Raw genomic sequence first — 232640 nt, 5'->3', positions numbered from 1 at the left:
CGAGGCCGGGCCCCCTGGGACCTGCTGCTGGTCAGGTGCTGACCAGTCTCCCAGCCCCACCCTTTGCACTGTAAGGGGCTCACGTTCCCTTATCTGAGGCGGGGTGTGGTATGCTCCCATATCAGTCACTGGCTGTGACCCCCTGGCCTCCGGGGAGGGTGCCACATGGCCCCGGGTCAGTTGGTTCCTGCTGGCCGGGCAGCCCTCCAGAGAAGGGGCCACAGGCAGTGGGCCTAGTATGAGGGCCTCCACCACAGTCTGCCATGTCTCGGCCCCATGCCCATCACACTCGGGGGATTCCATCTGGATGGGCTTCTCCAGGCTTCCGATTGGTGGCAGTTTCTGGGAAGACTTAGGGGAGGAGGGAAGTGGGGCCACCCCAGCCTGCAGTAGCCGTTGGCCCCGGCTCAGCCGATACTCTTTTTTTTTTTTTTTTTTTTGAGGCAGAGTCTTGCTCTGTCACCCAGGCTGGAGTGCAGTGTCATGATCTCGGCTCACTGCAGTCTCCACCTCCCATGTTCAAATGATTCTACTGCCTCAGCCTCCCGAGTAGCTGGGACTACAGGTGTGCACCCAGCTAATTTTCATATTTTTAGTAGAGATGGGGTTTCACCGTGTTGGCCAGGCTGGTCTCAAACTCCTGGCCTCAAGTGATCCTCCCTGCCTTGGCCTCCCAAAGTTCTGGGATTACAGGCGTGAGCCACTGTGCCTGGCCTTCGCCTCTCCTGCCAGTGGGACCCAGGCCCTCACCCTGGGGTCCAAGTTCTAGTCTTCTCGCTCTTGCTGGGCTTTACCCTCCCTGCCCCAGCCTGGTAGAGGGTGCTCTGCCGGCTGGTCCGCTGGAACAGGAGCGGCCCCGGCCGGGTGGAGGGTGCTCTGCCGGCTGGTCCGCTGGAACAGGAGTGGCCCCGGCCAGGTGACCCACAGCCACTGAGCGGGGCAGCACCTCACTCTGTCCCAGGTGGCTGGGTTTTAGGACCTCTGAGCCCTCACAGCTTAAGAGTTGCAGGGAAAGGAAGCACAGGTTGTCAGTGGGTCACTGGGAGCTGGTGAGTGGGCGGCCACTCCTGCCTCTACCCCTTGGTCCCCAGACCCGTGCAGTCCTCTGTGGGGCCATTGATTTAGGCCGAAGACCACATCCTGGAGGACGGGATCACCACAGTCCCAGAGGGTTGGTGTCAGGACGGTGACACCAACTCTTTCCAAGAAGCTCGCCGACACTCTAGGCTCTGCGGCGCCCGTGTTCCTGCTCCCTCTGCACCCCCTTGCCGGAAGCAATCAGAGGCCCTGGGGGCCGTTTCACAGGAGCCCGTCTCCCAGGGCAGACACGGAGGCATCCTGGGCTGGAAAGGTGGGTCCGTGCCTGGAAAGACAACCAGCTGTTGTCTTTCCAAGGGGAAGGGGCCTCCAGGGCTGAGTTTACCTCCAAGTGACCGGTTGGTCTCTGGCTGGTTTTGTGTCCAGGGCGCCTGGTGGTCTTTATTGCCAGAGGATGGGATGTGCTGCTGCCGACAGGAGCTGGGCTTGTCGTGGGGCTCCTAGCTTCATCTGGTCCTCCATCGCTCCGGGCGGGAGCCGTGTGGGAGCACCAGACGCTGCGTCACTGGCCGCGTCATTGGCTTGTGGGTGGCCTGGTGCCCGCTCTGCAGCCGGTGCCCCTGGTGAACACCCACAAGTCCCCACACTGGTGTCCACCCGGCAGTTCCATTCCCCAGCCTGTCTTCCAGCGTTGCCCTTCTCAGGCCCTGACCGGCCAGCCGAGCCCTTACCCAGCCCTGTCCACGTGTGTCCTTACCATGAGCTGCTCTCCTCTCCTCATGAGAGGCCAGGGATCGCCCCGACCCCTGACTCCAGGGCCAGCCCAAGTGGAGTGGTCCGACTACCATGAACCCAACCGCCATGAAGCAGGCCGGGCTTGGCCCCCACCCAGTCACAGGGACCCTCTGAGGCTGTGGCCTGACTGGCGGGCAAGCTGGAAGCTGCGCCACCTGCCCGTGCAGCCCTCTGGCTCTCATGGCTGGTGCCCGGCAGTGCACTGCCCCTTACCCTGGATCCTCACTGTGCCGCTGACCTTAGCCTGGGTGGGTCTTGTGGCACTGGCTCCTGGTGGGAGCTGTGGCTACACCATCCCCAGGAACTTCTCTGAACAGTCCGCAGTTCTCTGTTGCAGTCGGGACCTCCTTGCTTCAAAACTTAGGGCTGGTGCTGCAGCTCTTTTGGGCCTTGCCGGAGACCCCTTGATGCATCCTTCCCCACCTGCGGCAGGTGCTCCTGGTACAAGAGCTCTGTTAGCTCACAGGGCCTGAGTGGCAGGACTTTGTTCCACAGCCTCACCAGCTGTGCTACCCTTCCTTTTCCTGGGCCCCACTCAAAACGACAAGCCTCTGTGCCAACTGATAAAAAGATCTGTGTGTGGTATCGTGCCGGGCCTGGTATCGTGCTGGGGCTGGCATCATCCTGCCGTGTCTGGTATCGTGCCGGGTCTGGCACATCGGTGCTGTGTCCAGAACCCAGAGGCCTGCCATCTGCCAGCTTCTTTCCTGGTGTTAGGAAATGCAAGGCTCAAAATTTGATCTTGACCTTGGACAGGACGTCCTAACATGCCCAGATCTCTGGACTCCTAAAACCTTCATGGCGTGACCAGTCCCTGAATCTTGGCTCAGCCTCTCTCCTGCCCTGGAGTGCCCGTGTCCTAGCAGAACGCTCAGAACGCCCGCCACTTCCTGCTTGCCAGGCCTGGTGGATGCGATGCTGTCAGTGAGCGGACTTGTGTGTTTGCGCTTTGGTCAGTTGTCTGTGTGTCTGCATGTCTGTGTGCTGCTGTCCACCCCGTGTGAATGGGAACTGCCCCTGACCTCTTCCCGGTGCAGTGGAGAGCCCTTTGCCCAGCCAGGAGCCACAGGACACCGTCTGAGGCTGTGAGTCTGCTCCAGGAAAGACCACAGACAGCACAGCAGCTGGAGTTGGCACTGCGGGGGGATGCTGCGGCTCAGCCGCCGTCCACCACAGTCTACCCAGCTCTTGTAGGGACCTGACCAGCAAATTAAGTGGGAAGATGGTGACCATCACCCATGCACCCTTTAGGCATCTGTGGTGTTACTGACGCCGCCGTTTTGACCAGGATGATGTATTGTTTTATTTCCTTGGCTGGAGCTGGGGGTAGTTTCTAAGGCTTCCATTTGGTCTTTCCTACTACAGTGATTTTTACTCCATGGGCCAAAGAGCCCATGTGAGGATTTGCTGTTGAGCATGCCAGTTCCAATTGCACGTTCCTGGGCTGGGAAATGATGGGCTGAGGCCTGGGCCGGGACTCCAGGTCCTTCCTGACCCCATATTCCCTACCCAGATGGGAGCCTCTGAGGGTGCTTTGCGCCCCAGGCGTCAGCGTCCACTCAGACCCTGATCTGGGCGTCTTCCTCTCCCCAGGGCACAGTTGTCCAGATAAGCATCTTTGGGTCCCTGGAGGGACTGGGGGGTCACTGCTGTCCATACTTGGAGGCGTGAGGCCTTTCACAAGGGGACCTGGCCGCTCTTTCCATTTGTGGGCTCTGGCTCTGAGAACTGGCTGACATAAGGAAACAAAGCAAGCGGTTGTGTTTTCCATCAGAGCAGTGGGCCCGGACTCGCTCACTCGTTTTAAAATTTGTGGGTGCCGTGTGCTAAGCCAGTGTCCTCTGAGTGTGCCTCGGGACCACCTGGGAGCTTGTAAGGGGCAGAGCCTTGGCCACCGCACCGACCAACTGAGTCAGAAATCCTGGGCCTGGGGCTCAGCCAGCTGTGCTTTAAGGAGCCCTCCAGGGGCTGCCATGTGCCTGAGTGTGAGAACCAGTGTAGTGAGCGGCCGCCTCGCAGGCTGCCCATCTGCGTCTCCTGTCAGACTGCGGCGCTCCATGAGCCAGCTTCATGGGCCCCCATGGTCAGGGTCTTCTGGCCGCTGCCCCCACCTTCCCTCCCGCTGCCAGCACGTCTCAACAGGTGGGAGCTCCAGCGGCTGCACTGCCGTGGATGCCAGGCTGACAGCATCACCAGGCAGTCGGTGGTGTTCTGACCAACTGTGGCATCTGTGCGCCAGGACCACGTCTGCACCCCCTGTCCCAGGCAGGCTCCCCAGGGCGGTGCCTCAGCTACACATGGTTTCTGGAGAATTCTCAGGAAAGGGGTGCAACAAGTGGGGAGGGCGAGGAGCTGGCAAAGGGGGCTGGAGCCGTAGCCCTGCCCCACGGACATCTGAGAGACAGGGGCACAGCTCAGAGGCTCTGACTCCTGCCCACACATGGGTCTGAGCTGCCTGTGGGGTGGCACGTGGTCCTCAGGCATCTCCGAATGAGCAGCTCTTGTCAGCCAAGGGCAGAGTTCTGGAGGCGGACACAGGTGAGCGTCTGCAGCAGCTGGGGAGGGGAACAAGGACACCCAAGGGGATCTTGGAGGATCGGCCACGGCAGCTGCCTTCACGGTGGCAGCTCCTCAGTAGCAGCGCAGACGGACCGAGAGACCCTTGAAAACTCCTCCCACGTAAATCCGGGTAAAACTTAAATAGCTTCTCAGGTGCATTCCTGACGTTACCAAAAAGACAAGGAAACCACCAGGGGTGAAAGATAAAGGGGGGTCCTCAGTGCAGCGGCTGAGCTGACGCTTCCCGAGGAATTTGCTGATCCTGGAAGGCTGAAGCCTCAGGTTTTAAAGGTCCTCAGGAACAGGAGGCCGGGACGCGGGCCGTACAGCCAGAGGCCTCTGTGGCATCCGGATCCTCAAAGGGCTGCACCCAGCGAGAACGCGGGTTCTCCGACAATCCAGCCACAGAAGGGAAACGCTGGATCCTGCCTGGGCTCTGACAGGAAGGCGTTTCCACTGAGCTTTACAATTTCAGGCCATCCCCCTGTAGGGTCTGGAGAACCCCATGTGGAGGAATTACATCACCATGGCCCCAGGTTGGTTGTTGCCTGGTACCTGGTATAAGCCAATATAATCTTATCTGGAGGTCTTGCCCCCAACCAAGGCTTCCCAGGCTTCAGATAAAAGACCTCGGGCTTTCCAGCATGATGCAGTCAAAAGTTACAAGACGCATGGAAACGAGCATCGTGAACAAGGGCAGACCTGGAAGCTGAGGGGCGCAGGATACTGGAATTATTCAATCAAGAATACACAGTGAGTATGTTTGAAATGTTTATAACACAACAAATCCATAATGTGAAAAGTAAAATTCTAGCTAAAAAGAGCAAGAAGATTTTAAAGAAATTTGATAGAATTTCTAGAAATGAAACATATACTAATAATATTTAAAGATCAATGGACTAAACAGCAGACTAATCATAGTTGAAGAATTGGTGAATTAAAGGATAGATCTAAAGAAATTACTCAGAATTGATCCCAGAGATGGGAAACAGGAAAGAGAGGTTAGGAGGCAGAATGGAAGACGTCTAGCATCAGTCCAGCTGGGGTTCTATAAGAAGATCCTGGAATAAGGTGAGGATGTTTTGAAGAAATAGTGGCTGATAATTGTTTTCCAAATAGATGAAAAACATGAACCATTTGTCCAACAGGCACAGTAAAACCCAGGTATGGCAGATAAAACATCTACATCAAAACACATTGTAGTACAATTGCGGAAAACCGAAAACCAAAGAAGAAAAAAAAATTAAAGCAGCTAGAGAGAAAAGACAGATTCCCTACGAAAGGATAATGGACACAACCCATTAGCCAAAGCGGAAGCCTCTCAATGTGTGTTCCGTGAACTAGGAGCGAGGGCTTCACCCTTGAACTTCTGAAATGAAGACTCTCGAGATCCAGCGCAGACCCACTATGGAGACAGAAGTGACTCCATGTTAGGTTCTACTCCACCGTGCAGACTTCCGATGAGCCGCCGTCCTGGGAATGCCCTGATTCCTGCCGTATCTACTGTCCTTAGTGTAAGAACGTGCACTCGCTATGAATCCTGCCTTGCCATCAGAGCAGCCTTGATGTTATTACACAGATGACAGGCGATGTTGCGTTCTTGCCTGTGTGGAGCACGCAGAGCCTTTCCCTACAGAGAAGCTGAGCCCTGGGTCTGGGGAGCAACAGTGCAGAGCTGCACCTGTTCCACCCAAGGCCACCCCTGGTGGCAGGTTCCCCAGTAGAGCACCCTCTCCTGACAAACCGAATCTGTCAGCCTCATTCTTTGGTTTCTCATCTCCGTCCTCACGTGGTGGTTGCTTTGCATAAGTGACCCTTTCATGGAAAACCCGCTGATCAGAACCTGCATTTTTTTTTTTTTTTGAGATGAATCTCGCTCTGTTATCCAGGCTGGAGTGCCGTGGCACAATCTCGGCTCACTGCAACCTCCCCGTCCCGGGTTCAAGCAATTCTTGTGCCTCAGCCTGCCGAGTAGCTGGGATTGCAGGTGCACACCACCACGCCCGACTAATTTTTATAATTTTAGTAGAGATGGGGTTTCACCATGTTGGCCAGGCTGGTCTGGAACTCCTGACCTCATGATCCGCCTGCCTTAGCCTCCCAAAGTGCTGGGATTACAGGCCTGAGCCACCGCACCCGGCCCGAACCTGCATTTTTTTTTTAAGAGATGGGGTCTCCGTCTGTCATCCAGGCTGGACTGCCGTGGACCATCATGGCTTACTGTAAACTCAATGTCCCATTTAAGGAAAAACAATAACAATTCTGTAAAAACGCTTCCAAGAAATCGAAGAAGAGAGAACCTCCTCAACTGGATAAAGGGCATCTATGAAAAATCTACAGCTAACATCATATTTAATGATGAAAAACCAGATGCTTTCCCTTAAGATCAGGAAAAAGGGCCACATTGTATTGAAGCTTCTAGCCAGTGGCAAAAAGAAAAGATAGATAAATAATAAACAAACAAATGGCATCCATATTGAAAATGAAGAAGTAAAACTGTCTTTATTTGCCATTGACATGGTTACCCATGTAGAAAATCTGATAGAATCTACAGAAAAACAACTAGAACTATTGAGTTTAGCAAGACTGTGGGAAACAAGATCAAGATATAAAAATCAGCTGTACATCTATGTTCTAATAATGGACAATTATAAAGTGAAATTTAAAACATCACTTAAAATAGCATCAAAAATGTGAAATATGAATAATTCTGATAAGATGTGCAAGACCTGAACACTGAACACTGCCAAACATTGATGAGAGAAATTAAACTCCTAAGTCCATGTAGAGACAGACCTTGTTCATGTACTGGAAGACTCGATATTGCCGGGATACACTCTCCACCTTGTTCATGTACTGGAAGACTCGATATTGCCGGGATACACTCTCCACCTTGTTCATGTACTGGAAGACTTGATATTGCTGAGATACGCTCTCCAACTTGAACTACAGGTCAGTGCAACCCAATCAGAATTCCAATAGGTTTTTTGTGTGTGTGGAAATTGACAAACTGATTCTAAAATTAATATGGAAATGCAAAGGACCAAGAGCAGCTGAAACAACCTTGAAAAAGAAAAGTGAATTGAGGGGACGTCCACCATCTGACTTGAAGGGCTGTTGCAAGTCTATTGTAATCAAGACAGCGAGGTATTGATATTAACACAGAAATATAGATCAACCGAGTCCAGAAATAGACCCCTGCATCTATTGTCATTTGATTTTAAGTAAAGGTACAGAAGAACTTCAGTGAAAAAATAATGATCTTTTCAACATCTATATGCGAAAAATGAATCTCACACCATGTGCAAAAATTATCCCAAAATGGATCACAACTGGAATCTAAAATGATAAACCATCTAAAGGAAAATGTAAGAGAAAAATCTTTGTCATTTTTGAGTTATATTTCTGAAATATAACACTAAAATTATGATCTATAGAAGAAAGAGATCAATAAATTGGACTTCATCAAAATTAGGAACTTATGCCCTTTAAAATACACTGTTAAGAAAATAAAAAGACAAGCCACAGACTGGGAATAATACTTGTAAATCACATAACTGATAAAGGACTTGTATCCAGAATATACAAAGAACCCCCAGCACTCAATAAACAGAAATAATCCAATTTAGAAATAGACAAAAGATTTCAACAGACATTTCACCAGTGAAGATATATGGATGGTGAACAGCACATAAAAAGACGTGCAAGAACATTAGTCATTAGGAAGATAGAAATTAAAATTACAGTGAGACACCACCATGCACCCGCTAGAATGCCTGAAAATTTAAAAAGACTAAACATGTCAAATGTTGATGGGAGGTCCAGCAACCAGAGCTCTCACACTGAGCTGATGGAAATACCAGTGCTTCAACCACCTGGAAAAGAGTTTAGCAGATGCAGGCTGGGCACGGTGGCTCACGCCTGTAATCCCAGCACTTTGGGGCTCTGAGGCAGGTGAATCACCTGAGGTCAGGAGTTCAAGACCAACCAGGCCAACATGACGAAACCCCATCTCTACTAAAATACAAAGTTAGCTGGGCGTGGTGGTGCACGCCTGTAGTCCCAGCTACTCGGGAGGCTGAGGCAGGAGAATCGCTTAAACTCAGGAGGCAGAGGTTGCAGTGAGCTGAGATCACGCCATTGCACTCCAGCCTGGGCAATAAGACTGAAACTCAATCTCAAAAAAAAAAACAAAAAAAACACTTTTACTGCCTTTGTATTTTTCAGGAAGAGGGTAGAGATTTTGATTGGGACTCTGGACTTTGTCAAATATCCATGTTGAAAATGTAAGAGCAACTATTCAAAGAATGGAGACGCAGTGTGTCTGTCCGTGGAGTCCCAACAGGAAACAGGGTGGCTGAGGAATGCTAACAAAGAAGCCATTCACCGCGGCGTGGGCAGGGGGGTGGCAGCGGGAAGGAGGGTGGCCCTGCAGGTCGCTGGACCTGCCGGCACTTGCTACCTCAGGCAGATCCTGGTAGAGGGCTGCTGCTTCCCATTACGGTAGAACAGGTTTCTCTGTTTCCAAGGGGTGTGTGTGTGTGTGTGTGTGTGTGTGTGTGTGTTTTGAGACAGAGTTTCACTTCCGCTTCCCGGGTTCAAGCAATTCTCCTGCCTCAGCCTCCCCAGTAGCTGGGAATACAGGCATGAGCCACCACACCCGGCTAATTTTGTATTTTTAGTAGAGACAGGGTTTCACCATGTTGGTCAGGCTGGTCTCAAACTCCCAACCTCAGGTGATCCACCTGCCTCAGCCTCCCAAAGTGCTAGGATTACAGGTGCGAGCCACCACGCCCGGCCTCCAAGGTGTTTTATCTGCTGTGTATTCACCTGGTTCTGAAAAGTCCCAACGAAACAACTTAATATTACAAATTTCATCATCAAAATGGCTGACCCCAATCAGGAAACATGTGGGCTCCTGGACATTCCAGAAGCAGCAGCGATGCCAGACAGGTGAGCCCCAAAATTGAGGCTGAGCCTGGGAAATAATTCAAGGACGAGCCAGTGTGTTAGACAGCAACTTTTAATTTTTTGAGACAGGATCTTTCTCTATCGCCCAGGCTGGAGCGCAGTGGTGCCATCATAGCTCATTGCAGCCTTGACCTCCTGGGCTCAAGCAATCCTCCTGTCTCAGTCTCCCGAGTAGCTGGGACTACAGACATGTGCCACCACACCCAGCTAATTTTTGTATTTTTTTGTTGTAAAGACGGGGTTTTGCCATGTTGCCCAGGCTGGTCTTGAACTCTGGGCTCAAGCAATCCGCCCACATTGGCCTCCCAAAGTACTGGGATTCCAGGAGTGAGCCCCTGCACCCAGCCTAGACAGCAACTAAGTGGCCAACCAGACCTGCAGCAAAGGGGCTGGTCCTTGAGAACAGGGGCCACCCGACAGGCAGTGCACCCAGAGTCGAAGCTGAGGCAGGGCTGAAGTCAAATTTATACCCAAATTTTTGTTTTGTTTTGAGACAGGGTCTTGCTCTGTCACCCAAGCTGGAGTCTGGTGGTGCCATCAGGGCTCACCGCAGCCTCGAACTCCTGGGCCGAGGTGATCCTCCTACCTCGGACTCACAAAGTGCTGGGATTACAGGGATGAACCAGGGCATCCAGCCTACCCACTTCTACTTACATGCAAATTAAGGGGCGGTTTATGCAGAAATTTCTAGGATGACGGTGGCAACTTCTGGCTTGTCTGGTTGTTGCCATGGAAAGGGGCAGTAACTTCTGGGTGTTACCACGGAATAGTAAAATGACATGGCACACTGGTGGGCGTGTCTTACAGGGAGGTGCTTCCACCTCCCTGTAAGACACTTGTTTTAGCTAGTCCTCACTTTGGTCCAGTGTCCAAACCCCGCCTCCGGAGTTGAGTCCTGCCTCCTACCTCAGGAGGAAGGCTGCCCCAACTGCTGGGCCCTGGGAGAGGCCGTTCTTCAGTGCTGGGAATGCATTGAGCAGGGCTGCACGCCACAGACAGGAGTGGAGCCCTCCCACCCCAACACACACACAAGGCCACCCAGCAGTCTTGTGTCCTGGGCAGAGGGCAGGGGCAGCCCCCAGGCAGGAGACAGTGGAATTGGGATGGGGATTGCACTGAATTTGCAGGTCAGCTTGGGGAGTGATGCTGAGATGACTTTCCGTTCAATCATGTCCTCTTCATTTCTTTCAGTAATGTTTTCTAGTCTTAAATACACAAGTCTTGCCTTTCTTTGGCTACGTTTATTCCTGAGTATTTTATTATTTGCAGTGCTATTGTGTATGGAGTTGTTTGCTTAGTCTCATGTTTGGATTGCCTACTGCTAGCATGAAATACAACTGATGTTTGTATGTTGTGGAGACAGCCCACCGAGCATCGCACCTGTCCTCCAGGGCCTCTCAGGACAGCCCAGCACGGTGGCTGGGCCTCGGGGGCAGACCAGCTTGCCCTCCCTACTGGATCATGTGCAGGCAGGACCCAGGTCTCTGGGTCCCGAGCTCTCGCCCCCAGCCTGTTTGCCCACCAGGTCCCAGGGACAACACTGTCAACAGGCTCCTCCTCCCTGGGCCTGGCATGGAAGGGCTTCTTGGTTCTGGGGCCTCAGCTGGTTCCAACCAACCAACCCACAGCTCCCTGGCAGCCGCCACCCTGAACTGGAGTCTCGCCATAACCCTGGGCTGCGGGCCCTGCTGGGTGAGGAAGAGAATGCTTAGGTAGCTGCAGCTGCTGACCCGGAGGAGGAACCTCTCTCCCGGAGGCATTCATCCCACACTCTAAGGAAAGGGAATGGACCACTTGAGCCCAGGAGTTCGAGGCAAGGCAGGACGCCCGGAAGGGATGGGGCAGCTGTGATCTGTGGGAAGTGGCTTCCTGCTCTACCCGTCTCGGAACAGGAGGCTTTGCCATCCTAGAAACGCGTTCGGAAGATGGGACAGCTTCAGCTTACTCAACTCACCCGCTTAAATCCCTGAGTTAAAAAAAAAATTAACTGATCGTCCTTAGGAGATCCCGGCAACAAGCTTACATTTTTAAAATTGATAAATAAAAGAAAAGAATCAAGCTCTTATTCCGTCTTTCCTATGCAGATGGGCCGCTGGGTAACCAAACAGCCTGAGAGGGAGGTTTGTCATCGCGGAAGTATTCCAGCCAGTGAACAAAGAAGGCATAGCTGAGGGGATATCCACCTTCCGTGCCAGACAGCGCATGTCAGCCTCCCAGGGGATGCAGGCCTCAGCCCCGCAGACCTGCTGGAAACCTGGTCAGTTCCACCATGTCGCATCCTGACACATTTCAGAGCCTTTTGGGGGCAGAGTCTGATCCCCCACCCTGGAGCCCTGCACGTGTTTGCTGAGGGACTGCTGGCTTCAGCCCCCCGGGAAAGCCACACCCCTGGGGACCACAGCAAAGGGACCAAAAGCTAAGTGGGGCTAGAGCTGGGAAACGCTGGGGCCCTTCCTTCCCACTCTAGGGGGCAGCTGCGTGAGTCCTCGGCCTCCCCTTCCCTCCCCCTGCTCAGGAGTGGGGCTTCTCTTGGGCCTGGTCTGAGGATGCTGGACTGTGGGGTGGTGGAGACATGGGCCTGCCCTTGGCTTCAGGGCCTGGACTCCTGGCTGGGTCCCACTCTACCCACACTCCCTCCAGGTCTGCCAGGAAGATGAGGCACCACCTGCCGTCTCTGAGGACAGAGGCTGGATGGAGCCCATTCACAAAGACCAGGCTGAGCAGCGCACGCTGGGCTGCACCCCATTCAGTCCTCTTCTGTCTTATGTTGTGATAGGTTCAGAGGCCAGGCCAGCACGAGCAGAGTGGCTTTGCGGCTCCCTGGGTGGCTGCAGGAGGGTGGTCGTAGGTGGGTGGTTGCAGGTGGGTGGTTGCAGGAGGGTGGCTGCAGGAGAGTGGTTGCAGGAGAGTGGTTGCAGGTGGGTGGTTGCAGGAGGGTGGTCGTAGGTGGGTGGCTGCAGGTGGGTGGTTGCAGGAGGGTGGTTGCAGGAGGGTGGTCGTAGGTGGGTGGTTGCAGGTGGGTGGTTGCAGGAGAGTGGTTGCAGGAGAGTGGTTGCAGGAGGGTGGTTGCAGGAGGGTGGCTGCAGGAGAGTGGTTGCAGGAGGGTGGTTGCAGGAGGCCACCCCTCAGGGGCACTGCCAGGACATGGGCGGCCTTCACGTGGACAGTGGTTTTGTGCTTTCCACCAGCACAAGGTCCACGGCGGCGGCTGCCACGGGCTCCCCAGCAGATGGCAGCAAAGCGCCTACCAGCCCCAGCGTCTCGTCCCGGCCACCTGTCTCACTCCTGCTTTCTGACTAGAGTGGGGACAGCAGGCTGTGTCCCATCTGGGAGGCGCCACGTCACCCCCTGGAGGGGAAACCGGCCCAGTAGGCAGGGGCGGGGGATGGGGGGTGCTAGCGTCATCTCAACAACCCGTGCCCCGACACAAGATGCTGGCCCCCAAACTCCTCCTCCCCAGAGATTTCTCAACCCCAGGACAGCGGTTGCAGGCCGAAGGCTTTGGAAACATTAAACGTGAATTATTCCAATTGGTAAAAAACAAAACAAAACGAAACAACTAGATCCTGGTTACTTTATAATATATAATACTCAAAGGATTATAAATTTCTTCTTTTTTGTTGTTGTTGTTGAGACAGTCTCGCTCTGTCACCAGGCTGGAGTGCAGGGGCGTGATCTCGGCTCACTGAAACCTACACCTCCCGGGTTCACGCCATTCTGCCGCCTCAGCCTCCCGAGTAGTTGGGACTACACGCGCCCGCCACCACGCCCGGCTAATTTTGTTTTTGTATTTTTAGTAGAGACGGGGTTTCACCATGTTGGCCAGGATGGTCTCGATCTCCTGACCTCGTGATCCACCCGCTTCGGCCTCCCAAAGTGTTGGGATTACAGGCGTGAGCCACCGCGCCCGGCCAGGATTATAAATTTCATTTTTATTTCAGCCTCTCTGGACATGGGAAGGATCAGCTGAGGAGTGAGGATGGCAGCGATTACCCACAGCCTTAGCGTGACCTGCTCATTTGCAGCACTAACCAATGAAAGTCAACAGAAAATGTGAAAAATGGCAGTCCATGCCACGAATACACGTCATTTGAAAAAAGTGTCCGCGGGTGCCACTGGTGCTCACACACACGCCCTCCACTTAATGTCTCCACTTAATACCAAGAACCTTCAGTTGAGAATCTATTTTATTTTATTATTATTATTATTATTATTATTATTATTATTATTTTGAGATGGAGCTTCACTTCATTGCCCAGGCTGGAGTGCAGTGGTGCGATCTCAGCTCACTGCAACCTCTGCCTCCTGGGTTCAAGCCATTCTCCTGCCTCAGCCTCCCTAGTAGCTGGGATTACAAGTGACCACCACCACATCCGACTAATTTTTGTATTTTAGTAGAGATGGGATTTCACCATGTTGGCCAGGCTGGTCTCAAACTCCTGACCTCGAGTGATCCACCCGCCTCAGCCTCCCAAAGTGCTCGGATTACAGGCATGAACCACCATGCCTGGCCAAGAATCTATTTTAAATGAGAAAAATGGCCAGGTGTGGTAGCTCACACCTTAATCCAAGCACTTTGGGAGGTCAAGGTGGGAGTATCACTTGAGCCCAGGAGTTCGAGACTAGCCAGGGCAACATAGTGAGACCCCCATCTCTACACAAAATACAAAAATTAGCCAGGCATGGTGACACACTGCTATGGTCCCAGCTATTTGGGAGGCTGAGACGGGAGGATTGCTTGAGCTCTGGAGGTCGAGGCTCCCAGACTCATGGCAGTGAGTTGTGATCATACCACTGTATTCCAGCCTGGGCAACAGATGGAGACCCTGTCTCAAAAAATACAAAATTTTTTATTTTATTTTTTTGAGACGGAGTCTCGCTCACTCAGTGAGCTCACGATCTCGGCTCACTGCAAGCTCTGCCTCCCAGGTTCACACCATTCTCCTGCCTCAGCCTCCTGAGTAGCTGGGACTACAGGTGCCCGCCACCACGCCCGGGTAATTTTTTGTATTTTTAGTAGAGACGGGGTTTTACCGTGTTAGCCAGGATGGTCTCGATCTCCTGACCTCGTGATCTGCCCACCTCGGCCTCCCAAAGTGCTGGGATTACTTTTAAAAAATGAGAAAAATTACAGTGTTGCTAAAAACCAGGGAAACGTGTATGCCAGTAACACACACGACACGTAAGTGAACTTAACATCTGATGCAGGTGGCGTCCTGAACACAGGGTTGAGCAAATCTCTCTGCAGGAGCACGGCCTCCCTGAGCCCCAGCCCCACCCTGGCTGTGCGCACGCCTCTTTGTTGGTTCTTAAACTTTGCAAAATGCCCCCGTGTTATTACAACCGTCTACACATTGTTTCTGAAATGTGACTCAAGACTTTTCCCATACATTGTTTTGTTAAAACTCTCTTACTGATTTTTGGGGATATAAATACAACATGTTCCTGTATAAATGTTGCTAGCAAGTGCAATGAGAGATACATAAGTTCTTTGAAGTTTCGGTATTAAAAGCCCAGAGGTGGTCAATGGCAGGTATGTGACTCTTGTGGGTGTCCTGTGGGCTCTGCGTGTACCAGGCTCAGCTTCCGGTGAGGCAGTATCTAGGATCCAGAAGACCATTCAAACAACCGCACACGTGGGATAAGGCAAATATCATTCATTTGGCAGAAATCATAGCAAAATTTAATAACAAGCTGCCAAATCATGTCTGTGGAAAACGATCATCTATACTAAATATTACGATGTGTTACTTAGAGGGTAAATTATCCGACCCAATGAATAAAATGATGGCAGAGGGAATAAAGGTGATGATTTGGAATGAGGGGAGTGGTGGTCCCTAGCAGCGCTCCCCAACTCTGCTTCATCTTCGGGTGGGTGGGAGGGGCCGGACTGCCTGGTCCCATCATGGCCAGGAGGGGAGCCATGGCGGGGAGTCATGAGGTGGTGCCATGTGACCAGTATTGGCCAATGAGGAATGAGAGGAGGTATTTACATGGCACCTTTACACCAGAGCATTTACTTACTATTGCACGACCCTCCAGAGCCTCTGTGTCTCATCTGGGAAGACCTGCAATGTTCTAGGCAGCAGTCATTCCATCAGCCTGGATCCTGAAGCAAAGACGGAAGAGAGAAACTCAGCCAACCCCTGCCATGCAGTGCGAGTGAGAACAAGCTGTGGCTTTAAGCTGGAGACACTGGGGTGGCTTGTGAACGTGGCTTAAGCAAACCTATCGCAGTGGATGGACTTTGAGACCAGGAGGGGGATGCTGCTACTGCACACCCCACAGGACACTGACTAGTGGCCTGACCGCAAAGTACTTATCAGAAGGGCGGAGACCAGCATTATGCAAAACACTTGGCAAAACTGTCTCCAAGATAACTGGGAAGCAGGTTTCGAATCAGTGAACTTGTGTCCAAGAGAAGGGGTGGAAATAGAGCTCGTGAAATACGTAGGTCACTGTGGCCGCACGTGCAGGGCGTTGACAAGGGAAGGTGTGTTGGACTACCGCAAGCAGGACAACAACAAAACCTGGAGGGGAGGAGAGAATCTAATTTCTAAAGTTGTCGCATTATGTTGTTTTATTATTTTTACGATTGGTTTTTTTGAGACAGAGTCTCGCTCTGTTGCTCAGGCTGGAGTGCAGTGGCAAGATCTCAGCTCACTGTGTCCTTGACCTCCCCAGGATCAGGTGATCCATGCATCTCAGCCTCCTGAGTAGCTGGGACTACAGGTGTGCACCACCATACCTGGCTAATTTTTCATATTTTTTGTAGAGATGGGGTCTTGCTATGTTGCCCAAGCTGGTCTTGAACTTCTGGGCTCAAGCGATCTTCCTGCCTTGACCTCCCAAAGTGCTGGGATTACAGGTGTGAGCCACTGCACCCAGGCCTATATCCTATTATATATATAAAGTATATGTATATATTTATATTTTTTATATTTTACATTTATATATATTTTTTAGACAGAGTCTTGCTCTGTCGCCCAGGCTAGAGTGCAATGGCGCGATCTCAACTCACTTCAACCTCTCCCTCCCAGGTTCAAGCGATTCTCCTGCCTCAGCCTCCGGAATAGCTGGAACTTCAGGCGCCCACCACCACACCCGGCTAATTTTTGTATTTTTAATAGAGACGGGGTTTCACCATGTTGGCCATCCTGACCTCAGGTGATTTGCCCACTCTGGCCTACCAAAGTGCTGGGACTACAGGCATGAGCCACCATGCACAGCCTCCATATTGTTTTAAATGTCTACTTTTCAGCAAAAAGTTATAAGACATGCAAAGAAACAAGAAAGTATGCTCATACACTGAAGAAGATTGAATCAACAGAAACAGCCCCTGAGGAAGCCCAGGCATTGGACTTACTAGATAAAGACTTAAAATTAGCTATTATTGAAGATATGTTCAAAGAGCTAAGGGAAACAATATTTGAAGAGCTAAAGTAGCCAGGCACAGTGGCTCACGCCTGTAATCCCAGCACTTTGGGAGGCCGAGGTGGGTGGATCACCTGAGGCTGGGAGTTCAAGACCGGCCTGGCCAACATGGTGAAACCCCGTCTCTACTAAAAATACAAAAATTAGCCGGGTGTGGTGGCGCACACCTGTAATCCGAGCTACTCAGGAGGCGGAGGCAGGAGAATTGCTTGAACCCCGGAGACGGAGGTTGCGGTGAGCCGTAATCAGGCCACTGCACCCAGCCTGGGCAACAGAGTAAGACCCTGTCTCAAAATAATAATAATAATAAAAATAAAATAAACAAATGGTGCTGGACAAATGGATTCTACATGCAAAGAATGAAGCTGGACACCTTTCTCATATACCACATACAAAACTTAACTCAAAATGGATCAAATACCTAAAGATAAGAGCTAAAACTAGTAAACTCTTAGAAGAAAACAGACGTATTTTTTTTTTTTTTTGAGATAGAGTCTCACTCTGTGGCCCTGGCTGGAGTGCAGTGGCACGATCTTGGCTCACTGCAACCTCTGCCTCCCAGGTTCAAGTGATTCTCCTGCCTCAGCCTCCCAAGTAGCTGGGATTACAGGCACCCACCACCACACCCAGCAAATTTTTTTTTGTATTTTTGGTAGAGATGGGGTTTCACCATGTTGGCCAAGCTGGTTTCGAACTCCTGACCTCAGATGATCCACCTGCCTCGGCCTCCCAAAGTGTTGGGATTATAAGTGTGAACCACCACGCCTGTAATCCCAGCACTTTGGGAGGCTGAGACGGACGGATCACGAGGTCAGGAGATCACGACCATCCTGGCTAACGCAGTGAAACTAAAAATACAAAAAAAATTAGCCGGGCGTGGTGGCGGGCGCCTGTAGTCCCAGCTACTCGGGAGGCTGAGGCAGGAGAATGGCGTGAACCCGGGAGGCGGAGCTTGCAGTGAGTTGAGATCGCACCACTGCACTCCAGCCTGGGCAACAGAGCGAGACTCCGTCTCAAAAAAAAAAAAAAAAAAAAAAAAAGTGTGAGCCACCTCACCCGGCCAGCCCAGCTAATTTTTTGTATTTTTAGTAGAGGCTGGTCTCGAACTCCTGACCCACCTCATTTGCCCACCTCAGCCTCCAAAAGTGCTGGGATTACAGGTGTGAGCCACCAAGCCCGGCCCTAAATTTTTATTCTTTTGAATTATGCAGTCTTATTAGATATGACACCAAAAGCACAAGCAACCATAGGAAAAAACCCAGATAAATTAGACTTCATTAAAATTTAAAACTTTTGTGTTTCAAAGGACATCATTTCAAAAACAAAAAGAAGTTCGGGAGCAGTGGCTCACGCCTGTAATCCCAGCACTTTGGGAGGGGAAGGCTGGCAGATTGTTTGAGCTCAGAAGTTCGTGACCAGCCTGGGCAACATGGCAAAACCCCATCTCTACTAAAAATACAAAAATTAGCCAGGCGTGGTGGTGCACACCTGTGCTCCTAGCTATTTGGGAGGCTAAGGCAGGAGAATCGCTTGAATCCAGGAGGTGGAGGTTGCAGTGAGCCGAGATCGTGCCACTGTACTCCAGCCTGGGCAACAGAACAAGAACCTGTCTGGAAAAAAAAAAGGAAGAAAGAAGAAAGAAAAGAAAAGAAAAGAAAAGAAAGAAAGAGAAAGGAAAAAAGAAAGAAAAACAACCACATCATGGGAGAAAATATTTGGAAATTATCTTTCTGATAAGAAACTTATATCTAGAATCCGTAAAGAACATCACAACTGAACAATAAGAAGACAAAAGCCCAATTTAATTTTATTTTTAATTTTTTTTTGAGGGAGGGTCTCACTCTGTTGCCCAGACTAGAGTACAGTGGTGCGATCACGGCCCACTGCAGCCTCCACCTCCGTGGGCTCAGGTGATCCTACCACCTCAGCTTCCCGAGCAGCTGGGACTACAGGCATGCACCACGATGTCCAGGTTTTTTTTTTTTTTGTATTCTGAGTAGAGATGGGGTTTCGCCATGTTGGGCAGGCTGGTCTCAAACTCCTGACCTCAAGTGATCCACCCTCCTCGGCCTCCAAAAGTGCTGGGATTACAGGTGTGAGCCACTGCACCCAGCCTCATGATTGATTTCTTAAAATGGACAATAACAAGTGTTGGTGAAGAGGTGGAGAAATTGAAATCCTCATACATTGCTGGAGGGGATGTAAAATGGTGCAGCCACTTTGGAAAACAATGATAGTTCCTCAAAAAGTTAAACACAAATTACCGTGTGACCCAGCAGCTCCATTCCTAGGTATATACCCAAAAGAATGGAAAACATATGTCCGTAGAGAAACTTAAACATCAACGTTCACGGGAGCACTGTTCATCATAGCTAAAAAGTGAAAACCCAAATGTCCATCAACTGTGAGTGGATAAAGAGAATGTGGATTTCCCTACAATAGAATATTACTCAGCCATGAACAGGAAAGAAATTCTGACACATACTATGGCTTGGATGACCGTTGAACACAAGATGCTAGATGAAAGAAGCTAGACACAAAAGACGGTATATTGTATGATTCCCTTAATATGAAATACCCAGAAAAGGCAAATCCCCCAGGACAGAAAGCAGATTAGCTTTCCAAGGGGTGGAGAGTTCCTGTTAAAAGGTGTGGGGTTTGTTTTGGGATTACGTAGTGGTAATGGTTGCATAACCTTCTCATTGTACTAAAAACTACTGTGAATTGTACACTTTAAAGGGGTGACTTTTATGGTACGTGAAGTATATGTTGAGAGAGAGAGAGATGTTTAGACAAGAACAGGCTGCGTTGTAAGCAGGAATGAAAGGGAAGGGAGCCAGTCATATTATCGAAGACTTACAAAGCTAGAAGAGACAACTACTTCTCAACCCTAAGCAGAAATGCTTTGAGTGACAGAGCATAATAGATCTCAGCCTTAAATCAACGGATTAAGTCAAGAGTAGGCCGGCACACCCATCAGAGGTTAAAATCCCTGATGAATTGGGCAGGCACCCTGTAAATCCTTTTAAGTAACAAAATGGCTCTAGGAAAAGAAACTAAAGGTCCCTGAAGGGACTGAGGTGCTTATGGTTAAGTTAAGAAAAAGAGGCCTGAGTGTACAAAGCAAACAGCTATCAAACCTTTAGTCTCTAGCAAAGATCTGCGGGCGTGAGCACTGGCACGTGGAGCCGCAGGATCAGATGAGCAAGAAGACAATTCCTTCTGTTATTTCTTTAAAGTGTTTATAGTGGAAAATTCAAACATGCTAAAGTAAACAGAATAGGATAAAGAGCTCCCAAGCGCACCTCACCAGCTTCAACAGTGAGGAGCTCATGGCCCGCCTTTCGTCTCCGGACCCCCGTCCATCTCCCACGGCCCATCATCCGTGTATGTCTATCAAAGACAAGGGAGCTTTTACAAGATAATAATCACAACGTCATTATTGAGCTTTAATATCCAATAATAAGGGCCTTTACATTTTTAAGACCCCCTAAAGTTCACAAACCGTATGTGGGTCTATGAAACACGAAGCAAGCTCTGCCAGTCACTGAGCCGATGCCCCACCGGGAGTCCCAGGGCTCACTGCCCTGGGATTGCCCCCATGCCAGCCCTGCCCTCTGCAACCCTGAGCATGGGTTCTAGGAGCTGGGATAGGGATGTGGACCGCAGAGAGGGACTCAGGACCAGCAGGGTCCCCTCACCATCTCGGGCTTCTGACTCAGGATTCCTAGGAATTCCAAGTGTCTCTCTGAACTGTTGATACCACAAGCTGGAGGGCAGGAGAGAGTGCCGTCTCTAGGCACTCCAGAGATCTGGGGCAGTGGCCTGGAAACATGGTGCCTGCCTGCCTTTCTCTCTGCTTTTCCCGCAGAGACCTGGACTGTCTCCTCCATCCCACATCCTGGGATGGTATCTTCCACCTTGAATCCTAGGGTAGGGTTATGGGGTCCCCGGTTCAGCAAAGCTAAGAACACCGATGAAGGTGGCTATCCTAAACAACACATTTTCAATGTAGACAAAACAACTTTCCACTGGAAGAAGAGGCCATCTAAGACTTTTGTAGCTGGAGAGAAGCCACTGTTTGGCTTCAGAGTTTCAAAGGGTGGGAGGATCACTTGAGCCCAGGAGTTTGAGACCAGCCTGGGCAACATGGCAAGACCCTGACTCTACAGAAAAATACAAAAATTAGCCATGTGTGGCAGTGTGTACCTGTAGTCTCAGCTACTCGAGTGGCTGAGGCAGGAGAATCACTTGAACCCAGGAGGTCGAGGCTGCAGTGATCTGCGACTGCCACTGCACGCCAGCCTGGGAGACAAAGTGAGATCCCCTGTCTCTTAAAAAACAAAAAAGAAAGGGCCGGACACGGTGGCTCACGCCTGTAATCCCAGTACTTTGGGAGGCTGAGGTGGGCAGATCACGAGGTCAGGAGTTCGAGACCATCCTGGCCAAGATGGTGAAACTCCATCTCTACTAAAAATGCAAAAATGAGCCCAGGCATGGTGGCGCATGCCTGTAATCTCAGCTACTCGGGAGGCTGAGGCAGGAGAATTGCTTGAACCTGGGAGGTGGAGGTTGCAGTGAGCCGAGATTGTGACAGCCTGGGTGACAGAGCAAGACTCCATCTCAAAAAAATAAGAAAGAAGTTAGACCAGGCGCGGTGGCTCACACCTGTAATCCCAGCACTTTGGGAGGCCGAGGCAGGCGGATCACGAGGTCAGGAGATCGAGACCATCCTGGCTAACATGGTGAAACCCCATCTCTACTAAAAATACAAAAAACTAGCCAGGTGAGGTGGCAGGTGCCTGTAGTCCCAGCTACTCAGGAGGCTGAGGCAGGAGAATGGCGTGAACCTGGGAGGTGGAGCTTGCAGTGAGCTGAGATCCCGCCACTGCACTCCAGCCTGGGCGATAGAGCAAGACTCTGTCTCAAAAATAAATAAATAAATACATAAAAATAAAATAAGAAAGAAGTGATATGCTGATGCAGTTGTCACCTCATCGGATTCTTTTTGTTAGAGATTATTTAAATTAATGCATTTTGGTCAGAGGACTGTCTGTGTGATATTGACTATTTGGGTTGTTCCAAAACTTCTCTGTGGCCTGATGAAGGAGCAGAAGTGTCCCACAGAGCCAAAAAAAAAAAAACAAAAACAAAAAGATGGGTCAGCCATGAGAGCCTCTGTGTTGGAGTCTCTCTGGCCCCTGGTGTCCGTGAGGTCCATTCTGCAAGCTGGGGCCTGCTGTCCCTGTGGTAGACAGGCGTCCTCCCCTCCTGGGCATGCATCTGTGATTCTTTTTTCTGAGACAGAGTTTCACTCTTCTTGCCCAAGCTGGAGTGCAACGGCGCGATCTCAGCTCACCGCAACTTCTGCCTCCCGGGTTCAAGCCGATTCTCCTGCCTCAGCCTGCCGAGTAGCTGGGATTACAGGTGTGCACCACCATGCCCAGCTAATTTTGTATTTTTAGTAGAGACGGGATTTCTCCACGTTGGTCAGGCTGGTCTTGAACTCCCGACCTCAGGTGATCCCCCCGCCTCAGCCTCCCAAAGTGCTGGGATTACAGGCACGAACCACCGTCCCCGGCCACATGCCTGTGATTCTAGTTGGTCAGAGGTTGGTGCCTCCTGCCCTGGGCCCACGTGTCTTTTTATTCTAAGATTGTCCCTCGGAGCCCGCCAGTTGCCGGGTCTCATTTGCTCTTTCTTAGGGGGGTCCGAGGGTCTCCTCCTGGGTGAGCGTGGCTGGGTCCGGCAGCTCCTGCTGTATTTGGAGAGATTTCCTCGTCTTATTCTGCAGCCTCTACACACTATGCTTTCGCTTATTGGTTTGCCTGGGACGCATTGTGTTTCCTTTGCTGGCCTGGTGAGTGGGGCCTGCACGTCTGCTCTGACCTTGGCTGCCTTGGGGCTCAGACAAGCTCGTCCTGCTCTTCTCAGCGGCATCCATGCCGCGTGCTCCCCCGGCCCCCCTCGCCGGCACCTGGCCCGGAGCAGTGTGTGTGGAGCTGCACTTTCTCCTCTCCCCTCAGCCCCACGGCTGTGACTCCCACGCACCCCGTCAGATTCTTTTCTCATTTTCTCCTTCGTGACCCCTCCGCATGTTCACGCCATGGGGGGCCTGGGGGGCCTGAGATGGTTGTTCTCACGATGGCCTCCTGTTTAAGAGAAATCTGGATGGCCAGGGACAAAGACCTAAGTTCGGAGACGAAGCTTTAAGGCTGGGGACGGAGGCCTAAAGTGGGGACGGAGTTGTAAGGTGGGAAAGGAGGTGTAAGTTCAGGGACGGAGGCCTAAGGTGGGGACGGAGGCCTAAGGCCCACTATTCTTTCCTTCAGAACAAGACGCAGCTGTCGTCACCTAGCCAGGGCTGCTGCTGAGAAATCTGAGGCCCTCGTGACGCCCCTTTTAGGAGGTTTCTCTCTATCCCAACGTTCTTTCCATTTTCCTCTTGCCTCTGAGTCTTCTGGGTCACGGGGTGGGGTTTTCAGGGTCTTCCCCGTGGCCTCCCTGACCCCTGGCCCTTTCTGTGTGAGATCTTCCCCTTCACCCCAACTCTGGGGAACCCGAGTCCGCAGCTCCTGGGCCTCCTCTCACCTCCATTCTCCAAAGCATTGGATTTTCTTGTATATTTTTGGTCTCCTTTTCTTTCACAGCCACCAGCAGCAAGGCCCTGGCCTGGCCCCCGGGATGCTGTGCACCCCGCCTGCGTCCCTGCACTGGCAGGTTTGGTACTTTTCCTAAACAAACTCTCACCCTTGCTTCTGGCCTGGTCACGCCCCCTGTTCACATGAAAAGTCCACTGGCTCATTGATTGGCTGCCTCCACAGCACCTGCCGCTCAGCCATGTCTGTGCCTGATGCGGCCCACGCCCCCACTGCATGTTCACGGCCGCCCCGCTGTCTGGCAGGCTACAGGGTCTGTCCTGGGGGCCAGGGCGCCATGGATCCCCCCATATGCATTTGAGGGAGGTGGGTTTCCCAGGTTGCTTTCCTGCAGCCCCAGGGCTTAGAGGACAGTGGCTGGAGGAGGGGCCCGGCGATGTTAGCCTCCAGCTCTTGTCACAACTGGCCACCCAGCCAGGGTTTTCCTCAAAGCCACCATCGACCGCAGCAGTGGCCTGCGGTGAAGGGGTGGATGACGGTCTGCAGACCAGGCCGGGGGGCAGCAAGCGCAGAGCCCACCGCCCACAGCTCCCCCCGACGGGGCCTCACTGGGCGGTTTCTGGAGTCCACACCCCTTCTTGCTTGGGGAGCTTCTCCAGGGCTGATTTTGAGAGTGGGCTGGCAGGTGTGGCCTCTTGGGCAGGAAGAGTTTGCTAACATCTGACGGCCCCTCCCTGGCCAGTGTGCAGTGGAGGAAGGAAGGTAGTTCAGGGAGGTGGAACCGGCGGTCCTGGGGGCCCGGCTGGCTGCACAGCTGAGGGTCGGCAGAGCCTGCATCAGGGGCTGCGAGGAGGAGTGCTTCTGGGGGTGACAAGGAAGGAGGGAGTGAAAGGCAGGTGCCAGGACGTCAGGAGGGGCCCGGTGTCGCAGCCCACCTGAACACAGGGGACGTGGGGGACGCTGCCCACCACAGCTCTCTGGCTGCAACGGAGATCACAGCCCCGACGTGGCCCCCAGTGCCAGAGACGAGGGAGCTTTCGGAGGCAGTGGGGCGTGGGACTGTGCTGGGCTCATGAGCTGTGGGCCCCAAACCAACTGCAGTGGACTGAGAGCCAAGGACGGGCCCGAGTCAGCCAGGATCAGGCACAGACCCCGCCGCAGATCGGGGAGGCTGGGTCTTTCCCAGTTGGTTCGGGGCCCATGGCTCATGAGCCCCACACAGCATTTGAAAGCAGGCATCCGGTACTGAGGAAGGACATCGGGCCAGCAGCCGTGCTTAGGCAGGCGGCCGGAGACGTGGGAGCACTGGACAGGTGTGCAGGGTGTTGGAGAGGCCCGGGAATGTACCTGCTGCAGTAGATACAGGTGCGAGGGGGCCCACCGGGGCTGCAGGAGGCAGGGCCTTTCTGGAAGCTGCCAACCCCCTTCCCACAGGAGGTTCCAGGCCTGTATACTTACTCTCTGGCGGTAACCCCTGGAGCCCACCATCAGCTCATTCCTCCTGGGATCACGGCGGTGTCTGAGCCAGCCCTGGCCACAGCCTGGCCCTTGCTGGAGCTGCTCCTGGCTGCTGGACTGAGTGCTCGAGCTACGGCCTCCAGGTCCTGAGCCCACACCCACGCGGTCAGCCCCGGCGCTATGCCTGTCCTTTCTTGCTTGGCACCACCAAGCCCACCCCTCATGCAACCCAGGAGCTGTGCTCAGGTTCACTTGAAAATGGAGTAGCTGCCCTGGCGTGGCGGTGGCCTCAGTGTCCTCTGCTCAGACTGGGCTCTCGGCCCTTGGCGGTATCTGGTTGCAGGAGGGGATGCAGGATCCGCAAGAGGGCACCGGCAGGGATGGCGAGTGCGGCCCCTCCCATTTCCACCTCTTCACCCCAGGCCCATGCGTTCTACTTACTGGGGAGGAGATGCTGAGGATGCACTGCTTACGGGTTCAGGGCATAAGCCCTGCCCTGGAGCGCAGTGCCCAGCTCCACAGCCCGTGGTCACCCGGCTGCCCCTGAGCGTGACTCTGCAGGGTGGCTCCACCACCTGAGGGCCGCAGTCCCGGCGCTGCCATGCGGATCACCACGGTGACCACGGGTCCCGTGACACGGGCCTGTCGCACTGCCTTTGCCAAAAGTGGCCCCTCGGGTTCAGCTGTGTCACGTGGCATCCCGCACACGCACATCTCCCAGAGCCCGGGAGGGCATCCCTTCCCTTACCTGCCAAGAAAGAGGAACAGAAGCAGTTTGTGTTTTCCTGGGATGGATAACAATGTGTGTTTACAGCTCGTCACGGGGTAGTGGCACCCTCGCACCCTCTGTCACCATGTGGCCCAAGGGCACCTATCACCTGGCAGGCCACGCAGCATCATGGCGACCCACTGTGCCGGCGGTCATGGCACTGGGACCTGGTGATGATCCGCATGCCTGTTCAGACACCTCCCACTCCAGAGATGGAGACGGAGCCAGAAAGAAAATGGCACAAAGAACAGCCAACCCAAAGCCATGTGGAGACCAAGGCCAGCATGGCCGCGAGAGCCGAGCTGGAGAGACGGCTCTGACACGCAGGCCTGCGGTGCACGCCAAGCAGCAGGAGCCCAGGGCCTCCAGCCATCAGTGTGTCCGAGCTGCTTCCTGTCACATTGATCCGGACGCAGCTCAGCCCGATGGAACCATCAGGAACTCAGCGTGTCCTCCAGCGTTGCCCTCAGCCCTCTGAAGCCACACAAGGCCTCCTAGAGTCCATAACCATAGTCACACACCTGGCACCACCTCGGACCACAAACACAGGTGGGCGAGAAGTGAACTGTGCTGTTTCACAGCCGAGGTCCATTTTTATTTGAGCAACCATGCCTCAGACTCTTGGGCTCAGCCAGCGGGTTCCCCCTCCTTGGGGGTTTGTCTCAGGCTGTGGCTGCTGCGGCATGCAGAGGGCTGGAATGAATCCAGTCCCTGCCCTCCGCCTCTCCCTCCACGGCGTCTGCTGAGATGCGCTCACCCCCTCCCAGGCCCTGCCCCGATAAATCTTTCAGCACACGCTGCCCCAGATCCTGGCAGTGACATTTCTGGGGAACCACTCCCTCCCCACCCTCAGGCCACAGCTCAGCTTGGCTGACCCTGCCCCCAGTTCCAGGCCCCCAAGATGGCTCAGGTGGACCAGTTTCCTGGGGCTGCCGCAAGCAGGCACCACAAAGTGGGGGCTCAAACAACAGAGATGTATTATCTGGAAATTCTGGAGGCCAGAGCCTGTGAAGAGGGTGTCGGCAGGGCCTGCTCCTCTGAAACTCTGAGCCGACCTCTCCCTGCTCCTTCAGCTTCTGGCCGTTTGCTACCAACCCGTGGCCGTCCTGGGCCTGCGGTGACAGCTCTTCAGCCTCTGCTTCCGTCACTGCGTGTGCCCTGGCGCGTCCTCACAGGGCAGCGCTTTCTTGTAAGGACACCAGTCCATTAGGATTGGGACCCACCCTAGTGACCTCATCTTCGCTTGATGACGTTGGCAAGTGCTCTATTTCCAAGTAAGGTTGCGTCCACAGGTACTAGGATTAGGACTTCAGCACGTCTTTTTGGGGGACACAGTTCAGCTCAGAACAACAGGCCATCCGATGAGAACTAACGTGCTTTTTCTAGAATTTCGGGAGAGAGGCTCATGGGCTTCCTCTGTCCTGTCGGCCTCGTGCTGGCCTGGCCCTGGATGTCCTGGCACTCAGGGCTCCCCAGGCTGGAGGCCGCAGCCTGACGCTACGCAATCCCCTGCTCCAGCACCCCACCCCCACCCTGTCAGTGCTACCAGCTGAGCTGCCTTTTTTATTTTCTGTTTTTAAAGACAGTTTGAGTTGGGTTTCTGGGGACCAGCTGGAGTCTGGGCTCCACTTGGGCCGCAGGGCCTTGGACCGGCCGTGTGACCACTTCTCCAGCTCTGCGAGGGGCCCAGGAGCTCTGCCCGACTGGGATGGGGTGCAGGCCCCTCGGGCCCAAGACCCCAACTCCCTGGGCTTTTCTATCACAGAGACACCTGAGCTGGTGGTCAGTGTGGAAACGATTATTCTTGCCATATTTTTTTCCTAGTGAATCTTTAGATCTTGCAAAGAAAAGCCACTTCTTATCTTAACCTATACCCCCACCCCTGCCAGCCGAGGTCTCTGCTGGAGTTGGCTCTCCCTCGGACCCCTCCCCATGCCAGCCCCTTCCTCCCAGGGGCTCGGAGCCCCCCGAGAGGAGAAGTGCCTCAGTGAGTGCCTGCTGTGCCCATCGGCAACTTGTCCTGGGCCAGAGGGGAAGCAGGAGTCCCAGCCCCAGGCCCCGTGCCCTGGCCCACTCCAGCCCCTAAGCCTCCTGCCTCCTCAGGCCCCCCCAGACCCTGGCACTGCTCCAGGCCCCACGAGCACACCCGTGTGCCTGCGGTCCACGGCTGCTGTCAGACTCGCACAGCGTGTCCACCGGGAGGTCCCTCAGGCGCCAGCCGGGGCTAGGACTGGGCTGGGCTGCGTCTGCAGTGCTGGCCCTGCCTGTGTTCCCCCTCCCTGCTCGGGTTCATCTGTGCCTGCCCTCAGGCCATGCACACAGGGTCCTCCTGGGCCTGCTTCCCTGCCCCGGTGCTGGGGCTGTGATACCCTGAAGGCAGAAAGCCTCGGGTGCAGGTGGGGCCAGACCTCTGTCCCCAGCCTAGGTCAGGGGCACGAAGCCAGGGGAGGTCTTGGGAGAGGATGTCAGCTTGAATGGGCAAGGAGAGGACAGGGAGAAGGGAGGTCATGGCAGAGAGGTGGCCTGCGTGACCACCCATGGCAGCGTCCAGGCCTGTGTGAAGGTCCCGTGGCAGCACCCAGGATGAGCCCCAAGCTACGGGGCCACGGGCCCCAGCAAGACAGCTACTTCTGTGTGCAGGCGCAGGCGTGGAGGGCCGGGCCCCTGCTATGATGGCGAAGCCTCGCTGTGGAAAGGGACCCTGTGGTCAGCTGAGCTGCCAGGAGTTGGGTGTGCCCGCAACTCGAAAAGTGGCCGTCAGAGCCCCTGGGGGAGGCGGGGTGGCCGCTGTGCTTTGGGGTCCTGCCTGGTGGGCATTGCTGTTCCTTTCCAGGAGGAGCCATGTTCAGCCCAGACCCTGCCCAAGGTGCCGCGCAGGAGTGGCTGGAGGCTACCCTGGGCCTCAGCCCTCTGGCCGGCCCTATGGTGGCTCTAACAGAGACCCCACATGCCCTGCCTGGGCGGGGAGGCGACCCAGGGCGTCAGGAGCCTGGGCGCCTGCCCCTCCTCCCCAGGAGAGAAGAGGAGGGGTCATCAGGCCTGCCTGGTACAGGCCCTGGTGCAGATGTGCCGGCCTCCCTGGCAGCTGTGCTGGGATGCCCACCGTGGCTCCTGTGGGACTCACATGCTTGGCACCTCTGGGCCTGGAGGTGGGGGTACGAGTGGGCAGGGTGGGCCGTCCGAGGGTGTGGGCCAGAGCAGCCCCTCCCGGGAGAGGCGTCCACCACCCATCCACCCACAGCGTGTCTGCGGCCCGCCCGGCCTGCCTACTCACCCCACCCAGCATTTTCTGCTGGAAAGTTCCCCAGGCAACAGCAGCACAAACTCTGTGAAAAAGACGTGCCCGGGCAGGGGTGGGCCTGGGCCCCACAGGGACTCCCAGTGTCTGTCCAGACTGCCCGGAGGCTGGGCCCCTGCTCTCTGTCCCCTCTCTTACCCAAGCAGCGGTGGCTCCTGGTGGGCCTGGGGCCCAGCACAGTGGTGGGCACAGGTGGGCCTTGGCCTGTGTGCCCAACACAGCATCCACTCCTCGGTAGAGGCCAGTGTTGGATGAAGGACTCAGCGGGTGGGGGGAGGGCCTGCACTGGCACCTGCTGACACAGCTGACCACCCTGCACCTGCAGGGACCAGGGGCGCCCACTCCTGCGCTGGGGAGTCACCTCTCCCCATTGTCAGGCCTGGGAGAGGGGGGCTCCAGGCTGAGGAGGGGCAGGTTCATTCCAGGCCTGGGTGGGAAAGGCGTGGCCACAGGGTGGAGGTTCCTGGCAGCGAGACCGGCCAGTCTGGGGTAGTGGGAAGTCCTGGGTGGGGGCTGTCGGGGCCCCAGGGGTGGGGCAGCTGGGGAATGGAGAGGCCATCGAGGGTGTAGGTGAGGAGACAGGGATCCTTGAGGTCTGCATGGCTGCAGAGGAGGAGGTGGGAGAGCCCACCTGTAGCTCCTCAGTCCCTGGCCCACAGGAGTGTGAGCAGCACTCCCATTTTGCCCGCCCTCAGATCCTCCCAGGGCAGGCCTGGCATCCACCGCCAGCAATCCCTCCCTCTGGCTGCCTGCCCAGCATGGGGGCTCAGTCCAGTGGGCCGGACGGGCCTTGGGAGCAATGAGTTCCTCCAACCCTGGCCTATTCACCTCCCCTGAGGTGCAAGAAACTAGGGGGAGGGTGAGAAGCCCCTTCCCAGTCTCTCCTACTTGCATGGCTGGGGCCGGGTCCTGGTTTCCCTGGAAACAAGTGGCGGCAGGAGGCAGGGTCAAGAGGAAAACACTGAGGCTGTGGCTCGACTGGCTGCACTGGCCACACTGACAGCTGGATGGGACGGGCCAAGCTGTGGCCAGGAGGGAAGGCTGGGGGCAGGGACGTCAGTAAAGGTGGAGCTGACCCCTGGGCTCTGGGCTCCCTCCGTCCCCCAGGCCTGCTGCAGCAGTGGCCACAGACAGTAAGTCTGAGGATGTGGCCTTAGCCCCAGCCTTGAGCACAGGGCCGAGGGGGCTGGGCGGGCTGGGTGGCCTCTTCCAGGTCTGTTTCAGGTCTCCTCGCTCCACAGTGCTCACCACCGGGAAATCCGGCCTCATGGTCGGGCTGCGGGGGGCTGAGGAGGAGCCACACGGGGGCTAGGCCCCAAGTCCGGGGGGTCCCTGCCGCCAGCGGTGTTCTGGGAGCTCCTGGGCCTGGTGGAGCCCCCGTGCCATTGAGGTGACAGACACTGGTGATGGAGATGGCGGTGACAGGCTGTGGAACTGGAGCCTGGTGAGTGAGGGGGGCAGATGGCTCTGGTGAGGCAGGAGCAGCCAGGGTGGGGGGGAGGGCAGCCCCTGGAGCTGTCATTCCTCCTGCAGGCATCCCCAGGGTCCCTGGATGCCCTTCGCAGCTGGCTGGATGGTATGGAGGAGCTCAGGCCTTTCAGGGCCTCTGGTCCCTCATGCTGTGGCAGCTGCAGGAACAGGAGGTGCAGGGAGCGGAGGGCAGGGCTGGGTAGTGACACCTTTGGGACACCTCTGAATCTCCTCTGAATCTCAGCTCAAGCCACTGATATCTAATGATGCCGCTGGGTGTCAGATCACAGCCGACCCTCCCTGGGGGGTGGATAGATCAGGTCACAGCCGACCCTCCCTGGGGGGCAGACAGATGGCAGACTCTGGTGGAAGATGTGGCTCTTGTCCCCGTGGCTGCTGACCCCTGTGAAGGGCACTGGTGGGAGGGCAGGACAGAGGCCACCAGCCCCCTGCGCTCAGCCCGCCCCCATGTCCCAGCAGCTGCTCCTGTACCTGCTGGGGGCAAGGGTGCCTCCAGTGGAGCAGAGACTGCAGGAAGCCGGGAGCCCCTCGGAGCCGTGTGCACAGTGGGGCTGCCTGGTGCAGCAGGCAGAGGCCAGGTGAGGCTGTGGGGGACGTGAATGGGGAGGGCACCCATGCGGGGAGGGCCCTGCTGGCTGCCCGGTCTTGGTCCCCAGGTGAGGCTGTGGGGGGCATGAGTGGGGAGGGCACCCGTGTGGGGAGAGCCCTGCGGCTGCCCGGTCTTGGTCCCTAGGTGAGGCTGTGGGGGGCATGAGCGGGGAGGGCACCTGTGCGGGGAGGGCCCTGCCGGCTGCTCGGTCTTGGTCCCCAGGTGAGGCTGTGGGGGCATGAGCAGGGAGGGCACTGCCGGCTGCCCGGTCTTGGCCCCCAGGTGAGGCAGTGGGGGGCGTGAGTGGGGAGGGCACTGCCGGCTGCCCGGTCTTGGTCCCCAGGTGAGGCTGTGGGGGGCGTGAGTGGGGAGGGCACTGTGTGGGGAGGGCACCATATGGGGAGGGCACCCGTGCGGGGAGGGCACCATGTGGGGAGGGCAATGCCGGCTGCCCGGTCTTGGTCCGGAGTTCGGGGGTCCTGGAGCAGCTTTTCCTGGCGGCCCACAGCTTCGAAGTGGCCAGGACGCTCTCCTGGCTGCGCTGTGGCAGGGCGGCTGGAGCCCGAGGGCCAGGAGGGGCCGTGCAGTGCCTGCAGGTAGGACCCGGGCCCAGGGAGAGGCGGCAGGCCGCGCAGGGCTCCATGTCCCCAGCACACGTGTGCCCCCAGCCTGTGTCTGCAGCATGTGTGTGATGAGGCTGCCGTGCGGACCCAGGACGTGAAGGTCTTGTAGACAGGCCAGAGGCTGGTGGAGCTGCTCATGGGCAAGGGGCCCTCAGCCTTGTCCCTCAGCCCGGCTGGCTGGACCCCCAAGGAGTCCCGAGTGCTTCCAGAAAAGCCCCTCGCCAGCTCCTCATCCGCCATGCCTTGGGGCGCCATCCTGGTGCTGATGTCTGTGATGTTGCCCCAGGGAGACACATCCCAGGCCCCCAGTCCAAGGCCCCCTCCCAATGCCCGTGTCCCCGCCCCTGGCCCCTGGCCCCTGGCCCCTTCCCCGTGGCGTGGCAGGGGATGAAGCTCAGCTGCTGGAGCAGCTGCTGCAGCAGCTCCGGGACTGCGTGAGGCTGACCAAGGATGGTGCTGCCTGTGCCCAGCGGGAGCTGCTTTGTGCCCCCAGGATGGGGTCTGCTGAGCCCTCATCCCCAGCAGGCCTGGAGGCCCAGATCACACTGGCAAGAGCAGCCTCTGAACGTCAAGGATTCAAGAACCAGGAGCAGGTGTTTGTGCCCACCTGGCCCACCCCAGAGGAAGGGTTTCCACCCGCCTGTACCCTTTGGGGCGGCTGCAGCTCACAGCCCTGAGGAGCAAGGGTGGCTGGGAGTGCCGACGGCTTTCAGTCCCCAGGCCAGGCCGCCCAGGACAATGCTGGCTCTCCCCCAGCTGAGGGCCTGGGTGGCCAGTATGGCATGGGAGGCAGAAGCCCCCGGCCAGGCAGTGGCACACCCAGTAGTGGCCCCGAAACAGCACTTCCTACCAGGCACCTAGAGAGTGCCCGTGTCAGGCTCTGGAGGGGAGTGGGGCCAGGTGGGGAGGGTGCCAGGCCGAAGGCTGGCACTCAGGTGGCACTGTCTCTCCCCAGCTGTGTTTTAGGCAGAGGAGGAATCTCTGGGGGAACCCTGGTCAGGGCCTCAGCAGCAGGACACGGGGCTGAAGGCCACCTGGGGGCCAGGCCAGCAAGCCTGGTGGGGCTGCAGGAGAGGCTTTGGCCAGAGGGCCGCTGGGCCCCAGCCTTGCCGGTGCCTTGGAGGATTGAGGGAGGGAGGAGGTCACCCCAGAGTCCCTCGGGAGGAGAGGTGACCACGGGCAGGCTGGACAACTTGGACGCTCTGGGCTGGAGCTGCTGGGAGGGGCCTAGCCAGAGGACACCCACCCTTTAGGGAGAAGAGGGTATGGCAGGGGAGAAGGAAGGCAGGGACAGGCAGGGTTGAGCAGCGATTTCTGGTGCCGATTTCATGGCTCAGCTCCCATCCTTCTAACAGCTGCAATCCCCCATGCATGGCTGTGCTGCTCTCCCATGGGGTCAGAGCTGGAGGTACAGGCGGTCCTGGCTGCCCCCACGGTGGGTCTAGCCAGCCCAAGGACAACACCTCTCAGAACAGCACCACCCAGCCTCTAAACTGTGTTGGGGCGGGGCAGAGCGGGCCCGGGTACCTGGGTGTGACTTCTACCTTTTCAATCAAGTAGAATTCCCAGTTAAGAGCATGGTATTGCTACGTATGACTTCCATTTATGTGGCAACTGGAAAGAATATACATTTGGAGCAAGATAGGAAAAAAATTTCACTCTGAGATACAGGTTGGGGCCTCCTTTCCTGTGTTTAATGCAACCTCGAGGCCCAAAGTGGGTTCCGTCCTGGCTGAGCCTTCCTCTCCCTCCTCCTCCCCTCCTCCTCCCCCTCCTCCTCCCCCTCCTCCTCCCCTCCTCCTCCCCCTCCTCCTCCTCTGCCTTCTATAAAATGGGAGAAGCTGGGTTTGCGTGAGGCCGCCTCAGGATTTGCCTCACGCCCGGACCCTGCGGCCCCCTCTGCCCTTGCTCTCCCTGGCTTATTTCCCTGGCTTGGGGACTGTTTGAGTTTCCCGGAGCTGCCCTAACCAACCACCACCAATGGGGTGGCTCAAACAACAGAAACTATCGACCCTAAGCTCTCCAAGCCAAAGTCTAAAATGGAAATGTGGGCAGGGCTATTTCCCTCAGCGGCTATGAGGTGAGACCCAGCTCCAGGCTTCTCCTCGGCATCTTCTTCCTGTTATCTTCACATCACCTTCCCTTTCTGCGGGTCTTCGTCTGTGTCCAATGCCCCTTTTTGAAAGCACACCAGGCACATGGGATGAGGCCCGCCTACTCCAGCATGACCTCATCCCAACTAACCGCATCTGCAACAACCCTGCTTCCAAAGAAGGTCACATTCCCGGAGGATTTGGAGTCTGGACTTCGACGCAGGAATTTGGGGGATGGAGTTCAAGCCACAGTTGGGAGGAATCCTCTGGCCCTTCCTCTCCTGGCCCTGACTGAGCAGCATGGGGGCCTTTGGCAGGCAGAGGCTGTGCTCCTTGTGCCGGCCGGCTTCCGAGGCCTGGGCAGGAGAAGCTGGGCCAGCCCGTGTCATCACCCTGGCTGACTGGGGATGGGGGATCAGTGAGACGCACAGCGAGGAGGGTGTGGAGAAAGAGAATTTGGGATGTGGGGGGCGGTTCTGAGGGGGACAGAGGAAGCAGGGCTCCAACCCCCACCTCAGCCCTTCCCTGCCCCCGGAGGCAGGTTTGTCACTGGGCTCCCCTGATGGCAGGTGTCCCCTGAGAGCCACTGGGAGAGTAGCCCATGTCTTTGCTGTGAGGGCACCCAGCCTGAGATGAAGGCCCACCCCCAAGGCTGCCCGCCCCCTGTACCTGGGCCTGCGGTTGGAGCTGCCAGCTGCTATGTCCAGGCCCTTGGTGGAGAGGTCAGCCTGCTGCTCAGCTCTGTCCCACCCGCTCCCGCCGGGCCCTCCATCCTGCCTGCATCTGCCCTGTCTCCTCTCTGGGCCATGTGCCCCGGAGGGGACACCCTACTCCCAGATGCTTTATGGAGCAATGGCGGGCACTCCCCTTTGGGCTGGGCCATGCCAGGCTCCAAGGGACCAATGGGGATCCTGGCCAGAGGCTCCAACCAGCACGGTGACTCCATGGAGCAGCCCAGGGGCAGCGTGGGCACTGGTCTTGGGGCTCTGGGACCTCCCTCCTTGGACCAGGTCCTCTGAGAGCCTCCCTGACCTGCAGGGGGAAGCTAGGTGCCAGTGCCAGGTGGAGGTGGGTAGAGCCGTGGGCAGTACTGGGCATGGGAGCCCTCTCGCTCACCTCCTGACACCCTCCCTGATGCCCTTCCTTGCTGTGTAGGTGGTATAGGCCCAGGCCTGGTGGCTGGAGGAGTGGCCTGTGGCTCCGGGGACTGCTGGGCTGAAGCACTGGACTGGAGCCCCTGGGGAGGTGGTGGCTCCCAGAAGCCCTGACTGGGAGTGGCCCAGGGACCTGGGGAGTAGGGCAGGCACCCAAGTCTGCCCCCAGAGGTGTCCCCAGAGGTCACTGGGCTGGGGGCCACCACAGGGCAGGGGATCTGGAGTCACAGGAAGACAAAGCCGAGGGAGAGGAGCCAGGGGACAGGTGCCAGTGGGTGCAGCAGAGCAGGGCCAGCTCCATGCCACCTGCCTATACCAGGGGAGTGACGGGCAGAAATGGGTGCAGCAGAGCAGGGCCAGCTCCGTGCCACCTGCCTATACCGGAGGGGTGACAGGCAGAAATGGGTGCAGCGGAGCAGGGCCAGCTCCGTGCCACCTGCCTATACCAGAGGGGTGACGGGCAGAAATGGGTGCAGCGGAGCAGGGCCAGCTCCGTGCCACCTGCCTATACCGGAGGGGTGAGGAGCAGACAGGCATGTGGCCTGTCCCTGGGCACACAAGAAGGCTTGGCCTGGCCAGCCTTACACCCCCTTCTTGTAGCGAGGGGCTGGCATACACCCAGGTTTTGTGGCCTGGCAGGGGCGCTGCCTGTAATGGCTCAGCCGCAGGAAGAAGTGGCTCTGGGGTGTGCTCCAGGCCACAGGCCACAGCCAGCACCACCATGCCTCCCAGCAAGACCACACAGACAGTGTCCAGACATCCGGTAAGCAGGGCTGGGGATGGATGCGGTTGGCCTGGCAGTGCCTTGGGGAAATGCGGGTTCCACCAGAGCTCCTCTGGGGTCAGGGCCCTGCAGTCGGCAGCAGCCATGCTGTGCGGCCAGTGTGGCAGGTGTGGACAGGGTCCAGGCAGCCTGGGTGAGCAGGTGTGAGTGTGAATCTGGTGGGTGGGTGAGAGCAGAGCCAGGGCAGTGGTCCCAAGCACCCTAACCCCTGAAGGCCTAACCTCTCCCTCCTGCACCTGCGTGGGCGCCTGCAATTACCCTCATGGTGTACGTTGGAGGTGGCTGGGTGGCTCTGGATGATTTTCTGGTCAAGAATGACTCAGGAAGAGGTGAGGGCTGGAGCTTGGGAGAAGGGGGCACTTGTGGGGGGTGGGGAGCACCTGAGCCCTCAGGACCTCCAGGACTAGGGGACAGAGGAGGAGGGGCTTTGGGCCCTGTCCTTCCGTGGCCCTGCCCACCTGGGATATCGGGGCAGCCAAGGGGAGGGCCCTCCAGAAGATCCATGGAAGGTTCCCGTGCCAGGCTGAGGCTGCCCCCAGGCCAGCCCCCGAGGCTGTGAGCCTCCATGCCCAGCATCTCTGGCAAGCCCCAGCCTTGGAAGGTGGGTGCCAGGATGGGCTTCAGAGAGGGGACCAGATACTCCCAGGGTGACAGGGAACATTCTCTGAGCCCAGGCGGAGAAGCCAGACCGGGGCGTGAGGCCTGGCACTGCTCCCAGGCAGGACATCCCAGCTCCTACAACGTCATGGGGGCAGGGGGGCCTGCCAAGGAAAGCCCTGAAGACCCCTGGACCCAGCAGACACACGACGTGAAGCAGCGTCCCCAGGAAGCTGAGCAGACAAGGTGGGGTCGGGGCTGGAGACAGGGACACCAGCCCGCACCGCATTAGTGGCTTGTGGGGATAGAAACCGCTGCTCCGGCCGGTCCGCGTTTCACTCCAAACTCCTTTCCCAAAAAGAAAAGCTGTTCTGAAGGGCACAGGACGCCTCCGCGCCCGCCCTGCGTTCCTTCGCGGTGACTACCTGCTGGGGACGAGGGGAGGGTCCCGGCTGCCCAGCCGCCGCCCCTTGCCCGGGGTGCAAGCGCCAGGCCCGGGCCGCGCGTGGTTTCCGGCACCTGCCTGCCCCGCCCCGCGTCTGGGCCCCGACCTGGGCGCCGCCCTAGACGGGGGCGGGGCCTGTGGGGCTTGAAATGCGGGCGGAGCGGGCGCGCGGAGACACTGCGGGCTGAGCGGCGAGCGGGCAGGTGCGGCGGGTGCGGCGGGTGTGGCGGGTGCGGCAGGTGAGGGCATTTGCGGGCAGGTGCGGCGGGTGCGGGTGCGGGTGCGGGTGCGGGCGCGGGGCCGGGCGGGGCGGCGGCCGCCGAAGGAAACCGGATCCCCGCTGGAGCCGCACGCCGAGGCCAGGGTAGGGGCGCGGCGGCCAGCGGGGTCTTGGGCTCTGGCCGGGCGGGTTTCCCGCCCTGGGCAATTTGAGCTCCGAGTCCGAAGTAGCGCCCCTGAGTCCCGGGCGCCCGTGAAGAGGAGGCGCCGGCCCCGAGCCCTCACGGGAGAGGCGGCCACGGGCGGGGGTCTCGCAGGCCCAGCGGTTTTCCCGGCAGCAAGGACCGCCCGGGGCACGCTCTGCAGGGTGGGGAACGCCCAGGCCAGGAGGCAACTAGGCCGACAAATTGAGAGGGGTGACTCCTGGCAACATTGCCGGGAGGGAGGCGTCACGGATCCGGGGAAGCTGCCTGCTGTTGGGTGAGCGGTCCCAGGGGTGGCCACTCCGGGTCGGGTAAGCGGTCACAGGGTCGCCTGGAGACCCGTGGGAGGCAGAGGCAGGAAGGGCCCTGTTCATCACTTGGGACCAGGGCTCTGCTTCCCTGCCCTGCGCCCCCGCTGCCCTGTGCCAAGCTTGTTATTGGGGCCACTGATCTCTGATCATGGTGCAGGGTGCAGGTGGGTGGGGTCTTCCCACAAGGGCACACAGCCGGGCAGAAGCTAAGGCTGCTGCCTCCTGTGTGGGCCCAGGCAGCTGCCAGGGTCTGTCCTGACCTGGCTCAGGCAGGCAGCTGCAGCCTCCCCAACCTTTGTCCCAGGCTGCGGTGGGGGCCTGCCGGGCAGTCTGGTGACAGACAGTGACCTCGCCCAAGAGATGCCGACCCACCCTCCTCAGGAATGGCCCTCCACCACTTGGGGCCTGGGGGCCACCTGAAGTGGGGAATCCACAGGAGGGGCCCTTTGTGCCTCAGGCTCCGGGGAAATCTGCTCGGCCTCCTCCCCACCCCATCATCCTAACCCTGACCATGTGCTCACCTGGGCAGCAGCCACCTCCTCCAGATGTCCCCACACTCGAAGCTGCACCCCCTGCCCCCCCTCGCTCCGGACCCTCTGTCCAGCTGCCCTCCCAGGCCCCACATGGAGTCAAGACACCCACTCCCGGGCCTTCCTCCTGCCAAGCCTGGGAAGGGGCAGGGCCCAGGGAAGGGGCAGGGCCCAGAGGGATTCATACCAGGCCCAAGGTCAGGAAGAGACAGGGAGTGGTGCAGCCAGCCACAGGCTGCATCTCACGCATGGTGCGGGGCATGCACTGGCAGGCACACTCACACACGCAGGGCACGCCTGCCCCCGACTCCCTGCTCCCAAGCGCCCTGTCTCCAGCCTTCCTCCCTGGATCTCCTCTTTGTTTGGGGAACTTGAGCCACTTGCCTGAGCTTACGAGGCCCGCTTAGCATGTGGCCTGTCTGGGCTGGCGGCCTGTGCGCAGGTCAGGGGCCCGCCCAAGGTGCTGTCCCCGCCCTCACTGGCCCTGCCCCGCCCTCGCTGGCCCTGCCCCACCCTGGCCCGCACTGCCCCTCCCCCTTGCTGGGAAATCAGGTGCTCCTCTCATTTCCTCACCGCCATCCCTGGCCGGATGTCAGGGGACAGGGCAGGGCCCTGACCCCCTAGAAGCCCCTCGTCTGGCCTGAATGCCATAGTGAGTGGCTGCCTTAGGCTCACAGATCCTGGAGGGTCCTGGAACGAGGCGTGCTGGAGAGGGCCCAGCCCTAGGGGAGGCAGGTGCCAGTAGAGGTGGACACAAAAGCGCCCAGGCTGGGTTCCCAGAAGCAGAGTCTGTCTGAGGCAGGGGTAACCGGGAGTGGTCTCAGGATGGCCTCAGGAAGGGAAGGGATGAGGAAGCAGGGTGGACGAAGGAGAAGCTGGCCTGTCCTGCCGTCCTGTGTACCCCCCAGAAGCAGATCTGGACAGCCCTGTAGCCACCCCGGTCAGGCTGTGCCCTTGAGCCTGGCCTCTTCCTGGGGAAGTCCAGAAACAAGTTTTGCAGGGTGGACCTGGCCCCTGGGGCTGCCTCCCCGTCCTCCAGACTGGATGCCCTCAACCTGGGCGCGCCTGCTGGCTCAGGGCTTGTCAGATGTGACCAGGTCCTCTTCCCTGAGGGTCCCCTCTAGGGCTGGGGGTGACGTTCTATTTACCATGAGAACCAGGCAGGGCACACCAGGTCCCTGCACCCTGTCTGCCCCTGTGGCGCCGCCTCCTGGTGCTCAGGCCTGTCCCCTGCCAGATGGGAGCCTCCTCCTGGCTGCTTGCTCCTGGGACATGATGAGCCTGGGAGCAGCATAGCCTTTGGCTTGGTGACACTAGCTGTGTCCCCTGGCAGAAGTGTTCCTACTCCAGGGACCAGGACATCTAAGCCCACCCGCCCCAGAGCTGTGGGGTTGAGGAGCCCAAGCTCCATCATAGGTCAGTGGGGGGTGGGGGGTGGGCCACTGTGGCTGCCAGGCCTTGGTTCCTGGACCCCTGTGGCCCACCTCCTGGGACACACGCACATGGGAAGCCACGTTTTGGAGCGGTATAGCCGACTTCCTGGAGAATGGTGCCCTAGCCTGCAAGGCGTCACTGGGGAGCTGGCACCCCGGCTGTGCCTTCAGGAAGTGATTCCTACATCCCGTCAGGCCAGCAGCTTTTGGCTGGGGCAGACTGTGATGTGGCCAGCGGGCCCGTGGCCCATTGCACCATGAAGACAAGCGCCCAGGCATCCCTGTGGTGCACCGGCCAGCTGGCCAGACGTCTGCAGCCTCTTGGGAGCTTTCTCCAATGCTGGTCGTTTACCAGCAGCCCTACTCCATGGTCCTCTGCATCCTCCACGGTCCTCTGCATCCTCCACGTCTTCCCAGCCACCTGACACTGTGTCCTGAGCAGGGTCCCTCGGGACAGCTGAGCTGCAATGCTGTTCCTGGAGCCCTGGCTCTCTGCACTCGGCCAGTGAGGTGATGGTGAGCCCTCCTGGTCCCAGCTCCGTGTCTGAGGCTCTGAGCAGCCTGTCAGCAGCAGGATGCCTGGAGGAGGCCCAGGACCAGTATCTGCAGAAGGGAAGGGAGAGGGCCAGGGTTTTGCCAAGGTGGGTAGGTGGGCTGCAGTCTTAACAGGTGGCCCTGAGGGGCATCTGCGAGCCTCGACAGCCCTCAGAGTTGCCCCTGGAGCATGCCCTTCGTGAGACCAGACATGGGGAGAGGGGATGGGGAGGACCCAGTGCCTTCTAGGGTTAGGCTCTGCATGTTCCAGAGCACGAGCAGCATGGGGTGCCTGTGAGACCTCCAGGAGGCAGCTGGGCACATGGTTTTGGGACCCAGGACAGGCCGGGCTCCTGCTGCAGATTTGGGGAGCTGAGGGTAGGTAGGAGGAGGTCTCAGAGTTAATGGGTGAGTGAAATGGAGCGGAACCCTGTCACCGGAGAGGGGGGCCCCCATAGCCCAAGTGGCGGAGGTGGGTGGGGGCCAGCTCCAAAATGCATTTGTCGAGTTGGGCAGCCGGGGATGGTGGCTGCCTCAAGAGTGGTGGGGTGGGGTGGGGGTCAAACGTGGGATCCGACCCTTCTCCTGAGACCCCGTGTGGAGGTAGGGAAAGGTTGGCATGGACAGGCTGCTGAGCAGAGGGAGGTTCCAGCTGGAATGAGGGGGAGAATCAAGAGAGGGACTGGGGCCCGTAGTGCTGAGAAAACGGGGAGCAGACCCTGCTCCTGGGTGGGTGGGCACAGGGGTGCAGAACACTGACCAGGGCCCTAAAGAGCAGGAGATTGCTCTCACAGCTCTAGAGGCCAGAAGCCGGAAGGCGAGGAGTGGGCAGGGCCGCACTTCCTCCAGAGCTCGAGGGGAGGATCCTGCCTGCCTTTTCCAGCTTCTGGGGCCCCAGACGTCCTGGGAATTCCTTGGCTTGTAGATCCAATCTCTGCCTCTGTCGTCACACGGCCGCCCTCTCCCTGTGTGTCTTCTTATAAGGACACTAGTTATGTTGGATAACAGCCAATCCTAGCCCGGTATGATCTCACCTTAACTGGGTGATATCTGCAAAGATCCTATTTCCAAATAAGGTCACATTCACAGGGACTGTAGATTAGGACTTAGACATACGTTTTTAGGGACATAATTCAACCTGGTGCAGAAGGGGACAGGCCTGGGTGGAGGCAGTTGACGTGCAGGAGTGGTGGGGATGGAGGTGAGGCACCTGCTGCTCCGCTCAGGGCCAGTCGCACAGCTGTGTGTGGAAGGGGTTGGCGCAGGGCATGCCGGGGCTGCAGCCGGAGGACCAGGGCCCATGGGGGAGAGACAGCCTTGCCTGGCCTGCACCCGGCTTCTGGCAGGACTGCCACACATCTGCTGAGCCTGCGGCCCCCGGGGCAGGGTGTGGGCTCAGAGGGGCAATAGCCCAGAGGCCGTGGTGCTCGCAGATGTGAGATCCAGGACAGACAGAGGAGGATGCAGGGCCAGGCTGAGGCAGGAGACCAGGGCTTCAGAGGGCTGGGGTCTTGCTGGAGCCTGGTGGATGGCTGTGGAGGGAGGGTGGGGCCTCAGGAGCCAGCAGGAGGTGGCAGAGGCTTCTCTGGAGTGACAGGTCCAGGTGGGGTGAGAGGTTTCAAGAGATCACTGGAGCTGGGGTGGGGCAGGGCATGGGGCAGAGCCTTTGGAGAACAAAAGAGAGGCACCCAAAGGTGGGGAGATGCCGGTGCCCAGGCTGAGGGGCGGGCCTTGTGGGTGGAGCCACAGCCCTCTTGGAGCAGGGCTGGGCCCCTCGGGCAGGGCTGAGGATGGGACCAGGGTGCCCAGGAAGGACTCGAGGGCACAGGACCCTGGGCTGGTGGGAGGGTGTTGGCCTGGGGTGGAGGTGGAAGGACAGCCTGCGGGAGGGACAGCCCTGGAGTCCCGAGAGGCCTCCCGGTGCCACCTGGGCGCCTGTGCCCACATGGTTCCTCTGAGCTGGCACTTCCTTTGGCACCCCCGCGGCAGAGTGCTCCCGGGCAGACTCAGCTCCTCGGGGACACTCTAGCTGCACATCTGTGGGTGGAGCCCAGCCCGGGACAGCATGGGATTGCCCCGTGACCGCATCTTCCCTCGTGCCCACCAGGCCATGCGGGGTCCCTGATTGAGCCTTTCTGTCCCCCGCAGGACGGAGGTGGACCTCAGCAGGCTCTGCATAACCAGCCGTGTGTGATGAGCGGCCACACCTTGCCTCCTCTTCCCGTCCCAGGCACCAACAGCACAGAGCAGGCCAGTGTCCCCAGAGCCATGGCAGCCACGCTGGGAGCTGGCACACCCCCCAGGCCCCAGGCCAGGAGCATAGCTGGGGTGTATGTGGAGGCCTCGGGCCAGGCCCAGAGTATCTACACCGCCATGGAGCAGGGCCTCCTGCCTGCTGGGCTCGGGCTGGCTCTGCTAGAGGCCCAGGCAGCCACTGGGGGCCTGGTGGATCCCGCCCAGGGCCAGCTGCTCCCTGTATCCAAGGCCCTGCAGCAGGGTCTGGTGGGGCTGGAGCTGAAGGAGAAGCTGCTGGCCGCTGAGCGTGCCACTACGGGCTATCCTGACCCCTACGGGGGTGAGAAACTGGCCCTCTTTCAGGCCATCGGGAAGGAGGTTGTGGACAGGGCCCTGGGGCAGAGCTGGCTGGAGGTCCAACTGGCCACTGGGGGCCTGGTGGACCCCACCCAGGGAGTGCTCGTGGCCCCTGAGCCAGCCTGCCACCAGGGCCTCCTGGACCGGGAGACATGGCACAAGCTGTCAGAGCTTGAGCCTGGCACAGGCGACCTGCGCTTCCTCGACCCCAACACGCTGGAGCGGCTGACATACCACCAGCTGCTGGAAAGGTGTGTGCGGGCCCCCGGCTCGGGGCTAGCCTTGCTGCCCCTCAAGATCACCTTCCGCTCCATGGGCGGGGCGGTGAGTGCAGCAGAGCTGCTGGAGGTGGGCATCCTGGATGAGCAGGCTGTGCAGGGTCTGCGGGAGGGCAGGCTGGCCGCAGTGGACGTGAGTGCACGTGCCGAGGTGCGGCGCTACCTGGAGGGTACGGGCAGCGTGGCCGGGGTTGTCCTGCTGCCCGAAGGCCACAAGAAGAGCTTTTTCCAGGCTGCCACCGAGCACCTGCTCCCAATGGGCACCGCACTGCCACTCCTAGAGGCCCAGGCTGCCACCCACACCCTGGTGGACCCCATCACAGGCCAGCGGCTGTGGGTAGACGAGGCAGTCAGGGCGGGCCTGGTCAGCCCAGAGCTCCATGAGCAGCTCCTGGTGGCCGAGCAGGCTGTGACAGGGCACCACGACCCCTTCAGTGGCTCCCAAATCCCCCTTTTCCAGGCCATGAAGAAGGGGCTAGTGGACAGGCCACTGGCACTGCGGCTCCTGGATGCCCAGCTGGCCACAGGCGGGCTGGTCTGTCCGGCATGCAGGCTCCGGCTGCCCCTGGAGGCCGCCCTGCGCTGCGGCTGCCTGGATGAAGACACTCAGCGGCAGCTCTCGCAGGCTGGCAGCTTCTCAGACGGCACGCACGGCGGCCTGCGCTATGAACAGCTGCTGGCCCTCTGTGTCACTGACCCAGAGACCGGGCTCGCCTTCCTGCCACTCTCAGGGGGACCCCGGGGAGGGGAGCCCCAGGGACCCCCATTCATCAAGTACAGCACTTGGCAGGCCCTGAGCACAGCCACAGCCACCGTCTCCGTGGGGAAGTTCCGGGGCCGGCCCGTGTCCCTCTGGGAGCTGCTCTTCTCTGAGGCCATCTCCTCAGAGCAGAGGGCGATGCTGGCCCAGCAGTACCAGGAAGGGACCCTCTCCGTGGAGAAGCTGGCCGCTGAGCTGAGCGCCACCCTCGAGCAGGCTGCAGCCATTGCCAGGGTCACCTTTTCTGGGCTGAGGGACACCGTGACACCAGGAGAGCTGCTGAAAGCCGAGATCATCGACCAGGACCTGTACGAGCGGCTGGAGCACGGACAGGCCACAGCCCAGGATGTGGGCAGCCTGGCCTCGGTGCAGAGGTACCTGCAGGGTACAGGCTGCATTGCTGGCCTGCTGCTCCCTGGCTCCCAGGAACGCCTGAGCATCTATGAGGCCCGATGCAAGGGGCTCCTCCGGCCCGGCACTGCCCTCATCCTTCTGGAGGCACAAGCTGCCACCGGCTTCATTATCGACCCAAAAGCAAACAAGGGGCACTCTGTTGAGGAGGCACTGAGGGCTGCTGTCATTGGGCCTGATGTGTTCGCGAAGCTGCTGTCGGCTGAGCGCGCTGTCACTGGCTACGCTGACCCCTACACCGGGCAGCAGATCTCCCTCTTCCAGGCCATGCAGAAGGGCCTCATCGTCCGGGAGCACGGCATCCGCCTGCTGGAGGCCCAGATCGCCACGGGCGGCGTCATCGACCCCGTGCACAGCCACCGCGTGCCTGTGGACGTGGCCTACCGGCGCGGCTACTTCGATCAGATGCTGAACTTGATCCTGTTGGACCCTTCTGATGACACCAAGGGCTTCTTCGACCCCAACACGCACGAGAACCTCACGTACCTGCAGCTTCTGGAGCGCTGTGTGCGTGACCCCGAGACAGGCCTGTACCTCCTGCCACTCAGCAGCACGCAGTCCCCACTGGTGGACAGTGCCACCCAGCAGGCCTTCCAGAACCTGCTGCTCTCCGTGAAGTATGGACGGTTTCAGGGGCAGAGGGTCTCCGCGTGGGAGCTGATCAACTCTGAGTACTTCAGCGAGGGCCGCAGGAGGCAGCTGCTGCGTCGCTACCGGCGGCGCGAGGTCACGCTGGGGCAGGTGGCAAAGCTGCTGGAGGCGGAGACGCAGAGACAGGCGGACATCACGCTGCCCGCACTGCGGAGCCGGGTTACCGTCCACCAGCTCCTGGAGGCCGGTATCATTGACCAGCAGCTGTTGGACCAAGTGCTGGCCGGGACAATCAGCCCGGAGGCCCTCCTACTCATGGACGGCGTCCGCAGGTACCTGTGTGGCCTGGGAGCTGTGGGCGGTGTGCGGCTGCTGCCCTCTGGCCAGCGGCTCAGCCTCTACCAGGCCATGAGGCAGAAGCTGCTGGGGCCCAGGGTGGCCCTGGCCCTGCTGGAGGCCCAGGCGGCCACCGGAACCATTATGGACCCTCACAGCCCAGAGAGCCTCTCGGTGGATGAGGCCGTACGCAGGGGTGTGGTGGGGCCGGAGCTGTATGGCAGGCTGAAGCGGGCTGAGGGTGCCATTGCTGGCTTCAGAGACCCCTTCTCTGGGAAGCAGGTGTCTGTGTTCCAGGCCATGAAGAAAGGTCTCATCCCTTGGGAGCAAGCTGCCCGCCTCCTGGAGGCTCAACTGGCCACAGGAGGGATCATTGACCCCACCAGCCACCACCACCTCCCCATGCCAGTGGCCATTCAGCGTGGCTGTGTTGACCAGGAGATGGAGACAGCCTTGTCCAGCTCCTCCGAGACCTTCCCCACACCGGACGGCCAGGGGCGCACCAGCTATGCCCAGCTCCTGGAGCAATGCCCCAGGGATGAGACTTCTGGCCTTCACCTCCTGCCCCTGCCAGAAAGTGCTCCTGCCCTCCCCACCGAGGAGCAGGTCCAGAGGAGCCTGCAGGCCGTGCCGGGGGCCGAGGATGGCACATCCCTCTGGGACCTGCTCAGCTCCTGCCACTTCACCGAGGAGCAACGGAGGGGCCTGCTGGAGGACGTGCGGGAGGGGAAGACCACTGTGCCACAGCTGCTAGCCTCTGTGCAGAGGTGGATACAGGAGACCAAGCTCCTGGCCCAGGCCCGCGTCATGGTGCCCGGCCCACGGGGTGAGGTACCCGCTGTCTGGCTGCTGGATGCTGGCATTATCACCCAGGAGACCCTTGAGGCCCTGGCTCAGGGCTCGCAGTCGCCCGCCCAGGTCGCCGAGCAGCCGGCGGTGAAGACCTGCCTGTGGGGCACAGGCTGCGTGGCTGGTGTGCTGCTACAGCCCTCTGGGGTCAAGGCCAGCATCGCCCAGGCCGTGAGGGATGGCCTCCTGCCCACAGGCCTGGGCCAGAGGCTGCTGGAAGCCCAGGTGGCATCTGGCTTCCTTGTTGACCCCCTGAACAACCAGAGACTGTCAGTGGCAGACGCGGTTAAGGTCGGCCTGGTAGGCAGGGAGCTGAGTGAGCAGCTCGGGCAGGCCGAGAGGGCGGCGGCCGGGTACCCAGATCCCTACTCCGGGGCCTCCCTCTCTCTGTGGCAGGCCATGGAGAAGGGGCTCGTGCCACAGAACGAGGGCTTGCCCCTCCTGCAGGTGCAGCTGGCCACAGGGGGTGTGGTGGACCCTGTCCACGGGGTGCACCTGCCCCAGGCGGCAGCCTGCAGACTCGGCCTTCTGGACACACAGACGAGCCAGGTGCTGACTGCAGTTGACAAGGACAACAAGTTCTTCTTTGACCCCAGTGCGCGGGACCAGGTGACCTACCAGCAGCTCAGGGAGCGCTGCGTGTGCGACTCCGAGACCGGCTTGTTGCTGCTGCCACTGCCCTCAGACACAGTGCTTGAGGTGGACGACCACACCACGGTGGCTCTGAGGGCCATGAAGGTGCCCGTCAGCACAGGGAGGTTTAAGGGGTGTAGCGTGTCACTCTGGGACCTGTTGCTTTCCGAATACGTTGGCGCTGACAAGCGGCGGGAGCTGGTGGCACTCTGTCGGTCTGGGAGGGCTGCGGCCCTGCGGCAGGTGGTCAGCGCAGTCACCGCCCTGGTCGAGGCTGCAGAGGGGCAGCCCTTGCAGGCCACCTTCAGAGGGCTCCGGAAGCAGGTGTCAGCCAGGGACCTATTCAGGGCGCAGCTGATCAGCAGGAAGACGCTGGACGAGCTGAGCCAGGGGACAACGACTGTGAAGGAGGTGGCGGAGATGGACAGCGTGAGGCGGTCCCTGGAGGGAGGCAACTTCATTGCCGGGGTCCTTATCCAGGGCACCCAGGAGAGGATGAGCATCCCAGAGGCCCTGAGGAGGCACATCCTGCGGCCTGGCACAGCCCTGGTGCTGCTGGAGGCACAGGCAGCTACCGGATTCATCATCGACCCCGTGGAGAACCGGAAGCTGACCGTGGAGGAGGCGTTCAAAGCAGGAATGTTCGGGAAAGAAACCTACGTGAAGCTGCTGTCGGCCGAGCGTGCCGTCACCGGCTACACCGACCCCTATACTGGGCAGCAGATCTCCCTCTTCCAGGCCATGCAGAAGGACCTCATCGTCCGGGAGCACGGCATCCGCCTGCTGGAGGCCCAGATCGCCACGGGCGGCATCATCGACCCCGTGCACAGCCACCGCGTGCCCGTGGACGTGGCCTACCACTGCGGCTACTTCGACGAGGAGATGAACCGCGTCCTGGCGGACCCCAGCGACGACACCAAGGGCTTCTTCGACCCCAACACGCACGAGAACCTCACGTACCTGCAGCTTCTGGAGCGCTGTGTGGAGGACCCCGAGACGGGCCTGTACCTGCTACAAATCATAAAGAAAGGAGAAACCTACGTGTACATCAATGAGGCCACGAGACACGTGTTGCAATCCAGAACTGCAAAAATGCGCGTGGGGAGGTTTGCTGACCAGGTGGTCTCTTTCTGGGACCTGCTGTCCTCTCCATACTTCACAGAGGACAGGAAGCGGGAGCTCATCCAGGAGTATGGAGCCCAGAGTGGGGGCCTGGAGAAATTGCTGGAAATCATCACCACGACAATTGAAGAAACAGAGATGCAAAACCAAGACATCAAAGTGGCGGCCATCAGAGGGGAGGTGACAGCTGCAGACCTGTTCAACTCCAGGGTCATCGATCAGAAGACCCTGCACACACTTCGTGCGGGGAGGACTGGGGGACAGGCACTCAGCACGCTGGAGTGTGTGAAGCCCTACCTGGAAGGCAGCGGCTGCATTGCGGGGGTCACGGTGCCCTCCACCAGGGAGGTCATGAGCCTCCATGAGGCCAGCAGGAAGGAGCTCATCCCTGCAGCATTTGCAACTTGGCTGCTAGAGGCGCAGGCCGCCACCGGGTTCCTCCTGGACCCCTGCACCCGCCAGAAGCTCTCTGTGGATGAGGCCGTGGATGTGGGCCTGGTGAGCGAGGAGCTGCGGGAGAGGCTCCTGAAGGCTGAAAGGGCTGCCACGGGCTACAGGGATCCGGCCACGGGAGACACGATCCCGCTGTTCCAGGCCATGCAGAAGCAGCTCATCGAGAAGGCGGAGGCACTGAGGCTGCTGGAGGTGCAGGTGGCCACGGGGGGTGTCATCGACCCACAGCACCACCACCGGCTCCCACTGGAAACAGCCTACAGACGGGGCTGTCTGCACAAAGACATCTATGCGCTCATTTCCGACCAGAAGCACATGAGGAAACGGTTTGTGGACCCGAACACGCAAGAGAAGGTCTCGTACCGAGAGCTGCAGGAGAGGTGCCGCCCACAAGAGGACACGGGCTGGGTGCTCTTCCCAGTGAACAAGGATGCACGGGACTCCGAGTACATCGATGACGAGACAAGAAGGGCCCTGGAGGCAGAGCAAGTGGAAATCACAGTGGGAAGATTCAGAGGCCAGAAACCAACACTGTGGGCACTACTGAATTCCGAATACGTGACAGAGGAGAAGAAGCTCCAGCTGGTGAGGATGTATAGAACAGACACGAGACGGGCACTGCAGAAGGTAGCGCAGCTCATCTTAGACACGATTGAGAAGCAGGAAAACAGCAACAAACACCTGTGGTTCCAAGGAATTAGACGACAGATCACAGCTTCTGAACTCCTCAGCTCAGCCATAATCACGGAGGAAATGCTCCAGGACCTGGCCCAGGGCACTAAGACGCTGCAGGAGGTGACGGAGATGGACTCGGTCAAGCGCTACCTGGAGGGCACCAGCTGCATCGCGGGCGTCCTGGTGCCCGCCAAGGACCAGCCCGGCCGCCAGGAGAAGATGAGCATCTACCAGGCCATGTGGAAGGGCGTGCTGCGGCCCGGCACGGCCCTGGTGCTGCTGGAGGCGCAGGCGGCCACCGGCTTCGTCATCGACCCCGTGCGCAACCTGAGGCTGTCCGTGGAGGAGGCCGTGGCCGCGGGCGTGGTGGGCGGCGAGATCCAGGAGAAGCTGCTGTCGGCCGAGCGCGCCGTCACCGGCTACACCGACCCCTACACCGGGCAGCAGATCTCCCTCTTCCAGGCCATGCAGAAGGACCTCATCGTCCGGGAGCACGGCATCCGCCTGCTGGAGGCCCAGATCGCCACGGGCGGCGTCATCGACCCCGTGCACAGCCACCGCGTGCCCGTGGACGTGGCCTACCGGCGCGGCTACTTCGACGAGGAGATGAACCGCGTCCTGGCGGACCCCAGCGACGACACCAAGGGCTTCTTCGACCCCAACACGCACGAGAACCTCACGTACGTGCAGCTGCTGCGCCGCTGCGTGCCCGACCCGGACACCGGGCTCTACATGCTGCAGCTGGCAGGCCGGGGCTCCGCCGTGCACCAGCTGAGCGAGGAGCTGCGCTGTGCCCTGCGCGACGCCCGCGTGACGCCAGGCTCGGGCGCCCTCCAGGGCCAGAGCGTCTCCGTCTGGGAGCTCCTCTTCTACCGCGAGGTGTCCGAGGACCGGCGCCAGGACCTGCTGAGCAGATACCGGGTGGGCACGCTGACCGTGGAGGAGCTGGGCGCCACCCTCACCTCGCTGCTGGCCCGGGCCCAGGCCCGGGCCGAGGCCGAGGCCGGGAGCCCGCGCCCAGACCCCCGGGAGGCCCTGCGTGCGGCCACCATGGAGGTCAAGGTGGGCCGCCTCCGGGGGCGCGCGGTGCCCGTGTGGGACGTGCTGGCGTCCGGCTACGTGAGCGGGGCCGCCCGGGAGGAGCTGCTGGCCGAGTTTGGCTCGGGGACTCTGGACTTGCCCGCACTGACCCGCCGGCTGACCGCCATCATCGAGGAGGCCGAGGAGGCCCCCGGGGCCCGGCCGCAGCTCCAGGACGCCTGGCGCGGCCCGCGGGAGCCAGGGCCAGCCGGGCGAGGGGACGGCGACTCGGGGCGCTCCCAGCGAGAGGGCGAGGGGGAGGGCGAGACCCAGGAGGCCGCCGCCGCCGCCGCCCACCGCCAGGAGCAGACCCTGCGTGATGCCACCATGGAGGTGCAGCGCGGGCAGTTCCAGGGGCGGCCGGTCTCCGTGTGGGACGTCCTCTTCTCCTCGTACCTGAGCGAGGCCCGCCGAGACGAGCTCCTGGCCCAGCACGCGGCCGGCGCCCTGGGCCTGCCCGACCTCGTCGCCGTCCTCACCCGGGTCATCGAGGAGACCGAGGAGCGGCTCAGCAAGGTGTCCTTCCGCGGCCTGAGGCGCCAGGTGTCCGCCTCCGAGCTGCACACGTCCGGGATCCTGGGCCCCGAGACCCTGCGGGACCTGGCCCAGGGCACTAAGACGCTGCAGGAGGTGACGGAGATGGACTCGGTCAAGCGCTACCTGGAGGGCACCAGCTGCATCGCGGGCGTCCTGGTGCCCGCCAAGGACCAGCCCGGCCGCCAGGAGAAGATGAGCATCTACCAGGCCATGTGGAAGGGCGTGCTGCGGCCCGGCACGGCCCTGGTGCTGCTGGAGGCGCAGGCGGCCACCGGCTTCGTCATCGACCCCGTGCGCAACCTGAGGCTGTCCGTGGAGGAGGCCGTGGCCGCGGGCGTGGTGGGCGGCGAGATCCAGGAGAAGCTGCTGTCGGCCGAGCGCGCCGTCACCGGCTACACCGACCCCTACACCGGGCAGCAGATCTCCCTCTTCCAGGCCATGCAGAAGGACCTCATCGTCCGGGAGCACGGCATCCGCCTGCTGGAGGCCCAGATCGCCACGGGCGGCGTCATCGACCCCGTGCACAGCCACCGCGTGCCCGTGGACGTGGCCTACCGGCGCGGCTACTTCGACGAGGAGATGAACCGCGTCCTGGCGGACCCCAGCGATGACACCAAGGGCTTCTTCGACCCCAACACGCACGAGAACCTCACGTACGTGCAGCTGCTGCGCCGCTGCGTGCCCGACCCGGACACCGGGCTCTACATGCTGCAGCTGGCAGGCCGGGGCTCCGCCGTGCACCAGCTGAGCGAGGAGCTGCGCTGTGCCCTGCGCGACGCCCGCGTGACGCCAGGCTCGGGCGCCCTCCAGGGCCAGAGCGTCTCCGTCTGGGAGCTCCTCTTCTACCGCGAGGTGTCCGAGGACCGGCGCCAGGACCTGCTGAGCAGATACCGGGCGGGCACGCTGACCGTGGAGGAGCTGGGCGCCACCCTCACCTCGCTGCTGGCCCGGGCCCAGGCCCGGGCCGAGGCCGAGGCCGGGAGCCCGCGCCCAGACCCCCGGGAGGCCCTGCGTGCGGCCACCATGGAGGTCAAGGTGGGCCGCCTCCGGGGGCGCGCGGTGCCCGTGTGGGACGTGCTGGCGTCCGGCTACGTGAGCGGGGCCGCCCGGGAGGAGCTGCTGGCCGAGTTTGGCTCGGGGACTCTGGACTTGCCCGCACTGACCCGCCGGCTGACCGCCATCATCGAGGAGGCCGAGGAGGCCCCCGGGGTCCGGCCGCAGCTCCAGGACGCCTGGCGCGGCCCGCGGGAGCCAGGGCCAGCCGGGCGAGGGGACGGCGACTCGGGGCGCTCCCAGCGAGAGGGCGAGGGGGAGGGCGAGACCCAGGAGGCCGCCGCCGCCGCCGCCCACCGCCAGGAGCAGACCCTGCGTGATGCCACCATGGAGGTGCAGCGCGGGCAGTTCCAGGGGCGGCCGGTCTCCCTGTGGGACGTCCTCTTCTCCTCGTACCTGAGCGAGGCCCGCCGAGACGAGCTCCTGGCCCAGCACGCGGCCGGCGCCCTGGGCCTGCCCGACCTCGTCGCCGTCCTCACCCGGGTCATCGAGGAGACCGAGGAGCGGCTCAGCAAGGTGTCCTTCCGCGGCCTGAGGCGCCAGGTGTCCGCCTCCGAGCTGCACACGTCCGGGATCCTGGGCCCCGAGACCCTGCGGGACCTGGCCCAGGGCACTAAGACGCTGCAGGAGGTGACGGAGATGGACTCGGTCAAGCGCTACCTGGAGGGCACCAGCTGCATCGCGGGCGTCCTGGTGCCCGCCAAGGACCAGCCCGGCCGCCAGGAGAAGATGAGCATCTACCAGGCCATGTGGAAGGGCGTGCTGCGGCCCGGCACGGCCCTGGTGCTGCTGGAGGCGCAGGCGGCCACCGGCTTCGTCATCGACCCCGTGCGCAACCTGAGGCTGTCCGTGGAGGAGGCCGTGGCCGCGGGCGTGGTGGGCGGCGAGATCCAGGAGAAGCTGCTGTCGGCCGAGCGCGCCGTCACCGGCTACACCGACCCCTACACCGGGCAGCAGATCTCCCTCTTCCAGGCCATGCAGAAGGACCTCATCGTCCGGGAGCACGGCATCCGCCTGCTGGAGGCCCAGATCGCCACGGGCGGCGTCATCGACCCCGTGCACAGCCACCGCGTGCCCGTGGACGTGGCCTACCGGCGCGGCTACTTCGACGAGGAGATGAACCGCGTCCTGGCGGACCCCAGCGACGACACCAAGGGCTTCTTCGACCCCAACACGCACGAGAACCTCACGTACGTGCAGCTGCTGCGCCGCTGCGTGCCCGACCCGGACACCGGGCTCTACATGCTGCAGCTGGCAGGCCGGGGCTCTGCCGTGCACCAGCTGAGCGAGGAGCTGCGCTGTGCCCTGCGCGATGCCCGCGTGACGCCAGGCTCGGGCGCCCTCCAGGGCCAGAGCGTCTCCGTCTGGGAGCTCCTCTTCTACCGCGAGGTGTCCGAGGACCGGCGCCAGGACCTGCTGAGCAGATACCGGGCGGGCACGCTGACCGTGGAGGAGCTGGGCGCCACCCTCACCTCGCTGCTGGCCCGGGCCCAGGCCCGGGCCGAGGCCGAGGCCGGGAGCCCGCGCCCAGACCCCCGGGAGGCCCTGCGTGCGGCCACCATGGAGGTCAAGGTGGGCCGCCTCCGGGGGCGCGCGGTGCCCGTGTGGGACGTGCTGGCGTCCGGCTACATGAGCGGGGCCGCCCGGGAGGAGCTGCTGGCCGAGTTTGGCTCGGGGACTCTGGACTTGCCCGCACTGACCCGCCGGCTGACCGCCATCATCGAGGAGGCCGAGGAGGCCCCCGGGGCCCGGCCGCAGCTCCAGGACGTCTGGCGCGGCCCGCGGGAGCCAGGGCCAGCCGGGCGAGGGGACGGCGACTCGGGGCGCTCCCAGCGAGAGGGCGAGGGGGAGGGCGAGACCCAGGAGGCCGCCGCCGCCGCCGCCCACCGCCAGGAGCAGACCCTGCGTGATGCCACCATGGAGGTGCAGCGCGGGCAGTTCCAGGGGCGGCCGGTCTCCGTGTGGGACGTCCTCTTCTCCTCGTACCTGAGCGAGGCCCGCCGAGACGAGCTCCTGGCCCAGCACGCGGCCGGCGCCCTGGGCCTGCCCGACCTCGTCGCCGTCCTCACCCGGGTCATCGAGGAGACCGAGGAGCGGCTCAGCAAGGTGTCCTTCCGCGGCCTGAGGCGCCAGGTGTCCGCCTCCGAGCTGCACACGTCCGGGATCCTGGGCCCCGAGACCCTGCGGGACCTGGCCCAGGGCACTAAGACGCTGCAGGAGGTGACGGAGATGGACTCGGTCAAGCGCTACCTGGAGGGCACCAGCTGCATCGCGGGCGTCCTGGTGCCCGCCAAGGACCAGCCCGGCCGCCAGGAGAAGATGAGCATCTACCAGGCCATGTGGAAGGGCGTGCTGCGGCCCGGCACGGCCCTGGTGCTGCTGGAGGCGCAGGCGGCCACCGGCTTCGTCATCGACCCCGTGCGCAACCTGAGGCTGTCCGTGGAGGAGGCCGTGGCCGCGGGCGTGGTGGGCGGCGAGATCCAGGAGAAGCTGCTGTCGGCCGAGCGCGCCGTCACCGGCTACACCGACCCCTACACCGGGCAGCAGATCTCCCTCTTCCAGGCCATGCAGAAGGACCTCATCGTCCGGGAGCACGGCATCCGCCTGCTGGAGGCCCAGATCGCCACGGGCGGCGTCATCGACCCCGTGCACAGCCACCGCGTGCCCGTGGACGTGGCCTACCGGCGCGGCTACTTCGACGAGGAGATGAACCGCATCCTGGCGGACCCCAGCGACGACACCAAGGGCTTCTTCGACCCCAACACGCACGAGAACCTCACGTACGTGCAGCTGCTGCGCCGCTGCGTGCCCGACCCGGACACCGGGCTCTACATGCTGCAGCTGGCAGGCCGGGGCTCCGCCGTGCACCAGCTGAGCGAGGAGCTGCGCTGTGCCCTGCGCGACGCCCGCGTGACGCCAGGCTCGGGCGCCCTCCAGGGCCAGAGCGTCTCCGTCTGGGAGCTCCTCTTCTACCGCGAGGTGTCCGAGGACCGGCGCCAGGACCTGCTGAGCAGATACCGGGTGGGCACGCTGACCGTGGAGGAGCTGGGCGCCACCCTCACCTCGCTGCTGGCCCGGGCCCAGGCCCGGGCCGAGGCCGAGGCCGGGAGCCCGCGCCCAGACCCCCGGGAGGCCCTGCGTGCGGCCACCATGGAGGTCAAGGTGGGCCGCCTCCGGGGGCGCGCGGTGCCCGTGTGGGACGTGCTGGCGTCCGGCTACGTGAGCGGGGCCGCCCGGGAGGAGCTGCTGGCCGAGTTTGGCTCGGGGACTCTGGACTTGCCCGCACTGACCCGCCGGCTGACCGCCATCATCGAGGAGGCCGAGGAGGCCCCCGGGGCCCGGCCGCAGCTCCAGGACGCCTGGCGCGGCCCGCGGGAGCCAGGGCCAGCCGGGCGAGGGGACGGCGACTCGGGGCGCTCCCAGCGAGAGGGCGAGGGGGAGGGCGAGACCCAGGAGGCCGCCGCCGCCGCCGCCCACCGCCAGGAGCAGACCCTGCGTGATGCCACCATGGAGGTGCAGCGCGGGCAGTTCCAGGGGCGGCCGGTCTCCGTGTGGGACGTCCTCTTCTCCTCGTACCTGAGCGAGGCCCGCCGAGACGAGCTCCTGGCCCAGCACGCGGCCGGCGCCCTGGGCCTGCCCGACCTCGTCGCCGTCCTCACCCGGGTCATCGAGGAGACCGAGGAGCGGCTCAGCAAGGTGTCCTTCCGCGGCCTGAGGCGCCAGGTGTCCGCCTCTGAGCTGCACACGTCCGGGATCCTGGGCCCCGAGACCCTGCGGGACCTGGCCCAGGGCACTAAGACGCTGCAGGAGGTGACGGAGATGGACTCGGTCAAGCGCTACCTGGAGGGCACCAGCTGCATCGCGGGCGTCCTGGTGCCCGCCAAGGACCAGCCCGGCCGCCAGGAGAAGATGAGCATCTACCAGGCCATGTGGAAGGGCGTGCTGCGGCCCGGCACGGCCCTGGTGCTGCTGGAGGCGCAGGCGGCCACCGGCTTCGTCATCGACCCCGTGCGCAACCTGAGGCTGTCCGTGGAGGAGGCCGTGGCCGCGGGCGTGGTGGGCGGCGAGATCCAGGAGAAGCTGCTGTCGGCCGAGCGCGCCGTCACCGGCTACACCGACCCCTACACCGGGCAGCAGATCTCCCTCTTCCAGGCCATGCAGAAGGACCTCATCGTCCGGGAGCACGGCATCCGCCTGCTGGAGGCCCAGATCGCCACGGGCGGCGTCATCGACCCCGTGCACAGCCACCGCGTGCCCGTGGACGTGGCCTACCGGCGCGGCTGCTTCGACGAGGAGATGAACCGCGTCCTGGCGGACCCCAGCGACGACACCAAGGGCTTCTTCGACCCCAACACGCACGAGAACCTCACGTACGTGCAGCTGCTGCGCCGCTGCGTGCCCGACCCGGACACCGGGCTCTACATGCTGCAGCTGGCAGGCCGGGGCTCCGCCGTGCACCAGCTGAGCGAGGAGCTGCGCTGTGCCCTGCGCGACGCCCGCGTGACGCCAGGCTCGGGCGCCCTCCAGGGCCAGAGCGTCTCCGTCTGGGAGCTCCTCTTCTACCGCGAGGTGTCCGAGGACCGGCGCCAGGACCTGCTGAGCAGATACCGGGCGGGCACGCTGACCGTGGAGGAGCTGGGCGCCACCCTCACCTCGCTGCTGGCCCGGGCCCAGGCCCTGGCCGAGGCCGAGGCCGGGAGCCCGCGCCCAGACCCCCGGGAGGCCCTGCATGCGGCCACCATGGAGGTCAAGGTGGGCCGCCTCCGGGGGCGCGCGGTGCCCGTGTGGGACGTGCTGGCATCCGGCTACGTGAGCGGGGCCGCCCGGGAGGAGCTGCTGGCCGAGTTTGGCTCGGGGACTCTGGACTTGCCCGCACTGACCCGCCGGCTGACCGCCATCATCGAGGAGGCCGAGGAGGCCCCCGGGGCCCGGCCGCAGCTCCAGGACGCCTGGCGCGGCCCGCGGGAGCCAGGGCCAGCCGGGCGAGGGGACGGCGACTCGGGGCGCTCCCAGCGAGAGGGCGAGGGGGAGGGCGAGACCCAGGAGGCCGCTGCCGCCGCCGCCCACCGCCAGGAGCAGACCCTGCGTGATGCCACCATGGAGGTGCAGCGCGGGCAGTTCCAGGGGCGGCCGGTCTCCGTGTGGGACGTCCTCTTCTCCTCGTACCTGAGCGAGGCCCGCCGAGACGAGCTCCTGGCCCAGCACGCGGCCGGCACCCTGGGCCTGCCCGACCTCGTCGCCGTCCTCACCCGGGTCATCGAGGAGACCGAGGAGCGGCTCAGCAAGGTGTCCTTCCGCGGCCTGAGGCGCCAGGTGTCCGCCTCCGAGCTGCACACGTCCGGGATCCTGGGCCCCGAGACCCTGCGGGACCTGGCCCAGGGCACTAAGACGCTGCAGGAGGTGACGGAGATGGACTCGGTCAAGCGCTACCTGGAGGGCACCAGCTGCATCGCGGGCGTCCTGGTGCCCGCCAAGGACCAGCCCGGCCGCCAGGAGAAGATGAGCATCTACCAGGCCATGTGGAAGGGCGTGCTGCGGCCCGGCACGGCCCTGGTGCTGCTGGAGGCGCAGGCGGCCACCGGCTTCGTCGTCGACCCCGTGCGCAACCTGAGGCTGTCCGTGGAGGAGGCCGTGGCCGCGGGCGTGGTGGGCGGCGAGATCCAGGAGAAGCTGCTGTCGGCCGAGCGCGCCGTCACCGGCTACACCGACCCCTACACCGGGCAGCAGATCTCCCTCTTCCAGGCCATGCAGAAGGACCTCATCGTCCGGGAGCACGGCATCCGCCTGCTGGAGGCCCAGATCGCCACGGGCGGCGTCATCGACCCCGTGCACAGCCACCGCGTGCCCGTGGACGTGGCCTACCGGCGCGGCTACTTCGACGAGGAGATGAACCGCATCCTGGCGGACCCCAGCGACGACACCAAGGGCTTCTTCGACCCCAACACGCACGAGAACCTCACGTACGTGCAGCTGCTGCGCCGCTGCGTGCCCGACCCGGACACCGGGCTCTACATGCTGCAGCTGGCAGGCCGGGGCTCCGCCGTGCACCAGCTGAGCGAGGAGCTGCGCTGTGCCCTGCGCGACGCCCGCGTGACGCCAGGCTCGGGCGCCCTCCAGGGCCAGAGCGTCTCCGTCTGGGAGCTCCTCTTCTACCGCGAGGTGTCCGAGGACCGGCGCCAGGACCTGCTGAGCAGATACCGGGCGGGCACGCTGACCGTGGAGGAGCTGGGCGCCACCCTCACCTCGCTGCTGGCCCGGGCCCAGGCCCGGGCCGAGGCCGAGGCCGGGAGCCCGCGCCCAGACCCCCGGGAGGCCCTGCGTGCGGCCACCATGGAGGTCAAGGTGGGCCGCCTCCGGGGGCGCGCGGTGCCCGTGTGGGACGTGCTGGCGTCCGGCTACGTGAGCGGGGCCGCCCGGGAGGAGCTGCTGGCCGAGTTTGGCTCGGGGACTCTGGACTTGCCCGCACTGACCCGCCGGCTGACCGCCATCATCGAGGAGGCCGAGGAGGCCCCCGGGGCCCGGCCGCAGCTCCAGGACGCCTGGCGCGGCCCACGGGAGCCAGGGCCAGCCGGGCGAGGGGACGGCGACTCGGGGCGCTCCCAGCGAGAGGGCGAGGGGGAGGGCGAGACCCAGGAGGCCGCCGCCGCCGCCGCCCACCGCCAGGAGCAGACCCTGCGTGATGCCACCATGGAGGTGCAGCGCGGGCAGTTCCAGGGGTGGCCGGTCTCCATGTGGGACGTCCTCTTCTCCTCGTACCTGAGCGAGGCCCGCCGAGACGAGCTCCTGGCCCAGCACGCGGCCGGCGCCCTGGGCCTGCCCGACCTCGTCGCCATCCTCACCCGGGTCATCGAGGAGACCGAGGAGCGGCTCAGCAAGGTGTCCTTCCGCGGCCTGAGGCGCCAGGTGTCCGCCTCCGAGCTGCACACGTCCGGGATCCTGGGCCCCGAGACCCTGCGGGACCTGGCCCAGGGCACTAAGACGCTGCAGGAGGTGACGGAGATGGACTCGGTCAAGCGCTACCTGGAGGGCACCAGCTGCATCGCGGGCGTCCTGGTGCCCGCCAAGGACCAGCCCGGCCGCCAGGAGAAGATGAGCATCTACCAGGCCATGTGGAAGGGCGTGCTGCGGCCCGGCACGGCCCTGGTGCTGCTGGAGGCGCAGGCGGCCACCGGCTTCGTCATCGACCCCGTGCGCAACCTGAGGCTGTCCGTGGAGGAGGCCGTGGCCGCGGGCGTGGTGGGCGGCGAGATCCAGGAGAAGCTGCTGTCGGCCGAGCGCGCCGTCACCGGCTACACCGACCCCTACACCGGGCAGCAGATCTCCCTCTTCCAGGCCATGCAGAAGGACCTCATCGTCCGGGAGCACGGCATCCGCCTGCTGGAGGCCCAGATCGCCACGGGCGGCGTCATCGACCCCGTGCACAGCCACCGCGTGCCCGTGGACGTGGCCTACCGGCGCGGCTACTTCGACGAGGAGATGAACCGCGTCCTGGCGGACCCCAGCGACGACACCAAGGGCTTCTTCGACCCCAACACGCACGAGAACCTCACGTACCTGCAGCTTCTGCAGAGGGCCACCCTCGACCCTGAGACGGGGCTCCTATTTCTTTCTCTCTCTCTACAGTGACTGGGCTTCCTCCGTGGAGTTTTCTGCAACTCTGGAGAAGTTGAGGCATACTTGTGTGTCTGGGGTTTTTTTTGTTGTTTTTTTTTTTTTTTTTTGTCATTCTTTGACTTTGTTGTTTTACCCATTTGTTATCTGTGGAAAACGTTTTAAGTTGTCATGTGACAGAAACTTTTTCTTTGTCCATGGAGGTGTTTCATAAGTTTTTTGGTGTGTTTTCTAGGTCCTCTATGTGTCATATGGTTTTACTTTTCACTCCTTTTTCGTTTTCAGAACATTTTTCTGTCCGTTTTGGATTCACTGCTTCCATTTTACAGAATGTCACTCTTTAGACTCTCAGTCCATCATGCCATCGGGTACTCTTGTTGCAGTGTAATTTTTATTACATGCGGTTATTTCTCTAATGATGTGCTATTCACGTTCATCGTCAAACTCATTTTCCATCAGCCAATGTCTACTGTTTAGTGCCCTGGCTCTATTTCGGTCCTCCTCCCCGGCCTTTCCCTGGCTGCTGTGCTGGCCAAAAGCATGGGCTTTATTCTCTCCATTGGCTGCTGCTCTACCTTAGAGGTGTGACCTCACTAGCGTTAACTGAGCGAGTCTGTTGTGGAGAAGTACCTTTGGTAGTAATTTACTAGGAAAAATTCTGAACAAGTAAAATATGAAGGAAACTCTTGTTTTTGATTTTAGGTTTTTGAAGGTTCAATCACTAATCTTTATGCCCTTAATATACAGATAGTAGATTAAACAAGGGAAGCAAGCCGTCCAAAATCCAGGGTTCCTAGAGCCGTATCTCAGAATCGTATGCACATAGGTTGCAGTTAAGTCTTGCTCAAAGTTTTCTGGGAGAACCAAAAACTTTCATTGTTAATGGAAGTGTGGCAATTGGAGCAGGTGACAAAGAACAAGCCCTTTCGAGTCCTCCCTTCATTCACTGCACACATGGGTTGCCTGTGGCGTCTGGGCCACTTGGTCTCCAATGGTAGCAGAACACAGCAAGAATCCATGTGTTCTGCCTGGTGGCTGTGTGTGGTTGGCCTCCTGGGGTGCCTGTGGGCTGGGCATGGATGCTGTGGAGGACACTCCCTGTGCTGGACTGGCTGGAGCGAGGGCAGATAGAGTGGACAGGGCTTGGACATTCTGGATGAAGAGCCAGTGGCCTCAGGGCAGAAATGACACCAGGGTAACTCATCAAAATGTGCCTCCCAGGCTCTAGAAAATCCCTGGTAGGGTCTGTGTGGCCTTTGCAGGAGCATGTGGCCCATCTGGAGGTGGGCTTGAGGGGACAGGGAGCCACAAGTAAATAGAAACGGTAGTGAGGTTCACATGTGCTAACATTCACAGATGTCAAAGTAGGCACTCAGCACAATCCGCTTAATAGCTCTCATCCAGGTTTTGTAGCTGTCTGAATCAGACCATGTACAACCAATGATGAAGGCTAGAATGGGGGATGCAGTCAGGGCACTAGCCTTGAAAAGGGGGACAGGGAGAACCTTCAAAAACAAGTGGAGGAAAGGCATCAGCAGGGTGCTTTCAACCACATTCTTCCTATTGTTCTTGAGCAAGTCCTGTGTGTGTGCCCAATGCCTGTGTTGCGGAAGTTCTCACTGTAAACTTTACAGCAATGCTGAAGCAGGAATTAGCATGCCTGATTCGTGGTGATGGGACCCACGTCTTTCTATCCTTTTACCTTTACCTTGTCTTTGTCATTGTATTTGCAGTGAACCTCCTTAGGCAGCATATTAATGGGTGGGGTTATCTTTATCCAATTTCATAATTTCTATGTTTGAATTGGCACATTTATACCGTTACATTTTATGTAATTATGTGTTTGGACTTATTCTTTGTTTCCTTTCCCTCCTCTGTTTTTTGTTCATTTCCCCTCCCTTAGCTACCTTCTTTTGGATTATTGGAATATTTTTTAGTGTTCCATTTAAATTTACTGGCTTTGGGCCATTGTTTTCTAATTTTTTATTGGTCGCCCTGGAGATTACAGTATACTTAGGATTTTTGACAGTCTTCTTAGAGTCTCCGCTCTGCCACTTCATGTGAGGTGTGGTCTCTTCCTCCACACCTCCCCGCCCCCCATTCTATCTTTGTCATGTTATCACATTTACATGCATTGAAAATCCTACCAGGTAATGTGGCAATTTTGTTTTCAACAGTATAGATTTTTTTTTTCTTTTTGGAGATAGAGCCTTGCTCTGCCACCCAGGCTGGAGTGCAGTGGTGCAATCTTGGCTCATTGCAACCTCCGCCTCCCTCCCAGGTTCAAGCGATTTTCGTGCCTCAGCTTGCCAAGCAGCTGGGACTACAGGTGCGCACCACCATGCCCGGCTTTTTTGTATTTTAGTCTCTACTCAGTGGTGTTTCATCATGTTTCCCAGGCAGGTCTCAAACTCCTGAGCTCAGGCAATCTGCCCACCTTGGCCTCCCAAAGTGCTGGGATTATAGGCGTGAGCCACCGCACCCAGCCTCAACAGTAATAGATACATGGATATAGATATAGAGATAGATATATAGATATAGATATATAGATACGTGGATGTATAGATATAGAGATAGATATATAGATATATAGAGATAGAGATATAGATATAGATATATAGATAAATAGATATAGATATATAGATGTATTTTTTTTGAGATGGAGTCTTGCTCTGTCACCCAGGCTGGAGTGCAGTGGCACGATCTCGGCTCACTGCAAGCTCCGCTTCCTGGGTTCACGCCATTCTCCTGCCTCAGCCTCCCGAGTAGCTGGGACTACAGGCACCTGCCACCACGCCTGGCTAATTTTTTGTGTTTTTAGCAGACACGGGGTTTCACCATGTTAGCCAGGATGGTCTCGATCTCCTGACCTCGTGATCCGCCCGCCTCGGCCTCCCAAAGTGCTAGGGTTACAGGCGTGAGCTACCAGATATTTTTAATGATTTAAAAAGTGAAAACAGCATATTATGGTTCTCTAAATATATACCATTTCCATTGCTCTTTCTGCATTCCTGAAGTTCCAGGTTCCCTCTGGTATCATTCCCTTCAGGCTAAATACCTTTCTTTAGCATTTTCTTTTAAAGTTGGCAGGTGAAGCACTTTGGGAGGCCAAGGCGGGCAGATCACTTGAGGTCAGGAGTTCAAGACCAGTATGGCCAACATGGTAAAACCCTGTCTCTACTAAAAATACAAAAATTAGCTGGGCGTGATGTTGCCTATAATCACGGGAGGATGAGGTGGGAGAATCACTCGAACCCAAGAAGCGGAGGTTGCAGTGAGCCAAGATCGCACCATTGCACTCCAGCCTGGGCAACAGAGTAAGTGTCCACCTTGGCTCGTGGGTGGGAACTGACGAGCGCCCAACTCCAAGCTGTGTCCTCTCAAAAAAAGTAAATAAAGTCTGCTGGTGAGGAATTTTACACATATAAATACATAAAATATTTGATTTGAGTTTATCCCATCTGGAGTTGGCCAAACTTTTTGATTTTCATAAGTTTATATCTTTCACTGAATTAGAGAACTTTTCTGCCATTATTTCTTCAAAATAAATGTTTTACGTACTAATATCTTTCCATTCCCCTTCTGGAACTTCAAATACAAAAATGATAGATGTTTTGATATTGTTTCACAGCTCTCTGAAGCTTTGTTCATTTTTTAAAAAAATATTTTCTCCTGTTTTTCAGATTAGATAATTTCTATTGATCTCTTTGTAAGTTTACTGACTCCTTCCTCTGTAATCCCCCTTTTGCTATTGAGACACTCAGTGAGCCTTTTTTTTTTTTTTTTACTTTGAGACGGAGTCTTACTCTGTTGCCCAGGTTGGAGTGCAGTGGGGCGTGATCTCAGCTCACTGCAGAGTCCGCCTCCCGGGTTCAAGTGATTCTCATGCCTCAGCCTCCTGAATAGTTGGGACTACAGGTGTGCGCCACCATGCCTGGCTAATTTTTGTACTTTTAGTAGAGACAGGGTTTCTCCATGTTGCCCAGGCTGGTCTCAAACACCTAGACTCAAGTGATCTACGCGCCTCGGCCTCCGAAAGTGCTGGGGTTACAGGCATGAGCCACTGTGCCTAGCCAGCTTTTTTACTTCAGGTGATTTTTTACTTCAGGTAATATGTTTTTCACTTCTACCATTTCCACATGCTGAGAATGTCTGTCTTTTCACTCATTCTTGGGGTGTCCACTCTTGCCGCGGGGAGCATCGGGCTGGAATTGCTGCTGTGAAATCTTTTCCTGGTCCCTCCAGCATCTGAGTCCTGGGGTTCTGCCAGCAAATGTCTGTCTTTTCCCTTGAGACCGGATCCAATTTCGTCCTTGGCATGTTGGGTAATTTGGGGTTGTATCCTGGATATTTTAAATAATCAGATGCGAGGCTCTGAGGCCTGCGAGAACGCGCTTGAGAACGTTGGCATTTTCACTTTGGCGGGCACTCATCCCGGCTGGGTCAGGCCACAAGCCGTATCCCAGCCTCTGTGTGCAATGGATCCGTGTTGGCTCCATTCTCAAGGCTTTTGCTGTGCGGCATGTTCCCCACACGTGCTGCTCAGCTCAGGCAAGCACCGAGCTTGTGTTGTTTCATGCTCAGCGTGGAGGCCCCTCCTCCAGGTCGCTGCTCTGTGGGGTTCCCATACACTCAGGCTCCTAGGAGGAGTCCATTTAGAAAGCCAGGGTTTTTCTCAGAGTCTTAGTTCCTTGTGCTGTCATCCATTTCACACGACTTGGGCCCTGCTCGGGGCAACACAGCAAGAGAAAAGACAGGGAAAATAAGAGAGGGACCTTGCACACACATGCTCTGGACCACAGAGCCCTGTGCCCAGCTCCTCTGTCAATACAGGTGGAATCTCGTGCAGGATCGCAGGGGTCTGTGATGCCACCAAAGAGCAGGCCGGGACAGGGTTAGGAGAGAAAGGAGAGGGAAGTGGGGGTTTCTCCTACGCACTCTTGTTTGCAGAGGGAAAGGCGGGTTTGTATTGGGGTTGTCGGTCTTTGCACCCATGGCACAGTTGTGAGACACCCCCATCCTCAGATCAAAGCCACACATACAGCTGGGGAAAAACAAAACAAAACAAAACAAAAACAGTAAACCTCCATGCCAGTTGCTGGTAAGTTTTGAGTTTCCTCCCCAGCCAGCTGCTACTGTTAGCGTTTCACAGTCCTCCAGGAGTCGCTTTTTATATTCTGTCCAAAGGGAGAGAGGAGCTGTAGTGGCTGTGCTCCATCTCTGCCAGCCCAGAAGTTTCCAGAAGTGCGCTTCTGATTTTACAGGTGAAGAACCGGAGTCCTGGGGGTGTAACAAGCCCAGGTCCTCAAGGCAAGGGTGGGAATTCACGAGCGCCCAACTCCAAGCTGTGTCCTCGCCCCGCAAGCTTGTGCTGGTCACTGCTGCCCTGTGCCCCCCGGATAGAAACACTGCTGGAGGAGAAGCCTTTCTCAGAACCCTGGGGAAGGGGATGGCCAGGCCACCTACACTCCTGGCCCTGCTCCACTGGCTGCACTGGAGTGGCATCTGGATGGACAGCAGCCGGCTGGAGACTGGGAGGAGGCCTGGGTGCAGGAGGCTGGGGCGCTGGGCAGCATGCGCCGCGGGGCAGCAGGACGCAGGGGCCTCCCAGCCGGACTCGCACGTGGCACTCTCTGGGGCAGGTGGTGACGGGAGGCAGACACACTCCAGGGGAGTCCCTCAGTCACCATGCTCCAGGTACTTGCACCTCACGTTTAGAACCAGGGTAGATTTGGAGACTCCTGGGATATTTTGACAAAATTTCTCTCCAATCTCTAAGTACAAAGGATGCTCCTACAAAGGGCCAGATGGCAAGTCCTGGGATGGAACCCCTGCCCTCGGTGCCACCACTGCTCTTTCATAACTGTGGGCTCTTCCGAAAGTGACTTCATGGCTCAGTGCCTCAGTTTCCCTTTTTGTAAAATGGTCATCATGGCTGGGCGCAGTGGCTCAGGCCTGTAATCCCAGCACTTTGGGAGGCCGAGGCGGGTGGATCACGAGGTCAGGAGTTCGAGACCAACCTGACCAACATGGTGAAACCCTGTCTCTACTAAAAATACAAAAATTAGCTGGGTGTGGTAGGCGCCTGTAATCCCAGCTACTCAGGAGGCTGAGGCAGGAGAATCACTTGAACCCAGGAGGCGGAGCTTGCAGTGAGCCGAGATCCCGCCACTGCACTCCAGACTGGGCGACAGAGTCTCTGTCTCAAAAAAAAAAAAAAAGAAAAAAAAGGTCATCATAATAACACTTAACTCACTCAGCAGTTGTGAGTACAAATAAAATTCAAATCCTGGAAGTGTCTGAAAAACATCCACAAGAATGACAGAAAGGAGAAGCACGCTGTTGTTTTTGTTAGTTTTGACATTCGTGTGGCTTTTTTCTTCCTATCCGAAAAAGAGATTTTCTCCCCAATCAGCCCAAGTCATCCTTCTAGTGGCAAGAAAATTAGGAATGTTATGGAAAGAATCCCAAAAGAAAAAACGAGTGAATATTCAGATTCACATTTTTCTTTTTTCTTTTTTTTGTTTTTTTCTTTTTTGAGACGGGGTCTCGCTCTGTCACGCAGGTTGGAGTGCAGTGGTACAACAGCTCACTACAGCCTCGAACTCCTGGGCTCAAGTGATCCTTCCACCTTAGCCTCCCAAGTAGCTGGGACTACAGGTGTGTGCCACCATGCCCAGCTGATTTTTTTTTTAAGGACTAGAAAGTCAAAGACAAATGCCCAGCAGATTTTGTAGAGCTGGGGTTTCCCCATGTTGCCTAGGCTGGTCTTGAACTCCTGAGCTCAAGCAATCCACCTGCTTCGGCCTCCCAAAGTGCTGGAATTACAGACATGAGCCGGCACGTCTGGCCTATATTCTGATTTATATTCAAAGTAGACTTTGCAGCAAGACAATAGGCTTGGAAGACAGGTTAGTGACGCAGTTCATGATGGGGTTCACAAAGGGGCTGGTGATGAGGTTCGAGATGGCGTTTGTGATAGGATTGGTGTTGGGTTCATGATGGGGTTCGTGATGGGGGTGGTGATGGGTTACCCTGGAGACGGTGAGAAGGAAAGGCAGAGACGGAGGAGGTCAGATGCTTGGCTTGTCTTCCCTTGACTCCCTCCAGTGCTGGTGGGGGTTGTTTCAAAAACATCTGGACAGGCCAGGCATGGTGGCTCACATCTGCAATCGCAGCACTTTGGGAGGCCGAGGCGGGTAGATCACTTGAGCTCAGGAGTTTGAGACCAGCCTGACTAACATCCAACATGGTGAAACCCTGTCTCTACTAAAAAAAAAAAAAAAAAAAAAAAAAAAATTAGCCAGGCGTAGTGGCAGGCACCTGTAATCCCAGCTACTCAAGAGGCTGAGGCAGGAGAATCACTTGAATGTGGAGGCAGAGGTTGCAGTGTGTGGGGAAAAGCAAGAGAGATCAGATTGTCACTGTGTCTGTGTAGAAAGAAGTAGACATGGGAGACTCCATTTTGTTATGTACTAAGAAAAATTCTTCTGCCTTGAGATTCTGTGACCTTACCCCCAACCCCGTGCTCTCTGAAACATGTGCTGTGTCAAACTCAGGGTTAAATGGATTAAGGGCGGTGCAAGATGTGCTTTGTTAAACAGATGCTTGAAGGCAGCACGCTCCTTAAGAGTCATCACCACTCCCTAATCTCAAGTACCCAGGGACACAAACACTGAGGACGCAGGGACCTCTGCCTAGGAAAGCCAGGTATTGTCCAAGGTTTCTCCCCATGTGATAGTCTGAAATATGGTCTCGTGGGAAAGGAAAGACCTGACCGTCCCCCAGCCCGACACCCGTAAAGGGTCTGTGCTGAGGAGGATTAGCATAAGAGGAAGGCATGCCTCTTGCAGTTGAGACAAGAGGAAGGCATCTGTCTCCTGCCTGTCCCTGGGCAATGGAATGTCTCGGTATAAAACCCGATTGTACGTTCCATCTACTGAGATAGGGAAGAACCGCCTTAGGGCTGGAGGTGGGACATGCAGGCAGCAATACTGCTTTGTAAAGCATTGAGATGTTTATGTGTATGCATATCTAAAAGCACAGCACTTAATCCTTTACATTGTCTATGATGCAAAGACCTTTGTTCACGTGTTTGTCTGCTGACCCTCTCCCCACTATTGTCTTGTGACCCTGACACATCCCCCTCTCAGAGAAACACCCACGAATGATGAATAAATACTAAGGGAACTCAGAGGCTGGCGGGACCCTCCATATGCTGAACGCTGGTTCCCCGGGTCCCCTTATTTCTTTCTCTATACTTTGTCTCTGTGTCTTTTTCTTTTCCAAGTCTCTCGTTCCACCTTACGAGAAACACCCACAGGTGTGGAGGGGCAACCCACCCCTTTAGCAGTGAGCCGAGATCACACCACTGCATTCCAGCCTGGGCAACAAGAGCAAAACTCCATCTCTAAAAATAAAAAGACATCCTGATCGGGTGTGGTGGCTCACACCTGTAATCCCAGCACTTTGGGAGGCTGAGGAGGGTGGATCATGAGGTCAGGAGATCGAGACCATCCTGGCTAACACGGTGAAACCCCGTCTCTACTAAAAATACAAAAAAATTAGCCAGGTGTGGTGGCAGGTGCCTATAGTCCCAGCTACTGGGGAGGCTGAGGGAGGAGAATGGTGTGAATCCGGGAGGTGGAGGTTGCAGTGAGCGGAGATTGTGCCACTGCACTCCAGCCTGGGCGACACAGCAAGACTCCACCTCAAAAAAAAGACATACTGACAAGTAGGCGAACACCAAGGGCAGGGCACTCTGGTGTGGACAGGAGGGGCTCCTGTGGTTGAGAGAGAGGAGTAGCACCATCAGAGTGTGGTGAGACCCTCATGCTTCCCAGGTAATGCAGAGGCTGAGGTTGAGCTTACATCTATGCCGTAGGGCCCACAGTGAGGACAGGTGGCCTCACAGCAGATGTGTGGGCAACAGCCCAGACCAGGGCAACAACTTAGAGTCAGAATGCACACTAAGCTGTGCACACCCCAGGGCACTGATGGGGACTTACATCTGCCCCAACTTCAACCACAGTGGCCTGTGGACACAGCTCTACAATCCAGACAGAGAGGGAGCTGGTGCTTCTGGGACATCAGACCAACCAGGATCCACCAAAGGTGAGAAACTCAAAAGACCCTCCTACTTTACAGAAGCTCCTGAGGGGTCACAACCCAAGGGTCCAGCAGCCCTTGCACAGACTTCTGCCTACTAGGGTGGTCTGAAGATCTTAAAGCCTTGAGTTTGGGATAAGGCAGCTCCAGATGAGCAACACCCAGACCTTGTCACAAGTGGACAAAATTCTCTGGAAGAGGATGCATCATGTGGTGACTTCAGCTTATTCCTATAAATACTTCTCAAAATGGTCTGCACACAAGCGAAGAAATCAGAGCACATCAGGAATGAAGACTCCATGAGTGAGAACCCACAGAAATGACAGAACAAACCCACAAAGACCATAAAATAGCCCCGGTCAACTGTAAACAGCAATAACTAAAGTTAAGAATTCAATGGGCAGATTTAACCAGCATGTCAGACAAATCCCTGAGGGAGTTGGTGAAATGAAAGACAGAGTAGAAGGAATTTTGGAGAATATAGCACACGGAGATAAAAGCTGGGAAGAGCAGGAGAGAAGCTAAGGTGCAAGGAGAACAGTAAGATGGTCCAACATACATCAAATGGAGTCCTTGAAGGTCAGAAGATAGAGAATGGGGCAGAGGAAACATCGGAAAAGATAAAGGTTTAGAATTTTCCAGATCAAAGACATTAATATCCAAATTAGTGTCCCCAATCTCCAACTTTCTTTGTTTTTTTTTTTTTTTTTTGAGACAGAGTCTTGCTCTGTCGCCCAGGCTGGAGTGCAGTGGCGCAATCTTGGCCCACTGCAAGCTCTGCCTTCCAGGTTCATGCCATTCTCCATCCTCAGCCCCCTGAGTGTCTGGGACTACAGGCACCCGCCATCATGCCCAGCTAGTTTTTTGTATTTTTAGTAGAGATGGGGTTTCACTGTGTTAGCCAGGATGGTCTCGATGTCCTGACCTCATGATCTGTCCGCCTTGGCCTCCCAAAGTGCTGGGATTACAGGCGTGAGCCATGGCACCCGGCCCCTATCCATATCTTAGTGATACTGCAGACATCCAAAGGCTGAGAGAAGGTCTGAAAGGCAGCCAGAAAGAAAAGTCAGATTGCCTGTGAACAAGAGGTAGACTAACAGCTGATCTCCCAAAAGTAGCAACAAAGCAAGACCAGAGGAGGTTCCACAGAGAGCCAAAGAGCCAGACTCTTCCCCAACCTCAAGTCAAAAGAGCCCCTCCCAACATGTCCAGACGCCAACCCTGGAAAGGGAGCATGTTGTGGAAGACTGAGCCCTCTGAGAGGCCCGACCCTCAGCTTGGAGACACTGAGCTTCACCTGACGGGGCCTGACTTAATTACTGCAAGGAACAGAATCAAACCTAGCTTTTGTCCCTGCTGGTCTGTGGTGAGGCTCATGTGTAGGGCCAGGTCAGTTACAGAAGGGTCTTTCCTTCTGCTGTACAGTATCACAGGTACAGAGAGAAAAGAGGGTGAGGAATGTTCGGCCGTTAAAAGGACTACCTGTCAGCTTTGTGTTCATTTGTTGGTGCTGCTCTTCTGACAAAATGCAATTCTTTTTTTTTTTTTTTTTTGAGGCGGAGTCTCGCTCTGTCACCCAGGTTGGAGTACATCAGCACAATCTCAGCTGACTGCAACCTTCGCCTCCCGGGTTCTAGTGATTCTCCTGCCTCAGCCTCCTGAATAGCTAGAATTACAGGCACGCACCACCACGCCCGGCTCATTTTTGTATTTTTAGTAGAGAGGGGGTTTGGCTATGTTGGCCAGACTGGTCTCAAACTCCTGACTTCAGGTGATCTGCCTGCCTCAGCCTCCTAAAGTGCTGGGATTACAGGCATGCACCACCATGCCCAGCTCATTTTTGTATTTTTAGTAGAGACAGGGTTTTACCATGTTGGCCAGGCAGGTCTCGAACTCCTGACTTCAGGTGATCCACCCGCCTCAGCCTCCCAAAGTGCTGGGATTACAGGCATGAGCCACTGCGCCCGGCCAGCAAGTTTCGTAAGTAACTAAAAATGTCCAAAGGTTAACAAGTCCAAACTTGTGCTGCTGCTGCATGACAGCCAATCAGTCGAGACAAGGAGTTGAAGCCGAGAAGGCAACTTCATTTTGGAGAGCAGCAAGCCCAGCAGATGCGAATGAGCATCCTCAGGAACCATCTCATGCCAGTGTGAGGTTCAGGCCCTTTTCAAGTTCAGGGCAGGGGAAAGAGGAGGGCTTGCGATCAAGGGGCGATGGATGACAGCTGGGTGCCAATGAGGCTCCAAGGAGGCTGGGAGCTTCCTCTTCCTTTTCAGGTCACAATGCTCCTGTAAATCTTCAACAAAGTATAGTTAGCTGTTTACATGCTTTCCTTTCAATCCTCGAATGAGTTTCAAAAACTACATGAAAACTGCTGTCCTTGCATTTTATGTCAGTGCTCTACAATGATCCTAATCTATGCGCAAGAGTGGGTAAAGACCCCTTCAACAAAAAAGGAGTGACTGATGTGAGTTGTGGTGCGGTCTCACTGTCACGCAAATAGTCCTTTAAAGCAATTTGGTGCATACGCTAAGATCCCACCAGGGAGGGCTGTTGACACGAGGAGAGCTCACCATAGGTGTCAATTATCTTCAACTTGGACTTTGCCTTATCTGTATGCTGAATAGATGTCTCTATTCCTTAGGATTGAGTTATGACTAAATATATTGCTATCCTCCTGAAATCATTTTGGAAATAATTATTCCTAATCAGTACTTCACATACACACATGTGCGCACATACCAGCTTCCAAGCTGGTTGCTGGCCGCCACAGGCCTTCGTGGCTGCTGTCTGGAAACGGCTGTTTCTGGCTGTGTGTACCCTTCACAGGCTTGCTCGGAGTGAGCTGGGAAGCCAGCAAGCCACTGTCTCCACCGCCCAATCTGGGAGGCACTAGCCCAGTGCCTCTGCTGTGTTCTAGCCCTGGAAGCAAGTCACCCAGTCCAGTCCACACTCCTGGGAGGGGATTGCACGTGAGGCGGGAGACCAGGAGGCAGGGTCACCAGGACAGACAGTGGGAGGGATCCTCTGGTGCTCCTCTGACCCCCCAGAGCTGGAACCCCCTGGCTTTCTCCCACCCTTGGATTCCTGGCATCCAGGACAGCAGTCCTGAGCCCTGCAAGCCCGGGGATCGTCCACCTGCCAATGGGAAACAAATCTGCAGGAATTCAGAGAGCAGCTCACCTGCATGCCTCACAGGAGAGAGAGGCTTGGGAAGACTCTAAGGTGACAACCATGGAGCCCCAGTAGATCTGCAAGGTGGAAGAGGAGGAGGCAGTGAGCAGCAAACCTACAGCTGGCATCACAAGGCATCGCACAGGGGGCCAAGCACAGTGGCTCATGCCTGCACTCCCAGCTACTCAGGAGGCTGAGGCAGGAGGATCCCTGGAGCCCAGCAGTTCAAGATGAGCTTGGGCAACATAGCAAGACTGGCTCTACAAAAAGTTTTAAAAAATAGCTGGGTGCAGTGGCATGTGCCTATAGTCCCAGTTATTCAGGAGGCTGAGGTGGGAGGATCCCTTGAGCCCAGGAATTTGAGGCTGCCATGAGCTGTGATTGCACCACTGCACTTCAGGGTAACAGAGTGAGACCCTGTCTCTGAAAAAAATAAAAAATAAAAAAAAAAGCCAATTCACAGATTAGGCTCAGAGGGCAGGTGGATGGCTCAATGGCTAAGAGCAGCCCTAGAGAACTTCCAGTAAATTGAAATGGCCTGGCAGCATCAAGGGGTGGAGAAGCTCAGAGGCCGAGCAGAAGGGAGGGTACGCCCCCGCCCTGGGGCACAGCCTGAGTGAGGCGAGGGAGGGTGTGCCGCAGCGGCCACCACTTCTGTGCGTGGGCGGGCAGTGGGACAACCCACTCTGTGGAGTCATGGGAATAAATGCTGGGAAGCATCCCTGCATGCGAACATATAGCCATTGTCACGTTACTGTTCTTACCACGGGGGTCATGCTGGAGCAGCACCAGAGATGGAGGAGTAGCGTAAAACAGCACAAACAGATTCGCTCACTGTGCTGGAGGCTGGAAGTGCAAAATCAAGGTATCGGTAGGGCTGATGCTTCCGGAGGCTCCGAGGGAGAATCCATCCCAGGACTCTCTCCTCACCACTCATGGCCCTGGCAGTCCCACATAGGGTCCAGCCCCACAAGGTCGGTGGGTCTCTCCCCGTGTGCTGAGACGAGAGAGTGTAGAAATAAAGACACAAGACAAAGAGATAAAAGAAAAGACAGCTGGGCCCAGGGGACCACTACCACCAAGTCGCGGAGACCGGTAGTGGCCCCAAATGCCAGGCTGCACTGATATTTATTGGATACAAGGCAAAGGGGCAGGATAAGGAGAGTAAGCCAGCTCCAATGATAGGTAAGGTCACGTGGGTCACGTGTCCACTGGACAGGAGGCCCTTCCCTGCCTGGCAACCCAGGCAGAGAGGGAGAGGAGACAAAGAGAAAGACAGCTTACGCCATTATTTCTGCATATCAGAGACTTTTAGTAGTTTCACTAATTTGCTACTGCTATCTAGAAGGCAGAGCCAGGGGTACAGGATGGAACATGAAGGCGGACTAGGAGCGTGACCACTGAAGCACAGCATCACAGGGAGACGGTTAGGCCTCCGGATAACTGCAGGCAAGCCTGACTGATGTCAGGCTGTCCACAAGAGGTGGAGAAGTAGAGTCTTCTCTAAACTCCCCTGGGGAAAGGGAGACTCCCTTTCCCGGTCTGCTAAGTATTGGGTGTTTTTCCTTGACACTGAGGCTACCGCTAGACCTCGGTCCGCCTGGCAACAGGCATCTTCCCAGACACTGGCATTACTGCTAGACCAAGGAGCCCTCTGGTGGCCCTGTCTGGGCATAACAGAAGGCTCGCACTCTTGTCTTCTGGTCACTCCTCACTATGTCCTCTCAGCTCCTATCTCTGTATGGCCTGGTTTTTCCTAGGCTATGATTATAGAGCAAGGATTATTATAATATTGGAATAAAGAGTAATTGCTACAAACTAATGATTAATGATATTCATATATAATCATATCTAAGATCTATATCAGTATAACTATTCTTATTTTATATATTTTATTATACTGGAACAGCTCGTGTCCTCGAGTCCCAGGCACGCCTTGACCTGTGGGTACATCCCTCCAACACTGGCCTCCATGTTCACGTGACTGTCTACCTTATTTCTCTGCACCCCAAGTATCCCTTTTCTTTCTCTGATAAGGACATCAAACATTGGATTTAGGGCCCACCCCAGCATCTCAAGATCCTAAACTTATTTACATCTGCAAAGACCATTTTTTTTTTTTTCAAATAAGGCTTTGCTCCTAGGTACTGGGGATCAGGATGTAGACTTTTGGGGGATGGTATGTGACCTACCACAGAACATGTGTGTCTGGTTATGGGGGTGGAGAAAGGGTAGGAAATTCATTGAGATTCTTCTGCTCAAGGCTTACCTCCTTAGGGGCTTCTCTGGACCACACCCGCCAAAATGCACCCCTGCCCACCCACAGATCCATTCAACAAGTGTTTGCTGAGGGCCTGCTGTGTGCTGGGTACTGTCCTTGCACCAGAGAAAGAGCAGGGACAACGAGCAGACACTCCTGCCCTGTGGGAGCTCGAATCGCAACACAGACACAGACAGTGAAGAAGAGAGATGAGAAAAACCCAGATGCAAGTCAGGTGGGGTGAATGCCCTGGGAAAAGTCAAGTCAAGCAGGCGAAAGGGGGTGGGGACTGTGATGTCAGGATTCGTGGTCAGGACAGGCCTCTCAGGAAGTGACCTCAGAGGATGTTTGGGAAGGGCGTTCCGGGCAAAGGTATAACCAGGGCAGAGACCCTGAGGGGAAGTGCCTGTCATGTCCGATGGCACAGGGCCGTGTACTTGCGGTGGGCTCAGCTGAAGAAGGCAGCTGACGTGAGGTAGGGTAATGGGACCAATTACTGGGCCTTCATGTTTAGGCCCTCATGCCAAGTGAGAAGGGACCACTGGGGGGCTCCCCAAAACCACCCTCAGGTTCAATGGTTCACTAGAAGGACTCACAGAACTCAGAAAGGGTACTATTTATTACAGCAACGGATGCGTTAAAATCAGCAGTGGCAAGGACTCACAGAACTCAGAAAGGGTACTATTTATTACAGCAACGGATGCGTTAAAATCAGCAGTGGCAAGGACTCACAGAACAGAACCCAGGACAGACCAGCACGGGTCTGCAGGTGTCCCCACCCACTGCAGGCATGGGGACAGTGCTCAACCTCCCAGCACTGAGGTGTGACAATGAGCACAGCATGTCAGCAGCCAGGGAAGCCCTCCGCACCTCAGTGTCCAGGGTTTTTATTGGGTTGGTCACACAGGCATGGCTGACCTCCCAGGTGGCTGACTTTGTCCTCCAGCCCCTGCAGAGGTCAGGCTGATACCACACAGCCCAAGGTCCCCCCGTAGACCATATTGTTAGCACAGACCAGGGATGTCCAATCTGTGGGCTTTCCTGGCACACATTGGAAGAACTGTCCTGGGCAATACCCTTAAATAAAATACACTTAACACTAACAACAGCTGATGAGCTTTAAAAAAAATCTCAACAAGAAAGTTTATGAATTTGTGTTGGGCCATATTCAAAGCTGTCCTGGGCCAAATGCACCCTCTGGGCTGTGGGTTGGACAAGCTTAGCAAAGACTCTGGTGTGGCCCAGGTAAACACAGACATTCAAATCAGGCAGAACATTCCAAGGGCTTAGAGGGTGTCTCCCAGGAGCTGGTCAGGGCCAGTTTCAGGGTGGAGGATTTGAACACCCCAAACCTTTACTGCAGAGAGCCTCAGCAGGATCACCTGGCGTTGGTGGAAACCACACACAAGGGGCCTGGTGACCAAGGCTGGTCAGGAAAGAGAGACCACAAGGGACGCAGCAGGGCCAGATGCCCCTCTGCCAAAGAAAGAAAGAGGCGTCCCAAAGGGCCAGTGCACGGAGCTGCGCGGAGGGGAGGAGCGGAGTTCCAATTTGGGCTCCAGAGAGAGAAGGTAAAGGATGAGGACCCGCCGTGAAGGAGGGAGGTGACCACGGGAAGGCTGTGGGGGCTGTGGGCTGAAGGGGGTTTTAGGTGAGAATCGGGGACAGCCCCGGTGGTCGGCGTGGCTGCAGGGTGTGCTCAGAGCGGCCTCCGGAGGAAGAGGTCGTGTGAGCCGGGTGGGCTCCCCCCTCATGGTTCCACTGTCCCATGAGAGCCAGCCGCGGAGCCAGCCGCGGAAAGGAAAGGCGCGTTTGAGGAGAAAAGAGAAAATCGCCATCCTGGAAGGTGAGAAGATGGGCTTGTGGGCGGGAGGAGGCACCGGCGGGCGGGCCAGGGAGAGATTCGTGGTCACCAATCAAAGTCAGCCTGGGTCAGCCTGCTGGTGGGCCTTTCCCCCGCCCTTGGTGTCCCTTCGACCTGTCCCTTGGGGGTCGGCCAGGGAATGAGTGCTTGGCCAGGAGAGCGGGCCCCGCTTTCGAGCCCGCGGGGACTTCTGCAGCTGGAGGGTGCCGTGGGCTTGGGGGCCCCCAGATGCCCCGGGCCTTCCCCCAGATCCTAGGGGAGCAACCGCGAGAGAAGTGGGCCGCTCCGGGCTCTGGGTGTCCGCAGGGCGGGGCCTCCGAGGGGGCGGGGATTTGGGGGGATGGGTCCTCTGCGCGGGGCGGGGCCTCATAGGGGCGGGGCTTCGAGGTGAGGCGGGGCCTGGGGTGGGGCTTCGCGGAGGACCCTGGGAACGGGCGGGGGCGGGGACTAAAACGGGGCGGGGCTTCGTGGGGTGGGGCGGGTCCTGGGGCAGGGCTTCGCGGAGGAGGCTTGGGGGACGAGGAGGGGACAGGGCCTGGGGAGGGGCTTCGCGGAGTAGGCCTAGGGGACGAGGAGGAAACAGGGTTTGGGGCGGGGCCTCCGGAGGGGCGGGGCCTGGGCGCGGCCCGGGCTCGGCAGCTCGCGGGGAAGCTCTGCTCTGGCTCCGGCAGGCACAGGCTGCTCGGGAGGTGCGCGCCGGCTCCGCCCCCGGGCCCCGCCCGTCCGCCGCGCGCCCGCGCCTCCCAATTCCCAGAGCCGGGGCTGGGGCTCTAGGCTGCCGCGGCGGCTCTAGGCTGGGCTGCTGGGCGCGGGGCCAGGGCGGGCCGGGAGAGGCTGCGCCGGCGGCGGATCGCGCAGAGGGCGGTGGCCTGGGCCGGCCGAACCATGGCGGCCCCGGAGCCGGCGCCGAGGCGGGCCCGGGAGCGGGAGCGGGAGCGGGAGGACGAGAGCGAGGACGAGAGCGACATCCTGGAGGAAAGCCCGTGTGGTCGCTGGCAAAAGCGACGGGAGCAGGTGGGCGCGGGGGTTGGGGCACGGGGTGACACCGCCCTTCCAGAGCCGGAGGGGCCTGGAGGCTGCGCGGGGCGTGGGGGCGCTGGGAGAGCGCGGCGCCTGGAAACCTCTCCGCGGCCCCTCGCGGCCCGCGAATCAGCCACCCCTGGACCCCTTTGGCCTGGCGCCCGCCCTGGGATTCCCTGAGGGCCAGTCTCCTCCCAGGACCACCTCCCCATGCCTCTGGACTCAGCCGCTAGCTCCCTGGGGATCCCCCTCGACCCCCTGAAACCTGCTCCAAATCCCCTTAGCCCAGCCCTTGGATAGGAGCCCTTGGCTCCTGGCGGCAGCTACCCTCAAAGCCCCACCTTCCCGCAGAGTGGCTCAGGGCCTGCAGCCCACGCTTGGGCCCACTGGAAAGGTATGGACAGGGACCAAATCCTCACCCACAACCCTGACACACACCAGGGCACACATAACCCTTTATTCACCCCCAGGTAAACCAGGGGAACATGCCAGGGCTTCAGAGCACCTTCCTAGCCATGGACACGGAGGAGGGGGTAGAGGTGGTGTGGAACGAGCTCCACTTCAGAGACAGGAAGGCCTTCGCGGCGCACGAGGTGAGACCGCTGCCCCCTCCTCATCCTGCTTGGGTGACCACCTGCTGACCACCCAGCGACCGCCCTCCCTCCCCAGGAGAAGATCCAGACCGTGTTCGAGCAGCTGGTGCTGGTGGACCACCCCAACATCGTGAAGTTGCACAAGTACTGGCTGGATACCTCTGAGGCCTGCGCGAGGGTGAGCACGGGCAAGGCCCCGGGCAGGCAAAGACCACAGCTAGGTGGGGCGGGCATGGAGACGAACCCGCATCTGGTGGAAATCCTGAGCTCGCACCCTGCAGGTCATCTTCATCACAGAGTACGTGTCATCAGGCAGCCTCAAGCAATTCCTCAAAAAGACCAAAAAGAACCACAAGGCCATGAACGCCCGGGTATGGGGAGCGGGCTGGGGCAGCCACGGGGACAGGACGGGGTTGGGGCAGCCTCGGGGACTGGGATGGTGAGGGGATGCCCGGCGGCCTCGGACAGGGGCTGGGCGAGGATGCGGGGCGGGCTCCGCAGGCCCAGCCGCCTCTCCTGCGCCCACCCAACGGAGTCGTGCGTCCGCCGCCAGGCCTGGAAGCGCTGGTGCACGCAGATCCTGTCTGCGCTCAGGTGAGGGCCTGGGCTGGCCTGGGCGCGGCGCCGCCGAGCCCCCATCTCTCCAGAGCCTCCTGACCGGCTCCTCCTACTCTCCCCTCCCCAACGTCTGCAGCTTCCTGCACGCCTGCAGCCCCCCGATCATCCACGGGAACCTGACCAGCGACACCATCTTCATTCAGCACAACGGCCTCATCAAGATCGGCTCTGGTGCTGGCGGGGCAGGGCTGGGTGGGGGAACGGGGCAGGGGAAGGTGCCTGGAGCCAAGGGCAGAGGAGTTCTGATGCCCCAGCAGCTAACTCCGCTCTTTCTCCCGCCCCTTGGCAGTGTGGCACCGAATCTTCTCCAATGGTAAGTGCGGACTTTGGGGGGATGGGGTGCTGGAGAGGTCCCCGCCCGCTCAGTTCTGCGCCCTTCCACAGCGCTTCCAGATGATCTCCGAAGCCCCATCCGCGCTGAGCGAGAGGAACTTCGGAACCTGCACTTCTTCCCCCCAGAGTATGGCGGTGAGTGGCGCTGGGTCCAGGTGCCCCGTGCCTGCCCTGCGCTTCTCTCCTACCTGTCCTGTGCTCTCTTCTGTTCAGAGGTGGCCGATGGGACCGCTGTGGACATCTTCTCCTTTGGGATGTGTGCGCTGGAGGTACTGCCCCCGCCCTCCACCTTGTGCTCTGCCCTCCTCCTAACTGTGCCCTGCCTGGCTCACCTGTGTGGTCCCTTCCCCATGCCTGACCTGGCTCTGTGCCCCAGATGGCTGTACTGGAAATCCAGACCAATGGGGACACCCGGGTCACAGAGGAGGCCATTGCTCGCGCCAGGCACTCGCTGAGTGACCCCAACATGCGGGTAAGCAGCTTGCCCTGCCCCTCCCCAGCTGGCTTACCGTGCTCAGCTAGGGCTAACAAGGTGCTCCAGGCAGACCTGGGAGAACATCACAGTTTGTGCAGTTGAGGGGTATACCAGCTGACTGCACCCCTCCCAAAGAGGACCTCAGTGGGAGCACATACTGGTTCCAGGCCTGAAGGCCCTAAGGGGTCAGCACATTCTAAGGACAAGAAGGCAAGAGAGACCCTCCCTCTGTGGCTGCCATCACCATGCCCGTTTTATAAAGAAACCAAGGTTCAGAGGAGATGAGTCCTTTGCCCAAGGCTTTAGAGTAAGCGGTGGAGCCAACATCTGCACCTGGGTCTGCTTCACTCCAAGTCCTTGACTTTAAGCTTCCAGGAGGTGATGAGGCTCCAGCTTGTGGGGGGACATGGTGGGTGCCAAGCAGGCAAAAAGAGGTATGGGATGGAAGCTGCATCCACAGCCCCCTCTGCTCGGAGTCTAGACTTAACTCCATGGCCTCAGGAGATGGGGGTGCCTGGATGGGGCTGGTGGGGAGCTGGAGCCAGGCTGGGCACGGATGTGGACAGAGTGGGGACCTATCAAGGTTGTCTCCAGTGTTGGGCCTGAGCTGAGCTGATCAAAAGGCCATGGGTAGGAGGCTTGCAGGTGTGACTTTAGGATCATGGCTTCTCCCCACGATTTTTTGGGGGTTGAGGGAAGCAGAGCATGGTGCTCCAATCCCAGAACCCAGCTGTCCTCAAGCTCAGAGGACCAGGTCCTGGCCTGGCTGCTGCTGGGACTCCTCCCTGTGGGCATCCCTGCATGTCCTGTGTGTCCCTGAGGAGGGACATGGGGAACTCAGGGGCCACCTCTCCTCGAACTGTGGGACCAGAGCAGAGAGCCCTTGCACACCACCAGCCTCTCCTCCCCGTGCCCCAGGAGTTCATCCTTTGCTGCCTGGCCCGGGACCCTGCCCGCCGGCCCTCTGCCCACAGCCTCCTCTTCCACCGCGTGCTCTTCGAGGTGCACTCACTGAAGCTCCTGGCAGCCCACTGCTTCATCCAGCACCAGCGTGAGCAGCAGGCCGGCCCGGGGGGTGGCCGGGGAGGCAGAGGTTGGGACGTGGAAGGGGCCCTGCAGGACCCACGGCCTGAGCACACCGCCTTGATGCTCTTGTGGCCACAGACCTCATGCCTGAGAATGTGGTGGAGGAGAAGACCAAGGCCATGGACCTGCACGCGGTCTTGGCGGAGCTTCCCCGGCCCCGCAGGCCCCCGCTGCAGTGGCGGTGAGCAGTCAGCACCCAGAAGCCTCCCCTCCCCACACCTCCCCTCCCCGCACCTCCCCTCCCCTCGCCCCGGCCAGCCCCTCATGTGCCTCCCACCTCCATGCCAGGTACTCGGAAGTCTCCTTCATGGAGCTGGACAAATTCCTGGAGGATGTCAGGTGAGAACTGATGTAAGGTTGGGGGCCAGGCAGCTGTCAGGCCTGAACCCCCAGCCACCCTGTTGTGTCCCCAGGAATGGAATCTACCCACTGATGAACTTTGCAGCCACTCGGCCCCTGGGGCTGCCCCGTGTGCTGGCCCCACCCCCGGAGGAGGTCCAAAAGGCCAAGACCCCGACACCAGAGCCCTTTGACTCTGAGACCAGAAAGGTGAGTCCCCTCTCCTGCTGCTCAGTGCCATCCCTCAGACCTTCTAGCAGCCAGATAAGAGGTGCCCCTCCTTCTCTTAGGGCCTGCATCCCCACAGCCCAGCTCTCCTCCTGGCTGCCAGAGACCAGATCCAGGCTGACCCCCTTGTGGGGGTCATGGGGGTTATAGGACAGGCTGGGCACTCTCCTTTTCCAGGAGGCTCCCTGTCCCCTCAGATCCTTCCCCTGCATCCTGCTGCCTGCCCTGAACCGACTCCAAGCATCCTTCCTCCAGAACTCACCCGGGCTCTTCCACCCTGCCAGCCATCTTCCCCCCACCCCCCCACCCCTCCCATCCCCCACCTGGTGCTGATTCCCGGACATCTACGTCCTGGTGTCTCCCCAGACTTTTCCTGCAGCGCTCCCTCCTGGCCAGGAGCCTCTCTCGGTGCAGTGCAGCCAGAATTCATGTCCTAACAGGCAAACTGCCTGCTCCTGGCTGCCAGCAGAGATCATGGCAGTCCTCAGCTGACTCCCAGGCTCTGGGAGGCCTGATCCCGCAGGCACCGTGCACTTCGGCGCGGTCCTGTCCCGCCCAACCTCCCTTTCCCCACGCCCACAGTTCCCTCTTTGTTCAAGTTGTTCTCTCCGCGGTGAAAGCTCCTATTCAGCCTTCAGTACCCAGCCCCAATGTCGACCCTTCTCGAAGCTTTCCTTAGCTCGCCAAGCCACTAGCAGTGAGATGGGCTCCTCTTAGAGATTCCCCCCTTTCCAATCTTTGCTGTCCCTTCCCGGCCCCTTTGGGGCCGCGGCATGTGGTCTTGCTGCTGGGTTTGTGAGTCCCAGCCTTCCCCCGCTGCAGGTCATCCAGATGCAGTGCAACCTGGAGAGAAGCGAGGACAAGGCGCGCTGGCATGTGAGCGGGGCCTGGGAGGGCGGCGCTGCCGTGGGGAAGGCGGGAGCGTGGCGGAGCCCTGAACCCCCAGCCGACCACGCCCCGCCGCCTCCCCAGCTCACTCTGCTTCTGGTGCTGGAAGACCGGCTGCACCGGCAGCTGACCTACGACCTGCTCCCAAGTAGGCTGGGCAGGGGACTTGGGCGGCGGGCGGTGACCCCAGGCGGCGGGTGGCGCAGCGGCCTCATGCCTCGCCTTACGCCATTGCCTCAGCGGACAGCGCCCAGGACCTCGCCTCGGAGCTCGTGCACTATGGCTTCCTCCACGAGGTGTGCTGGGCGGTGTGGCGCGGCCTGGCGGAGGGGGCGCACGGGGCAGGCCGCGCCCCTCCGTCCCCCATGCCTCCCTCCTTCCGCAGGACGACCGGATGAAGCTGGCCGCCTTCCTGGAGGGCACCTTCCTCAAGTACCGTGGGACCTAGGCCTGACCCGGAGCCCCAGCCCCAGGGGACCATGCCGGGGTGCTGCCTGGGCAGGCCATGTTGGGGAGACCCCAGCACCGTGGGGCTGCCCTCCTCCATGCGCCTGGGAGCACAAAGGCCCCGGTAGTGAAGGAACCCCCGCCTCCTGAGAGTGGGGCTGACCCTGCCTCGGGCGCCGAGGGGTTGGGGGGTGGGTGTGGGGGAGCCGTTAGGCCTGCCAGGTCCTTAGGATCAGGGTTGCCCCCAGAACCCCTTCCCATATCCTCCATTCTCCGCCCTGAGTTCCTACCCAGGCTGCCTGGCCAGGACCACTGCCTCCTCAGCATGCAGGAGGCTGCCCTGTAGGGAACCCCAGCTCTGGGGCTTGGGGGTGAGGGTCAGCCCTGGACAGACCTCTGCCCAGGGAACTGCTCCATGGGGTCTGGGAGAGCAGCCATCCCCGGCTGGCACCATAGACCCACACAAGGAGCCTGCACAGCAAGCCAGCGGTGACACACCTGCAGGTGTCAGGCATGGCACTGGGCACAACAGGGACCTGGCAGGAGAAACAGACCACAGAGAGGTCTGGAGTTGAGGCTGTTGTCAGCAAAGCCCCTGGTCCCACACAGCTCTGCCCTAGAGCCACTTTGACCCTTTACCCACCCTGAGACCAGAACTTGCAGCCCCTCTGCAGATTTCCTCTGGCCACTGCAGCCCCTCCAGTGGGCTTTTTCTCTCATGCATTCCCTGGCCTGGAGGCGTCAGGGACCCCACATCCTCCCTGCTCCTCAGACTCACACCCCCTCCATGTTACCTCCCGCACCTCCTCCCTGGGGCAGCTGCTCCCTGGGCCTGTGAGGATGTCAGCTCCTGGCTCCCTGCCTCTCTCCCACTCCACTCCTGGCTCAGTCTTAGAGATTTCTATGCCCTCATGGATTCTACCCCTGCCTTCCTGGCCTCTTGATTCTTGGCTTGCCTCTCCTCCAATTCCAAACTTAGTGAAATGGCCTTAAGCATTTTAAACTGTATGTATAAATTTAGCGCATTCATGCCTTTTTAAAAGCATTTCAAATGTCAACCAGGAAGGCACACCACTGTATTAGTTTTATACTGCCGCTGTAAAATTTACCACAAACTTAGTGACTTAACACAAATTTATTGCAATTCTGTAGGCTGGAAGTCTGACTATGGGTCTCACTGGACTAGAATCAAGGCTGGCAGGCTGCCTTCCTTCCTGGAGATTCTAGGGGAGACTCTGTCCCCTGCTCCTTCAGGCTGCTGGCAGAATCCACATCCTTTCGGTGGCAGGGCCAAGGTCCCCACTTTCTTGCTGACTGTAAACTAAGGCCACTTCCAGCTTGTAGAGGCTGCCTACATTCCTTGGCTCTTGGCCCCCTCCTCCATCTTCAGAGCTAGCAGGTTCAGTCTGTGTCACGAAGCATTTCTCTGGTTCTCTGCAGACAGGAAAGGTTGTCCCTAAGGACTCGTGAGATTAGGTTGGGCCCAGCCAGATAATACATGATAATCTCCCTCCTCAAGGTTTTTAATATTAAACACATCTGCAGGACACATTTTGCCATGTAAACTAACATTCACTGGTTCCAGGGATTAAGGAATGAACCTCTTTTGTTGGGGAAGGGTGGCATTCTGCTGACCACAGCACTCCAACCAAAAGCCAAAAACCAAAGCAAGACTTACTAACGCATATCAAATAAATTAAATGTACAAAATAGTGAATCTCAGTTATCTTAAATATTCCAATACTATTTACAAAATTATTCAAATTCTCACGCCTTCCAATTCAAAATTAGCAATCTAAAGTAATTTCCATATCCTAGATGGAAACCCTCATGCTAAACTGTCTGATTATGCATGGTTCTAAATGGTTTCAGTGGCAAATACATAACATTGTACTACTGATTAAACTGAACTTAAAAGCATCAATACTACCATTGCTGCACTTAATCATGTCTCTGTTGAATTTTTCCTTTTAAATTTTATCTTTTCAGAATTATATATGTATTGTTTTTAAAGTAGAATAGTTTTTTTTTTTTTTTGAGGCCAATAATAAATAATAAATGCAGGCTCCTACTCTGATCCTCTCCAAATTCAACTCTCTTAACTGTTTCTTCAGGCATTTGAAATCCATGTTTTTCAAAACCATGAGCATGCTTTTAGTCCTGTTTATTCATTTTTCTACATTAGATGTCCCTAGCTGGCATCCTCTGGGAGGAGGGCGGTCACCTGCCTCAATCTCCTGGCGGCATCATTCCAGTGTTATGGGCATCATAGCTGCATGGGTGTTATTACAGCTTCATTACCACACGTCTCAGGAGAGAACACGGTGTTCTAGGATGGCATTTCTTGCACAACTTTTTGTTTTCCCTGGAGTTAATAATTGCCTTTTTTTGTTTGCCTAGTTTTCTATATGTGTTTGTCATTGATTCATCTTTAGACTTTCCTGAAGAAGCACGAGCATCCTGTCACAGCTTAGAACTCATCACATAACTGACTGCTCAGTTTCTTCTTTTCCTGGAGCCCCCACCATACAAGCCCCCTGCGCAGGCTACTTGTTCTTGGACTTACAGCCCAGTGGTCAGCATGGGTTAACTCTTCACCAGTGTCCTGGACTGCTTTCCTCTTCCTGCATTTGCCCTGTTTGAGAAGGACCGTCCTCCAAGTTTCCTGAGAGCGTGCATAGGAAGTTGCGGAGTCTTTACCTGTTTGTCTTTATGCTAACCTCACATATGCTTGACAGTGTGACTAGCTACAAAAAGCTTGGCTTGGTTGAAAATCATTTATTCCCAGGATTTCAAGGGTAGTGTGTCATTTTCTTCTAGTTCCAAGAACTCTTGTGCCTTTCTGAATTCTGACTCTTTACCTATGATCTCTTCTTTTTCTTTGCCCCATTACTTTGGCAATTCTCAATGATGTGTCTTGATATACAACTTCCCTTTCACCCATTGTTCAGAAAACATGACTGTTTGGTTCTAGGAAATTTTCTTGATTTATCTCTTTGTTGATTTCTCTCATTTCCTTATTTTCTGGACAATTTATTTAGATGTTGGACTTCTGTTGAGTTTTTGTTTTTTGTTTTTTTGAGACAGGGTCTGGCTCTGTCACCCAGGCTGGAGTGCAGTGGTGTGATCACAGGGCACTGCAACCTCCACCTTCTGGGCTCCAGCAATCCTCCCACCTTAGCCTCTCTAGTAGCTAGGACTACAGGCGTGTGCCACCATGCCCAGCTGGTTTTTTAAAATTATTTTTTGTAGAGACGTGGCCTCACTATATTGCCCAAGCTGGTCTTGAACCCCTGGGCCCAAGTGATCCTCCTGCCTCAGCCTCCTGAAGTGCTGGCAAGGCAGGCATGAGCCACTGTGCCTGACCTGGACTTCTCTTTTGAGATGCAGTCATGGTGGTGGCAAGAACACAGGCTCTGGAGCCATTCTACTGCTGCTCCCTGCCTTGTGATGGTGCCCATCAGTAAAAATGGGGATAACAGCTGTATCCATTGCATAGCACTGGGTTGTGAGGCTCCCATGAATGAATGTGTGTAAGAACAGTCCTGGGCACCATGCATCCTGCGTGCACATTATTGCCAAGGGAAGCTGTCCCCAGAGGGTGGTGCCTGTGGCTTCCCCTGGTGGTGGTGGCAGACCAGCCCCCCACCTCCCATCCACCCCCTCCATTGTGGAGGCCTTGTGTGCCAGGCTGGCCCTAAGAGCACCCACCTGTGTTACTGCTATTCTGTTTTCCAGCTATCTGATTCTGTCATTATACATTGTGGAAGACTTCATCTTAAAAGCCTATTGAATTGCTCACTTTCCCCTCATGTTTTATTTCTAAGAGCTCTTTCTCATCCCGAGGTTTCTTTCTCTATAGCCCCCAGTTCCTTTTTATTGACTGAGAATGGCATTTTAGTTTTCATTTTTCTTCGGCTTCCTTTATTGTCTCTGTTTCTTCTGAGTCCCTTTTCTTCTTTCTCAGGTGTCTGGTGATCCTGGGCTGTCCAGTTGCATTGAAGAGTGAGATGCTTTTAGTGGCTGGGGCTTATGACCTGGTGAGCTTCGAGGCCAGGGATCTGGCTGGGCCATTCTACTGGGCAACACTCTGCCCCTAGGTGCCCTGCCAGTCTTTTCTTTTGAGCTAGGAGCTGCTGCAGAGAGGAGCCCTCCTCTCTGAGAAGCCTGATGGCATGCGGGTGGTCAGACCCAGCCCAGGGGTGGAGGCAGGGGTAGGACCCAGAGTCTCACTTACTCCCAGGCTTTCAGACAGGATCTTGCTTGAGGGGAGCCTCAGAGCTCCTCTCCTGGAGCTCACGTCTCAGACACTGCAGTGCCTGCCAGCCCCGGTGGGTAGGGACAGAGGTCTGGGGTTTCCTTTCTGTAGCTGTGCTTTCACCCACGACCCTCAGACACTGGCCTCCATAAGCGAGTGGGCTGGAGTAGCTCTCACTGTCCACCTTCCTTCAGCTCTACAATATCCCAGCTCTTTGCCCTTGCAGGGTTTGTCTTTATAAAACCCCTTTCCTATAATTTCAGAAGGTTTCAGGAGGGAGGCGGGGAACATTCTGCCCTATTTAAGTAGAGGTGTCTGTATTAAATTCTAAACGTTCCCAGGGTTGAAAGGAGGCCTGCCCGGGATGCCTTGTGGCCTTAGGCAGCTGAAGGTGCCTGAGCTTACAGATGTGGCTTCTTCGGATGACGGAGTTGGGGTCTCGGGACTGGGTGCAGCAGATGGCAAATGTCCAGGACAGGCAGCTTTCCCAGCAGTACTGACAGACACCTTGGGCCATGAAAGCCAGTTCAGGGACTAACGGGGCCTGCGGGCTGCGGGTCTAGCGACTGATGTCAGCCAACCTAGGGTCATCGGTTCCCTGGAAGGAGAAAAGGCTGTCAACTGAACGAGGCCTCCCGGCCCCAGGGATGTCGCGAAGCGGGGACGACGCATCTCACGACGTGAGCCTGAAACACGCGGGCCTTTCATCACCCGAGACTCCTCCAGCCCAGGAGGGCCCCGCTCTTTCGCCTGCCTCCTGGGGGAGAGCCTCTGGACGACGCACGCGACAGCGTTTTCTCCAAAAAAGGCAGAGAAGAGAAGCGTAGCAGTGGCCGCAAGGGCGACGGGCGGCGAAGGGTACTACACGCGCCCGCGTCGGCCACGCGGAGAGATACGTCCGACTTGAGTTCCGCGGCGCACGACCCTAGACGCCCGAGGTGCGCGGGCCACGCCCCTCGCCCGGCCAAGAGCACGCCCCTTCCGTCGCCCCTCCCGGGGGCGTTTACCGTTCCTCCCCGCCCCGGAAGCGCGTTCTTACCTCCTTCCTCGCGAGAGTTCCGTGCACCGGCGCCCAGATCGCGCGAGACAGCAGAAAGAGCAAGAGTGGGTGGCGCGCGCGGCGGCCGCGACGGACGCAAGATGGCGACGGCGACCATAGCTCTCGTAAGTGAGCCCCCCCATGACCGCGGGCGGCCCTCGGCTTGCGGGGCCGAGTCGTCGACCCAGCCTGGGCGCGGAGGGCCTCCCAAGGACGCGGCGGTCTTTCCAGGTCCCGCGCGGACTCCCTTGTGTCCCCGGGTCGCGTGAGGCGGGGGCGGGGCGGGCGCGCGCCGGCGGCCGGCTCGCGGCCTCAGCTTCCGGCCTGCGGACCCCAGCTTCCGGCGGGGCGGGGCGGAGTCCTGGGCGCGGCGTGTGGCCCTTGCGGGCGAGCCTGGCGGGGTTGCGTTCCTGTCCGCTAGGTCCGGCAAGCGGGGGTCGTCGTCCTCCCTTTGCCGACGGGGGTGTGCGCCGTGGTCACGACGGAAGCGGGGTCCTGGGGGTGATGCGTGGGCCTTCGGGTTGATGGGATCAGAAGGGGACGGGACCTGTAGAAAGGGGTCTGCAGCTCAGAGCATGGGGTGGCCTTGGCTCACTGCGCCTGCAGCTGTGAATTCGTTCTCCGGTGCTGTAGAGGGATCTGGTTATCTCCATTCTCTTGTCTCCCCTTGGAAAGGAAGGACGTGCGCTCTCATCCTACGTGTTTTGAGAAATCGCATTGTCCCAAGCTCTACGGGAGGATTTGGGGACGCAGTGGGGAACCAGACAGGCAGTTGGAGGTCTAGTGCGCACCAGAAGCCAGTTCCCACCCAGGGTGCCATTTGCTGGGCGCCCTAGGGAGCTGCGTGGGCATCCAGAGGAGTGAGTCGCCCCCTGCTCTGCTCAGTGCCCACTTCACCGGGCAGGGCAGGCGTTATTAACGTAGAGGGAGAACACCCATGCACACAACACATGCACGATGAAGTCTGGTTTTTCCTCCTCACCACTTAGCTTATAGGACCTAATCCCCTTTTGGACCTTTCTCAGCCGCAGTTTACCCCTGTATTGTCACCCTTCCCCCAACCCACACCCAGCGGGATGGGATAAGGTCTGTTTGAGAAGACAGCTTGGGCAAATGGCTGAAGGCTGGACTGACAGGACCAGGGAGTGTCCTTAGACTGCCATTGCCAGGCCCCCAGCGGGCGGGCTGGTCCCATGTCCCACTGAGGCAGAAAGCAGTTACTAGGGGGAGAGAGGCATTTACACAAGATACCCAGCTTGCGAGGGCAGCCCAGTGTGTGATTCACAGAACTGGCTAACTCCACTCTTTCTACTATGTCCTTTCTCTTGAAGCCACAGGAGTAAGTGACCTTTGAGGGGCACTCCAGAGAGAAAGGATGTAAGGGTTGAGGACCTGGTGACTGTCTTCAGGCAGCAGTCAGAGAGTTGATGGTGAAGGAGGAGGAGGCTCAGACAAGGACTGGACACGGGAAGGTGGAGGAGGAGAGTGGATGCCTGACTCCCCAAGCACCCGCAGAACAGCGCCCTGTGCTCATGAGGGTTAAATGGGGGCTCAGGTCTGCTGTGGCGTGGTGCCAGATAGGTGGTGTCATTGTTGAGTTGGACGTGGGCCATAACTGACCCCACGAACGGGTTGTCTGTTGGGGTGTTTGTTGCCATCCAAATTCTGTTGGGTTTAATACGTGGTTTTTTATTGTCAGGTTTCAGGCTTGCATCCGGCTCCAGGAATGAGCTGTAGCCTGTGGTCTAACCCATTCCTCTTTTAATGATTGGGATGGAAAGGCTTCTAGAAGGGTTATCTGTTCCCACCGTCCTGGTTGGGCACAGTGATGAGAGCCTGTCCCCTGTCTCATGCTGCTTCAGCTCTCATGGGAGGTTGAATGGAGCAGCTGAACTTGGCTGACAGTGGCCTGGTGGGGAAGGAAGCCAGAAGATGCAGAAGGGCCTCCCCTCCCATGGGCATGCCTTCTGCCTGGTGGCTGCAGAATGAGGCCGGCTGCCTCTTCGCAGCAAGGGTAGGTCTTCTGGATGCATCTTTTCACTTTGACGCATGGCTCCGTTCTCTTCACTGACAGCCGGACCAGCTCTCATTTGGGGTCATCACCCTTGGGGTTCCAGTTCCTTTCTTCTGTAGGCCGCAGCCTGCAATGTCACCTCATAGAGAGGCCCCCTGGCTGCCATGGCCTGGCAGAGCTCATAGCCACTCCTTTCTTATCCTGTGCTTTCTTCGTAGTGCTGGTAAACCACAGAAGTCATCTTTGATTTTGGCATTCTTTGCTGGCAGCTGACACCAGGCTCCTGAGAGAGACGTCTTTCTCTCTCGTCTCGTGTCTACGGCCTCTGCAGCGCTCACTGTGGAGCCTGGGCACGCAGTAAGCAGTGTTCATTGTGTGAAGGGAACTGACGGATAGAAGGCAGTGTCCTGCAGCCAGCTCTGCCCTGGGTATCTGACACTGGATGTTGTTAACAATACTGATGAGTGCTGGAACCTGTGGCTTGCTTTGCTGCTTTCCATGTGCAGAGACTGCAGGTTGTGGGGTTGGGGGGGTGTCGGGATTTCACTGAATCTTCACAGTAGCCCTAGGAGACAGGCCGTCCCCATTCCCAGCTGAGGAGCCTGAAGCCTTGAGACCTTGGGACCTTCAGTCATTCGCTCCACGTTACTTTTTTTTTCTTTTTTTTTTTTTGTGTGTGTGTGAGACGGAGTTTTGCTTTATCGCCCAGGCTGGATGGAGTGCAGTGGGGTGATCCCGGCTCACTGCAATCTCTGCCTCCTGGGTTCAGGCAATTCATGGTAGCACCTCAGCCTCCCAAGTAGCTGGGATTACAGGTGCCTGCCACCATGCCCAGCTAATTTTTGTATTTTTAGTAGAGATGGGGTTTCACCATGTTGGCCAGGCTGGTCTCCAACTCCTGACCTCAAGCAATCCACCGCCTCGGCCTCCCAAAGTGCTGGGATTACAGGCGTCTGGCCACATTACTTTAAAAAAAAAACTTTTTTTTCATAGAGACAGCATCTTGCTGTGTCGTCCAGGCTGGTCTTAAGTGCTACATCGGTCTCCCAAAGTGCTGGAGTTACAGGTGTGAGCCACCATGCCCAGCCCCTACGTTGCTTTTCTTGTTTTCTGATGGAAATTCTCCTCTTTGCTCTGGGCTGAGGAAAGGCAGTCCCAGAGTTGGCACCCCAGAGCCCCTCTGCTGTGCTGCCCCTCAGAGGGGCTTCCCATCCCTCCAAGCACTGCTGCCTGGTGCTGGGGGGCATCCTGACCATAAAGATGCCATTTTAATTGCCTAAAGATGGCAGTACGTGACTAGCTGCGATTGTAAACACCAGTTTCCTCCAAGTTCTCCCAGCGTCTGGTTAGCACAGAACCCTAAGCTGCATGCAGCTGGGAACTTCCATCTGCCAGGAATGGCATGGGGTGTCCTGTGTAGAATGCACCAGTGGGCCGGCTTTTCCCAAGAAAATGTTTTTCTGAGCCACATCCCACTGTCAACACTGTTGTGGCTCACTTGTTGGTTACTGCAGTGATTTGGGGGAGCAGGAAGTTACAAAAGTGCCCATCAGTTCACCCTGTTCACGGGTATCTGGAGACTGGTCGTGAAGTGATCTCTTGCTGTGGGCAGTGAGAGGCAGCCTTGGCTGGGCACAGTGGTCCACGCCTGTAGTACCAGCACTTTGGAGGTTGAGATAGGTGGATTGTTTGAGACCAGCTTGGGCAACATGGAGACCCCCATCTCTACCAAAAATACAAAAATTAGCCAGGTGTGGTGGCGCGTGCCTGTAGTCCCAGGAGGCGGAGGTTGCAATAAGCCGTAGTTGCACCACCGCACTCTAGCCTGGGCAACAGAGCCAGACCCTGTCTCAAAAAAAAAAAAAAAAAAAAAAAAAGAGGCAGCCTCTGCTCTGGCTGTGCATGCAGTGGGAGGGGCCCCTTGTTTCCTTTCACTCTCTCCGGGGTGCAGTGTTTAGGCAGCGTGGGGCTGAGTTGGGCAGCTAGAGCACACCCATGCTGGCAGCACTGGGAGCAGCTCCAGGCACGGGCTGGGTTGGCCTTCCCCAGTGCAGCTGGGCTGGTGGTGCTGCTCCTCCTCTGGAGGCTGAAGGACCTGGGACACTCTGGTGGGTCAGCCCAGCCTCTGGCTTTGCGCACATGGCTCCAAGGGTGGGCACACTGATCTCTTCTGTCCTTAGATATTGTGGGTCTCATCCTTGAGCTGGGAGTGGGGTGACTGCATGCTGCCTTGCTTCTCGCTGTGCAGCCTCTGAGAAGGTAGAGTAGGTCTCAAGGCCCTTCCATCATCTCCCGACCCCCACAGCGTTACCCGTCTCCTGCCCGTGGCCTGTCTTTGCCCTGCCATCCCTCAAGACCATTGTGGAGCTGCTCCTCCTTCCTGTGCCCCCTTAGGTGTGGGTCTTACTGAGTGCAGAGGGCCAACCTCTTGGCCGTCCTCCTGCGAGACAGCTCTGGATGGTTCTGTTGCCAGGGAAGGGAGGCCTGCGCATCCAGACCCCTGCCCACCATGCTGCTTAAAAGTGTCTTCAGGAGAGAACTGGGACCTGGGCTGGGCCAGAGCCTGTGGAAGGCACTGGAGCTGGGGCTGAGTTGTGGGCTGGCCAAGGTGTGTACAGGTTGCCTGGAAGGCACCGCTGCTGCCTCAGGAGGGCATGGGGGACACCCAGCCGGTTCCTTTGGCCGTCCAGCCTGCTGGCAGGAGAGGATGGCTTTCTTTGGCCTGGGGCAGGAGCACAGCTCTCTCTGCCCTCCTCCCCGTCCCCGCTGGGACTCGCTGGCAGCCCTGGCCCAGCCCATGCTCCGCTCTGCTTCTGACTGGGTCCCTGGGCGTGCTGATGGGTGTGAAGAGAGGGCAGTTTGGGCTGGGGGGTCATGTCGGGAATGCCTCCCTGCCCGGCCTCCCTTGCTTATCCGTGAGGAGCTCAGCCCTTAGCTCGGGAGGAGAGCAGGCCTGGGCGGTGGGGTGGTGTGCCTGTCCGTTACAACATCTCCTTCCTGCCTGCAGCAGGTCAATGGCCAGCAAGGAGGGGGGTCCGAGCCGGCGGCGGCGGCGGCAGTGGTGGCAGCGGGAGACAAATGGAAACCTCCACAGGTACTGACCTTAAGCATCCTCTCCCTCAGGCCCGCCCGCCTGCCCGCCCGCCCGCCTGCCTGTGCGTCCCGGGGCCCAGAGAGGGCTGGCTGGGGGCGGGGCGGGAGGAACCTCGGGAACCCTTCTCTGCCTCTGGGCAGACAACTGCCCGCAGGACCACGGCCCTCTCCCCGTGCCAGCCCTGCACCCTCCCCACCCAGCCACTGAGCTGGCCTTTGCCCTCTGCATCTGCCCTGCTCCAAGCACCAGGCGGGGCCTGTTGACAGTCTGGCTGGGCGGGGATGCCGGGGCCTGGAGCTCACGTGTTCTTAGGCATCAGCGTCTTGCAGGAAGGGTGGGCCAAGGGTTCCAGAGCTTGCAGTGCTTTAGGAGCCGGAAGTACAGATTTCATTTGAGACCTCTGTGTTTTCACGTAAATAAAACAATGAAGCAACGCGCAAATCAAAGCACAGGTCTGGTTGGGACTCAGCCCTCCCCATCTTTTTTCGGCCCCAGGCTCCAGAGTGGGTGCAGGTGGGTCTTGGTCTGTTGGATGGCCCAGCCTTGGGAGCAGGTCCTCAGAGGTGGAGCTGGGCCTGTGGCTGGGTAGTCGGGTTCTTTGTGCTTCTCCATGGTAGCGCCCGCCTCCAGAGCATTCCAGTGGGGCCTCAGCAAGGTGGCCTGGCGGCCTCTTGGGGCTGGGCCCTCCTCTTGGTCCCCCAGGCACACTCAGGGGGTGGGACTGGGACATGGTATGCAGCCTGGATCCTGGGAGATGTGGGGGCTGGTGCTCCCTGGCCCTTGGCTGGCGCCCAGCCGGCCATTGGTTGGTGGGAGAAGGGCCTTTTGTTTACCAAGACAAAGAGGAGATTGAAAAGTGTCTGGGGGCTGAGGGGGTTGGCATTGATTACCATGGTGACAGCCTGCTCTCAAGTCCCAGCCTCTGGCTCTTGGGCCCTCTTTCCCACTAAGGAGGAATGGGCTTGGGGCCAGCTGTGAGGGTGGTGAGGACAGGCCTAGTGTGAGCCGGACTGGGGCACCTGGTGCTGAGGGTGGTGAGGACAGGCCTAGTGTGAGCCGGACTGGGGCACCTGGTGCTGAGGGTGATGAGGACAGGCCTGGTGTGAGCCGGACTGGGGCACCTGGTGCCACCCACAGCCAGCCTTTGACCTTCAGGGACTGGTTGGGGCTCTGGTTGCCTGGGGAGGGGTCTCCAGGGCTTCCTGCCCTTTGAGCCTGGGCCAGCATCCCAGCACTTGGCAGGCAGGAGGGGGTTCTTGGGGCTTGGGCCAGCCTGTCCCTTCCTGCCTCCTGTGTCCCTCTGTCCTTGCTCATCACTTCTGTGCTGGGGACCCTTCTCTCTTCTCTGCTGTCCCTCAAGGCTGTGTCTGGAAGTCTCGGAGGGCCCGGTTGGTGGGCCAGTGATCTTTGTGCTTGCTGAGCTGGAGGACAGGCGCAGGCATGCTGTCTGCCCACCCCACACTCTGATGGGCCTGCTAGCCATGCCTCCCTGCTCACACAGCTGCGTTCTTCCCTCTGCAAAAAGCTTAGAGATGGATTTTGATAGGAGGGACGTAAACATAATCCTGGTTGGCATCAGCTTGGGTCTGCAGTGGCTGTGACTGCCCAAGGGCCTCTTGGTCCCCAGGTCCACCTGGCTAGGGTGCCAGTGGGGTCTGCTCCTGGCTTCTCCCAGTGGGCCAGGCACAGCCCATGCAAGAGTGTGTGGAAGTGAGCTGGAGCCCTCTGCAGGGCTCGTGTGGCCCGAGAGAGGCCTGTGTTCTCTGGGAGGTGTGCACAGTGCCTGCGGGGACAGTGGGGGGAGCACTGTTGGGAGAGAGGCCCTTGTATTAGCTCCTTGGGTGGGCCCCTTGAAACTCCAGGGAAGCTGAGCCTGTGTCTGTGGCAGGGACTGTGAGGAAGCCCGGAGGAGCCTGGGAGCAAGGAGTCCCAGAACGTCCAGAGAGCCGTGGCCCTTTTCTCCTGCCTTGGAGGACAGCTGAGGCTGGCTCTCCTGCAGGGCATGTGATAGCAGCTCTGGGGTCAGACTGACAACAAGGGGCTGGACCCCTTTCCTGCCTCCAGCTGTTTATCTTGGTGGTTCCCGAGGAGGCCACTGTGGCCTGGGCCCCACAACTGCTCGAGTTGGCCCAGGGCCTCCAGGGCACCTGCCTGCCTCAGTCTGTGTTCTACCCCATGGGTCCCGGGGGAGACAGTGGCCTGGGCTGGGGACAGCAATGTCAGAAGGGCTGGCCTGAGTCCAGGCCAGGCAGGGGACAGTCTGTGCTAGGGCCCTGTCTCTCTGGGAAGGAGCTGGGCCAGAGCCCATGTGCAGTGTTTGGGACACAGGTGGGGTGGCACTCCTGGGGCCACGTGAAGGAGAACTTGAGCTTGCTGCTGACGGATTCCCCTGCTCCCCTACCAGGGCACAGACTCCATCAAGATGGAGAACGGGCAGAGCACAGCCGCCAAGCTGGGGCTGCCTCCCCTGACGCCCGAGCAGCAGGAGGCCCTTCAGAAGGTGAGCATGGACCTCCCAGGGCACTGCAGGTGTGGGACAGTCAACTGGGGGCAGGGGCAGGGGCAGGGGCAGGGTGCGGGGCAGGCCTGTCTCCCATGGGCTGGGCCCCCAGTGCTCCTCACTGCCGCCTCTCTCAGGCCAAGAAGTACGCCATGGAGCAGAGCATCAAGAGCGTGCTGGTGAAGCAGACCATCGCACACCAGCAGCAGCAGCTCACCAACCTGCAGGTGAGCCCCGGCCGGAGCCTCCACCGCCCTCCCCACCACCGCCACCATCTCCTCCTCTTCACGCTCTTCCTCCTCCTGGGCCTGCGGCCGTCCCCGCAAGCTGTTACGGTGCTCCGATTCTCAAAGACTCATGCTCGGGACCCCCGGGGTCCTCTCTGAGGCACGAGTGGCCCAGCCTTTCCCACCTGTTGCTCGCTGGAGCCCCTAAAGCGCCGCAGCCCCTTTCTTGGCTGCTTGGCTGTAGCTCTACCCTTTTCCCCTTCCTGGTCTTCACACTGTGGCCTCTGGTCTCTCACGTGCTCCCTGCCCCAGCTGTGCACAGCCGATGGTGGCAGCATGCAGGGCGTGGGCCTCCCTGCCCCTGTGGCCTGGATAAGACTGCTCAGGCCCTCACCCCTGCAGTGAGTCCAGACCACCTGGGCTCAGCCCCAGGACTGAGGGGACAGTCTGGAGGCACCTCCCCTGGGGCCCTGCTCCAGGCCTGTGGCCGGAGGCTGCGATACCTTCGTGGGAAGAGGCCGGTGTGAGGCCGACAGGTTCCTGGGCCTCGAGCCTCACGCCCCCCCGCCCAGCCCTCAGACGTTCACGCTACCAGGAGATGTCCTGGCCATTCACTGTGCTCCACTGCCCTCCTCCCTCCCTCCCTTCCTCCCTCCCTCCCTCCCTTCCTTTCTGCCCCAGCCGGCCCAGCTGCAAGGCTGCAGGGCGGGGCACATGGGGCGCTGCGGCCCCCCTGGGCAGGTGCTGGCGGCCGGCAGTGTGGGAAGGCAGGCGGCCTCCCTGGCAGGGCGGGGACTCCGGGCCTTGCCGCTGTCTGCGTGAGGTGTTGACGAGAGCGGGAGACTGCTCGGCTCCAACAGACTGAACTCTGTCTTTACTGTCTTTCAGATGGCAGCAGTGACAATGGGCTTTGGAGATCCTCTCTCACCTTTGCAATCGGTCAATAGAAATGCTCACTTCTTCCGGGGCTCATGTCCTTAGTCAGGGCTAGAGGGGGGCAGTGCAGCCCACGTGCTGGGGACCTTGCTCCCCTGGCCGGCCCTGCCCGCCAGCTCTGGACGAGCGCAGCAGAGCGCCAGGCGTGGTGGGGCCAGTGGTGTGGGCACCCACCCGGGACCGCCCCTGGGGAGGCCTCCATCTGCTCTGAGGGCCCACCTTAAAACTAATCGGCCAGGTAACTGCGGAGGGCAGCCGGCCAGGGCGGGTAGCTGCCAGCACCAGGCCCGTCTGCGCCCACGCCGCCTGCACGCACGGGGTGCGCCCACGGCCTCCAGCCCCATCAGTCTCCAGGCTGCCTGGCTCTTGGGTTGGGGTCAGGCCCCTGAGGAGAGAGGGGTCCTAACTCATGGCCCCATCAGACCCTGGAGGGAGGATGGTTGGATGGGGTGGGGGTGGGGGGACCCAAGCGAGCAAGGGAAGGGCAAGCAGGGCCTTGTGCCTGGCTGTCAGCAAGGGGCAGAGGCCACGCAGCCAGGGCGGAGGAGGCAGGGGCCATGGCTATGGCCTTGGCTGTGGTGGGCAGAGGAGTGTGGGAAGGAGGTGTCCCTCCCTTCCCCCAGAGGCAGGCTCAGGAGGAGGCCAGGTCCCATCTCGGGGATCCTGAGGGGAAGATGTGGCCCCTTCTCTGGGAGCCTCTGTTCAGAGGGGTCATCCCTGTGTGTGGCTCCCATGGGGCAACACATGCCTTGTTCTCTCTGGGAAGCATCTGAATGGGAGCCCGGGCTGGGGGTCTGGTCAGGGAGAGAGCTCTTGGCCCGCCTGGGGGTGGGGCCCCACACTGAAAAGGAGACATGGCCCTGTCTTGGGGGAACCATGACCTGAGGGACAGGCCTGGTCTCGTGTCTGGGGAGCCTGCTGAGTGAGGGGGATGTGATTCCACCTTTGGGGGGGCCTTGCTCTGAGTGGGGAGCCTGAGGTCTGTCAGGGGGCCCAGTGTGAGGAGAACACAGTCTCGTTTTCAGGGAATGCCTGGTTTGAAGGAAGATATCTCACCTTGGGAAGTCCCTTGATGGGGAGAGATGCTTCCAGGCCCCTCTCCACGGGATGGGGCGGTTCGGCCTGCATTAGGCCAGCTGATGTCTAAAGAGGGAAACTGGTCTCTGGCCACAAGGCGTTTTGTGGAGAGGGGCAGGGCCTGGCTCCAGCTGTCTGCTTTGCCTGCCCTGGCCCACAGTCTCCCTGTGGCCCACTGCGTGTGGCTCTGGAAGTCCCCTGCCTGGCATGTCTCCTGTGAGGTGACAGGGGCGAGAACCCGTCCCTGAGGGTGTGGGGGAGGTCCCTCAGCGCAATAGCCAAGCTCACAGCCAAGGCCCTGGACCGGCCAGGCCTGTCACCAGCTCTAAGGAGCCTGGGGGCTTCTCGTAGGGTCTCTGCTACCTCATGGTGCCCCCGGGGGCCAGGCCAGTCGTCTCGCCTGGGCCCGCTCTCTCGGCTGGGGGCACAGGCTCCAGGCAGCTCCTTTGTGAGGAGTTGCAGGGCACTGGGAAGGCACAGCATGAGCCCCCACCTGAGTTGGCCCAGCATGAGCAGCTGCTCCTCGTTCTCTCTTCAGGGAGCCCCCATCTGGCTCCTGAGCTCCTCCCCTGGGGTCTCTTCTGGGCAGTGGCTGCCCTGTCTTCTGACCTCCTCTCTTCTGGCCACCAAACCAGTGGGTCCCTCCAGCTTGGATGGCTCCTCCTTCCCTCTTCTGTCGTGGTCCTTGGCTGGGACAGTGGGAGGATCTCCCAGCCCAGCCTGGGATACCCAGCCCCCAGACTGGAGGGGTGGTCTGGGTGGGAGGGCGCACAGCCCTGCCTCCTGACCATCTGTCGGCTTTGCTGCCGCAGTCTGCCTGGGACCTTGGCGGGCTGGGGTGCGTCCTGTCCTGCCGCTGGGCCTGGCCTTCCTTCTTTGGGTGGCGGGGTCCTGCGACCCCCACACCCTGACTGCAGGGATGGAGCCCGCACCTCCCTGTCATGTGGGGAGCCCTCCCCACAGCAGGGCTGAGTGGGTGGGCCAGGAGGGGAGTGGGCTGCCCAGCCTCCTGCCGCCCCTGACGAGCCAGCGGTTCTCTCCCCTCTGTCCTGCTGCAGATGGCGGCTCAGCGGCAGCGGGCGCTGGCCATCATGTGCCGTGTCTACGTGGGTTCTATTTACTATGAGCTGGGGGAGGACACCATCCGCCAGGCCTTTGCCCCCTTTGGCCCCATCAAGAGCATCGACATGTCCTGGGACTCCGTCACCATGAAGCACAAGGTCAGCAGGCTTGGTCCACCCCGGCCACTTTGGGCTCGCCCCCACCCCTGGGCTCGTGCAGCCTGACAGGTGTGTCCCTGTGTCTAGGGCTTTGCCTTCGTGGAGTATGAGGTCCCCGAAGCTGCACAGCTGGCCTTGGAGCAGATGAACTCGGTGATGCTGGGGGGCAGGAACATCAAGGTGAGGCAGGGAGCCAAGGCCTTGATCCCACAGGCGTGCAGGGCTGCCCCTCCACAGAAGCCTTTTGTGGCCGGGCCTGGGTTGACCGGTCTTTCCATCTCACCGCCTCTTCCCCAGGTGGGCAGACCCAGCAACATAGGGCAGGCCCAGCCCATCATAGACCAGTTGGCTGAGGAGGCACGGGCCTTCAACCGCATCTACGTGGCCTCTGTGCACCAGGACCTCTCAGACGATGACATCAAGAGCGTGTTTGAGGCCTTTGGCAAGATCAAGTCCTGCACACTGGCCCGGGACCCCACAACTGGCAAGCACAAGGGCTACGGCTTCATTGGTGAGCTGGGGTGGCTGAGGCGGGATGGGGGCCACCTGAGGCTGGGGCTGGCCCTGCTCACTGCTGCTCCTGCCCACAGAGTACGAGAAGGCCCAGTCGTCCCAAGATGCTGTGTCTTCCATGAACCTCTTTGACCTGGGTGGCCAGTACTTGCGGGTGGGCAAGGCTGTCACACCGCCCATGCCCCTACTCACACCAGCCACGCCTGGAGGCCTCCCACCTGCCGCTGCTGTGGCAGCTGCTGCAGCCACTGCCAAGATCACAGCTCAGGTGAGGGCCCACACAGCTGTGTCGGCTTGAGGGTGGGTGGGCTGGCCCGATTCCTTGGAGACTGATTCAAGATGGTCTTGAGTAGCCAGACCAGGGACTGAGCACGGTGACCTTTTGGGTTGCAGGAAGCAGTGGCCGGAGCAGCGGTGCTGGGTACCCTGGGCACACCTGGACTGGTGTCCCCAGCACTGACCCTGGCCCAGCCCCTGGGCACTTTGCCCCAGGCTGTCATGGCTGCCCAGGCACCTGGAGTCATCACAGGTTAGTCTTAAGTGGTACCAGATCCTCTCCTCTCCTGTCTTGGCATCTCTAGGCTCGCTGCCCTCAGCTGCCTGGCCCTGTTGGTCTGGGCACAACCCTGTGAGCCCAGGGCAGGCCAGCTCTGTGCCTTTCTGGGAAGGGGGGTGGTAGGGAGTGACTGATGGACCTGGTTGGTTTTCCTGCAGGTGTGACCCCAGCCCGTCCTCCTATCCCGGTCACCATCCCCTCGGTGGGAGTGGTGAACCCCATCCTGGCCAGCCCTCCAACGCTGGGTCTCCTGGAGCCCAAAAAGGAGAAGGAAGAAGAGGAGCTGTTTCCCGAGTCAGAGCGGCCAGAGATGCTGAGCGAGCAGGAGCACATGAGCATCTCTGGCAGTAGCGCCCGCCACATGGTGATGCAGAAGCTGCTCCGCAAGCAGGAGGTAGGCAGAGGGGCGGGGTGCTGGCGGGGGGAGGGTAGGGGGGCGGGGCCGCAGCGCTCAGCTGTCTTCCCCTCGGCCCTGCCCCACAGTCTACAGTGATGGTTCTGCGCAACATGGTGGACCCCAAGGACATCGATGATGACCTGGAAGGGGAGGTGACAGAGGAGTGTGGCAAGTTCGGGGCCGTGAACCGCGTCATCATCTACCAAGAGAAACAAGGCGAGGAGGAGGATGCGGAAATCATTGTCAAGATCTTTGTGGAGTTTTCCATAGCCTCCGAGACTCATAAGGCCATCCAGGCCCTCAATGGCCGCTGGTTTGCTGGCCGCAAGGTGGTGGCTGAAGTGTACGACCAGGAGCGTTTTGATAACAGTGACCTCTCTGCGTGACAGTGGTCCCTCTCCCCGGACTTGCACTTGTTCCTTGTTTCCTCTGGGTTTTATAGTGATACAGTGGTGTCCCGGGGGCCAGGCGCGCTCTGCCAAGCCCAGCCTATAGTGCGGATAAAGGTGCGGATGCTGCTGGCCCTGAACGTCCGTGTGTCTGCCGTCGGTCCTGTCACCCGTCCTGGGCGTGTGTCCTTAGGGGGTCTAGGGCGAGGAGGCAGGGGTGGGGGGGGCCTCTGGACCTGCTTCCTGTTGGCAGGAGGGGCTCCCCGTGGGCGAGACCTGGGCAGGGGGTTGGCGCCCCGGGCTCCGTGCCGCGGGTGGCGGCGGCTGGGTGGGCGGGGCTGCCTGGGGCGCCAGGGTCTAGGGCGCGGGCTCGCAGCCATCCCCGCAGGGTGGTGCTGAGAGAAGGCTGGGCCCCGGGACACCGCGATCCGCTGGACAGCGCGCGCTGCCAGTGCTTTTGTGCCGCAGAGCCGGCCGTCCAAGGCGAGGGAGCTGGCGGGCGGGCGTGGTCGCTTCCCGGGAGGAGGCTCTGCGTTAAGATTCGTGGCCAAATGCCGCGGGGCCAGGGGCCGGGCTGAAGACCGGAGGGCGGAGGGCGCCGCCTCTCGTGGATTGTAGCTCCCAATATCCCGCGCGCGAGGCGGGCCCGGCTTCCCGGCACGCTTTGCGCGGTGCCGCTACGGGTCCTCAGAGGCGGCGGCCCGCGGGGCCTTCTGGGGGCCGCAGTCCGGGCGTGCTAGGCGGCGAGGGCCGGACTCGGCTTCCCGACGGGCTGCGCGGCGGCCGGGTGGGTGTCGGCGGGGCAGTCCGGCGGGCAGCGGCGGTTCCGGTGCGGCACAGCGGGCGGACGAGCGGGCGGGACGAGCTGAGCAGGACCAAGCGGGATGCGGAGCCGCCGCCGCCGCTCCCCGCGCTTCCTAAGAGTCTGAGACCCGCCGGGCCGCGCCCCCTGCCCAGGCCCGCAGTCCGAGCGTTCCGCGCGTTCCGAGCGCGGGCCGGGCCCAGCGCCGGCCGCGGCCGCGTCCCCGTCCAGTCTCGGGCGTCCCGCCCCCTGCCTGCGCCCCCTCCCCATGCGCGGCGCCCATGCGGACTGAGCCCCGCCCCCCGGCCCCGAGCCCGCCGAGCGCCGCCGCCGGAGCCCGCGCCGCCCACCCGCACCATGCTCAAGTGCATCCCGCTGTGGCGCTGCAACCGGCACGTGGAGTCGGTGGACAAGCGGCACTGTTCGCTGCAGGCCGTGCCCGAGGAGATCTACCGCTACAGCCGCAGCCTGGAGGAGCTGCTGCTCGACGCCAACCAGCTGCGCGAGCTGCCCAAGGTGAGCGGCCGCCCGCACCTGCCGCCCAGAGGCGCGCCCCCAGCCCCTGATTCCCCCGGCGGCAGAATCTGCCCGGGCGAGCCACCGCAGCCTCCAGCCGGCCCTGCTGGTTTGCACTGGCCAGGTCCCCACCCCAGCCAGCCCCACCCTCCTCTCCCAGCCGCCCTGGCTGGCGCAGGTGGCAGCGGTCATCAGGTGCTTGCCTGGGGATAGCGATTGTCACCGAGCCTGGAGGCGGAGCCTCATAGTGAAACCCGTGGGGATTCAGGGAGGTCGATGGGGTTAGGGTGGAACGTGGATTCAGGTGGCTGATGAGTGCTAGCCTGTTGGGCCGCTCTGGAGGTGGGGTCCAGACCTCCTCTCCTTTTCTTGCTGGGTGCAGGGGTGAGTGGGGGAGCCCTCCTGATGTACCCTTTGCTCTCGGATCTGTTCCCTGTCCCCCTTTCTTTGCCCTTGCTTCTCGTGGTCAGCTGCTCTCCTAAGACTGCTCCAAGAAAGGAGGCTGAAGAAAGCAGATTAAGAAGTATCTCATTTCTGGAGATGGGGTGCTGAGTGATCAATACCTAGGGGTTGGGTGTCCCAAAGAATGTGACCCTGTTCTGGCCGTGGTAGCGACAGCTCGGTCCTCTGTGGTCACCTGCAGGCTTCGCGCATAGCACTGTGCCTGTGGTACTCTGTTTTTGTGGGGAGCATTTACTGAGTTCTTGCCGCAGAACCAAGCCAGACTTGTCGGGATGCGGTAGCAGAGGCCAGTGTGGGCCCCTGGAGGGTGGCAGAAGTGGTTCGGGGGCTGGGTGGGCCCTGAGGTAAGACACAGGGCGGGGGATTGGGGCTTTGTCTGGTCGCCAGCAGGTGTCTTCTCAGAGTGGAGGCTGGTGTGAAGAGTAGAGGAAGGCAGCCACAGTGGGCGTGTGCACTGTGTGTTTCTTTGCTTTTCTTGCCACAAGTGGGGTGTCGTGGTTAGACCCCAGGACCCGGTGTGACCTGGAGCAGGCAGAGGCCTAGGGACCCTTGACTTGTGACACTCACGCGTCCAGGAGCTCTTCTCTGCTCTGGAGTGGTCTCTGCCACAGAGTCCGTGTCCTCCCTGCCCACAGCCTTTTTTCCGGCTGCTGAACTTGCGCAAGCTGGGCCTGAGCGACAACGAGATCCAGCGGTTGCCTCCCGAGGTGGCCAACTTCATGCAGCTGGTGGAGCTGGATGTGTCCCGGAACGGTGGGGAGCCTGGGCAGGGGCTGGGTGGAGTCTGGGGAGTGTCTGCTGGGGCTGCAGCCGTCCTGCAGGCCATGGCATCTGTCCACTGTGACACTCTGTGACAGATATCCCTGAGATCCCGGAGAGCATCAAGTTCTGCAAGGCTCTGGAGATCGCGGACTTCAGCGGGAACCCCCTCTCCAGGTGGGTGGCAGCCTGTGTTGGGGTCGGTAGGGGCTATGGGTCCCACAGCCCTGGACTGGTCATCCGAGGGCCTCTGCTTCCTCCCATCCAGGCTCCCTGATGGCTTCACTCAGCTGCGCAGCCTGGCTCACCTGGCCCTGAATGATGTGTCTCTGCAGGCACTGCCCGGGGACGTGGGCAAGTGAGTGCCTTTCTCAGGTGGAGCTAGGGTGGGGTGGGGGACTTGGATTGGCCCTGCCCCTGCTGCCACTGCTTTCCTTCCTCTTGCCCCAGCGCCTGGTCTCTCTTTCAGCCTCGCCAACCTGGTGACCCTGGAGCTCCGGGAGAACCTGCTCAAGTCCCTGCCAGCGTGAGTGTGACGGGCATTCTCCTAACAGCCAGGGCAGGGCCACAGCCTAGGGACCAGGGCTGCGTGGCCACACCTCCACCCTGCTTCCTCTGCAGGTCCCTGTCATTTCTGGTCAAGCTGGAACAGCTGGATCTGGGAGGCAACGATCTGGAAGTGCTGGTGCGGGGAGGCCTGACAGGGCAGAGACCGGAGGGCGGGCCACGGAAGCAAGGGCAAAGAAGGGGACAGCGAGCAGATCCGACAGCAAGGGGCACCTCGGGAGGGCAGGCGGGTGGGAGCTGGGTGTGGGGGCGTATAGTCTCTTGGGCATGGCGCAGTAGGAGGCTTTGCCCCATAGTTACTATTCTCTCTGTTCCTTTTTGCAGCCAGACACTCTGGGGGCTCTGCCCAATCTTCGGGAGCTGTGGCTTGACCGGAACCAGCTGTCAGCACTGCCCCCGGTGAGTCAGGGTGGGGCTGGCCCCCTGCTTCGTGCCCATCCGCGCTCTAACCTTCTGCCCACCTGCAGGAGCTCGGGAACCTGCGGCGCCTGGTGTGCCTGGACGTGTCGGAAAACCGGCTGGAGGAGCTGCCTGCTGAGCTCGGCGGGCTGGTGCTGCTCACTGACCTGCTGCTGTCCCAGAACCTGCTGCGGAGGCTGCCCGACGGCATCGGTTAGTGTGCCTGGGGGTGCCTGGGTGGGGCACACGGAGCCTGGCCCTGGAAGGAGCGTGGGGCATCAGGGCTGTGTGTGGTGTGGAACACGGGAGGATCCTGAGTGTGCCCAGGCTCTGGGAGCTGTCCCTGGGGAGGGGAGGTGGGACCCTGGGGCAGCCCAGAAGGCTGAGGAGGCAGCTGGTGGTGCTGGAGGGGGCGGTGGAGCCTGTGAGGGCAGAAGGGCAGTGCCACTGGGGCCTGGTGTTTTCTCGAAGGAGGTTGGGTCAGGCTTGTGGGGGCAAGGTAGGTAGGGTCCTCCCGAAGTACGGCGGCGGCAAGAGGGGCTGGGGGCCTTGCTATCTGCCTTGAGGGTGCTTCTGGCCAGGTGGGTAAGGCACGTCTGGGGACCATGCTCAGCCTTGTCCCCCTGTCTCCCTGACGCCAGGTCAGCTGAAGCAGCTATCCATCCTAAAAGTAGACCAGAATCGGCTGTGCGAGGTGACTGAGGCCATCGGGGACTGTGAGAACCTCTCTGAGCTGATCCTCACGGAGAACCTGCTGATGGTAGGGTCTGGCTCGGGAGGCAGAAAGGATGGGGCCGTCGGGGGTGCGGAACAAGGGCAGGGCATCAGCCTGTGTGTGCTGCTGAGGGGTGCTGGTGGCAGCCTGACGTGGAGCCACTCAGGAAGGGCCCTTCTCTTGTCAGAGGGGGAGCGTGCTGGCTGGAGGTCAGGCGGGGCAGTGAGGCCAGGGCAGGGGCTTTTGCCGTTTACCGTGAAGAATCTAGGTCTCGTGTTTATCGGTGTATGTTGTAACACTGGGGAATGGTTACAGAAGAGGCAGTAATGGGAACTTATTTGTCTGTAGGGAAGACAGATGGAGAGCAGGCTGCTCCCCAGGGGCGTCTGCCTGCCCCTCACAAAGCAGGGCAAGCTGAGGCCCCAGGCCACGGTTCGGGACGGTGGTGTTGCTGTCCCCATCCCCAGGCTGGGAAACAGGAGCTAGCCGTGGGGAGGGTGTTCATGGGAGTTTCCGGGGGGGTTCCTCACTAGGGAGATGGAGAAAGGGACTCTGGGGTTCAGGGCCCTGGGAAGGGGCTGGCCCTGAGCAGGCAGGCTGGAACTGGGGGCCTGGGGAGCCCTAGGGATGACAGGGCAGACCAGTGGGGCACCAGACAGGCTCACAGGGCGCAGCCTCGCAGGTCAGTCCAGGGCACCCATGGGAGAGGGTCAGGGATGACCTGGTGGGGTGTTTTGGTGGTGGGGACTGAAGGCTGAGGGCAGTGGGCAGAGCTTGGGGAGCAGAGGGCACGGAGTGGGGTGGAGACAGCTTCTGTGGTCAGGTCCTTGTCCCAGTATCCAAGGGCTGTGAGTGACCCTGACTGGAGCTGGCCTGGGGTGTCTGTGCCCTCCTGCCAGGGGCTGTCATCTCCTTCCCACCCCCAGCAAGCCCCTAGCGTCCTCTGACCTCTTCTTCCTGGCCAGGCCCTGCCCCGCTCCCTGGGAAAGCTGACTAAGCTGACCAACCTCAACGTGGACCGGAACCACCTCGAGGCACTGCCGCCCGAGATCGGGGGCTGTGTGGCACTCAGCGTCCTCTCCTTGAGGGACAACCGCCTGGCCGTCCTGCCACCAGAGCTGGCCCACACGGCAGAGCTGCACGTGCTGGACGTGGCGGGGAACCGGTGAGTGCCAGCCTTGCCCCGCGGGCCCAACCGTGGCCCCAACACCTGCTGACTGTGCCCGCCCGGCCCGCAGCCTGCAGAGTCTGCCGTTCGCGCTCACCCACCTCAATCTCAAGGCCCTGTGGCTGGCAGAGAACCAGGCGCAGCCCATGCTCCGGTTCCAGACGGAGGATGATGCCAGGACCGGCGAGAAGGTGCTCACCTGCTACTTGCTGCCCCAGCAGCCCCCACCCAGCCTCGGTAGGTTGTTGGCAACTGGTGCTTAGCACGGGGTGGCTCTCAGGCAGGGCTTGGGGACTAGCCTGGGTCCTGACGCTCACCTGCTGCAGAGGATGCTGGGCAGCAGGGGAGCCTCTCGGAGACCTGGAGCGATGCCCCGCCGAGCCGCGTCAGCGTCATCCAGTTCCTGGAGGCCCCCACAGGTGATGAGGACGCTGAGGAAGCTGCAGCTGAGAAGCGGGTATGAGGGTGGGGATCTGGGGGGCGAACCTCTGCCTGACCCCTGCCGTGTGGCTGCTGCTCATCCTTGTCCCCACCACAGGGCCTACAGCGCCGGGCCACACCTCACCCCAGCGAGCTCAAGGTGATGAAGAGGAGCATCGAGGGGCGGCGGAGCGAGGCCTGCCCTTGCCAGCCAGACTCTGGGTCGCCCTTGCCTGCGGAGGAGGTGGGCATGGAGCCATGGCAACCTGGCGGGCCGCTGCCCTCGGGAGCTGTGGTGGTCCGGTCCATCCTGGGAGTGGGGCTGTGAGGGCCAGGGCAGCACAGAGAAGGAGCAGGAGATGAGGCTGGTGACAGGGTTCAGGGACATGGAGCTGCAGGGCCAGCTGTGTGAAGGGTGCCAGGGTGGACGTGCGGGTCGTGCAGGGCGGGTCTGTGGGGCTGGAGTATGGGGAGAACCAGTGGTGGGTGTGCCTGGGAGCACAGGGAATGGGGTTTGGTTGTGGGGTAGGGTCTCTGGTGGAACTGCCGTGGGTGTCCTCGGCACCTGGGAAGGGGTTTGGGACTGGGACAGAGCAGGCCTGACTGTTCTCACTCAGAGCTGTGACATGCGTGCTGTGGGTTTTTGGGTGCAGCAGAACCAGTGATCTGGGCTGGGGTAGGGTGTGTGGGGCCGTGCATGGGAGGGGAGGAGGTTCATATCACGCTGGGATTTTCCTGGGAACTTGTGTGGTCCTTGTTTGTTTTAGGAAAGGCTTTCCTTGGGGCTGGGCTGTGGAACCATGGCTTTGTCCACCCTAGGCTTTGGAGGCGTGTGGCTTCCTTGCAGGCTGGGACAGGGAGCAGCTGCGAGGGTGTGAGCCTGTTAACGGTGCCTGGTTGGGGCAGTGGGAAGCTCAGGGAAGGCCTGCCACGTGGGGGGCATCCCAGGTGGCCAGCCTGTGAGTCGGGAGCTCCGTCGAAGCCTGACCCCACTTCCCACCTTCCCACCACAGGAGAAGCGGCTGAGTGCCGAGTCTGGCCTGAGTGAAGACTCTCGCCCGTCTGCCAGCACAGTCTCTGAGGCTGAGCCCGAGGGCCCATCGGCTGAGGCACAGGGTGGGAACCAGCAGGAAGCCACGACTGCTGGCGGGGAGGAAGATGCCGAAGAGGACTACGAGGAGGTGTGGATTGGCAGGAAGGAGGCAGGAGGCTGGGCCTGCTGGGTGGGGGCTGCCTCCCCTGCAGGGCCTCAGCTGGGATCGGTTTTGGTGCAGGCAGTGGCTGGGCCCTGCTGATGCTTCGGGGAGCTGCCCTGTACAGAGTGGCTGTGGGTGGTGCAGGGCCGTGCTGCTGGGGGTGCCCTGGAGAGCTGCCTCCCTAGGTGGGGTGAAGGTCTCCCATGACGGCTGGGCTCACAGAGCCCACCCCCACCCTGGACTCTCTTCTGACCCCCTGTGGGCTCCCTGGTGTGAGGCCTTGGCACACCCGTTCGTTTCCACCTGGGGCGCTGCGTGTCTCCAGGATGAGCCCCTGGCCCTCAGCTTTTCTCAGGGCTGAGACACGCGCTCCTCACTGGGTAGTTAGCGCTGAGTCTTTGTGTGGCAGGGAGGCTTTCGGAGCCCCTGTCTGTGGCCACACTGCTTAGCAGGGTCTTCCTGTGGAAGCACAGCCACAGAGCTGGGGCCACCCTCACCCTTCTGTCTGCACAGCCCACGGTGCATTTCGCAGAGGACGCACTGCTGCCCGGGGATGACAGGGAGATCGAGGAGGGGCAGCCTGAGGCCCCCTGGACCCTGCCAGGCGGGAGGCAGCGGCTCATCCGCAAGGACACGCCTCACTACAAAAAGCACTTCAAGATCTCCAAGCTGCCCCGGCCCGAGGCCGTTGTGGCTCTGCTGCAGGGCATGCAGCCTGACGGGGAGGGCCCTGTGGCTCCCGGGGGCTGGCACAATGGCCCCCACGCACCCTGGGCTCCTCGGGCCCAGGAGGAGGAGGAGGAAGAGGGTAGTCCTCGGGAGGAGGAGGAAGAGGAGGAGGAGGAAAACAGGGCTGAAGAGGAAGAGGCCAGCACTGAGGAGGAGGACAAGGAGGGGGCCGTGGTTTCTGCGCCCTCTGTCAAGGTTGGTGTCAGCCTCACCCCTGCCTGACCCAGATTCCCCTGGCCCTCCTGGGCACCCAGGGCTGCGGCAGGAGCAGGGCCGAGGCCTGACCCGCTGGCCCCTGGCCACCCGGAGAAGGTGGTGGACACGTGTGCTCCACAGTCGGCATCGCGGCCACTCTCACCAGACCCCGGGCCTGCCTTGGCATTGGTCTCAGTCCGTGCTTGGGGCCCAGGCCTGCCCTGGCGTTGGTCTCAGTGCCAGAGGCAGCTCTGCTGGCCAGTATTTGCCCGACCTGCTGGCGGGCACAGAGTTCACAGAAGCCAAGCATGGCTGCCCACTCTTTGTGGGTCTCCAGGGCCTGTCTGCACATGTCGTGGTCCCAGGGCAGGGTCTGTTCCTCTCCCAAGATCACTGGGCTCTCCTGGGATCCTCTCTGTGTTGGGCACTGCAGGCCCGAGGCCCTGACGGCTCTTTTCTGCCTTGTCGGGCCCTCCTGAGGTGCCACACAGGCCTTCGGGGCACCAGTGTGTCCCTCCCTGGCCCTCAAGTCTCCTCTCCATGGGTCACAAAGGGTCTCACCTGCTCTCTGGGCAAACTCAGATTCCAGGGGGAGTCCCTGGGTCTCACTATCCCTGCCCTTGATGACACTCCGACCCTGAGTCTGGGCCAGTGGCATGATAGCTGAGGGGGCCCGGAGGGGCCACAGCAGGGACAGCCGGGTGGGACTCCGCTCAGCTCTGGAGCCCTGCTTGTCCCCAGGTGTGTGGTGTCACTCACGCCTCCAGGATGGAGGCGCCCGTGCCAGGGCAGTCGAGGGAGCTTGCTGTGGTCTCTGTCCTTTCCGCTCGTGGCGGGGGCTGGGTGAGGCAGTGGTGGTGGTCTTGGCGGTGGCTAACCTGCACGCCTCACTGGTCCTGTCCTAACAGGGGGTGTCGTTTGACCAGGCCAATAACCTGCTGATAGAGCCTGCTCGCGTTGAGGAGGAAGAGGTCTGTACTGCCCGCTCTGCACTCTGGCCGGGCCGCTGCTGGCCCTGCTTCCCGGGCTGCGGGCTCACGCCTCTCCCCTGCACTCTGGCCGGGCCGCTGCTGGCCCTGCTTCCCGGGCTGCGGGCTCACGCCTCTCCCCTGCACTCTGGCCGGGCCGCTGCTGGCCCTGCTTCCCGGGCTGTGGGCTCACGCCTCTCCCCTGCACTCTGGCCGGGCCGCTGCTGGCCCTGCTTCCCGGGCTGCGGGCTCACACCTCTCCCCTGCACTCTGGCCGGGCCGCTGCTGGCCCTGCTTCCCGGGCTGCGGGCTCACGCCTCTCCCCTGCACTCTGGCCGGGCCGCTGCTGGCCCTGCTTCCCGGGCTGCGGGCTCACGCCTCTCCCCTGCACTCTGGCCGGGCCGCTGCTGGCCCTGCTTCCCGGGCTGCGGGCTCACGCCTCTCCCCTGCACTCTGGCCGGGCCGCTGCTGGCCCTGCTTCCCGGGCTGCGGGCTCACGCCTCTCCCCGCCCCTATTGCTTGAGCGCAGATCCCTCCCAAAAGAGCTCTCAGATCCAGCTGGGCTGCAGGATCAGGACACCTCCTGCCTGGGGCAGCCCGTCTTGGCAGGGGTGAGCGGAGAGGCTGGTCCAGCTCCCATCAGCCGCCTGTGGTGCTCTGAGCCTTACCTGCCTGCAGAGGCAGCGCAGTCCTCGCTCGAGGGTGGCAGGGGGGCCTCAGGCCGCCATCACCCGGAGGTGGGCAAGCCCCAGCCCACCACGCTCTGCAGAGCAGTGCCCTCCTGCTGGGGTCTCGGGGCTTCTCCAGCTGGTGTCTGGGCTGGCCCTGGCCGGTGAGTGGCATGAGGCCCCATTCAGCTGCCCAGGGAAAAGCCAGAAATGGCGTCTGCGTGCTGGTGGGTTCTCCTGCAGAGAGCACAGGCAGCCCCACTGCGGCCCTTCCTAGACATCCTGTCTGTTCTGTTTCCAGCTGACCCTCACCATCCTGCGGCAGACTGGGGGCCTGGGCATCAGCATTGCGGGCGGCAAGGGCTCCACACCCTATAAGGGGGACGACGAGGTGAGCACTGCCTAGGAGGGCCTTTCTGCTGCCACTGGCCTGCCCCACCACAGTTCACACTGATGGCACACAGGCCCCTTGCCCTGAGAACACTCACACGCTCTGGGGACACGGGCTGGGCCCAAGGCACCAACTGTTGTGGGATCCCGAAGTCCAAGAGCAACCTGAGGGTGCCTGGGTCTGTCTTCCCATCGCAGCCCTCCTCCTCTCACCGGGTGCCTGTGCACCAGGCCTGGGGCCACGAGCCCTTTCTCGGGGCTGACCTGCTCCTTCTAACCCTCTGGCACTCAGGATCCCACAGTGGCCAGAGCTCAGTCCTCCTGCTGGCCAGGGCTAGGGGCTGCTGGGAGTGGGTCTTCCCCTCCTGGGTCTTCTGCAGAAGGAGCAGGAATGCGGGCCCGTCTCCCTGGCCCCTGCCAAGCTCGTGTCTGTGCCCTAGGGCATATTCATCTCTCGGGTGTCCGAGGAAGGTCCTGCGGCCCGGGCTGGAGTCCGTGTGGGTGACAAGCTCCTGGAGGTGAGTCGGCAACCTCTCCGCCCCGAGTGGCAGCTGTGCCCTCTGGAGGTACATGGTCCCTGGTATTAGGGTGCTTGGCTGCCTTCTCCCGGCCTCCCCAAGAGTTCCAAGCACAGGACACCCAGACTTCCGGGTGAAGCCACGGAACCTGTAAACCCCAGGAGAGAATCACCTGGGCAAGAGCCACCTGGGCTTTCCGTTGTCACCCTGGCTCCCATCCAGCGCCCTGATTGCTCGTCTTTGTTCTGTGGGTACAGGTGTGTTTTTCTACCAGTGGGTAGGGCAGCAGCTGCACCTGGCACAGTGGCCTCTCCAGGAGGGGCCGCTCCTGGGCCGACTGAGAGGGGTCAGGCTACTGGCAGGTCTGGTGGGGTTTGGACCCTGTATGGGAGCCCTGGAGCCCCCACCTGGACACCTAGCTGTTCAGCCGGGGCACGGGCATCCGGGGGCTCTGAAGAGGCATGCGCCCTTCTTGTAGGGACACACTGAGGGCAGGTGAGGGCCCTGAAGCCCAGCCAGGAGGCGTCTGCCCAGGGCTCATATGCTGCGTCTGTGCTCAGCTCTCCTCCTAACCTTTGCGTGGGAACTGCTGTTCCTGGGTGCTGGGGTGGGGGTGTGGGTCAGTAACCCAGCGACCTTAGGTGTGTGTTGGGCTGCGCAGATGGGCCGGAGGTATCCAGGAGCGGGGCCATATGTGGCCTGGCCGTGGGGGCATCTGCTTGCCCTAGGGCTTCCCACACCGGGTTTCAGAGGACCTGGTAGGGGAGGGGTCGGTGCCCATGAGGAACCTTGTGGCTAAAGGTCTCAGGTGATGTCAGCGCCTGGGGCCTTTCCCCTCGCCCTGTGCCTCAGTCTCCCCATCCTGGAGGGAGCGTGTGGAGCCCCCAGCACGTGGCTGTCAGTGGCTGCACTGGGTCCTGACACGCACGTGGTCTCTGGCCCGCAGGTGAACGGTGTGGCTCTGCAGGGCGCCGAGCACCACGAGGCCGTGGAGGCACTCCGGGGGGCCGGCACTGCCGTGCAGATGCGAGTGTGGCGGGAGCGCATGGTGGAGCCTGAGAACGCGGTCACCATCACGCCTCTGCGGCCTGAGGATGATTACAGCCCCCGAGAGCGGCGGGGAGGGGGGCTGCGCCTGCCCCTGCTCCCGCCTGAGAGCCCCGGGCCCCTCCGTCAGCGCCACGTGGCCTGCCTGGCACGCAGCGAGAGGGGGCTGGGCTTCAGCATTGCTGGTGGGAAAGGCTCCACACCCTACAGGGCTGGTGATGCGGTGAGGCTGGGGCCCAGGGCCGGGGAGGGCTGCTCTAGAGCTGACAGCCGCACTCCAGCCTCACCGGCAGCCCTGCCTCCTTCACCCTCTCCTGCAGGGCATCTTTGTCTCCCGCATTGCCGAGGGCGGTGCTGCTCACCGCGCGGGCACACTGCAGGTTGGCGACCGCGTCCTCTCTGTGAGTGGGGATGGGGCCCCGCCCCACCCACCCGTGCCCCCTGCCCCGCCCCGCGCCCTCTGTCCCCTCCTGCCTTTGGGCCTCCCTGATTCGGGCGCGCTCTCACAGATTAATGGAGTGGACGTGACTGAGGCCAGGCATGACCACGCCGTCTCCCTGCTGACCGCTGCCTCCCCCACCATCGCCCTGCTGTTGGAGCGGGAGGCTGGGGGCCCTCTTCCTCCCAGCCCTCTGCCACATTCCTCACCCCCCACCGCTGCTGTTGCCACCACCAGCACCACCACCACCAGCATAACCACTGCCACCCCCGGGGAGCCTGGGTTGCCGAGCCTGGCCCCCAGCCTGCTGGCCGCCGCCTTGGAAGGGCCATACCCAGTGGAGGTGAGACACAAGCCCCCACCCAGGCACCCACCCAGCTTCAGCCGTGGGCACTGGCCTTCCCAGGACCTGCTCTCTTATGGCCTTGCAGCCCACTCCAGGTGGGAAGCCGGCCTGCTCGCCCTTTCCCCTGCAGCCCCTTGAGGCTGGGGCTCTGCCCCACAGCCAGACTCCTCAGTATGGTTCCCTTGACACAGTCTCCTGGCTGGCCACATGGCCACAGTCAGCAAGGATATTGTCCTCACGCTGTGTGCCTGCCTGGGCAGCAGAACACTGGTGGGGCAGAAATCCCTGTGGGCATTAGGGCAGCCCCCGCCCGCCATCCCCAAGGACCGGGACGGACTCTTGGGAGCCCTCCCACACCCTTTCCCTGTCCTGACCGAGGCCTGTCCTTGTCCCGCCCTAAATCCCCAGGAGATCCGTCTGCCAAGAGCTGGGGGCCCTCTGGGGCTTAGCATTGTCGGAGGCTCCGACCATTCCAGCCACCCGTTTGGTGTCCAGGAGCCTGGTGTGTTCATCTCCAAGGTAGGGCGGCCCATCCAGGCGGTTCTGTGAGAGGCGCACCCATCCCAGGTACCAGCGCAGGTCAGCGCGGCCTCAGCCACCAGCTGCCACCCTCCTCCCTGACAGGTGCTCCCGCGGGGCCTGGCCGCTCGCAGCGGCCTGCGGGTTGGGGACCGCATCCTGGCAGTGAACGGGCAAGACGTGCGGGATGCCACGCACCAAGAAGCAGTCAGTGCCCTGCTCCGGCCCTGCCTGGAGCTGTCGCTGCTGGTGCGGAGGGACCCGGCACCCCCGGGCCTACGGGAACTGTGCATCCAGAAGGCACCTGGGGAGAGGCTGGGCATCAGCATCCGCGGGGGTGCCAGGGGCCACGCTGGCAACCCCCGCGACCCCACAGACGAGGGCATCTTCATCTCCAAGGTGAGCCCCCCCACCCCAGCCCGCCCTGGGTCCCACCCCCCAACAGGTCTCTCCCATACCACGTCTCCCCACAGGTGAGCCCCACGGGGGCAGCCGGGCGCGACGGTCGGCTGCGTGTGGGTTTGCGGCTGTTGGAGGTGAACCAGCAGAGCCTGCTGGGCCTGACGCATGGCGAGGCGGTGCAGCTGCTCCGCAGTGTGGGCGACACCCTCACCGTGCTGGTCTGTGACGGCTTCGAGGCCAGCACCGCCGCAGCCCTGGAGGTTAGCGATCCCGCCCCGGGGACCGGGCCTCCCTCTGGCCCAGCCCAAGGTGTTGTGAGCCGCTGACACCTCTCGGGGCAGGCGACGGGTCCTCTGTGCCTCTGGGTCTGGGAGGTGCTCTGCGGCTCTGCATCAGCCGTGAGGGGTGGGGAGCTGTGGGTGGAGGGCCCTGCCTTCCCTTTCTGCTGAGATCCGGCTCATCGAGCTGTCCAGAGGCCCAGTCCAAGTAGGATGAGGCACGTGAACGGATGGCGGGAGGGGCGTGTGTTTGGGACGCACTACGTGGTCTGGTCCTAAAAGAAGCTGAGCAGTGGCGACTCCTGCAGAGTCCCATCAGGCTGCTAAGGGATGGCTCCAAGCCCTGCCCAACCAGCCAGGCAGATGCCTTGGGACGCTGAGGGTCCCCGCTCCTGTGCCTAGTGGCACCTTGCTCCTCTCAGCCCATCCCTGGGCCATGCCTGACTCCAGGGAGCCCCTCTGGTGACCCCCCAACAGAGAACTCCCTACCCAAGATCTCCTGCCCAACTGCTGGTCCGTCCCTTCCTGGACTCCAGAGCAGAAGCCCAGACGGGGAGTTGGGATGCGAGGTGGGGCCCCAGGAGTCCTCCCCACCAGCACGGCCTGGATCCTAGACAAGCCTGGCCTGTCTCAGGGGGCTCCCATCTCCCTTCCGTCTTCTTCCCCATGCCATCCCAGGGGCCCTGCAGCAGGCCTCAGCAGTTTCCAGGGGTTCTTCACTGGCGCCAGGGCGTGCAGGCTGGCTTCCCACTGGAGTGGGCTGCAGGGCCACAAGAGGGTGGGTCCCGGGAGGGCCAGCGCCCACGGCTGAAGCTGGGTGGATGCCTGGGCCTTCACCTGGCGGGGCCATCTGCTCCTCCCAGAGGGTGTCCCTGCTGGTCACACAGGTCCACAGGGGGCAGGTGGCTGTCACCACTCCCCACCGGCACACACATGGCTTCCTCTCTGTAACAGCCTCTGGGATGGGGCGGCCCCTCACATTGGTTCTGTCTTGCAAGGGATCTCTGGGATGGTGGCTTTCTGCCAGGCTGACAGTCACAGAGTGTCCTGACCCACAGCCAGCGTGGGGGCCCCCTGGCGGGAAGTGGGTCTGCATTCGTTGTTTTTGCTCCACAGCTGGACGTTGAGCTTGGGGTTGGCCCCGGGCCGGCCCTCACCCACCTCCCCTCCTGTCCTTGAGGGAGTCCTGGTTGTTTCTGGGGAAGGATTTATCTGAGGACTCGAGCCCTGGACCATCTGGTTCTCAGAGAGGGCCTTGCCTTTTATTATTTTAAATGTGTATCTAAACACATTTCATTCGATATATTTACTCATGAAGTTTTTATTAGAGAGGGAGCGAGCTCCCTCAGGGAAGAGCTAGGTATGCAGAAGGCAGGGCTAGTGCCATGTCTGTAGCCGCCATGCGGCGCTGCTGTCGGCCACAGGTTGTCTTTGCATCTGGCCGGGTCCCCCACGAGCCTGCCGTGACATGTTGGTATAGGAGGGGCAGGGGTCTCAGACCTCACACTCTGGCCAGCCACGGACAGAGCCACCTCCACACCCTCCCTGGTGTTGGGGGCAGATACCATTTCTGCCGCGTCGGGCAAGCCAGGGGTCCCGAGCAGTGGGGCTGAGAGCTGCCATCCAGCTCCCCTTCCCCGTCACCACTACCTCTTTCCCATGTCCTTCCGTCTTCCCGGGGGCTTGCTGTCCGCCCCAGCACTGCCCTTGCCCTCCGTTGTCACCCTGGCTCCCGTCCAGCACCCTGGTTGCTCATCTTTGTTCTGTGGGTACAAGTGTGTTTTTCTGCAGCGGTTGCTTATCTTTTCCTTTAAAAAAATGGGATCTTTTGAGTTACAAAAATCTAAATTTTTAAATTAAGTCTTCTGAGTCCTTTATGACTTCTGGATTCTGGTTTTTTCCTTGGGAAGATCTTCCCTACTGCAAGGTTACAAAAACATTGTCATGTTTTCTTCTAGTATTTCTGGAAGTTTAAACAACACATAGCTCCGTGGTCCACCTGGAATTGCTTTGACGAGGTCTCGCTTGTCGCCTAGGCTGTAGTGTGGTGACACAATCACAGCTCACTGCAGCCTCCGCCTCCCGCGCTCAAGCCATGTCCCCATGCCCAGCCCTGGAATTGCTTTGCAAGTAACTGGATGCATAGCTGTCCCCACAGTATCGACTGAATAGTCTGTCGCTTCCCCAGTGATTTGGGGGAAATGTGGCCTCATTGTGTTCAGTTCCTGTAGGCTCCGAGCCCTGTTCTGGACTTGGTCCCAGTGAGTTGTGAGCTACTTCTGGGCCAATGCCACGCGTTTAAATCCCTCGCTTTGTAGCAGGTTTCATGCCTAATCCTAATCGGCGAAGTCACCCACTCCTTTTTCCTGTCTTGAAAAGTTTCTGTTGTCATGTGTTTTCTCTTACAAATGAACCTGCCAAGTTCTGTGCAAAAACCGACTGGAATTCTGGGATTTCACATACGTGTATGTATGTACATATTTTGAGAAAGGGTCTCACTCTGTCACCCAGGCTGGAGTAGTGGCGCAGTCGCTGCACGCCGCAGGCTCAACCTGCCGGGCTCAAGTGATCCTCCCACCTCAGCCTCCCAAGTAGCTGGGACTACAGCTGCGCCACCACACCTGGCTCATTGTTTTAAAGTTTTCTGTAGAAACGGGGTTTTGTCATGTTGCCTAGGCTGGTCTTGAGCTCCTGGGCTCAAGTGACCTGCCTGCTTTGACCTCCCAAAGTGCTAGGCTTCCAGGCGTGAGCCCTGCGCCCAGCCTTAGGGTTATCTTTATGTCGAGTTTTTCTCTAGGGTGTCCCCCGGTGGCTCTTGCTTTCCTAGTAATTCTTATAAATCCTCACCTGGATTTATAAATCTGCTTCACCCCCTGGCAGAAGCCTGGTCGCCCTTCCCCCTTCGGGCCTCTCCCTTGTCCCCTCCCGCAGAGCCCCTGGTCCTGTGGAGGTGGGCTTGTCTTGTGCTCAGCTCTGAGGGACTTTCATCTTGTACCGTGACGTTTGCTGTAGACTCTGTTACAACATTTTTTAAATGGAGGGGGGACTGTTTCTATTTATAACCTGTAGGAATTGTTATCTGAAGCGGGTGTTGAGTTTTCTGAAGTCCTCTTATCTGCTAAGTAGGGTTGGTTCAGCCCATGGAGGTTTCATCAGCGGGCTTGGGGCTTGAGAGAGAGGAGCTGGGGTCTCACACATCAGGAGTCCACGCCATGTCTGGCTTCCTGGCTTCTCACAGAAAGCTCAGAGGACGTGGCACAGCCAGGCCGGTGCTCCCACAGGACCATCTGTGTTTCTGACTCCAGAGCATGGATGGGGTGGGGGGGGGGGTTTCAATTCATGACCCTTCTGCATTTTTCTGAAACTCAGGCCACTGGACTCATCTGTGTTTGTCTGCCTGGCCGTGCGGGCATCGGTTTGCCCACTGGGTTCTGTAACTTTCTTCTCACTGTGGGAGCCCATCTTGGCATTGGCTCAGGAGCTGCCTGCATGTCCCTAGCACTCTGGAGCAGTGGCCCGTGTTTGTCGGTCAGAGCCTACGTCTCCTGCTTTCTACGGCCCATGTCTGTCTGTCAGAGCCTACGTCTCCTGCTTTCTACGGCCCATGTCTGTCTGTCAGAGCCTACGTCTCCTGCTTTCTAGGACTGGTGCATTTTTAGGGGTCGTGCACAGTTTCATCTAAGCCTGGCCCTCACTTGCTGTCGGGCCTTGACTTTACTCCTCAGTCTCCTCGTCTGTACAATGGGTCACCCGCAGTGCCTGCTTCTCGGGGTCGAGAGGATTGATTCAGTAACGACCTGCCTCGCCATGGTCGGCGCCGACCCCTGCGCAAACCTAGGTGGGTGTGCGCTGTCTGAGAGGACCCGCCCGCTACCCCGCGTGTTTGGCATGAGGACGCAAGTCCTCTCCCACTGGGCCCCTCCTCTGCGGCCACCTCCCCCTCGGCCCTGCTGTCCGCATCCTCTTCCTCCTGGTCACGCTGACCAGGGTCCTGTGTGTTGATGGGCTTGTCAGAGCCAGCTTCTGACTACTGGTCAGGACCACCTCTCCCTTGTCATCATCACCATTAAAAATTAAACTTCAGAAGAGACTGCCCTTTCTTTTGGCAGTTCCTTGATTTACGCTCTCAGGAAGAATCCTTCAGTCTTTCCCTCTGCATCTCTGGTTGTTAACTTTTCTGTAGATATGTCTGTAAAGAAGAGATCACTAGCTCTGTTTCTGTCCTGATGTGAGCTCCTGCAGGAAAGACCTAGGAAGATGAAATGCTTGGTTCTTCCATTTGTTAGTTTTTAGAGTAACAGGCTGGGGCCCTGGAATCTTCCAAAGGTGGTTCCTGAGGTCTTTCTGTTTTTAGGGTTTTCGTGAACTTATGAGTCTTTATTTTCCTGATGGGTTTCAACACAGCGTTCCCTTGATGTCCCTTGATCAGGCAGCGAGACCCCGCATCCCTGTGGCATGACCCCATCATTCCCCAGCTGCTTTGACAGGGCATTTTTTGTACTTCCTGCCCTGGCCCTGGATTCCAACATTTTTGTGTGGGACCTGGCCCCTCTCGGTGGGAGCTGGGTGTAGGGCTCCTAGCCGTGGGACCTGGCCCCTCTCGGTGGGAGCTGGGTGTAGGGCTCCTAGCCGTGGACCTGGCCCCTCTCGGTGGGAGCTGGGTGTAGGGCTCCTAGCCGTGGACCTGGCCCCTCTCGGTGGGAGCTGGGTGTAGGGCTCCTAGCCGTGGACCTGGCCCCTCTCGGTGGGAGCTGGGTGTAGGGCTCCTAGCCGTGGACCTGGCCCCTCCCGGTGGGAGCTGGGTGTAGGGCTCCTAGCTGTGGACCTGGCCCCTCTCGGTGGGAGCTGGGTGTAGGGCTCCTAGCCGTGGGACCTGGCCCCTCTCGGTGGGAGCTGGGTGTAGGGCTCCTAGCCGTGGGACCTGGCCCCTCTCGGTGGGAGCTGGGTGTAGAGCTCCTATAACCATGGGCCAGGCGTGCTCAGGACTCGGGCACTGCCTTTGCTGCTCTGTGGCCTCTGCAGCAGATGGAGGCTGAGAGGTGGATGTTTTTAGAAAGAGAAAAAATCATGAGTTTGTACTGTTAAATTTAACTCATTTAAGATTGCAGGGTTTTTACTAACTTTTGTAATTTTATACTTTTTCTCATAAAATCTCTCCTTAATTCCTTAATTTCAAAATTAACTGAGTGTGGTGGCACATGCCTGTAGTCGCAGGTACTCAGGAGGCTGAAACAGGAGGATCGCTTGAGCCCAGGAATTTGAGTCCAGCCTGAGCAAGACAGACTCTAAAAAACAAAAACAGCGACACCAGTGGTACAACTGCGAGCAGGAGCGTGGAGAGGGGCCGAGTTCCTGGCGGCTGCTTGCTGAGGGTTCACCCTGCCTGGGACGTACAGTCCACATCCTGTGTTCTCAGCCACTTGAGATCATTCTGTGGTTTTGCTACCAAGCTGATAACACAGTTGGGCTGACTCATTTTAGCTTTTAGGGTAACTTTTTAAAAATCTGTTTTTTGTTTTTTTTTGAGACAGAGTCTCACTCTGTTTCCCAAGCTGGAGTGCAGTGGCACGATCTCGGCTCATTGCGACCTCCACCTCCTGGGTTCAAGCGATTCTCCTGCCTCAGCCTCCCGAGTAGCTGGGATTACAGGCATCTGCCACCAAAAAAATCTGTTTCTTAATTGTGTAAATCTTCATGTGGTTCCAAAGTTGAAGTTATATAGAATCACTTCAGAAGACCGGCCTCCATCTCTCTGCTCCGAGACTACCATCTTTATTAATTTTGGTTTATTCTGCCATTTGTTTCTTTTTGAAAAATGTAAGCACATACATAAATGAATTTTAAACTTAGAGAAAAGTTGCAAAAACAGGACAAAGAACCTCTGACACTCAGCCCTATTCATGGCTCACCCACTGCGCCGGGGACGTGCTCCGTCGTGGAAGGGCACGGCCCGGTCCCTGTGGGGCTTGGCCACCGCATCCCTCTAGTCTCCTTCGGTCGGAGCGTGCCTCTGTCTTTGCTGATTTCTCTGACCTTGACGCTTCTGCTGGGCGTAGGCCCTGCCTGCAGTGATTGCCCCCATGCTGGGTCTGGTGTCCTCACAGGCTTCAGCGTGTGCATCTTGGCCGGGATTATGGAGCTACCACGTGTCTCTGTGCCTACCACCAGGGCTCACTGGTGATGCTCTGAACCGTGGGGTCAGCCAGGTTTCCCCCTGCAGTTACTCCTGCCCCTTGAAATCAGCAAGTGTGGAAGGTGCTTTGAGAGCATATAACAGGCTGTTTCTCATCCAGCTTCGCCTGTGAGCCTCAGCACCTTGATGGTTCTGAGCGGGCCCCGAGGTGGTTGGTGACATTCCTGACCCACCACTCCCATACTCATCAGGCAGCTTCCTGCCACCGAGCCTTCCCTTCTCCCAGTTTATGTGTGTCTGCTTACCTGTTCACATGGGCGCACAAGGGAGTCCATTTCATTAACAAGTGAGCTTCCATTTTATTTCATGGGCGACAGCCTTTTACCATCGTAATTTATTTTGATGCTCAAATTGTCCCAGCCTTGGCCCACAGGAGGGGCTTGAGGACCTGAGGCATTCTGACACGACCTCCCCTCTCTCAGCAGCCCCTCACCTTCTGCCTCCAGGATGTGCTGGGCTTCTCTCCATACCCTGCCCAGCCCTGGAGTCGCCCCTTTCTCTCAGGAGCACTGGATCCTTTTAGTGGAGAGTGACATTTAGAAGCTGTGGTCTGGCCCTGGACCCAGCGTTCTTGGGGTGTCATCTCAGGACTTCCTGGGGGCCAGAGCTGGAGGGTATGCCGGTCATTCTCAAGGTTATTCTTGGAACAGTAGAAGAGGGTGAGCTCCTAGTGGCTGTCGGAGTCAGCACCCGGGTCTGCCTTTTCTGTGTTTGAACAGCTCTCTCTGACATGAGAGGCCGGGCTGCCTAGGACCTTGCTTCCCACTCTGCCAGGCCCCCTGCCTCTCTTGGACCTGCCCAGTGGCTTTTTGACTTGTTATTTCAGAAACCGAGAAGACAGGCACCTTGTTTGTTGTTTGTCCTGCTAGTTCTGTGAGTCTGAAAGAGACGTAGCTAAGTCTCCCCGTGTAACGGTGCTTTTACGACACTCGCATTTCTAGTCTTTGCTTTCTGTGTTTAGCTGCTTCCTTGTTGAGCGCTTACAGTTGATGACTGTATCATCGTTGTAAACAGCATCTTTTGTGGTGACGGCATCCGTCTGCCGCTGGACAGCTCTGAACTCACACCCTTTCTCCCCCGGCCTGAGCAGCCCCTCCCTGTGCCTCCTGTGTGTTTGCCTGGCATCTCTTTGCCTGCCCCTTACTTACCATTTCAGCTGTGTTTTTAACCAACAGTACAGGGCTGGGTTTGTCCTTGAGGCCACACTGAGAGCTCCTCGATTTCGCAGGGACCCCGTCTGTGATGAGGGCGGTGAGCAATGCCTCTGTCCACTGTGCTGCCTCCTCCGCTGCTTCTGGCTGCTGCTGGGGGTGGAGGTTTGAAGCAGTCCCATTGCCCCCCGCGGGCTTGGAAGTCAGCTCTTCCCATGGTTCCGTCTGCCCGTGTTAACCCCAGGCTCAGGATTCAAGTACATCTTGTGCTCAACCAGAAGCCCCTGCCTGTCCTGGCCCTGTCTCCTCGCCCCCCTCTGCCCTGCCTGAGCTATCTGAGCGCCTTTCCTTTCCAGACGCCCCCCTCCGCCTTGCCAGTCTCTGGCTTGGGACAGGTGATCGAGCTCTGGGGAGTGCAGAGCTGGCCGGGCCTCCTGCATGGTGTCCCTTGTTTCAGAATCCCTGCCCAGCACTCACGCCGGGGTCTGGAGCCAGCCTTTCCATCCGAGGGGGCCGTTCTGCCCCATCAGTTCCAGTGCCTGCTACTCACGCCCCTCCTTCCCCCATGTTGGTGGCTGTCAGCTCTTCCTGGGGGTGACTTTACACAGTCAGCAAAGTGGCAGGCATCATGCTACTTCACAGTCTCGCCTAGTGAAGACATGACCACGTCCACGGCAGCCCTGTGAGCTGTGATGGGGACGGGCCGGGGACAGTGCTGCAGCGTCCTGGGGGGCCCACCAGAGTGCCCTCCAAGGCTGCCTCAGCCACGCCGTCAGCCCTGCCCAGGGACGCGGCTCCTGGGTTCGCCGTTGCTGACTATTCTGGGCTGGGGCCCCAGCCTGCCCCAGAGGTGGGACCCCGGGTTGCAGTCCCCCCTTCTTAGCCCACACCCCTCTTCTCAGGTGTCCCCAGGTGTCATTGCCAACCCCTTTGCGGCAGGCATCGGCCACCGGAACAGCCTGGAGAGCATCTCTTCCATCGACCGGGAGCTGAGCCCTGAGGGCCCAGGCAAGGTCAGAGGTGCCTGCAGCCGGCAGCCCCAGGGCCAGGGAGCCCGAGGCCGGTGGTGCCTGACGGGTCTGCTCTGCTCTGCTCACAGGAGAAGGAGCTGCCTGGACAGACCCTGCACTGGGGGCCCGAGGCCACAGAAGCCGCAGTGAGTGTGGTCGCCCCACCCCCCTCACATCAGGGCACTGGAGCGGGGTGCACATTGCCTGTGGGGTGCTGGGTAGTAACCCCCAGGACCCCCTCTCCTGCCCTGTGCTGGCCGGGTGCTGCCACGGCGCTACCCCTGCTAGTGCTGTGTTCACTCTGTCCCCAGGGTCGGGGTCTGCAGCCCCTGAAGCTGGACTACCGCGCCCTGGCCGCCGTGCCCAGCGCTGGCAGTGTGCAGAGGGTGAGTGCCCGGTGTGCAGTGCCCCCCACCTCCGTCCTGTTGTCCTGTTCATCTGCCACCCCAGGACAAACGCCAGGGCCATCCAGGAGGGAACCTTTGGGCGGGGGCTGGGGTGGGAGGAGGCCACGTCTGACCTGCAGGCTGCCCCAGCCTGGCACATGCTTATCACCCTCATTCTCAACCCAAGCCATGTTGGTGCTGCCCCACCCACACACCCTGAGCTGCGGATGGGTGACACAGGCCAAGGCATCCCTCTAGTGGCGGTGCGAGAGCTTCACCTGCTGCTGCTGGGGCTGCTCAGCCCCAGAGGGTGCGAGCTGGAGGCGGAGGCTCCTGGGGGATTGGGCAGGCACATGTCACCAAGGGGAGGACAGGCTGGAGCAGCTGGAGGGGCGGGTGCTGGGGACAGGCAGGAGGATGTGCAGGCCCATCCCTCCCCTTAGAGATACAAATAACCCTCCCAGAGGGTGCACCCCACCAGCCCCACCGAACGTGAGTGCTGAGGGGTGGGCTCCGCAGGAACGTGAGTGCTGAGGGGTGGCTCTGGCAGACCCTTGCCCAAGCGGTGGGGTGGTGGTGAGGGGCCAGGCAGGGCCTGGGTCTGAGGCAGCCCATTCGGGGGCTCTTGGGTACCGACCCTGCCTCCTCTGGCCATGGGCAGCGCTAAGAGGGAGGCTTCAAGGAGGCCCTTCATCCTCATGAACAACAGCACAGCCATGGGGGCAGCAGTCAGGGCGCCACTGAGCCCTGAGGGCTGCACACCACAAGTAGGGGCTCCCCACCATCACCTCTGTCCCTGGCCCCTCCCCTGAGCCCTCCCTGCTCTCTTCTCCGGCTGTCCTGTCTGCTCCCATCTCTCCTGCAAAGCTCCAGCCAGCACACTGCCATGGAGACAGCAGCTGCCCAGCCCAGGCCCCCGCATCCTGTGGGAACGGGGACGAGCCCCTCCATGCTGACCGAGTGTCTGGGGCATCCCTTGGGCTATAGTCAGGTTGGGGAACTGAAGAGCTTCTGTGGCTTTTAGGCAAGCCCCAGGCCCCCCAGTCCCTCCTGGTCAGGGGCCACAGCCCTGCCCAGCCTCACCCCACCCACTGCCTACTCCTCCAGGTACCGTCTGGAGCAGCTGGAGGGAAGATGGCTGAATCTCCCTGCTCCCCTAGTGGCCAGCAGGTGAGTGTCCCAAGTTAACGGGTGCGCCCCATGGTGGGTGGAGGGCAGGACAGATGGCAGCTGTGCACAGGACGCCTCCTCCAGGGATGGGGGGTCAGGGGCCAGCGTGGGGTGCTGTTGACTCTGGTTTTCCCTCTGCTACCATGGGGCCTCCAGTGTGAGGAAGGCCAGGGACACTTTCCTGGCCAGAGCTGCCTGGCGATGGGGTGGGGGGCCTGAGTGTGCTGTTCCTGGAGGGGCTCAAGCTCCTGAGACCCCAGTCAGTGTCTCGGGCCCAACACCTCCCAGAGCCCACCTTACCCCTGCCTGCCTTTTGTCTGGGGGTCCTTGCCCCCCCACTGTTGGCACCTCCCAACACACTGCCACGTGGGGGTGGAGGTGGCAGCACCCATGAGACCCAGCCCCAGCTCAGTCCCTCACAGGCAAGATGTCAGCCCCACCCAGGTTGGTCGGTCTCTCTCTCTCTGTCTCTCCCACCCCCCCTCTACCCCCGTCCCTTGCCTTAAACCCCTGATCCTGCTCTCCTCTGCCCCCGCCGCCCCCACCTGCCTTTTTTAGACAAAACCAGGGGTGATCCAGCCACTGGCTCAGGCCTGGCCAAGGGGCTCCCCAGCCCCCAGGGGCAGAGGTTGTCCCCACTCCGTGAGTGCTCTGTCCCGTGGGTGGGGGTGGCAGAGCCTCCTTCCCCAGCAGGATGGTGGGTGGGGATCAAAGGCAGGCTGGGGGACAGGCGGGGGGACAGCCGGTGGTGAGTTGCACACAGCTGCAGCCCCGACAGCTGCCCCAGCATAGCTCACAAGAGCCCCACCCCCCAGCCGCCCTCCCCGCCTTCCCCGGATGAACTGCCCGCCAATGTGAAGCAGGCCTACAGGGCCTTCGCGGCCGTGCCCACTTCTCACCCTCCTGAGGATGCCCCTGCCCAGGTGTGTGGGGGCAGCATGCCTCCCTGCTGCGCGTGGTTGGGGTGGGTGCCCGGGGGCTCCAGTATCTCGGAGGAATGCCAGCCAAACCTCAAGGTCCGCTCCCCCCAGCCCCCCACGCCTGGGCCTGCAGCCTCCCCGGAGCAGCTGTCCTTCCGGGAGCGGCAGAAGTACTTTGAGCTGGAGGTGCGCGTGCCCCAGGCCGAGGGCCCCCCTAAGCGCGTGTCCCTGGTGGGTGCTGACGACCTGCGGAAGATGCAGGAGGAGGAAGGTGAGGGGCACAGAAGTGGGGTGGGGGTTGGGTCTAGGCTGGCCTGGCCTGACCCACCCTGCCCTCTGGCAGCCAGAAAACTACAGCAGAAGAGAGCGCAGATGCTGCGGGAGGCAGCAGAGGCTGGGGCCGAAGCAAGGCTCGCCCTGGACGGGGAGATGCTGGGCGAGGAGGAACAGGAGGATGAGCAGCCACCCTGGGCCAGCCCGAGCCCCACCTCAAGGTGAGCACCCGCCCACCAGACGCCCCCTACTCACCCCACGTGCCCCTGCCCCCCACAGCACGTCCTGTCCCTTCCCCAGGCAGAGCCCAGCGTCACCCCCACCCCTGGGAGGCGGCGCCCCGGTGCGGACGGCCAAAGCTGAACGGCGCCACCAGGAACGGCTGCGCGTGCAGAGTCCGGAGCCACCGGCACCCGAGCGTGCCCTGTCCCCTGCCGAGCGCCGGGCCCTGGAGGCCGAGAAGCGTGCGCTGTGGAGGGCAGCCAGGTAAGCCCCTGCGTGGGGTCCCCGCCCCGCCCTGCCGCCTGTCCCCGCTCCTGCCCCAAGTCACCCCTGCCCGCTGTTCTCTGCAGGATGAAGTCATTGGAACAGGACGCTCTCCGAGCACAGATGGTCCTCAGCAGGTCCCAGGAAGGCCGGGGCACGCGGGGGCCCCTGGAGCGACTGGCCGAGGCCCCTTCCCCTGCGCCCACCCCGTCGCCCACCCCTGTGGAAGGTCTGTGGGTCAGGGCAGGTAGGGGGGTCAGCCTGCTGCATGGGCTGCTTCCAATGCCCGCTTCTTGTCCCCCCAGACCTCGGCCCCCAGACCAGCACCTCCCCGGGACGCCTGGTGAGGAGCCGGTGGCTATGCCTTCACTTCACCCCCGAGGCATTGGGGCGGGGGGGTCTGGCCTGCCCCCACCCCCGTGGCCCTCACCGCCCCCTTTCCTCTCACTCTCTGCCTCTCCCCTCACGCTGTCCTTTCAAGCCCTTGTCTGGAAAGAAGTTTGACTACAGGGCCTTTGCGGCCCTGCCTTCTTCCAGACCTGTCTATGACATCCAGGTACCTGGCCTCCAGGCCTCTGCATGCCTGCCACCCTGTCCGTGCCTGCCACCGCCTCCATCCGCTCCCGCAGGGCCTCCCCGCGCTCTGCCGTGGCCCTGCCTCTTCACCCCCCTCCCCCTTCAGCCGGGCTCTGTGGGCCTCAGGGCTGGGAGCCCACCCGTCCACGTGGGTGGTTTGGGGCAGGGCTGGCACCGGCCTGACCAACACTCTCCCCATCACAGTCACCGGACTTTGCTGAGGAGTTGAGGTCCCTGGAACTATCTCCCAGCCCTGGTGAGTTGGGGCCGGGCTGGGGTGAGCTCCCAGGAGCCCAGCTGCCCTCAGCTCACTGCCCACCTGTCCCTGCCCTCCAGGCCCGCAGGAGGAGGATGGAGAAGTGGCTCTGGTGCTTCTGGGCAGGCCCTCACCCGGCACTGTGGGCCCTGAAGATGTGGCACTGTGCAGCAGCCGCCGCCCCGTAAGGCCTGGGCGCCGTGGCCTGGGCCCCGTGCCCTCCTAGAGGAGCAGGCGCCTCCCCCAGACTTGGGGTGGGGGCCCTGCCAGCTCCAGCACCACCCTTGCCCCAAGTCTTTTAACCTGGGTGTTAGCATTTTAAAGAGACCCCACAGGAGTTCCGGCCTGTGACTAACTGCCCCACCCCAGCCGAGACCTCGGCGAGACTGTAACTAGTGATGTTTGTACAACCAAAGACTCTATTTTGTGGTTTAAGGAGAATAAAGTTGACTACATTTTACCTCCCGTCTGCCTGTCCATCCCCCACCCACTAGCACAGACCCTTCCTGCCCTCCGAGGCCAGGCTGAGCTCCGAGGGCTGCACCCTCACCGTCCCTCTCACGTCTCCCGCTGCGCCTCACTGTGCACGGATCGGCCGGGCGGGCTGCCCATCCCCAGCAGGGCCTCCCCCAAGTGCCTGCAGACCCATGTCCGCCGGCCGGGGCTCGGGACTGCCGGAGTCCTGGACTGGCACACGCCACCGCTGCCCCCATGCACACAGCACAGATGCAGCACCGTGCCCCGGGGCACACGTTTTATTGGGACTGGGGCCAGCACTAGAGGCCTGTGCCTGGCAGCTGCACACGCACTGGGAGCAGCACCTGCAGCTGCTCAGCTGGCGGCCACTGGACCTTGGTGACGAAAAAGAGGCGGAAGTGCTCCAGCCGCTGCTCCTGGAACTGCGTGGGGCTATACTCAGGCCCGTCCGTGGGCCGCAGCAGCGACAGGTACCTCTCCTGCTCCAGCAGGCCGCGGCTCAGCAGTGCCTGCGCCAGGCCAGGCTGTACCGCCTCCAGCTGCCGCTGCACGACTGGGAACAGGTCTTCCTCTCGCAGGTCAAACACCAGCGGCTTCCCATACCTGCCCCATGAGGCTGGTGAGGCCAGGGTGGGGCTAGGGAGGTGGGGTGGGGTGTACCTGTCACCCTGCCTGCCTCACCGCAGAGCCCCCAGCAGAGCCAGCCGCATCCTCTCTGGCCTCAGGTGCTCCGGGTTCACCGTGTCCACATAGTTGGTATCCTGGTAGCGCAGGAAGGTGGCCACCTGGCCCGAAGGGTCAATAACAAGAGGCCACCTGGGGACACCCATCAGGTCACTGCTGTCTGTCCAAACCCCAAATCGCCCACGTCTGGCCCGGAGAACTGACCGGCCATCGGCACGGATGTGGTTGCCTACATCTTTCATCAGCACATCGTGCAGCTCGGTGACCTGGCACTTCAGCCCGGGCGCCTCTTCCTCCCCTGTCGGGGTAGCAGAGTGCAGCTGACAGGCAAGCCCGACACTGGACCCCGCCCTGGGCTGTATGTCCCAGCCCCCAGCCGGGGCCCCATGCCAGGCCCACCCTCCTGCGTCTGCTCCCAAAGCTCCAGCCTGGCCATAGCCAGCGCCTCCTCGGCCTTCTGGGCCTCCTGCCGCAGCCTGTCCACCTGGGCCTCTGTGTCCTTGATGGCCTGGAGGAGGAGGCCACACTGACTTGCTTGCCCTGCCCCATGCTCTGGCTGGAGAGGGCACCTGCCCGAGCCTCCTCCCCACCCCACCCCACCCCAAGCAGGCCACTGTCGGCTGGTGACTCCCCATGTTTGAGAGGGAAAAACCCCAGGCCTGGGAGGGGGAGCTCTGGGCTGGTTTGGAACAAGGAGGGGTGTTGAGGACGCAGGGGCATATCAAGTCCACCACGGGCCCCCACCTGCAGCGTGAGCTTGGTCTTGTCCATGCACCTCCACTCACACTGGTCGTGCTCTGAGATCCTCCGGCTCAGCTCACAGTAGACCTGTTGCAGCTGGGTGGGCATACGGGCAGGCCCTGGCAAGGCTGGCCAGTATCCTACGACCAGGTCACTCCTGGCCCAGGGGCCTGAGGACACCTCCCCTCCTGGCTCTTCCCCCAGCTTCCTGGCCCTCCCTCGGCTCCCCCTCCTCCCCACCCGGCTCTCCCTCCTCCTTTCCTGGCTCCTCCCTGAGGTCACACTCACCTCCTTGTGACACTGCTGCTGCTCCCTGGCCAGCTGTTGGACCTTGAGGGTCATACTAGGGAGCAGGAATGAGCTGGGACAGAGGCTTCCGCCAGTGCCCCCACCAGCACCCCCTGCCTGGGCTCCCTGCCAGCGCCCCTCGCCAGCACCCCTCGCTAGCACCTCCCATACCCCTCCTGCCTGCCACACCGCTCAGCCTCGGCCTCCTTGTGCCTCTGGGCCTCCTGGGCCCGGCGCTGCTGCTCGGCCTCCATGTTCTGGAGCATGGCCTCCGTGAGGCTCAGGTCCCACGAGCGCAGCACGCTCACCACTGTGTCCAGTGAGGCCACCTAGTGACAGACGACATTTGTCGGGCACTCAGTGCGTGTTCCGAGTCTCCTCAGCCTGGAGAGGAACTGGTGCTCTCCCATTTGGGAGAAAGGGTGCCATTATGCAGAAAGGGCCTCAGTGCTCACAGCTGGTGCGTGGTGGGCCCCAAAGCATGAGCCCCTGTGGGGCTGCTGTCCCCAAAGCCCAGGCCACCCAGGCCACTGGGAATTCTCCTGGGCTCCCTGACCAAGTCCAAGCAGGAACCTGCTCCTGTAGCTGGGCCTCCAAGGGCTTCCTTCCCCTTCAGTCCCCCAGGACCTGGCCCAGGCTTCCCGCCTCTGTCAGACTCAAGTACACGCCTGAGGCCTCGGCTGTCACTGCTGCTTCCTGAGTAGGAGGCTGGCCCGCGGGATGTGCACACTGGAGCTCCCTCCTCTGTGGTCTCCCACAGATCTCTGCCTGCAGGACACAATCCCTGGGGCCGCCGCTGCCTCTCACCCTCCTGAGTCCCCAGCACTCCAGGAGCCAGGAGTGGGTGCAGAGAGCCGGGATCAAAGCCCAGCTGCCCCGGGTGAGTCCCTGACTTCCTGTGCCTGGCCCTCCTTGTCTGTGGAGCAGGGGTGATGCTTGGAGGGGGTCACAGTGAGGAGGAAGGAAGAGCAGGAGCTCAGAGCAGGTCCACATGCGCCTGGTGGCAGGCCAGTCCCGGCATCACGCTTGACCAGGAAGCTGTTCGTGGGTGGCTCCGTGTGTGAATGCCACTTGCTCCTTCCTGCTCTGGGAAGCAGGGGTGACCAGGGCCTGTTGTCTAGTGTGGCCAGCTCCCTAATAGCTGGACGATAGCGGAGGGAGGCAAGGCGGTAGCTGAGAAGGGCCGGGTGGGGCAGGGAGACTCTCATACTTGGAATTAGGCCTGGGAAACAGTCGGGGCCCGAGGAGCTGCTGGCTGGAGAGCAGAGGCCTGGGAGAAGAGCAGGTGGCTGAAGGTGGGCGCCACAACCAAGAACAGACCGAGAAGGTGTGGCAGGCCTGGCGACGGGGCCAGGTGGAGGTGGACAGACACGGGCCATGGAGCAAGCAGAAGGCACTGCGTTAGGCGTGCGCGGGTGAGCGGCCGCATTCCCACAGAGCAGGGGGTTTGTGGCGTGGGAAGGATGAAGACAGGATGAGGGGAAGGAGGTGGGGTGCGCGGGTGAGCCGCCGGCGTTCCCACAGAGCAAGGGGTTCGTGGCATGGGAAGGATGAAGACAGGATGAGGGGAAAGGGGGGGAAGGATGAGTTCCCTGTAGCTCTTCCAGGAGACTGGCCACAGACAAGTGCAAACAAGGAGACTGAATGTGGGCAGAACCAGGAAGAACTCACAGATGCACGGGAGGGAGGGAGACAGAGCAGACGAGAGGGAGAGAAGCAGTGGCGCGGCGTGGCCTCGGGTAACTGCCATCCTGGCTGAGCCGGTGCTGACTTAAGCATTTGTCTACAGATGCAGGGGGCAGAGATGGAGAGAAGGGGCAGTATAGGGGGCCTGCAGGTCTGTGGGGGGCCAGGGACATGCAGACACGTGGTAAACTCACCTCCATGGCCACCTGGTGGATCCACAGGCTAACCACGCCCTGAGGACTGGCCCTGTGCTATCTGCTTCCCAGCAGCTAGGACCAAAAGTTCAAAGCCCACCAGGGCCAAAATCAAAATTTTACACAGACATTTGCTTTAAATAGAGCCCAAATATGCATATTTCTAGACATTTAGACCCTGCTTGCTTTGAATACCCTGCAAAACTGAACCCATATCTGCCAGTGGTGGATGAGACAAACCCTGGGGCTACAAAAGCCTTCAGGCTGGGCTGCCCTCTGGAGCTCTCTGGTGCCCCATCCTGCTTCTGAGCAGTTTCCCCTAGGCGTCAAGCCCTCCGTGAAAACCTGTCCAAGTGCCACCAGAATAAAGCTCACTGCGTGCTACTGCCCTCTCCTGGTCCTGTATTCCTCGATCAGCCCCCAAATCCTCCAGCCTCTGTGCCTCATTCCCTGGCAGCCACAGGGCTCCTTCCTTGTCCCCCTCAGGATCTTACACTGGCCAGTCCTCCTGTCTGGAAGCTCCTCAGACGTTCACAGCTCTCATTCCCTCCCCTACAAGTTTCCCCTTGTATGTCACCTTCTCAGCAAAGCCCACCTTGGCCACCTTTCTTAAAATTCCAGTCCAGCCCTGCCCGCCCTGGTAGCCTGGCATCTCCACTGCACTGTGAGTTGTGACAGAAGGGACTTTGTTTTGTTCAAGGATGGGTCCTAAGGACCTAGAACAGCTCCCAGCTCAGGTCGTCTGTCGGTTGGTCCAGTGACTGGGCTAATCATGAATGGATGAGCTAATTCGTACATTAGCATATACCTGATTGTTTGGACAGATAAATGGGTAAACAAATAGGAGAGATGACTATATAGACATATTCATTTATGCACATTCTTCTGCATATTTATTTATCAATGATTCTGTCTATGGTTCCAAGTCTTTGCTATTGTGAATAGTGCCACAATAAACATACGTGTGCATGTGTCTTTATAGCAGCATGATTTATAGTCCTTTGGGTATATACCCAGTAATGGGATGGCTGGGTCAAATGGTATTTCCAGTTCTAGATCCCTGAGGAATCGCCACACTGACTTCCACAATGGTTGAACTAGTTTACAGTCCCACCAACAGTGTAAAAGTGTTCCTATTTCTCCACATCCTCTCCAGCACCTGTTGTTTCCTGACTTTTTAATGATTGCCATTCTAACTGGTGTGAGATGGTATCTCATTGTGGTTTTGGTTTGCATTTCTCTGATGGCCAGTGATGATGAGCATTTTTTCATGTGTTTTTTGGCTGCATAAATGTCTTCTTTTGAGAGGTGTCTGTTCATGTCCTTCGCCCACTTTTTGATGGGGTTGTTTGTTTTTTTCTTGTAAATTTGTTTGAGTTCATTGTAGATTCTGGATATTAGCCCTTTGTCAGATGAGTAGTTTGCGAAAATTTTCTCCCATTTTGTAATATATTTGTAAATATAAATTTGCAAATATAAACGTGGGCGGCTGAATGAAGAAATTTATGAATATGCAAATTTAATCCTCACTTTGGGGTCCTAAGGACAGTAACCTCAGAGTAAGGTTGACTTCAGCTTAGCTTCAAATCATCTTAATCCCTGAAGTTGGTGAAGTGACTCCAGACTGCTGGTACCCCCAATACATGGCAAAACCTAAATCCTCAGTGAAAAAAAGAGTGAAAAATACCTTTCTAGGCTTCAAATGATTCCTACCAATAAAACGTATGACATGGCCAGGCAAGGTGGCTCATGCCTGTAATCCCAGCACTTTGGGAGGCCGAGGCATGCAGATTGCTTGAGCCCAGAAGTTGAAGACCAGCCTGGGCAATATGGCAAAATCCTGTCTCTACAAACAAATAAAAAAAATTAGGCCAGGCACGGTGGCTGACGCCTGTGATCTCAGCACTTTGGAAGGCTGAGGCAGGCAGATCACAAGGTCAGGAGTTGGAGACCAGCCTGGCCAACGTGGTGAAACCCCATCTCTACTAAAAATACAAAAATTAGCCAGGTGTGGTGGTGCGTGCCTGTAATCCCAGCTACTTGGGAGGCTGAGGCAGGAGAATTGCTTGAACCTGGGAGGTGGAGGTTGCAGTGAGCTGAGATCGTGCCACTGCATTCCAGCCTGGGTGACAGAGCAAGATTCCATCTCAGAGAAAAAAAAAAAAATAGCTGGGCATGGTGGCTCAAGCCTGTAGTCTTAGCTACTTGGGAAGCTGGGGCAGGAGGATCATTTGAACCCAGGGGGTCAAGGCTGCAGTTAACTGTGATCACACCACTGCACTCCAGCCTGGGTGACAGAGCAAGACCCTGTCTCAAAGAAAATAAAAAATAAAAAAGGCTGGATCTGGTAGCTCACGCCTATAATCTCAGCACTTTGGGAAGCTGAGATGGGCAAATTACTTGAGGTCAGGAGTTCAAGACCAGCCTAGCCAACATGGCAAAACCCCGTCTCTACTGAAAATACAAAAATGAGCTGATGTGGTGCTGCACACTGGTAGTCCCAGCTACTCGGGAGGCTGAGGCATGAGAATCACTTGAACCTGGGAGGCAGAGGTTGCAGTGAGCTGAGATCATGCCACTGCACTCCAGTCTGGGTGACAGAGGAAGACTCTGTCTCAAAAAAAAAAAAAAAAAAAAAAAAGATACAGTACAAAGGCACAGGAAAATACAAGGCAATATAAACAAAAATCTGCAGAAACTACAAATGATAGAAATAGCTCCACAAGGGATCAGGATATTAGAGTTAGCTACAGATTTTCAAATAACTATATTTACTGTGCTCAAAGAGAGACTAGATTGATTTTAGCAGAGAGCTGGAACCAAATAAAATTTTAGACATGAAAATTAAAATAACCAAAATTAAGGACAAAGTGCATGGATTTAATAACTAGCTAGATGCAGCTGAAGAGAGAATTAGTAAACTGAAAGACATGTCACAAGAAAATATCCAGAATAAACTCAAAACAAAAGGATGGAAAATACAGAAAAGAGGGTAAAAAAATGGTGGTAAGTTACTAGTGCTGATGATCAAACATGTCCATCCTTCCACCTTCTAGACATAGTATAGGATTACACTTCCTGACCAATTTGTGGTTTTGGTGGAGCCAAATGACTAGATCTGACCAATGAGCTATAAGTAGAAGTGTTTGTGCTAGACCCTCCTCAGCTCTTTCCCTCTGGTATACTGACCAGCAATATTCAAGATGGTGGTTGCTCTGTCAGCCTGGGTCCCTAACAGACTACAGTTAGCAGAAGCCCCCTGTTAACCCTCAATGGACATGCAGCATAAGTAAAAAATAAACTCATTTTGTTTTATACCATTGAGATTTGGAGACTGCATGTTCCACAGCACATCTGTATTAGTCCATTCTCACATGGCTAAAAAGAACTACCTGAGACTGGGTAATCTATAAAGAAAAGAGGTTTAATTGACTCATGGTTCTGCAGGCTGTACAGGAAGTATGGCTAGGGAGACCTCAGGAAACTTACAATCATGACAGAAGGCCAAGGGGAAGCAGGCACATTTTACATGGCTAGAGAAGGAGGAAGAGAGAGCAGGGGGAGGTGCTACATACTTCTAAACAACCAGATCTCATGAGAACTCACTATTGTAAGAAGACCATGGGGAAATCAGCCCCCATGATCCAATCACCTCCCCCCAGGCCCCTCCTGCAACACTGAGGATTACAATTTGACATGAGATTTGGGTGGGGACATAGATCCAAAACACATCAACATCCTAGTCTATCCTGGTTGATACAGAAATGTAGAGGCTATGGTGAGATCTACCATCTGTATATTTGGAGAGTGAGAATAAGGGCAGAAACAGAGATAATGACTGAGAACTTTCCAAAACCCATGCATGAAGAAAAACAAGGTGAGAAGACTTGCTTTTATCTGGTACAAGACTTGTTATAAAGCTGCTGTAGTCAAGACATGGGTATTGACACAGGATAGATCAATAGACCTATGGAACAGAACAGCGATCCCAGAACAGAGCTATAAGTATATAGACACTTGACTTAGGGCACAGGTGATGGTGTAGAGTGAGGAGGGCAGTCTTTCACAAAGACTGTGGGTGCTCTCAGGACAACTGTGCATCCATATGAGAAATAAACAAGCTTGAACATGACCTTGAACAAGGAGGACCAAAACAACGCACAGAAGTCTATTCTAGTGGATGATGGCTCTAAATCTGAAAGATGTAGAAGACTGCACCAGAAACTATCTTTATGTCCTTGGGAGGATGGAGAGACTTCTTAAACTGACATAAAAAGCACCAACCATAAAGGAAAAGAATGATAACATTTACTACAGTAAAACAAAATTTTCCATCAAATTATAACATTAAGAGAGTGAAAAGGCAAGTGAGACAGAAGACACCTATAATACATATAATTGATAAGGAGTTTGATCTAGAATATATAAATAAGGTCCACAGAGCAATAAGGAAAATAAATCAGGCAACCCAGAGAAAAGTGGTCACTAATGCTAACAGGTACTACTTTTAAAAAGATAGCTAAGTGGCTAATATGCCTAAGAGTTCTCAACTTCATTAGTTGGCAGGGAAATGCAAGGTAAAACTGCAGTGAGGCACCACGGCACATCCACCATGAGTCTGCATTAAAAAACACTGGCAATCACAATGTCTGGGAGAGCATGGGGCAGTGGAACTGTAACATATCGTCAGTGGGAGTGGATAAACTGGTACAACCATTTTGGAAAACTGTGCACATATGTGCCAAGAGACACATACAAGAATGTTCATAGCAGCATCATTATAACCAAAGCCTGGAAACAAACTGAACGTTCATCAGCAGTAAAATGGTAAATATATTGCAGACATTTATATAATTAAAGTCTCCATAACAACGAAAGTAAATGAACTTTAGCTACAGGCAACAAGACTGAATCTCACAAATATAGCCTGTGATAGAAGAAGCCAGATACCAAAGAACAGCTGCCATATAAATTCATTTACATAAAGCTCAAACACAGTGAAACAAAGCTATATTATTTAGGCACTCACGTTTAGGAATGAATGGATGAATGAGTAAGTGGATGACAAAGTGAATGAATAAATGAGGGATGATTTAATGATGTAATAAAGAAAAGCAAGAGGCCAGGCACAGTGGCTCATATCTGTAATCCCAGCTCTTCGGGAGACCGAGGTGGGCAGATGCCTGAGGTCAGGAGTTTGAGACCAGCCTGTCCAACATGAAGAAACCCTGTCTCTACTAATACAAAATTAGCTGGGCATGGTGGCACGTGCCTGTAATCCCAGCTACTCAGGAGGCCGAGGCAGGAGAATTGGTTGAACCTGGGAGGTGGAGGTTGCAGTGAGCCAAGATCGTGCCATTGCACTCCAGAGCCTGGGCAACAAGAGCGAAACTCTGTCTCAAAAAAAAAAGAAGAAAAAAAAGAAAAGCAAGAAAGTAAGCACTGACAAGCCCACAGCCAACATTATACTGAATGGGCAAAAGCTGGAAGCATTCCCCTTGAAAACTGGCACAAGACAAGGATGCTCTCTCCCATCACTCCTATTCAACATAGTATTGGAAGTCCTAGCCAGAGCAATCAGGCAAGAGAAAGAAAAGGCATCCAGATAGAATGAGAGGAAGTCAAACTGTTTCTGTTTGCAGACAACATGATTCTATATCTAGAAAACCCCACAGTCTTAGCCCAAAAGCTCCTTCAGCTGCTAAACAACTTCAGAGAAGTTTCAGGATACAAAATAAATGTACAAAAATCACTAGCATCCCTATACACCAGCAACAGCCAAGCCGAATGCCAAATCAGAAAGGCAATCCCATTCACAATTGCCACAAAAAGAATAAAATACCTAGGAATACAGCTAACCAGGGAGGTGAAAGATCTCTACAATGAGAATTATAAAACACTGCTCAAAGAAATCAGAAAAGGCACAAACAGAAAAACATCCCATGTTCATGGATAGGAAGAATCAATACCATTAAAATGGCCATATTGCCCAAAGCAATTTACAGATTCAACGCTATTCCTATCAAACTATTATACCAAGCATATTATTCACAGAACTAGAAAATACTATTTTAAAATTCATATGGAACCAAAAAGCCCAAATAGCCAAGGCAATCCTAAGCAAAAAGAACAAAGCTGCAGGCATTGTGTTACCTGGCTTCAAACTATACTACAGGGTTACAGTAACCAAAACAGTATGGTACTACACAAGCACATAGACCAATGGAACAGAATAGAGAGCCCAGAAACAAGGTTGCATACCTACAACCACCTGATCTTCAACAAAGCTGACAAAAACAAGCAATGGGGAAAAGACTCCATATTCAATAAACCGTGCTGGAATAACTGGCTAGCCATATGCAGAAGATTGAAGATGGACCCCTTCCTTACACCATACATAAAAATCAACTCAAGATGGATTAAAGACTTAAATGTAAAACCCAAAACTATAAAAACCCTGGAAGACAACGTAGGCAATACCATCCTGGACATAAGAACGGGCAAAAATTTCATGACAAAGACACCAAAAGCAATCACAACAAAAGCAAAAATTGACAAGTAGGATCTAATTAAACATAAGAGCTTCTGCATAGCAAAAGAAACTATCAGCAAAGTAAACAGACCACCTACAGAATGGGAGAGCATATCTGCAAACTATGCATCTGACAAAAGTCTAACATCCAGCATTTATAAGGATCTTATACAAACTTACAAGAGAAAACCCCATTAAAAAGTGAACAAAGAAAATGAACAGACGCTTTTCAAAATAAGACATGCATGTGGCCAGCAAGCATATGAAAAAAAGCTCAATATCACTGATCATCAGAGAAATGCAAATCAAAACCACAATGAGGATACCATCTCACACCAGCCAGAATGGCTACTATAAAAAGTCAAAAAATAACAGATGCTGGTGAGGTTGTGGAGAAAAGGGAACACACACACACTGTTGGTGGGAGTATAAATTAGTTCAGCCACTGTGGAAAGCAGTATGGGAATTCCTCAAAGACCTAAAAGCAGAACTACCATTGGACCCAGCAATCCCATTACTGGGTATATACCCAGAGGAATATAAAGCAGTGTACCATAAAGACACATGCACGCATATGTTGACTGCAGCACTATTCACAATAGCAAAGACATGGACTCAACCTAAATGCCCATCAGTGACAAACAAGATAAAGAAAATGTGGTACATGCACACTGTGGAATACTATGCAGCCATAAAAAAGAATGAGATCATGTCCTTTGCAGGAACATGGATGGAGCTGGAGGCCATTATCCTCAGCAAACTATCGCAGGAACAGAAAACCAAACACCACATGTTCTCACTTGTGAATGGGAGCTAAAGGATGAGAACTTAGGAACACAAAGAAGGAAACAACAGATACGAGGGTCTACTTGAGGGTGGAGGGTGGGAGGAGGGAGAGGAGCAGAAAACTATTGGGTACTGGGCTTAATTCCTGGTGAGGAAATAATCTGTATGACAAATCCCCATGACTATGTCACCTACATAACAAACCTTCACATGTACCCCCAAACCTAAAAGAAAAGTTAAAAAAAGATGACTTAACATCTCTGTGCTTAAGTTTCTTTGTATATAATAAAGTCTTTGTATATAATGTGGGAATATTAATAATACTACAATCAGGTTTGTTGAGAGGATTAAACTGGGAACTTTATACATATTTCAGTAAAGTTTTGTAACTTGAAAAAAAGAAGGAAGCAAGCACTATAAAATTCAGGATGTCATGATCTGGGGAGAGGTGTGGTGTTCTGGCGATACTTTATTTCTTGAGTCAGGTAGTTACTACATGAGTATTTCCTTTGTGGTAAATAATTGAGCCACAACTTTGATTTCTGCAATATTCTGTATGTCATTTGTAATTAAAAAGGAAAGTCTGAAGATGTATAAAATCAAGGAGTGGCTAAAATGAGAGAAGGGATGAATGGATAACTAGATAAATAGGATGGAAGAGTGAACAGACATACGAATGAGGCAATGATTTTGTAACTTAAAAGAAATTGTGATACTCATTTAAAATAATAATAGCTACCATTTCTTGAGAACTGACTCTGCACCAGGAATTGTGCCAAGGAATTTCATTCATTATCTCATGAATCTTCAAAAAGCTGTTATTAGTCCCATTTCTGAATATATGGAAACAGATTCAAATAAGCTTCAGAACTTGCCAAAGTTCTGTCTGTAAGTGGAAGAACTGGAGTAGATGGAAAATGAATGAAGACAGAAAATAAAAGGATAATATAACGAGTGAACTTACGAGTGTCTTAATGAATAGGCAATAAATGATGAAAGAATGAGTAAAGGAATTAAACTATAAGAGAATGAAGATTAGATTAATGGAATGAACTGGTTAAATGATGAACTGATACATGAAAAATTAATAGATGCATGAGTGTAAAGAATGGATACGTGAGATAAGCAAATGGTTAGTTGAGCAACTGGATGGATGAATTGATGGATGAATTCATTGTTCAACAAAATGTTTCAGTGCCTATCGTGGTCAACCAATATTGGGGCATACGATTGAGGGGTGAACGAGACACAGTCCTTCTTTGCTTTCTCATAATTTTCTGTCAAGTAACAGCATGAATGCGTGTATGAATGGATGAATGGATGTCTGAATGAATAGTAGATAAATAAGTGAATTATTATTTAAACATGGTGTAAGGGTGGAATGGGCACATTAATGAGTGGATAGCTTATAAGTTTATAAATTTATATATGTTTATAAGTTCATAAATTTACATATAAGCTTATAAATTTATTTATAAGTTTATAAATAAATGACTCATGGCTGGGCATGGTGGCTCACACCTGTAATCCCAGCACTTTGGGAGGCCGAGGCAGGCAGCCCACCTGAGGTCAGGAGTTCGAAACCAGCTGGCCAACATGGCAAAACCCCATCTCTACTTAATATACAAAAGAACAAATCAGCTGGGCATGGTGGCGCATGCGTGTAGTCCCAGCTACTCTGGAGGCTGAGGCAGGAGAACCGCATAAACCCGGGAGGCAGAGGTTGCAGTGAGATTGCGCCACTGCCCTCCAGCCTGGGTGACAGAGCAAGACTCCATCTCTAAATAAATAAATAAATGACTCAAGTTAATAAGATAATTATGAATTGACAAAAGCGCAAACCAGTACTGGGGCGAGATGGATGAAGTGGGTGAATGTATGGAAACAATGATTGATGAATGATGGAGTGATGGTGATGGACAGCATGGTTCAGCTCTTCGGTATCATCGCTGATATTCCGTCTACTTGTCTCATCAATTATGGGGACAGAGAGAGATGGCAAAATCGCCTATTACCATTGTGGATCTCTTTATTTCTCCTTGTAGTTCTCATAGTTTTTGCTTCATGCATTTTGAAACCCTGTTAGTAGCTGCATGAACATTTAGGATTTTTATGTCCTCATGATGAATTCCTACATTTGTCATTACTAAATGATTCTTTTATCCTTAGTAACATACTTTTTTCTGAAATCTACTTGATGTTAATACAGTTACTTCAGCATCCTGTTTAGTGTTATCTTGGCATATTTGTTTTTATCATTTTAATTTTCACCTATTTGTGCTTTTACATTTAAAGCTTGTTTCTTATAGGTAGAACATAATTAGCTACATTTTTTTAATCCAAAATGACAATCCATCTTTTGTTTTTTGTTTTTTTTTTAGACGGAGTCTTACTCTGTCACCCAGGCTGGAGTGCAGTGGTGGGATCTTGGCTCACTGCAAGCTCCGCCTCCCGGGTTCACGCCATTCTCCTGCCTCAGCCTCCCAAGTAGCTGGGACTACAGGCGCCTGCCACCATGCCCGGCTAATTATTTTTGTATTTTTAGTAGAGACGGGGTTTCACCATGTTAGCCAGGATGGTCTCGATCTCCTGACCTCGTGATCCGCCCGCCTCAGCCTCCCAAAGTGCTGGGATTACAGGCGTGAGCCACCGCGCCCGGCCCAATTCATCTTTTTTGTTTGTTTTTTGAGACGGAGTCTCGCTGTCACCCTGGCTGGAGTGCAGCGGCGCGATCTCGGCTCACTGCAACTTCCGCCTCTTGGGTTCAAGTGATTCTCCTGCCTCAGCCTCCAAGTAGCTGGGATTACAGGCGCCCACCGCCACGCCTGGCTAATTTTTTGTATTTTAGTAGAGACGGGGTTTCATCGTATTGCCCAGGCTGGTCTCAAACTCCTGAGCTCAGGCAATCCGCCCGCCTCGGCCTCCCAAAGTGCTAGGATTACAGGCGTGAGCCACCGCGCCCGGCCACAATCCATCTTTTAATTGGGGTGTTTAGAATGTCCATGTGTAATGAGATTATTGATATGGTGGAGTTAAAATCTACCATTTGCTGTTTGTTTCCCACTGGTCCCAGTGGTTCTTTTCCTTTTCCTCTTTTCCTGACTTCTTTGGCAATATTTTTTAAGAATTCCATTTTATCTCTTTTGTTGGCTTATTAGCTCCAACTCTTTTGATATTGTAGTAGTTGCTTTAGGCTTTAGAGTATACAGCTCTAAATTGTCACAATCTACTTTTTAATGATATTAAACCACTGCACATATAAGAACCTTAAGACAATACACTTCCATTTACCCCTCCCAGCCTTTCTGGTATATTTTGGGATTTTTTTTTTAGTGGTTTTTTTTTTTTTTTTTTTTTTTTTTTTTTTTTTTTAGACGGAGTCTTGTTCTGTCGCCCAGGCTGGAGTGCAGTGGCATGATCTCAGCTCAGCTCACTGCAGCCTCCGCCTCCCGGGTTCAAGCAATTCTCCTGCCTCAGCCCCCTGAGCAGCTGGGATTACAGGCGCCTGCCACCATGCCCAGCAAATTTTTGTATTTTTAGTAGAGACAGGGTTTCACCATGTTAGCCAGGCTGGTCTCAAACTCCTGACCTCAAGTGATCTACCCACCTCAGCTTCCCAAAGTGCTGGGATTACAGGTGTAAGCCACTGTGGCCAGCCAATTATTATCTCCTATATATGTGTATATATGTATATATGATAATATATGTGCATATATATGTATATATACGATAATATATATGTGTGTATATATATGTGTGTCTTATATAGGGTCTTGCTCTGTCGCCCAGGCTGGAGGACAGTGGCACAATCACATCTCACTTCAGCCTCCATCTCCTGGGTTCAAGTGATCCTTCCCCTTCAGCTTCCCAAGTAGTGGGACCACAGGCACATGCCACCATGCCTGGTTCAAATTAATTTTTTTTTTAATTCTAGGAATAATGATCCCTCACCATTGAGCCAAGCTCCTTCTGAGAACTCCACCCAATACCCTATGAATCATGAGATTTCTCACTCTGGCTGACGGGAGTAGGCACTGCTTCCTTCACGCTTCTCAGAAGCCCGTTTCCCCAGCTTTGAGCCGTTTCCTCATGTATAGGTGCCATTAAATATTCAACTGCCTTATTAGCTACAACTAACTACCACGAGGGATCCAACTGAATGACCAAAGGGGATCGTGTCCATGTCTCTAGGGTTCTTTCTTTCTTCAGCTGTCTTCCCTCTGGCACTTGTGATCTCCTGCTGCCTCAGTATCCTTGAATTCTGAATTCTTGTCTCCTTGACTCAGAGAATATGCCTGGCTCTGTCTAGGTTCCCCCTTCCTATACTACACCCTGAAAATTCTCTCAAGGTGGTAAACTGGGACAATCTTAGGGCTCACTTGGCTTATTTTCAGCCTCTTGGGGATCTCTTTCTGATTTGTTGCCTGATGTCCAATGTCTTGGAAACCTTTGTTTCCTATATTCTGTCTTGGATTTGTTCTTGTTTGAAGTGAGAGGATAAATCAGACGTTTTTGCTCAATTTTTTTTTTTCTTTTTCTTTCTTTTTTTTTTTTTTTTTTTTTTTTTGAGACAGATTCTTGCTCTGTGGCCCAGGCTGGAGTGCAGTGGCGCCATCTCAGCTCACTGCAAGCTCTTGCCTCTTGGGTTCACGCCATTCTCCTGCCTCAGCCTCCCAGGTAGCTGGGACTACAGGTGCCCGCCACCACGCCCGGCTAATTTGTCGTATTTTTAGTGGAGACAGGGTTTCACCGTGTTAGCCAGGATGGTCTTGATCTCCTGACCTCGTAATCTGCCCGCCTCAGCCTCCAAAAGTGCTGGGATTACAGGCGTGAGCCACCGTGCCAGGCCCTCCTCAATTTTTTTCAACCTTCTTTTTCTCTTTGTTTCATTTTGGATAGTTTCTATTGCTATATCTTCAGATTAACTAATTTTCTTCAGTGTCTAATCTGCATCTTCCATTAATCCCATCCAGTGTATCAATGTACTTTTCATCTCAGACACTGCAGTTTTCATCTCTAGTTTAGGAATGTGTATGTGTGTGTGTGTGTGTGTGTGTGTGTAATACAGCTATAGTTTTTTTGTTTTTGAGGCGGAATCTCACTCTGTTGCCCAGGCTGAAGCCCAATGGCACGATCTCAGCTCACTGTAACTTCTGCCTCCTGAGTTCAAGCACTTCTCCTCCCTCAGCCTCCTAAGTAGCTGGGATTAGAGGTGCCCACCACCATGCCCAGCAGCTAATTTTTGTATTTTTAGTAGAGACGGGGTTTCACCATGTTGGCCAGGCTGGTCTCGAACTCCTGACCTTGTGATCTGCCCGCCTCGGCCTCCCATAGTGCTGGGATGACAGGTGTGAGCCACCCCGCCCAGCCTCAGCTATAATAACTTTTAATGTTCTTGTCTACTAATTCCATCTCCTGTGTCATCCCTGAGTCTGTTTTGATTTTTCTCTTCCCTCTGGGTCATTTTTCGTGTGTGTTTGTGTGTTTTAGCATGCCTGGTAATTTAACTAAATTTTTATTTTGAATTTTTATTTTGATTTACATGAAGTTACAAAAATAGTAGAGTTCCCATATACCCTTAGCAAGCTCCCCCAATGATGACTTCTTACATAATTACGGTACAACATACAAACTAGGATACTGACATAGTACAATCTACAGGGCTCACAGTGGATTTCAACTATTTCACATCTACTCGTGTGTGTGTGTGTATCATTACAATTTTCTCACATGTGCAGTTTTGCGTTACAACCATCGTAATCAAGATACAAGACTGTCTCATCACCTCAAGGGTCTCTTGTGCTACTCCTGCCCAGTCGGCCTCGTCTCTCCCCGCTTTTCCTGCCCTCACTCCCATCTGTAACCCCTGCAGCCCTCCGATCTGTCCTCCGTCTCCACAGTGTTGTCATGTGAGTGTGTGTGACCTCCCCCACTCTGTGAAGCTCCCTTCTGGTTTCTCCAGGTTGCTAGTTGTTGCATGGATCATGTATTCACGCCGTTTTATTGCCAAGCGTGTCTCGTGGCAGGAATGCACCAAGCTAGTGGAGCCACTCGCCTGCTGGGGGACATCTGAGTCATTTCCACTTTTTGGCTATTGTAAATAAAGCTGCTGTGAACATCTGTGTACACATTTTTGTGTGGACCTGGTTTTCCTTTTACTGGAGCAAATGTCTAGGAGTCTGATGCTGTGTTACATGGTAAATGTGTTCGCTTTTTAAGAAACCGCCTGCCTATTTGCAAGAGTGGCTGTACTGTGCTGCGTCCCCCCAGCGAGGTGTGGCAGGGCCAGCTTCCCCACATCCCTGCCCTCGTTCGGCCCCAGCTCTAGTTTGACCTGGGCTGCCCTGGGAGGTGTGAGGTGGTGTGCAACACCTCCTCGGGTGTTCATCTGCCATTAGATCCTCTTTGGTGAAATTTCTCTTCATGTCTTTGCTCATTTTATACCTAGATTGTATGTTTCATTGTTGTTTGCGATGTGAGTTTTTTCTATGTTCTAGATACACGTCCCTTGTCAGATGCGTGGTTCACAAACGTTTGCTCCTGCCTGTGGCTTCTTTTCTTCTTGACAGGTCTTTTACAAAGCAAACATTTTACATTCTGATGAAGTTCTGTTTCAATGTGGTTTTTTTTTTTTTTTGGATTGTGCTTTTTGTGTCATGTCCAAGAATCCCTCCAAGTCCTAGGCCCCAAAGATTTTTCTCCTATGTGTTCTAAAAGTTTTGTAGTTTTACCCTTTACATTTAAATCTATAATCCACTTTGAGTTCATTTTTTATAGGTGTGTGCTTCAGGTCCACACTAACCCCTTTGCCTGTGGATGGCCAACGCTCCAGCACCATGGAGTGAACACACAGTCCCCTGGCACCCAAGGGCTCCCCCAGCACCCCCAGCTGCTGCCCTTCTCAGCTCTCCGGGCCGCCATGCCCCAGGCAGCAGGTCTGCTGGACACCCCAGCACCCCTGACTCCCACTTGCACCTCTGGACGCCTCACCGTATCCTCAGCCCCTCCCTAAGCCCACCGCCTCGGCCCTGCCCCTCCCCTCCAGCCCAGGAAGAAGGACCCTTTGCAGACAAGGAGAAAGAAGAGGGGGGCAGGACAGGCTCCCAGGCAGCACCTACAGGAGGAGAGTCTGGGGGTGGGTCCCTAGCTGGGCAAAGACTCTGGCAGCAGTCCAGTGGATGCATCTCCCAGGTGTCTGCCGTGGGCCAGAGGCAGAACCCAGACTCCAGGCAGCACCTCCAGATTTGTGTGGGATGTGGGGTGAGGTTAGGGGTGGGGTGGGGGAACATAATGACTGAGATGGGAGAGGGACTGGGGTTCAAATTAAGTTGATTTAAATGAAACTAAGGTAGGCGAGGTTCGTGGTCTGGTTTTCCAGCCACTGCTCCAACAGGCAGAGTCAGCCTCACCCCACCCCACTCCTGGGCCTGGGAGAAGTCCAGGCATTGTGTCTCCAGCCTGGCCCAGGGCAGACTCTGTCTTCTTTTTTTTTTGAGTCTCACTCTTGCCCAGGCTGGAGGGCAGTGGCGCAATCTTGGCTCGCTGCAACCTCTGCCTCCCAGGTTCAAACGATTCTCCCGCCTCAGCCTCCCAAGTAGCTGGGACTACAGGCGTGCGCCACGACGCCCAACTAATTTTTGTATTTTCAGTAGAGATGGTGTTTCACCATGTTGGCCAGGATGGTCTCAAACTCCTGAGCTCAAGTGATCCACCTGCCTCAGTCTCCCAAAAGTGCTGAGATTACAGGCGTGAGCCATCACGCCCGGCCAGACAGCCTAACTGTCCTTTCTAACATAGCTCAAAGGCTCTAGAAAGGAGCTCTGTGGCTGGGCTGTGTGGCTCAAGTTCTCTGGAAAACCGACGTACTGACAGTGAGGGGACCGATGGGTGGGCCCCGTGCTGCCCCCAGCGCCGTGAGCTCTGCCAACCCTGGAATCGCCAGCCTCAGTTTCTCCATCAGTAACACCACTTCCTCAGGCAAAGCACGGAAGGAAATGACACAAAACCCGACACCAAAGGCATTCACAAAATGGGAGTCGCTGCCACTTCCACTGCAGACTGACGAGGTTTTAAAGTCAGGACTTCCAGGAAGGGAATGGGGCACGGCGGGGCTAGGAAACCGCTCTAGCAGGCCACTCAGGCTTCTGACAGCTTTCAGAGACACAGCCGGTCGGGTGAGCCTTCCCTGCCTGGGTGTGCACCTGCCAGACTCACACCTGCCTGGCCCACACCTCCCGATACCCACACCTCCCGGGGCTCACACCTCCGGGGTCCACACCTGCTCAGGGGTGCTCCCGTCCTCTGCGTACACCCGGGGGTCTGCTCCGAGCTTCAGGAGCACCTCCACAGCTGCCAGGTGGCCCCCAAAGGCTGCACGGTACAGCGGCGTCGGACCGAAAGCGCCCTGCAAGACGGGCCCCCTGAGCAAGATCCAGGCCTTGTCCCTGGGGGAAGGAGGCCCCTGAGGGCCCTGGACCGCGCCCCTCAGCGCTGCGGCCCGCAGCCCACGGCGCCCACCTTGCTGTTGGGGCTGGCGCCGAGCTCGGCCAGCAGCTGGATGGCCAGGAGCTGCCCGCCCGCGGCCGCCTCCGACAGCGGCGTGTTCCCGTGGCTGTCCTCGCACTCCACCAGAGCCACGCGTCGCTGCAGCCGCCGCGCCTTGCCTGCCTCGTCATGGCCCACGCCCTCGCGGGTCAGCAGCTGCTCCACCTGCGCAGCTCGCCGCGGTCACCGCTCCCCGCTCCTCCCACTCCAACCCCACCCCCCGCCCTCGTCCTCCTCCCGCCCTCGCCCTTCTCCCGCCCCCGCTGACCTCCTTCAGCACCGCCCGGATCTCGCCCACGTCCCCGTCGAAGGCGGCGTCCAGCAGGCGGCGGCGACGCTGCAGCTCCTCCCGCCGCTCCCGCTGCGCCGCCTCCTGCTCGCGCAGCCGCCGCGCGGCCTCCTGCTCCCGGCGCACCGGAGCCAGGTAGGCCTGGGAGGCGCCCGCCGAAGTCACCGCCCACTCCGCGCCACCGCCCCGAGCCCCGAGGCCACGGTCCACGCCTCTGAGGTCGGAGCCCAACCTGAGCTTCACCCCCACCGCGCACCCTGCCTCGCCATTTCCTCCTCCTGCCTCCTACCCTGGCCCCCGGCTGTTGCGGCTGCCCGTCCTCACCTCCCTCTGCAGCGTCTCCATCTGCTCCAGGTACTCCCGGCGCTCCTCCCGGCGGCGGGCGAGCTCCCTCCTGGCCCGGAGCTGCCGGAAGGCGCCCTGGATCGCTCTGGCCGCTCGGTCCTCGGCTGGCCCTGGGGTGGAGAGAGGCTCACGGGGGCGCGTTCTCGCCTCCAGCCACGCCTGCTGCGCCCCTGGGAGTGGAGCCGGCCCCGCCCCCGCCCCCGCCCCCGCCCCCACAGAAGGACCCAAACGGCTCTCAAAGCCCCCAGCGCGGCCGAGCCGGGGTTCCCGCCCGCAGAGGCCGCACGAGGAGGCTGCGCGAAAGCCCGGGACGCGGAGAGGACCCAGGTTTGCGGGAACCTCCCCCGCCCCACGCCGCCGGGGATCCTGCGAGCCCCGCCGAGCCCGCAGCTCGGGAGCCCCGAGGAACGGTGAGGAAGGGGTGCTGTCCCCCGCGGGACTCCCTTCCCTGAAAGCCGAAGGCCCCTCCTGCATCCAGGCCCCAGCGAGCGAAGGCTGGACTGAGCGGGGAGGCCCCAGGCCTGGGAGGGCTCATCACAGCCCCGCTGGACTCAGAAGAGGGCGCGGAGCCCAGGGCCCCAGAGGGAGCTCTGTCCTCTCCGGCTCGGCCTCGCCCTCGCCCCGCCGCGGCTGCAACGGAGCGCTGAGCCCGAGCCTGGAGCCGCCTCGCAGTGAGGAGGGGGCGGAGGAGAGGGCGTCGGGCTCAGCCCTGCCCTTAGTGTCCTGGGGAAGTCCGGGCACCACTCAGCCTCCCCGGCCTGAGCCCCTTGCTCTAACCTGGAACGATACCTGCAGCTTTCTAAGAGTCCAGCAATGGGGCGCTTGTGGCGCTTCCGCCACAGTGAACGCTCAGCGTGCGCCCCGTGGGTGTGACTTGTACCAGGGCACGGGTGGCCAGGCGAGGCTGTCGGGCCACGTGGGTACCCAGCAGGGAGTCACAGCTGTGCAGAAGGCCACGGAAGCCCAGGCCAGAAGCAAACAGGCAGCTCAGCTGGGTCTCCACAGGTGCGCCCGCTGGGGAGCCAAGTACTATGATTCCCACAACCAGGCTCCCAGGGAGCATGGGCAGAATGGCGGGATGAGTCGAGACTGGGAGACGCGGAAGGCCCTGCAGGCCCAGGGCACGGACCGGAGCAGCCAGCGGGGGCAGGGTGGAGAGCTGAGCCCATGTGGGAGAATCACAGCGAAGGAGAATAGAGGGAGAGGCGCCGTCAGGAGGGCGGGACACCGAGTGGCAGTGGACAGAGATAATACAGTCATAAGAATAACGTGCGTCTAGGATGCAGAGACTGACAATGCAAACAAAGAGCAAACACTCAAGATAAAACCCAGGAAATCCTGAAATGAATCTTAAGACAAAAGGGGGGAAAATCCCAGAAAACAAAGGGCATGAACAACAGGCATCAGACACAATTCGGTGAAGTTGAGCCTCAAAACAAAATGTTTTTCAAGCACCCGAGGAGAAAGAGCAAAGCACCTATGACAGGAAAGTCCGGCTCTCCTGAGGCTTTTTTCTTTTTGAGACAGGGTCTCACTCTGTCACCCAGGATGCAGCACAGTGGCACAATCTCTGCTCACTGCTGCTTCCACTTCACCAGTTCCGGCAATCCTCCCACCTCAGCCTCCGAGTAGCTGGGACCACAGGCACACGCCTGTGCACCACGCCCACCTCCTAAGGCTTTTTACAGAAACACTAAATGTTAGAACAAAATAAAGCAGTGTCCACAAAATTCTGCAGGGAAAACAGTAGGCCAGGAAGAGTATTTGGTTCTGCAGCAGAGACGGCAGGGCAGGAGGTGCAGCCTTCCCAGTGACAGCAAGAGAGAAGACAGACGAAATCAAAGTGTTTTTTAAACAAGTGTCTGACGGCATTCAAAGCTACTGAGGAAATGAAGAACGAGGTCTCCAAAACAGTGCAGCAGGGTGGTCCCAACACCAGGCAGGTGGGCCTGGCCTGGAGACTCCGGCAGGTGGGCCTGGCCTGGCCCGGAGCAAAGGGTCAGCTGCTCAGCAGAGGATGGGCCAAGGGACAGACCTGCATTTAGAGCACTGGGTATGGCTTGGGTTTAGGGTTGCTAGATTTAGCTAATAAACAGGATGCAATTTGGGGGACATACACTAAGTAAATTATTCCTGTTTATCTGAAATTCAAATTTAGGCCAAGTGCGGTGGCCTTGTAATCCCAGCACATTGGGAGGCTGAGATGGGAGGACTGCTTGAGGCCAGCCTGGACAACGTGGTGAGACCCTGTCTCTCTTTAAAAAAATATATATAGGGCCAAGTGCAATGGCTCACATCTGTAATCCCAACACTTTGGGAGGCTAAGGTGGGAGGATCACTTGAGCCCAGAAGTCCAAGACCAGCCTGGGCCACGTAGGGAGACCCCTGTCTCTACAAACAACTAAAAATTAGCTGGGTGTGGTGGCGCGCATCTGTAGTCCCGGTTACTCAGGAGGCTGAGATGGGAAGATGGCTTGAGCCCAGGTCAATGCTGCAGTGAGCCATGATCATGCCACTGCACTCCAGCCTGGACAACAGAGCGAGACCCTGTCTCAGTAAAATATATATATATTTTATATTATACATATAGAATATGTATATATGAGAAATTCAAATTTAAATGGATGTCCCGGATTATGGGAGCCCTGTTTCATCTGGTAGCCCTATTTGGGTCAGAATCACAACCTTCACGAAATAAAATAACCCTGATGGAAACAGGGGCCCAGCTCCAAAGAGTGACAGCAAACAGTCAAAGTCATCTTCATTTGCAGATGATGCACATAAAAATCCAAAAGAACTCATCACAAATGATTATCATCAATAAGCAATCTTGGGAAGGTTCTGAATATAACCTCATACTCACAAAGTGTATTTCTGTACACAAGCAACAAAAAAAATTTAATATAATTAGCATCAAAAAACTATCATATACTTGGATTAAGCCCACAAAATAAATGTCAGTGAGTCCACAGTGATAGAAATAAAGGATTAAATACACACTAGAGGGAGTGGAGGGAAAGTAGAAACCCATCAATGGGCGTAGGAGGGGGCAGGGAAGGAGCAGATTCCCATCGGGCACACAAGAAGTGTGGCGGCTGCAGCTGACAGCCACCGACGTATGTCCGCCGACGCACGTTTCAGTGGGCAGGGGTTTGAAGAGAAGCAGAATTTCTCTTGTCTCAATGTATCTCTCCCAAGATAAGTATCAACCACGAAAGGAAAACATAGTACATTTACAAAGGAGAAACCTGGCGGAAACCCCCTCCACTAAGTGATCGAGGGCAACGTCACAAGCAGTGAGACATTCGCGGAAACCCTCCTACTAAGTGATCAAGGGCAACGTCACAAGCGGTGAGATGTTCCCGCACCGTAAGCCCCATGACATGATGTCCGTCAAAAACACAACATCATTTCTGCTTTATTTTATTTTTAATTTTTAGAAACAGAGTCTCAGCCGGGCACGGTGGCTCACACCTGTAACCCCAGCACTTTGGGAGTCCGAGGCAGGTGGGTCACCTGATGTCAGGAGTTTGAGACCAACCCGGCCGACATGGTGAAACCCTGTCTCTACTAAAAGTACAAAAATTAGCTGGGTGTGGTGGCGGTGCCTGTAATCCAGCTACAGGGGAGGCTGAGGCAGGAAGAATCACTTGAACCCAGGAGGTGGAGCTTGCAGTGAGCCAAGATTGAGCCACTGCACTCCAGCCTGGGCGACAGAGCCACACTCCGTCTCACAAAAAAAAAAAAAAAAAAAAAAAAGGTCTCGCTCCGTCGTCCAGGCTGGAGTGCAGCGGCTCCATCTTGGCTCACTGCAAGCTCCGCCTCCCGGGTTCACGCCATTCTCCTGCCTCAGCCTCCTGAGTAGCCAAGACCACAGGTACACACCACCACACTCAGATTCATTCTTCAAAAGTGTCAAGGTCGTGAAAGAAAAGTCATGACTATAGGAACAGTTACAGACTACAGGTAACTATGCAGAAACAGCAAATAAATGCAATATGGCATCCTGGAAAAACTGGTGAAATTTGAGAAGGTCTTTAGTTAATGGTTTTATGCTAGTGTTGATTTCCTGGTTCTGATCCTTGTACTGTCTCTATGTAAGATGTTAACCTTAGAGGAAGCTGGGTAAGTTACACATCTATGGAAAATCCCCATACTAATTCTGTTACTTTTCTGCGAGACCAAAACTACTTGAAAATAAAAAGGTAAACAATTGTCAAATACTAGGATTAAATCTGACAAAGATGCACACAAGATCTCTATACACATGAGCAAACACACACACACCCATAAAACATTTCTGAAGAGCACTAAGACAAAACAGAAAACAAAAGGAGAGATATACCACATTCATAGATTGAGTGGACACTGCTGTAGAGGTGATACTCTCCGCACATTGAGCTATAGGTTCAACGAAATCCTAATGAAGGTCACCCAGCAGGGCTGTTTTGCTTTGTTTGTATGAAAATTGACCACGTGATTCTGGAATGTATCTGCGAAAGAGCCAAGAATGGCAAATAATTCAAAGAAGAATTCGGTGAGACGACTTGCTTTTCTTGATATTAGGACCTCATGTCAGTGAAGACAGTGCGATATTCTCACACGGAGACCAGTGGCTGTGGGTTCAGAAACAGCCCCCGGGCATATGGGCACTTCCTGGCCAGGGGGCCTACAGAGCCGTGGGAAAGAATAGAGATTTCAGTCAGTGGTGGGGTCCAATCAGAAACCCGTATGAGGAGAAGGAGGACAGGTGTCTGCTACTTTACCCCATTCACAACAGGCAATTCCAGATGGACTGGTGATCACATGGGAAGACAAAACCATAAAGCTCGTAGAAGATCACATGGGAAAACAGCTTCAGGAACTTGGAGTTGGAAAGATTTATTTCAGAGACCACCACAAAAAATACCCAAAAGAAAACATGTTAAAATCAGTAAGTTCTTTTTTTTTTTCTTTTTTTTTGTGAGACAGAATCTCGCACCATCGCGTAGGCTGGAGTGCAGTGACTCGATCCTGGCTCACTGCAACCTCCACCTCCCGGGTTCATGCGATTCTCCTGCCTCAGCCTCCCAAGTAGCTGGGATTACAAGTGCCCACCACCATGCCTGGCTAATTTTTGTATTTTTAGTAGAGATGGGGTTTCACCATGTTGGCCAGGCTGGTCTTGAACTCCTGACCTCAGGTGATCCACCCACCTCAGCCTCCCAAAGTGCTGGGATTACAGGCATGAGCCACCATGCCCAGCAAAAATCAGTTAGTTCTATTCACGAGAAGACACCATTGAAAGTAAAAATGCCAGTGAGTGGGAGAAGGTATTTGCAATCCATGTAACTGACAAAAGGTTTGTATTCCGAATATACTGGGAAATACTACAAAGCCGTAAGAAAAAAGGCAGCAGCACAATAGAGAACTAGTAACACACCTGAATGCACACAAGAGCCTACCCAGGTGGCCAATAAATATGTAGAAATGTGATGAATCTCATTAGTTACCAGGGAAATCCAATCTAAAACCTCACCTAATACCATGCACACCGGCTAGAGAGAGGCTGCTACTACCCACGGGAGGCTTGCAGAATACCGGTCCCCACACTGCTGTGGGGAGGGAAATCAGAACACCCACGTCAGCAGACGGCTTGGCACACCTGTGCCTTAGCAACCTTTCTCCCAGGTGTGTGCCCCCAAAAATGCATGGATGTGTGCACCAGGAGAGACGTGCAAGAAAATCCATGCTAGTATTATTTTTAAAACCAAAATCTACAAATAATCCAAATGTCTACCAGCAGTAGAATGAATCAGTAATGTTATATGCACATAACAGACACCTAAACAGCCATGAACATGAACCACAGCTACATAAAACAAGGGATGACTTTTAAAATATGTACTTTATATACCACAAAGGAAAAGACTACTAAAGCATGTCAAAATGTAAAACTTCTGCTTATCTAAAAATAACATACCAAAAGTGAAAAACCATATAAACTTGGAAAAGAAATTTGCAACACATAAACCTGTTAAAGAACTTCTGCATATGTCAAAGAAACAGGTAAGTAATCCATAGAGCAATGGGCAGAGAGATGAACAGGCATTTCCCAGAAGAGGAAAATGGATTGGCTGATAAACCTTTGAAAACACATTCCATGAAATGCAAACTAAAATTACCATGGAGGCTCATTTTATATCCAGTAATTTTGCAAAATGTAAAGACAGACATTCTCAGATTGGGTGAGGATGAGAGGATTATATATAATCATAAATATATGATTTTTTTTTTTTTTTGAGACAAGGTCTTACTCTGTCTCCCAGGCTGGAGTGCAGTGGTGTGATCCTGGCTCACTGCAACCTCGGCCTCCAGGGTTCAAGTGATTCTCCCACCTCAGCCTCCTAAGTAGCTGGGATTACAGGCGTGCGCCACCATGCCTGGCTAACTTCTGTATTTGGTAGAGACGGGGTTTTACCACGTTGGCCAGGCTGGTCTTGAACTCCTGACCTCAAGTGATCTGCCCGCCTTGGCCTCCCAAAGTGCTGGGATTACAGACATGAGCCAACAAACCCGGCGCGGCTATATATATGATTCTTGAAATTTTTATTTTATTTTTTATTTTTTGAAAATTGTATTTTAAAAGTAAGGGAATGGTGAACACATTTGTAAGAGTGGATTCATCTGCAGGGAGGAGCGGAGTTAGGTGGGGATGCAATAGTATTGGTGACATGTGAGCTCTTACCTTCTATTGTCCTAAGGCACATATATATTACATATGTTCTTTTGTACACAATTGTTAAAAGAGATTTTTATGCATCCAGCAATTCCTTGAGGTTCACTAGTTTATTTTCATTTGTTAAATTTAACATTTTATTTTTAAAATGAAATGTATAAAATATCTCTGCTGTTATAACATTCTCTCTCTCCATCTCTTTCTGCCTCTTCATAATTATGGAAATTTACCCCTGTAAAAATGGAGAGAGAAATATTTGGATTATTCATCAAATGTTTGCACATTTGTTATTTCTTTTTTCAGTTTTGTTTTGTTTTTTTTAGAAACAGGGTCTTGCTTTGTTGCTGAGGCTGGAGTGCAGTGACGCCATCAAGGCTCACTGCAGCCTTGACCTCCCCAGGCTCAGGTGATCCACCCACCTCAGTCTCCTGAGGAGCTGGGACTACAGGCACTAATTTTTTTTTTTTTTTTTTTTTTTTTTTTTTTTTTTTTTTTTGTAGCGACGGAGTCTCACCATGTTGCCCAGGCTGGTCTCAAACTCCTGAGCTCAAGTGATCCTCCCACCTCAACTTCCCAGAGTGCTGGGGTTTAAGGCAGGAGCCACTGCGCCTGGTCTGCACGTTTGTTATTTCTGAATACTGGGATACTGGAATATTGGATAATTTGTGATCTGCAGCTTTTTCCTTTGATTTGGGGGCGTTGCTTACAGGTTGTATGAGTCAGGTTTTGTTCGTTTTTTTTCTGCTACCCAGCAGCTGTCCACCTTTCCTGTGCAGGTGGAATCCTCTGCCGCCGAGTCCTTCCGGCGGGCCCTCCACAGAAGTGCATGTTTCCTGTCTCTGTTCTCTGACTGCTGACAGTATCAGAGGAATGTAGAACTTTAAACAAGGCATGGTCCTTGAAGGAGAATCATCCCTCTATTCCCAGATCAGCTACATATTTTTAAATTCCCAAATCAAAGCTTGAGGGACTTGTGACTCCGTTGAAATGAATTAGCATATCTCGTATAACAAAAAATTACCAGCTTAAGTCCCCAGTGTATTCATATGTTAAAAGAGGGATAACCACTCTGCCTGCCCCTAGGGCTTGTGGATTTTGTTTCTGTTTGGAGGATCAGTTGGCTAATGTGTTAGTCTGTTTTTGCATTGCTACAGAGGAACACCTGAGACTGGGTAATTTATAAAGAGAAGAGGTTTACTTGGCTCACGGTTCTGCAGGCTGCACAAGCGTGGCACCTGCATCTGCTCCGCTTCTGGGGAGGCCTCAGGAAGCCTCTACTCATGGTAGAAGGTAAAGGAGAAGCAGGTGTGCCCCATGGCAAGTGGCAGAGCAAGACGGATGCCAGGCTGTGTAACCAACCAGCTCTCGTGCGAGCTTGTGAGCTCACGGAGTGGAACTAATGACGGTGAGGAAGGCACCAAACCATTCATGAGAGACCCGCCCCCATGACCCAAACACCTCCCACCAGGCCCCACTTTTGACATTGGGGATCACACTTCAATACGAGATTTGGAGGGGACCAAACCATATCAGCTAATAAATATAAAATACTTAGAGCAGGGTCTCACACACAATAAGCATTCAACAGATGTTGACTACCATTATCATATTCTTACCATCATTATAAGAAAAGCCAGGCCGGGCACGGTGGCTCATGCCTGTAATCCCAGCACTTTGGGAGGCCGAGGCGGGCAGATCATGAGGTCACGACTTTGAGACCAGCCTGGCTAACATGGTGAAACCCCATCTCTACTAAAAATACAAAAATTAGCCAGGCGTGGTGGCTGGCTCCTGTAATCCCAGCTACTCAGGGGGCTGAGGAAGGAGAATCTCCTGAACCAGGAGGCAGAGGTTGCAGTGAGCTGACATCGCACCACTGCACTCCAGCCTGGGTGACAGAGCAAGACTCAGTTTTAAGAAAAGGAAAAGAAAGGGAAAAGGAAAAGGAAAACAAAAGAAAGGAAAGGAAAGGAAAGAAAAGAAAAGAGAAAAGAAAAAAAAAAGAAAAGAGGGAGGGTCATGAATTTCCTACCACAACAGCCTGTCAGAGAAAACACAGCATCACTAGGGGATTGCGTAGACTAATTGCACGGTCTGAGACTTCATTCTCCAGTTTTATCTCAATAGAAAATGATGGTTTTGGGGAATGTCTAGGTCATTGTCAGCTTAATCAGAAGGTGACTCCCCTTGCAGCTGCTGTTTCAAGTGTGTTCTCCTTAATGAAACAAATCAATACAATTTACCACCTGTTATGCAGTGACTGACATGGTAAATATTTTTTCCTTCCTCAATCAACATTCACCAGAAGCAAGTTGCCCCTCCATGGAAGTGGCATCAGCATGTCTTCCCATCTTGTCATGTCCACAGGGAGCTTGGTGGTCTCAGCACCCCTGAGATGATCCTGACAGTGCAGTATGCTGATGACGGCACAGGGATAGGACCTGGGAAGCTTTTGGAAGCAGTGGATGCCCTGGCTGCCTAGTGAGACGTGCATGCCTGGCAGATGGGCACAGCTGGCCAAACAGGGCCTGGCTCCTGGGTAAAGCTCTGAACATCCAGCCGTCTACATTGTGGTCCTCAAACTTTCTTTTCTTTTCTTTTCCCTCCCTCCCTTCCTTCCTTCCTTCCTTCCTTCCTTCCTTCAGATGGAGTTTCACTCTTGTTGCCCAGGCTGGAGTGCAATGGCGCGATCTCGGCTCACTGCAACCACTGCCTTCTGGGTTCAAGCGATTCCCACCTCAGCCTCCCGAGTAGCTGGGATTACAGGTGCTTGCCACCATGCCTGGTATATTTCTATGCTGACATCTAAAGTTTTTCCTAACAAGTTTAAATAGTTACAAAGGATCAGATTTCTGGTATATTGATATATTTTAAAGTAAACTCTTACTTTACGAATGGGATACAAATACCATAAATGACTGGACACCCATAATCACACTTTGTAGACACACAGAAGCTCTACGATAAGCAGAAATGATATACTGTGTTACTCTCCTTGAAATACAATATCTATCCCACTCTCCTTTATATCTGTCCTATAGAGGGAGAATGTATACATCATATATGTTAGGATATATTTCTATCCTAATATATGTTATGCTTTTTATTGCAGATCCTATAACACTTCCTGCAAAAAAAAAACACTGAAATTTATTTTCTTTTGAAATTTAATTTTTAAAACCTTACATATAGCTGCAAGGCTCCATGTTTATGGGCTGGAGTATAGTGATGTGATCTCAGATCACTGCAGCCTCAACCTCCCTGGGCTCAAGCGATCCTCCTACCTCAGCCTCCGGAGTAGCTGGCACTACAGGCAGCTAATGCTTTTTTAAAAATGGTTTTGGTAGAGCTGGGGTCTTACTATGTTGCCCAGGTTGGTCTCGAACTCCTGGGCCGAAGCGATCCTCCCACATAGGCCTCCTAAAGTGCTGGGATTACAGGTGTGAGTTACCCCGCCAGGCCGAGTTGTCATTATGGCTGTCAGTATGTAATTGTTCAAAAACAGATAAATATATTACAAGATTTGGACACATAAAAAACAAAAGTTGGGTCAGAAAGGCAGAAGCAGTGGAGCAGACGGAGTCTTGAGTCGGAGGCATCGCGTCCGCGCGCAGCTTCCCGGGGCCGGAGCAGCAGGCAAGGGCCGGGCGTCTCCGGGACTCCCAGGGGAGACGGGAGGCCGTCCCGCCACTAGGCTGGCGCGGGGCCCCGGGGGTAAAGGGTGGCGGCGGGGGGCCGGAGGAGCAGGGCGCCCGCGGGAGATGCTCCGGGTCCCTTCTCGGGCGCGCGGCTCCGGGGACGGCTTCACCTCCAGCCCTACCCCGATCTGCGCCCCAGGAGTCTCCGCTCCGCGCTCTGCTGCTCCTGGCGAAACCCGCATTGACGCCCTGGTTCAGGCTGGGTCTTCGGGGCCCGCACGCCTCCCTGACCGTCTTCGGCTCGCACCAGGAGGTCCCTGGTGCTCCTGCGCTCCGCAGCTGGTCCCGCCCCGCGCAGTCTTCCTAAGTCCAAAGTCGGCCCCATGCCACCGCGCTGGGCCGCGCCCCGCCTCTCCCGGGCCCGCCTGCGCGGCGATGACCGGCTCCTGGGAGGGCCCCGCCGCGATGCCGAGCGCAGAAAACCCCCGCTGCTCCTCTGCTCCAACGCGGGGGCATCGCTGCTTCCAGAATCATCTCCGTGGGAGCTCAGGGTCCTTCTTGTTACTTTAAACTTATAATAGCTGTTTGGCCATTCTTCATAAAAACTTTACTATTTATTGTATTTATTTTGGACGCAGGGTCTCCCTCTGTCGCCCAGGCTGGATTGCAGTGACATGCTCAGGGTTCATTGCAGCCTCAGCTCCCAGGCTCAACCGATCCTCCCACCTCAGCCTCCCGAGAAGCTGGGACTACAGGCACCTGCCACTATCAACGCCTGGCTAATTTTTTTTTTTGTAGAGATGAAATCTCACCATTCTGCCCAGGCTGGTCTTGAACTCCTGCACTCCAGTGATCCACCTGCCTCAGCCTCCCAAAGAGCTGGGATTACAGGCGTGAGCCACTGTGCAAGCCCTACAATTTTAAATACTTAAATGTGGTAAGTTTTCTGTTTCCTGACTGTACTCTGATAGATGCAGTACTTGGCACCAGAATGTGCCATGAGACAGACCCTAAAAGACACAGTTGTGCAACTGATTTGGTTGTGTTCCTGTCCTTGTCCTCACCTGTGGTTGACAAGAAAGCCGGGCTCCCTGGGCTCCCAGGTGCGCAGGACTTGCCCTCCCAGCCTTCCCCACGGGAGACACTGCCCCTTCAGTGGGGTGCTCCAGACAAGGGTGACATCCTGCGCTTTCAGGGCCCACAGAACACTGATTTTGGTGAATGCCAAATTCTGGGGCCCCAAAACACCATGGTGGTCCACCAGTCAAAGTGGTGGCTGATGGTCAGGGATCATGCAACTGTAATCCAAGTTCATCTCGAGCTGGGCCTGGGAGTTCTGCAGAGCCTGCCTGTGGTCACTTTGCAAGCTCCTGAGTGTGTAGCTAAAAAGACATCCCAGAAACCGGCGGCATTCTCACACCAGCTCTGTGGCCCACAGGGTTACGGCTGTCATGGCATAAAAAGTTAAATGGAAGCCCTGCAATTTTTCTTTCCTACCAGGTTAATGAACTCAAATCTGCATGTCTGGTGAAAATGCCGAGGTTAGTGCTACCCCCAAAAGATGTGAACGATGCAGGTCTGGTGATCCCCAGCACAGCCCCCACCTGACTCCCTAGCTGGGCGAGGCGCAAGGCAGGCATCCTTGGAGAACGCCTGTGGATTTTCACAAAGCTCAGCAGGTGGCTATTGCAACTGCACCTGCTGCTACTGATGTGACATATTTTCCAGAGCAAATCGACATGACCCCTGGCACCTGGAGTGAGCCATTGGCCTGGAAAATGCTTTTCTCCCTATAATCATTCACAAGGTTGGGGCTGCTGGGCATGTGGGGCCCTTGCCCAGGCTATCCTCATCCATGTCCTCAGCAGCACCTTCAGGCAGGAAGAGTGGGAGTCAGGCATAGGACTCTCCTCCAGGTTCAAGACCACGACCAGCCCAGCCCGTGCAAAGTGCAGGTTAACCTGGGCAGTAGCAGTCGCCTGTGGAATCAGTGCCAGAACTCTGTGCAAGGGAAGCTCCTCATCGTGGATGAACCAGGCTATGTTTGCGAGAGGAGGGATTTGCTGGTGCAGGGCTGTAACGTCCACAGCCCTAGTGTGAAGCAGTGCTGCTGTGACGGCTGCTGGCCATGTCTCTTGCTGCCTGCAGCCCAGCCAGGAGCTTCTCCTGGAGCATCGTGGTGTTCCAGAACCTCTTCGTGGCAGTCGAAGATCAGTATTGAGTCATGTCCGGCCAAATGCAGGACCTCATCCCAGGGCCTCATCCCACCGACCGGGACCCCATTGCGAAGAATTGCTATGGAGAAAGCCCACCCGAGCTCTTCCCGGCATGGCGGGTGCAGCGGATGCTCTCCAGCTTGGGCGAGGAGCTCATCTCCTGGGGCCCAGCTGCAGCACTCAGGCCAGGCCATGGGAAGAAGACAAAGGCATCGCAGGGAAACCTTGGCTTTGACCACCTCTCGTGTTGTCATCTTTGGCCTCTGTGAAGCAGCTTGGAAACTCCAGCTGGTCCCATCGGGGAAGGAAGAAACCACAGCGAGGCTCCGGCAGTGCTGGTTCTTGGAGGACTGGACGCTGGGACCTGCACAGGGACCTGTGACTCAGGTTTGTCGGGGGCCAGGTGTCACTGCCAGTTTTGATCCAGGCCCCTTCACTGTAAAATTATTTATTGGATTCCTTTGGAGTACTGGGAAAATTATAATGTTTTATGTAGGAGAATGCCTTGTCATTCTAGCTGAAAATGTTCAAGGAAAGTATTTTTGTTGTTCTCGTGTTCTCAGGTTTCATGAGTTAAATCATCCCTTCACCCAGATAAAATGTTTCATCTTTTTCTTTTTTTTTTCTTTTTGAGATGGAGTTTCGCTCTTGTTGCCCAGGCTGGAGTGCAATGGCGCATTCTTGGCTCACCACAACCTCTGCCTCCCAGGTTCAAGCGATTCTCCTGCGTCAGCCTTCGAGTAGCTAGGACTACAGGCATGTGCCACCATGCCCGGCTAATTTTGTATTTTCAGTAGAGACGAAGTTTCTCCATGTTGGTCAGGCTGGCCTCGAACTCCTGACCTCAGGTGATCCACCTGCCTTGGCCTCCCAAAATGCTGGGATTTTAGGCGTGAGCCACTGCGCCGAGCCTGTTTTGTCTTTTAGAACGTGAAAAATAATAATTTGCAAGGATAAACAGAAACAGTTTGCTTTTACATAATAGGGCTGACAAAACACCCTCACATTCTTGTCTCACTGCTGGGTCAGTGCTACCACTCTCTGAGGTAATCTAATCCAGAGATCTTTATTGTCTTGACCCCCACAAGCATGAACTGATACACTATATTGGTGAATTTATCCTGATTGGACTAAATGAACACAGAGTAGCAAATACCTTGGATGCCTGAGTAAGAAATGACATTTTCATGCAAGCCATGAAAATTCAGGGTCCTACAATGTCAGTGAAGTTTCTAGGAATCCAGTAGCCTGGGGCATGTTAGAATATCTCCTAAAAGATGAAATACACCAGGCACAGTGGCCTGTAAAATCCTAGCTACTCAAAAGGCTGAGGTGGGAGAATTGCTTGAGCCCAGGAGTTCTAGGCTGAAATGAGCTATGATCATGCCACTCCAGAGTGGGTGACACAGTGAGACACCATCTCTAAAAAAAAAAATTTTAAGATGAAAGACACATTGTGGCCAAGCGTGGTGGCTCATGCCTGTAATCCCAGCACTTTGGGAGGCCAAGGCAGGCGGATCATGAGGTCAAAAGATCGAGACCATCCTGGCTAACATGGTGAAAACCCCTTCTCTACTAAAAATACAAAAAATTAGCTGGGCTTGGTGGCGGGTGCCTATAGTCTCAGCTACTTGGGAGGCTGAGGCAGAAGAATGGCATGAACCCGGGAGGCGGAGCTTGCAGTGAGCCAAGCTCGCGCCACTGCACTCCAGCCTGGGTGACAGAGCGAGACTCCATCTCAAAAAAAAAAAAAAAAGAAAGACACATTGTGTGCCTTACACTACCTGCCACTATAAACCGGGCATATCTGCAGGCCTATATGCTTTTTCAAAGGCGACCCTGGAGCCCTGCAACCCATTCATCAATTAGTTCATGGTCTGCTGGCTTTGAGTTGGCCCCTGGGCAAGAAGAGCCTCTGCAGTTAAGACCAGCATTCAATGCCACCTGCTTCACCACTTCAGCCTTGTGACCCAATAGATCAGTGACACTCTGACTGTCAGTTGCACATATGAATACTGTTTGAAGCTTCTGGAGAAACCCAGTAACAAAATCACAGCACAGAACCCTAGAGTTTTAGAGCAAAGTCATGCCCTCTTCTGCATAAGACTTTTTTTTTTTAGACAGGGTCCTATTCTGTCACCCAGGCTGGAGTGCAGTGGTGCGATCACAGCTCACTGCAGCCCTGACCTCCCAAGACTCAAGCAGTCCTCTTGCCTCAGCCTCCCAAGTGGCTAGGACTAAAAGTGTGCACCACCACACCCAGCTACTTTTTTTTTTTTAATTTTTTTAGTAGAGACACTGTTTCACTGTGTTGCCCAGGCTGGTCTGAAACTCCTGCACTCAAGCAATCCTCCTGCCTCAGCTTCCCAAAGTACTGGGATTACAGGTGTGAACCTAAGCTATTCTTTTGAGAAAAAAACTCTGGTTTGCTCTGGGGCCCTGGCAAGCACTGATGCCTAATCACAAGACACCCAATAAGTACACCATTTGGGATAGTCATCATGAACCGATGGTACCAGACGCCAAGCCATGAGGTTGGGCGTGTGTACCAGCAATTCATGGTACACCGAGTACCATGAATGAAGATGAAACATAAGAAACCGGGTGTGCGAAGGTCCTGTCGGCTCAGATGCCTGTGACACGGGGTGCTCCTCCATCACCTCCTCCCTCTTGATCCACACCAATGGCATCATGGGAAGCTCCTCATGGTCACCTGACTGACAAGGAAAGAAAAGCAGCCCTGGTTCTCAGACAGTCCCTCGTGGTGTACTGAGCTCCAGCCTTAAGTCAGGAGTGTGCCTGGCAATGAGAAGCACTTTGAGCTGTGAATTTTGTTGTCCACTTTGTCGGGACTAAGAGATCCGTGGAAGAAAATATTGACTTAGTTCCTGGTGGTAGTTAATGGTTTGGCTAGACACCAAAAAGAGCAGGCTTGGGAGACTGGTAAGAAGCATATCTGGGAAAGAGGATGTGGGTGGACAGCACAGAATGTGAAGATGTTGTGCACCTTTGCAAATGTCCACCAGAGTCATGCATTTTGGGAAGACATTTCAAGAGGGATCATCAGGAGGTTGAAACCATGCACTGTGGATGGCAGTCATGCTTTCCAGCCACCTTCATGCTTTATCAATGAGCAGCAGCAGAGATGGGGGCTTTGCATGGGCTCTACAACATAGATTAGATCTTCCTCCCCCCAAGGCTGCCACCACTGAATGCTAAACCTTCCAGCAGCAGAGATGGACACTGAGCCCCCAGCATGGCTCCACTTCCAGGGGCTCAGCCACCTGCCAGCAGGCTGACCACACTGAACCCTTTCCATCATGAAGGGGCACTGCATGTCCTCACTGGAGGAATGGATTCTAGATATGAATTTGTTCTTGACTGCAATGATGTTGCCCGTGCCACCATGAGTTTATAAAATATTTATTCTGGCCAGGCACAGTGGCTCACACCTGTAATCCCAGCACTTTGGGAGGCCAAGGCGGGAGGATCACTTGAGGTAAGGAGTTTGAGACCAGCCTGGCCAACATGATGAAACCCCATCTCTACTAAAAATACAAAAATTAGCCTGGCGTGGTGGCAGGCGCCTGTAATCCCAGCTACTTAGGAGGCTGAGGCACAATAATTGCTTGAACCCGGGAGGCGGAGGTTGCAGTGAGCCAAGATCACGTCATTGTACTCCAGCCTGGGGACAGAGCAAGACTCCGTCTTAATAAATAAATAAATGAAATAAAATATTTATTCCACATCATGGTAACATACACAACATTGATGCAGACTAAGGAACTTATTTTCCAGCTAACTTCTTTCCCATGGAATGCACTGGTCTTGCTAGGTATCCTGGCTCAAGAGGAGCTGGCGTGATAGAATGTTTAGTGGCCTTAAGACCTGGTTGCAGTGCCAGTTGGGAGATTGTATCCTGAGAATATATCATTGTATCTTATGGGATGCAGTATATGCTTTGAATCAGTGACTGATTTATGGTGCTGTGGGGGAAGCTCTATAATGGCCCTGGCTATCCTTTCTCCTGCTATTCATGCCTTGTGTAATTCCTTCCCCTTGAGTGTGGGTGGGACCTGTGACTTGCTTCTAACCAAGAGAACACAGTGAAGGTAATGGGATGTGATGTCCATCATTCCTGTAGTTACGTTACAGAAGATTGCTACCTGGCTGGGTGCGGTGGCTCATGCCTGTAATCCCAGCACTTTGGGAGGCTGAGGTGGGCGGATCATGAGGTCAAGAGATCGAGACCATCCTGGCTAATGCAGTGAAACCCCGTCTCTACTAAAAATACAAAAAAATTAGCCGGGCGTGGTGGTTGGCACCTGTAGTCCCAGCTGCTCAGGAGGCTGAGGCAGGAGAATGTCGTGAACCCAGAAGGCGGAGCTTGCAGTGAGCTGAGATCAGGCCACTGCACTCCAGCCTGGGCAACAGAGCGAGACTCCATCTCAAAAAAAAAATAATAATAAAAATAAGATTGCTACCTTTGTCTTGATGGCAGACTCTCTCCCTTACAGGCTTTGATGAATTAAGCGCCATGTTGCAAGATGTCCTAGGCAGAGGCTCATGTAGCAAAACTGACACCTAGCAAGACATGGGGGCCCCTCAGCCCAACTGCCCACAAGGAACTGAATTTCATCAACAAGCATGGGAGCTTGCAGGCGCATCCTTCCCCAGTCGATCCTTGAGATGAGAATGCAGCCCTGGCTGAAACACCTTGGCATTAGCCTTGTGAGAGGTGCTGAGCCAGAGGATCCATTTAGACTGTGCCAGGACTCCTGACCCACAGAAACGGCCGAATGATAAGATAGTCATGAAGTTTGTGGCCACTTGTTAAGCAGCAATGGCTCCTGAGGGGCAGACAAAGCAGCAGCAGCCATTGTCATGGCCCCTCCCCACATTGTTGCAAGCCCCTCCCCCTCTGGCTGAAGTGACTTCCAGGGATTTAAAGAGCTGGTGCCTTTTTTTCCCTCTTAATTTTTCTCTTTTTCTCTTCTTAGGAGCCAAACATGAAAGGCTAGGACATTCAAAACAACTGTATATACTGGGGAAATTAGAAAGTGACGATAAATGCCAAAGAAAGGCTCAGAAGAGTCCCAAGAAGACCATAAGTTTATACCCCAGCTGAGCCTTGGAAAGAGACAGCCTACAACAGTAGAAAAGAAAAGAAAACAAACAAAACCCAGCAAACCCTGGGGAAGGAGGAGAGTCTGATTTCCAGAGTTACCACATTATTAGATTCAAATGTCCAGTTTTCAACAGAAGTTCACAAGGCATACAAAGAAACAGGAAAGTATGGCCAATTCAAAGGAAAACAAAAATAAATCAACAGAAACTATCTCTGAAAAGCTGGGCGTGGTGGCTCACACCTATAATCCCAACATTTTGGGAGGCTGAGGCAGGCAGATCACCTGAGGTCAGGAGTTCGAGAACAGCCTGGCCAACACGGTGAAACCCCCATCTCTACTAAAAATACAAAAATTAGCCAGGTATGGTGGAGGGCACCTGTAATCTCAGCTACTTGGGAGGTTGAGGCAGGAGAATCACTTGAAACCGGGAGGCAGAGGTTGCAGTGAGCCGAGATCATGCCACTGCACTCCAGCCTGAGAGACAGAGCGAGATGGCATGGCTACTAGACAAAGACTTTAAAACAATTATCTTAAAGAACTCAAGCACTAAAGGAAGACATGGAAGAAGTCAAGAAAATAATGTATGAATGAAATGGAAATATTAACAAAAAGGCCAGGTGCGGTGGCTCACACCTGTAATCCCAGCACCTTGGGAGGCTGAGGCAGGTGGGCCACTTGACCCCAGGAGTTGAAGACCACCCTGGGCAACATAGCAAAACCCTGTCTCTACAAGAAATAAAAACAAAAACAAAAATTAGCCAGGCATGGTGGCACACACCTGTAGTCCCAGCTACTCAGGAGGCTGAGGACGGAGGATTGCTTAAGCCCAGGAGGTCAAGGTTGCAGTGAGATGTGACTGTGCCACTGCATTCCAGCCCAGGTGACAGAGTGAGACCCTGTCTCAAAAAAAAAAAAAAAAAAAACGAACAGAGAGTAAGGGACCTGTGGGACACCATCAAACGGGCCAACATATACATTTTAGGTACATCAGAAAGAGAAGAAAGAGAAAGGGGCAGAGAGAATACAGTCATGCATCACTTAACAACAAAAATATGTTCTGAGAAATACATCCTCATGTGATTTCAACATTGTGTGAACATCGTAGAGAGTACTTATACAAGCCTACATGGTATAGCTACTGTATACCTAAACTATATGGTATATAACTTATTGCTCCAAGGCTACAAATATGTACAGCATGTTACTGTATTTAATACTTGGGCAATTATAACACAATGGTAAGTATTTGTGTATCTAAGTACATATAAACATAAAAAGTACAGTAAAAATACAGTATTATAATCTTTGAGGACCACCATCATATATGCAGTTCATTGATGACCAAAATGTCATTATGCAGCTTATGACTATGTTTGAAGAAATAATGGCTGAAAACTTCCCAAATTTGATGAAAGACATGCATATAAACATCCAAGCAGCTCAAGTAACTCCAAGTAAAATGAACTCATAGAGACCCACACTGAGACACATTATAGTCTAACTTTTGAAATGCAAAGTTAGAATCCTGAAAGTAGCAAGAGGGAAGCAACTTGTCACATACAAGGGATCCTCAATAAAATGACAAGCAGATTTTTCATCAGAAACTTGGAGGCCAGAAGGCAGGGGGCCAATATATTTAAAGCACTAAAAGAAAGGCTGGGTGTGGTGGCTCACGCCTGTAATCCCAGCACTTTGGGGGGCCAAGGTGGGCAGATCACCTGAGGTCAGGAGTTTGAGACCAGCCTGGCCAACATGGTGAAACCCTGTCTCTACTAAAAATACAAAAATTAGCTGGGCCTGGTGGCAGGCGCCTATAATCCCAGCTACTCGGGAGGCTGAGCCAGGAGAATCGCTTGAACCTGGGAGGCAGAGGTTGTGGTGAGCCAAGATTGTGCCATTGCACTCCAGCCTGGACAACAGAGCAAGTCTCTCTCTCAAAAATAAAAAAATAATAATAAGAATAAATAAAGTGCTAAAAGAAAAAAAAACTGGCAAAAAAGAATCCTATATCCAGCAAAACTATCCTTCACATGTGAGGAAGAAAATAAGACATTCCCAGATAAACAAAAGTTGAAGGAGTTTGTTACCACTAGACCTGCCCTGCAAGGAATGCTCAAGGAGGTCCTGCAGGTTGAAAGGACACTAGATGGTAACTCAAAGCAGTTAAGAAGAAATAAAGATCTCAATAAAGATAAACATGTGGGTAACTTCTAAGTCTATGTCTGTTTTCTATAGGATTATATATATATATATATATATACACACACACACACACACACACACTTTTTTTTTTTTTTTTTTTGAGATGAAGTCTCACTCTGTTGCCCAGGCTGGAGTGAAATGGCATGATCTCGGCTCACTGCCACCTCTGCCTCCCAGGTTCAAGTGATTCTCCTGCCTCAGCCTCCCAAGTAGATGGGATTACAGGCACCTGCCACCACACCCGACTAATTTTTGTATTTTTAGTAGAGACAGGGTTTCACCATATTGGCCAGGTTGGTCTTGAACTCCTGACCTCAGGTAATTCACCGATCTTGGCCTCCCAAAATGCTGGGATTACAGGCCTGAGCCACCACGCCCAGTCCATATTTTTAAATTATTTAAAAGCTACTATTACTATAATTTTGGTTTGTAACTCCACTTTTTTCCTAGATAATTTAAGAGACCAGTGCATTTATAAGAATTATTTATGTTTTGGGGTACACAATGTATAAAGATGTAATTTTGTGACATCAGCAACTGAAAGGAGTGGAGACAAAGCTGTAAAGGAACAGAGTTTTTTATGTCGTCGAAGTTAAGCTGGTATAAATTCAAATTGGAGAGTTAGAACTTTAGGGTGTTAAATGTAAACCCCATAGTAACCACAAAGAAAACCTATAGAATATATACCAAAGGAATTGAGGAAGAAATTCAAACATTTCACTACAAAAAAAACACACACACACACACAAAAGAAGACAGTAATTCAGGAAATGAGGGACAAAAAAAGTTATATGGCATATCTAAAACACATAGCAAAATGACAGAAGTAGGTCCTTTCTTGTCAGTAATTATTTATTTTATTTTATTTTTTGTTTTTTAGAGGTGGGGTCTTGCTCTGTCACCGAGGCTAGAGTGCAGTGGTGCAATCATAGCTCACTGTAACCTCAAACTCCTGAGTTCAAGTGATCCTCCCATCTCAGCCTTCCAAGTAGCTAGCACTACAGGCACATGCCACCATGCCTGGCTAATTTTCTGTAGAATGTGGCCCAGGCTGGTCTCCAACTCCAGGCCTCAAGCAACCCTCTCATCTCAGCCTCCCAAAGCACTGAGATTACAGGCATGAACCACTGTGCCCAGTCTCTCCTTATCACTAATTACTTTAAATGTAAATGGATTAAACTCTCCAATCAAAAGACAGAGACTGGCAGGATGAATAAAAACCCCTGATCCAAGTATATGCTGTCTACAAAAGATTCACTTTAGATTGAAAAACACAAACATTGAAAATGAAAACATAGAAGATATTCCATGCAAATAGAAACCAAAAGAGAGGAGGAATGACTGTACTAGTATCAGACAAAATAGATTTTTAAATCAAAAAAGTTCACAAGGGAGGTCAGGGACGGTGACTCACACCTGTAATCTCAGCACTTTGGGAGGCTGAGGCGGGCAGATCACCTGAGGTCGGGGGTTCGAGACCAGCCTGACCAACATGGAGAAACCTTGTCTCTACTAAAAATACAAAATTAGCCAGGCGTGGTGGCGCATGCCTGTAATCCCAGCTACTTGAGAGGCAGGAGAATTGCTTGAACCCAGGAGGCAGAGGTTGCAGTGAGCCGAGAATGTGCCATTGCACTCCAGCCTGGGCAACAAGAGCGAAACTCCACCTCAAAAAAAATAAAAAATAAAAATAAAAATAAAATTTAAAAAAAAGTCCACAAGAGACAAAGAAGGACATTATATATCAAAAAAAGTTCAATATAGCAAGAATATATAATAACTATAAATATGTATGTACCTAATGTCTGATCATCAAAATATATGAAGCAGGCCAAGCATGGTAGCTTACATCTGTAATCCCAGCATTTTGAGAGGCTCAGGTGGGCAGATCACCTGAGGTCAGGAGTTTGAGACCACCCCAGCCAACATGGTGAAACCCCATCTCCAGAAAAAACACAAAAATTAGCCAGGCATGGTGGCAGGCACCTATAATCCCAGGTACCAGGAGGTGGAGATTGCAGTGAGCCGAGATCATGCCACTGCACTCCAGCCTGGGCAACAGAGTGAGATTCCGTCTCAAAAAATATATATATACATATATATACACACACATATATATATGATTGATATATATGATATATAATATCATATATATTTATGTATGATATATATCATATATTTTTATGATATATATTTATATATATATGAGATATATATTTATATGATATATATTTATTTATACATATATTTATATATGATATATAGTATATAATTATATATGATATATATTTATATATTTATATATGATATATGATATATAATTATATATTCACATATTTATATATTTATATATTTATTTTATATATTTATATATATTTATATATTTTTATATATTATATATTTTTATATATATTTATATATTTTTTATGTATTTATATATACATTTATATCATATAATATATATGATATATAGATATATATTTATATATGATATATGATATATATATGATATATGATATATATTTATATATGATATATATGATATATATTTATATATGATATATGATATATGATATATATTTATATATGATATATGATATATATTTATATATGATATATGATATATAATATATATTATATGATATAAATGTATATATAAATATACATAAATATATAAAAAATATATAAATATATATAAAAATATATAATATATAAAAATATATAAATATATATATAATATAAAATATAAAATATATATAAATATATAATTATATATCATATATATAAATATATATCATATATAATTATATACTATATATCATAAATATATATAAATATATGTATAAATATATAAATATATATCATAAATATATATCATATATAAATATATATAAATATATCATATAAAAATATATGATATATATCATACATAAATATATATGATATATTATATATCATATATAAATATATCATATATGATATATTTATATATTTAATATATGATATATATTTATATTTTTATATTTTATATATGATATATATTTATATATTTATATATGATATATATTTATATATTTATATATGATATATTTTATATATGATATATATTTATATATTTATATATGATATATACTTATATATTTATATATGATATACATATATATTTATATATGATATACATATATATTTATATATGATATACATATATATTTATATATGATATACATATATATTTATATATGATATACATATATATTTATATATGATATACATATATATTTATATATGATATACATATATATTTATATATGATATACATATATATTTATATATGATATACATATTTATATATTTATATATGATATACATATTTATATGATATATATTTATATATTTATATGATATATTTATATGATATATATTTATATATTTATATGATATATATATTTATATATTTATATGATATATATTTATATAGGATATATATAAATATATTTATATAGGATATATGATATATATTTATATAGGATATATGATATATATTTATATAGGATATATGATATATATTTATATAGGATATATGATATATATTTATATATATATGATATATATGATATATATTTATATATTTATATATGATATATATTTATGATTGATATATAGATATATATTTATATATGATATATTATATATATTTATATATTATATATGATATATATCATATCTATATATATTATATATCATATATATCTATATTTATATATTACATATCATATATATTTATATATCATATATATTTATATATCACATATATTTATATGTACATATATGAAGCAAAAGCCAACACAATGGACTGAAGGGAGAAATAGTTTTACAATAATAGTTGGAGATAATACCCGCCCCCATATGGATAGAACCACCAGGCAGAAGATAAGAAGATAAGTAAAGAAATAAAGGACTTGCTGGGCATGGTGCTCACACCTGTAATGCCAGCACTTTGGGAAGCCAAGTCGGGTAGATCACTTGAGCTTAGGAGTTCAAGACCACTCTGGGCAACACGGTAAAGCCCTGTCTCTATAAAAAATACAAAAATTAGCCAGGCGCAGTGGTGTATGCCTGTAGTCCCAGCTACTTGGGAGGCTGAGACAGGAGAATCGCTTGAGCTCGGGAGGCAGAGGTTGCAGTGAGCCGAGATTGTGCTGTTGCAGTCCAGCCTGGGTGACAGGAGTGAAACCCTAAGAAAAGAAAAGAAAGGAGAAGGAGAAGGAGAAGGAGAAGGGGAAGGAGAAGGAGAAGGAGAAGGAGAAGGAGAGGAGAGCAGAGGAGAGGAAAGGACTTAACACAATCAACCAACTAGATCTAACAGACATACAGAACACTCTAGCCAATAATAGCATATACATTCTTCTCAAGTGTACATGGGATATTTTCAAGGGTAGACCATATGTTAAGCCACAAATTAACTCTGCATAGATTTTTAAAAATCACGCTGTGCAAAGTTTCTTCTCTGACCACAGTGGGATGAGGTTAGAAATCAATAACAGAAGTAAAAGTGGAAAATTCACAAAATGGTGGAATTAAACAATATACTCTTTTTTAAAAAAAAAATACACCCTTCAACAGTCAATGGATCAAAAAAGAAATCACAAAGAAAATTAGGAAATACTTAGGAACAAATGGAAGCAAAGACACAACATACCAAACTCAGGAGATGCAGCAAAAGCAGTGCTAAGGGGGAAACTTACAGCTATAAATGCTGAAATTAATACATAAGATTTCAAATCAATAACCTACCTAACTTTATAACTTAAGGAAATACACAAAGAAGACCAAACTAAAGCCAAAGCTAGCAGAAGGAAGGAAATAATAAAGATTAGAGATAGACAAAATAGAGAATATAAAAACATAGAGAACACAAATGAAACTAAAAGTTGGTTCTTTGGAAGGATCAACAAAATTGACAAACTTTTAGCTAGATGGACTAAGGAAAAAAGAGAGAAGGTTAAAATTTCCAAGACCAGAAATAAAAGTGGGAACATTACTACTGATTCTACAGAAATAAAAAATATAGGTCGGGCGCGGTGGCTCACTCCTGTAATCCCAACACTTTGGGAGGCCAAGGCGGGTGGATCACGAGGTCAGGAGATCGAGACCATCCTGGCTAACAGGGTGAAACCCAGTCTCTACTAAAAATACAAAAAATTAGCTGGGCGTGGTGGTGGGCACCTGTAATCCCAGACTTGGGAGGCTGAGGCAGGAGAACGGCGTGAACCCAGGAGGCGGAGCTTGCAGTGAGCTGAGATAGTGCCACTGCACTCCAGCCTGGGCAACAGAGTGAGACTCCATCTCATAAATAAATAAATAAAATAAAATAAAATAAATAAATAAATAAATATCATAAGAGAGTACTCTGAACAATTATATGCCAACAAATTGAGTGACCTAGATGAAGTGGACAAATTCCTAAAAACACAAAACTTATCAAGACTAAATCATGAAGAAATAGGAAATCTGAATAGACATATAACTAGCAAGGAGATTAAATCAGTAATCAAACATCTCCAAACAAAGCCTGGGCATGGTGGCTCACACCTGTCATCTCAACACTTTGGGAAACCAAGGTGGGAGGATCACCTGAGCCTAGGAGTTCAAGGGCAGTCTGGACAACATAGTGAGAACCCATCTCTACAAAAAATTAAAATTTAGCCAGACATGATGGCACACACCTGTAGTCCCAGCTACTTGGGAGGCTGAGATGGGAGGATGGCTTGAGCTCCAGAGGTCAAGGCTGCAGTGAGCTGGGATTACACCACTGCACTCCAGCCTGGGTGACAGACTGTGCCCCTGTCTCCTGCTCAAAAAAAAGAGAGTGAGAGAAACCAAAACCAAAATAAACAAGGAACACTCAACAAACTAGAAATAGAAATTTATTCAGCCTGATATAGATCATTTATGAAAAACTAACAGCAAACATCATCCTCAATGGTAAAAGGCTGAAGGATTTTTCTCTAAGGTTAGGAACAAGGCAAAAATGCCTGCTCTTGCCACTCTATTCAGCATAGTGCTGGGAGTTCTAGACAGAGCAGTTAGGCAAGAAAAAGAAATCTAAGGCATCCAAATTGGAAAGGAGGAAGTAAAATTATCTCTGTTTGCCAATGATATGATTTTATATGTATGAATAGAAAACCCTAAAGATTCCACCAAGGGCCAGGTACGGTGGCTCACGCCTTTAATCCCAGCACTTTGGGAGGCTGAGGGCAGATCACCTGAGGTCAGGAATCTTAGACCAGCCTGGGCAACATGATAAAACCCCATCTCTACTAAAAATACAAAAATTAGCTGGGCGTGGTGGCACACACCTGCTATCCCACCTACTTGGGAGGCTGAGGCAAGAGAATCGCTTGAACCTGGGAGGCGGAGGTTGCAATGAGCCGAGATCGCCCCACTGCACTCCAGCCTGGGCGACAGAGCGAGACTCCATCTCAAAAAGAAAAAAAAAAAAAAAAAGGACGAAATGCACGAATGAGTGAACTCCTGGCAGGAGCTCTGTGGTGACTGTCTTCTGTAAGTCCGGGTTGATATTGGGGAAAACAGCCAGGGAACTGATTGCCCTAATATCAACTGGGATGTGGGATTCTGGACGAGGTCAGTAGGGTGTTGCTGACCCAGTGATTATGATCAGAGACACGTCAGGCTCTGCCAGCCAGACAGCAGCTGCCACAGTCTCTCACCCAGTTTCCAGATTTGAGTGAAATTCAGACTCACAGCTGCCAAACTGAAGAGGAGGCTGGAAGCCCTAGGGCGTGCAGCTCTCCCAATACAAAGCATGCCAACCACTCCCACCAGTTACGCTCCTACTCTGTCCCTAAAGGAGTCTGTGGCCATTTGCCAGGGTTAAGTGTCACCAACATAGAGGGGTACAGAGAGGCTTTTCGAGGACGGGAACATGGTGTGTAGCCGGACACTGACATTGACGCCAGGACTTTGACAAGATCACCACGCCCCTCTGTTTACTGAAGTCATGGAAGGCACTGTGGCCCAAGCCCATCTCTAATGGGTCCAGTGGGTCTGTAGGTCTGCCCTGTTTATTGGGATACACATTCTTAGCTGCCAGCTGAATGCTCACATTGGCTCCTTGGCCAGAGGAGTAAGGGTCGTTACGGCAGAAAGAACCAAGTGAGAGCCTGTGGAACTTCTTCCCTCCAGCAAGACAGTGAGCCTGATAGAAGGAGTGCTTTGCTTGAGGAATTGCAGAGGTTAACACCAACATCAGAGACCAGGGAAGCAGGTGTGGTGGTTTCCATCTCCATTAGATTCACCTGCCTGGCCTTTGCAAAAACAAATTAATAATGACCGTGGGTGACGGACTGCAGTCAACTTGAAGAGGCAGCAGGGCCAGTGAGAGCTGCCACACCGCGAGTGGTCTTTCTGCCGCAGCAGACCGACATAGCCTCTGTACTTGATGTGTGACTAGCATCTTGGCAAATTCTTTCTTCTCAATATCCTCACTCGGGAGGGTCAGAAGCAGTTCATCATCACCGGCAGACAGCAGCACTCCTTCCCTGCCTCGTCTTGGGGCTGTGGCTGCTCCTGGGTTTTCTGGTGGGCGGAATAATGTCCCCCAAAGATGTCCACCTCCTGCCCCCTGGAACTTGTGAATACTTGACGTGATTCAGCAAAAAGAGAATGGAGACTGCAGATGAACTAAGGTTGCTAATCAGCCGACCTTAGGCCAGGAAGAACATCCCAGATTACCCGGGGAGATCCAATGCAATCACGAGAGTCCGTGAAAGTGGAAGAGGAGCCAGGCCTGGTGGCTCACGCCTGTAATCCCAGCTACTTGGGAGGCCAAGGCAGGAGGATCGCTTGGGCCTAGGATTTCGAGACCAGCCTGGGCAACACAGCAAGATGCTGTCTCAAAAAAACAAACAAAAAAAAAAGAGAGAAAGGAAAAAAGCTGGCTATTGGAAGCAGATGAACGGGTGGCCCAGATGTTAAATTTAGCAGAAAAGAGCTTTAAATAGGTATCGTAAGTATATTAAGGAAAATATGCATGAAATGGAACAAATATGGATAATTTTCAAAAACGAACTAAACTTTATTAAAAGTGAATCCAGCGGCCAGGAGTGGCGCCTCACGCCTGTAATCCCAGCACTTTGGGAGGCCGAGACGGGCGGATCACAAGGTCAAGAGATCGAGACCATCCTGGCCAACATGGTGAAACCCTGTCTCTACTAAAAACACAAAAACTAGCTGGGTGTGGTGGTGGGCGCCTGTAGTCCCAGCTACTCAGGAGGCTGAGGCAGGAGAATTGCCTGAACCTGGGAGGCAGAGGTAGCAGTGAGCCAAGCCCCAGTGCACTCCAGCCTGGCAACAGAGCGAAACTCCATCTCAAAAAAAAAAAAAAAGAAAGAAAAAAGAAAAAGAATCCAGTAAGTATTCAGAAACTAAAAACTACAATATATGAAACTAATGTTTCTGATCTCACTTATCTGTAAATGGCAGCATAATTATTCACACAACAAAATCATTTTTTAAATATACACTATAAGGCAGATGTCGTTTCAGTCACTTCTGAAGCAGGCTTCGTGGCCTGGTGTTAAATGTCCTGCCAGATCTACGAAAGTTCAGCTTAAAGACCACACCCAACACGATACATTTCCAAGCGCAATCGTAATTCCACTGAGCAAACGAGGAGGGGACGCATGTCTAAATGCTAAACAAAAATGCATTCTCGAGGTATTCCATCTTATCAGCAAAATCCAGACCGGAAGACTCAAGTCAAACAGCCCAAGTCCTTGAGAAGAAAAATTGTAAAGATAAAAAAAAGATGGAGAAAAACCCATACAGTTATACTGAAAGAGGCTTGCCAGACGTGGGAGCACACACCTGTAGTCCCAGCTACTCAGGCTGAGGCAGGAGGATCACTTAAGCCCAGCAGTTGGAGGCTGCAGTGAGCTAGGGTTACACCTGGGAATAGCCCCTGAACTCCAGCCTGGGCAAGACAGCTGACCCTGTCTCAAAAAAACAAAACAGAACAAAACAAAAACCCAAACCAAAAATAGTGGAAGAGGGAGGCAGAAGTGGAGAGCCAGAGGGAAGGAAACCCACAGCACGGCTGGCTTTCCTCGACGTCAGCCTGGCGAGGCCGTGCCCGGTGGCCACCCTGCAGAGCTGGTAGATGTGGCGGCTGCTATAGCAGCAACGGGACACAGGCACAGGGCCCCCCCCATCTCCTGGGCATCTCAATGGTCCCAGGAGTTCTGGGGGGTGGGGGATAAAGCACCCGGTGAAGGGGTCCATAGATCTAGGCTGTGCCAGGACACTGTAGGGCAAAAGATAGATTCTGGCACCTGTGCCTCCGTCCAGCAAGAAAGACCCCGCGCTTGCCAGGCCCCTTAGCACCGTGACAGCAGCACAGGCCATGTTTGGGACCATCCTCAGTGTGGCCCAGGGCTGCTGGCTAAGGTGAAAGTTGCCAGGCTGCTTGGACCACACTGTCTGGTTGGAGGATCCCGTGTGCAGGACGTAGGGTGGGTGTGTATCCTCTGGCAGGCCCCCCTGTGGAGCCTCCCGCAGGTTTCTGGGGCTCTGGGGCTCAGCCACACCTTCCTGGTGGAGGCTATTCTTCTTTTGGAAAACAGCTCCTGGAATGCTGCCTTCCCAGGCTGGGTTTCCCAGCTCCACATCACACCCTTGGGCAGCCCAGCAGCCATCTATTGCGTGGTGGAAAAGGTGTTTGTGGTGTTTGCGGGGCCCAGCCCAGATGACACAGGCGAGTCCCGGGGCCCAAGTGTCTACATCGCATTCGCCCCTTTTGCAGCTCAGATGCCTCCTGGGGAGGGCACCAATGCAGAGGAAAGGCTGGGAAAGGCTCCCACACCAACTCCAGCCTGACCTCCTCCGCACGCTGTAGTCCCAAGCAGGGAGATCCTGGGGGGCAGCAGCAAGGGACAGCCCCCGGGGGGCACCTCATCACCCACTTCCTGTGGGTGGGAAGAGTCACTCGAGCACTGTGTATCACTGACTCCGGACACCAGTGAGGGCTGGGCTGGCTCTCCAGGGCCTGAAGTTAACAAGCCCCGGACAGCGGTGATGCGGACAGCTGGGAAAGGCTAGGGGGTGGGTCTGTGAGGAGCAGGGAACACCAAGCTCAAAGGGAGGTTCTGCATCCTGTGGGGATGCTCCTAGAGAGAGTCGGCCGCAGCGAGGGCACAAACAGGCTCGTGGACATCATTACTGCACCATGGACGTCAGCCAGCAGGCCCCGGGGCAGAGTGGCATGGGGGCAGGAATGGTGGCTACACCAACGGCATGAGCTCATTTTCCAAGACGGATCTAGAGCAGGTCCCACCCACGCAGAACAAGCCCTCTTTACAGATCACCAGACATGGGGAGAGCAGGGCTGCAGGCCGAGAAGAGGAGGCTGGGGAAGGCGTGCTCTGTCTGGATGGACTTCCTGGAATAGCCTCGAGTGCAAAAATAGCGTGTCCATGTGATGGCGACCAGGTGTCCCCACGGCACATAAAGTGCTGAGTCAGCGGCATGGACTCCTCCGAAGGCACGTCAGCTGGGTGGCCACGGCTGTGGGCTGGAGCCTAGCACGCCCTCCACGCTAAGTGCCTAGCCCTGAGCCCGCCGTCTGGAGGCAGGGCAGTTTCACTTCACACCTGCTGCTCTCTAGGGACACAGTCTGTTCTGCCTGAAATAGACTCCCAGGCACATGTGTAGAATCCCCCCTGCCAACCCCCCCTGTGCGGTCCTAGCAGCCCCGGCAGCCCTAGCATGTGTAGAATCCCTACTGCCAACCCCCCCGTGCGGTCCTAGCAGCCCCGGCAGCCCTAGCATGTGTAGAATCCCCGCTGCCAACCCCCCCTGTGCGGTCCTAGCAGCCCCGGCAGCCCTGCTTCTGAGCTGGAAACCCACTTTGTAGCAAAAAGAGGCACCATGGCAGGGGTCATGGGGCTCCCTGTGTCTTGGTGTCACTTTCTCCAGGTGCAGGCTCCTGATGGGAAGGCCTGAGGGTCAGTGTGGCCAGGATGCAGCTGCTGGCTCTGTGGCCTGCAGTTTGAGTTTCCCTCGACAAGATGGAGCTCCCTGGTCCTGTCTGCCCCACACCCCGCAGAGCGGCTGAGGCCCCAAGACGCCTAGCCAGTGAGGCGGGGCTGTCCTGGAGGAAGGCTAGGAGACTACCTCAAACTACAGAAAGCAAAATGGGGGCGTCCCTGCCTTTCCCTGACACTGAGAGCAGAAGAGCGGCCTCTTGGTTTCCCACCAGGAGCCTGCACCTGGAGAAAGTGACACCCAGACACAGGAATGATTGGAGACGGTCCCGGGCGGAGCCTCGGTGCTGGCCTTCAGTGACAGAAGCGACATCCTCCCCAGAGTTTCCTAGGGTCTGGCCTTGCTTGTGTTCCGTGCTTCCTCTCATAGCTGCCTCTTGCCAAGGCCAAATCCCCAGCTACTGGACACGCTCCACCACTGACATACCACAGGGCCTTCCGCGGAGGTGCTCCCGCACCCCTGAGGCTCTTATCAAACAACTGCCACTACTCCCGTCCTCAGGACAGGGTCAGGCTCCTTATCCTGACACCTGGGGCGGGGTGGCGGGGTACACAGGCGATCAGGCGATGGGCGGTGCCGGGCCTGGGCTGGGGAGGACAGGTGGCTGCTGGTGCCAGGCCTACATCTGGAGGCTGCGGCCAGCATGGCCCATGCCCAGCAGGGGCGCACCAGGGTCAGACCTGATGTGGCTGCGAGGCCCCGTCGGCTCCGCGGAGAGGAGCCCAGGGAAAAGCAGGCGGAACCGTGGGTGAGGCAGTCCCGCGGCACCAGCGCAGAAGCAGGAGGGCAGGCAGCGGCGAGGACAGAATGAGCAGTGAGGGAGGCAGCGGGTGCGTGGAGACCGACGACGAGTTCGTGTTGGGAGGCGCTGCTGAGCCTCAGGGCGGTACCGGGCCCAGAGGAAGGTTTGAGCGGCCGACCCCGGTCGGGAGCAGCGCAGGGTCGGAGCTGCAGAGCCTGAGAAGGCGATCCTGGCCCAAGGCGACGCGCAGGGCCCCGTTTCCTGCCACCTGAGGGCGGCGCGCGCGGGGCGGGCACGACGCGGCGGACCCGGGATGGAGGCGGCCCCGACCCCCGCGAGGGCGAGTGGCGCAGGGCAGGGTCTTCCCGAGAGGCCACGCACCCGGGCGGCAGGCAGGTGGAGCACCAGGAGGTGGGCGAGAGCGGGGCGCGGCGGGAGGGGCTCGGGCGTGTCGCGGGCCTGCGCCGAGCGCCCACAGGTGCGCGTACACGCGCACTCCCACACGTGCACGCACCTGCACACGCGCACAAGCACATGTGTACATGACACGCAAGCGCGCGCCCACACTGAGCGTGTCCCGGCCCAGGGCACCCCCCTGCCAACAGCTCACCCGGTCACCCACAGCGGCGCGGGACGTGCGGGCTCTCACCTGTGGGGGCCTGTGGGTTCTCAGCCGACGCGGGCTCCCTCGCCTGCCGGCTTTCCTCTGCGGCGGGCGGTTCTGCCCGGGCTTCCCTAAGGGAAAACGACCGTCAGTGAGCTTGGGATGAGAGACCCCCATCCCCATTAGCCTCAAGAGACACTTATGGGGCACCGAAAGGGCCGTGCGTCCTGGCAGATAGGGAGCCCCCCACCCGGGCCTCCTCCCGAGGGAAGCACACGGACAACCTTAAGGAGCACGGGCTCCTCCAGCAGCACATACTCCACTGCACAAGGGGCCTCAGGGAGGCACAGGCGAGAGCCAGCCAGCAGGAAGGCACCTGGGCTCTTGTGGGCCCAAGGATGGGCAGGTGGTGCCTCTGCTAGAAGGACCCTGTGGGCTGGCAGTGCCGCCTGCTGGCCCTGCCCCACCCCTGACACTGTCCCCCACCTTGTGCCACGTCCCTCCCCCAGGCCCTTCCGGTCTCTGTGTGTCCAATTCGGCACTCCCCTGGCAGGTGGCTGTCCCTCTGCTCCTGAGCTTCTGGGGCTAGGACTGAACAGGAGCAGGAGCACTGCTTCAGGCAGGGTTGTGCCAGGCAAACCAGTCCGGCCAGTGTGGCTGAGCCGGCTGGGATGGGGCCCTGGGCGTGGGTGTGAGTCAGCAGCCCCGGGCTGGGGAAACGCTAGGGAGGAGGCCACCTGGAGCCCACCCTCCCAACAAGAAGCCCAGAGGACGCCGGCATTTGGGGCTAGCCCTGCACCCCCACCTCCAGCCCGGAGACCCAAAGGCAGCTCTGATCCAGTCAGGCCCTTGTTGCAGTGCGTGCAGGACAGCCAGCCCCCAGCAGGATGGCACCAAGAGCCCCCGCCCCACCTCCATGACCGCCAGGACTTTCCTCGGGGCCCCACATCAGTTCACAAAGTGCCACGCAGGCCTTTGAGGGCCCAGCCTCTCCAGCCAGCCGCAGTGCAGTGGCCCGAACCCTGCCCTAGCTCCCACTGCGTCCCTGGGTCCTTTGTCTCCACCAAACTCCAGCGGGGCTCCTGTGGGCGTGCTAGCTGCCCTGGAGCCCTCCAGAGTGCATGGGCTGCGGGTTCCCATGGCCAGCTGGGCTCAGGTTGTCTGTGGCCAGGGAGGGTCTGGGCCCTGAGGGTCAGTGCGACCAGGATGCAGCTCCTGGCCCTGTGGCCTGCAGTTTGAGTTTCCCTCAACCAGCTGTGGGACTGGGGGAGCCGGGATGGGGCGGGGGCGGGGGGCATTGGTGCCGCCCAGGGCAGGACCAGGCACGCCCGCTGCTGCGCACAGCAGGCACTCTGGCTGCTGCGCTGCCTCCTCCAGCTTCTCAGCCTCCCTCCCAGTCTCGCCGGCAGGGCCCGTGGCCTGTAAAGCCCCGTGCCGCCGTGTCAGCGCGTTAGTCAGCCTCTCAGCCCAGGCGAGCCACCGCGCCGCGGAGTCCCTATAAACTCCCTGGCGTGGCCCGGCCCCACCGAGTGGGGTCAGTGAGGCCCATAGGCAGAGCCAGAGTCCCGAGCTGCGGTGCTGCGGGCTCCAGCGAGGGGCAGGACCTGGAACAGGGGGCCAAGCCTGGCGTGGGAGCACACAGCCACTGTGGCCTCCAGGGACGCCCTCTGAGCTGGCCTGAGGCCGGCTCGTCCATGAGCCAGGGCCCCTGGGGAGCAGACACCTGGTGAAGGAGGCGCTGGATCCAGGGCCATGTCTGGGAAACGAAGTCGAGTTCGCAAACCCCGGGCCAGGAGGGCAGGCAGGGCCCAGCCGGCAGCTGGGCAGCAGGGCCCTGAGGTCGAGCCCCCGCCCCCCACCCCAGGGGGCCCTCAGGGTGAAGCGGGGGTGGCCCCTACAGGGCACGTGACCAGCATCGAGCCAGCACCTCAGGGACACCCCAGGGTGGCCAGGCCAGAGCAGCCACAGGCAGCCTCGAGACCGGTGCCAGCCACTGCTCCGGGGTCTGAGCTGGTGCTGGTCCTTGCTGGGCACATGGAAGGCTGTGGAGCAGGGGACCCCATGCCGGCCCTGGGCCCTGAACTGCTGAGGCTCCATGAGGTCCAGCTGTGCCTGGCCCAGGAGCAGCTGCTGCTGGAGGACCGGTGGCGGCAGGTCCAGCTGCAGATGCAGCTGTGGCGGGAGGAGCAGCTGTGGCTGCAGCAGCTACAGGAGGAGCAGCTGTGGCTGCAGCAGCTACAGGAGGAGCAGGCCTGGGTACACGTGGAGGGGCTGCAGCTGGCCGTGGCCCTGGAGCAGCTCCGGAGTGAGGGCCTCGAAGCACTGCAGACCCAAGGCCAGGTAAGGCCTGGATGGGGTGGCGGGAGGGGTCCCAGACTGTTGTGTTGGTGTGGTGGCCACTGCAGCAACCTAGGGATGCCTGTGGAGGCCCAGGAAGCCAGGCTGGATGCAGGGTATCTGTGGGCCCATCTTCACATCTGCCAAGTGAAGCTGGTGCCCGCCACACAGGGCACTGCAAGACCAAGGGACAGCAAGCCTGCCCAGGCTGGCCCAATGCATGGTGGAAATGGGCACTGAGGGCAGATACTTGTTCAGGGACAGAGGTGTCCCTGCAGCAGACCCAGGCATGCTGGGCCAGAGCTGTCCAGGGCAGTGTATGGGCTGCGGTGCAGGGCGAAGGCCTGGGTGTGCAGTCAGTAGGTAGCAGAACTGAAGAGCACAGCCCCCACCCCTGCAACCCAGTTTCCTGGCTGCCTTGCTGGTCCGCCTGCCCTGCCCCGTTTATTGGAGTGCAGTGTACTCAGGGCTAGAGACTGCGGAAGCAGCATGCGGCACCTGTGCCCATTATCCTCATTCCAGGAGGGCGGCTGGCCTCAGACGCAGCTGGGGCTATTTTGGGGAACTAGGATCTAACCCCAGCCTGGCGTGGAGGAGCGGTCACCATCATCCCACCTGCTCCTGTGAATCTGGGAGCTCTCTGGCGTCCAGGGGTGTTAGGCCAGGCCCACTCTAAGCAGAGGGGCAGTCTGGGGAGCAGGATGGGGTGCTCTCTTAGCAATCACTGACCCCAGTGCAGGCCTGGGTGCTGAAGGACCCCAGATTTGCAGCCTGGAATGTGTTCACAGCCAGCACAGAGAATAAATGGGAGTTGGAGCAAGGGAGTGACAACAGTGAAGGCGGGGTTGCGGTGGGGGAGGGCACTGGGGGAAGTCTCCTTCCTGACCCACAGGAAGACCCAGCCCAGGTGAGCTGTCACCATCCAACCTGGAAGTGACTATGGAGAAGGTGACTGGGAGCAAAGCCGCAGGCAGAGGGCAGCACAGGATGGCCCAGATGGAGCAGAGAGTCAGAGAACACATGCTTAGACTGAGAATCCCCAACTTGGACTCGAACCCTCCTGTTTCAAAACCCATTTTTGGCCATCTAGGCGTCTCCCACTGGCTCCTGCCCCCTTCCCACCTCCATGTGTTCCAAAGCTGGGCTTCTCTGAGTGCTACCCCTAGGCCCCCACCCCAACCCCAGGGGTATAAGATTCAGGCTTGGCCGGGCATGTGGCTCAAGCCTGTAATCCCAGCACTTTGAGAGGCCGAGGCGGGCGGATCACCTGAGGTCAGGAATTCGAGACCAGCCTGGTCAATGTGGCGAAACCCCGTCTCTACTAAAACAAAAATACAAAAATTAGCAGGGCGTGGTGGCGCACGTCCATAATCCCAGCTACTCGGGAGGCTGAAGCACAAGACTCACTTGGACCCAGGAGGCAGAGGTTGCAGTGAGTAGGGATTGCGCCATTGCACTCGACTGGGTGACAAGAGCGAGACTCCGTCTCAAAAAAAAAAAAAAAAATAGATTCAGGCTCAAGGTCTGAGATGAATGAATGGGCTCTGAACCCTCGGTCAATCACACCTAATCCCAACTCAGAGATCCCCTAAAAGCCACTCTTGGAAGAAGGGCTCTCCTCAGAGGGGGTGTCTCTCGGCGGCTACATAGAAGGTCTCACAGGTCAGTGTCTGGGTGACAGTGCTCTGGAGGTCAGAGGGTGCACTTACCAGCAGCAGCTCTCGTCTTGGGCCCAGGGTGGAGCGTCTGCCACTTCCCAGCTGCAGCTTTGGGTCTCCCCTTCTTACTGTCCATTCTCCTGGGGGGTGGGTAGGGAAGGACCAGGGAGAGGGTGCTCAGAGTGGCAGAGGGCAGGGGCAGTGGCAGTGGGGAACAGGGCACACCATGGGGGCCTGAGTGGATGACAGCAGGAACATGGGCTCCCCTGAGGCTTCCCAGCTGGTGTCCTGTCTGCCTGCCCGCCCCGGGTGTGTGCCCAGAAGCTTGAGCCGGGATGCCTGGCAAGAGCACTTGGCCACCTCCCGTCCCCGCGGCCGTGGCTTGCCTGCCCCTCCGCCCCAGGCTTAGCCCATCCTGCTGGGCGCAGGATCTGGAGTCCAGCACTCTTTTCTCCCTGCCCCAAGCTGCCTGGGTTGCCAGTGGGCCGGTCTTTGTTCTCACCGTAATCATGAGCACGGCCCTCTCTGCTGAAGCCTCCATGCCTCTCCACTGCCCTGGGAACCCAGCCCACCCCTGAGCCTGCTCCCCAGCCCACCCAAGGCACTCACCCCTCCACACCCTCAGACCTTATGTGGTCCCGGCTCTGGCAGATGGTGGTGTCAGGCCCTGGAGCAATACCCCTCTCCCTAGTCCACACAGCTGACCCCCAAGTTCATCTCCCTGGGAGGCTCCTCCTGCCGGCTGCAGCCTGTCGGGGTCCTCCCCGGTGCCCCATGCCCCTCACCCGCTGCAGCACAGTTGCCTGGGCACTGGTCTGACCCCGCACCCATGTTTCCAGCATGCTGGTACCAGTGGGGTGGCACTGAGTGTTTGGGGAAAGAACAAATGAAACTGGGACTGACCCTGAAAACAGAAAATAGGATCACATGGCAAGAGGGACAAAGAGAAAGGCGACGGATGACCGTCAGAAAGGGTTGAGGCAGGGCCAGTCCTTGGGGTGGGAGTGGCAGGGGCGAGGGGTGGTGGTTTGGACAGATGATCCAGTGTAGGGCAGGGCCTAAGAGGGGGAGGGGCCCTAAGTGAGGGCCTGAGGGGGACCTGGGGGACTGGAGCACCCAGGGGCAGCTCGGGGTGGTGTGTGGGGGTTGCTGTGTACATGGGGGGGCGTCTGGTATGAGGCTTGCTGTGCACACTGGGTCCCTTGTCCGTTGGGGCTTGGTTTTTGCAGAGTCCCTGTGTGTACACAGGGTTCCGTATGTGTGAGGCAGTTCCCCTGTGCTCTCAGAGTCAGTGTGAATATGGCATCCCCTGTTTGTGTGTGGGGTTGGTGTCTGAGGAATCTCATATGCAGGTGGGGTTCCCTAGGTGTGCAGATGTCAGCGTGTTCGTGGGTGACTGGCATGGGCAGGACTCGGTGTGCTTGTGGCTTCTGTCTTCCTGAGGAGTCTCCTGTGCTTGGGGGTTGGTGTACATGAGGGACAGGTCATTCGGGGTCCGCATGTGCATGGGGGGGTCACTGCGGCAGAGTCTCCTACAAGTGTGGGCATCGGTATGAGGGGATGAGGGAGAAAGATGGGGGACCCCAGGTACTTGTGGGCATCAGTGTGTGTGGTGGGGGTTGGGGTCTGGGGGTCCTCTGTGTGGGCGGGGTCCTCCTCTACGTGTGGGGCGCTGGTGCGGTGGGAGACCGGTGTGTGGTGAGGGGATCCCCTGTGCTCTCGGGGCTCCCAGACCCGGCCCCGCCCGGGGCTCGACGCCGCCCCACCGTCCTCACCTGTCGCACCTGCCTCCCCAAACTCGGCGAGGCGGCCAGAGCTCCGCCCCTGGCGTCGGGCTGGCTCGTTTCCTAGCGACTGAGCCGGAACTTCCGAGTCTCCCCGACTTCCGGGGCGAGGGTCAGGGGTCAGGCTAGGAACTTTGAGCCTTGGGTCAACAGTTGGGCTCCCGGGGGTCGGGGTCTTTGAAGTGCGGGCCTCGCGGTCTCCGGCGGCGCTGGGCCGGGGTCTCCGGGCGCGCGGCCGCAGGGCACGGGCGGGTCGGGGCGCGGGCCGGGGGCGCGGGCTGGGGCTGGCGGCGGGCGCGGGGCGCAGGAATGCGGGCGCGCCGCGGGTGGGGCTGCCCCGCCTCCAGGTGCTGCCCGGGCAGGCAGGAGGCAGGAGGCAGGAGCGACGGGCGGGGCGGGGGCGGGCGCGTGAATCAGGCCGGGCGGGCCGCGGCAGGGAGTGGCTGCCGGACCGACCGGACCGCGAGGCCGCTGGGCGGCGGTCGGCTCCTGCTGCCCCTGTGCCGAGACCCCGCGCACCTGGCCAGGTAGGGCCCCCCTCCCCCGGCCCGAGCGGGGCGGGGCGAGGCGGGGGGCGGGCGCCCCTTGGCGCGGTCCCACTTGGGCTACCCTTGCGCCCACACCTGGGCCGGGGCCGCGCGACCCAGAGAGGGGCGGTGGGAGTGGAGCGCGGCCGCGTGCGCGGGGCCGGGGTGGCGGGGCTGCTCGGACAGGGGGCGCCGCTGTGCGGATATGGACGCGAGCGCCCCCGCACGACGCCGGCCCGAAAAGAGCCGAGGGGGAAGGGGCCCGGGATCCGGGTCGAGCCTGCCCGGCCGTCCCGACTCGCTCCCGCCCTCGCGGCCTAGCTGGAGTCTGGGTGTTGGGCACGGCCTGGACCCTTCCCTGGGGACGCCCGCCCGGGCCGCCGTGGACTGGGGTGGCCAGGGTGCGGCCTGGAACCCCGCGTGGCGAGCAGGGCGAGTGATGGGAGTGCTGCCCCTCGCGCCCACGTTCCTGGGCTGGGGTGGGCGGATAGGGCACCCAGCCGCCGCAGCCGCGAGCTCGTAGGGTGCACTGACCCCGTTGGGGGCTGGGGTGCCCACTCCGCAAGTTATCACTGAGCGACTTCCTGTCTGTGAGCCCCGTCCTCCGCACCCCACCTTTCCGCCGCCTAGAGCCTCCGCGCCCTCCTGCGCCCATCGGAACTTGGCACAGGTTCACCCCACTTTGTGTAGGAACTCCAGATCCTTCCATGGGGTCCTCCTTCCAGATACTCAGGAACCCCACTTCCTGCCAGGGTGGAGAGGATGGGGTCCTTGAAGGCCAGCTGAGGGCCCTGACTTCCAGTCAGAGGTCAGGGGTCAGCAGCAGAAGAGTGGATTCGTGCTGAGTCATTGCCCATGGGTGGGTTCCGCGCCCTCCCTCCCTTGGGCAGACGTTTGGTAGGCAAATGTGTGGGCATGCAGGCCACGGGGGTGCTCCATCTTGGGCTCGGGAGTGGCTGCCGCCCCGTCCATAGCCCAGGAGACACGTACCCGTGAAGGGAGACGATGTGAGGAATGAAGCCGTTGGAGGTCTGGGCATCACCCTGTGAGGACGAGGCATGTCTGCTGGGAGGGCTCCTGGCCACGGGGGCTTCCACCGTCTGGATGGTCCCTGCCCCGATGACACACAGCCTGGAGCCTGGACACTGAAATCCAAAGGGACAGTGGGGGTCCTTTCTAGAGTGTCCCCTCAGTGTCGGGAAGTACCCTCAAACAACATCAGCAAGGTTGTTCCCCCTGCCCTGTATGGTCAGACACCGCCCCTACAGACAGGCTGGCAATGGTGAGTGGGCGCCTCGGCCCAGCCAGACAGGCCTACACCTCACCCCCATGTGGTCGGCCTCGATCTGCCCCTGGCACAACCAGAACGGTGTGCCCTAACCAGCCCCATATGTCAACCATGAGGACAGTGCCCCAACAAAGAAATGTTGGGACAGCTTCTCCCAAGCCGGTTGGCATCTAGGGCTGTTGAGTGGCACCAGGTATTTCCCATGTCCCAACTCCATGTCACCCCCAGGGGCACCAGGCAGGACGGCTGCCTCCTGACCCCAACATTCTCAGCCAAGTGGCTCCGGCTAGCACCCATGTAGTCCAGCTGGCCGGCATCCATCCTGTCAGCGCCCAGGGGCACGCTCCTCTGGGCACCTTCCAGCCAGGGCCAACATTCAGGAACCTGTGTGCTAGGCGGGGACAGGTGTCCTGCCTCCCTCCCCAACCCGAAGAGCAGTGGGATGGACTGAGCAGTCCCTAGGGCTCTCCTTCCAGGGAGAGGTACCCAGATAGCTCGGTGACCCTGTGTGCGTGGGCCCTGGGCGCTGCCCATCTGACACCTTTCTGGAGAGGCCAGGCCCCCTGCAGGGACCCTTTGGAGAACAGAGTGGGCTGTGGGGCAGCCAAGCATGGATGGTGGTGGCGAGCCCAGGACTTGGAAAGGTCCCTGCTGCCCTGGATGGGGGCTGGTGGGGACAGGACTCTGAGCAAGTGGAGAGCCAGATTTGGGCGATGTGGAGTGCAGGCCCTGCAGGGCCCTGTGGGCACCAAGGGGCTGTGGCCCAGGGAGGTTTTATCTGAGAGGGACAGTGACAAGAAAGAGGTCAAGGGTGGGCCAAGGGAAGGGGGGGCCGGGAGACAGGGACAGAGTCTAGGGATCAGTGTTCCAGGACTGGGCGGTCATAGAATGGGCTGTGGGAACCCAACTGTGAAACCCTGAGGATGGGGAGGAGCTATGGCCCGGGACTATGTGTGAGGCTTAAGTTTGCCATTCCAGGAGGAGGGTAGTCACAGCCCTGTTTGCTGCGCTCACCTTGGGCTAGGCATGGTGTCATGTGGACCCTCAGCTGTGTTGTGCAGTAGAGACAGGCCAGAGAGGTGCACTGACCTACCCACGGTCTCCCAGGCAGTCAGACACGGACACATGGGCAGCATGGGCGGCACCAGCTTGTCCAGTAGGCACAGTGCCAGGGGTCCGTGAATGTCTTAAAATAAGAAAAAAGTGAATATTATAATGATGAATGCAGCCTGGATTGTTTGTCTTTAAGCCAACAGTCATAAAATATTTTGGGGGGGGGGGTTCGTTTTATTTTTATTTTTTGTAGTGATGCGGTCTCACTCTGTCACCCAGGCAGGAGTGCAGTGTCACAATCATAATTCACAGCAACCTCCAACTCCTGGGCTCAAACAATCCTTCTGTCTCAGCTTCCCAAGTGGGTGGGACTGTGTGTGCATGCCACCATGCCTGCCTAATGTTTAAAATTTTTTGTAGAGATGGGGTCTTGCTGTGTTGCCCAGGCTGGTTTCAAACTCCTGGCTTCAAGCAGTCCTCCTGCCTCAGCCTCCAGAGAAAGGAGAGACAGGGCTGGGATACCTGTGCCCCAGCCCTCTGCCAGTGTCCCCTCAGCTAGGGGCATCCTAGGGTCTGGGTTGCTCTCTGTGAGCCTGGCTCGGCTGGTGCCCTGGAAGGCCTCCTGGGCATGGGCTAAACTCCAGCCTACCCAAGTCACTGCCGGCCCTTTCCCCAGTGTGTCCATGCTCGAGGGTAGGAGTGGTCCCAGTGCCCCCACCCCTAGTCATGTGTCTCCCTGCCCCTCCAGGCCCCTGGCCCCAACATGGCCCGTCGCTCTCAGAGCTCCTCGCAGGGGGACAACCCACTGGCCCCCGGGTACCTGCCACCTCACTACAAGGAGTACTACCGCCTGGCGGTGGATGCCCTGGCCGAGGGTGGCTCGGAGGCCTACAGCCGCTTCCTCGCTACCGAGGGGGCACCAGACTTCCTGTGCCCTGAAGAGCTGGAACATGTGAGCCGACACCTTCGGCCTCCGCAGTATGTTACCCGAGAGCCACCCGAAGGCAGCCTTCTCGACGTGGACATGGATGGCTCCTCGGGTACATACTGGCCGGTGAACTCAGACCAGGCCGTGCCTGAGCTTGATCTGGGCTGGCCTCTGACCTTCGGCTTCCAGGGCACCGAGGTGACCACCTTGGTGCAGCCACCGCCCCCCGACAGCCCCAGTATCAAGGATGAGGCCCGCAGGATGATCCGTTCCGCCCAACAGGTGCGCCATCTTGGGCTTGAGGGTAGTGGGGGAGGGACCTGGGCTAGAGGCACGGGGGTGGAGGAGACGCATGAGCATGATCAGCTTGTGGGGTGAGTCCTGAGCTCCAGCTGGAGTGGGGGTCCCTGGCAAAGATCTTCAGGGCTGCCAGGTCTCAGTCATCAGGGGCTGCAGGCTCTGCACAGGTCTGCTTGCCTGTGGTCATGACCAGTGCCCAGAAACTCGGGGGCTCTGGGGATGGGTGGGCACCCCACCAGCCTGGGTTCATTGTTCAGATAATTACCTGTCATCCTGCCCGGTGGCCCTTGGCCAGCTGAGGGCTTCTAACCCTCACCAAACAGCTACCAGACGGCGGAGGGTGCTGTTAAACCATAGCGACTGAGGCGTGAGGTCCAGACGCTAAAGGCCCGTGACTTTCTTCCCTGCCCAGGGCAACAACCCTGTCCCAGGGCAGAACTGGAGCCTGGCACTTGGCCCTGACAGCTGCCCTGGAATGGGGGCAGCTTAGCCGTCTGTAGGGTGGAGGGGATTGAGGGGCCCTTGCCGTGCCCCAACCTGGCCCACCCTCATCCAGGGTTCTCTGCCCTGCACCTGCCTCGGTTTCCCCCTTATGGCCAGCCGTTCCACACCTCTTCTGTTTGGTCCCTTATTTCTGCCCATCTTCCTAGACGTGGCCCCAACTCCCTAGGATAGACTAGCTTGTTTCACAGTGGTTGTGGGTGATCCAGACACCTCCTGGGTGTGGAGGGGAGGCTGGACAATGGTGTGGGGACAGCAGGGGCCTCTCCTCTCCGTCCTGACCCGCCCCTGCAGGTGGTGGCCGTGGTGATGGACATGTTCACTGATGTGGACCTGCTCAGCGAAGTGCTGGAGGCCGCGGCCCGTCGGGTCCCAGTCTACATCCTGCTGGATGAGATGAACGCGCAGCACTTCCTGGACATGGCCGACAAGTGCCGTGTCAACCTGCACCACGTGGATGTGAGTTCCCGGGAGTGGGAGATTGGGGAGAACCCGTGGGAGAGATCTGACTCCCCTCCCTCCCCAGTTTCTGCGCGTACGGACTGTGGCGGGCCCCACCTACTACTGCCGCACTGGGAAGTCCTTCAAGGGCCACGTCAAGGAGAAGTTCCTGCTGGTGGACTGTGCCGTGGTGATGAGTGGGAGCTACAGGTGCGCCCGCGGGGTTCCCTCACCCCCTTCTCTGGGGTCTCCTCCTGTAGCCCCAGCACCCCCTTTCCACACCAGGGCCCTCCTCGCCAGGAGCCCTTGTCCTGTAGACCCCTGCACAGCCTAGCCGGGCCCAGGTCCTTGCAGACCTCACATCCCTGCGTCCTCCCCGCCCCACCCGCTGCCCACAGGGCTGCAGTGCCCTCGCTCCAGCTCGGTTTGACTCTGGCCCTGACCCCCCACAGCTTCATGTGGTCCTTTGAGAAGATCCACCGCAGCCTGGCGCACGTGTTCCAAGGAGAGCTGGTCTCCAGCTTCGACGAGGAGTTCCGCATCCTCTTCGCGCAGTCCGAGCCGCTTGTGCCCTCGGCCGCGGCCCTGGCCCGCATGGACGCCTATGCCCTGGCTCCGTATGCCGGGGCTGGGCCTCTCGTGGGCGTCCCTGGGGTCGGGGCGCCAACCCCCTTCTCCTTCCCTAAACGAGCGCACCTCCTGTTCCCGCCGCCCCGGGAAGAGGGCCTGGGCTTCCCCTCCTTCCTCGACCCGGACCGCCACTTCCTGTCGGCCTTCCGCCGGGAGGAGCCGCCGCGGATGCCGGGGGGCGCGCTGGAACCGCACGCGGGGCTGCGGCCGCTCTCGCGGCGCCTGGAGGCCGAGGCCGGGCCTGCTGGGGAGCTCGCGGGCGCGCGGGGCTTCTTCCAGGCGCGGCACCTAGAGATGGACGCCTTCAAGCGGCACAGCTTCGCGACCGAGGGCGCGGGCGCCGTGGAGAACTTCGCGGCCGCGCGGCAGGTGTCGCGGCAGACGTTCCTCAGCCACGGCGACGACTTCCGCTTCCAGACCAGCCACTTCCACCGTGACCAGCTCTACCAGCAGCAGTACCAGTGGGACCCGCAGCTCGCGCCGGCGCGCCCGCAAGGCCTGTTCGAGAAGCTTCGCGGGGGCCGCGCGGGTTTCGCGGACCCGGATGACTTCACCCTGGGCGCCGGGCCCCGCTTCCCGGAGCTCGGACCCGACGGGCACCAGCGGCTGGACTACGTGCCGTCCAGCGCGTCCCGCGAGGTGCGCCACGGCTCGGACCCCGCCTTCGGGCCCGGACCCCGCGGCCTGGAGCCCAGCGGAGCCCCGCGCCCCAACCTGACCCAGCGCTTCCCATGCCAGGCCGCGGCGAGGCCGGGCCCAGACCCCGCTCCCGAGGCGGAGCCGGAGCGCAGGGGCGGGCCCGAGGGGCGGGCAGGGCTGCGGCGCTGGCGCTTGGCCTCCTACTTGAGCGGTTGCCACGGCGAGAATGGGGGCGACGACGGCCTGCCGGCGCCCATGGAAGCGGAGGCTTACGAAGACGACGTGCTGGCTCCTGGGGGCCGGGCACCTGCCGGCGATCTGCTCCCCTCGGCCTTCCGCGTCCCAGCAGCCTTCCCCACCAAGGTCCCGGTGCCAGGCTCGGGCAGCGGCGGCAACGGCCCAGAGCGCGAGGGCCCGGAGGAGCCTGGCCTGGCCAAGCAGGACTCATTCCGCTCGCGCCTGAACCCCCTGGTCCAGCGCAGCTCCAGGCTGCGCTCCTCGCTCATCTTCAGCACGTCACAGGCCGAGGGCGCGGCCGGGGCTGCGGCGACCACTGAGAAGGTGCAGCTGCTGCACAAGGAGCAGACGGTCAGCGAGACGCTGGGGCCCGGCGGAGAAGCCGTGCGCTCCGCGGCTTCCACCAAGGTGGCGGAGCTGCTGGAGAAGTACAAGGGCCCAGCCCGTGATCCCGGCGGCGGCGCGGGCGCCATCACCGTTGCCAGCCACAGCAAGGCTGTCGTGTCCCAGGCGTGGCAGGAAGAGGTGGCGGCCCCAGGTGGCGTGGGGGGCGAGCACCGCAGCCTTGAGAGCTGCCTGCTGGACCTGCGCGACTCCTTTGCACAGCAGCTGCACCAGGAGGCGGAGCGGCAGCCGGGAGCCGTGTCGCTCACAGCGGCGCAGCTGCTCGACACACTGGGCCGGAGCGGCTCCGACCGCCTGCCTTCCCGCTTCCTCTCTGCCCAGGGCCACTCGACCTCCCCGCAAGGGCTGGACAGCCCTCTGCCGCTGGAAGGGCCCGGAGCGCACCAGGTGCTCCATAATGAGTCAAAAGGGAGCCCCACCTCGGCTTACCCTGAGCGGAAGGGGAGCCCCACGCCTGGGTTTTCCACTCGAAGAGGAAGTCCAACTACAGGATTTATCGAGCAGAAGGGGAGCCCCACCTCAGCCTACCCCGAGCGCAGGGGTAGTCCGGTGCCCCCCGTGCCGGAGCGCAGGAGCAGTCCGGTGCCCCCCGTGCCGGAGCGCAGGAGCAGTCCGGTGCCCCCCGTGCCGGAGCGCAGGGGCAGCCTCACCCTTACCATCTCCGGGGAGTCCCCGAAGGCCGGGCCCGGGGAGGAGGGGCCTAGCGGCCCCATGGAAGTCCTGCGCAAAGGCTCCTTGCGTCTTAGGCAGCTGCTGAGCCCCAAGGGCGAGCGGCGCATGGAGGATGAGGGTGGCTTCCCAGTGCCGCAGGAGAACGGCCAACCCGAGAGCCCGCGGCGTCTGTCACTGGGCCGGGGTGACAGCACGGAGGCTGCCACAGAAGAGCGGGGTCCGCGGGCGCGCCTGTCCTCAGCCACGGCCAACGCCTTGTACAGCAGCAACCTTCGGGATGACACGAAGGCCATTCTGGAGCAGATCAGTGCTCACGGCCAGAAGCACCGTGCGGTCCCTGCCCCGAGCCCCGGCCCGACCCACAACAGCCCCGAGCTAGGCCGTCCACCAGCTGCTGGCGTCCTGGCCCCAGATATGTCCGACAAGGACAAGTGTTCAGCCATCTTCCGCTCGGACAGCTTGGGGACCCAGGGCCGGCTGAGCCGCACACTGCCAGCCAGCGCGGAGGAGCGCGATCGGCTGCTGCGCCGCATGGAGAGCATGCGCAAGGAGAAGCGCGTGTACAGCCGCTTCGAGGTCTTCTGCAAGAAAGAGGAGGCCAGCAGCCCTGGGGCAGGGGAAGGCCCCGCGGAGGAGGGCACCAGGGACAGCAAGGTGGGCAAGTTCGTGCCCAAGATCCTGGGCACGTTCAAAGGCAAGAAATGAGTCTTCTGGCCTGGCAACCCAGGCCAGGGTGCCCGCATCGCTGCCCCGGTCATCCAGAAGCCCCGCGGAACAGAGAGCCCTGCTCATGTGCTTGAGCAGCGGCTGTCAGGCCACGGCCACTTGGGGCTTGGCTGAGTGCGCCAGACCTCGGCTCCACTGGAGGCTCACCTGGCAGCTGCCGTCTCTGCCCCCTGGCCTCCCCAACGCTGGGGTGCACCCCTCGCCACCAGTGCCTTTCTCCCCTCAGCACCTTCATCTCTGCACCGTCAGCCTTGCGTGGCGCAGCGTCTGGCTCCGCCATCTCTTTGTGCCTCAGTCCCCACCCCCCCCCCCCCCCCGGCCCCGCTTTATTTTTTTGAGACCTAGGGCTGGAGTGCAGTTGAGCGGTCTGGGCTCACTGCAACCTCTGCCTCCCGGGTTCCAGCGAATCTCCTGCCTCAGCCTCCTGAGTAGCTGGGATTACAGGTGTATGCTACCATGCCCAGGTAGTTTTTGTATTTTTAGTAGAGACAGGGTTTCACTATGTTGGCCAGGCTGGTGGTCTCCAACTCCTGGCCTCAAATGATCAGCCCGCTTCAGCCTCCCAAAGTGGGGAGATTACAGGCGTGAGCCGTGCACCCCGCTAAGTCCCCTATCTTCTTGCAAGGGTCTCGCCTCTGTGCCTCAACTCCCCGTTCTCTGGGCCCTTTTCCTCCTCAGGGCCTCCTGTTCTCAGGGCCTCCCCCCTCCCCGCTCCCTCCCTCTCTCAAGGTCTCCTCCCTCCCTCCCCCCTCCCCCCCGCCCCCGGTCTCCCCCGTCCTCAGGGCTTCACTTCCTTTCCTACTTGGATTCTCCCGCTCGCTGCCTCCCAGCATCTTTTTTGGAGGCCCGTCTCTTGCTGTGGGGAAGACTGGGCTGGCTGCGGGCAGTTTGCAAGGGGTGGGTGGGGGGGGGGGGGTGGAGCTGGACCAGAAGATGCCCCTTGGAGTGGCAAGGAAGCTGGACAGGGCAGGCCTCTGGGAACGGGACGCAGGGAAGCCCGAAGGGGCGCCTTGGCCAGGTCTGCCGTCTCCTCCAGCGAGGCTCTGGCCAGCACTGGGGGAGAGTGGGGAGGGGGCACTGGCCTTTGTAGCACAGTAAAACATGGTCCAGACAACCTGCAGCCCCGGCCTCATGAGCACCCCCTGCACAGGCCCTGCCCAAGCCAGGCACTAGAAGGGCTGGTTGTGGAGTGCTTATCCTTGACAGGTATGGGGCCAGGTGAGGGCAGGGGACAAGGTGCAGCTGAGGCCGAGCCCAACTAGGTCCTGGGCACCCCTGCAGGTGGGAGTGGTCCTTGTCCTCCTGGTATCCAGCAGACACCCCCCTCTCCCCACCAGCCCCATTCTCAGGTCCTTTCCTCTTTGTCACCAACACCAAGAATCTGTCCAGGGTTCTTGGCTTATCTTTTATCTCTTTTCACCCCTAGAGAGGAATTGCAATTGACTCAGAATGACACATTTTGGCACCACGTGTGTAGAAAGCCCCCACTGTTAGATGCTAGCCTCGTGAAATTCATGTTTCTGTATTCTCCTATTTCTTTTCAAAAACTAATTGTTTTTAGTGTAATAAATCCTAAGAGGGAACTGATTTAAGAAACAAGGCTGCCAAACAAAGGCAGCAGTTCCGACTGCAGCAGCTGGGAAAGGAAGGAGAGTGACCCCACTTTCACTGCTGGACAGCCCACTGGTTACCAAAACCACTGCCCAAGTCGGGATGACAGCAGGGACTTCTGGCCAGGTGGAAAATGTGCCTGGAAGCGGGATGCGCCTGTGCGTCTCTTGGCCATGATGTTCTTGTGGGCATGTTATTCTTGGTGCTGCCTGGGGTGTTACTGAGCGGACAGGCTCTCCAGCTGGAGTCCATGGAGAGGCCAGAGGCTGGCGGCCCTGCCTAGGCCTTCGGAGCCTCCTGCCTGCACCCTCCACCTCTTCTAAACCATGATGTGGCACATTTTGGTGTTAATAAAACACAACACACAAAATATTCTAGCACGTTCCCCAGTGTGTATAATCGCCCAGTTACATCCTGCAGCCTTTAACCACGTGGCCTCCCAGATTTCCCCTGTGGGCCCACCACCCACCCCTGTGGGGGGCACTAAAGACCCCCCAGCTCCACTTCCAAGGCCCACCTTGGCCTCCCCAACTTCACGCTGCTCTCCTGTCCCTGTCCCTGATGCCCCCTGTGCAGGCACACTCCTGGGTGCCCACCTGCGATTCCCCACTCAGCAGCCCCACCACACACTGCCCAAGCCTCCAACCCTGCAGCCCTGTGGCGTCTCTGCAGCTTCCTCTCCCACAGCCTCTCTGTCCTGCTCGTTCAGCACCCTGGGCCTGCGCCTTGGGCTTTTGAAGCTCAACAAGCAGCTCCCTCGGCAGCCCCCTCAGGAAACAAGCCCCTGGGCTGGGTCTCTGACTGGCTCACCGCTTCCTCGGGCCCTCCCGATCCCTCCTCCGCCTCCTCCAACCTTCTCCCAAACCCAGCCTCCCTTTCTGAGTCTCTTGCAGGTGCCTGGCCCAGCACCAGGGCAGCGCCAGCTCTCACCTTCTGCTCAGCTCCCCCACCCACATCTTGTCCTTCCCCGCCCTCCCCCATGGTGGCAATGGCTTCCACAACCCAGCCAGCGCCCCTCTCCTGGCAGCCCAACACCGACCACAACACAGGCCGCACCCTTCAAACTGTGAGCTCCTCCGGCCTATGAGCTTCCCAGACTGTGAGCCTGGCAGCCCAACCCCGCCACCGACAGCACAGGCCGCGCCCTTTAGACTGTGAGCTCCTCCAGCCTGTGAGCTTTCCAGCTGCCTCCCTGTGTTCCAACCCCAACCCATGGGCAGGTGCAGCTGAGGACACCTGGCACCCTAGGACACAGCTCTGTGCCCACAGGGCCCCTTTGATCTCTGCAGCCCTGCACAGCCCTGGCCTGAACTCACACCAGGGACCTTGCCTGGGGGTGACAAGAGGAGGTAACCCTGACCTCGCGAGATGTCTGTCTCCCACCCTCACCTATGGAGACCTGAAGACAGATCAGGCACAGTGGCTGTACTAGGGGGCGCAGGCTGCAGTCCCTGACAGCAGGGGGAGGGGTGTCCCCCTTCTCTCCTCTGGCTCAGAGTCACAAACATGGCCATGGGGTGACCCTAGGTCCCTACCCCACAGGACCACCCTGGGGGGCAGCCTGGACCCTGAAGCCACAGCAGGTAAGGAAATGATGGACAAAGGACAAGAAGCTGTCCCAGGCAAACCTGGAGGGAAAAGCCCAGTGCTGGATGTGCAGTGGGCAGGGCCTCTAGGGGGCGGCACTGGGCTCTGGGGTGGAGGTTTCAGGACGGGGATGGGGTGGGGTCCTCAGAGGAGTGGAGGCTTCAGGAAGGGGGTCGGGGCCCCCAGCTAGTGGATGCTGTGACCTCAGAGGGGAGGGGAGGAACGATGGCTGCTTAGGTTGGGGGCAGACATGACTTTATTGGAGGAAGTCAGTGGGGCTGGGGCAGGGCCCTCATCTGCTCCCCCGAGGAGACCCAGGCAAGCTCCCTGGAACTTCAACGTGGCCAGGCAAAGCAGGGAGGGCTAAGGGGTGCAGGAGACTGGAAAGGGATCTGGGGAAGGGGCTGGGGCAGGAACAGGGGGCCAGGTGAAGGGAGTAGGGTGGCTCACACATGGTGCCCCTCCAGCAGGGGCAGGTGGCCCAGTGCCGAGTGGCAGATAGTCCCGTAGGCTTGGGAGTAGCCTCCAAGCAAAGCCCTGGCACCCCCCTGGGCACCCTGCAAGGCAGAGGTGCTGAACATCCTCCGGCCGGGCCGGGCCTCCGGAGGAAGCCGGGGAGGGACCTGTGTACAGTTGAGGGTCACATAAAGGGGGCATCAGAGGGGGTGCAGTGGAGGGGAGGCCTTGAGGTCCTCGAGAGATTTGAACTGGACATTGGAGGGGCAATGGGAAGCATGGGGAGGGGAGGGAAAAGCAGGGGGAAAGGGGAAAGGGGAAAGGGGAAAAGAGGATGAGGGGACGGGGGCAGACTGGGCCGGGCTTACCTGTTGTGCGCTGGCCACCCTCACCCCACCGCCCCGGTTCCAGTCACCCCGGATCAGGGCCTGGTTGGCCACCTGAGCCGCAGCCTGGGAGGTCAGGGAGGGCGCAGCTCCCCTCCCGCTTGGCTTCACCTGGGAAGGGCCATGTCACAGGGTCACTGAAAGGTGCAGAGGAGGGGTCCCTCCTGTGCCTGCCCCACCATGACTTACCAGCGAGAGTGTCAAGGGGGGCGCTTCCTTTGCCCCAGGGGGCCTTTCCCCATTCCCTAGGAGTGCAGTTTGGAGCAGGGGAGCAGAGTTCTGCCTGGGAACGTTCTTGGCTGCATGGGGGGACTCTGTGGGGTCAGAAGGTCAACCCCAGCGTCAGGAACCAAATGCTGGGCACAGTTGGCAGCACAGGCAGAAGGGGCCCGGGCCATGCTCCGCGTGGGCGGCCAGCAAAGATCACACACCGTGCTCGGCGGGGTCATGGCCTGGGCTGCTCTGGGGCCTGGGTCTGGGACCCTGCACAGATGTCCTAGAAGGCAGCTGAGGGTCGGCTCTGGGTTTGTGCATGTGTGCCTGGCTTGGGGAGACACCCTCCGGGCCCTTCTCTCTCGAGGTGCCGCTGCTGCCTCCATACTCCAGGATCATCTGCGGGAGGGGAAGGGTGCTCAGAGGTCACAGCCTGGGCATGGGGCGTTTGGGGGTCTCTGACATAGGAGGCAGCCTCCGGGGTGCAGTAGACGGGGGATGATAGGGGTCGAGAGCCGGAGCACCTGATAGACGCGGCTACGGTACTCAGGCACAGAGAGCTGGACCCCTTCGTGTGCCCGGAGCCGCACATCTGCCTCTCGTGCCCACTCGTCGCTGGGGCAGTGGAACCTGCAGAGAGCCAGAGAGGTGGGGCCCGGGCTGCGGCCAAGGGAGCCCCTCAAGCCATCACAGCAGGGTCCCTGCTGTGGGGCTGTCCCTCATGGGCTGGCTCTCTCCTGCCCCTCCCCCGTCCCCCCGCACTTGGGGGACTCTCTCCCACCCCCACCTCTGCACGTAGGGGTGCTGCAGTGCCTGGGTCGCGCTTAACCGCTTGTCCGGGGCGAACACCAGGAGTCGCCTAAGGAGGTCCAAGGCCTCTGGGGAGGTGTCTGGCGGTAGGAGGGCATCCAGCGTCTGTCGTGGCCTGTGGGCTGCCATGTGTCGTCTCCAGGGCCCGACCCAAGGGCCCCTCCTCAGATCCACGTTCGTGGCTGGGGGCTCAGCTTCCAAACTGGGGTCCACCTTGCTGTCCTGTCTAGGTAGATGCCCCTGTGCCTGACCTGCAGGCAGTCTGGGCCCCTGCAGGGTGGAGAGACCCCTGCGGCCCCCTGGTGCCCTCCTCTCCACGCCCTGGCACAGCTCCTCTGGGCCACCCTCTAGGAGCACCAGGGGCTCCTGCTTTCAGTGTGGCCAACAGTTGTTGGGCTTGGGACTGCCATCTTGAAAACAGGCAGAATCTGAACTGGTACAAACTGGCCCCAGTAAACTTGCAGGAAGGTGGCCCTGCTCCCTTGAGGTAGGCCACCCTGTCACCCTCACCGAAGTGCCCCCACTCACCGGGACCCCAGGTGGTGCAGTACAGAGGCACGGCAGCCTGAGCCGAGAGCCAGGAGGTCTGGGGCAGCAGAAGGTGGTGTGACCCAGGCAGGCCTGGTCGGCTGGGGCAGCTCAGGGCATCTGGGGCCAGCCATCTCTTCCAGCCCCAGGGAGCACAGCCTCTCTACAGGGTTTCTGCTGTCTGGCAGGGCTCAAACACCCCATCACCAGGGCGTGCCACCCAGCCTGTGCACGGGAGCACCCGCACACGACCCCTGCTCCACACTCTGGCACCCGGCCCTGGGGTGTGCTCACACAAGTGGATGCTGGCGCCCACCTCCATGGACCAGGAGGCTCCACCCAGACAAGCAGATATGCTTGGCGGTGCAGCTCCCTCTTGCCCCCACCCTCAAGAGTGACCCCCATGGCCCCTCTACCACTGCCTTCCTCCACGTCTTCCCTCAGCACCTGAATCTCTCCTGCCCAGCTGTCTCTGCACACCCCAGCTCCCGGCACAGTGACAGTCCCTGCCCCTGCTACCCAAATCCCTTGGGGACCTTGTCCAGCCTGCTGGCCCCTTTATGGTCACTGCTTGGCTCTCATGGTGACTGTGCCAGGTGCTGTCTTGCCCACACCCACCCCCAGCAGCTCCTCCTGGGCCCCCATCACCAGTTGGTCTTCCTAGGGCTCCTGCCCCATCCTCTGGATCCTCCCTGTCCCCGTCCCTCCTCTCAGCACAGTCCTAGCCTGTCAGCTGCTGTCTCCCCACAGCTGTGCTGTCTGACCCGCAGCTGTGCTGTCTGACCCACAGCATTCCCGGTGCCCAGCCCCAGCAGCCTGGCTCACCCTCCTCAGATGGCGGTGGGATGGTCTCCAGGATCAGCTCCAGCTGGTGGAGGGTGGACGTGCCCGGGAACAGGGGTCTCCCCCGCAGCATCTCCCCCAGGATACAACCCAGACTCCACATGTCCACCCCAAGGGTGTATCTGGGGCAGGAAGCGGTGTAGGCATGGAGAGACCCAGAGGCAGAGGTGGGGGTGGGGTTGCTGGGGGGTGAATGGGGAACACTTGTGGACGAAGGCAGGGTCGGAGTACGGGAGGCCTGGGAGCCCTGGCTGGGCAGGAGGGCAGCAGGGAGGTGGAGGGGGGGTTGGGGGTGTCTTGCTGTTACCGGTGTGAAGAGAGCAGCACCTCCGGTGCTCGGTACCAGCGTGTGGCCACGTACTCTGTCACGGCCTGGTCCTCAGGCCCCTCGGGGAGGTCGCCCAGGGAGCGGGCCAGGCCAAAGTCACACAGCTTCACTGTGCAGTTGGCATCCAGGAGCACATTGGACGGCTGCAGAGAGGAGGCAGGCTGAGGCCCCGGGGCTGGGTGGGGCCGGGAGCCGGGCCACGTGGCATAGCAGGGGCGGGGGAACTGCACCTTCTGGTCCCGGTGCACAACGTGCCCCGAGTGGAGGAACCGGGTGGCCCGCAGGAGCTGGTAGAAGATGGAGCGCACGTGGACGTCCTGCAGCAGGCCGCCCTTCCGGATGACTGCGTTCAGGTCAGTGTCTGCAGAGAGGGTGCGCACTGCAGTCGGCGGTGGGGGGCTGGGGGGGCAACCTGGGGGGAGTGGGAGAGGGGCACCTGGCAGGTCTGTCCCACTTTGAACCAGCCCACGGCCTGGCCGCCCCGCTCCTCCATCCTGTGCACTGCCTGTGGGCACAGCGGTGAGGCCTGCAGGAGTTTTAAGACTTTATTTCATGTTGCCTTTGTTTCATAAAACGAGAAGGAAAAGGAGAACACAACTGCAAACTGTGGTCAGAGCAGGAGCCTGGGGCAGGTGGGACGAAAGGGGTCGCTGCTGGCTCTGGAGGCTGACACTGGTCAGCTGTCTGTCCCTGAGTCCAGGGTACACGGTGAGGGAGCAAGCCACTGTGGGCCAGCTGCAGAGGGACACGCAGACGGCGTCAGGACAGGACAGAGGTGGGGCTGGGGCACTGGCCGGGGCCTCACTCACCCATAAACTCAAACACCAGGTAAATGTCCCTGTCGTTCTCTGCCCGGATCACGTCAAGGAGGCTGATGATGTTGGGATGGTCCCCAAACTCCTGGGGAGAGAGTCGGAGGTGGCTGGAAGGCCAGGAGGGGCTGTGCTCTGGGGCCCAAGAAGGCCGGTTTCTCTCCTGTCTGGAGAGATCTGTACCTGGGCAAGGGGATTGGGCTGGAGGGCCCAGGCCACTCACCTGGAGGAGCGTGATTTCCCGGAATGTTCTCTGAAGAGACAGAAACACAGGTGTGTGGGTGGGTGGAGCAAGAAGGAAGCCCGTGTCCTGAGAGGACCCAAAGGAGCTGATGTCTGTCACCCAATGCCCACCAGACCAGGCGTGGCAAGGGGGCAGTGTTCCGAGACAGGCCAGAACATCTGCTATGACTGGGCTCCAGCTCCCACCTGAGCTTCCAGGCACCAGGGCAAGGGGCTGCCCCTCCCTGCCCCCATCCTCTCCCACGCTTCTCCCCACACACTCACCTGGGCATCTGTCTTATCCCTAAAAGCATCAAAGATTTTCTTGATGGCCACGACCTCACCAGTCCTCCGGTCCACTGCCTTCCACACAATGCCATAGGCCTGGGAAGGAGTGCCTTCACACAGGGCCAGCCCCTTCCCCCCATCCCCTGCCCACCCAGATTGTCCCTACAGACATGAGGCTCCTCCTTCCCATCCTGGGTCCCGAGAGGGGATGGGAGTGTGGGCTCCCGCAACTGCAGGCTGCCCTAGACTCCGACATCTTCCAGAGGAGGGGAGGTAGAGGGAAGGGAGGGTGAGAGCTGGCGAGGCCCTGGAGGAAAGGAGGCCACAGAGGGGAGCGTCTGGGCAGGAAATGAAGCTCGGGGATGCCCTACCATCCTTCCAGCTGCCCAGGCACTCTCCCTCCCTTCCTCTCACACCCCATCCACCCCCAATCCCGTTGGCCCTACCTTCAGATTCCTCCGGAACCTAGCCCCTGCCACCATCTCTTCTGCCCCCACCCTGGTCCCAGCCTCTGGCATCTCTCGCTGCGTGGCTACGCTAACCCCTTAACCCATCTCCACCTGCCGCTCCCGTGCACACCCATGGTAGGTCCTCAGCACAGGGGTGGGCCTTGTAAAGTGACACCAGCAGCTGCTACAGCTCCCAGCCTCAGCAACAGTAAAAACCAAAGTCTTGGAAGTTCCCGAAAGCTCCCACACGATCGGACCCTCACCACCCATCTGTCTCTCTCCATCTCCTATCCAGTCGCACATACACAGCCCTGCACTGGACCTACGCACTTACCGTCTGCACCGCCCGGAAGGCTCTTCCTCCCCTCCACCATGGCACCCTCGAACACCCCCCCACACACCCACGCACACACACACAGGCTTACATGGTCACACACGCACACACATACACAAGGCTCTGGCCTTCACTCTGCGCCCACCCCATAACCGCTCAGGCCCTTCTCGGGCCTCGCCCCTGTGCTCCTGAGCCTGGGGTCCGCCCTTCCTCTCAGTGACCCAGGCGCGGGCCCAGCCTCCCCAGAGCGTCGTGTGCACCCGGGAAGCGGGCGACTGTGGGCGCGTGGGGAGTGGGGCGCCAGGATCCCTCTGCCTGAGGCCTCTGGGGGCCCTGGCTGTCACCTGCCTCCAGGAGCCAGGTTCCTGGGAGTCAGGATCGTGTTACCCCCATGAGGAAACTGAGGCACGAAGGGGCTCCAGACCACCCCTCCCGCCTACGGAGGAGGCAGGACGCCAGTGTGTGACGGAACAGGCCTCCGAGGGGACCGGCCACGCCCCGCAGGTCCTCTCTCCGCAGATCTGCCGCGCCCCTCGGAGGGCGGACGCACCCCCAGGCACTCACTCCCTGCCCGAGCTGCCGCCTGAGTAGGTATCTCCGGACAATGCGAGGGTCCACTGCGGTGCACATGGCGGCCAGGACGCCCGCGGGGCCTTACTGTTGAGTCGGTTGCCGTGGGAACCGACGGCGGCCCGGTCCCGCCCCTCGGGGCGCCCCTCCCAACGCCCCCCGCCCCCGGCAGGCCCCGGCTCCGCCCCACAGTGGGCCCACCCCGCCTCCCCGCAGGCCTCGCCCCTCAATGCGCCCCGGCCACGTCCCCACCGGCCCCGGCCCCGCCCCACAGTGCGCCCCGCCCGCCTCCTCGCAGGACCACGCCCAGCCCAGCTGACTAAAGTAGAAACAAGAACTATCTGTTGTGGACTCTATAACTTGTAGAAGTAAAATGCATGACACCAGTAGTAAAAAGTGAAGGGGGATAATGGAAATACACATTTATACTATTACAAAATAACATGAGAATATGTATTGTAAGGTTCTTAAGTTACATGTGAAGTATTAATAGTATATTATTATTTGGGTGGGACACGGTGGTTCACGCCTGTAATCCCAACACTTTGGGAGGCCGAGGCGGGCGGATCACCCGAGGTCAGGAGTTCAAGACCAGCCTGGCCAACGTGGTGAAACCCCGTCTCCACTAAAAATACAAACATTAGCCGGGCGTGGCTAATGACTCAGGAATTGGAGACCAGCTTCGGCAACATAAAACCTCATTTCTATAAAAAAGAAAAAATAGGGCCGGGCGCGGTGGCTCACGCCTGTAATCCCAGCACTTTGGGAGGCCGAGGCGGGCGGATCACGAGGTCAGGAGATCGAGACCATCCTGGCTAACACGGTGAAACCCCGTCTCTACTAAAAATACAAAAAAAAATTAGCCGGGCGTGGTAGTGGGCGCCTGTAGTCCCAGCTACTCGGGAGGCTGAGGCAGAAGAATGGCGTGAACCCGGGAGGTGGAACTTGCAGTGAGCCGAGATCGCGCCACTGCACTCCAGCCTGGGCGACAAAGCAAGACTCCGTCTCAAACAACAACAAAAAAAAAAAATAGGAAAATTAGCTGGGTGTGGTGACATGAGCCTGTTGTCCCAGCTACTTGGGAGGCTGAGGTAGGAGGATCGCTTGAGCCGGGAGGCAGAGGTTGCAGTGAGCCTGGATTGCGCCACTGCACTCCAGCCTGGGTGACAGAGCCAGACCCTGTCTCAAACAACAACCACAACAAACATACTACTTGCTCAAAAAGAATTCAGAAAAAGAAAGAAAAGGAACAAAGAACAGATAAGACCAGTAGAAAACAAATAGCAGGGCTGGGCGCGGTGGCTCACACCTGTAATCCCAGCACTTTGGGAGGCCGAGGCGGGTGAATCACGAGATCAGGAGATCGAGACCATCCTGGACAACATGGTGAAACCCCGTCTCTATTAAAAATACAAAAAAATTAGCTGGGTGTGGTGGTGGGCGCCGTGGTGGGCGCCTATAGTCCCAGCTACTTGGGAGGCTGAGGCAGGAGAATCACTTGAACCCAGGAGGTGGAGGTTGCAGTGAGCTGAGATCACACCACTGAACTCCAGCCTGGCAACAAGAGGAAGACTCCTTCACAAAAAAAAAAAAAAAAAGGCTGGGTGTGATGGCTTACGCCTATAATCCCAGCACTTTGGGAGGCCGAGGCAGGTGGATCACCTGAAGTTGGAAGTTTGAGACTAGCCTGGCCAATATGGTGAAACCTTGTTTCTACTAAAAATACAAAAATTAGCTGGGCATGGTGGCGTGCACCTGTAATCCCAGCTACTAGGGAGGCTGAGGCAGGAGAATCGCTTGAACCCAGGATGCAGAGGTTGCAGTGAGCCGAGATTGCACCACTGCACTCCAGCCTGGGTGACAGACTGAGACTCCGTCTAAAAAAAAAAAAAAAAAAAAAAGCAAAAAGCAAGATGGCTGACTTAAAACTTACCATTTTTTTTTTAACTAAAAAGTAAACTTTAATGTCGAAAATGCAAACTTGGGGAAGACAGAAAAGATCACACACAAGGCTGTCACTTCACACTTGGAAGGTTGCACAGCGGCCGGGCAGAGGCGCTCCTCACTTCCCAGATGACGGGCAGCCAAAGTGCTGGGATTACAGGAGTGAGCCACCGCGCCACATCCCTTTTTTTTTTTGAGACAGAGTCTCGCTCTGTCACCCAGGGTAGAGTGCAGTGGCCTCATCTCAGCTCACTGCCAGCTCCACCTCCCAGGTTCACACCATTCTCCTGTCTCAGCCTCCCAAGTAGCTGGGACTACAGGTGCCCGCCACCACGCCCGGCTAATTTTTTGTATTTTTAGTAGAGATGGGGTTTCACCATGTTAGCCAGGATGGTCTCGATTTCCTGGCCTTGTGATCCACCCACCCCGGCCTGGGCACTATTTCAACCAAGTCCAACTTTCCCTTGTCCAAATATTCTTGCCGATATAAATTTTGTCAAGATTATTTTTTTCTCATCATTTGTTAGTCAAATATATTTGACAATAAGCCACAATAAGTTTTGTTTATTATTTTATTTATTTATCTATTTATTGAGATGGAGTCTTGCTCTGTCACCCAGCCTGGAGTGCAGTGATACAATCTCAGCTCACTGCAACCTCTGCCTCCTGGGTTCAAGTGATTTTCCTGCCTCAGCCTCCTGAGTAGCTGAGATTACAAGCGCCTGCCATCACATCCTGCTAATTTTTGTATTTTCAGTAGAGACGGGGTTTCACCATGTTGGCCAGGCTGGTCTCGAACTCCTGACCTCATGTGATCCACCTGCCTCGGCCTCCCAAAGTGCTGGGATTACATGCGTGAGCCACTGCGCCCGGGCTAAGTCACAATAAGTTTTGTTGCATGCGGTTGTAACTTTCAGCTTTATTTTGGGTGCATTATTGACTTGGACCTTGCATTGAATTTTTAACCAATCCACGGGGAAATCATGGGTGAGGTCTGGGGAGAGGTCATCATCCAGAAGCCCCAGAGTCACAAGGGTGGGGCCCAGATCACAGCCCCTGGTGAAACAGTGTAGCTGGAGCCTCCTACTTCACACACACCCAGCATTCCGTAACCCAGGAAACCAAACTCCCCTGGCCCCCACCACCCAAGCTGTCACAGGCCCCATGCATGGCCCCCGCCCTCTCCCATAAGGGCACCATCCGTGTGCTGTTGTGTGGGCCGAGATCCTACCTTGCCTCTGAGTGTCATAGTCTGAGAAGGTATCCCCGCCCTGTCCCCTCCAGTGTCACAGCCATGGCCCACCACCCATCCCATCTCATACACAGCCTCTCCCTGTCCTACTGGAGCTACCTGGTGGACTCCAAAATGGTCCTCTCCTCTCTCCTGCTTCAGATGTGGGCTACAGACTCAGATACTGTACCTGAGGTACAGGTACAGGTACTCCAGGTCTCCCCTCTCTCCTGCTCTGGATGTGGGCTACAGACCCAGGTACCCCAGGTCTCCCCTATTACCTGCTCTGGGTGTGGGCTATAGACCCAGGTACTCCAGGCCCATCCACCCTGGTCACTCCAGTCACTTACTTGAGCCCCTTCGGTGGGGACACATGCCAGTTGCGGATGTGGTTGTCTCTGAGATCATGAATCTGGAGGCATGGACTCAGGAATGAGGGTCCCCAAGGAGGCGTGTCCTCAGCTGGGCACCCCTGATGGCTGCCTCTCAGGGATGTCTCTGGAGCTGGGTGCAGGTGTCATCATTGAAGCCTGTGTAGGGGCTCTGGACCCTGGGCACCCTCCTTTGGCCATCCTCTTCCTCACAGAGGTAGGTGACTCCCAAGGGGCCCCATGCAGGCCCACCTGGACCACACCCCAGCCCCCCACTGCCCTGGTTAGGGATGATCAGGAATGACCTGATCAGGGCCTGCTGGATCGGGCCTCATGCTCATACCTGGAGAGGTGCGGTAGTGCAGCCATGGCCCTCGTGGTGCCGTGGACGGGGAGGGCAGAGCGCTTTCTCTGGGACAATCCTGGGTGTGGGAGCTGATGCATGTCACGGCCTGGGACTGGAGCTTCCATTTGGGACTGACCGAGAGCCTTGTGTGGATCTGGCCCGGGTTCTGAGGTACCTGGCCATGGGGGCAGGGTCTTTGTCTCAAACACCCTTGCCTAAGCCAGCCCCAGTGGGTGGGGGTGCAGGGAGGCCTGCCAGGGATATGGGGCAGAGGACAGGTTCAGGTTGGGCCCAGGGTGCTGAAACAAACAGGACTGGGGCCCCAGCACCTGACCCCAACCAAAGGATACACAGGGTGGGCAGCTCCACTGGGCCTCACTTGTGGTCAGTCGTCCCCTTTGCCCCCTTGGCTGTCACCACCAGCTCTGAGCTGCTGCACAAGGGACAAGGTGCACAGGGTGGAGCTGCCCCATGGGTCCTGGGCTCGCAAGTGGGCTCAGCCCATCCTCAACTCCACAGGTGGAGCTGGCCTTGCCTGGTGAGCAGGCAGCCCTGGCACATGCACTGGCCATGTCCTGGTCCCGGGGCACAGGGCAGCTTGGGGGAGGGGACCCCACCAGAGGGAGTGCAGAGAAGTGGGAGGAACCCCTCACAGGTCCAAGTCACAGCCCCAGCAGTTCCAGGGGGCTTTGGACAACTCACCTTGCCTCGGTTTCTCCATCTGTGAAATGGGAACAGAGGCTGCTGGGAGGGCTACGCTCGGTGTGCCAGGCACACAGCCCCACCCCCGTGGCTACGCTCAGTGCAGGGCTCACCCCAGTCTCAGGAGATGAATCAGGCAGGACATGCAAAGCAGTAGGGGCGGGAAGACAGGGGCACGGTGGGCGGGGCCACCCAGGGAGCCTGTGGGAGCCCACAAGCCCCAGGAGCAGACCCAAGGTGGCCCTGTGCTGCAGCCTTCAGGGCCCAGCATAAGGGGCTCGGGGGCAGGAGGGAGGCTGGCCTGGCTGCGGAGGGGTGGGAAGGGAGGCTGGCCTGGCTGTGGTGAGCGTGGGGAGGAGGGAGGCTGGCCCAGCTGTGGTGGGGAGGAGGGAGGCTGGCCCGGCTTTGGGGCAGTGGGGCAGGCGGTGAAACGAGGGAGGCTGGCCCAGCTGTGGGCAGGAAGGGAGGCTGGCCCAGCTGTGGTGGGGAGGAGGGAGGCTGGCCCGGCTTTGGGGCGGTGGGGCAGGCGGTGAAACGAGGGAGGCTGGCCCAGCTGTGGTGGGGAGGAGGGAGGCTGGCCCGGCTTCGGGGCAGTGGGGAGGGCGGTGAAAGGAGGGAGGCTGGCCCAGCTGTGGGCGGGGAGGGCCTCACAGGGAGCAGACAGTGTCCTTCTTCCCAGGGCCTTTCCAGTTTGCCAGCCTGTATCTGAGGGGGTGAGACTGCAGGTCCTGGGGGGACAAAGACCACCACGCCACTTGAGGAGGGGGCCGAGAAGACCCCCGAGGGTGGGAGGTGTGTCACAGGAAGTGAGTTCTGTCCCCATTGACGGTGCAGGACCTGGTGAACCCCAGAGACCGCCTGCCTTCCTAAAACAATGAGCGAAAAGCCTGGGGGATCCTGGGGAGGCATCTGAGCCCGCCCCCAAGGCCAGGCTCTCCCCACTTCCCCGCGAAGAATCGCCCCATGCAGCGCGGCCCCCCAGCAGAAACCAGGTCTCCTCCTGCCCCTCATCCCCGTAGGTCAGAGGCACAGCTGGGCAGCTGGCAGCCAGACCCGGGTCAGGGCAGAAGTTAAAGCGCTGGGCTGGGCAGAGGCCTGGGGGGGTGGGGGTGTGGTTGCAGGGACAGGAGTGTCCGGACGAGACTAGGGCTGGGGTCGGGGCTCCCCCAACTATTCCATGGAGTTGGTGGGTGAGGCAGGGGTTGCAGAAGTGGGAACTGCAGAATTGGGAAGAAGAAAGCCTCCAGGACGCCTCGACAGAGGAGAGCAGGAGGCTCCCAGACCTCTCTGTGAGGAGGCATTGGTGAGATTTAAAGCAAAGAAAAATCAAGAAACCCACAGGCAGGGATGACTTAAAACTTAAAAACCTTACCTCACCAGGGATTTAAAGGCCAAGAGCAACCGAGACCCTCCAGTGGCAGATGCGCGGGTGCAGTGGGGCTGGGAGTAGGGGAAAGAGTAGTCCAGACCCCGGACATGGTGTGGCCTGGGATGGTACGGGGTCTGAGACTGTGGGGGACCCGACTGGCTCATGTGAGCAGGCCTCTGCCTATTGCTGCCTCAGTTTCTCAATCTGTCAAATGGGGACAGTGACCCCACACAAGGCCTGAGGGTAGCAGGGTGGAGAGCACTGGGGTGTGGCCATGGCAAGGAACCAGAAGAGGCAACGCTGGGCATTAAGCGCCCCTACACATGAGCCTGCCCCCCACCCCAGATGAGTCCCTGCTGCAGTTGAGCCCCTGCTGCAGGGATGCAGGGATGCAGGGTCATGTTTTTCTCATGATTCTATGTGGTCTTTTCCCAATTTTCTGTGACAGGAGAGGCACCATTTTCATATTAAAAGCCCATATATTAAAGCCAACGTTCAGAGGCAGTTTAGTTTATAAGTCAATGTCCTCTTACAATGTTAATGCTTTGTTTGGTAGTTTGTGTCCTCTTATTTTTACTTATAAAATACTTTTTTTTTTTGAGACAGAGTCTCGCTGTCGCCCAGGCTGGAGTGCAGTGGCGCAACCTCGGCTCACTGCAAGCTCCGCCTCTCGGGTTCACGCCGTTCTCCTGCCTCAGCCTCCCAAGTAGCTGGGACTACAGGCACCTGCCACCACGCCTGGCTAATTTTTTATATTTTTAGTAGAGACAGAGTTTCATCATGTTGGCCAGGATGGTCTGGATCTCCTGACGTGATCTGCCTGCCTCGGCCTCCCAAAGTGCTGGGATTACAGGCATGACCACGGCGCCCAGCCTAAAATACATTTTTTTACAAGGAGTAAAAATGCCTCAATCGTGTTCTTAATTTTAAAAGGCTCTGCTGCACCTTTCAGGCAGGTTGGCTGATCAGAGCAAGCCCAGCCATGTCCGTGAGCCACCAGACGACCTCCACCACAAACCTCTGTGCAAATGTGGTTTTCTAAACTGTGTCCCTCACAAAGATCCTCAAATCTGCCCACATCCCAGCAAATGTGGACAAACTGGGCAGAAACTCAACTCTATGATGACAGGACATAAAACAGGGGTCGATTTAAGTTGTGTGTCAAAGGCTGCTGGACACACTGTTCCTGAGGCATCTAACAGAATGGGAGCTGGGGACTGCTGGTCTAGACGGAGGCAAATCTTACAGGACCAACAGGTGGTGATGCCTGCTGTGCAGTAATTACCAATACATCAAGACAGCAGAGTTTGCAGCAGAGAAAGTGTCATGATCCCCGACACCGAGCGAGGAGATGGGAGGGACCTTCAAATCCATCTCCCTGAGTTCTGGGTGGGTGACGGACTGTAAAATGGGGTCATCAATTGGCCGGGGAAAGGGGATGAAGTCCTCAGGATGTGTACCCTGCGTTCTTTGGCACATTACCTCCTCGTGGGGTGCTTCAGACCAGCTGGGTCAGTCGCTTCATGGGTGTGCAGGAGCTGTCAAATAGAAACCTCACATTTTACTATGTTTAAGTTGTTACCTATAGAGCAGTTGTGGGGACCTCTCATCTTGTGACAGGGTCTGTGTGATTCTGGGGCCACAGGCACCAAACAGCTCTGAGGAAGGGGTTGGGAGGCAGGCTGACCTCACAATGAATGCTGAGCGAGCTGCAAGCTGGGTTTGTTTTCCTTTCTCGCCTCCCTTCTTCCCTGATTAATAAAGTCTATAGGGATGCTTTCAGTAATGATGTTGTGTCCACAAAGTCAACAGAAAAGGAGAAAAAGCCAGTCCCTTTTGGATCCCTATGCCCTCCAGCCATCCGGGCACACGGGGAAGGGAAGCTACCCAGCTGCAGAGCCGCGGATGAGCTGAGCGGGTGCCGCACGCGCGCGCTTAGGACCTTCAGAGAGAAACGCTCTCCAGGCGCCCGGTGGACTCCATACTTCAGGAACCCCAATTCCCACGGGGGCCTCACCGAAGGAATCACAAAATGCTCAGGGAAAGCAAGGGTCCCCGAAGAGGCGAATGCTCCAGGGAAGCGCTCCCTCCTGACAACACAGAGATTTCACTCGGGAAACGGGGGGGAACGTGGTGAAGCTCCTCTTCAAGTGGGGGACAACCCGGGAGAAGGCCCATTGCTGAACCGAAGGCGAAGGGCGCTTCTGGGCTCTGTGAGATTCAGAAGCACGTCCGGAGTCCGTCTGAAGCCCAGTTTTGTCAGCTCAGGCCCTATCTCTGGGGGCGCATTCACAAGCAGTCACGGGCGACTTAGGATGAGAGTTGTGCGGAATGAAGGAGTCGGCCATCGCCAGAGTAACGGGGTGGGGGTGGGAGAGGACGACTAAGTTCTGTCTCCATAGAGACCGTGCCCGCCGAGCAGCAACATTACTAATGTTAGGCGCACCCAGACGGACAGCAAAGGTCCAGCGGGAGCCCACGAGTGAAGGCTGGCAAAGCTGCCCTGACCCGCGACCCAAAGCCCCGATCCGCCTCCCCCAAAGCCTCGTGACCCTGAGGCGCGTCCCACCTCTGGGCCTGGCGCCTAGAATATTTAGGCCAGGCAAGAGGAAGGGCTAAATTGGGGAAGGGGCCGGGGTCGCTGCCCTCACCAGTCCTGGTGGTCCAGGCACCAACCCATGGCGCCCAAGAAAAAGCGCGGGCCGAGCGCAGGGAGCCAGCCAGGTGGTGCGGCGGCCGCGGGTGCCGAGCAGCTGCTATCGGAGCGCGCGCAGTACCTGCAACGCGAACACGCGCTGCTCTCGGAGCAGCTGGACACCTGCGAGGAGAGCGTTGACCAGGTGCTGCGAGAGAACGCCTTCCTGGACCGCGAGGCGCTGCGCCTGCGCGAGGAGAACCGGCTCTACGCCAGCTACGTGAGCGCGCGCGCCCAGCGCTGCGCCAACGCCATCGTCCGGCTGGGCGAGCAGAACCGCGTGGACCTAGCGCAGATCCACTGGCAGCGGGCGGAACTGGCCTCGCTCTACCACGGGCGCGAGGACGGGGTGCGCGCGCAGCTGTTGGAGATGGAGGCGCGCGCGGCACAGATGGCACAGCGGGTGCAAGAGCTGCAGCCCTACAAGGCCAGTGAGCCCGCCCGCGGCCGGGGTGAGGCGGGGCGGGGCTGGTGGCCGGGCCGGGGGCGGGGTGGGGTTGAGCTGACGGCGCCCCCGCCGCAGGTGCTGCAGCTGGAGCAGCTGGCCCGGATCCGGGCGCTGGAGCGCGAGCTGCTGCATATGCGCGTGGAGCACACGCAGCTGCTCCACCGCGTGAAGCGGCGCTTCCTGGAGGAAAAGGCGGCCTTCGAGCGCGAGGCGCGTCAGCGCGTGCAGTCCCTGGCGCGGCGCGCGGAGCGGGAGGCGGCGCGCGCGCTTGTGGCGCACACGCAGGCCATCAAAGCGGACAACGGACGCCTGCGGCAGGAGCTGCTGCTGCTGCTCCGCCGGGCCCAGCTGCTGCACCACACGCGGCGCCAGCTGCTGGAACAGCGTGAGCAGCTGCACCGCGAGCACGAGGACACGCGGGACCTGGCGCGTGTGCACGGCTGGCTGCGCAGGGGCCCCGGAGGCCCGCCGCTCTGGGAGCCGCCGGCCTTCTCCCAGCCCACCTCGCGCCCCGGGTCATTAGCCGCCCCCATAGGCCCGTTGCGCGCGGCCTCCCAGACCCCGTCTGTGGTACCGTCGCGCGCGGCCTCCCGGGCCTCGTCCGTGGTCCCGTCGCGCGAGGCTTCCTGGGTCCCCTCGTTGGTGCTATCGAGCATGGACTCCAGGGTCCCATCGCTGGCCACTTCAAAGGTGGGATCCCGGATGCCATCCCTGACCGCGTCGCGCGCAGGCTCCCGGGCCCTGTCGCTGGCGCAGTCACTCGAGGGCTCTGGGATCTCTTCGGGGTCCTCACTGAGGGTGTCCTCACAGGACACTCTTCGTTCTACGAAGTCTGGCCCCAAGCTTCGCTCTGGCCTGTCCCGGGATCGGGATCCGGCTCTTCTCCCCCCACAGTCGGAGGAGAGTGTGAACGCTGAAGCTGCGGCAGAAGCCTCCCCGGGTAGAGCCTGAACCTGCAGAGAGTGAGGCCCGGGAGGCCCTAGTGTGGCCGAGTCAGGCGCGCAGGACGCTTACGGGGATAATACAATGGTTAATAAAGGCGTGGCCCCCGGGCGGCTCTGACACCCGCGTGCATGCTCTAGCATTTCCGGCCGGCCACTCATTCGTGCGTCCAATTTCCAAACTGCAAGAGAGCTCAGCGCCTGCTTTCCCTGAATGCCCTTTGGGACCCCGCATCCCTGCCTTCAGTGGAGCCCTACCGCGAGCCGGCAGGCTCAGAGCAAGCCCGGGCACTGGCGGGCGCGGACGTGCGACGAAGCAGCAGCTGGCAGCTGGGCCGCTACGGTGAGGCCCGGGGAAAAAGCGTAGACTTTGTTCTCCGCGCCAAGGGGATGTCTTATGTTCAACCTACTGGGAGTTTTTCAGTAATTTTAAAACTTTGATATACTTTCCAACTTAGAGAAAGTTGCAAAAATAGCACAGGGACCGCCATGGATCCTTTATCCGGATGCCCGGCCGCTGACGCTGCCCGTGGATTTGGTCCGTGTGTATCGCTGTGCACGCGCGTTGCTTCGGAACCGTTTGAGATGCGGTTGGAGATGCTGGCCCCGGAGCCCCGAAGTACTTTCATGTGTATTTCCTGAACAGAGGGATGTTCTCCTACGATGCTTTAGTGCAGTGATCAGAACCAGGACATTTACTGTGGAGGAATATTATCCCCATCATCGCTCACATCACAACTTTGTCACCCGTCCCAAGTGTTTCTGTAGCTGTCCCCATCTTCCAGGGTCACGTGTTGCATTTAGTTGTCGCATCTGGATGTGTACAGGCGGTTATTAAAATGCCCCTCCGTGGAGGGTCAGCTCTCCGGGCTGCGTGGGACGCCCGCCCAGCTCGCGCTCAACCTGCATCGTGGCCGCGACGCGACCAGCGAGTGCCCAGGGCTAGAGCGGCGCCGCGCTTCCGGTTCGGGAGGCGTGGGTTCCGGGGGTGCGTGGAGGCGGCTGCGGCTCTGCGGGTTGGTGGTGGCCTCGTTTGCTCGTTGTCCCGCGGGCCGGCTCTTCCCTCTGAGCAGGTCTGTGGCGCTCAGCCCGGGCTTCCCTCTCCCCGGGGCCCTGAGTTCCCTTGTTGGGGTCTCAAGTGGGTGCCCCCAGTCCTCCCCAGCACCTCCCGCGGCCTGGCCCTGGTGCTCCTCCCAGGAGCTTGAGGACCCCCAGGGACCAGGGTGGGCCCACCTGAGCCATCTCTGTCCCCTCACGAGGAGCTGCCAACGCTGGGGCTCTGCGCCCGAGGCGGGCGGGCAGGGAGGTGGGTGCAGCTGCTGCAAGGCGGGCAGCTTCCCCGGCTTGCAGGGCCCCATGCACCTCCCTACACGCAGGGTCTGTGTAGCTGGGTTGTCGCTGTGTGTGTAGCTTTTTGGAGCAAGGGTGTCTGGCCCTGGGGCAAGAACTGTGTTGGGGAGGGGGACACCTGGGCCCTAGAAAAAGTATAGGGAGCCCACTCACTCAGCCAGTCTGGAAGGTTGGTTCTTTGTGAATAAAGATCCAAACGTTAAAGTAAAACATACCCGTAAGTGGATAAATCTAGGACACTGACGACACCAAAAGCCGCCAAGAATGAGCAACAGGAGCTCCCATTCATTGCTGGTGGGAAGGCAAAATGGCACAGCCACTGGGGAAGACAGTTTGGCAGGTTCTAAACGTACTCTCACTGTACCATCCACAACAGTGCTCCTTGGCATTCGCCGAAAGGAGTTGAACATTTGTGTCCATATAAAAACCCACATATGGAGTTAGCTGGGTGTGGTGGTGCACACCTGTAATCCCAGCTACTAGGGAGGCTGAGGCACAAAAATTGCTTGAACCCGGGAAGCAGAGGTTACAGTGAGCTGACATCTGCCACTACACTCCAGCCTGGGCAACAGAGCAAGACTCTATCTCCAAAAAAACAAATATCCCACACATGGATGTTTATAGAAGCTTTATTAATAATGGCCAAAACTCAAGCAGCCAGGATGTCCTTCAATAGGTGAATGGATAAACTCTGGTCCATCCAGACAATGGAATATTATTCGGCACTGAAAAGAAACCAGCTGTCAAGCCATAAAAAGACACAGAGAAAATTTAAGTGCACATTGCTAAGTGAAAGAAGCTGGTCTGAAAAGGCAGCATGCTGTATGATTCCAACTGCAACATTCTGGAAAAGGCAAAAGGGGGGGAGGACAATAAAAGGACCAGTGGTTGCCAGGGGTTGGGGGAGGATGGGGTGAAAAGGTGAAGAAGGAGTATTTTTAGGGCAGCGAAACTACCCCATACAATACTACAATTGTGCAAACATGGTTTTTCCAAACTATGGGATCTACAACACCAAGAGTGAAGCCCTAATGTGAACCGTGGGCGTTAGTTAAAAGTCACATATCAGTATTGCCTGTCAGTCACAGAAGATGAGCCACACTAAGGCAAGATGTTAATAATAGGGGAAAGTGGCCGGGTGCGGTGGCTCACGCCTGTAATCCCAGCACTTCGGGAGGCCGAGGTGGGCGGATCACCTGAGGTCAGGAGTTCAAGACCAGTCTGGCCAACATGGTGAAACCCCATCTCTATTAAAAATACAAAAATTAGCCTGGCGTGGTGGTGGGCACCTGTAATTTCAGCTACTCAGGAGGCAGAGGCAGGAGAATTGCTTGAAGCTGGAGGTGGAGGTTGCAATGAGCCAAGATTGCACCACTGCACTCCAGCCTGGGTGACAGAGTGAGACTACGTCTCAAAATAATAATAATAATAATAATAATAATAATAATAATAAGGGAAAGTGCCTGTGAAGGGGTATTATGGGATCTCTGTACTCTATGATCAATTTTTCGGTAAACCTAAAACTGCCCTAAAGATATAGTCTGTTAACTTTTTTTAAAAGTAAAAACATTAAGTATTGGAAGTAAATTTGGTAAATTTGGAAATGATTTGAAGACGTGGAAAGCATTTTTTAAAAAAGAAAACCCAAGGCCAGGCATGGTGGCTCACGCCTGTAATCCCAGCACTTTGGGAGGCCAAGGAGGGTGGATTACTTGAGGCCAGGAGTTCAAGACCAGCCTGGCAAACATGGCAAAACCCCATCTCTATTTAAAAAAAAACAAAAATGTTAGCTGGGCGTGGTGGCACATGCCTGTAATCCCAGCTGTAATTGGGAGGCTGAGACAGGAGAATCACTTGAACCCAGGAGGTGGAACTTGCAGTGAGCCAAGATCGCGCCACTGTACTCCAGCCTGGGAGACAGAGTGAGACTCTGTCTCAAAATAAAATAAAATTAAAAAAGAAAAAAGAAAAGAAAACTCAGGGGCATAAAAGATTTTCTGTGAAGACAGGAAATCAGTGTGAAAAACTTACAGTAAACTACACCGTAAATTGGAAGACAAATGACAATCTTGGCAAAAATATTTACAACAAATAAAACAGACGAAGGACAACTCTATAAGGAGCTATAAGAAAAGACCCAACAACCAACCAGAAAACACAGGAAACGACTCGAACACCAAAGACCCAACAACCAACCAGAAAACACAGGAAACGACTTGAACACCTAAGACCCAACAACCAACCAGAAAACACAGGAAATGACTCAAACACTAAAGACCCAACAACCAACCAGAAAACACACGAAACGACTCGAACACCAAAGACCCAACAACCAACCAGAAAACACAGGCAATGACTTGAACACCAAAGAAGTACAAATGCCGATGCATGTCCCCAACAACCAACCAGAAAACACAGGCAAACGACTCGAACACCAAAGACCCAACAACCAACCAGAAAACACAGGCGAACGACTTGAACACCAAAGACCCAACAACCAACCAGAAGACACAGGCGAACGACTTGAACACCAAAGACCCAACAACCAACCAGAAGACAGAGGAAACGACTCGAACACCAAAGAAGTACAAATGCCGATGCGTGTCTGAAGAGAGCCATGCTGCCCAGGAAACAGGGAGGGGCAAGTCAAGCCAGTGCCAGGATGAGGAAGACCCAGAGTAAGGGGCTGTGGAGGGCACCCGTGTCATTGCGGAGCCTGGGAGTGTGGAACGCTCCTGATTTTGTTGGCTGGTTGCTGCTATTAAATCTAAAACAGCCCTGCTCTTTGACTCAGCAGATCAACCTCTAGGAATCCATTGTGTACCTTTGTTGTGGGTTGCAGAGTCCCCTGAAATATTTACGTTCAAGCCCTAACCCCCAGTACCTCAGAACATGACTGTATTTGGAGATAAGGTTGTTGCAGATGTCATTAGCTGGGGTCATGCGGGTAGGCCCTAATCCAATGTAACTGGTGTCCTTATGAGAAGCTGGTCACATGAAGACAGAGACACAGGGAGAACGCGTGTGCCAACAGAGGCAGAGATTGGAGTGATTTTCTACATGCCAAGAACTGCCAGGAACTGCTGGCAACACTCAAAACTGGAAGAAGCAAGGGAGGATCCTTCCCCTACAGGTTTCAGAGGGAGCACAGCCCTGCTGATGCCTGGATTTTGGACATCAGGCCCCCAGAACTGTGAGAGAACTCGTTTCTGTTGTCTGAAGCCACCTGGTCTGGGGTGTCCTGTTACAGCAGCTGCAGGAACCTGGCAAGGCCCAGGTGCACACAGACGCAAGAGCGGGGATACAGGTACGTGTGCACACAGATGTAAGAGCAAAGACATTCGCTGCGGCGGAATTCACAGCACCACAACGCTGGGATTGCAGGCTGTGTCCTTCCACAGGACACATTCATGGGACAGCATGCGGTTGCTGGAAAGAGTGCACACAGACGGAATGAAGAAGCACATGCGGGGCGCACAGGACAACTCCACATGATGAGGAGCACACACACGCAGTTTTGTGCCTACACACAAACCTGCACAGGTGTTGGACAAGTATTTGTTGTGTCAACCTAAAAAGAAACTCAAGAGACAAGCTCTCCAAATAAGCGAGTTGATTTGAGAATTGCAGAGAATTGCAATTCGGGGTATTTGGCAGGCTATAGGTGTATCCGGGGGAGTTGGGGAAAAGGGGAATCTTAAAAACAAAAAGGGCCAGGCGCAGTGGCTCATGCCTGTAATCCTAGCACTTTGGGAGGCCGAGGCGGGTGGATCACCTGAGGTCAGGAGTTCAAGACCAGCCTGGCCAACATGGAGAAACCCAGTCACTACTAAAAATACAAAAATTAGCTGGGTGTGGTGGCTTGCGCCTGTAATCCCAGGTACTTGGGAGGCTGGGGCAAGAGAATCGCTTGAACTCAGGAGGCGGAGGTTGCAGTGAGCCGAGATTGCACCATGCACTCCAGCCTGGGAGACAGAGCGAGACTCCATCTCAAAAACAACAACAAGAACAAAAAAGAAGCCCACATAAGCTGTTTTCAAAGCCGAGGGTCTTTTACAGGAGTCTGTTACAGGAGCTGGAATTAGTGCGTGGGCTGAGACAGTCACTGCTGGGCAAGCGTCCATCTGGGGTAGGCAACCCTGAGGGCGCCCTGTGGGTCCTGGAACCATCTCCGTGCAGGAGTGTCTTGGGCTGCGTCCTGTCACAGGCCTCTGTATCTGAGGACTTCAGGGCTACCCCGACTCCATGTTGGTAGCGGCAGCTTTCACAGTGGACACACTCCACCATCAGGAGAGCTCATTCCACAGGAGTAGGGGCAGTAAGGGGGCTTTACCCTTTGTGCTGTATTTCCTGGAGAGCAGAAGGCCTGTGTGAATTGTAACTCGGAATAAACTTCACTAAAATAACGTGCACTTAACTCTCTTTTATAGACAAAAGTTGCCTGATGTATTGGCCAAGGGAACCCCAACTGCATTCCACCCCTTCTGGCAAGAGAACATCTCTTCACATCAGACCATTCAGACCCCCGGGGATCCACGGCGAGGGGATTTGGCTGTGTATGGACAGGACAGGGCAGTACTCGAGCAAGGAGGAGGACGTGAGCCTGGGTGTTCTGGGCCCCAAGTGGAAGGTCTGATCCGCTGTGCTGTGGGGCCAGACACCCAGGGCCAACCCCGGGCCACTCAGCAGGGGGTTTGCTGTGGGGAGCTTGTGCCGACAGAGGCGAGTTCCGTGCAGGCGTGGCAGGGCTTGTGTGGGGTCTGCAGCTGGATGGTCCTTGAGAGAGGAGCCACGGGGCCAGGCGTTAGCACCCCTCCATCTACTAGTTCCTGGATGTGGCCCCAAGAAGGGGCATAACCTTGGAACAAACATCCACGTCAGCAAAGGTCAAAGCAAAGGTGGCGGCCCCTGAGGGCTGTGGCCAGCAACACTCAGCAGCTACCAGGAGGGGCAGCCGAAGGGGGATTGGAGAAGTGCATTTTCAGCCTCCCGAGTAGCTGGGACAACAGGCGTCCACCACCACCCCTGGCTAATTTTTGTATTTTCAGTAGAAACGGGGTTTTACCATGTTTGCTAGGCTGGTCTCAAGCTCCTGACCTCAAGTGATCCACTTGCCTCAGCCTCCCAAAGTGCTGGGATTACAGGCGTGAGACACCACGCCCAGCCTAGGGCTGGATTTTATCTATGGGATTAAAGGGAAAAATGGAATCAGGAAAAGAGTAGGACTAGGTCTGCATCTGCACGCTGAATAGATTTGGCCAGGAGGACCTGCCCTGAAGAACAAGGCAGAAGCCATCAGTTTCGTTCAGTTGCCACAAAAGACTTGGTGTATTTCCCTTCAGACATCTCTCCTCTCCCAACCTGTAAGTCATCTGAGAGGGTCACTCCCTGTCTCTCGTCACGTGTCCAGGTGACAGACCTCAGGCCCCTTTAGGAAATCCTTAGATGCTCAGGCATGCGGCTCCAGGGCTGCGGCCAGCCGAGTTGCTGAGTAAACCCCAAGGAAGGTGATGGGCGATGGAGACCGTGTCCTACTGCTCAGCGGCCGCCGTACAGCCCACCACAGCTCCCCGGCTGCTGGATCCACCCGACATCTGTTCAGCAGTGTCCAAATATTGAAATTTTAACTAGTCACTCACTTTCCTTATTCCTTTTCAAATAAATTGTTTCCGCCCTTTCCCCTCTTTGCATGGTGGTTTTGTCATCTCCCACATCCGGAGTTGCAAAAAGGCCCTGAGGTGGCTGGGCACAGTGGCTCATCCCTGTAATTCCAGCACTTTGGGAGGCCGAGACGGGTGAATCACGAGGTCAGGAGTTCAAGACCAGCCTGGCCGAGATGGTGAAACCCCGTCTCTACTAAAAACACAAAAATCAGCTGGGCGTGGTGGCGGGTGCCTGTAATCCCAGCTACTTGGGAGGCTGAGGCAGAGAATTGCTTGAACATGGACATGGTGGTCGTGGTCCCCGGTGGAGACACTGCAGCTGGAGGTGGGGTGAGTGGACTGAGCACCTTTGAAGTAGTGTGACCAGAAGACGAGGCTGGCTGACCCCTCTGTAGAAAGGACACAGCCCTCCAGCTGTGGCAATGGGTGTGCAGGCCACAGGCTCACCTGTCCTAAGGCGGGGCTACTCTGCCTTTGTTTGGATTGTGTGTGGTATCATGGTTCTCCTGCAGTCAGGCTGCCACACTTCCTAAGTGTGCACGTGTGGGGAGGGGAGGAGTGGGGAGTGTCAGTGATTCTGGGTGCTCAGGTGCATGACAGCTGGTCTCCCCTCATGGAGTTACCACTGTAATCGGACTCCAGGCTTCCACCATCGGCCCTCGAATTTTACACAGGATGGTTGGCCCCGGGAAAAGGAGCCTCTGAAGTTTTAAAATCCAATATGGCTCCAACATTAAGCTCACACTGGGGACCAGCTCAAAACCCACCCATTTCACATTCCCCAAAACGTTTCGTTTGGTGGGCCTGTGATTTAGCTCCCGAGGTCACAGATACAAACACAACGAAGTGAGCTATTAGGGCTGGACATGCACTCAGTGACGCAGCTGTCCCTCCACCCTGGCCCGGGTCAGGTTCTGCCAACTCCACACGCACACTCTTCGTTTGAAGGGTCCCGATGGGTTTCAGGACCTGTAAGACTGGTACGCACGGCGGACCCCATAAACACCCAGAACAACAGTGAGTAGAGTTTATGATACGTTGTAACTAGAATGACCCCAAATATCTTTATTTACTTGGCATTGTACTTCCCAAAGAAGAATATTGCAGCCACTGGGCCTCCCTTCAGAGTGCAGAGAGGCAGCTCCAGGAGCTGAGCCTGCTGGGATGCAACTCCTCCTCCCAGCAGCATGGACTGCTTCATCTTTCAGTCAAGGCTGCCAGTGGCTACCACGTGGCCCTCCCATTCCTGGAGCTCTCAGCTGCATCTGCCACCTGCTCTCTCGATGGACTTTTTTTTTTTAAGATGGAGTCTCACTCTGTCGCCCAGGCTGGAGTGCAGTGGCACGATCTTGGCTCACGGCAACCTCCGCCTCCCAGGTTCAAGCAATTCTCCTGCCTCAGACTCCTGAGAAGCTGGGATTACAGGCGGCCGCTACCACGCCCTGCTAATCTTGGTGGACTTTACACTGGACACGTGTGCTGAGCACTAACACAAAGGCCAGGCAAGTGTCCCCTGGAGACAGAGGGGTGGAAGGCTAGGTCACAGGCATGGCTGTCAACGGACCCTGCTGTGCACCCATTCTGGCCGCGAAGTAGCTTCGTGCATTCTCTGCCCAAGATAAATGCAGAGAAAACTCGGCTCTACAGGCTCACGGGGAGTGATGGCTGCTGGCCCCAGGAAGGAAGGTGCTCCTTACGGGACACCTGCTGTGAGCCCCTCCTGTCACCTCACCCCCGCCTGGGTGGTGAGGAGGCCAACAGGGCAAGATGCAGAGCCTCCCGGCCCCTCACACCCCCACGGGCTCCTCACCACCATTCTCTCCCCAGGCCTTTTCTGTGGACCTGACCTTCTTCAGCGACCCAGGAGGCAGGAAGGGAAGCCTGAGCATTAGAAGGAAAGACAGCTAAGAGCAGCAGCCTGACCGCAGCTGAGCATGGCCGTGCTCCTCCCTGGGGAAATGCCAAGGGAGGGACCCCCTGCTCTACCCGGAGCCCTGGAGCCCTGCTAAGCAGGGTGGAAAGCCTGCAGCCCCGGGGCACGGCGACTGTGGCCCAACCATCCAGTGTGTGAGCCCTGGATGATGAGGCCACCAAGAGCAAGGCAGCCCGCTTGGACAACTGACCATCATCTGACGAGGCAGCGCATCCCCCACGCCTCTGCTGTTCACGTTTAATCCCGCCGCACAAGAGCGTCACAAAGTGATAGCATCGTGAGGGACTAACGACCAGGCACAGGTGACCCTGGACGCGGCCAGTGGCTTCCTGCAGGGCGCTCAAAACCCAAGTCTTTATGATCCGCCGCATCTACTGCCGAGACACCAGCTGCTCCGTCCCCACCTGCGCTCAAGCACCTGAAGGCCCTTCCAACGGCGCCCACTGGGCAGGGGACGTACCAGACACGAAACACACATGCGCTTTTACCAGCCTGGACTCTGTAAGAGAAAGGCACCCCCATATCCCCCTGGGGAGATTTCCACTTATCCTGCAGGGCCCTCACTGCCTCACCGGGCTCTGCCAGGGCCTGCCCCGCAGGGGGAAGTGCTTTTCCTACACAGGGTCTGTGGGCCAGGACAGACCCAGAGGAGCTTCTGCTACGGGCTGAATCGTCACTCTGAAATTCCCATGTGGAAGCCCTAGGCCCGACGTGACGGTATGAGGAGGTCTCTGGGAGGTGATTTGGCTTCGACGGGGTGATAGGGGTCATGGGATCCGGGCCCTCACAAGGAAAAGGTGACACCAAAGCCCCTCCTGACATGAGGATGCCTCTGAACCAGGAGGCGCTCGCCGGAAACGGACCCTGTTGGCACCTCTACCTCGGACTTCCAGCCTGCAGAGCTGGAGAGAATAAACCTGTGTTGTCTGTGGGGCTGGCTGTGGTGTCCTGGTAAGGCAGCTTTGTGACTCCATGACCGACAGCTGCTCTCTACAATCTTCCATGAGCACGAAGAAACTCATACTCATGCTGCAAATAAAAGATTTGGGGAACTTTCAAGCACACCAACCTCCCGGCTTCAACAGCTGTCAACATTCAGCCAATACTGTTGTGTCTTTCTCCTCTTTATTAGAATTGTAAAGTACATCCCAGGCGCCACGTCATTTCCCCACAAACACGTCCAAATGCTTCTGAGTGAGGATTCCTCCGTAACCCTGTGTCACCATCACCACTAGCAGCCAATTCCTCACCCCCACCCGACTCACGGCCCACCCACCCGACTCACGGCCACCCACCCGACTCAGTCCACCCACCCGACTCACGGCCCACCCACCCGACTCAGTCCATCCACCCGACTCACGGCCCACCCACCCGACTCAGTCCACCCACCCGACTCACGGCCCACCCACCGGACTCAGTCCATCCACCCGACTCACGGCCCACCCACCCGACTCACGGCCCACCCACCCGACTCAGTCCATCCACCCGACTCACGGCCCACCCACCCGACTCAGTCCATCCACCCGACTCACGGCCCACCCACCCGACTCAGTCCATCCACCCGACTCACGGCCTACCCACCCGACTCAGTCCATCCACCCGACTCACGGCCCACCCACCCGACTCAGTCCATCCACCCGACTCAGTCCATCCACCCGACTCACGGCCCACCCACCTGACTCAGTCCATCCACCCGACTCACGGCCCACCCACCCGACTCACGGCCCACCCACCCGACTCACGGCCCATGCCCACATTTCCATGATTGTCTCAAAAGTGACTTTGCACTCGGTTTGCTCCTACCAGGGTCACACACAGCCCCCTCGGCCTTTCTGCGTGCCCATCTTCCCACGGAAAGGTCGCCGTCTGGTGGCATCTCCGGCCGGATCTGGCTCAGGGCTTCCTCTCGGTGTGTTCAACCTTCTCCTCATCCCCCTATTTCTTGTAAACTCGTTTCTGATTCCAACATTACATATGCATCTGTTGGCTGGAATTTTTTTTTTTTTTGAGATGGAGTTTCACTCTTACTGCCCAGGTTGGAGTGCAATGGCGCAACCTTGGCTCACCACAACCTCCACCTCCCAGATTCAAATGATTCTCCTGCCTCAGCCTCCCGAGTAGCTGGGATTTCAGGCGTGAGCCACCACGCCTGGCCTGGCTGCAATTCTTAAAGAAAAACAGGCAAAAGCAAAAATAATTGGCTAACCTGAAACACGGCAGTGTCCCGATCCATTCCCACGGGGGTCTTCCCTTGGGAACACCACTGGCAGATTTTTATTTCTGGCTGGATAAGCAGACACCTTAAGTTTAAAACAAAGAGGTCACCTCTTCCCCACGAAATGCCCTGTGGTGGATATGGCCACCTCACTGCCCTGAGACCCAACTTGATCTCCCAATTCCAGGTGCATGACCCAGGCTCTGACCAACAGAGCTGGGTGGAGGCCGTTCCTGCAGCACTGGGGGTGGCCCTGACCTAACCACCACTCCTACTCCTTGAATGAGGTTCAGTATTACAAAGGCTCTTGTTTCTATGGCCCAGCGCAGAGGCTGCAGGAGGGTCTTTGCCTCTGTGCAATGCTCACAGCTGCCTCGCCCAAGACAGAGACAAGAAGGGAAGCCAGACCGGGCAGCCAGCATGGGGTGCAGAGCCAGGAAGGAAAGGCCCAGCAGACGGTGACTAGGGGCCAGGGTGGAGTCCCTGAGCCAGACGGCTGTGGGCACCAGGCAGGCTTCTCCACCTCTGAGCCTGGCCTGGCATGTGGCTCCCGGGTCGCGCACACTCTCAGCACATCCCCAGGGTGCCCGGCGCTGGGGCGCAGCCCCCGCCATCTCCAGAGCCCCCGCCATCTCCGGCGTACCCATGGATCTGCTTCTCCCACCTGGCAGTTTTCCCAGTAAACTTCTCGGGGGACTGGGGAGCTCTGAGGACTAAGAAGGCTTCTTTGAATTCAGGTTGATTTTCCAGGCTGAAGAGCAACTTCTCACTGCAGCTCTCCCTCAGGGCCCAGTACTCCCGCAGAGGCGCAGCACCCCACGCTTCGGGCGCCCCTACACCTCCCCGTGCCTGTGAGTCCTCTGATGCCGCGTGAAGAAACCCAGGTGACGGAAGCCTTTCCCACAGTGGCCGCACTCGTAGAACCTCTTCGTCAGGTGCAGCCTCCGGTGGATGCTGAAGCCCTTGGGCCACCGGAAGGACTTGCCGCACTCGGCACAGGTGTAGGGCTTCTCCCCGCTGTGGACCCTCTGGTGGTGGCTGAGGTTCTCCTTGGTCCGGAAGGCTTTGCCGCAGTCGGCGCAGTAGAACGGCCGCTCCCCGGTGTGCACCAGCTGGTGTCTGAGAAGGTTGGACTTCTGCCTGAAGGCTTTCCCACAGTCGCCACACGAGTAGGGCCTGTGCTCGGTGTGGACCTTGCGGTGCTGAGCCAGGCGGTCCTTCAGGCTGAACGCCTGCCCGCACGCCTCGCAGCAGAAGGGCTTCTCGCGCGTGTGGTTCTTCTGGTGGCGCTGCAGGTTTGAAGCCCAACGGAAGGTCTGGCCGCACTCGGGGCACTCGAAGGCCTTGGTTCCCGTGTGCACCGTCTGGTGAGCGAGCAGCCGGCTGTGGCAGCTGAGCGCCTTCCCGCACGTGCCGCAGATGAACGACAGCTCTACTGCGCGCTGCTTCCGGCGCTCTCTGCGGCCCGGCCGCCGCCCACAACACTGCGTGAGCATCTGACACGGGAAAGCCGTGGGCTTGGCGTCTGTCCTTTCTGGAGCAGCTCTGGGAAGCTGCCCGTCATCCGTGTCCAGCCTGAAGCCCTTCCTAAAGCTGCTTCCTTCCCTGGCTCTTTCTCGCCGCACGTGGGTTTTCTTGCTCGCCCAAGCTGGATGATCACAGTGTCTCTTGGGGTCTGCAGACTTCCTTGCCCCTGTGGAAGGAACAGACACCCTTACACAGAGCCAGTGGCCCACAGCCAGGCAGTGCCTCCAGCAAAGCCCAGAGGACCCTCCTGCCGTGTGTGTGGACTGGCTTCCATCTACTCATCTCATCCCACATGGCTACGAGTGATCAGGAAACCTCGTTCAAACACAGATGAGCCACAAGTATCAACAGCGGAAGCCAAGATGAGCTCAGATGCTTCCCCAGCCCCGGTGGTACGCAGGCCACCTGGCGCTGCTGACGCGAGGGAGAGCCGACACATGCCTGCCAACCAACAGAAGCAACTGGGCCAAGAGAATGTCCTTTCACCCTGTCCACGCCAGCAGGCCCCACTCATGCGGGTGGAGGTGGTGCCAGGATGTCGTCTAGAAGACGGGTAGCTCCACATGATTCTCAACCACTCAGCCTCAGAGCCATGGCTCCCTCCAGCCGGGGGCTCCACACACCGAGGGACCTCCCAGGGCTCGTGTTCACATAGCTGCTCCATCCCACTCTGAAAACGTAAGTAAAAAGCAAAACCCCTCTGACCACTGCCCCAAGAGCACCCCTCACCTAATGCAGGGAAGCATGGCCACTGTCCCAGTTTTGCAAACAAGGACGTGGAGCAAACTCCTACCCAGAGCCACATACCTGGAGACCCTCACGTGCAGTCAGTACCAGGCCTGGGACCCCACGTGGCCATCACAGGGAGGTCAGACACCCACACCAATGGCCTCCGCCGGACAGCACCTGGGTGGCTAGGTGCAGGCTTCAAGTGTCACTCCAGCCTCAGGCCCCTCCCGAGCTGCAGCTGTATGTCATCCTGCACCACGATGCCTTGGGAGCCCCGTCCCCGGCCAGTGTCCATCAGGGCAGGAGCGTGGCTGCCCCTACATCTCTAATGCCTGTCTAATTTAGAGAGTGGCTGTGTGTCCGCTCTCCCATGGGAAGGACACACCCTTGGTCACTGCAGCGTGCTGAGCACTCACCCAGGAGCTGTGGGCCACAGGGACAGGGCCAGCCAAGCCCAGACAGCCCAGCACTCACCTGGCCGGGGTCCCCTCTGCACTGCCTGGAGCTCAGGTCTCTCCCAATCTTCAACCCACGGCTCCTCCCACTGTTCCAGGCGAGAGACGAGGTCTGGTCTGGGGCTGCAAAATCCTTCTCAAAGGAGAGAAAAGGTTCTGTTTTACTTGTACTGAGGACAAAGTGAGGGTCGAGGCTCAGAGCAGTTGTGCATCAGCCTAAGACGCCAGGCCAGCCCTCGGGAGGCCCTGGAGAAGCCACCCCGAAGCAGAGATGACAGGAAGGGAGGGGCCTGGACACCAAGGCCCACGGAAGGCCCTGGCAAGGTCAGAGGAAGGAAGATGAGACTGCCTCCAGGGAGCCCGAGAGAAACGCTGAGTGGGCCCCTCTGTCTACATAAGCCAATAACTTCTAGCTCCTGAGCCCCCTCGGCTGGGAGGCCCCACTACTGTCCTGGACGAGCCGGGCCCAGAGGCAGCGGCAGAGCTCTCCCAGCACTCGCCCTGTGCTCACGCAGCGCTCAGCCCATGCTCACCCAGAGCAGCCACACTGCTGAAGTTGTCCAGCATCACGTCCCGGTAGAGGGCCCTCTGGCTGGGTTCCAGACACGCCCACTCCTCCCTTGAGAAGTAGATGGCCACGTCCCTGAAGGTCACTGGCTCCTGCAACACACACAGCTCCCGAAGAGGCCATTCCCAAGAAAAAGAAGGCTCAGCCCACAGGTCTGGGCGGGAAGGGGGAATGGGAGTGGCCCTGCGTGGACTGATTGTTTGTGTCCCCTAAATCCATTCACTGAAGCCCAGAGCCCCGAGTGGCTGTGTCTGGAGATGGGCCTCTGTGGAAGAGATTAAGGTTAAGTGAGGTCAGAAGGGAGGGGCCCTGACCCACGGACCTGGTCCTCACAGGAGACTCCAGAGAGCCCCCCGACTCCCTCCCCGCACACGCGTGAACACAGCACAATAGTGGCCCCCACCAGAAACCAGATCTGCAGCATCTGATCTTGGACGTCAGCCTTCGGAACAGAGGAAGTGCATGTGTGTAAATCGCCCACTGTGTCATATTTGGTTACGGTAGCTCTAGTGGACTAAGAGAATCTAGTCTATTTTCCTACAACAGCCACTACTCTCCTAGTGTCAATGATTCCAATTTTCTTTTCTTTCTTTTTTTTTTTCTTTTTTGAGACGGAGTCTTGCTCTGTCACCAGGCTGGAGTGGTGGCACGATCTTGGCTCACTGCAACCTCCGCCTCCCAGGTTCAAGCAATTCTCCTGCCTCAGCCTCCCGAGTAGCTGGGCCTACAGGTGCGTGCCCAGCTAACTTTTTGTATTTTTAGTAGAGATGGGGTTTCACCGTGTTAGCCAGGATGGTCTTGATCTCCTGACCTCGAGATCCACCTGCCTCAGCCTCCCAAAGTGCTAGGATTACAGGCGTGAGGCATTGCGCCTGGCCCCAATTTTCTTTTCTCTTTCCCCGCCCCTTAAGAGAGAAGGCAGAAAGGCAGACACGGGCACAGTGCCTGGGAAGCCGCTGCTACAGACCCTCCCCGTGTGTGTGCTGGGGTCTCAGGCAGCCAGCAGGGCAGAAGGGAGGCTGCACTCGGCAGCAGCAGGGCTCACCTGGGCCATGTCCATGGGAACAGTGAGGCCACCCCTCTGGGGAAGCACAGTGCCAAGGAGGGCAGATCTGGGGAGACAAGAAATGTAAGTGGGTGTAGCCGGCCCGGGAATGCCCCCCTCACCTGACCCCAGGAGCCCCCCCACTCAGCAAATCAAGGGGAATTCAGGAAAAATGAGTGATGGACACACAGGGTCTGCTCTGTAACTACTGACAGCCACCAGGTGTGGGGAAACTTGGCAGTGGTGAGGGGCCAACATATCTTTAAGGGACAGCTGGGTACAGTGTGCCACCTCCACAAACAAGAACTCTGAAATACCAGACAGCAAGCCAGGCCTGTCACCAGAGGAGGACAGAGGCCAGCCATTGCTGGCTGAAAGCCAACAGCTTAGCTGCAAACACATGACTGGAGAGTCTAACCGCAACTGAGGCAGCGGAGGCTCCTCCTCGGGAGACAAGCGGGCAGCCCGTTCCCACAGCACTGTGCCAGGAGGATGCTCTCGGGTACGCTACAAGGAGGCCACCTCGCAGCCTTCCCCCAAGTGAAAACCTGGTGCAGCCCCGAGAAACCCCATTAATCTTCACTGAGTCTCCAGATCAAGCCACAAGCTCCCCTAAACCTTAGGGCCCCAGCCCGCTGAGATCCAGCTTCTACCCCCAGGTCTGTGGAGAACCACCCTGGCATCCCACTGCCCTCCTGCCACAGTGGGTCCTGCCTCCTTCGTGAGTAAAGCTCAGAGCCCCAAGATGCAGAAGAGGCCAGCCCCACAGGCACCCCTGAGAAGAGACAGAACCAGCTGGAGGAAGATGGCCCATGCCTGGTTACCTCGTCAGGGGAGGGGAGGAGATGTCACTCTAGACCCTACAGACACGGAAGTATCCTAAAGGGCCGTCAGGAGCAACTCATGCAAACAGGTTCAGCAACTGAGATGAAACAGACAAACTTGATGAAAAACACAGTATCATGAAACTGACAAAAGAAAGGGAAGCTTTCCATCTGATAAGGCAATTGAAAATGTAACTGGAACCCTTCCCACACAGAAAATACCACAGCCAGCTGGATTCCCTGGTAAACTCCACCAAAGCCTACGGAAGCACAGTACTGATCTTAGAAGCTATTTAGTGAACAGAGGAAGAGCAGGCGCTATCTAGTCTGTCTTAATGAGGCCAGCAAAACCCAAACCGAAAACCTGATAGAGATATTACAAGGGGCCAAGCACAGTGGCTCACGCCTGTAATCCCAACACTCTAGGAGGCTGAGGCAGGAGGACTGTTCGAGCCCAGCAGTTGCCCAGCCTGTCTCTATGAAAAATACAATAATTAGCGGGGCGTGGCAGTGCACATATGCAGTCCCAGCTACTCAGGAGGCTGAGGTGGGGGGACTGCTTGAATACAGGAGGCGGAGGTTGCAGTGAGCTGAGATCATGCCAGTGCACTCCAGCCTGCTTGTTAGACTGAGACGCCGTCTGAAAAAAAAAAAAAAAAAGATATTACAAAAAAATTACCTACCAAACTCTCATAAACACAAATTCTCAAAAAATATTAGGAAGCCAAATCCAGCAGTTTATAAAAAGAATTCTCTGTCATGACCAAGTGACATGGACCCTAAGAGTACACAGCTGGTTTGATCCCCATTAACTGCAGCTGGTGCCCAGGAGGCTCCCTCCACCACCTGCGCTCAACACTCACTGCATGGGGCGGCTCCCCCGGCGTTCACCCCGACCCCTCGTCCCTCCCACCTCCAGCACAGCAGGTACACAGACATTCCCTTTCTCCTTCTGACACTCACAGGTGGTTACATTAACTGCTACATGTTTTCATGAATATGCTTTTCAACTTGATTTTTTTTTTCACTCTTTCAACAGCATAGCATCAACTTTAATCACAATGTTAATCCCCAACATTTGCTGTCATTTGAAAATGACATAACTCCATCCTGGCTAACACGGTGAAACCCCATCTCTACTAAAAAACAAAAAATTAGCCGAGCGTGGTGGCACGAGCCTGCAGTCCCAGCTACTCGGGAAGTTGAAGCAGGAGAATGGCACGAACCCGGGAGGCAGAGCTTGCAGTGAGCCGAGATCACGCCACTGTACTCCAGCCTGGGCAACAGAGTGAGACTCCGTCTCAAAAAAAAAAAAAAAAAAAGAAAATGATATAACTAACCAAATTAACAGAATAAAGGAGAAAACCATATAACAGCTATTATCTCAATAGCTGCAGAAAAGGCATTTGTTAAAATTCAACACCTAATCCCAACAAAAACTCTCAGCAAACAAGGAACAGAAGAGAACTTCTTCAACCCGGCAGACCTGCAACCAACATCCTGCTTCATGGGCCACTACGGAGCTCTTTCCCTCTGAGACCAGGAACAAGCAGGGCTGTCTGCCCACTGCTTCTCTCTGTCACCTTATTAGAGGCCTGAGTCAGTGCAAGGAGGTAGAAAAAACACATAAAGCCATAAGATTACAAAGAAAGAAGTAGATCGGGCGTGGTGGCTCATGCCTAGAATCCCAGCACTTTGGGAGGCTGAGGCGGGTGGATCACCTGAGGTGGGGAGTTTGAGACCAGTCTGGCCAATATGGCAAAACCCTGTCTCTACTAAAAATACAAAAATTAGCCAGGCGTGGTGGCAGGCACCTGTCATCCCAGCTACTTGGGAAGCTGAGGCAGGAGAATGGCTTCAATGGCTTGAACCCGGGAGGTGGAAGTTGCAGTGAGCCAAGATCGCACCACTGCACTCCAGCCTGGGCGACAAGAGCAAAACTCCGTCTCAAAAACAAAAACAAAAACAAACAAACAAACAAAAAACACAGACTGGAGGTAGAGGTTGTAGTGAGCCAAGATTGTGCCACCGCACTCCAGCCTGGGTGACACAGAGAGACCATCTTCACAACATTGGGGTAGACAAACATTTCTTTCATGGATCCCTAAAAGCACTTTAAAAAAATTACAAATTCAGGCCGGATGCAGTGGCTCACGCCTGTAATCCCAGCACTTTGGGAGGCCGAGGTGGGCAGATCACCTGAGGTACGGAGTTTGAGACCAGCCTGGCCAACATGGAGAAACCCCATCTCTACTAAAAATACAAAATTAGCCAGGCGTGGTGGCGCTTGCCTGTCATCCCAGCTGCTCAGGAGGCTGGGGCAGGAGATTCACCTGAACCCAGGAGGCAGAAGTTGCGGCGAGCCGATATCGCGCCATTGCACTCCAGCCTGGGCAACAAAAGCAAAGCTCCGTCTCAAAAAAAAAAAAATCACAAATTGGATTTATCAGAATTAAAAATTTTTGTTTACCAAGGCAGTTAAGAGAAAAAAAAAAAAGGAGACTGGGTGCAGTGGCTCATGCCTGTAATCCCAGCACTTTGGGAGGCTAAGGCAGGGGGATTGCTTGAGGCCAGGAGTTTGAGACCAGCCTGGGCAACATAGGGAGACCTCTGTCTCTATTGTTTAATTTAAATTTTTTTTTTCTAAAAAGAGACACAAAGGTAAGCCACAGACTAAGAGAAAATATTCCCAATAGATGTATCTGACAAAGGACTTATATAAAGAATTGTAACTCCTACAAATCAATAAAAAAGAGAAATAAAATTTAAACTGGGCAAAATATTAGAACAGACACTTCAACCAAAGTTATACAACGGTCTATAAAAACATGAAAAGGCACACTGAGCACATGGGTCATGGGTGGTATTTTCCAATCAAAACACCTTGCTGAGTTCCTCTAGCAAGTAGCAATGACCACAGTGATAAAAATAACAGCTCCCGGCCATTCGCGGTGGTTCACGCCTGTAATCCCAGCACTTTGGGAGGCCAAGGCAGGTGGATCACCTGAGGTCAGGAGTTCGAGACCAGCCTGGCTAACATGGTAAAACCCCATCTCTACTACAAATGCAAAAAATTAGCCAGGCTACTTGGGAGGCTGAAGCAGGAGAACTGCTTGAACCCGGGAGGCGGAGGTTGCAGTGAGCCGAGATTATGCCACTGCACTTCAGCCTGGGTGACAGAGCGAGACGATCTCAAAAAAAAAAAAAAAAAAAAAACACCCTCTCCCCTCAGCTCAACAGCTGTGTTTGCACTACAACCTGGGCTGGGCTTCCCAGCCTGGAAAGCAGAGTCAGGGAGAACCGTGAGATAGGCCAGGAAAGGGGCTAAGGCCAGATTCCTCAAGGCCTCCTGAGCCGTGGTTTCATGTGTAATGCAACAAAGTTTAATACAGGAGAACAGAAGGATATTGTCATAGCTACTTTTTTTCCCCTAGGCAAATTAACACAGGATTTTTTTTTCTCTGAGGCAGGTCCTTGCTCTGTCACCCAGGCTGGGGTGCAGTAGTGCAATCACAGCTCACTGCAGCCTCGACCTCCTGGGCTCAAGTGATCCTCCCACCTCAGTCTCCCCAGTAGCTGGGACCAAAAGCGCATGTGCCACCATGCCCTGCAATTGTTTAAGTTTTTTGCAGAAACGGGGTCTCACTATGTTGCCAAGACTGATCTCAAACTCCTGGCCTCGAGAGATCCTCTGGCCTCAGCCTCCCAAAGTGCTGGGGTTACAGGCGTCAGCCACAGCATCCGGCCTAAACTACCTTTTTTTTTTTTTTTTTTTTTTTTTTTAATAAGATGATGTCTCGCTCTGTCGCCCAGGCTGGAGTGCAGTGGCGCGATCTCTGCTCACTGCAACCTCTGCCTCTCGGGTTCAAACGATTCTCTTGCCTCAGCCTCCCCAGAGTAACTGGGATTACAGGCGCGCACCACCACACCCGGCTAATTTTTGTATTTTTCTGTAGAGACAAGGTTTCAACATGCTGACCAAGCTGGTCTAGAACTCCTGGACTCAAGTGATCCACCTGCCTCGGCCTCCCAAGAGCTGAGATTACAGGCGGGAGCCACCTTGCCTGGCTAAGCTACATTTTATAAAAGATTCTCTGTGATGAACAAATGAGAAAGCAGCAAAACAGGATGGGGGTGGGGAGAAGACAGGGAGGCGTTCAGGTGAGAGAGGAAGATGGCCAGGATTGGGACTTACAGGCTGGGAATGGCAAGGAGGCAAATGGTTCAGTTATGGAGCTAACGCACCAGTGACTGTGTGGCTGGGCGTGGGCAGGAAAGGAGAAGAAGCGAATCTCGGGTTTCTGCCTCCTCCCCTTCGCGGTGGAATGCCTGGGAGGACCAGAGGGTGGGGTGTGGA

The 232640-nt window shown here is 57.0% G+C and overlaps 9 protein-coding genes, 3 long non-coding RNA genes and 1 pseudogene across 66 annotated transcripts in view; 8 read left to right on the top strand and 5 right to left on the bottom strand.

The window, feature by feature from the left end:
* Nucleotides 1-36867: 36867 nt before the first annotated feature.
* On the top strand, nt 36868-67168 carry EPPK1 (epiplakin 1). Its single transcript, XM_031014022.3, has 2 exons — nt 36868-36900; nt 42076-67168. The coding sequence occupies exon 2, from the start codon at nt 42121-42123 to the stop codon at nt 58921-58923; it is 16803 nt and encodes a 5600-aa protein (XP_030869882.3). The 5' UTR covers nt 36868-36900; nt 42076-42120; the 3' UTR covers nt 58924-67168.
* A 6680-nt stretch (nt 67169-73848) lies between these two features.
* On the top strand, nt 73849-75302 carry LOC109027980 (uncharacterized). The gene is made up of 3 exons (XR_002007033.4): nt 73849-73925; nt 74814-75021; nt 75226-75302. It is a non-coding gene; the product is annotated as an uncharacterized lncRNA (long non-coding RNA).
* A 515-nt stretch (nt 75303-75817) lies between these two features.
* Nucleotides 75818-83286, top strand: NRBP2 (nuclear receptor binding protein 2). Of its 6 annotated transcripts, none has more exons than XM_055348469.2 (18): nt 75819-76328; nt 76805-76927; nt 77004-77105; nt 77209-77298; nt 77481-77521; nt 77622-77716; nt 77835-77858; nt 77912-78013; nt 78092-78147; nt 78255-78350; nt 79272-79404; nt 79518-79620; nt 79728-79778; nt 79853-79988; nt 80829-80882; nt 80979-81042; nt 81135-81190; nt 81280-83286. In XM_055348469.2, the coding sequence occupies exons 1-18, from the start codon at nt 76200-76202 to the stop codon at nt 81340-81342; spliced, it is 1518 nt and encodes a 505-aa protein (XP_055204444.1). In that variant the 5' UTR covers nt 75819-76199; the 3' UTR covers nt 81343-83286. The 6 variants fall into 6 exon arrangements, with proteins under 6 accessions (XP_055204442.1, XP_063565675.1, XP_055204444.1 ...); XM_004047654.5 differs by having other exon boundaries at nt 75821-76328; nt 77930-78013; XM_055348467.2 differs by lacking the exon at nt 81135-81190 and having other exon boundaries at nt 75818-76328.
* LOC129524088 (uncharacterized) lies at nt 82853-86964 on the bottom strand. Its single transcript, XR_008667747.2, has 2 exons — nt 86639-86964; nt 82853-86197 (listed from the first exon to the last, which is right to left on the bottom strand). It is a non-coding gene; the product is annotated as an uncharacterized lncRNA (long non-coding RNA).
* Nucleotides 86648-99701, top strand: PUF60 (poly(U) binding splicing factor 60). 15 transcript variants are annotated; one of them, XM_055348471.2, is made up of 14 exons: nt 86989-87059; nt 88871-89009; nt 91047-91260; nt 91660-91746; nt 94151-94246; nt 94384-94473; nt 95362-95412; nt 97545-97706; nt 97794-97886; nt 98004-98217; nt 98297-98487; nt 98613-98748; nt 98934-99169; nt 99259-99701. In XM_055348471.2, the coding sequence occupies exons 3-14, from the start codon at nt 91162-91164 to the stop codon at nt 99556-99558; spliced, it is 1755 nt and encodes a 584-aa protein (XP_055204446.1). In that variant the 5' UTR covers nt 86989-87059; nt 88871-89009; nt 91047-91161; the 3' UTR covers nt 99559-99701. The 15 variants fall into 15 exon arrangements, with proteins under 15 accessions (XP_018887765.1, XP_018887767.1, XP_018887764.1 ...); XM_019032217.4 differs by lacking the exons at nt 88871-89009; nt 91047-91260 and adding an exon at nt 88338-88652 and having other exon boundaries at nt 86986-87059; XM_055348470.2 differs by lacking the exons at nt 88871-89009; nt 91047-91260 and adding an exon at nt 88501-88652 and having other exon boundaries at nt 87001-87059.
* Nucleotides 99702-100253: 552 nt separating this feature from the next.
* Nucleotides 100254-125945, top strand: SCRIB (scribble planar cell polarity protein). Of its 8 annotated transcripts, none has more exons than XM_055348458.2 (38): nt 100254-100879; nt 101977-102094; nt 102199-102277; nt 102369-102458; nt 102570-102626; nt 102722-102785; nt 102992-103066; nt 103135-103279; nt 103708-103826; nt 104747-104946; nt 105020-105186; nt 105276-105406; nt 105488-105613; nt 106383-106550; nt 107079-107489; nt 108398-108460; nt 109427-109516; nt 109956-110033; nt 110980-111303; nt 111401-111460; nt 111590-111862; nt 112274-112384; nt 112490-112783; nt 112858-113046; nt 121311-121421; nt 121508-121564; nt 121730-121804; nt 122912-122974; nt 123533-123616; nt 123790-123897; nt 124006-124165; nt 124238-124388; nt 124468-124653; nt 124740-124882; nt 124959-124996; nt 125135-125209; nt 125434-125485; nt 125566-125945. In XM_055348458.2, the coding sequence occupies exons 1-38, from the start codon at nt 100721-100723 to the stop codon at nt 125709-125711; spliced, it is 5040 nt and encodes a 1679-aa protein (XP_055204433.1). In that variant the 5' UTR covers nt 100254-100720; the 3' UTR covers nt 125712-125945. The 8 variants fall into 8 exon arrangements, 7 of the variants coding, with proteins under 7 accessions (XP_055204433.1, XP_055204434.1, XP_055204432.1 ...); XR_008667746.2 differs by having other exon boundaries at nt 100255-100879; nt 111401-111481; nt 125191-125209; nt 125566-125657; XM_055348457.2 differs by having other exon boundaries at nt 100255-100879; nt 111401-111481.
* An 85-nt stretch (nt 125946-126030) lies between these two features.
* IQANK1 (IQ motif and ankyrin repeat containing 1) lies at nt 126031-184392 on the bottom strand. Its single transcript, XM_063709598.1, is given in 14 exon segments — nt 126031-126565; nt 126644-126944; nt 127046-127154; nt 127391-127483; nt 127676-127730; nt 127847-128004; nt 145152-145277; nt 145391-145582; nt 145686-145847; nt 146031-146161; nt 178410-178454; nt 178457-178495; nt 182411-182499; nt 184135-184392. Coding segments are annotated over 13 exon segments (1800 nt in total). The 5' UTR covers nt 182496-182499; nt 184135-184392; the 3' UTR covers nt 126031-126261.
* Nucleotides 156791-158892, top strand: LOC115935594 (SREBP regulating gene protein-like; annotated as a pseudogene).
* Nucleotides 179978-194478, top strand: FAM83H (family with sequence similarity 83 member H). 4 transcript variants are annotated; one of them, XM_055348461.2, is made up of 5 exons: nt 179978-180704; nt 187760-188221; nt 189035-189199; nt 189267-189391; nt 189634-194478. In XM_055348461.2, the coding sequence occupies exons 1-5, from the start codon at nt 180117-180119 to the stop codon at nt 192467-192469; spliced, it is 4176 nt and encodes a 1391-aa protein (XP_055204436.1). In that variant the 5' UTR covers nt 179978-180116; the 3' UTR covers nt 192470-194478. The 4 variants fall into 4 exon arrangements, with proteins under 4 accessions (XP_055204436.1, XP_030870005.1, XP_055204439.1 ...); XM_031014145.3 differs by lacking the exon at nt 179978-180704 and adding an exon at nt 184592-184670; XM_055348464.2 differs by lacking the exon at nt 179978-180704 and adding an exon at nt 184824-185529.
* A 1443-nt stretch (nt 194479-195921) lies between these two features.
* MAPK15 (mitogen-activated protein kinase 15) lies at nt 195922-202026 on the bottom strand. Of its 3 annotated transcripts, none has more exons than XM_055348455.2 (14): nt 201922-202026; nt 200572-200670; nt 200288-200317; nt 200062-200152; nt 199483-199664; nt 199232-199395; nt 198907-199046; nt 198082-198139; nt 197531-197779; nt 197268-197373; nt 196962-197142; nt 196720-196844; nt 196513-196641; nt 195922-196311 (listed from the first exon to the last, which is right to left on the bottom strand). In XM_055348455.2, the coding sequence occupies exons 1-14, from the start codon at nt 201985-201987 to the stop codon at nt 196135-196137; spliced, it is 1797 nt and encodes a 598-aa protein (XP_055204430.1). In that variant the 5' UTR covers nt 201988-202026; the 3' UTR covers nt 195922-196134. The 3 variants fall into 3 exon arrangements, with proteins under 3 accessions (XP_055204430.1, XP_055204431.1, XP_004047697.1); XM_055348456.2 differs by having other exon boundaries at nt 199483-199613; XM_004047649.4 differs by having other exon boundaries at nt 197531-197668; nt 199483-199613.
* Nucleotides 202027-204543: 2517 nt separating this feature from the next.
* LOC129524087 (uncharacterized) lies at nt 204544-207446 on the bottom strand. Its single transcript, XR_008667745.2, has 3 exons — nt 206522-207446; nt 205817-205994; nt 204544-205606 (listed from the first exon to the last, which is right to left on the bottom strand). It is a non-coding gene; the product is annotated as an uncharacterized lncRNA (long non-coding RNA).
* Nucleotides 207447-210343: 2897 nt separating this feature from the next.
* Nucleotides 210344-215693, top strand: CCDC166 (coiled-coil domain containing 166). The gene is made up of 2 exons (XM_004047648.4): nt 210344-211012; nt 211109-215693. Exons 1-2 carry the CDS (start codon nt 210569-210571, stop codon nt 211982-211984), a joined length of 1320 nt encoding a protein of 439 aa, XP_004047696.1. The 5' UTR covers nt 210344-210568; the 3' UTR covers nt 211985-215693.
* A 7421-nt stretch (nt 215694-223114) lies between these two features.
* ZNF707 (zinc finger protein 707) overlaps nt 223115-232640 on the bottom strand; it is a 10586-nt gene continuing 1060 nt past the window's right edge. The window contains exons 2-8 of one of the 24 annotated variants that reach the window (XM_063709590.1): nt 232479-232640; nt 228852-228923; nt 228284-228381; nt 227460-227526; nt 226380-226506; nt 225866-225982; nt 223115-224828 (exon numbers count right to left, since the gene is read on the bottom strand). The exon at nt 232479-232640 is cut by the window's right edge and continues 200 nt beyond it. In XM_063709590.1, coding sequence (XP_063565660.1) covers nt 223969-224828; nt 225866-225982; nt 226380-226506; nt 227460-227474 — 1119 coding nt within the window. In that variant the 5' untranslated portion in view covers nt 227475-227526; nt 228284-228381; nt 228852-228923; nt 232479-232640 and the 3' untranslated portion in view covers nt 223115-223968. The other 23 variants (XM_055348446.1, XM_063709593.1, XM_063709592.1 and 20 more) reach the window with 23 other exon arrangements.

The sequence above is a fragment of the Gorilla gorilla genome, chromosome 7 (assembly GCF_029281585.2).
Source record: "Gorilla gorilla gorilla isolate KB3781 chromosome 7, NHGRI_mGorGor1-v2.1_pri, whole genome shotgun sequence".
NCBI lineage: Eukaryota > Metazoa > Chordata > Mammalia > Primates > Hominidae > Gorilla > Gorilla gorilla.
The sequence above is the reverse complement of the archived record's forward strand: the minus strand, read 5'-3'. Positions and strand labels throughout refer to the sequence as shown.

Bases quoted from the DNA above. Each gene is read 5' to 3' on its own strand.
- EPPK1 (XM_031014022.3), top strand. From the start codon at position 42,121: ATGAGCGGCCACACCTTGCCTCCTCTTCCCGTCCCAGGCACCAACAGC.
- NRBP2 (XM_055348467.2), top strand. From the start codon at position 76,200: ATGGCGGCCCCGGAGCCGGCGCCGAGGCGGGCCCGGGAGCGGGAGCGG. The intron at 78,014-78,091 runs GTGAGTGGCGCT...TCTTCTGTTCAG, and splicing joins CTTCCCCCCAGAGTATGGCG to AGGTGGCCGATGGGACCGCT. The intron at 79,779-79,852 runs GTGAGAACTGAT...TTGTGTCCCCAG, and splicing joins AAATTCCTGGAGGATGTCAG to GAATGGAATCTACCCACTGA.
- PUF60 (XM_019032217.4), top strand. From the start codon at position 88,518: ATGGAGCAGCTGAACTTGGCTGACAGTGGCCTGGTGGGGAAGGAAGCC. The intron at 91,747-94,150 runs GTACTGACCTTA...CTCCCCTACCAG, and splicing joins ACAAATGGAAACCTCCACAG to GGCACAGACTCCATCAAGAT. The intron at 95,413-97,544 runs GTCAATAGAAAT...GTCCTGCTGCAG, and splicing joins CTCTCTCACCTTTGCAATCG to ATGGCGGCTCAGCGGCAGCG.
- SCRIB (XM_055348457.2), top strand. From the start codon at position 100,721: ATGCTCAAGTGCATCCCGCTGTGGCGCTGCAACCGGCACGTGGAGTCG. The intron at 108,461-109,426 runs GTCTGTACTGCC...TTCTGTTTCCAG, and splicing joins CTCGCGTTGAGGAGGAAGAG to CTGACCCTCACCATCCTGCG. The intron at 124,389-124,467 runs GTGAGCACCCGC...TCCCTTCCCCAG, and splicing joins AGCCCGAGCCCCACCTCAAG to GCAGAGCCCAGCGTCACCCC.
- FAM83H (XM_055348461.2), top strand. From the start codon at position 180,117: ATGTCTGGGAAACGAAGTCGAGTTCGCAAACCCCGGGCCAGGAGGGCA. The intron at 180,705-187,759 runs GTAAGGCCTGGA...CTGCCCCTCCAG, and splicing joins CACTGCAGACCCAAGGCCAG to GCCCCTGGCCCCAACATGGC. The intron at 189,392-189,633 runs GTGCGCCCGCGG...GACCCCCCACAG, and splicing joins GTGATGAGTGGGAGCTACAG to CTTCATGTGGTCCTTTGAGA.
- MAPK15 (XM_055348455.2), bottom strand. From the start codon at position 201,987: ATGTGCACCGCAGTGGACCCTCGCATTGTCCGGAGATACCTACTCAGG. The intron at 200,671-201,921 runs GTGAGTGCCTGG...ACTCCTTCCCAG, and splicing joins GGCGGCAGCTCGGGCAGGGA to GCCTATGGCATTGTGTGGAA. The intron at 197,143-197,267 runs GTGCTCCGGCTC...CCCCTCCCGCAG, and splicing joins ACCGTAGCCGCGTCTATCAG to ATGATCCTGGAGTATGGAGG.
- CCDC166 (XM_004047648.4), top strand. From the start codon at position 210,569: ATGGCGCCCAAGAAAAAGCGCGGGCCGAGCGCAGGGAGCCAGCCAGGT. The intron at 211,013-211,108 runs GCCAGTGAGCCC...CCCCCGCCGCAG, and splicing joins AAGAGCTGCAGCCCTACAAG to GTGCTGCAGCTGGAGCAGCT.